The sequence below is a fragment of the Leuciscus leuciscus genome, assembly GCF_965113295.1.
Source record: "Leuciscus leuciscus genome assembly, chromosome: 18".
Classification (NCBI taxonomy): Eukaryota; Metazoa; Chordata; class Actinopteri; order Cypriniformes; family Leuciscidae; genus Leuciscus; species Leuciscus leuciscus.
The window spans coordinates 20,958,659-21,208,658 of record NC_138742.1 but is presented as its reverse complement, the minus strand read 5'-3'; the positions used below and the strand labels follow the sequence as shown (position 1 = coordinate 21,208,658).

The window sequence follows — 250,000 nt, the reverse complement described above, 5'->3', positions numbered from 1 at the left end:
CGGCCCCCTCGCCATGGCAACGCGGAGTCGGGGCATGGAGATGGGCCTAGAGAGGACACGATTATCAGAGGAGCCATCTGCTAAAAGAGAGCCCAGACCCTGCCAAACCCACTGGGGGACTTCCACACCCTTCACTTATGCTGCTCATTTCCCCCTCGCTCGATTCAGACGTTTATTTCCTGGACTTTGTTTGTTTTGGGTGAGCGGGTGCTTCACATTTTAAAGAGGTTGAAGGAGAGGTATGTGTTAATGATGTAACTGAGTGCAAGAAACGAGTGAGCGAATTAGGAGGGGATGATTTCTTGCCCAAAAGAGGAGTCGTAATTCCATTGAAAAAGAGATGATCCTCGCTCTCGGGCTGCTTTGTTTCGCACAGTTTTGTTGCGGTTTAAATCATGACTGTGAACTAATACACAGGTTTCCTCATAAATGGCCCTTAAAGATGAAATTCTGTCTCAGAGAGAAATTGAAAGAGAATCAGGCCACACAGAATAGGCTTTTTCTAAATGCCTCACTTACAAACATTAAGGCTCATGCATGTGGGTGTTTCTGTGCACTTTTGGCCTTGTGGACTTAAATGACCTCTTTAACACTCTTTTTGCATCCGTCAACTAACAGTGGTAATGCATGCATCACAGGAGAATAGTCTTTTTTGTTGTCACTCAAGTCACTCATTTCGACCACAGTGTCGTTTCCAGCTCATCTCAAATGACCTGTTGTGTTTAATATCATTCTGTAATGGAAACTGATTTTAAACATCAATTGGCCTCCTTTTTCTTTTTTACATGCAAATTTCATAGCTAGTATTGTATACTGAATACACAAAATTATATAGAATGTTTTATATAATGATATGTATTTGTCAAAATGATGGCTTGATTAGAACTGCACTTGATATTTTCATTGTTTTCTTCGTCGCTTGTTTAATATTTCTTCTCAAACTCTTCACTGATACTGTTGTCTCCTTAGTAAAGTACTCTTTTGAAGTTTTAACTTGACTGAATTCTATTATAATATAGAAAATTATATTATAAATTCTTTTATAAAAAGAAAAAAAAATGTTTTAATAGAAATAAATTACAAAGCTTAAAGTAAAGGAGACACACATGTACTCTCACTTTGTCTAAATACTTGTTTACAGCAAAAATGCTGTTCTTTTACAAAATGTAACCAAACGAGGTTGTTGAGTAATTGTTCAAGTGATTTGTTTTATTGTTAAAGGCCAGATTAAATGTCATTCAAGCTTAAAACTATCAATATTATAAGGAAACCATCTGATAGACTATGTGTGAGTTCAAGTGTGAGTGGATCTATGTGTGATTGTGACAGAAAATTTACCTAAATAGCCTATATAACTTTAATGAACTTTTAATTAAGGATAACTTGGATTTTTAGAGGGAGATTTCGATATATAGGAAATGCAAGTAAACATTAGAAAAAAAAATACAATAGATATCGGTTTTAATATGAACAGAGATTCACTGTCAAATTCACCAAAACTATTCTGCAGCGTGATCTAGTTTGTGACTGCATGATTTCCCCCCTTAGTTAGCACTGTTGAGAAACTTCTTATAAGCTGAAAGCGCACAGCTGCCGGTAGTCCCTTCTGTTGGCATTCTAAAGGCTTTGTTGTTGAGAACTGAAGACAATTGTTTTGATTGGCTGTGAGTTTTGCGGAGGTAGGATACAAATACCCACATGCTGGTCTCTGATTGGCTGGGCAGGTTTCTGACGTCAGCCGGCTCCCCTCCTTCGCTCCTTTCAAAGAGAAGTTGTAGTAATTTTGTCCTCAACTTTTCCACTCAAGTTTACTTTCTCAGGACTTGCCAGACGCTTATGGGAAACTCGGAGCCGCAACCATGAAGCTGTGTGGGACTTTTTTAGGTCAGTTAGACTTCGCTGTCTCCTATTTGGCTGTTTTAACTGTACACAAGGACAATGGTTTGATTAACAGGTGTCTAAAAAGTTGGCTAGACTGCTGGTAGGCTACACGAGATTTGGCAGTGTATAGCCTAAGCATTTATTGTATCTTATATGAACCGTGTTTTTATGTTAATAGCCTACTCGTTAACATAATATATTCGTTTAATTATCTATTTCTTTTTAATGACTGTTTTTGAATGATTTAACGCATGTGTTTATCGGAATACATATCAGATTTCGTCTTGCTTCACTCGCTATTGTGAGGCTTTATAGTTTATCATTCCCTTTTTGTCGCTTTAGGCATGTGTTGAAAGCTCGTCATATTGAGATCTAAATATAGAACATCTATACAAATCATAACTTCCAGGAACCTCGTCTAGACCTTTTTTTACTTCAGAGCTGTTGAAGTGTTTAGACAAAGGGCGGTTTGTTTCCCGGGGGACTGTTGCGGACACAATACCAGCCCAGAGGCGCATTCAAACTTTCTTTCTGTTGTTGTCTGTCAGCTTGTTCCATCTGTCAAGGCCATTCGCGGAGTTTGGGGCCCCTCCGGCCCATTCTCTCAGCTGACTCCCTTATGCAATATTTATACAGGCATCCTGAATGCGCTCCAGAGACACACCGCGTTAAAGAATGTGAATTGTTTTCAGTGGAGTTGCAACGCAGTTGGACAGTTCTGGATATATTGAGGACATTAAAACCAATTTGTTTATGACACTTAACAGCTTTAATCGAGTTGTGACTTTATGAATTGACACAACTGACTAACATTCAAGAGGGCTATAAAAGTTCACTGTAAAAAATAAATAAAATAAAAACCTTACATTTCAATATCAATAAAATTACATTAAACTGACAAAACAAACAAAGTTGATTCTTATATAGCTAAAAAAGTTATTTATCTTAACTTATTTTGATGAGTTAAAGCAATGTAAAAAAAAACATGTCGTTATAACTTATTGATCATATGTTTTTTTTTACAGTGTTGTTTTTCTGTCTGTGATTGTTAAAATTAAGCTTAATTGCTGCTTTTAATTTGTAAAGAAAAAGTGGTGTCGACGTTATAACCTGCAAAAATCCCTGCTTTTTGACCACTTTGAATTTGATTGAAAAAAATAAGCTCTTAAAACTGAAAATTAAACGACAGAAATGATTGTCAAGTTAAATAAATGCAAACAGATGTTGTACTGCATAATACTGAAAATATTTTACAGCGTACCCCTTATTTGATATAAGATAGCATTTCAGTGGCCACAAAAGTTCGATTACAATTTAGTCATAGTACACTAGACTAGTGTAAAAGTAGGCCCGTTCGCCTGTAGGTAACATAGCGACCTGGTTTAAACTGGGGACACGCTTAACGACTGTCAGGCAGATTATGCATGTAATTTGGTTGTTACGACTGATCATGCTCAAACGGACTGAGTTTGTTGCAGTTGCACTCAGTCGGTGTTTAAAGTCATGTAGTGTGCGATGTCTAAAGATTCTAGTCTTATAATTTAAGAACCAGCTGTTGCCAGTCGTCCTCACAAAGATTTTATCAAACATGTTTAATAATACGCGTTTCCTGTCAAACATCATTCTTGTAGTTTTATCAAACACATCTTCTTTTTGATGTAATTCTTTTGTATTTGGCTATTCATTTTGATCTGCAAACAAGAAAAAAAGATCTGCATTCTGTAAAAATTCAGAATAAGCAGTGATTTCTCTCATTTTTAAAAATATAATTTTACACTGGCTGTTTAGTATACGGAACGAACATCATACATCGACATCACATAAGGACTGTCATTATGCATCACGTCAGCACATTCATATTTTTTTAAAAATAAACTGTTGACATAATTCCCTTAAAATGTCGACCCCAAGTTTTTGAATAACTGAACACTGATCAGTGCATGTGTATCTTATTTTCCGCATGATTACACAATGTCTCCGATCTTATTATTTTGTTTAACCCTTTCAGCATTTCTGTTAAAACACATCACAACCTTAATCTTTCTGTCAAAAGAGAGGAAGCGGCGGGTGTCTTTTTCCTCCGGGTCGCTGTCCATGGTACTGGGCCAAAGCGCTGTCTGGGGTCCTGAAGCCTAGCCGAGCGCAAATGTTGAACGTGTGCTCCCATGTGTTTACTCTTACCATTTATTCTCAAAGTTTTCATTGAGACTGCTGAAGAAGCAATCGCACATGTCCCATTCTCGCTACTGTGAATCTCATTCTGAGTACTTATGGCAGGGGAGTGCAACATATTTTTTAGGTATGGTTTCTCTTCTGTCTTTTGTTTATTGGATTGTGTCTCGGTTAGTGAGGCAACTCAAATCATATTGATGCAGCGTGGACACTTCGTGATTGATTTCAGCTCCAATGCATAACAATGGGACAGCAAAAAAGAGCCTGCCGCAAAGAGATAAGAACTTAATAGAATTTCTGAAAGGCGAAGGTTGGCTTTTTGAAAATTCCCCCCGTGTGCAGCATGGAGACAGAAGATAAAGAGTGGCATTTGTGGAGAATATTCTCAAATGGCTTGTAATGAATGGTTGTCATTTTCACTAATGGTTACAAAACAACAAACCACAACAGCGGTGTGTGCAACATTTAGGAGTCATTCCAAGTTACATTCGTCTGTTTTGAGTGAAGAAGACAGTACGGTGTTGAATTCCCATTTTTTTGTTGTCTCCCAACTCTTTTGGCAGCACAGTTATATATATATATACCAATGCATAACACATAGATGACAGTATAGTGTAATAGTCTTTACTAATACAACTTTACCAGTGGGGCATTGCCCATGAAATGTGTGTTGTGTGAATCACTGCACTGGACAGTACCATTCGGAAAGAGTCAGGAGGGAGGGTTCAGATAACACCAGCGACATATGCATGCTTTTGTGCAATATTAAAGATTAATCACTGGGAGTAAAATAAGCAGCTTACGCTATTAGAATTTAAAGTAACAGCGACCCGACGCGCACTCTGAACTATAAGAGGTATTTGATGTTTTAAACACGCATTTGCTCTATTACTTATCCGCCAGCGTTTTTCAGTCACTCTTGAAAATAAAGCTTGCATATGCGACAGAATAACCTTTTTTAAAGAACTTTTTACTCTCTAGTTCTTTTCAAAACCATACTGGTGCTTCAAGGGATTGAGAAGCAAATATAGGCTACTGATCTGAATATATTGTAATATCAAAAAAATAAATAATCTCGAAAGAACCATAACCGACTCAATATCCATAAGAGCTATCGTGGTCTTTGATAATAAGATGGTTCTTTGCTGAACCATTAAAGAACCTTTATGATTATCTTGTTTCTGGCACAAAGGAGAACTTGTATAAATCCCTTGTAGTTGGAGCGTGGGTGTGGGTGTTAGAGAGAGGGAGAGGGAGAGCGATCATGTGTGTGTGTGTGTGTGTGTGTGTGTGTGTGTGTGTGTGTGTGTGTGTGCACTGAGAAAGACAAGAGTATGAAATAGAGTGTGCATGGCTGTACACATGCCCGTTGAGTTATTGCGGGGGGATATTCAAAGCCCAGCCCATCGATGTTGTAGGTTTTACTACAGCTTTCGTGATGTCATGGCAAAGGGCGGAGGGAGGAGGTGGGGGACAATGGCTCATGAGGGAAAGGTAAGTCAATATTACGTTTTCTCGCTGACAAAGGCAAATGAAGCCATGTTTTTGCTTACAAACAAGTAGCGTTCATACCGCCCCGTTCTGGATCCTCGCTCGTCCGTAGCAGCACCCGCGAAGAGCCGAATCTCTTCCCCGCTGTCACTGAATCTATCGGGATACTACTGAAGTAGAGTTTAGTTTTCTTTTAGAAAAATCTATAAATGGGATATTTTAACCCAAACTGTCTCACAGCGTACTGAATATACACGTCGAAGACGAGAGAAGCGTCTGTCGGAAGAGCTTTCGGGATTATTTTTCCCCACTCAGGTAATCATGATCATGTCATTTGGCTTTATATGGGAAATATAAATAGTTTTTTTTCTTTTTGTTGATTACCAAAAAGAAGATCCCTCAGGGGGATCTTTGAGATATGTATCTGAACTCATGGTTTAGAGTCATGGGTTGAGTTGTTAAACGATATTATAAATGTGTCACGCTGTATTATAATATCATTTGCTAGCCAAGGATGTAGACTACATATCTAGATCATCCCATTCCGAGATGCCCTACAGATCAAGGTTAATGGCTTTTACGTTGAAGGGTGCCGCTTAATTTTCATATTTTATCCTCATCGCACTTGTTTGATCGACGATTGATTTTTATCATCTTTGAAGTAAGATGTTTGCTGGCTTATAGTTCGTACAAGCGGGTCTGTTTCGGAAACGATAGTGTGAGTGTGTCCATGCTTCCCTGCTAGAAGAGGCTCCAGCGGAGAGTGTGTGGAGTTGACATGGTAAAAGTGATGGAGAAACAGTCAGATATGGCGCTCTTGTACAAACGCAGCGATGCCTATTTGTTTTCCCACTTTGGTTTGATCCTCGAGATCAATCGGGAATGCCGTGTCAATATTCCATATCTGACTTCTTATTCTCGCGCATAAATAGCGTACTGATTAATGCGCGCGGCGTGCGTTAGTCAAAACTGTTTATTTCTTAATCCACTTTATCGCGTGTATGTGCTTGTGTGTTTATAATTTTTCCGATTGATTTGTTCGCCTGGGTTCGGCGTGATCGCACTGTAAGTGCTCACTGTCATGTAGTTGTATAAAATCTCCATCTTTTTGGCACACATACGGAGTTGCTTCCATATGGCTCTGTGTAATTAAGGTCGAACAATGGGCGTAGCGCAGGACTCCCGGCCGAGTGCACGAATGGCGTGGAAGAAGAAGAAGAAGAAGGAGGGGTGGCCATTTGATTTTCTGCTGCAGAAAACAGAGTGGAGAGATGCTCTCTTTAAATGTCAACCGCCCCTGGTGAGATGCGCAGAAGAAAAGTCATGAGAGTTGAGGCAATAACGCCCGTTCTCTGCATCCATCCCCGCCCCTGTTCATTTCTAATGAGTGATTAATGCGTCTGTGTCTCATATTGCTCAGTATTCAGGCTGATGTGTTAGTCTTTCACTATTGTATTAAGTATAATATCAAAGCACCTGCAACCAAGATGGTGGACGTAGTGAACGTGAATGTGTTTTATCTGGGAGTCAGATGTGATCATGTAATAACAGTGAACCTATAATGTGTGTGTGTGCAATATATTGGCTATATATACAATTTATTGGATTTCAATATTATTGTTTTTGTTATACATGTTATATATGGCTGTCCTAGAGCCAGAAGCCTAATGCTATGTGAAAAGTAACTGGAGTTAGTGAGCTTTAAGTGTTTCTAACTTCTCATCGTCTGAGGCTTCTAGCTCAATGACAGCCAGTAATTCCACTATCAGTGGTGTAGAGGAGAACTCCCTGTTGTACAACAGGCTGATGTGTAACACCATCAGTTTAACTAATTAAACATGAGCTACAAAGGTGAAATAACCATATACATGAGCACTGCCCTCATGAGGTGAAGATAGTAGTTGTAAGTCACAATATAAAGGAGTTACGGGATCGAAAAATAAGGGAAATTTCATCTCTGTTTTATAATTTGATTTGTGTTAATGGATGTTAAATGAAAAAAACTTTCAGATTGATACTGTCATCTGAATCAACAGGTTCTCTTTATAAATTTGATATAGATCTGCTCATAAAAATAACATGCAAAGCAAACTTTGAGGCTTGTAACACTTTCCATTATACTTCAACTGAACTTGCAAAGAGAAGATGAGACAATGTATATACTACATTTTGAGAGTGATTAACACTGTTTGTTAAGGCAAAACATTTTTTTTTACAATTTTTTTATTATAATGTTTTCCACTGTGAATTAACATATTTATTATAAACCGAGAGTGGCATACATTTGATTACCTCCACAGTAAATGCATGCACTAAATTTAAAATGCCTTTGTTTTCTGTTATACAACTTCCCCTGATATTTGAGATAAGTTGTAGATTCCTCAACTAATTTGTATGAAAATATATCAAAGCTTTGAGAAATATAGCGAAAAAGGACTACAACATTTGCATCCCCTAACATGTAAGCCTAACCTATCAACTGACAAATATTGCTGCTAATGTTGTGTTGGTAGCCTACCGCATTTTAGCGTCATCCACTTCACAATATTCAGCACTGTGAACAATAAAGGTCACCTGAGCGCAACATTGATTCATGGAGTCGTTTATTTTATCTCGCTCGCCTAGAAACTGGTTTTGTAATAACTTTCACAAGATCCTATCAATCTGTTTGCGGAAATTGCGCAGAATTGCGCAGTCGTCAGGAACCTCCAGAGTTTAATCAAATAGGATGCTGCTATCTGTGCGGTGGGGGGAATCCTTGCAAGTTTTCTCAATTATTTCTGTCAGTTAATATATAACCGAACAATGTGCTCAGTCTTATATACAAATAGTTCTATAGCGGATCATCTGGTGCACGCAGACGCTCTTTTCACAAGCATCATGAAATCTGTGTCTTCACAGATCGCCGTTTAATCTTATCCGCGGATTAATTCCTATCATATTCAAACAGGGGGTGTTTGCGACATACCAACCCTAATGCTCATTTTGGTTGTCCAAAGGCGCTAAACGCTCGAATGTTTATCGCTCAGTCCATAGGACAGGAAACTAGTGATATAAAAGTGGGGGGAAATAAAGATGCATACAGTGCTGCAGCAGGTGCCACGGATTTGCCGGAGAGGAGAGAGTAATAAACATGTGGAATGGAGCAGCTGGGCCAAATTGCGCTCTTCTCATTCAGAGCACAGCAGAAAGCCACGCCACTGGGGCCGAGGGTCAGGGTCGCCCCTATCATTAGTGAAGAAAGGTGCCATTTAGAGCAGCCTTTAAGCCTTGAAACACTGAATTGCGTGCAGCTGAATTGATCGGTGATTTAGAATGCATGTTTGTGCTGTTTTAGTCTTGCGCGACAACCGCGCCATTGTTTCGTTCGGTGTTTTGAACGAATCTTTCTCGTTCACTCACGTGTGCTGATTTACATGCAATTCACTTAAGTTTTGGGTAACTGTGGTTTCCTGCTTTTAGAGGTCGGTGTTTAGAACTAATCTCTTAAGAATCCTTCTCGTTCGTTCACATGTCCTTGTTTACATATAGATAATTTTTTTAAGCCTTTCCTGCCTTTAAAATTTGACTATGGCACGAGCAAATGTAATTCGAGCCCGGGATGTGAAGAAGCAAAATCATTGGTTGACCTCCTGAACGAACACGCTCGTTTGAATGAACAAGTCGAGTTTTAAAGGGATAGTTCACCCAAAAATGAAAATTCTGTCATCATTTACTCATTCTCCTGTTGTTATAAACCTGTGTGAGTTTCTTTCTTCTGCTGAACACAAAAGAAGATATTTAGAAGAATGTTGGTAACCAGACAGTTGACGTCACACATTCACTTTCTATAGTATTTTTTTTTTTCTACTATGGAAGTCAGTGGCTACCATTGGTTTGGTTACCAGCATTCTTCAGAATATCTTGTTTTGTGTTCAGCAGAAGAAAGAAACTCATACAGGTTTGGAACAACTAGAGGGTGAGTAAATGATGACATCATTTTCATTTTTGGGTGAACTGTCCCTGTGAACGAGACATCTCTGACACTGAATGAACTAAGATATCGTGTTCATTTACTTTATTCACCATGTAAGTCACGCATGTTAAAACATTTATTTCTGGAGATTTTTCTTTTAGTAGACTTGAACGCAGATTGTATTAGAGTGTAATAGATATTTTATTATAATAAGAATAATAAGACTTGTTTTGTTTGTGAATGACCCGGGGTTTTAAAATAATCTGTTGAGTGAATGATTCAGTGACGTACTCATTGGACACCAAAAGACGTGCACACATATCTAGGCTGTGTCCAAAATCACAGGTATCTAAGGTACTTATTTAAGTTAGTTCTTAATAGTATGAGTTTGTGTAGTATGTGTTATCGGATGCAGCCCTACAAACAGAGGCACTGAGTGAACATATCTGAACGAATCATTTTAGAATTAAGTTACTGCGTTTCCACAGGACTGGAAACACACCTAAACAGAAGCTTTAAAGAACATTGAAATTTTACCTCTTAACTTGTCCGTATCCTTGAGAGGGTGTCTGTGTATTTAAGAAGCCCAGACAAAGGTGAATTCTGCCATTGCTCCTTTAACGCAGAGTCACTCTCTGAGTTGGCCTCTTTCTGCTGCTTGTGGTTGTCATGGTGTTTTTCGTGGTGTGTCATAAAGAAAAAAAACGAGAGCCCGTAGCTCTCAAAGGCACTCGTTTTGACATGAAGAATCTAATTTTATTACTTGCTGCTGACTCTCAGGAAAAAGTCGATTTTTTTAATCTTCTGAAAAGAATAATACAATGAATGCACCACAAATGTTAAATGTATTTAGGTGGTATTGTTTTTGTTTTTTTATATATAATTAGGTTTGAGTGTGTCTCGCAGGCTAGCGTTATTCTTTCACCTTTGCTCTTGCTAAGAGCTTTCTGCTTGTTCTCTAATCACAAAGTTGAAGTTAAATCCTGCTTAACTAGAGCAGAGAGTGCAGATGTGTCGCCCGTGGATTACCGTGAAGGCATCCATTCCTATTTAATCTAAACTATGGATTTATCCCTGTCTCAGACGACTCGGCATCACTATGATGGATTTCAGCTGCATGACATGATTTTCTTGATTTGTTTACACTCATCTCTGTCTCCTTTGACTGTCTCGCAGTAGCACAACTATCACAGATCATTTATTAATCTCTTGTTCCTCTTGTAGTGTAATACTTTAAAGTGAACATTCACAGCAGCCAATCAGATAATAGTCTCTCCAGCCCATCTGTAAATGACGAGCTGTTTCGCTTTATTAAGGTTGCCTTTCCCTTTAGAATGAGTGGCACCTGAGCCATCAAGGTTATAGAGGGGGTGGATTATTGAGGCTGTGCCATTTCAGAAGGCCGGAAAGTGTGGAGTCGGCTATACGGCCCGGGTTTACGGTGAGATTTTAAAGAGCCCTTTGCGCCTCGCGGTTCTGTTTATTTGGCTTGAAATTTGTAGAACGAGAAAAAGCGAGAGAGCGTTGGGGGGGAAGGATGCACAGTAGTGCTGTTGTAGTCACTTTTTAGAAGAGGGCTGAAAGTTGATAAATAAGCGTTTTGTTCCGTGCCGGCGTGGGAGTGTGTGTGTAAGGGGCATTGGAAATGCTTTTACTGACAATGCCCTACAGCTTTCTAACTCTGATGACTGGCATCCTGCCTGTCTTTTTCTGGGTTGTTGTTGCTGCTGCGCTGAGTTTTAGGAGGCAAATCAGATCTGCCTGCTTTGTTTATTTTGTGCTTGCTAAGAGAGAAGGGCAGATGTTAGAGGGGGAAGCGAGAGAGACAGAGTCAGAAGCTCGGCATGTTTAAAGGCTCCTCTTTTACTGACAGCAAACTCTTTCTCTTTCGCTCTCCTGCTCTTTGGCTCTCTCTCTCTCTCTCTCTCTCTCTCTCTCTCTCTCTCTCTCTCTCTCTCTCTCTCTGAGAGCGCGAGGTGAGTTTTAGTGCCCAATAAGAAACAGATGGAAGCCTACTTTAAAGGAAGAAAACACCAGATTGAGATAAAGGTAAAGAGAGGAAAGTAAAAGAAAGGACACAGTCGAGAGCAGAAAAGGCAAAAGGAGAATGGCAGATGTTTCATACCTCTTACTACAATATACCAAAACTGAAAACAAAAGTTATTATAGAGATGATGATTCTTCTGATAAAAGAACCCAAATTCTTTAAAACTGCAAATGGAAGGAACAATAGCTTCAAAAAGTATTTTGATAAACAAATTGCCACATTAACTAAAAAAGACCCAATTTTTTAAATGTATATAAATTAAAAAAGTGTGTGTTCTATATATATATATATATATATATATGTATGTATGTGTGTGTGTGTATATATATGTATGTGTGTGTGTATATATACTGTATATATATATATATGTATGTGTGTGTGTGTGTGTGTGTGTGTGTGTGTGTGTGTGTGTGTGTGTGTGTGTGTGTGTGTGTGTATGCGTGTGTGTGTTTGTGTGTATATATATATGTATGTGTGTGTGTACTGTATGTATATATATATATATATATATATATATATATATATATATATATATATATGTGTGTGTATATATATATGCATGTATGTATATATATGTATATACACACATACACATTATACATATACACACATATATACATATATTTTTCAAACATATTGAAAGAACTTTCACATAAATCATTTTTACTCAACACACCAAAAAATGTAATATGACTTTTAGGCTTGACAGAGATATTCAAGATCTTTGTGCTACAACACAAAGTTCTCTGATGTCCTCTGATCATCTCACAGGCAAAGCTTGAAGGGTTAGAATATGTTTTTATGTGTTTCGAACGTTGAAATCCACAGAAGATTTTCTCACGTAACTTTAAAGAGTTTGATGCCTGCGGTATTGTTGACAGCTAAACAAAAGCGAGTTATGAACCGGGGTGTCAGCTGTGAGATTTCATGAACAATGGCTGATTCGTGCTCATTGATGAATATAATTATTATTTTAATACGCCCTGCATTTGATAGCACAAGCAAGGGGATCCGATTTTATTGGGACATTCTTTTATCTTTTTATCATGCGTGTCTATCATGTGTGTGCCAGAGGGGGGTTGGGTTGCTGGTTTATGGAGAGATGGACTATTACCCTGATGAAAAAAAAAAGAAAGGAGGAGGGGAAAAAATCTGATTTATGGTTGATTCATTATTTACTGACCAAATTCCCTCCCCCAGCACGGTTCTGTCTTTGCGACCCCTCCCTTCTCTTACACTCCTGCCTGCTAAAAGCTCAATAAAAATGCACAAAAGTGATTGATTCTAATAGCAGACTGACAGAGCTTCCAGCTGGGGTGCTTTAGCATGCATATGCATGCGCGTATGTGCGAGTGTGAGGTTTTTTTTTTAGTTCTCGCCTCTCTTTAATTAGAAGTGCATAGGTCACATGTGTAAAAGGCCCAGCCCCCATCAGGACCTGTCAAACTGGCACTTCACACATATGACATTAAGCACCTTTCAGTCAACACATAAATGCATAGTGCTGTCAATATATCATATTATTTAATGCATTTACACCCAAAGACAAATATCACTTTTTTTTCTATAGTCTAATATGTGGATCAGTGACAAGGCAACTGTTTATAGTATAATTTATAACAGTTTTTAATTTCTGAATTAAAATGATAATTTTTTTTGGGGGGGGAGGCATGAGGTCTATGGTTGTGAGTGTGTGTCTTAATGTTGGGATGGAGGGGGTTGTGTTTCGTGTGCTGAGGCTGCTGGTTTCAGATGCAGGTGGACAGGTGATGAGATGATCTGGCCGTTTCACTGCTGAATCAGTCTGTTACAGCGTTTCGAACCGAACACTCCTTTGGCCTCGCTCCGCAAAAACTCTTCCAACTGCCAGCGCAGATGCTGACGTGTCTGTCTTTTCCCTTCATTTTCATTTTTTCATCTTCATTTATTGCTTTCTCTCTCTCTCTCTCTCCCTCTCTTCTCAAACAGAAAATGAGTACCGGGGGAAACTCCTGAACCAGCGCTGGACGCGAGGAGACAAGATCAGCCGCTGCCGGCCCTCTCTCAGACTGCAGAGCCGACCAATCAAAGTGAGTTGCTCGAGCCCGTCAGCCAATCGGCACGTGGAAACGTGGGCTTCCTGCCAAGTTGGCACAATTAGAGGCGAAAGAGGGGTATACATTTATGACATTCCTAAGTTCTGTCTGTCAGCACACTATGAAAGGAAGTCAGCGTTGTATTACGGCGACGTGCGCAGTTCATGCCAGCTTGACCTAGAATGGGTTTTGGCAGAGCAACCTAACCCCCTCCTCTGAATGAGCTGAGATTTTAAAGTGTCCCGCGCCCCGTAATTATGAAGAATTGGGCTGTTCGACTCAACCTAATTTAGTTTTTAGAGCTTTCTTGCATTATTTAGGAAAACTGGAGAGGTTTGAAAGCAGGGATGTCCTTGAGCTGCTTTTGTTTGCTATCTTTCATCAACATAAAAGAAAGTCTCTCTCTCTCTCTCTCTCTCTCTCTCTCTCTCTCATCCCCCCCCCCCCCCCCCCCTCCTTTCCTTTTTCTGCTTAGGTGTGTGTTTTTGGCTTTAAGTGGATGCATCCCTTTTCCTCCTCTTTCACTCTTTCTTCTACATGCTTTTTATTTGGAACAGACCACATTTCCAACATCTATCTCTTTCACTTCTGCATTGGGAAATTCACTGGAAGAGATTTCTAATGGGAAAAAGAGAAAAAAACAAGAGTAAGAGAGTCTTCGCTCTCTCCCGTGGGCCCATAAATGTGTTTTTTTTCTCCACTCTGATGGAAAGAGTTCATCTGAAGCGATTGATTTATCGATCTAATTTGAAATGTTTAAAGGGTTGCAGTTGCAGGCAGTGCTTTTAAGAGCATCCAATTAGATAATACCAAACTCCGACTGATCAGCGTCATCCAACTGTGTGCAAAGGAATCAGAGCCGAGCTTATTCTCAAGCTACCACAAGCTCTTAAAAGAAAACACACAAGAGAGAGACGAGCAGCGCAAGTGTGCGTTTATACACACACACACACACAAACATAAACCTCTCTCGGTTGTCAATCAGGCCGTGAGAGTGCATGTTAACTCCGCTCCCCTGATGGATGGCTCAGATCTCCTTGGCGACCGCATTGGCCTTCTTTTATTGGCCGATGCTTTCCGCAGGTAATTTTGGAGATGTCAGGAGTCCTGTCACTCTTGCAATGGTTGCCACGCCGGGCCTGGTTGCGTCCTCTTCTTGTAAATGCGAAAATGAATAAAAGGCTCATTTATGCGCACCGGAGGAGGAGGGGTGACCTTCTTTGTGAAGTCATTGCCCCCAGCCAGCAATTTACATAGAGCTGTCAGAAGAGCACGAAGGAGCGACTCCGTCCGCTTGTATGGAGAAGAGAGGGACACAATTAATAATGTAGCACACGGCCAGAAGGGATATGCGTGGACGTTCTCCCACTCTAAGTGGTAAAAAAATATGTTGGCTTATCTTAGCGTTCGCATTTTTCTGCCAAAATCTTTCGCTCATTTCGCCGTCCCCATGCTCCTTTTTACCAGTTCTCCCTCCTTCTCACAATCACTCTCATTTCTCATGCCAACAGCCGTAATTAAAAACGCAGGGGAAAGAACAGGTTTGAAAACATTAAAAGGCCTTTGAATGATATTACGAAAGAAAGATGACACTGTCTTGCTCATCACAAACACCTTTGCACGAACATGCAGATTTAATGAGGTGGAATTTGAAATATAAAAAAGGAATGCAAACTCTGATGCGCTCACCTATTGGAAAGAGATGCGTAGCTATGGTTACACAAACATGAAAGCCGTGCGAGCTCCCTCACGGCCTGTTTGATTCATGTGTTGACACTGAGGAGACGGCAGTGAGAGACTAGAGGAAGCTACAGTGGGTAAAGAATAAAACGACACCCATCTGCCCCTGGCTTTTGTGCTTGGGGTCAGAAAGTTACAAAGCTTGTTTCGAGAGATACAGAGAGGGCATAGAAGACTCGCAGATGGGCGAACTGCATACACGCTCGCACAAACACAACGCTCAGTGTTTGAGTCCGCCGTCTCTACTTGATCATCTATGTGAGAAAACTTTCCTCCCAGGCTGACAAGTCGAGCTCAGAGTATCGGCGCACAAAAAGCCGGCTTGTTGCTCAAGCACATGCGTGCTCGTGATCAAAACACCCCTGAGAGAGGAAGAGAGACTCTGTGCACCTGTCTGCCCGGATACACTCACACACACACACAGCCAACTTTCATCGCCCCATACGCAAACTCCCTCAAATGCAACACAACACACTCATTATCCGCCCGTGCTGAAAAGTCGGCAATCAACAGGAAGTGGCACTGCCAGAGAGAGTGCGCAGGGATGAAAAAGAAAGAGAAAGGGAGCGTGTGAAAGAGAAACTCCTCTGTGAAAGTGCAGTGTGCCCTTGCCAGCTCCAGCGCTGTATTAAAGGCAGCAGCTGGGAGCGGGGTGAGCAGCGCTCACGGAGGGTCAAAAGGAGAGAGTTTCGTGGATTTTCAAGGATTCCGTTCCATTTAAATCGCAGTAAAGTAATCAAAGCTAATGGCGCCATTGTGCTGGCAGAAAAGATCCGATGGCTTTACAGTGAGCAGACTTCCCTGCGTCTGTGTGTGTGTGTGTGTGTGTGTGTGTGTGTGTGTGTGTGTGTGTGTGTGTGTGTGTGTGTGTGTGTGTGTGTGTGTGAGTGAGACTGAGAGGGATTGACACCTGCTCCTTTTGTGCCAGAAAGCGCAGCGAGTGTAGCGATCGGGGACTCTGTGCGGGAGGAATTACAGTGATTTGGAGTGCCTGTGTTTGTGTTATTTCTATCGCTGCGGTTAATATTGCTATTGTAATTAGCACTCGAGCTTGCCATGGGGCCGTGAACGCTCCTCTGGCAGATGCCATGCACTGCTGTCTCTCTCTGTCCGTCCAATCACATTTATTGTTCTGGGCCAGTCCTTTATAGGCTGATGATGGGTTCATAAAGGTTAGGAAGGAGAAAACTGAAAAATGTACTGCAATATAACCATTATTTTTATTTAATCTGTCTGTCATTTTTTCTGTCTATCCATCTGTCTGTTGTTCAGTCTGTCTGTCTGTCTGTCTGTCTGTCTGTCTCTCTGTCTGTCTGTCTATCTATCTATCTGTTTGTCCGTCCGTCGTTCATTTTTCTATCTATCTATCTATCTATCTATCTATCTATCTATCTATCTATCTATCTATCTATCTATCTATCTATCTATCTATTTATATATATATATCTGTCTGTCTGTCTGTCTGTCTGTCTGTCTGTCTGTCTATCTATCTGTCTGTCTATCCATCTATCTGTCTGTCTGTCGTTCATTTATCTGTCTGTCTGTCTATCCATCTATCTGTCTGTCTGTCTGTCTGTCTGTCTGTCTGTCCGTCGTTCATTTATCTGTCTGTCTGTCTGTCTGTCTGTCTGTCTGTCTATCTATCTATCTGTCTGTCTGTCTATCTATCTATCCATCTATCTGTCTGTCTGTCGTCCATTTATCTGTCTGTCTGTCTATCTCTCTGTCTGTCTGTCGGTCGTTCATTTATCTGTCTGTCTGTCTGTCTCTGTCTGTCTGTCTGTCTATATATCTATCTATCTGTCTGTCTATCCATCTATCTGTCTGTCTGTCGTCCATTTATCTGTCTGTCTGTCTGTCTGTCTATCCATCTATCTGTCTGTCTGTCTGTCTGTCTGTCTGTCCGTCGTTCATTTATCTGTCTGTCTGTCTCTGTCTGTCTGTCTGTCTATCTATCTATCTGTCTGTCTATCCATCTATCTGTCTGTCTGTCATCCATTTATCTGTCTGTCTGTCTATCCATCTATCTGTCTGTCTGTCGTCCATTTATCTGTCTGTCTGTCTCTGTCTATCTGTCTGTCTATCCATCTATCTGTCTGTCTGTCGTCCATTTATCTGTCTGTCTGTCTATCCATCTATCTATCTATCTATCTATCTGTCTGTCTGTCTGTCTGTCTGTCTGTCTGTCGGTCTGTCCGTCGTTCATTCATCTATCTATCTATCTGTCTGTCTGTCTGTCTGTCTGTCTGTCCGTCATTCATTTATCTGTCTCTCTGTCTGTCTGTCTGTCTGTCTGTCTGTCCGTCGTTCATTTATCTGTCTCTCTGTCTGTCTGTCTGTCTGTCTATTTCTCTGTCTGACTGTCTATCCATCTATCTGTCTGTCTGTCGTCCATTTATCTGTCTGTCTGTCTATCCATCTATCTATCTATCTGTCTGTCTGTCTGTCTGTCTGTCTGTCCGTCGTTCATTTATCTGTCTCTCTGTCTGTCTGTCTGTCTGTCTGTCTGTCTGTCTGTCGGTCTGTCCGTCGTTCATTCATCTGTCTCTCTGTCTGTCTGTCTGTCTGTCTGTCTATTTCTCTGTCTGACTGTCTATCCATCTATATGTCTGTCTGTCGTCCATTTATCTGTCTGTCTGTCTGTCTATCCATCTATCTATCTATCTGTCTGTCTGTCTGTCTGTCTGTCTGTCCGTCGTTCATTTATCTGTCTCTCTGTCTGTCTGTCTGTCTGTCTGTCTGTCTGTCCGTCGTTCATTTATCTGTCTCTCTGTCTGTCTGTCTGTCTGTCTATTTCTCTGTCTGACTGTCTGTCCGTCGTTCATTTTTCTGTCTATATCTCTATCTATCTGTCTGTCTGTCTGTCTGTCTGTCTATCCATCTATCATCTATCTATCTATCTATCTATCTATCTATCTATCTGTCTGTCTGTCTGTCTGTCTATCCATCTATCATATATATATCTATCTGCCTGTCCGTGGTTCATCTATCTATCTATCTATCTATCTATCTATCTATCTATCTGCCTGTCCGTGGTTCATCTATCTATCTATCTATCTATCTATCTATCTATCTATCTATCTATCTATCTATCTATCTATCTATCTATCTATCTATCTGTCTGTCTGTCTATCCGTCAATCTGTTTGTCTATCTGTTTGTCTGTCTGTCTATCTACCTATCTGTCTGTCTGTCGTTCATCTATCTGTCTGTCCGTCTGTCTGTCTATCCGTCTGTCTGTCCTTCGTTCATTTATCTGTCTATTTATCAATCTATCTATATCTCACTCTGTCTTTTTTTTTCTCTTTTCTTTCTGTCTGTCCATCTGTCATTCTGGTGTTCTTTGTCTGTTTATCCATCTCTCTGTTGATCGATCTATCTTTCTATCTTTGTGTTTGCAGTATAAAAGAGAAATAGTGCTCCCAGTGAGTATTTACACTATGGAAATGTGTTTTTTATACATTATTCATGACTTCATTAACCTGAATGTATGGTGTGACCCTGAGTGTGTGTGTGTGTGTGTGTGTGTGTGTGTGTGTGTGTGTGTGTGTGTGTGTGTGTGTGTGTGTGTGTGTGTGTGTGTGTGTGTGTGTGTGTGTGTGTGTGTGTGTGTGTGTGTGTTCGTGTCTCTCTCTCTCTCTCTCTCTGTTTCTCCTCCATCTATCATTGTAGTCTTAACTCTCTCCTTTTCTCTCTGACAGATGAGTTTGGATACTGACGACAAGCGCACTCGCACACGGTCCAAAGCAGGAAGAGGTCAGTGAACCCTCTCTCTCTTGCTCTCGCTCTGTCTTTCTCTTTCTCTCTCACCTCTAAAACTCATTTCTTTCACTGGTCAGCTGAGCATGTCTTATATGTTCACTCTAGGCATATCTAATATTATCTTCTCTCAAATAATCCTGCTCTTGAAGTCTCTAGAGGTCCCTTTGCAAGAAAATCCTATTCACTATGTAGCATTCAGTAAGTTTAAATAGAGCTTTGTGAGTGAGAAGAGCATTCAACCAAATGGAATGTCGAAAGTAAAAAAAAAAATGCTTTGAAATATTACAATTTCATATGCATGACCAGATTACCCGACTGTTTGTTTCTAGAGGGATGATCTGGGTTCAATAAAAGTTCAGCTCTATGGACAGCATCTGTGAATACTGTCAAATAACACCATCAGTAATTCTGACTCATCGCTCAGCTTAAATAAAAAAAGTGTTTAATAATACGCATGCAATGAAAGTCTACAGGTTAAGGCATCCAGCAACAGTAAAGAAAATTAATTCAGAGCTGTAAGTCATCCTTTTAGCAGCATGACCGTCAGATGAACTTCTGGTTATGAATTATTCATTTCTGTTGGTGGAGTTTCAATACAAAATGCAAAAGTTCCATACTATTGTACTTTGCGAAATAGTGGCGTCACATTCATTTCTTGTATCCTGCTGCAAATAATGCGAATGTTACCACTTCACATGGTCATGTAAAGGGACGAGTTGAAATGCTAAACACGTTAAACCCCACACATTTCTTTAAAGCCAAAATTCCTCCAATCATTTCTTCTTTGCGTGATTTTTCTTTGACTGTTTTTATTGTTTTCAAATAAATTGATTAGAGAAAGGCTTTTTTTTTTACACGTCGGCAGTTTTGCTCTGATTTCACCACTAAACTGAACTGGGACAATTAATCATATTTTCGTGCTGATTCGTGCATATTGTACTTTTTTTTTCCTTCATCAAGGCTCGATGTTTTGGCTGACTCAGGTGTTTGTGTATATGTATATGTACTGTGTGTGTGTGTGTGTGTTTCTTCTTGGTAATGTAGTCATGAATGTTACTGCATATGGCCTCCTGGGGTCTGTATATATTTGTGATTTATTGATTGCGGTTCTATGCAATTATTTGCAGCTTTAGATTTTTCAGCTTATTTTTCTGTTCCTTGTCTTTCCCTCTGCAGTTCCCTCTGAGATTGTTGGACAGGAGCTGAGGTAAGACAGATTAGTTCTGTAAAGTTAAATATGGCATTTTTTTCTGCAGCAATTTTTTTCTTTGTTTTTAAATCCATGTTTGATCATGTTTTGACATTATTTGACTCACAATGCACGCCGCTTTAAAAACAAAATCCATTTTAATGTAACAAACTCATTTTCAACAATAATTATCATCAACAATATGACTGACAGCAATAGAAATCTAATAATTGCGAGGAGTCCCAAGGTTATTTATGCATGGTCCTATTTGCCTGATAAGCATTTGTTTCAAATGGCTAGTGTCTGCTAGTTTGTACCTATAGACCCAACAATACCAAATCTGTGTGTCAGGAAGGGATATGAAAGCCTCATATTCTCAGCTCATTTCACTGTCAAGTGCACTATGAAGTTTACAAGAGTGGAATTTATAACGGTATCAAACACACTCGCTAGCCGCCAGGGTCACTGAAGCTGCTCACGGCCATTTCTGTCACAGATCTTAAATAGAGCTCTGCTCAAAAGATGACTGAAAGATGCTTTCATACTGCAGTAGATCAGAATTATAAATGCCTAAGACATGATATGCCATGTATCTAGCTGGGTTTGTTAGCTTTATATATATATATAAAATAAAAAAGACCTGGTGACCTGCCTCAGAAAAATCATTGGCAAGAAAATTCATGAACAGTCTCTCGCGTATGGCCAATACCATAGACCCACCAAGAGTCGGGTACAACTGAAATGGTTAATATAATTTATTGGATTAAATATATCTCATACACTGTGTATATGAGCAGAATATTGCACGGCTGGAAAAGGCTCTCAGCCAATCAGATTCGAGAACCAGAACTAACTGTTGTAAATATATATAATGATATTAAAAAGTCACATTGATTGACCACCGCTATATTGTGCGTCTCTACTTTACTAATACCCAGATGGAATCTGCCTGCTTTCTTTTTTTGGGGGATTTTCTGCCATAAAAAACTGCAAAAATCTTCGGATTTTAAACATGATGAGATGGTAAACAGAAATATTACACACTTACTGGTAGCTTAAAGCTAAGTTTGTGAATGATGGGTGTTCCGATGCCTATGCACTGCCACAGCAACCATCTGTCATGATGCATATATCACCAAACTTCACACACACAGACAGAGATCATCTTTGATCAACACATGTGAGCGTGAGGAAATGATTCAGGTTTAAATCTCAGCACTGTTTTGCTGGTAATAAATGAAAATGCCAATGAAACAAATTGACAAAATACTAGGGATTCCTGCAAAAGACAGAAGGGCTTTCATGAAACGAAAGAAGGGTAGCCGCAGGAAAAGGAAATCAATCACAGCTCCATCTTATTGACGAAGCAATTATTTTGCTAAATTTGAAAATCTATGTGTGTTTGTTTCTTGCTGTCCGTGGAAATACGGCTCCTGATGAACTATTTAGCACACAACCACAACGAAAAAACAAAAGCTATAAAGCATCTCTAATTTGACCCCCTCTATCTGTTCAGCTGCCCCACTCCAGGATGCAATGGCTCAGGCCATATCAGTGGCAAATATGCCCGACACAGAAGGTACGACAGATGACATACCCGTGTGGTGCTCTGTAGCCCCTGATTCACCCCCCTCTGCGGCCACATAGCCTTTCCTGATCACAAACACTGTTCAGCCTGTAGATTAGATCATCTTGATCTTCATCTCTTCCTCTAATAATGACAATCTCCCTCTCTCTCTTACTATCGCTTTCCCTAACTGAGGTCTTTAGGCAGGGTATTGATTATTGGAAAGATATTACAGTTATGTTTATTTACACATGTATACATTCAGGAAGCCATTTGAGATGCTTCATGTTTATAGATCTATCTCCGTTGCCCGTCCGATAGCAAGGTTTTCTAGGTGAGGGCTTTATTGAATTCCAGCCTCCATAACTCCCTCCATTCTCTCTCTCTCTCTCTCTCTCTCTCTCTCTCTCTGTTTCTTATTTTTATTGTAGTATAATTAAGTGTTCCAGCCAACTGGCTTTGATTTATAAAGGCTTTTATCCAGCACACTGCCCCCTACAGATCAATTTCCAACATCCTTCCATTCCTCATCTGAGTTTTCTGACCATATAGCATGTCATGCTTGGCTTGCGTGTGTGTAGTTTGCATGCTTTCATCGTTTTTCCACTTGTACTATAAAAGTCCTTCATCTTGTATTTCTCGTCAATTGTTCTCACTAATTCGTCTTCTCCCATAGTGCTTTGAGCTGCCCGTTGGCCAGAAAAAGGCGCCTACAGGAAGCAGAGTCAGAGCAACCCGCCTCCAAGAGGAAGTCCCACCCGCTGAAGCTGGCAATGGACGAAGGCTTCAATGCAGAGAGTGAGGGGAGCGGAGAAGAGACGGAGTTGAGGGAGGAAGACGAGGAGGATGAAGAACAGGCACCGCAGGCTGGTGATCAAGAGCGTGAGGAAGAGGAGCAAGAAGAAGAGGAGCAAGCGAAACACAACACAGAGAGCATTAATACAGAAGAAGAGGGTGGTGATGAAGGTGAGGGATGTAAACTGAATCAGAATATGATTGTCAGTCTTGTTTGGGACAATAAATACAATTATGTTAATACACAGTGAATGAAAAACGCACTCTGTACCCAAAGTGTCTCCGATACATTTTTATAAATCACAACCAGTGTTTTGAGAGTGAACTCTATTGATTTGTGCCATATTAAACAGAATTGCACTTAACAACTAGTTGACTGTCACATCATTGACATATGTATGAAAAGCGCCGCATACTTTCTGGGTTATTCTTTGCTGTCAATGTTGGAGCTCCAAACTCTCTCAAGGTGACAGTAAATGCCAGGAAATAAGCTGTTGAGCAGTAAGAAAGCGAGACAGTATTCCTGTTAAAAAACTGAACCCAGAGAGATTTTACTTATTACCGGAGAGTATACAAAGCTGCAGGAGCTGTCAAAAACTGTTTAGAATAAAAACCAAATCCTTTAAGATTCAATACAAAGTCTTGCAAATAAATACTTTCTTCTGTGAAACACAAATGCCTCAGTGTTTTTTGTCCACACAATGAAAGACAACATTGAACCCCACTGACTTTCATTATATGGCACAAAAAAAAAAAAAAAAAAAAAAAATATTTTATATTCCACAGAATAAATAAAGTCATACAGGTTTGAGGTGTGAGTAAATGATGACAGAATTCTTATTTTTTTTGGGTGAACTATCAATCCACGTCTGCTGCTATAGTATGTACTGGACAATTTGAGAGTCAAACCTCGACGGTTAAACGTATTCTTTAAAAATGACACATTTTAACATTTACATCCTTCTTTCTGTCTCACACAGAAGAGTGTATCATCATTGAGGCATCCAGCACAGACAAGCCCACGCTCTCATCCTCTGAGGATCTCTCCAACTATCAGCACATAGTGGCCAACTCAATGACCCACCTCAACAACCACAACAATGGTCCCGTATCGCCGCAACAACAACAGCCCGTCACAGTGGAAACACAAGATAAAAGCCCTTTTAGGGAACCAGAAGAAGAAGAGAAAGAAGAATATGAAACTGAGGAAACAAGGAGCGAAGTAGGAGTTCTGGTAACTAGGGAGAATGGGGTGATGGGAAATACAGGTGAGATGGAAGATAAAGAAGAGGACATGCACACTGAGACCCAGAAAGAGTCAGACCACCAGTATTTTACTGAGGAGATGCAAACACAAAAGGATGACGAAGAAGATGATGAGGATGAGGATGAGGATGATGATGATGATGATGAGGGGCTGAGGTCTGAGATGCAAAAAGGAGAGGCATACATGGAGGAGTACAATGATGTTAGGTCTGAAGAGGAAGGGGAGAGAGAAGCCCCTTCGGTTATCACTGCCACTCAGGGATCCCACGTAAGGGAAAACTATGTTTCCCACAAACTCACTTTGCCAGAAAGTTACAGCTCCAGTAAGGCCGCCACATCATCTCCTGTGGTTATCGAAGTGCAGTCTGAGGAGTCGGAGAGGGATGCCGACGTGGACGGGAATGATGATGATGATGATGATGGGGATGACGACAGCTTGTCTCAACGCTCAACGGTGGCGGACGAGTCCGAGATGTTCGACATAATGCGGGGGAACCTGGGGTTGCTGGAGCAGGCCATTGCTTTGAAAGCCCAACAGGTCAAAGCTCATCGGGAGCTCAGCCGCATTCCCGAACACCACCGTTTTTTTCCTCTCGACGACCGGACCGGCAAACACATGGAACATATCCGCAAGAGCTGCTTTGGAAAAGGTCAGATCTTTATCATTTTACCTTCCAACCCCTGTAAAATTGATATTTCAATTCGTAAATTCATTTGATGCGACAATTTTTGTTATAATGTATGTATAATGTCATTACATAGTCTTCACAAAATTTTTGTGCAAAACCATTCTTACATGAACTGTCGGATCAATGCAACTATTTACGCTCGCATGGTTGAAGGAAGTCTTAACAATCTTTACATAAAACTATTTTACATAAATTGTTGCATGAAGTTATATAAAAATGGTTTGTCATAAAAAAACATTGATTGAAAAGACATTGATTGTACAACCTCGTGCTCATCAATTGAATTGAAGTTTACAAACAATTTGCATTGGAATTAATTTGACTTACATAAATGGACTCATAGGAATTATGTGAAGAATTGTGTAAATTGTACATAATCTTAAGCAATTTATGTAATAATACTTATGCAAAGTCTTTACATTGTATCTTCATAGTTTTTTATGGAAAAACCATGTAAATTGTTGCATCAATGTGACTATTTACAAAAGTATGGTTATATGTAGTGTTTACAGTCTTTAAACATAAATTGTTGCATAAAGTTATTTAAATATGCTTTACATAAAAACAAAGTAAAGACTTTGCAGAACCATTCTTACATAGATTTTTGCAGTGATGCGACCATTTACATGAGAATGATTTTATGTAAAAGCAATGTCAAGATGTCGCACAACCAATGGTGCTTTAAAGTTGAATTGATGTCCATGAACAATTTGCACTGAAATTCATTCTAACATAAATGGATTCACGTAAAATACATAAAGAAATTTTTTCTGCTTGTTTGAGGAATGAATACACTTCTAATGCAAGAAACTATTTCAGAAGTGCACTCAAGAGTGCTATTTAAACATTGCACATATGCATTTTTCAACACACCCTACACAAGCGCTCAAATATCAACAAATTCTCATAAATAAACACCCACACATGATTAATCAGAAAGAAGATTAAAATGGCAAGCTCTCGCTCAGGCAAAGAACTGCAAGATTAATAATGGGGGGAAGCAATCTGGAGAGTATAAATGGGTCAAATGAATTGGTTTCCATAGATAAACTCCAGCCTTAGTCTATAATTACTGAAGCACTTAGAAAGAGAGAGAGAGAGAGCGAGAGAGTTGAAGGGGAGAGAGGGTGTGTGTAATTAGATTGGTTTGGCACGTGTTTATTTGTTTATTGGTTTTGTTTGTGGTGTTGTTCTGCTCTCGGTTGGCACCGTGCCCGGTCCGTGTGGCGCTGGATTCAGCCGAGCGCTCGGTAGGGCTCCACACCCCCTCTATAACTGGCCTCCTCACGCTCCGACCAGTTTTAATTAGGAGGTGCATGTCTCGTTAACATTTCAACATTTAATTAAGGAGCCACTGGAGCGCACATGCAAGCTCTTTCTCTCTCGACGTCTCTCACTTTCTCTCTTTCCCTTTTCTCTCTCTCTCTCTCTCTCTCTCTCTCTCTCTCTCTCTCTCTCTCTCCTCGTCTGTTTTTCATGTTTTTCGGTTTTGCCTTTGTCCTTGCACCTTCGTTCATTTACCTTGGACCCCACACACTCTTTCTCACTCTCTCCTCCTGTATAATATGGAAATGTGCTTTGCCAATGGTAAAGTCTGTTTAATGAGCTCCGTTTTTTCAGTAGATAGTCCAATAAACCCCAGCGCACCCTCACCGAAGATAATAATCCTGAATGGAAACATCCACCTGCCTGCACACATAATGACTGTAATTATCACCGTAAATGTGCCCTCTCATGGGCCCAAAGGCAACTTTACAACTTCCAGAGAGCATGAAACTGGAGAGTGTGTTTGTGCCTAATGTGTGCAGTGATATGCACGTCTTTTGTATGTTTCTGTCCTGACAGAAGTGATAATGACTTCAGATAAGGTTTGACTGACAGGTGTTTTGCTGCTCACAGAGAGTTCTAGATCAGAGAAGCGAGAGATCAAATGCCCAACCCCCGGGTGCGATGGAACGGGTCACGTGACCGGACTCTATCCCCACCACCGCAGTTTGTCAGGCTGCCCACACAAAGATCGGATCCCTCCAGAGAGTGAGTCAACATCAAACTACTGTTGAAACATCTTTTGATTGTGTGATAAGCTGCAGGAAAAGAGACAAAGCATCACTTTAACCTGCACTTTTCATAGGTCAAAATCGATGGTGGTAGAACTTTTATTTTATTTTATTTTTTTATTGTCTGACTTGTACTTTTCTGCACTCTGATTGGTTGTTCTCAGTTTTGGCCATGCATGAGAATGTCTTAAAGTGCCCAACACCGGGATGCACTGGTCAGGGTCATGTCAACAGCAACCGCAACACACACCGCAGGTACAGAGTCTCCTTTTTCAAAATCATAGATCCCCAAATGTACTTTTACTATCTTTATGGTTATATTTGATCCACATAATGATATTTATACACTCTTAAAAATAATGGTTCCAATGGAATAGAAGAACCATTTTGGATTCCCCAAAGAACCTTTCAAACAACAGTTCTAAAAATAACCTTTTTTTTCTTCATATTTCAATAATCTGAAGAAATCTTTCCCATTGTAAAGAATCTTTTGTACAATGGAAATGTTCAATGGATGTTAAAGGTTCGGTAACACTTTATTTCGATAGTCCACATTAGACATTCTACTAATTATAAGTAACTTTGCAACTACATGTTGATTAACTGTCATTAGAGTATTAGTAGACTCTGCTTAATATCTGCTACCACTATTTTGTTGGTCCCCCAACAGACTATAAGTAACTTGGCAACTACAAGTCAACTTATTCTACTAACCCGAACCCAAACACATAACCTAACAGACTACTGACAGTCTACTACAGTCTACTAATACTCTAATGAGAGTTAGTTGACATGTATTTGCAAAGTTACTTATAGTTAGTAGAATGTCCAAAGTGGACTATCGAAATAAAGAGGAACCAAAGGGGTGTCATGGAACCATCGATGCCAATAAGGAACCTTTATTTTTAAGATTGTAGTGTATTTTCCTCACTCATTCTTTCACATCTCCTCTTCTGTCAGTTTGTCTGGATGTCCCATCGCTGCTGCCGAAAAGCTCACGAAGGGTCATGACAAGCAACACCTGCCCCAGCCCATGGGCGAGCACATCAAGGGCAGCCCAAACTCTGACCGTGTACTCAGGTGAGCCCTAAACCCCAATGAAACAAACCCAGGAACTTGAAACATCAGCATTTATTCCTATTTTTTCCCAGCAACAGCAAACTTACCCCATGTTCGGTCTCCTCCTGTCCTTCAGCTTCTATGTCAGCAGAATGTGTCCGTCAAACACACCTGCTGTGGTTGGTTAGCACAGCTGTCATTCACTGCAGAGCTGAACTCACTTACCGCAGCACGATTGGTCAGGCGTTTCGGAAAATCAGTTCTCCCTTTCCTTTGCCCTTCTAATAGAGCACAGCCTGCCATTTCATGCTGGGATTGAGCCTCAAACCTGCTAGTCTAATTACGCCACTGATAAGCTAATTATGGGACTTACAGGGCATGGAGTATTGGAAAAATAATTACTTTCCTTCAGGAAGCATGTCAGTGGTCAGACAAAGCAATGCGGATTATGAAAATAATAAGCAGTCCTCTCTTATTAGTGTTATTCTGATTTAAATGAGCGTCAGTTCACTGAGAAAGCCCATTAAGGGAAGATGTCGACAATGAAAAGTCACCAGAGAGACCTCTGACGGCTCCGCATGCCACCCCTGCTAATGGGATGCACTGACTAATGAAGAGACAGGAAGCAGAGGCTAATATACTTTACATGCCATTGTCACGCAGATCATAACATGCGTTGGTGTTTGCGTGCGTGTTTTTCCTTCAAACCGTGTCTGAAATCCGTTAATGATGTTAAATACAGAACACAGTGTCAAAGACCGCAATGACACGCACACCCATCTGCTAGCATTCTTTTGCTCGTTTCCATAACCTAGCAAGCCGCCTACTGCCTACTTTTAAAACAACATCCTGACCATCATGGAAGCAGCACTCGGCACTGTATATTGGACTTCAGTGGAGTTTGACCAAAGTCCTTTTCAAGGAAAGTCAGTTTGCTCAGCGGCCATATTTATGTATGCGAGACCAATTCCTACCTACTTGACATTAGCATGTTGCTTAGCTAATAGCTTGAATATTCTAATAAACAAACTATATTACATGTACAAATATTGAATATAAGTTATAATGTAAAGGACACATAAGATGCTGCCTTAGCATTTGACTAAAACGTGATATACTGCATAGGTAGCAGTTGCCTTTAAAGGGATACTCCACTTTAAAATGAAAATTCTGTCATCATATACTCACCCTCATGTTGTTTCAAACCTGTATGAATTTCTTTCTTCTGCTGAACAGAAAGGAAGATATTTAGAAGAATGTCAGTAACCAGACAGTTTCTGGTCCCATTGACTTCCATAGTAGGAAAAAAATATACTATGGAAGTCAATGAGACCAGAAACTGGTTACTGATATTCTTCTAAATATCTTCCTTTCTGTTCAGCAGAAGAAAGAAATTCATACAGGTTTGAAACAACATGAGGGTGAGTTTATGATGGCAGAATTTTCATTTTAAAGTGGAGTATCCCTTTAATAGTCTTTGAATCTGGAGCGTTTATGATGCCTTAAAATCCAGCCTCACTAGGCAACCTACCAGGTCCTGGAACATGTCTTTTCAGAGTTTTTCTTCAGAACAGAGAAAGGGCCGCAAGGGCTCATGGTTCTTCAGGAAAAGAAGTCGGTTTTAGGGCTTCAATTCCATGCTATATGATATGCTAATGTGCTCAGTGCTGATAAGACACTATTTAATCCTCTTCTCCTTCAGTCACCCTGCTTTCAAACCTCTCTCTCTCTCTCTCTCATTTACTCTTTTACAGGCTATTTATCTGTGGAACTTTTCCTTCCTTTTTCTTTTTTCGCTGTATCTCTGGCTCATTGTCAGTCTTTCAATTCCGCTTCTCTTCTGCTGTCTAATTCCAGCCCACTCTTTCACTCTTGATCTTTTATGCTCACTTACACTTATCCTTTTATGCTTCTTTTTTCTTCACTGCAGGGATATTGATTCTTTTGTAGCGGAAGAAAATGACAGAATCTCTCTCTCTCTCTCTCTCTCTCTCTCTCTCTCTCTCTCTCTCTCTCTCGCTACTCAGGCCCATGTGTTTTGTGAAGCAGTTGGAGATTCCTCCGCACGGCAGCTACAGGCCCAGCCTCGTCCCCGCCACACCACGCGCTAATCTGGCCAAGGAACTGGAGAAGTACTCCAAGGTGTCCTTCGATTATGCAAGCTTCGACGTGCAGGTGTTTGGCAAGCGCATGCTCGCCCCAAAGATGCACACCAGCGAAACTTCACCCAAAGCCTTCAAATGTGAGCAGGATTAGTCATGCTTTATGAACGCTATGTAAAATACACTTCTTGCGGTGCAGAGATGTGTGTAAATTGTGTGCTTTGTGAATAGTGTCTAAGCTTCAAGATTCTTTTTTGTCAAGGAAGGGTCGTCAAACATAATGGTCCGTCATTAATAGGTAACTATGCATGAAGTAATGCAGGACAAATGAGCAGCACTACATTAACATTTCAGCTACTATTATTACCTAATACGGAAACAAGATTAACTAATCAGAAAATCAAATTTAGGACTGAGATAGTTCCTTATTAGGTAATCAATAATTACTGAAGGAGATTAGCTGCATTAACTTTTTCCTGCCATTGACAGAATTTTCCAGCTTTTCGTGCTTTCACTGTTATATGGCAGGGGGCGCTATTATGCTTCTTCTGAAATAGTATTGAATCTCCAGATCAAAACACAGGAAAAAAGGAACAGAAACAGGCGATAAAAGCATTGCTTATGCACGTTGTACTCTTTGGGGGGAAAACACTTGATTTTCTCAGCATTTTGTTAAAAATGTTGCTTTTTAAAAAAAATTAATTTTTATTTAACGTACCCACATTCAAGTGTTGATAAAAAAAAAAAAATGCATGAAGCTAGAATAAAAGGCTAATCTCATTCAGTAATCATTAATTACCTAATAAGGAACTATCTCAGTCCTAAATTTTATATTACTTACTGATTAGTTAATCTTGTTTCCATATTAGTTAATAGTAGTACATATAGTGTAAATGTAGTATGTGTCCTGTATTACTTCCTAGGTACCTATTAATGACGGACCATTATTTTAAAGTGTTATCGCGATAAGTGAGTTTAGCAGAGTGTTCTTCAATGGAAGGATCAATTCTTTACTATTAACTTGTGTAATATTCTCTTTTGCCCTCAGCCAAACCTCCATTCCCCAGGGCCTCCCCCCCAAGTCCCAGCTTGCACGTAGGTTATGGAAAAAGCTCCTCCAGTGGCTATGATTATTCCCATGATGCCGAAGCTGCCCACATGGCTGCCACTGCGATCCTCAACCTGTCCACACGCTGCTGGGAGAGACCAGAGAACCTCAGCATCAGACACCCAGATAAGGTACAGAACAATATCATATAACGCAGACTTTTAACCAATCACAGTTCTTTTTGTTTTTTACGTGTCAGCTTTACAGAAAATACTTTAAATGGTTTCTAGAAAAAAACCATGCACACAAATGAACTCAAATTTTCAAGAAGGATTTTCTGTACAGTAAATCATGGACCGATCAACTGTTTTAGTTCAACTGGTTTGGGGGAAAGTTATGCACAATGTCATCAGAATTTCTGCGTAAAAGTAAGTTTTTTAAGATACTCAGAAAACAAACGAAAAAATACAGTTCTACTATACTATTGGATACTGTTTACTTCTATTGTTTACTAGGATAACTAGCTTATTTACTAGAGACGGCACTCAGCTAAAACCGTTGGCAAACATTAGCCAGCACATTGCCAATACATATAGACAGTTGGGTAGTAACCAACTAAAAGTAGTGATGCTAACTAAACAACATTTGTAGGAGCTGTTTTGATAATAAAGAAGCTGTTAGGTAACAAGCTAATTTTCCTGACTAGTGATGAGTAGCTTGACAAAACGCATGTGCTTTGCAACCAGGCTAGCTGAGGCAATAATCAGACATTTTTTCTGAAGTAGTGTTAGGAATTCATTTGAGCAATTTGGTTCATGTGGGTGTTTTGTTGCAGTGAACTGACTCAAAAAAACAATTCACAAATTCATCTTTGATCTAAGTCTTTGATCAGTCGTTTTCTCAGAAGTCCCTATAAAGAATTTTACATATTTTTGTAGTGAAATAAAATGTAGTTTAATCCTGCTGTTTTAGATTAATTTATTTGAATGAGGGTGTTTCCTCGTTTATTAGCTGCATTTAATTTAGTATTTGTTCAGATGTGATGCTGTCACCCCAATTAAGATCCTTATTGTTTCTGTTGTGGCAGATCTACTTTAAATAGCATAACTACTTAGCTTAGCAAGCTACGGTTTCAAACTAGTTTCCACAACATTGCTAACTACACATACCATGTGCAGATGTTTAGTAGTTTAAAAGAGTAATTTATAATGGTAAGCATCTATTAATTGAATAAAGTCTGTCTCCATTTGGGATTGATCTTCAGCAGAGTTTGTATCAGATGAATGTAGTGTTAGCTTGAATGCGTTTGCTTGCTGTTGAGATCTTATTGCGTCATCTCACCTCCCTTTCATCTGTCCCTCCGTTCGTTTCATCCTTGTCTCCTCTTCATGTTGTTATTGCATTAAGTTGATAGTGAGCTCCCTAGATAGGGCAGGACCAGGTGCTCCATGTTCTTTTATTTAATATTTCCATGGATAATGCTAATGAGGGCATCTCTCTCTCTCTCTCATTCCCTCAATTTCCTCTCCCTTTTTTCTTTCTTTTCTTTCCTTGTCCCTTTTCACACCCAAAGATATAAGCTATCAGCCTCTTTCCTCCCCCTCCTCCATCAGAGAACTCTGGGATCTATACTGTAATTGGAGAAGCTCTGTCCTCGATATTGTGATTTTTTTTTTTTAAAAAAGCTTTCTCCTCATCCCAGGGAGTGACTACTTCATCATTTTTCGATTTCCTGACATGTTTTTAGCAGAAGGGGATAAAAGGGGAAGATTAATGGGCAGAAAGGCCCAGTGGCTCAACGCTAATCAGACTGGGACTGCTCTGGGATCAGTGCCTACTGTGTGTGCACATCTCCAACTTCATATGCACTCACACAAATATGTAAACATGCCCATTTTAATACTAATCCATCCATCATCCGTCTACATCTGCACACATTGTGTGTTATAATAGGAACGCATGTAATAGCTGTGTTACTTTGTTGTTAAGATTAATTCTTTTTTATTCATTTTACTCTAATTTGACTAATTCTACAGATTATATTGCATAATTTTACTTTTCTAAGAAATTGCATTGCAATGCCTTGGCAGTACCCACAACACTCTAGCAACCAAATAGCAATGTGCTAAACCACATAAAACACATTAGCAACTGCATAGGAACACCCTAGCAACCGCACATAACACATTAGCAGCTGCATAGCAACACCCTAGCAACCACATAGCAATGTGCTAAATCACATAAAACACATTATCAACTGCATAGCAACACCACAGAACACATGAGCAGCTGCATAGCAACACCCTATCAACCACATAGCAATGTGCTAAACCACATAGAACACATTAGCAATTGCATAGCAACAGCCATATCAATGTGCTAAAAAACCATATAGACCACCTTATCAGCCGTATAGTAATGTTTTTGCAAACACCCTAGCAACCACATAGCAAAGTGCTAAAAAAATACAGAACACCCTAGTATCTGCAATGTAATGACAATCACCCACAATACCCGAACTTCCCCAATACTCATCATAATATGATTACAGAAAAATATTTTTATATTATGCATTTTTATCACATCTTCACCCACAAAACCCTGGCAACCACATAGGAACGCCTTGGCAAACACTCACAAAACCCACATAGAGATGTGCTTAAAAGAAAAACAGTACAGAACACCATAGCAAAGCCATGTCAATAATCAACAAAACCCTAGCAACCACATAACAATGCGCAACAAAAAAAACACACAGAACACCACAGCAACGCCTTGACAACCACCCACAACATCCCAGCATTGTGAAAGCGAGTTTTTGCACTACTCACACTTTTTTGTAAAATGTAAGAAAAGTTTTAGTTTTCTGTAATCACATGGATTTTTATAGCATTTTTACCCACAACACCCTAGCAACCGTGCAGCAATGCATTGGAAACCATCCCAAAAAAACCTAGCAAGCACATAGTATTATGCTAAAAAAAAAACTAATTGTGAATGCGAGTTTTGTACAACTCATATTTTTGTTTTGTAAAAAAAAAAAATATTATTCTGTAAAATGCATTTTTATCACATCATTATCACAAGCCCAGTTATTAATTATAAATGCAACACATTATTTCTTTCTGTTGTAGAGTATGGAAATCGAGGTGGATGAGAACGGCACCTTGGACTTAAGCATGAAGAAGCCCATAAAGAGAGAATTGGGCATGCCTTGCACCAGCCCTGAAGTGCGTTCCCCTGACCTGTCTTCATCATCTTCATCATCATCCACATCTCTTCACCATGGCAACAGCAGCATCTCGCCCCACTCTTTACACACCTACAAACAAGAGGAGTGGGAGGGGCCTCTGGACTACACCAAACCCAATCGGCAGAGAGAGGAGGACCTAGAAGAGGTACACTTCCTGTCACTTAAATTAGGCCGGAAGAGCAGATCTATCATTAGTTGTGCAAACTGGTGTAATATACATTCGTATCTTTGCACAGATGGACCACAGCGCTCAGTCATTTGCTTCTTCCGACCCTGAGGATTGCGACATGATGCAGGACGCCCTGGAGGACAGGAAGTACCCCGGCGAGGTCACAACCCCCAGTTTTAAGGTCCGGTTCCAGCCCAAGGACACCAAGAAAGAGCTCTTGCTGTAAGTCACTTTTAGTTTGCATGCCTTTCTGAGCACATATTGATATTGGAATCGTTTCACTCAGTCAGGCTTTTTTGTGTTTGTCCCTTGCAGATGCCCCACTCCGGGCTGTGACGGCAGCGGACACATCACCGGAAACTATGCATCCCATCGCAGGTACATAGTGTTCGGGGTTCACCTCTCTGTACTTCTTTTGCCTTCACAGGGGAAATATCAAATAAAACAAGACATCACATTGATGTTATCTTTCTCTCGCTTAACTCTTGCCTGCTCTTTGCTTTTTACACTGACTTGGGACATTCTGGGCTCTTTCGCTTTATCTTCTCCCCCTCTCTTTTTTCCCTCCTTGTCTCTTTTCAACGTTTTTAGCCTGTCTGGGTGTCCTCTCGCTGATAAGAGTCTTCGGTCCCTCATGGCAGCGCACACAGCTGAACTCAAGTATGTCTGCTCTACTTCTGCTCTTTTTTCCTTGTTCTTGTTCACTTGGGTCTGCTCAGCTAAATGCTGCTTTTACTCTTTTCTTTGTCATTGTCTTTTTTTTTCAAAAGGCAGTTCAGTACAGTTTAACTTAAGGTTGCTGTACGATTACAGTATTAAAGGTGCAGTGTTTCCTAAATACCCCTTTCCTTGTATGTCAGTCAAGCAAAAGTTTGGAGTCGGTAAGATTTTTACAAAATATTTTTTATAGCCTTTTCCGCTCAGCAATGCTACATTTATTTGACCAAAAATACAGTAAGAACAGTAATATTATGAAATATTATTACAATTTTAAATAACTGTTTTCTGTTTGAATATATTTTGATATGTAATTTATTCCTGTGATGCAAAGCTGGATTTTCAGCATCATTACTCCAGTCTTCAGTGTCATAATTGTCTTTAATGTCACTTTTGATCAGTTGAATAGGTCCTTGCAGAATAAAAGTATTAATTTCTTAATAAAATCTTACTGACCCCAAACTTTTGTGCAAGGTGGGCAATGTTGTGCCTGGCAGGCTGTAAAGCCAATATATATCATAACACTCAATTTAATTTAAACATTGCTGCAATCAAATTAATATTTAGTTTACTTAATAATTAATAAAAAAATAAGTAACTGATTAAATAAAAATGTAATAAATAATTGGAAAAAAGAGACTTGCTTCTGTCCTGTAATACTTTTATCAAAAAAATCCAATTGAATTGAAATAACACTGAAATTTCACACTGCACCTGTTTTCAGACAAGTTTATTAGAGGTATTATAACCCATCACATTTTAAGTTTGACTTCACTTTCCCAGATGTCCAACTGCGGGATGTGATGGTTCAGGTCACATCACTGGCAACTACGCGTCTCACAGAAGGTATGGCCCAATGAACAAGCTCTCCATATCATACATATCAATACATACACAGGACAGAGAAGTTTAGTGACAGTTGTATATTAGACACACACGTGTATGCCACACTTCATTTATTACCCGTCCCCATTATTGAATAATTTTTTAGATAGGAAACTGACCCCAGATCTTGTGCAGTTTTCTTAATGCACTCAATGGCAGCCTCTCTGTTTATCTAAAAGCTTGCTGAGGTCACTGTTTCCTAACCAGGCGCGAGGCATTAAGCAGTAAATCACGTCTTCCTTGTTAATTAGTGCAAAAAGACATTTTGTAGGCCATGTGCTTTATATTTGTCATGTTGTGCACTGTGGCCCCGCCCACATTGAATTCGCACTGGTCCTACTTTACATAGCTGTTGAGAGATTCAGGTAAATTGGGCCACTTTTCGAACATCTCAATGACGAAAAATGTTCCAGTTTACCTAAAATCACCTCACATTAGATTTTCAGATTGGCTTTGATGTTGTCGCATTTTTGTAGCATTTCACTTTCAGTGAGATAAAATAGCTGGAAACTCATTGCATTGCGCCTGGTAAGGATATGGTGTGTGCTTGCATCTTTGTTAATAGTATTTGAGTTTGGTTTCTTCTACATTGCTTTGGGTCAGTAGTGCTGGATCCTTGTTGTTCTGAGTTTCTGGCTCCTCTGATCATGAGCTGCATACTCTCTATTTTCAGTTTGTCTGGGTGTCCACGGGCCAAGAAAGGTGGAATAAAAACAACTCCCATCAAGGACGACAAGGAGGACTCCGAGCTCTTAAAGTTCGTACTGCATAGAAAGCCAAAGGCTTTTCCCCATTTCTTTTATGCTACTGTACGGTAAAAAAGGACACATTTTAGGCGGGAATATTGTAAGGGAATGATCAGATATTGGATAATAGGTTTGTCCAACCACACAGTCATTTAACAACAGTGTAAAGCAGTTTAGAATACCCTTCTTCATTCAGACAGATGTGATTTAATCAAGCATTTCCAGCTAGAACCACTTGTGATCCCAAAATACTGTTCTACTTTGTTAAATATCACCATGGCAACCTTCCAAATAACTCGCTCTACATGAGCTTATGAGCCAGTGCATGGAGCCCCGCATGGCCAACTAGTGCTAGTAGATTTCTTTGGGAAAAGGCCTTGTGTGTTTTATTCCATTGTGCAACTTCTAAAAGCAAGGAGACAAAGACACCCAGTTATACTGCTGAGGAAATAATAACTGTGAACAATATATTACAGCACAGATGGCTCACGGGGTATTAAAATATTGGTCTATGTTTTTCTTAGTAAGTCATCTGCAGTGCAGTGTGTGGGTTTTTGTCTTCTTGTTTTTTTGCGACTGCCAAGCGTAGGAGCTTTTTATCCACATAATTCCACTCCAGTCAATGAGAAGCCGGCATATGGCGGCACTCAAGCTCCCCGATGTGTAAAAATATCTTTTTTTAGTTTATTTCAATGTTGTAATATTCACAGTCACTGTTGGGCAAAGTATGTAGCTAAATATTGCCCTCTTTACAAAACTGAATAGAGACTCGAGTGAGAGTAAACAGATGGGAACTGAAGTCAATAGCAAGGTGATATTTCTGATGGGATAAATGCTCTTACGAGCTCTAACCAAACTCATGTTTTATCCCCTCTATCATTGTGTTTTTCCTTCTCTCACAGATGCCCAGTGCCAGGTTGTGACAGCCTAGGTCACATCAGCGGGAAGTATGCCACTCACCGCAGTGCGTATGGATGCCCGCTGGCGGCCAGGCGGCAGAAGGAGGGTTTGTTGAACGGGTCTCCATTCTCCTGGAAGGCGTTTAAGACAGAAGGCCCCACCTGTCCCACACCGGGATGTGACGGATCGGGACACGCCAACGGCAGTTTCCTCACCCACCGCAGGTAATTAAGGAGAAAATATGGGTTTGGCTGCCACGTGAAATTTGTGTCAACCAGTGGCGTGAGTTTGGGTGGTAAACCTGTCATTATATTTGCAATTTAAACTCAAGGTGCTGTCATATTAATAAAACTTTGTCATGGACAAAGTTGGCAATAGTGCAGCAATGCATGCGAGACTGTTTATTCAGAGATCACTTAGATTAAACCAGGATTAGGCCTTAATTCAATTAAACATGTCTTATAAAAAAAAACAATGGATCTGACATATTTCAAAATATGTCAGTGCAAGTTGCTTTTATAGTTAAAAGAGCTCAAACATGCATTTTAGTCTGGGACTAGGCTTAAACCTTGTCTTCGAAACTGGGGGATTGAGTGTTCAAAGTTAAACAAACTTGAACATTTTCACCTCCCTTGTGCAAAAATTCCTGATTGCTTGTACAAAGCTAAATGTGGCCACTCCTTAAAGGCATAGTTCACCCAAAAATCTCAATTCTGTCATCATTTACTCACCCTCATGTCATTCCAAACACATAAGACTTTGGTTATTCTTTAATATTTTAATGAAACCTGAGAGGTTTACCGTCCGTCCATTGAAAGCCCAGGTAACAAAAATGTGGAAGATCCGAAAAGGTTATAAAAAGATTGTTAAAAGAATCAATATGAATCAAGCAGTTTAATCCAAGTCTTACGAAGAGATGCAATCAAATTCTATGATGAATAGATTCAATTTAAGCAGTGATTAAACAATAATCGACACATGCGTAGAGCACAGCACATATGGTAAATACATATGCAGAGAACCAATGAGGTTTGTTTTAGCACTTGACGCACACAAGTCAAGTCACCTTTATTTATATAGCACTTTATACAATACAGATTGTTTCAAAGCAGCTTTACAGTGATAACAAGAAAATTATGCATTTCAACTGTTGTTCAGCTGAAGTCAGTTCAGTGTTGATTCAGTTCAGTTGTAAAGATAATCAATTATTCATTTAGATAATTCAATCTATAAAGCACTTCTGCAACAACAACAACAAAAAAACGTTTACCAAATGTTATGCGCTCTATGTGTTTATATGTGAATAAAAACCTAAATTAAATATGTTCATCATAGAAAGAAATTGTATCTCTTCACACGATTTGGATTAAACTGCTCATTTTTGGGTAAACTGTTTCTTTAATAGCACAGACATGACACACTCTGGCCAAGTCTGAGTCATTATGGGATTGCGCATAAAGCAAATGTTTTGTGATGATTGATGATGAATCGATTGTGTTTGGCCCCAGTCTCTCAGGCTGTCCCAGAGCCTCCCTCAACAAGAAGAAAGCCAAGTTCCCTGGAGAAGAGTATCTCAGCACTAAGTTCAGAGCAAGTGACGGTGAGACATCCCATATTTTCTCCTACATTTTACCTCCATCATCTCTTCTGATGTCATATTTTGTGGGCACTCAAGATGACAACATTTTTCTTTCTCTTTACAGTCTTAGACAATGATGAAGACATCAAGCAGCTTAATAAAGAAATCAACGAGCTCAATGAATCCAACAATGAGATGGAGGCAGATATGGTTAACCTTCAAACACAGGTTAGCCATAAAACTCTTGATCATTTAAAAGAACATAGATTGTACACTAAAGATCACATATTATGTTGTGATATAATTTATAACATGGTATTACTATAGTAAAACCATGGTATTCTTTAGAAATATACCTGGGATTATCATGTAAATAGCATTGCTTATGAATATGCTAGTCATTCGACTTCATGATTTATATACAGTACCACTGGAAAGTTTGGGGTCAGTATAAAATAAAATAAATAAAAAAGATTTGATCCTCATCAAGGATGCATTCATTTGAACAAAAGAGACAGTAAAGATTTATAATGTTACAAAAGATTTCTATTTCAAATAAATGCTGTTCTTTTGAACTTTCTATTCATCAAAGAATCCTGAAAAAATGTATCACAGTTTCCACAAAAATATTAATCAACTGGTTTCAACATTGATAATAATAAATGTTTCTTGAGCAGCAAATTTCTGAAGGATCATGTGGCACTGAAGACTGGAGTAATGATGCTGAAAATTCAGCTTTCACATAATAGAAATAAATTACATATTTAAAAAAAAACTGTTATTTTAAATTCTAATAATATCTCATAATATTACTGTTTTTGATCAAATAAATGCAGCCTTGGTGAGCATTGGATATTTCTTTCAAAAAACATTTTTAAAAAGTCTTGAAAAGCAATGTATAAACGCTCCAACTGGTGTAATCCAACTAGCTGACTAGCAAACAATTTTATGTTTACAATGTGAAAAGACATTTAAGCTGTAGAAAGTTGAGACAAAAATGCATTTGTAAAAGGAAATGTCACATATGGGATGGAAAGTTGTCATCATCAGGTTTTGTGGTGCTTTAGATCACATCTATGGAGAAGAACCTGAAGAACATCGAGCAGGAGAATAAGGTGATTGAAGAACAGAACGAGGCGCTGTTTATGGAACTGTCTGGACTCAGTCAAGCTCTTATACGCAGTCTGGCCAACATCCGCCTGCCTCACATGGTGAGTTACACACACTCCTACAGCAGCTCCCATAACTTTCCTCTCCTACATGATTTAGATGCGCCATTTTAAAAATTGCCACTCACAATTTTCTCACGATTTGCATTGCAGCAAGAGCCAATCACAGAGCAGAATTTTGAGAGCTACGTGAGCACCCTAACTGACATGTACACCAATAAGGACTGCTACCAGAACCCAGAGAACAAGGCCCTTCTGGAGACCATCAACAAGGCGGTGAAAGGCATCAAGGTCTGACTAGGCCAAAAGACAAGGATGAGGAACAGAAGCGTGGAAGAGAAATAGAAACGTAGAGCCATGGGAAGAGCATACAAATGACACACACAAAAAAAGGGCATTCAGGTTTTTTTGAACAACAATCTAAACCTCCATCCCAGGGAGCATTCTGTGAGTTCAAAAAGAGGTATATAATATATATTACTATAAGGACCAAAATCCACAAAAGCTGCTGGATTGGAAGGCGAAGATGGAACCAAATTCTTTATTTACAAAGAAAAGGAGACACAAACCTAGTTTTCTTTAGTTTTTGCTTTTACATTGAAACGGTGAGAAGTTTTGGAAGAAGAAGAAGAGGGGAGTAGAACCTCCAGAAGATGTGCTGCCCAGGCTTTAGGTGAAAGAGAGTCTTTTTACTCATCTGTGAGGATGCTGCTCCTACGAAACAACAAATGCGACGCTCCAAATACAAGTGATCCCTACGTGAGCCCCGGCAGAACAGACATATGCAGTATTTGCTCATCTTTCCTTCTTTTCCCGAAGAAAACAAGATTGGTTTCGGGTCATGGGAAATGAGAGGATGTTGCGCTAACATACAAAGTGAGCGAAATACGTGTGCAACCCTATCAGTGGCATGCGGTTGACTCTGTAAATCCCACCTGTTGAAACACTACTTTCTTATCTCAGCATCCATTTTATTGTTTATTAGGTTGTTTTGTTTTAGAGCTACACACAGGCACATTAGCTTGCTCTCCTTTATTTGTAGTACTTACACTGTAGGAATATTTACCCAGCGTAGTCATATCTATTACATATGAACAATGAGTTGCACTTCATTTCAGTCCATTCAACATCAGACAAGATGTTGGATCGTCACTGATCTATAAATTATACGAAATTTGTCCAGACTCTACTGTAATTTATTTATATTTTTGTTATAATTTAATTGTAACTGTATTATTTATTTGAATTCACCTATTTAAATATTCACAGCCCTTCTGTTTATAAAAGGTCATGAAAATGTGACAAGGAACTTGCCACATCAATATTTGGGAAGAGGAAAAAAAAAAATGTACCACTAATTTTTATAACTTCGTTTCATTTGATGATAGAGTTTTATCCATAGAGTAGATTTTTTAAGTGCAAATATTTTTAACCAACGATGTTTTGATAATTTTGTATTTTCTTTTTCTCTTTCTCTCTACCTGTATATCTATCTCTATCTCTTGCTGTCTCTATTTGCATTTTATTTTTTTATTTTTTTTTCGAATTTCTAACACAGCTAAAGGAGAAGTATAATCTCTATTTATTATTTATTTAATATTTATGATGAAATTATGAACTGTGATACGGTTGTAATGTATATTTATTTTGTAACGTCCTCGTGTGTTTGTGAAGTCTTAGTAGTCTTGAAGAACCTTTGGCGATATAAAAATAAAGACAAAAAACATGTTTTGGACTACAGAATAAAACATGATGATTATCGAGGGTTTTCCTTATACCAGCATTACTTCCTATAGGAATGTAAAGAGAGAAAAAAAAAAGCAATTCCAGTACTGTGGAACCTACAGCTTTGACTCTTTCCCCAACCGTCTCAACAGGAAGGAGACGTTCTTCTGGATCTTCTTGTGCTTGTTTTTTTTTGGTTGTTTTTTATACCTCCTCAAGCTCTCAGTAGTGGCCAAAAACTGTTTCCCCTGAACGATCCTAATGAATTGCAAATGGATTATTTTTGCTTTCTTGCTAAACTTATCTTTATTGGACCATGGGAAGCGGGCGGGCGTTTTTGTGGCGAGGGCACAGAAGACGAATACCAACCATCCTGACAGAAACTCTTGAACCACAATGTCCTTACTCGACTAGTATCAAACAAGCATACACCCGTGTAGCCTTATACTAGATTTTTATTTCTTCGATGCACAAAGTGCCACTGACCTGTGCTTTCGTTACCAACTCCGCCCATTCAGCACCCACACTACCCTCGGGTCATGTGATCGTGGCCTAAGTGGGGATTGTTACAGATGCCTTTATTCCTTTGCCGTGACGGCCATACCTACACAATATATTCATTCTGTATTTAAAAGAAAAAAGACAAAAAAAACTATATATAGTATATAAACATACATATATTTTTACAGTGTAATTGTTAACTCTTTTGTTTCTCTTATAATAGCTAAACAGAAACAATATCTTTCCAAAAGCTGTGAGTACTACTATCCATAGAAGACTAAATAATATATATATAAAAAAAAGACAGACCCAGTTTACTGTGGTTGCAGGATACGATGTGTTTTTTTTTTTGTGTTTTTTTTGTAATATGTAAACGTACATTTGTAAAGCGAAGAATACGAGGATGTTTGTAGAGTTTCCTATTTTCTGGTCCAAACCCACTGGGCCTCTGTATGTACGTCAGCCGCATTAATGGGGCAATGGTTAACAGATTAGTCTTAGGCTTTTAATCGTTTAGACGCATTGTAGTGTGCTGAAAGTTCTCCTCGCTGGATCTGTCTTTAGTATTGTATGGTGTTGTGCAGTTCTGGTGGGACACGCCACACTAGATACGTGTGTAAAATGCCAATCATCGCAATGACAACTGTATGACTCATAATAGCGAGTCGTGAAATGAACATTGTGCCTCTATTCAGCTGGTTGTTTTGTTAAATAGTACACATGCGGTCATGTTGTTCATTTGCTATTATGGCAGCAATATTGTGATGGACAGAACATGTGTGCACTTTTCAAAAATCTTGAATGCCAACTAATGACCTTTCAACTAAAAGGATTTTCTTTGTGCGCTAGAGTGTGTTAGCGGATTCTTTTTTTATTTTATATTTTGAAAAAAAAGGTACAAATGGCTATCGGATGGCTAATAACAGAATTGAGATAAAATATCGCGAATGTCTTTTGACTTGTTTGTTGTCGTTTAATGTGAATCTGTATCTTGTCTGAAATGTCAAATGCCCTTTGACCGAAGTTTTTCTGTTTTTGCCTAGTCACCAATACGAAACAAGGCCCTTATCCATCCGAATTCGGCTGTACGATATCAGATCTGTTAGCCCTCAGCAACAAGCCCTTTGTTAAAATGAAAAAAGAGAGAGATGTGAGATGTGCTGGTATGAGCGTTTGCTTGGAGATTGTCATTGGCGTGCCCTCGCACACGGAGAAAGCGAAGGAGACGCTAGTTGCATAAATCTTTGTCCATTTCCACAGAATGTCAGATCCTCTGCCGGCCTCATTCGCCTCGTTCTCTGTAACCTTTCCGCAGGAAAGATGTGTGCGTTGCATTTCAATACCGAAGCATTTCCTTTGCTTTAAGAGGAATCTGAAGACCTTGTCTATCAGTAACGGCAGATTTTCATTAGAGTTCCTCCTTCTATTAAACTGCGTAGAGGGAAAACTCACTACAGATGTCATATCCTCTTATTACGATGAGAGAAACATTTCTATCTGCTTAATACTACTGACGTGAGATAGCCTAAAGCATGCGTGAATTATTCTTCCTCAGTGCATGCTTCTTAAACGCCTGCTGTCGGTGATGATGAGCAGCTATCAGTGTTGCGCGGCGAGGTTGAGTGTGTTGAATCTGCCTAATAATGTAGCATGTTCTCTGGAGCAGTGTAGCATCTGCAAATGCAAGTTAGCATATGTAATCCCTCCCCGTGGAACCAAATAAGGGTTTGTATTTGTAGGGTAACGGATTGATTTAGCACCTTGTACTTGAGAGTTCGACCTTTCCGAGACTTGTGCCAATTCTAGGTCAATTAAAAAGGGTTCCTATGTAATTTCATGAGAAACGATAACAGCTAAAAAGTCAGAAGGCTTAAAACGGCACTGTTTGTCCCATTAAGCTGATATAACCAAAACGGCCCTCATTCTGTAGGTACTGTAGCTTACAGCTCTGTGGTTTTCTCATGTGTGCCTTTTCTCGCTTCTGTTCGCTGCAGAAAAGGGTGTGTTTACATTTAAGGACTGGGTTCAAATCCCACTCAGGACGCCAACTTTTTCTCCTTTTTTTTTTCTTTTAGTTTGGGTGGGGGGTGGGGGGAGGTAATAGGAATTCAGCAAAGTGGTGAACACAAAGAACAGATCATATTGAAATTGATATTCAGCTTATTGTTCGACATAAAAAAAAATCACATTATGTACCACTATTCTTCCCAAAACTGTGATTCTGATTCAGGTATGAAACTGTGTGGTGGTTCATTTCATCGAGTCTGAAATAATCATGGGACGTATCACAGATGAAGCATTTATGCACGGGCATTATTCTGACAACAATGGGATTCTGTACATTTGTAATAAAGGACAGTGTTGTTGTATTAAAGAATATTTCCAAGTACACTACAAAAAAACAAAAAAAACATGTATTTTAACCCACGGCCAAGGCTTGTCCTCTTTCATTCTTTTTATAGAGATCAGCTATTTTTACTGGTGATTTTGTAGCCACAAAATGATTCTCCTTAAGAAAATGACAAAAAAAAATGGTACTTCCAAAAATAGTAATAATAATAAGCACTTCCACAGTGATAGACTACATGTTTTAGTCACATTTGTAGCAGTGGTAGTTTCCTTGCTGAGGTTTCATTTCAGTAGAGCAGGACAAGCTATGGCTGAGCGTGATTTGAGGTAACTTTGGAAATGAAGTGTGTAGTTGGTTTTGGATTGTGACCGTGTTTGTGTATCCTTGTATCTGTGCTCATTGATATCAGTGTTAAAAGAGAACAGTAATGTCTGTTTTGTGGAGGTATCGTTCATTTCAGTGTTATATATGGAAAACATAAATAAAGTGTCAATAATGTGATCTATCTGAGTATACACTTCCTACATGATGTGTTTGTTTTTTGCTAGTTAAAGACAAAAGTTTTGATACCAAGGTTTTTCTTTAGTCACTGCATGATTACATCATGATTACATGTTAATTCATCGATTTGATGACTATGTGCAACAAATAACAATTGTTTAAAAAAAAAAGTGTAGGCTATGCAAACTTTTGACTTTCATATTTTATTCCAAATATTTCTTCGTTGGCATCATGATAGTGCTACAGCTGTGATTAGAGATGTTTTTCAGTCTATGCTTATAAATAAGTCTTTTTATAGCCTTAAACTGCATGCATGACTGACAACCAGACAGGCGGAAGTGTGCTACCATCTACAAATCTAAGCTTTCCACATTCTGACCTCTGCTGGAGACATGGGGTACCACACTGAAAACTACAATATCTTCTCAGCATAATGAGAAGTCGAAACCCTCCGTCGGTATCTACCGTAATACGACACTCGTTTTGGAAGTGGGATGAAATGATATTGATAATTATAGTCTCTGACAGATATGAAGGAAAGTGCTTTTAGGTGAAGATAATTTGCCACATCAGACGTGAATGAATCTACAGGTGCTTAGAAGCGCTTTATTTGCGCTAAAAATGAAAGAAACCCATTTTTGTTCATAAAAATGAGAAGGAAAAAATAGCGAGAATTGTGTTTTGAGTGCTTTTGACAATATTTTCTCAAATGATGGAGGATTTTGAACGCACGTTCTACTGTTTGTTCGTGCACGATCCACTTTTTGGTGAATGAATCGTTCTCGTAGCATACAGTGAACGCGCTTCTTTTATTGTGTCCTACCTTCAGTAGAGTGTGAAGTAAGCCTACTGTAAAGAAGCATTTCACTGGTCGATGTCTGTGTTGTTTGCAGTCTGAACAAGATTCAGAGCGGAACGGTGAGTCATGTGATTCAAAGTGACGAAATTACCACATAGACGCCAAACGACAAGGGAAAAAAATTGTGAGAGACTCTATCATGGTGTAACCGCTTATGATAGGCGAACATTTGGTCAATTATACCAGCTAACAATTTTTGGTTCCAGCACGTTCTGGGACGTAGTTTTTTTATTTATAAAAAGGAATTATTGATCAGACGTGACAGAAAAACATTTATTTATATTTAATATTTTAAATAAAAGACTCTTCTTTTTACTGTATAGATTTTATTTTTAAAAAATAAAGCTTTTGGTGAGCACAAGAGATTTCTATCATACTAAAAAACACCACTCTTTGTTCTTAGTTGTTCTGTTTTTTTTTACCAAGACATATTTATTCTGAACGTTTCATCTTTTTGGTGAAAAGATTCGAGTCATTGAGTCTCCACGAATACATGACGTCGTCGTGCGCGTGACGTCAGCGCGTCAGCTGGTTTCTGTTTACATCGCATCAAATTTTTCGCAGTCAAGTTAGGCGTTATTGTGGCCGGATCCAAATATAAGACAAACGCGTTAATGTAATCGATGGACATTGTTGGTTTGTACGAGACAACCGCTGAGGTCCGTAATCACACGGTAAGATGTAGACTGCGCGTCGACAATGACTGAGTGCCAGTTGTGGCCGCGGAGACTCTTTTGTTTATGTCGGTGTTTGTGCATATCGTGCACAGACACACTGCAGTTAACTGATGTTAAAAAGCATAATAGAGACGTGACCTACATATGATGGTTACTGAGTTATAACAGTAGATTTTGATCGAATCCGTGTACAAGTTTCTCGCTGCTTTGTGTATTTTCCAGCGTCGTGTAACAGCGCGATCTGTTTGTTACTGTATTGCTTAATATGATGTTCGGTTCTGAGTGTCACATGGCTGTTAGTTATAAATAGTTGACGGCTGCCATCACGACCTCAATAGTTCATCTGTTAGATTAAATGGTGGACTTTGACATAATGTACATTTTATTGTGAGTTCGATTTTACAGCATCATTTACATTTATTTGCCTAACGTTAATAGAAGTGGCCAGCCCACCATTTTCACATTCCTGATAATTCAGTCTGCCGTGCTTTTGTTGTTACCTAAGTTGACCTGTAATAAGTCTAGTAGTTGACATGTCCTATTATAATCTTGTTGAAATCTAGGCTATCTACATAAACAAAACGATGCTGATTATTTTATAATTATTATGCATGCATAGGCCTACCTTTTGAGCTCATATTTCACCAGCATATTTTACTCCTTGAGTAACGTTAGCCTAATGAAACAAATAGCATGATCTTCTTAAAAACTCAATTTTATTGCTGGAGAATGGAGTAATGATGCTGCAAATTCAGCTTTGACATCACAGGAATAAATTCTATTTTAAAACATATTAAAATAGAAATGTTAATTTAAATTGTAAAAATATTTCACAATATTACTGATTCTACTGTAGCCTATATTTAATACAATGTATGCAGCCTTTATAAGCATAAGAGACTTCTATCAAAAATATTACCCCAACCGTGTGTGTATGTGTGATGATTTTACATACAACTGTAAATTTAATCAATGACTTTTAGACCATTGAAATTTTACAAAACTTAATAGAAATTATGACTACTTGCATCACCCAAAATATAGGCTCCACTTTTATTTATGCATTCATATAGACCTAAATTAGGACCTAAATCTGGATTTTAAATACATGTGATGTGTCAGCTACCCATGTGCTTTTTGTCTGCTTGCCAAAACGACAAACAAACAATACTCTCTGCTCTAAATGGAGCCGCTGCCAATAGTTCGAGTCGGGACACAACATTGTGCCACTTTTCACTTGGCATTGTCTGACCTCTAAAAATAGAGTGCAAGAGAAGTAGTTGAAGGCGAGTGCGAGTCTTATTGTCAAGTTTGTTGACATGTCAGCTTAGCTCAGATATCTGACATGCTGTGGCTCATTAAAGATTTAGCTGTCTTAATTATCATTCTTTGCTCTCTTCCAACCTGCTAGACAACAGTCTGTTGAAGATGTCATTTATGACTAAATAAATCATGCTCTTAAAACCACTACAACAGTTTCATTATCATACATAATAATATGTGTTGTTTGATAAGGAGTGCTTGATGTTCGTTATTTTGATATACCAATCTATATCTGTTTGTTTATATATATATATATATATATATTATATAGCTCAATAAGAATGTTCTGCCATTTTAGTTCAACTTAAAGGGATATTTCACCCAAAAATGAAAATTGCTCCAAACCTGTATGAGTTTCTTTCTTCTGTTGGAACACAAAAGAGGATATGTTGAAGAATGTTGGTAACCAGAGTGTTGACGGCACCCATTGACCTCCATTATAGGAAAAAATATACTATGAGAGTCAATGGGTGCCGTCAACTCTCTGGTTGCCAACATTCTTCAACATATCAAATTCATACAGGTTTGGAACAACTAAACTATCGTTTAGATAATCCTTGATGTGAACGGGCCTTTATTCTAGTTTTAATCTCAAAGTTGAGCTATTTTGCTTCTCTCTACAGACAGTGATAGGCACACCTCAGGACTGTGTTTAGAAGCTCTTCTGTTTTCATCATGGGTGGAGCTGTGAGTGCTGGTGAGGACAACGACGAGCTGATTGACAACCTTAAAGAGGCCCACTACATCCGCTCAGATCTGGTCGAGAAGGCCTTCAGAGCCATTGACAGAGCGGACTATTACCTGGAGGACTATCGTGACAGTGCTTATAAAGACCTGGCCTGGAGGCATGGGAACCTCCATCTGTCTGCTCCGTGTATCTACTCTGAGGTGATGGAGGCCTTGGACCTGCTGCCTGGCCTGTCTTTTCTCAACCTGGGCAGTGGGACGGGTTATCTCAGCACAATGGTGGGCCTTATACTGGGTGAGTAATAAATAAATTATGAATTGTTATTTTTGTCTTGCTTTCCAGTAAAAAGATCTAAACGTGCTTAACAAGATGCATTTAGTTGAGAAGCAAAATTGTGTAGCATATTATAAATTATTGTATAAGAATATAAAGTACCGTCTGTATGAATTTAAATGTTTTTAAAAGAAGTAGCCTATCTCTTATACTCACCAAGGCTGCATTTATTTGATCGAAAATAGTTAAAACAGTAATATTCTTACAATTTAAAATAGCCGTTTTGTATTTTAATATATTTTAATGACTGATGTCAAAGCTGATATTTTAGCGTAATTACTTCAGTCTTCAGTGTCACATGATGAATATGCTGATTTGCTGCTCAAGAAATATTACTTATAATTATCAATGTGATACACCGTGATACACTTTTTTCAGGATTCTTTGATGAATAGAAAGTTCAAAAGATCAGCATTTATTTGAAATAGAAATCTTATGTAACATTATAGATGCCTTTACTGTCTCTTTTGATAAATTGTATGTGTCCTGCTGAATAAAAGTATTAATTTCTTGTTGTAAGCCTAAACCTGCATTAGACTATGTTAGATTTACATAAAAAGGAATAGTTCACCAAACATTTATATTTACTAAAATCTAAAAATATACACCTGTCATTCTTGTCATCAGGTCCGTTCGGTGTGAATCATGGTGTGGAACTGCATGCGGATGTGGTTGAATATGCGTATCAGAAACTCGACTACTTTATCAAAACCAGCGACAGCTTTGACAAGTGAGTAATTTCCTGTGTAACGGCTTTGACTTGATCTTTTAATTGTCAAATTGTCCATGAATTGGTTCGGTTCAATGACCGCAGGTTCGAGTTCTGTGAGCCGACCTATGTGGTGGGGAACTGTCTGGAGATCCCTCCGGAGAGTCGGCAGTATGACAGGGTGTACTGTGGTGCAGGAGTTCAGAAAGAGTACGAGAACTACATGAAGAACCTGCTAAAGGTTGGCGGGATCTTAGTGCTCCCCCTGGAGGAGAAGGTGAGTACATGTTTATTCATGCTGTTCTTGTTCCACAGCAGTTTTTAAAGGCCCTTTGAAACGTCTAGAAATGCTTTGATGAGTGTAGTTTTCTTTCTTTTGTTGACACACTTCCTGTTGCAATAGGAAGTAGGGGCAAGACATATACAATGGATTTAGCCCAACTTTATAGACCTTATTCAGAGCAGCGCCGTGACAGCGAGGCTGTGAGAGATAGACTCACCGTGTTTTCAATGGCATCCACTTTAAAAAGCTCATAGATCACTTATAGTTGTTTTGTCTTCTGACATTTCTTGGAAAGATATATTTTTGCAGTTTTGTCCAAAAACATTAAATAACAGTATTTATGGCTCCTCCCTGTATTCTCACAGATTATTTAGTGTTAAAAGCAGAGGACAACGTCTGTGTGCATTCGTTGATAGATTGTTATGACATCTACATCTGTGTAGCTCTTTTTCATAAATGCATTTTACATAATGTGATGCAAGAGCAATAAACTACAAGATGGTTTCCAATCCACTGTAAAATCTGGGCTTATTTATTTATTTTAAATGTTCCTTTCATCTAAATGGCATGAGACTTTGTGACTTCTCAACTCTTGCTATACTTCATACTTCAAAATACAATAAAATTGCTAAAAATGTGTCAAATAGTTGTATTTACATGTCATTTTTCTGTTAAAACTGTTTTTGTTTTCCACCAGGTTACAGAAATCCTCCACTAACGCATTGCACATTTTCCATGTTATCTCCATGAATGAAAATATCGTTTGTCTATCTCAATGAATATTAGATGGTTATTTAAAATGATTAGAAAATAGAAATTAAATCAATATTGGATTCACTTGACAGGTAGTGTAGAACCTACTGTATTGTTCATGCCTACCCCAGTATACAAACAATATATTAAATAATTTTTTTAATCATGAATGTTGAAATCCTAGGATCGCCCCTGAAGAGATGTTTGTCTATCCCTCACAGCGTCGCTTTCATTCCCCTTAAAAATCGAATATATGGTGCTGCTGTCAATAAGGTCTATTGGGAAATATTAGGATAAAACCATGTGTGTAAGATGAGAGTTTGATTTAAGGGGTGGAAGAAAACAAATGGATTGTCGGATGCATCGCGACTCTGGATCAGTTTTTAACCGCAGATGCGTGACACAGTGTGTGCTGTGCTCTCTAGATTCTATGGGAAAAAAACCTATTCTGTTTGCTTCCACACATTAAAAAATACAAACACTCGAACCATGCAAAAAAATTACTTCCATAAAGTTCGAAAAGGTTGAAGTAAATTACCAGGGCAATCTCATTCTCTGGCTTCATTGCACAGGATTTACGTTGTGAGAAACGCGCGCTTTCTTTGCTTGAATTCGCGTGCAACGTTCAGTCTCGCTCGCTGGCATTTCACTGTTGTTCTGCTTTCCAAATGCTCTTCGAAGGCATAATTTATGCCATTTGGAATGCAGTAAGTAGCCCTATATATTCAATACACGAAACATACTTACCGACACACGGTTTCTTTCACAAATGTGTGAAGAGCTCGCGCACGCGGCTGTGTGTGTGCTGCTCCGTGTAAGCGGTTAAATCCACTTAATCTCAAAATACTTTCATGATGCAAAATTAATGTAACCATAGTCAATTATGTCTTGTTAAGGGGCTAGACTGACAGGACAGAACATCTGATATGATATGTGCAAAATAATTCTGTGCATTCGTGTGAAGTGAATGCAGCCTATTAGATCTCCTGCTGTGTATGAAGAGAAAAATCACTCACGGATCTTGACTGGAAAATGTTCAGATACTAAGCACTCTTTGTTTATTGCTTGTAATATGTTTCTTTGTTTCTCTTTATTTACTATTTGTTTGCATGTTTAGTTAGTTGAAAATTCTTAACATACAATTATTTAAATGCATTTTAATTTAATTAATTTAAAAAGTACTTTCATATTACATAAGTAATTAGATAAAGAATGTAAAAATAAATGTAAGATTTAAAGTCGGTAAACTAATTAATAAGAAAAAAATGTAGCTCAAGAATCGTTTTGGAATCGGATCGTGACTCCCAGAATTGGAATCGGATCGTCCCATTTTCCTGTGAGTAAATTTTACGTGTATATATTTGATAAAAACTGGCATATACATGACTTCAATGCTAAAAAACATTAAAAAAATAACTTTAAAAAGCCACAAAACTTATACTTTAATTTCATGGGGTCCAAAATTTAACATTTAAAATTGTATTTTTTTACGTAAATATATTAGCATTTTACTCACACAAAATCGATGTACACACACATGTAATTAGTATTCACATGGGATGATGTAATTAGTGTAGTAATTACTGACTTGAGGGCTTATTATCTAAGAAACTCTTTTGCAGTTGACCAAGATCACTCGCACAGGTCAGAGCTCCTGGGAGACCAAGAAGATCATCGCTGTGACCTTTGCCCCGCTCGTCCAGCCCAAACAGAATGTCAATGGCAGACCTAAGAGTGTTCCTTTACGTGAGTACACTGAGGAATCAGTCCAATACAAATAAACAAGGACACTAATCACAAATGATTTTTCACACCAAAACTATTTACACTAAGTCCAATAAGTATGTTTATCATTCTCTGAAAGTATTTGTATACCTAAATTGAAGCAAATCTCACTCTGATCCTTTATAATTAATATACAAAATGCAACCCATTACTTTTACTACATTGTAAAGGCCTGTTCACGCCAAGGACGATAGCTTACAAGAAGACCATTTTTTTCCAGCTGATGAGCAATAAAAACATTGACAGCCAATCAGAATCCTCCTGATTTATGATCTCGAGCAGATGACAAAACTGCAGTGTGTGCTGTAAACTGCAGTGATTAGTAATCAGTTACTAATAGATGAGACTGGAGGCCTGTTCACATCAAGTCTTTGGCAAAAATCTGATTTTATATATATATATATATATATATAACTAAATACACTGCAGTAGACTGATATAAAAAGATAAATAAGAAAGTATATTAAACCAAATACACTGCAGAACACTGATATAAAAGATAAATAAAGTATTATTTGATAGGGGAAAAAAATAAACATTTATCTTCCTTCCAATGTTTTCCAAATTTCCAGCCATTTTTGAGGTGCGGACATTGCAGGACCTGTGCCGGATTGCTATCCGCCACACTCTCCGGCAGCCCATAGCTATGGGTGAAGGACGCACAAAGAGACGGGTGTCTTTCCCAGGGGCCCGAGCCATGCACCGCTACGGGCCCCGCTTCGAGAGGCGCCGCTTCTGTCGCCGCTTCTACCGCCAGTGCGTCAACTCCATGGTTCTCCATGACTCCATGATTCCCACAGCCATGGACGATTGCAACTACCCCGGAGGAGTTGAAGAGGAAGAAGAGGAAGTGGAGGAGGAAGAGGAAAGGGCTTGCCGCCGAATGAGAGAAGACCTACCCGAGGAGGACGAGGAGGAATCCTCCGGCACAGAAGAGGAGAAAAACAAAGGCGGCTGTGCTCATGTGGAGCCTCCCGTTAATATTCTGAGGGAGAAGATCCTAAGACTCCCGTTACCTGAACCCCTGAAGATGTATCTGCTGTATTACAGGGAGAAATGAGACGTGCGGTGTAGCGCTAAGACGATTAGATGTGAAGAAAAGCCTTTCTCTTCTTCCTCCTCCTCTCAAACTGGATTAGCATGACAATTAAGTCCTCAATTAATGACATCACAATATCCATATCCCTGTGTGAAGAAAAGCTCCTTTATTTGGGATGTACAGAGATGGAACCGAAGGACTGAGCTCATTTCCTGAATAATCAATGTCGCCTGAGCTCACGCAGCTCTTTTGTTAATTCAGTATTCCCCTCGGTTGAGATGATCGAACACGTACGTGACCTACAACACATTGTCCCTGTGGGAATTGCTTGTTGCTGTGCGCTCTTTTAGAGTAGCATCACTTTGGGATGTGGTGTAGTTTGATAAGGTGAATTGAATATTTTTCTATAGCTTTAAGGTGCGGTCACATTTACCGTTGCTTGGCCAAATCCAGTCATTTCGCTTGTTCAAGTCGGTCACGCGAATCCGCTGCGTTGACCAAAAGAAAGCTACTTGGTATAAAAGTGACTTGTGCTTCATATGATCGTGATTTTCGTGCGAGTATGAAAGAGTTCTTCACTTAAATTTTGCTCGTGTTCAAAGTGGTCACGTGGATGACTAACAGAAGGCCGCTTGGTTTGAAGTGGCTTCTGTGTGAGCTGTGCTTTAGGTATCTCTACTCTATTGATATTGGACATTTTTTGGCCAGCGAAATCTCGCTAATGTGACCGCACCTTTACACAAGTTGGCCCTCCACTGTTGAACTCTTTTCCTTGCCTTTACTGTGTTCTCCAAAATATTGAATAATGCCTGCATGTGTACTGCCGTAGTGCACCCACATTTTGTCAGTATTGGAGTTTGTGGTTATGTGCATTTGATTTCCATTGCTGGAAGCATTACATTTGACCTTGACCCATGCGCGTAACAAATCGTTTCTGCACCCAGTTACCAAGGAATAATCATCCGTCAGAATGATACACACAGTGATTTAAGTTTTCATTGGGTCATACCGCAAGCTTTACCATTATATTGTAAAGATCGTGTGAAAATGAAGAGAATTTTTTTAGTGAAATTCTATTTATTGGTAATTACCAAATTTAGTTTTCATCAGGTAAATGAAGCACTTGGATATTTTTCAGTGCTCAGAATTTTTGGCCCTACTCAGGAATACTTTAGGAAACCGTTTTATTTGATATATTTTTTAACTCAAAGAACAAAAAGACCAAAATGTTAGGACCTTTATATTTTTTGACCAAAAGTATTGAAAATGATCTTTGCTTTTTGTATATCACAGTGGTGGTGAAACCATGGTTGGATCTGGCGATTTTATGGTCCCAGTTCTGATTTCTACACAATTCATCAGCGCAGGAGCTTTTCTCTTTAGTTCTCATTGATGATTGTGTGCTTGTAGGAAACAGAAACTTCAATAAAGTTTGAGTTTGCACACTGGAATGACACATTTCTGTTCATTTTATTGGTGTATTGTACTTGCAATATGTAATTGAAATTCCAAAACTTTTAAGTGTTTTTATTAAGTGTAAACATAACATCATTTTGAACTCGCGTTTATTGTAGATGTTGTTGATTTTGAAGATTGAGAATCCAGATTTTGGACATTTAGCTAAAAAGCTAATCACAAATCCTCTCACCTTCAGTAATCCTTACTCTTCAGCTCTAATAATACATGAAAGATGTAACATGCCACATTACTTGTATACGCATATTAAACAATAAAAAAAATCAAGACTTGTTTTTGAATTTTCTCTCAAGGTTCATGTTTATTTGGGCAAGGGTAAAAATGACATTAAAAGAAAAAAATTAAAGAAGTCATATTATGCTCTTTTACAAAGTCTTGATTTTGTTTTTGGAGTCTACTAGAACACGTTTTCATGCTTTAATGTTCAAAAAACATTATTTTTTGCATATTTCATTGTTGCAGCACCTCTCTACCCAGTCTGTCAGTAACACTCTAGGTTGCGTTTCCCGAAAGCATGGTTAGCCAACTATGGTCGCAAGTTCCGTCATTATCAACATAGTTCAACGAGTCTGTTTCCCGAAATGATCGTTCTAACAAACATTCGCAAACAGCATTGCAAAGTTGTGTGTTTGAAACGACAGCTCTCAATCTGTGGTTAGAAGCATAGTTTCTTGTTTGCATGAATGTGGATTCAATAAATCCTTATCTTGAGCAAAATAAGCAAGCTGACATTCATTACAACCTGTGTCTTTTATTTATAATACATATAAATGTAATTTACATCGTTTAGTTTGTCAAGAGATTTAAAGCACCGTTTTTGAAGAATGCACATGTGCGTATGTGCTCTAGTATGTAAGAACAAGCCTATGATTGAATCTGGAAATAAAGCATAATAACTGAAAATAAACAGTCCTTCGATGCCATGTCCGTAATTTATAGCAAAGCATCTAGCATTATTCCGATCTCAAACAGATTAATTGAAAGTAGCATTACTCCACCACGTTCGTGACATTATTAATCAATTTGGTTGAACGACCAATTTGCGACAATATGGTTTTGGCAAACAGTAGTGACTAGCAAGTTTTTTTTTCAAAGATGCATCGAACTATGGTAGTTAAGCAGTTAGGTCGTAGTACTGGAAACGCATCCCAGTTTAGTTCTGGTCTCTATGAAGCCCCTCCTCCCAGAAAGCACAATGTGCAGCACATTGTGCTTTCTGGGAGGAGGGGCTTCATAGAGACCAGAACTAAAGTCTCAGAACTTCATAGAGACGCAGAGCACTGCTCTGATTGGTCGGCTGAACCAGTGTGTTGTGATTGGTCAACCGCTTTGAGACTGTTTGGGAAATGTCACGCCCCTTTCCATAAACATGCGTTTCAACAAACTACTGATGTGTCCCAATTCAGAGGCTGCATCCTTCGAAGGCCGATTTGCGTCACCGAAATGCGTCCTTTCGTTTTCTGAGCAATGAAGGAAACAACAGATGGATCCTTCGCGGCCTTGCGTACCCCAGAATTTATTGCAGGCTAATGACGACAAGATTTTTTTGAGAGAAATTGCCGGATTACACTTTTAAATGCAAGTATTGGCCTTCAACTTACTCGAATATATAATAATACAATGTAAAAAAAATAAAGCTGTTGAAATGTTGACATCTTACCAAGATGCAATTTTATATATTTTATACTCTTTATTATGTATATAAATGGACCAAGGTGAACGTATTTAGACAATGAACCCTGTTTTGTTTTTAGCTAGTTGAATAATGTTTGTTCTAGACTTTTTCAAAAGTTGTACTGTCACTCATCAATGGCAGCCGTTACAGCCTCGACAAGAACAGTCCTCCGTGGGCAATACCATCCCATTTGACAACGCTCAGTGGGGATCAGCTCCAACACATTCAAACGTACAAACATTTTAATCTTTAATTAAAAGATGGTTAAGAAATTAAGGACATCAGCATTCTAAACATTAAAAATATTTTCTCTGTGTGGTTGTTTATCAGCACTGAACTCATGCATCACATGGAAGAAGGTGAAAGTGGAGTATTAGAATGCAGACATGTATAGTTTAATTTAGTCTATAATGCTTTAGATGTTCTTATGTCATTCTAAAACCTTAAAAATACAGCCAGGATGGAGAAGACAGTAATATTAATTAGATTATGCATATTTAAATGAAGAAATACACACATTTCAATGAGAATACCAGCTTCAGGATTTGCAGTACACATTCTGATAATCCAAAAACTGTTTACTATTGAATGATGTAATCTGTTTAACACAGAAGAATTTAGTGAATCACATTAAAATTATACTTAAATCTCATATGCAAAAATAAATTTGTACAGAACTTTAAATAATACAAAAATAAACCATATAAATCTAAGCAAAGAAAATAAGACCGTTAAAAACTATCTACAATTGCTTGAATATAAAACCAACTGAGTAACAAGTTAGCCTTTTAAATGCCACTCCAAGACGCATTTATTATTATTTTTTTATTATCGTTTTAATACAACTGCAATGATAATGCAGATTTATTTACTAACATCTCTCCATATACATAAACCATATGCTATGACACAGGGTAAAAGAACCCTACAGTAGCAGCAGGCAATGGTATTACCTTCACTAGTTCAAGGAGGGGTAGTCAAGCTTTGACAGTTCATAAGACTTACTCATGTTTACAGATCTCCGTGTGTAACATTTAACCATTAAATACAAGCCTGCCCAACACAACAGACTTAGTGTAAATCAAAGCATTCAGGAAACATCCACTGGGGTTTTTGTGTGGATTACAGGTTCTTCAGGTCAAGGGACTCTCAGACCACCAGGAAACCTCCTTCTGTACTCAATGAGAATCTAAGGCACCTTGGAACCCTGATAATCTTAGTGGGATGACCTTCAAACTCCCCAACTCCTTTCCTTACTGGATACAGCGGCGACTGCGACGACATCCCAGCCCTTCCCCCAGCCAAAGAGACTCAAAGAGTCTTCGAGAAAGGCTTAGAGGTTGTTTTGGGTCTCGGCCAATCACGAAATGTCCTTACGCTCCCTCAATACAGTAGCCCAAACCAGCCGAAATATCATCTTCAACTACTTTTTGGTTGGGAAATTTGTTATTCGTACAATTGGAAAAAGTAGACGCACACACAAAAACGAATCTAACACGTATGGTCACAATGCCGAGACCATCTGCTGTCTCAGTGACCTCACACATACAACATTTTGTTCGAGTGCAAACTAAATCTGTGGAAGTTCATCTTGTGGTGAGCTTTAAGACTTTGCAGGTTGCCAAATGTAACTTTTTGTGTGTGTGTGTGTGTGTGTGTGTGTGTGTGTGTGTGTGTGTGTGTGTGTGTGTGTGTGTGTGTGTGTGTGTGTGTGTGTGTGTGTGTGTGTGTGTGTGTGTGTGTGTGTGTGTGTGTGTGCTATAAACGATGTCAAAGGGACATCTAAAAACATTGTGGTATGAAAGATTGGTTAAAATGCCACACCAGGAAGAGCTCAATGAGACGTTCCACCGTCTTTAATGCGACTGATTTTGCCTGGCATTTAAGAACATTGATGCCAAAGCTGGTTAGTTCATACAGAGCAGCGAAGGCCGGGGTCACTTAGGCACAAGGCCTCGAGATTGTGGGTAAAGAGGAGACCCTGAGCCGGACAAAGGGCTGTGAGCTGAAGTTGGAGTGCTCACCTTCTTGCCAGTTTTTGGGCGGCTGTGAGAGGATTATGGGGGAAAACGAAAAAGTATATTAAGGTAGGATAAACAAAGAGGTGAAAAATAAAAGGGAAGAGGTTGAAGGTAGGGCTGCACCATATTGGAAAAAACTGACATTGCGATTTACTTTTTCTGCGATATGAAGAAATACAGGAATGCTCACCAGACAACTAAAATAGCTATATTAGGTAAGAAGTAATCATTCTAGAATGAGTGAAGTGATTCTATTGGGGAGTGCAAAGTAAAAAATTATAATCCTTTAAAACTGAATGATTTGTTTCTCTTTATTTTATTTCATTATCTTATTTCATTTAATTTCATTATTTCATTTAGTTATTTCATTTCATTCTGTTAAAATTTGGGTGTTCACACTCAAAGCCCTTTAGTTCTTTACCAGAACTAACACACCTCTTTCAGCAACCATAAAGTGGCCAGAGGTTAAAAAAATAAAAAGAAAGAAAGAAATAAGCATAAGGTATATGCCCACTGTTCTTGACCAATTCAGTATAAAATAATAATAATAATATTATTATTATTATAATAAGTGATTTTTTTAATAGTTATTATTAAATGATATATTAAACAAAATAAATATATTGTAACTGTTGTACTGTAAAATAAGTGAAACTCTGTCAGGTGAAGCACCTTATCATGGGTTGCACACGTGTGGATGAGCAGTGCCACTCTCGAGCCGGTGGCATACATTTATTTAATTAAACTGCAATCTGCGTGATTTGACAATTGCACTAAGCCATATTGCGATATCGTATTTTTATTTATTTTTCTTCAATATATCGTGCAGCCCTAGTTGGAGGGATCATTTCTCACCCTGACTTTGGTTTCTTGGAAAACCCAGCAACGGAGGCGCTGAGGCCTGGACTGGATCCAAGGCTGGCACGGAGGCCAGAGGCGTCCACCTGGATCTCGTCCTCCTCTCTCAGAGCGTCCTCCAGAGCCGCAGCCACTTTAGGTGCTATCACCGGTCCCTCGTAGTCTTTTGTGGTCCGTGTGGGCAAATCCAACTCCAGCAGCAAGATATTCTCAGCCTGGAAGACGGGCGGGGAGAATATCAAAAGATGAGGGCAAAAGATCAAGGATACGACGTGCGTTTGATTCTCCTGAGCTCATCTGTGTCGCTGTAAAGAGTGAGGGAGTGTTGGAACTAAAGGCTTTGTGTAGTGCCATGTGGAGGATTATGGGAACAGTGTCAGCATACCTTGTATCTGACATCAGGCCGCATCAACATGGCCATACGGGCATGCTGACTCAGAGGCCGTCTGTAGCCGACTGCAGAAACAGGCCTTTTCATCATCTGCTGATCACTGAGAAAAACAAGAAACGTTACAGTGAAGCAGCAAGGGATGATGATGGTCATAAAATTACACTTTCCAAATCATTTCCAAGTTTCAAATTTCCAAAATCAGCCTACATACTTTTGTATGCGGGTGATGGGGGTCATTTTCCAGAGGTCATCTTCCTCGTCAAAAGTGGCTCTAGTCACAATCTTGTTCTTCTCCTCCAGTGGGATGAAGTTCTCTATGATCAGATGTCTGGTGGGTACAACACAAATGTTAACAAGTCAATGACATGATGTTAAGGATATTTTCATTATTCAAAATGCCTTATATAATGACCTCTTCCATAACAACATGCTTTTAATTTGTGAATATATTTGGAGATTTATTTTATTTTTTCAGATTGATATAACTGTCCTCATAATGAAGAAAAAATACCTTAAAGTATTAAACCTTGAAGTAGGCTATTTTGGCATAATCTTATTATTATTAAAAACAGTGAAGAAAATTTGTTCAAATATTAATATTTCAAAAGGTATAGGTTACACTTAATTTTAAGGTGTCCTATATACATTTAAGCAATATTAATTAACAACATGTACTTACAATAGGGTCAGGAATAGGGATTGATTTAAGGGTTAGTTTCGTGTAATTATGCATAATTTGCTGTTATTACTACAGTAACTATATGTTAAATAAGAACACTGAAAAATAAAGTGTATGACCATCAAGCAGAGAAAATAAACAGTAAGTTTTATGACCAAAAAACAACACCTATAAGCACTCATGACGATTATATATATATATATATATATATTTTTAATTATACTTTTATACCTTGAAAAATTTAAATAATGATTTAGATGTGTACATTCACATGTGGTGGAGTTAAGGAAAATGTTATTACTTTTACTTGATGGTTATACAGTATCACATGATATTTTTAAATTCATAAAATTAAAACTTTTCTTTAAAATGTTTTTTCAAAGCCATATCAAGAACTTCCATAATAGAGTAGATCTCTTTTCTCTCCTTTTCTTTATCTTGAACACTCAAGATATTTGCCATTAACCCCGAACTCATTCTGCCAACTGTACTCAAAAGCAGCCTGTCAGGTAAATCTTCCCTTAATGGATCCTCTACTTCAGAGATCGCTCCGTACACTAGAGAGTCAGAGTGTGTATTAAACTGTTGACATCTGTAATGTAGTCGTGCTGAGTCCAGATTTCCAAGAAGTCAGTCCAACACAACAACTTCATTAGGGTCAGAACACATGATGTCACTTTACACGCTATAGCAACAAAACCATTAAATCTATGATTTCTTTATCGTCATGTTTGTGGTTTCATCTGAAAAGATTTTTTAAAAACACTAATAATTTTATTTATCAACACTGTTAAATGTAATCTTTAACAAACCTCAAAATGAATATTTTAGTACATCAATGTTGTGACGCCTAAATTCTGGTAATGCTGATGATGAGGGTTTCTGGGTTGACATACTTGAGTTTGAGTTCTCTGGTCAGCTCGTTCTGAGTCTGCTCCAGCTCCTGCCTGTATTTGACGTGTTCATCCTGGGCGTCCTGAATCTCCGCCTTCACAGACTGGAGCTTGGAAAAGAGCTACATGAAGGAGACAGAAACAGACAAGACATTCAAAAAAGAATGTCTCTTTATAGGTATAGGTAAGGCATATCGATGATTCTTTAAATGCAGGTACATTTGGTGTCCAAAGTCATTGTATTTTTCTCCTTGTTATATTGGTTATATTTTTAAATATTTTAATAATTTGTTACTCATTGTCATGGATCAAGATGTTACAGGCCATAACAATATAATATTTTCTGTAAAAGGCAACAATCATGCTGAAAATCATGATATTTGTTGTCCGATTTAGCGTATTTTTTCCATCATGTATCATTGTGTGATCAAAATATATTATTCTACTTTTCAATTGGTAATATTTCATTTTATTTATAAAAGCCCTAAATAGTCATTTTCCTAATTCTACAACATTAAATTGTTTAAAAATAACTTTAATCTTATAAAAATGTGTCTCCATAAATCTTGCGTCAATTCTGTTACCGTACCGTACTTTACCTTTAAATTGGTGGAATGATCTCCCACAACTATGTAAGATACAGGAAATGATGTCACTTTCCCTCACTGATAAGATCTGAAGCACTGAAAGGTATGTGTGCTCTCTCTGAGAAAAGTTATTTTGTAAAACCTCAAAATTGTAACCACAATATCAAAAGGAAACCAGAATTTATCAATGATCACACAGTAGGTTTTCATTAGTGCTATGTGCTCTTAGCATGCATGCTAGCAAGTGGAGTTTTGGGCTAAAAAGTTTAAAATTGTCAATGTGGTTACCATGGTAGAGTAACAATGTTGACAGTATGTAACAGAATTGACAGTAACAGAGTAGACAAACATTACTAGAAGAAATCTGTTTTATTCGTTAAAAATACAAAAAGGAAGAAACCTGTGTTTGGCACTGAATTATTAAAACGGAATATGTTTTCAATAAGATACTGGAAAGAATTTCTGTTAGTGAACAGTTTGAAATGCAAAATGTATCTCCAATTATATCCAATCACTCATATGCTCTGAACACTCTGGCAAAAAGAGGTCACATTCAGTCATGTATGGATGATTCTCAACCAGGAGGATGGAGATCTGCCATGAGAGCTGTCCTACTACTAATGACTGCAGAGAATACAGCTAGACTCTAAAAATACATCTGATCACATGCAGAAGCAGCTTTTCTAATGCCATTCTAACTTTGACATGTCATTTGTACAGTTCCTATAAGCCATATAGTGTTTCCTGCACCACTATTTAGCAGCAGTGCTAAACAGAGCAGAATAAACAAAAAATGTTCAATTAACATAATGATTGTTAGGAGTAAAAATATTCTCTCACCCATTAACTGGATCCAATCCAATGCATAGAAGTTGATTATATATATATATATATATATATATATAAAAGCTAGGGCTGGGCTATATGGACCAAAAGTCATATCGCGATATATTTAGGCTGAATATCGATATACGATATATATCCCGATATTTTTTCCGCAAAGTGAGAGAAAATGTTCAAAGTCAAAGCCAAATATGACGTCACAAGTAGTTTTATTGAAACCAACTATTTCAGTGAACAGTTGCAAAATCAAATGAATAAATAATAAACAGGTTTCTTCACCTAAGTTGGGGCTGCACGATTATGACAAAAATCATAATTGCCAATTATTCCCTTCGAATTGTAATTGCGATTTATTCATTATGATTATCAAAGTTTACATTCAATATATATAGGCTATAAACAAATTGTGTAAACATGTTATAATTTGCCTATATATATACACATACATACATATACATATGAAGAGTTCAGATACAAAAGCCTCCAAATGCCATCTGAAATTTTCTTATAGAATGATCATTTTTATCAAGCTTGTGTATTTAAGTTCAGTAATTTCACTTAAATGACCATTAATAGGTAATCTTCATTGCCATTTAAGTGAAATTATTGAATTTAAATATACGAGCTTGATAAAAATGATCATTCTATAAGAAAATTTCAGATGGCATTTAGAGGCTTTTGCATCTGAACTCTTCATATATATATATAACATAAATTGTAAGAATATGACTAATAGTAAAGACTAGTACTAATAAATAAACATTAGGCCTATGCTAAAGTTATTAAATGGCAGTCCCAAACTAGTTTTTGTTAATACAATGTTGGTATGAGCCACTACAGTCATTTAAAAATATTAAAAAAATAACACAAAGAAAAATAGTGGCATTTTGGGGTTAATATGGAAAGGACAGTTACCATGGTGAATACACAATATTAACAATAACTGTTAATGAAACATGGAAACTGCTCCTGGTGAATAGAATGAAAATCATACCTGCATTACTTTTATTTCGTGTAATTTACAACGTAACGGCGTTGCATGCTCGTAGTTTCTTTTGCACTTGATCAGTGAGGGGATACAGCCGTCGCATTTGCGCGTGCAATTGAAGAGTGTGCGCTACGAGAACAGGATAACGGCTGACAGGACAAGAAAGTCAGTTTTTCTGAGGTGAAAAACTTTATCTCAGCGTACACTTATGTCACTGCCTGGTAGTTCCTATTGTGCTGGGTTTTCTGAAGTAGTCATGATTCGCCTCTCATAACATAACATCCTCTAAACACGCACGCAGAGTGGAAAAGGAGGCGCGAAGAGCAAGGATCACAGCGCAAATTTGAACTATATCGATATATGCGATATGGTCTAATTCCATATCGCATTTCAAAAATATATCGATATATGTTTTATATTGATATATCGCCCAGCCCTAATATAAGCTACAATACCTTTTTCAGTTTCTTGGTCTTGATGTCAACTTCCTGCTGCAGTGAGCTGTACGTTTCTTTCAACTCCAGTGTATCTTCATCACGACACTCTATTTCCTGCTTCATCTCCCTTTCCCGCCTTTTCTGCTCACACACACACACACACATTATAAATGTTTAAACATCTTTGCATTTCACATGCCCAAGTAGAAGTGCTCATATAAAGTTAATAACATCACAACGGCAAGAAAATTACAATACACATCACATACACATTATCTAGCCAATCACCTTTTAGATGAAAATTGTTGAACACAACGACAGGCTACATATCGCATCAGAATTTCTAAGTAAGGTTTGTAAATGCCACTCCAACTAAACACAGACAGGACAGTTAGGTAGAAAAAAACTCATAAATGCTTAAATCTGCTTTTTTTCTCCATTTAAAATTCAGCTTCCCAGAATATCCACATCACACACGATAAGGAGACTAAAATAACCTGTCTCATCTTGAGGACTGAAACACAGTCCTCCTCAATCCCTATACGGTTTGTTATTAGAAACTGTACCTGTTCAGCTATCTCCTGTCTCTTCAGCTCCAGAATCCTCTGCTGCTCATTGGTGTGGTCCACAATGTTCTTCCCTCCCACCAGCAGCTTGCTCTCCATGGCCTGAGAACAATCAACTGGTTATCAGATACGCCAGATGTATTTAAAACAAATGCTATTGAATCTTTCCTATATTTTAATATGAGCCTTGATGAGCATAAGCGACTTCTTTCAAACACATAAAAACTTTCAAACAGTAGTTTATTTCATCCCGAGTTTTGGACTGTCTAACCTTAACTTTGGCCGTCAGCATCTCGGAAGCTTCCTTCTCTCTGTGAAGATCGTCCATCTTCCTCTCCTTCTCTTTCAGCAGCCGCTGTTTGTCCTCTGCCACCAGGCTGTGGTCCTCCATGATGGCCCTCCTCTCCTTCTCCAGCTTCTCCTGTTGCTCACGCCAATAATCAGAGATGTTCTTATCCGCACCCATTTCTTCCTCTTCATCGTCATCATCCTCCTCCTCATCATCATCCTCCCCATCCTCTAACTCCTCTCCTCCTTCTCCAACCCTCCTCCTCCTCCTTTTTCTCCTCTTCTTGCCAGACCTTTTCTCCAACTGTTCTTTCAAGCGGGCGATCTCCTCCTGAAACTGCCGGAGCAGGGCATCCTTGGGGTCTTCATTGACGCGGGGTTTGTTCTTGATGTTTTTGGCGCGGTTTGCATAGCGTAGCGTGGTCAGAGTCTCCTCTACATTGTAGGAAGCAGGTCCAATGTTGGCCACCATAACCGTTCTGGCATTTCCACCCAAGGAATCCTGCAGCAGTCTCGTAAGCTTAGAGTCACGGTACGGGATGTGGGTGCTTCTCCCGTCCACCAGCGCTGAGATGACGTTGCCCAAAGCTGACAAGGAGAGGTTGATTTTGGTGGCTTCTTTCAAACGCTCACCCTGCGCTCCAGTTTTGGTCTGTCGTTCACTTCCTGCCAGGTCGACGAGGTTGAGTTTCCCAACCCGAATGTGGTTCTCTCCATCAGGACCCAACTCACTGCACTCAACGGTGATGACGAAGATGGCATGAGAGCGAGAGCTGTGCTCGTTCATGTTAGTTGCACCAACCGAGCGGTTCTGGTTCCCCACATTCATCACATGCTCAATCTCACGAACGCTTTTAGTGACGAACGAAGAGAGGTCTTTAACGTAGACACCCGTATCAGGCCTCTCTTTGAGCTCCAATCGGTGCAACTGGTCCTTCGATAAGAGGTCCCTGATTTCTTCTTGATAAATCTCCAAGTATGAAGCCCTGACCAAGTACTGCTGGTTCTGAGAGCGGGAGATGTGCGTGAAAATGTGTTCAAAGGAGTTCGGAATGACACCCCTCCTCTCGGGGTCGTTTCGTACCCCTTCCATCGTGAAAGTCTTTCCGGTGCCCGTCTGGCCGTATGCAAAGATGGTCCCATTGAAGCCGAACAGTACAGAGTCCACCAATGGGCGGAAAGTCTCATCGTAGAGCTCCATCTGCTTTGAATTCCAGTCGTAAACGGAATCGAAGGTGAACACTTTGGGGTGCTCATGGGAGGATGCGGCTCGAGGGTTGCGCACGGCCACTTGCCCTAACTTCACATCCACAGAGACCACTCTATCGAAGTTGGCGACTCGCTCTTTCTCATTCATGGGGCGACAACGCACCACTACCTTAACGGATTCAGAGCTCTTGCTTTTGGACATTTTGTTGCCTTCTGGAGTGCTTTGGTATATCTGCTGGCTTCTCTTAATGAGTTTGTAGTTTATTTCACAGTGATGACGCTGCCAGCATCAGAGCCTGCAAAACATGATGCAACTCAGTGAAATGACAGAAACATGTACAAAGCCAAGAGATAAATATGAATAAACTTGTTATGGTTACAGCAAACAAACACAGCAAATATTTTTCTAGTTAACTTAGGAGGCAAATCTGTAGTAACCATTTTTCACAAAAAGGCAGAATGATAAGAACATATTTGGTAAGCTCACAAAAATTGAGTCAGCAATTTTAAATCAAGCTGACGTCATGTCGGGGTCTTATGTCAATTTAGACTTTTTATCTCATGATTTTGACTTCATATCTAATTCCAAATTCATTTTTTTTTAAATCAGCATGAAAGTTGCGATAGTCTTTTCTTTCCTGTAGAGAGCCTAAGTCCCTCCCCTTCCGGTCGACCACCATGGGACCTTATTTCGGAAAAATGTTGTATGGTAGTCAATGGCGAGAGACAACAAATATTTTGATCTCGTTTGAATTGTGCCCTGAATTACACATGTTTGTCAATTTAAAAGATACATTTTAAAGTCAAGAAAGTTGCAGTTTGATGTAAAACTGTTGAGGTATAAGACTGTGAAAATACGTAATTACAAAGACTACAAACCCAAAAGGCGCACGTGACGTCATACCTTTTCTCTCAATGAATGAAGCTAACTTTACTGAAGCTAACATCTGTCATAGTCTTACGTTATAAACGTAACGTTACGCCGTCATGCCTGAGTGTTTTGTACCAGACTGCACACATACGAGCAACGGATGGTGACGTACATAGTGCGAGACGAGAGATGTAGTTCATTGAGCGATTTTCACATAAAACTAAATGTTTATGACAAACTGCGACATTTTTTTTTTTTTTTTAATTGACAAACATCATTATGTGTAATTCAGGGCACAGTTCAGACGGAATAAAAAGATAAGTTGTCTCTCGCCATTGACTACCATACATATTTTTTCTGAAATAAGGTCCCATGAACCGGAAGCGGAGGGAAGGGACTTAGGCTCTCTATTGTGACAAATCCAAGTGAAATGGCTTCTTGAACAAGAAAAAATGTAGGGCGGGACTTGATTTTGTCCATGGGAAACCGATTGGATGGCTGTCGCTTGCTATTGCTGTGATCTCATGTGAGTGACAGGTTGTCCCACCCTCATCATCAGAGAAGAGAAGAGATGTCACTGCAAGATGGAGGGGAAGTTATTTGTATTAAAGATGTGTGGACACATTAATTATAAAAATAAAAATAATAATAATAATAATATATATATATATATATATATATTATATATATATATATATATATATATATATATATAAAGTAGTAGCCTACTATAAATGCCATGGTACCTCAATATCACAATCATTCAGTATTATGGTTGGCTGCAGGCCTATATCAAAATAGCATAATAACTGTAGCCATAGTTATTTGTAAAGGTTGAGTGGAACAGTATGAGTTGAAGTTGACCTAGAATGATATCACAATTGTGTATTAGCTGTAAGTTTTTGTAGCCAAATAAAGTATAGAGCTGAGGCTAGAAAGTGACCTGCTCGATCATGATGAATCGGTTGCTAGAATATACTAACGTACATTTCTACAGACTTGTAAAGTCGTTTTTGCCACTCCTTAATGATATTTTCCTTACCAAACTTAAACTAAAATGTACATTTAAAATTTAACATTTATATTAAAATATTTAAAGCAGCCAATTTGAGCAACTTCACTGTAGCCAAACCAAGAGTATATAAAAACGATCTGTTTGTTTTCTTGCGAGAAATAATTACGGCGCAATACATTTGTTCAAGTGACGTTACAGCAGTCTTCAGTACATTTTTCCAAATTGGCATTTTTCCTACATTGCCCACAATTATAATTTATACGATGAAACACAATGCATTAACTACGATATTAGCTGTAGCATCAGTGCTAATTTACATAAGCCCATCTGATATCATTTCATCTCAAATATCTGTAACGGTTAAATCTGGTTTAGATTCTGTAAATCTCAGTCTCGGTTGTCATGAAATAGCGAGAGATAACGGCGACAAACAGACTAAAGAGTAAATACGAGAGACAAGAATTGTCTGTTTTGTTGAAAACATCATTGTTTCAAATGAAATTATGTTTTTTAATCATAGTTAAATCACATAATTTCGTTAATATTAGCGGCCAATGTGTATAAACGGGTCATTGAGGTCGGAGCTCCTCAGAGACTCAAAACAAGCGGCCTGGCAACGGCAAACAAACCGTGTCATTTATACAGCTGCACACATATAGACATACATGATGTGACTCACCTCTCCCATCCCCAACTATTTAACCTGTGAATCAGCCAAAAATCGCCGTCGTCTTCATATCCGTCAGAAGCATACACCTCTCAAATCTGACAAGCTATATAATATGCAAAATTACCCGTATCTCTCCTCACGAACTCCGTCAGCCATGTCTGACTGTGTGAGAGAGGGAGGGAGAAGGGATAGGTGATCCCCCTGCAGGCCGGGATGGATCTAACGTTACTGCTGCTGGATCAATCCAGCCTATGGCAAGCCGTTTTAACTTTCATTCCGAGGATATGAATTCTTGATATCAACAATGACGTCATCACTAGCAGAAATACAATTTATTTTTTAACTAGTGAAAATACTATTTTCAATTTTTTACAGTGCAGTCGCCAGAGGTAAAAAGCTAAAGATAGGCTATAAATGAACTAGCCTACACCACGGTCCCAGGACTTCAGTGTCACCATCACTAAGTTTTCGACAACTCTTCAGAAAGTTTGAGTAAGAATAGTTTATGAGCATATGATGAGGCTGTAAAAGCAGACTGAGTTTACTTCTTTGGCGTGATGACGTCTAATCTCCCTCTGTGCCATTTGACAGCCTCTGTGCCATTTAGCCACAGCAACCAGCAACTTGTTAGCAACCACCTTTTTCAAGACACATAACAGCTAAAAAAAATTACAAATGGGCACAATACGGACTTTCCTCCATCTCGTCCATTCTGCTTTTGACTGCAAACAAGCTATAGAGTGGTGCAGGTATGACATCACTTTGTAGACCAAAACGCAAAAGCGAGTTAGCATTTTAGCACCTCCAGTTCCATCGCCCCGAGGTCAATGGTTGTTTTTTTATTATCGTTTTTTGTTAAATGGCTGAAATAAGGTCTAACCCATTTGTGATTTTTTTTAGCTGTTATGCCTCTTGAAAAAGGCGTTTGCTAACAAAAGTGGCTAAATGGGACTTCAGAGGCTGTCTGGGATCAAATCAATGGATCGATTACTGCCAGCTTGTTGAACACTTTTTCTATTTGGACATTTCCACCATATGATGGCTGAAGCAGCAGCTGTAACCAGCAGCTGTAATCACTGTAACCAGATCAACATTGTGAATGCAATTCTACAAAACTTCAGTGAAAACACTAATGATCATCATGCAATGGGATAAAATAGCTTCTCTTCACTGCAAACGATACCATGAAGAATGTGAATATGGGATCCATATTAATTTCAGTAAAACAAAAGCAGACACAAAATACGACTAAAGGCAACAACTTTTGGTTACCGATTAAAGCTCCTGTGGTATCTCGGTTTGATCGATTTGAGCAACCATAAACGATGCGAAACATAGGCATTTTGAGTTTGTGATAGTGCTTCCTATGTAGAAAATCGCCTCCTGCCCTCCATCTGCATTTCACGCCACAGCAGTGGTGTCGTGCAAACAAGCTATTTTAACATTTTTACTACTGGAAATGTAATTCCTGATATAAAAAAAAATTGCCATTGTTACTAGTAGAAATCTAATTCCTGATTTCAAGAATTAGCATTTGAACTAGTGAAAATGTAATTGTTGATATCAAGAATTAATATCTTGGGAATGAATAAAAGTCAAAACAGCTTGCCATATCCAGCCTTTAGTTACACATTTTCAAAACTGTTTCAAATGTCCACTATAGATTTGTATATTTGTTTGTTTTCTTATTAAAGTAATGGAATAACAATAAAGCGCTAATAAAATGAAGGAATGAATGATCAATTTATTATTAAAAAATAACAGTTTTAAAATTGACAAATAAATAGACCTATTTAAAACTTCATTTTTTGCAACAATTTGTTGCAATGACAATAAATACACTATTTATTGTAAAAAAAAAAAAATTCTGAAAGAAATTAATACTAATTTAAAACTCAGTAAGGACACATTAACTTGATCCAAATTGACAAACTTTTCTAATGACAAATGCACACAGAATACTGCTCGTTTTATTTTTTATTGATAAACTAATTTGAGGAATGTCATCCAATACAAAATTACTAACAATTACAAACAGTTTAAAACACTAATAAAACATTTCTGCCATTTGGTTTCACACTGACTTTTTAATTTGTCTGACTTTTGTCACACTGACAAAATAATTTGCATAACTTGCATTACTGTAAGACACCAGAAAGTCTGTATGACATGCATTTAATGTTTCTTTTTTATACATTTTCAGAAATCACTGGTGCTCTTAAATTGGCTTCAACTGAAAAGTGCAATTTCTAACCACTTACACCTGATTAATTCTGACTAGTCTCTCGATCATAATTCCTAGACCCTAACAGGGGTCAGTTTCCATCCTCAAATTAGCCAGTCTATACAAACATCCCAGTACAAACATTTAATCGATAAGCCATGATAAATACTCATTTCTTTCTAGAAGAAACAGGGAGCAAGATGTAGTGGAGCATTTGGTTCTGGTTTGGTTGCTCACAGTTAAGGTAGTAGTGCAAAATGGGAGATATGGTGTGTCCAGAGAAATCAATAAGGAACTAACTTCCATTGTTCTCCCTTCATTTAAGTACTTAACGTAAATCCAAATTTTCTTGTTCAAAAACGAATGACACACCTGAAACATGCAAACCGTCAACCAGTCTTCACAGTTACAAAAACGTAACCTCTTAAATTCATTAGAGTTCCTCTTTTGTTTTCCTTTGTCCTGGGTAGTCCATGCCAAAGAAGGATGAAGGTTTCCCGTGCACATCTCTCTCCCTTTTAACAAAGGCTGAGAAGGACGAGACACAGTTGCCGATGAAGTGATCGGCCTGGCCGAGGACATACAGGTCAACCTGAGCAGTGTCCGGCTGCAAGCTCACGACCTTCACCTGCACAAAATGTGTCAACACTATTATATTCTGTTTCCTAAATCACGTTCACACATTTGTAATGTTAAAATGTAAAACCCCACCTTGCCCTTGAAGAGTTTCTGAATCTCTGCAGCGTGCGATTCGGAGTCGGTGGCTATGTATACTGACTGAGCACTGGTGTTCTTCACCCAGAGTTTCACAGCACGGCGGATCTCGGACAGGTCCGGTAAACACATGGACATGGTCAGCGGCAGGGCAGTTTGACGGTCGTATCCCACACACTGTGGAGACGCCATGAAGTGAGGACCAGTATCATCCGACTTCAAAAGCTTGCAGGCATTTTGCTGTGTGGAATGGTAAAAAGAATAGTTAATATGATGTGTACCGTCTGATTCAGGCCAAATGAATAAATGTAAAATAAATGTAAATGTAAATATACTGTATAATCAATCATAGCCTGTTTATTTATATATTTGGTTGTTTTATGACGTCAGCATCTAATACTATTTTTAAGACGATAACAAAAAGTAAAATAATTTTTTTTTTAAACAACATTTAACTTTACATACAGAGAGATAAAACTATATACACCATTCAAATGTTTGTGGTGGTTGGTTAGATTTTTTATGTTTTTGAAAGTATCTTATGCTCACCGAGGCTGCATTTATTTGATCAAAAATACAGTAAAATCTAGAGCTGCATGATTAATCGTTAAAAGATTGTGATCTCGATTCAAACGCCCATGTGATCTTATTCCTAAATGACAATGATGTATATTAAACTTTTGACAAGCGCGATTCAAATCTGCGATGTTGCTGCTGCTGATCCAGAGACAGCAGTTGTCATGTATAGATAAGAAACAGCTTCAACCACACAGTATCATTATTTTGGTCTTACAATCACTCAAATTATCACATAGGTAGTGTGAAAAAGTTGATAGTTTTAACTTTAAGGATATAAAGGATATAAACACTGATGATTACAGTAGCGATCAAAATGGAGAAAATCACCTTTTGAAAGTAAAGATACTTCAAATAAAGATTGTATCAATTGCATCGCTACACCAGTAGGTGGCGACAAGTGACTGTTTAAAAAATGCATTTGTCATTGAATCATTAATTCAAGAGATTTGTTCAAAAATGCTGATTCATGCAGCAATGAAACAAGTGAAGTCTTTGAGTGAATTATTGAATCATTCATTCAAACCAATTGAAAAAAAATGTAATTCATATTAAATCTACAAAAAAATTACCCTTTGACACGTACGATCACACCGGTATAATTAGAACGCTCAGTACCTCATACAGTATATCTAAATTGACGACGCATTTTATTCATATCAGATACACATAAAATGTACTCTATACTTCACCCGCCACATACTTTCATGTATTTCGGGAGAGGTGGATAAATTGACGTGTTGTAAATTGCGGTGCAAACTAACATTTGGCGCCTATCGTGCATTATAGATCAACTAACATGATGATTATAAAGGTTTATAATAATAATAATAATAATAAGGTGATACTTTCTAAAAAAACTCATGCTGGGGGGTCAGCTAGAATATTTTAAACTTACGTGTGAAAGGGTTAAACAGACTGCAGCCATTAACATTTTGACAGAACCTCTAGTAAATTAGCTTATATGTTATTTTGTTTAGTTGTCTATTCAGAATCGTGATCTCTATTTATACCAATACAATTGATTCTCAATTTATCAAGAATCATTTTCTAACTGTTTCAAACTGTTTTCGATGTGAATATATTTTAAAATGTAATTTATTCCTGTGATGGTAAAGCTGAATTTTCAGCATCATTACTCCAGTCTTCAGTGTCACATGATCCTTCAGAAATCATTCTAATATGCTGATTTGGTGCTGACAAAACATTTCTTATTATTGATGTAGAAAACAGATGTGCTGCTTCATATTTTTGTGGAAACCGTGATACATTTTTTCACAGGATTCTTTGATAAATAGAAAGTTCAAAAGAACTGCATTTATTTGAAAAATAAATCATTTGTAATATTATAAATATCTTTAAAGCATGAACTTAATTGAATCAATGAATGAATCAATTTAATGCATCCTTGCTGTATAAAAGTATTAATTTCTTTCAAGATGACAATGAACTGATGATGTGTGAGTTGATGAATGTTTATATGTGATTAAAAGCCTAAATTCTGTTCTAAAATCTAAATTCTAAAATCTGTTCATCATATAAAGCGATCGTGTCTCTTCAGAGAATTTTGGACTAAACCGCTCAATTCAAATGGATTATGAACTTTTTAAAGGTGACATATTATGCCCCTTTTCACAATATGTATTATAAATCTATGGAAATTTCAGCTCAAAATACCCTCCAGATCATATTTGATCTGTGCATTGTTAATGTAAGATGCACTTGAGATAAAAATTCTAGAAGCTTCCAGTTGGATCTGAACCTCTGAAAAAAGCTCTACTCACATACAGACACAGAGCTTACCCAATCAGAGCCAATCCTCAGATGGATGCCCACATAGGGTCTGTTTAGCAGGGTGTTGATATGGCCTTCTCCTTCCTGTACCAGTTTGTCAGACCACACCACATACTGCTGCAGTCCAATGTGCTCCTCCAGTACAGGGAACTGCGCTGGGGCTCCTGGAAGAGCGAGAACTGGATGCTCTGCTGGGGGAAACCTGAAGAAAAAGAAAAACACAGAGTTTGAGAGTGAGAAAGATATGGTGAAGGGAGCCTAAGTGCAATCATTTTGATTAATGTGAGTGTTTCAGCTTAATCTTACCTCTTTATCCAGTGCGGCTGGTGGTAGGAGCTAAATGACAGACCTCCGAAAAGAATGGAACGGTCAAAGTCGACTCCAATATGGTCCCAGAACGGTCCAAAAGGATTTCCATCCTGCATCAGAATCAACAGGCTGCATTACAAGTACACTGTCATGAAATTTTTGTGGTATGAAACAACATGCAGATCTGCTAAAAATCCAACAGAGGGCAGTGTTTCCATCATTGAAAGGGATGTTCACCCCAAAAATGAAAATTGTCAGTGATTACTCACCCTCATTTCGTTCCAACCCCGTAAAACTTTCATTCATCTTCAGAACACAAATAAAGATCTTTGATGAAATCTGAGTGATTTCTGTACCTTCATAGACAGCTACACAACTGACACTATGAGGCTTTAAAGGGCCTTGAAAGATATCATGAAAATCTGACAAAGGAAGGGGATCTTATTATAATATTACCGCCCCTTAAACTGCATGTTTCCATCCACGGCACCGCCATTTGGTTTCGCAAGCGACAACAGTGTAACCAGTTCTAACGTTCAAGCAAAGCATGCAAACTGTTCTGTCGTTGGCTGCACAGACGAGCACAGAACACTATTTGATCGATGAAAATGTCACATCTCTCTTATAAAGACCTCATGGGAATTGTCAACTTGTGTAAAAGTTAATCGATGAGATTAATGTAATCAATGTAACTCCACAACAACTACATCCGTGTATCCACTAACCATTCAGAAACGTCCAGGTGCGGTTGAAAAGTTGAACCTCTTCCTGAGTCTGTGAGGCTTCACTCCGTTACGGGGTTTTTCGGAGATTTGACTGAAATTCGCGTTTGTTATTGCTGGAGTATCCGAAGCTCATGTAAAGGATTGGGTCTCTCCTGAACAGAGGCAGGGAGCAGCAGCTCATTTGCATTTAAAGGGACACACACAAAAACAGATCGATATTGGTCACACCCAAAAAGGGGCAACTTTGAAAAGCTACAATAAATGATCTTGGGGGTATTTTGAGCTGAAATTTCACAGACATATTCTGGGGACACCATTGATTTATAATACATTTGTGAAAAGTGGCATAATATGTCACCTTTGAAAAGTTCATAATCCATATGAATTGAGCGGTTTAGTCCAAAATTCTCTGAAGAGACACGATCGTTTTATATGATGAACAGACTGAATTTAGGCTTTTAATCACATATAAACATTCATCAACTCACACATCAGTTGTGGTAAACGAAAGCTCAAGTATGTTCGCTTGACATGTGAGAACCAATGAGGTTCATTCTCATGTAACGCAGCACGGTCGAGCTTCCGCAAGTGGTTTTTTCTTATGCGTCAAGCAGGTTCGGTTGAGCTTCTGTTTATGTTCGCTGATCAATGTTTATTTGTGAGTAAAAGCCTAAATTCAATCCGTTTATCATATAAAGCGATCAAGTCTCTTCAGAAAATTTGGATCAAACCACTCAATTCATACAGATTATTTTTACAATCTCTTTATGAACTTTTTGAACAGTCAAAGTGGTAGTTACGTATCTGTCAATGGAGGGACAGATAGCTCTCAGATTTCATCAAAAAGATCTTAATTTGTGTTTAGAAGACGAACAAAAGTCTTAAGGGTTTGGAACGACATGATAATAATGATAATAAAGCATTTTTATTTTTGGGTGAACATCCCTTTTATATATTTTCTCATTGTGAAAGTCCAGCAAAAAGATTAAATTAATGAAGTGTAAAAGCTAGGACAACAAATCCAACAGTTCCACATCAGTTACATGTCTGCAGTCTAAAGCAGAGAATAAGCTTACAGTATTTTGCATTGTAATCGCCAACAATTGCACTTCAAGCACCTTGAAGAATGAACATCCATATTACCTTCATCGGACAGCTCTTTTTGTCCAGGCTCCTGTGAGATGCGGACTCGAAGCAGTAGGCGACTCTCTGACCACGGGGCCAGTGCTTCGGAGCCAAGTGCTCCATGAAGTCCTCCAGACTCACCACACGGTGGTACTGCTTCACTGGCTCCAACTGGAAATACTCACTGTAAGGGACGTGCACCTGTTTGAGAGACACAGGAGCATACCATACATTATCAATGAATTGTACTTTCCTCATGTACTACACTATTAGTGTGACAGCTGGTCATTACGAGGCTCATGTTCCTAAACCAGCTGGTATACTAGTTAGTGATTGTCCAAGATGGTCTACAGTTTGGAACAACTCATAAATGAAACAAATAAGTATAAATAAATTCTACAATGGTAACATTGGTTTGAACCAGATAATGACCAACTTGCAGCAGCTATAAACCAGCAACTGTGTCCCAAAACCCTACCAGCTAAAGCTAGACTTCCCAAAAGTGTACAGGGACAGAAGAAATGTGCAGTCAAAGTAGTGACGTGTGTTGTGTTTACGTTTTTAAAAGGGGGAGAGTGATGACGGTACACAATCCACGGCGGAACCGCGAGTGTTCTGTTCAGCATTTTAGCGAAAGCCAGTGATCCAAGAAAATGATCCACTTGGTTTCCAAACCGACCTAAACAGGAACACACCACAGAAATGTGTTTATTATTCCAACACAACACAGACAGATACAGGCGCTTTATATCTGTATGTGTGATTCTCAGGTGCATCATGCTCTCGTTACCCATGCACGGGCAGTACAGAATGTATCCGTTTTCATCCCACGTCACGTCTGCAGCGTCGATAAAGCAGTTCAGAGAAAGGAATGAAACATGCAAATAAGTTACAATGAAAAGTTGCAAGTGCTTTCGTCTCGCCGCCATCGCTGATCGTTTGTTATCCCACAATGCACTGCGAAGGTATGGTTAACTCTTCACATCCCGGGGAGTTTTGACACAAGAGTCCAAACGTAAAAAAAAAATAAAAAAAAACTTGTGTATTAGAATTGTGGTATAAATGACACATTTGGGGAACTTTAAAGGCATAAAAAAAAAAAAAAACCATATATATATATATATATATATATAATTTTTTTTTTTTTTTTTTAAGAGTCAGGCAGATCAATAATTGTTTTAATAACATAAATGCTTTGTGTGACCTGACTTAATACGACAAACTGTTTTTCAATTTCATTTATAGTGCTGATGCCATTTTAAATAACCTTATGTTTTGTTAAATGGTGAGCATTTTCTTTATTGCACTTCTTCTGGTTTTTAACTAGAAAAACCATTCTTGAAAAAGACAAGAATTTGTTCTGTGTCTCCCTTCTTTTCTATTACTTTGTCCGATGTGTATTGTTGGATTATTATTATTGTTTATTTTTTTCAAAGCTAAGACCAACTCAGAAAGTATTGCTTAGATGAGCAATTAACTCTTTTATTAGCTTTGTAGAAGAAACTGATTACTTTCTGTCAGAAGAATCTGTTATTTACTCAAAAGTGACTCATATGTAAGCTATTGATTGCACTTAATGGATGTCGCATGCTGAGGGTTATAGTCTGAATTAAAACATAAAGCCTTTACTGCTATGCATCTCAATACATATAACTTTAAAGTGAATAAACGAACAATTATAAAATAATAAACGTACACATCTCTCCCACGGACAGTTTCACATGTAACATATACATAATGTCAAAAGACGTTGGCCTTTCAGTTCATCTTCTCATTCTGGAGTACGAATATCACTTTTAAAGAGTATTTTTGTAATTTGCACATGTTAGTAATGTTTATGGACTTGGAGATCCTTGTGAAAAAGAAGTATACTTAATTATGTTGAATGTACACTTGTACTTCAAATCTTAAAAGTTTTCAAATTAAATAAAAGGCTATAGAATACACTTTCATGGCTATGCTTTATAACAATTTTAAAAAGTTCACTTTTTTAATAATGTCAAAAACAGTTTTACTTTAAAGTACATTCTAAATCATATTTTTTAAATAATCCTTTGCCATGCTTTAAATACATACTTCTTTTGATGTGTTGACCAACATATAAAGCACATGCACGAGTTGATAATAATTTTAACTGTGGTGTGTTATTTGATATTACATTTAAAGTTTGTATATTTGAAATGTACTAAACTGCGACTTCATTTATCTCTTGGATTTTTTGAACAATCTGCTCTGATAACACAACTAGGCATATTTCCAGTGAAGCTCAGCTGGTGAGAGCTGGTGATATTCAATGATCATAATGTGATATTACATAAATGAAAAAGAGTTTATGCCTAATCCAAAGCTCTTTTATCAAAACCCGTCATTAAAAGCAACATGTGTGTGCAACGTGGTCATAATCCATCCCCCCCTCCACGGGAATTCACACACGCACTCCACATGGCTAAAAATGGCCCTGGCATGTACTGATTAATTTGAGTGGGTATGTACATGTGGTACTCCCATCAGATCAATATAAAACATGTAAATCTGACACTCACACTAATGTGCATGTCAAATAACAGTAAAGTGATGCACTTGGTACCTATAAGCTACCAATCAGGTTATCACTGATGCAACATGGTCAAGCATATCAGGAGCGACTTCTGCAAGAAATATGATAATGTCCAACCGAACTGGGTCTGGTCAGTAGATTGCTATCGCTGAATGACCAGGGCTGCGTTTCCCAAAAGCATTGTGAGCCCAAGTTGATCATGAAGAGACCATTGCCACCAATGTTCGATCAACTTAGCTCACAATGCTAATGGGAAACATAGCCCCCATTAGAGTTTTGAAATATGTCTCAGTGTTTTTGTTCATACAATAAACAGGGTAAAATGCTGTCAGACAAAAACAGAAGAAAGAAAATCAAACAGGTTTGGAACGACATGAAGGCAGTGGTGTAAAGTATTTGAGTAAATGTAGCATAATTAGTTACTGGACTTAAGTATCTTTTTGGCTATTTTGTAGTTTGACTGAAGATTTGAGCAACTTTGACTTTCTATTTAACAACATTTTTGAATAAGTATTTGTACTCTTTACTCCAATATTTGTAATGAGTAATACAGTTACTCCTTGCATTTGGCAGGGCACCTAATTTTTTCTACAGCCGTTTATTTCTGCCACAAAAAAAGTGATATCTCTATCTACAGGGCATTAAAGGTACAAGAACTAGAGCATTTGTCCATGTTCACCCTAACTTGTCAACAAGGCTTCTTTACACAAATCCGATTGCATTAGTAGGTATAGTTGTGAATCCCGGGTGTTTGTTGGTATGTTGGTAATGTTGGTAACCAGACAGTTGACGGCACATATGTTTTCCATAGTAGGAAAAAAATACTATGGAAGTCAATGAGGCCAGTCAACTCTCTGGTTACCAACATTTTTCAAAATATCTTCATTTGTGTTCAGCAGAAGAAAGAAACTCATACAGATTTGGAACAACATAAAGGTGAGTAAATGATGACATAATTAAAACATTTAGGTGAACTATCCTTTTAAGTACTGCTAAAATCAGATACTCAAACACTCAAGTTTTACTCAAGTCGTAGAATTGGTGAGTCAGTTTCGCTGTAACCTATATCTGTACTTTTACTCAAGGGTTTTCAGGTACTCTTTACCTCTGCATGACGGTAAGTAAATGATGACAGACTTTTCATTTTTAGGTGAACTTTCCCTTTAAAAGAAAATATGCAGTCGTTATTTCTAACTTTAGTACGCTTTTTTATGTAAAGATACTTTCTTCTTTTATGTAAAAATAACTAAAAGTAAACCCTTTTTGAATTAGCTGAAAAATGAGAAATCTGTTGCTCTGTGGCACTAACTGTCTCTTGATTGTTTGAACATCTCAACCTGCCCAACAACAGCGTTAATTTAGGGGTGGGTCCATCAGTTTGGCCAACCAATTACAGAGTTTTTGAGAAACAAGTCTGAAACTAGTCATCATTTTTCATATTAAAGACTATTTTAACTTGAATAAAACCAGTTCATTAAGATATTACCACATGAAGCACCTGAACATTTTTACAATGTTCATTGTTGTTTGATGTAGACCCTACCTGGTACCTATATAACTTAACTGAGTTTTAACTCTCAATCAGGTTATCATTGATGCAACATGGTCAAGCATATCAGGAGCGACTTCTGCAGGAAATATGATAATGTCCAACCGAACAGGGTCTGGTCAGTAGATCGCTATCACTGAATGACCAGTAGGGGTTTGGTAGGCAAGCCGTTAAGACCACAGGTATGTCCATATCCTACCTATATATACCTCCATTCTCTTGTCATACCTCTCAACATTTCCTCCTGCACTCTGTCAACATGTTTCTCTGTTTCCTGTGTCTACTGCCCTCTCTTTATTCCTGCTCTCTAATGACCTGGCCCATCCCCCCCTCCATTGAAATGTTCACATGTGCACACAGCAGACACTGTTTTTCATTGTTAGAGATGACTGTGATGATAACAAAGCGGAGCAGGCCTGGGTTGCTCTCGCTCACTAACTGTGCAGAGTTCTGAAACTTCTTTCAGGTGAGGAAGCGAATCACATCTTCAAAGGCCACGAGATAGAGGTTAAAACAATCGCTTCTCATTCTCATTGTGTGCTCGAGCACAGCCTGCACTTAGTTCTGATGATGAGAGAGGGGAACAGCAACTCAGAGAGAACAAATGTTTCCTCTATGAGAATGCAAGCGCTCATCCCTTCCTGTACATAATTTCACACTCAAAGACGTGTTAGTGACGACTTTATGGCTTTGAAACCGCAAGGGATAAATCATATGGCACATCAAATGCTGGATCAGGATCACCTTCTAAAGATTAATAAGAAGGAGTGTGTGATGGGTTATTTGTGCATGTGCGTGTGCATCTGCTGGGTCCACCCGAGTCTCTTATCAGTGCTGAACAGAGTCACTGCAGTGACTGCCTGACGGCTGATACTGCAGGTTGCTGCTGTTACCTTTGGGTTTAGTCTGAACTACCTTCCCACACACTTCCCTCTGGCTTTCTGGTCTTTATTTGAGAGCCATTAAAAACAAAACTCCCTCAGCAAATGCTGACACAACAAGGGAACAGCAAAAGATTGATTCATTTCTTTGTTATGTAAAAAAAAAAAAGACAACATCATCTGACCCTGAAATGACTTTTTTTGGTGCAACCTAATGTAGTCAGCTTGATTTATTTTATTTTATTTTATTTTATTCATCAGCCCAAAGTGAAAATGTATCTATAATTTACTCACCCTCAAGTCATTCCAAATTTGTATGATTTTCTTTCTTCTGCTCAACACATAAGAAGGCATTTCTAAATTTTATCCATACAATAAATAGGGTCCAAAAACAGGTAAAACATTCATCAAATATCTTATTATAGAAGAAAGTCTATATGGAACAACATGAAGGTGAGTAAATGAAAGTTTGGCTATAAATAATATCTAAAAATATTATGTCAGAATTTTCATTAATAGGCAAACTTTCCCTTTAAAAGAAAATGTGCAGTTTTTTACTTCTACACTGCAAAAAAATTATATGATCAATAAGTTTTGACAACATATGTTTTTACATTGCTTTAAACTCATCAAAATCTTTTAAGCAATTTTCAACTTTTTTGTAAGTTAAAGTCAGTTTAACAAGTTGAAATGACTTAAACATCCAAGTTGACTGTATTTAAAAATTTAAGGAAGCAACTTTATTTACAATGTAAGGTGAAGTACCTACGTAATCTTTTTTTTATGTAATTTTTTTTTATATAAATAAAAAGAGCTCAAAGTAAACTCTTTCTAAATTGATTTACCTAAAAAATGTAAAAAAAAAAAAAAAAAAACAACAAAAAAACAATAAAAAACCTAACTCTTGTTGAGGCATCAACAGAAACATAATTGTCTAAAAAAACAGAGTTAATTTGGTTAGTTTTTGAGAAATTAGTCTGAAACCGACCATTTATTTTCATATTAAAGACTGTTATTACTTCAATAAAACCAGTTTTATTTAGATATTACCACATGAAGAACATATTGTAGATTTACCAGACAATGTCTTTACAGTATTTTTCACATTCCTTTTCCTTAGAAAAGCATTAAACACAGATTTCCCTATACATCTGAACATGCCTAATTCCCTGGAAGGTGAAAAACAGTTAAAATAGTATTTCCGAATTTATAGTATTCCTAAAAAAGTAGGTGAAATGTGTGCATCTGTTGGACACGTTACTATCCCATGAGGCCACAGAAGAGAAGTTGTGACTGGCAGCGTAGAGATACTATGATGTCATGAGTCACGTGACACATTATATTCTCACACCATATAGATTCATACTATATAGGCCTAAAACAAACTTTTTTTAATGGTCACAAAGTAGTATACCGACTCAGACATGTGATTTCAGTGCACCTTTTGTCACATTGTCTGACTTAAAGTGTGGAACATTGTCATCACCCAAACCCAGTCTCTGAACGCAGAGCGCAGGCTTCCGTGATCGGTGGTTTGACAGTGCGTCGAAGCTGTTTATCGCCTTCCTGAACTAACATAAACCAACCATCTGCTTTTAACCAAACACATAAAAAACATGCTACAGTCCCCAATTCAACAGTATAGAGGGGGAGAAGGCAGCCAAAGAGCTGAGTTTGTGCGGCAGGGACCGTTCTGGTGAGGAAATCCACTCCAGATGTGTACAAATCACCCCTTACTTAATTGCCATTGTTGTCATAGACGTTTTGTGCAGGGCTTTGGTATAACTTGTGTCGAAGGTGGAAGGATCCACTGGGTAAATGTGTTGGATTTTGTATAAAACCAACTAACAGAAGCGTAGTGTGGAGAGGCAAAAATCAACAGGAGGAACACGGGAGGAATTAGGATGACACCTAAACCTGTTAGAGGTTTGACTACCGGCTAGTTACTCATAAACAGCCACAGATGTTCCCAATACCCTTCAAACACTTCTGTCAGGCTTTTTTTAGTGTGCATGTGCGTGTTTCCCCCGTTCTGTTTCCTGTCATCATGGCATTCGTATAAAGAGCCAAATATTGGCTTTGTGAGTCCCATGGTTAATCAGAGAGCAATTAGGAGCCGGTCTTGCAGGAATGGAGGGTTGACTTTGCTTTGAAACTCACTCTCCCCTTGTTCCTCATAATAGGTTTTTTTTACAAGCACTTTTGAGGTGGAGAGAGAGGAGAGGTTTTACTGGGCCGGCGGTGTGGTGTGTGGCGTTTCACAGAGCACTTTAAAATCGATCTGGCGCGTCTAAATGACAGACCACCACTCCACTGTAATCAACCTGAAGTCCAGAAAAAACTATAAATAAATAAACATACAAGCATGCATGAGTCCTCAGCTGGCTCTCCTTTTTAAACGGGTTTGGGTTAAGAACTAAAAGACAAAGATCATTCTGACCAAAATGTGTGCGGATTCTGATGTCTAACAGAAGCTGTGTGTGTAGGTTTGTTTGTGTGTGAAAGAGAGAGAGAGAGAAAGCAACTTCCCAAATTAAACAAACTCTTTGATTTCTGAACGACATCCTTCTGGACTCAATCAAGCTGGTCATGTTCTACATTTGGCTTCAGCATATTTATTTAGTGTTTTCAAACTACTATAGTGGTAGGCAAGCTTCAATTTCACCTAAATATTTGGTCACATCATTGTAAATATACTGCACTTTTGAATCATTCACCACACTATATTTTAGGAAACTTACATTGTATTCCAATTAAAGCTTAGGTACGTGTCTTTTTTTTCCCATGCAGCAAAATATGATCAAATAATTTCCTAAACTAATATCTCAACTATTCATTTCCTGGTAATATCAGTCACTGTACTGAGGTGAATATGAATATGTCCTTGGATAAATACTCTGAATCGGTAACACTTTACAATAAGGTTCATTAGTTAACATAAGTTGAATACATTAGTTAGCATGAACTAATAAGCACGTATACAGCTTTTATTAATCTTCATTTCAACATTTACTAATACTTTATTAAAATCTTGTTAACATTAGTTAATGCACTGTGAACTAACATGAACAAACAATGAACAGCTGTATTTGTATTAAGTAACGTTAACAAAGATGAATAAATACAGTAACAAATTAATCATTGTTAGTTCATGTTAGTTAATACATCAACTAATGTTAACAAATGAACCTTATTGTAAAGTGTTACTTTCTGAATCATCTCTCCATAACCTGTAAGGATATGTTCCTCACTGCATATCATTCCATGATTTTGGAATATCTTTGTCATTTTAATATCACAGCTTTGTACACTTGTAAATGTGAATGTGTTTGCATGTTCTTTCCTCAGTCTCCCTGAATTATACAAAGCAATCAGGACTTTCTCTGTTGCTCAGAGGAAGAGAAACAATTCTGAGGATCACGGCTTTAATGTTTCAGTTTTGTTAGGTTTAATAATGCATCGTTACTACTGTATGACAGGTTCATGATACATCTCTATAATATGTTGTAAATAAAGGTTATTCATGTATTTGTTTGGTTTTTCTAGCCTGCTGTTAATAAAGTTAACTTTCTATTTATTTATTCCTTCATGAACTGATGTAGAGATTTGAAGTCTTTAGTTTGGATAAAGTACAGCCGCTCTCAGCTCGCTCACTCAACAGCAGCCTCTCACCTTGACTTTACAGCGTGTGAAGTTTACCTGACCTTCTCTTCACATCCTTCTGTCGCCTCTGACCGCTGGACTGAGTGCAGTGAAGGTTCAGATTTACTCGACTGTTGCCTGAAAACACTGTGTATCTCACTGAAATATGGATATTTTGGTAGAACTAAGAACCATAACAATTACTGGAAGCAATGAATATCATTGATCGATGATCTTTAATTTTTTTGTTTCATTTCCTAAAAATGACACAGTGATGCATTTCACCAATAGAATTCATTTAGCTGAAGATAAAAGGAACACAACAGTACAGATGGATCACATAAACTGTGTTCGGAAAATGTGTAGTTTTAAAAATTTCTAGAAAAAATAGAAGCAACACTTTAAAAATAAAGGTTCCAAAGGGGGGTTTCACAGCAATGCCATAGAAGAACCATTCTGAGTTCCTCAAAGAACTTCTCAACAGTTCTTAAAAAAAAAGAACCACATTTTCTTAGTTTGAAGAACATTTGAAAAATCTAAAGAACCTTTTTCTGATATAAAGACATTTTTGTGCAATGGAAAGGTTCCATGGATGCCAAAGATTCTTGATGGAACCATAGATGCCAATAAAGAACCTTTATTTTTAAGAGTGAATTATAAAATAATAAATAATAATAAACTTTGTTGTAGCATAAACACCTGTTCTAAACCAGCTGTTTTAAAGCAATATACCATAAGGCTACTAAAATGTAATCAGTTCATCCTTAATCAAATTCTTAAAAAGTAAAAAATAAAATAAAAATGGCCACATCATATATGAATGATTTTAATGTCCTTCACATTGAGCAAATTTAAGAGAGTTTAGCAGTTATGTAATATAATCCTGTGTAATAGCTATAATACATTTATTTGTTCTTGTTATTTAAATTGTTCTTTACTTTAAAAAATATATATATGATGGCCATGTTACACAAGCATCTGATCTTCAGCAATAGCATCTTTAAACATTTAGGAAAATAAAAATAGGTGCAAGGAGTTCATCCACTTGCTATTTGATCAATGAGTTATTTGGGGTTCTTTCTGTGTCTTTTTTTAATTGGATAAAAGCCCCAGTTCCTAACCTTTAATCATCTCATACCACATATAATTTACAGTCATTTGGGTTTCCCCCTTTTGATCTTTTTCCTTGACTGCACTCATAACGTCTTGACTAAATATGACTAAATCTAATTAGTCAACATTTAATGTGGTGTACAAACTGTTACAAGCTTGTTATTATTTTGCATTGTTTGTAAATTAGGCTGTATAACTCACAGTGTAAAAAGTGCTTTATGTGGTAACATCTAAATAAATTAGAGTCATTTAATTAAAATATATGATTTAATGTGATTTAACCATTTGTCAAACGGAAGTCATTTTTAAGTCTCATATTTTCACTTTTGAATGTTCAGATTATAAGTGAAATCCATGATCTATTGCTTTTCATGTTCTTCTCAACCGACTGTTAGACATGGAGAATCTTTTAACGAAAAGTTGTTTATGCTTTTTGACAAGAACCAAGATTTCTGTTTATATAAAGCTTATAGCATATTTTTGTCTGGGAAAAGGCTAAAAACAATGTTTCCAAGACGATATTCAAGAATCAAAGCTAATAACCCAGCTATTTAATGATATTTTATATAAGTCAAGGATAAGTGTGAATTAAAAGGAAAAGGCAAATAAGAAAATGTTAAGCTTAACATCTCAAGTTCCGACTCACCAAACCCGCAACAATTCCGTTTCAAAACTACCTGATATTATCACTCCAAATTATCATTCAGTATCCAAACATTTTCCGTGTACATTTTTTGAGCAGTTTAACAACAAATCTAATCAATTCACATTCAGCAAAACAAAGTACTGAGACCTTCGTGAAAACATTTAATTCCACTCAGGTGCATGCTAGAAACGCTCCTGGAGGGTTTTCTTCTTTTCTTCTTCTTTTTTTAACATAAAAACTCGGAAAGGTTTCGCCCCTTTGCATTGAGCATGTCGAGAGGCTTATTGAAGACCCTTGCTCCCCCACCCCCTACACACACACACACACACACCCGCTGGGCGGAGGGGGCTGGGGTGGTGAGGAAACGGGCTGGTTTGCCCTGGAAGTGATTCTTCCCCCAAAACACAAGGTGAAACGGGAGCATCGGAAACTACACGTGGGACCTGCCCTCCTCATCCTTCATTAAATCCAACACACATGTAATCGCTCAAGCAGTAGGCTATAGAATGTTACTTGATGTTAAATCTTGATTAATTCTCTAAAGAGAAGTGATTTTGTTCAATAATCATTTGAGAATTGAATCTGACCAGATTTAGAGTGAGAAAACATCAACAGGACACTCCAGACGTTTCAAGTCCAAAGTCCAAAGTTCGTTTGCTTGTGAACGATCATGTTTATGCCTGATGTCTTGATTTCTATTTGAAATGTAATTCAATTATACAGAATCATTTTACATGCCTTCCCCATATAATCATCATCCTCTCAATGCTTTTGTTTGATTAATTAGCCTACTATTTTTTGTGTTTTTGTTTTTGCTTATTAAATTGTTCTCCACAAGATATTATGGTCACTGCAACACAAACATCTGGTCTTTTTTTTTTTTTTAGGAAAATAAAAATACTTATCTTTTAATGTCATGCTTTTTAATGTCAGGGCAGAAAACCTCAACTTTGGACTTTGATAGAGGTTTTGAAGATCATCCAAAGTTTTTTTAAGATTGGTAAATAAAGGTTGTATGACTATTTGTGGTTCAGCTGTGGTTGATTTCTAATTGATTAATTTTTTTTTAATCTATATTAAAAATGTATTAGACTAAAAGGACACTTTAAATAAACAGTGACTCTAATGCTCATTTTAAGTTTATTTTATATTTGCAAAACATAAATAATATAGTCTAAATAAGAACAATACTTCAGTAAACCTCCTATAAAATAAAACAAATAGTTTGATACACTGTAAAATGTTTCCTTCATTTAACTTGTCAGAAATAATGTCTGTCGTTTCTCACTATAGGGTACGTTTTTAAGGTGCAACCTTCATATTTAATTATTTATTCTTTAATCTAAAAGTGGAATAAACTTACACTGCAAAATAATTGTTGGTTTAACTTTAAAAAAGCAAGTAACCTGGTCCACTGAAAATGTTGAGTTCATTGAAATAAAGAATTTGAGTTAATACAATGAATGTTTATCTAAGTTGATTTGAAAAAAGAAAAAAAATCTTGTGATAACAAATCATGAAAATGAATTTTAACAGTGTATCACTGCATTTTACTATGATTTTATTTAAATAAAATGTTTAAAAGTTGAAATTATTTACATAAATCCAATAAAAATTTAGAAAAGCATCAATAAAACTTCATGCAAATCATTATACTTCCTCCATACTTATGTCAACACATTAAATTAATCGTTTAATCCAACTTTTAATTACTTATGACTTCTGCTTAAATAGAGATTTACCTATCAAAAGAGTCACGATAAAAGTTTGTATTACATTACAAAACAGCGCGGCGTCCTGTATAAAATAAAGAGCTTGTTGACTTAGTCACCTTGCATTAAACATGCCTGCATTAAATAATTTAAAAACGCTATCGGCTGTCTCAATCCTTTTACTTTCGATATACAGCGATTCAGCGATGAGACTCATCTGTCCCGCCGCTATCCACCATTAATCATAACGGTGTGTAAACTACAACCTCAAAAAACACACACAACACGCACACACGCACGCGCGCGCACAACAGTTTACCAGCCCCTGTGAAAAGTTTGTGAAAGTGGCCTGACGTCACACTCCCACAATGCTCGCGCGCCCCATAACTCTGCTGCTGCAGCCTGAGGAGCGCGAGACACTCAGGCCCCGAAAAAAGAAAAATTAGAGAAAAAAATTGGAAAAAATAATAAAACAACAGATCAAGAGGAGAAAGACCGGGAACGGTGGCGTGGGGCTCCCACGGTAGGTTTGCGCTTAGTCGGTGTTGGAATGTGACGGCGGTTCCTTGTGAAATTGACTAATGCGGCGCTGGAAAGTTTTTGGTGGCAACTGCTCGTTTTTTTCTGCAAGTCCTCATAATGTAGCTGCACGGTCTGATGTGTGCATGTTTTTTTAATGAGATCCCGATAATTAATACTGCTCGTTCGGCCGCTGATCGATATGGCAGATGATACAAGAGTGCTTCATAGTAATAACACCCTTGATATTTTCTCCCGAGCCGACGTCATTTATTTTTGGCTTATTTTTGTAAAACATTGTTGAGGCTCCGGGTATTTAATTTTTAATTGCACGTTCGCTCGCGCTTCGCAAACTTCATCGATAAATACAGCGCGGATGGAATTTGTTTACAAACCGTTACATTTGCGTTTGATCGATCATCGGCTTGGCTGTGTCTGTTGGTGTTCAGTGTGACTTTAGAGTGAATAGTTGAATTTTAATTAATTTCTGAATATTTATGCCTGTGCTGTAGACACACGCGAGCTGAAGCACCGTTCCTGTTGAGTTTCAAACATTAAGTTTATACAAACGCGTCTGTCTATTAATAGTTCACTCCTTGATATGAGAAAATCTCTCTGGGCTGTAAATATACAACTATTTTGTGTCTGGTTTGTCTTGTACTGTTGCTCACCCTCCATGCTGCTATGGCTTATCTGCTGTTCGTCATTTGTTTGCTACTACAGATCGGATGTTCCTGGGCGGATTGTGACTTTTGTATAATGTTTGTTTGTGTGCTCCTATGAAGAGGTACTTAACAAACAAGAGTGTCAAGCGGTGTCTTTGAGGTGTGGGGAACCTCGTTTTAATGTTCATTTACATATTGCTTGGCATTGTGGTCATATGTGTGGCACATTTTTAAGAATCTTTCTGCTAAGAAATAATCCCAGTGTGTGTGTGTTCAACTGTGAGGCACCAGTGAACTTTGTTTACACTGTAAACAAATTAAACCCACCAAATTGAAAACATAAGTTTACGTTCTGCATTCATTTCATAATTAAAATCAAAGCGTGCCACTTGCAGCGATGAGTTTATTATACTTTTCTAACCATTTAATTTAGTCATTGGCGAAGGAAATCTGCAATTCAGGACAAATGGCATGTATTATTTTAACAAGTTTATTGATGGACACAAATATGTTGTTAGAATGATGAACGCATGTTTACAGTGTCCTGAGCTCGCTGAAAGGTTTCAAGGGATACAATTAAAAGTTTTGACCTTTGGTTGCAAAAATGTTTCTAAAATCTACTAATCAATCATCCGTAAAGATCATTGCAACACTAGCCACATGCACAAAACACCTGTAGCTGTGACATCTTTCTCATATTTAAAAAAAAATTGAACCCACTATAAAGTTTAATTGCTGCTTTAAAGTTGGTGGCAAAGTTACAATCTGCAATTTGTTTGGCCATTATGAATATTGTTACCAATAACGAAAATGCAGATGAAACACTGAAAACGTATGAAATTAAGGGGAGAAATTTTGCAGAAATAGTTGTGACTTTAATAATTACACGTTTTTTGGTCACACTTTAGATTAGGGTCCACTTCTCACAATTAACGAACTATTAACTATGACTTTTGCCTCAATAAACTCCCAATAACTGCTTATTAATAGTTAGTAAGGTAGTTGTTAAGTTTAGGCATTGGGTAGGATTAAGGGATGTAGAATGCAGAATAAGCCATTCATATGTGATGTATAAGTACTAATAAACAGCCAGTTATGCATGCTAGTAATAAGCATAGTTAAAAGTGAGAACTGGCACCTAAACTAAAGTGTAACATTGCCATTGTTTGCATTGCATTGCATTGCAGAGAGCTCTTTGAAGTGGTTTATAAGGGACAGAAATTGCAATCAAAGTTCATTTGTCATTGCTTTTGTATGAGCATAACTGCGACCAATCTTTAATTCACCAGTCAATGTAGTTGCAGCACTATATCCACGTGCTCAAACACCTGTAGCTGTGTGACATCTCTTTCTCAAATAGATGCATTGATGGTTAAAACCTGCATTGTTGAGTAAAAGTTTCTATCTGGCTTTGCTTTGTTGTATCTCTTGCACTTGTTTGTGTTGCTGTGTGCGTTGAAATGCTGAATCTAAACGAAACATTTGACTTAAGCTGTGTGAAAAAAGCTTGTAAATGTCTTTCTAACAGTGATTGATAAAGAACAGGTTGTGACGAGCTCTCGTTTGGTGGTTGTGCTCCATCATGGCTCTCTACTTCCACTGCCTCGAGCTTCATAATAAGGAAATGGAAGTGAGATCGTCACGAGACAGTGCTTTTGTTATTGACATTGCATGTTGAAACGCATATTGTGATGTGTGAGACCGTTTAGTTTTTCAGCTTTGCCTCTGGTTAGGAGGATCTTTTGCTTCTGTGGATCTTCACAATGGTTTGACCGATTAAAGCTAATTTATTTTCATGCCAAAAGTGTTTTGCGTGTTAATAATTTAGGGAGAATTGGGAAATGGACTTAAATATTTCTTGGAAATATTTCTGGTTCTTGTTCCAAGTTGAGCACATCCTTCAACGCGAGTTATTTATTTCAAACGTTTTCCTCGACATGTGCTGTCTTTTACGATAACTCTGCTTTTTTTGGTCTGCTTTGAGAGATGTAGATGTTTTGGTGCGTTTCAAACAAACGTCTCAGCGGTTTATTTTTCATGTTCCTGCTCATGGGTTCTCTGAAAAAGCATCTTACATGCTTGATTCAGTGTGTGAGTTAGAGAGAGAGAGAGCATGTGCATCAAGGGGGGGTTCTCCTCTGAAAACATCCCACAATTCCTTGCTCCTCGGTGGGTAACAGGCTGATTATCATGAGAAAGCACATCAGAGGGGTTAATAGGTAGGACAGGCTTTGGAGAGCACAAACGCTACTTAATACCCAGTGTAGAATGGGGATCAGCCCTCATCTGAGTCCTCATATACTCCACTTATAGCATGAGGAGTGAACGGGGACGATGCTGTGCCTGAAATTTGTGCCAAGTTACTGTGATACAGCTATTTATTTTGCATTATGATTTAAGTGTTGCGTGACAATAATATGGGCTTGTGGATCAGCCGATGAGTTTGATTGTATTTGCAGTCGTGAGCATAAAATGTCTGTTTGTTTTTTGGCTCAATCCAGGTCTGAAATGGGCACTGGGGAGTGTTTATGTGGGCAGAATGAACAGTAGCTGACCTGGTCACTCAGTCGCCCCATAAAAAAGGGAGGAGAGATAGAGAGAGATAAAATCAGGCCAAGTTCACGAGGGCATTATAACTCCGGAGAGCGTCTCAACACACCAGATTTGACTCTTATCAGAAGATGATTCATGTCAGAACTGTCAGAAAGACCAAAAAATTGTTCATTCGTCTGTAGACTTTTTTTAGGGTTACTTAACAAAGATTATTCAATACAAAAAATGTAAAGTTAAAAACAGTAGATTGCATGTTAAATGTGTATTACAGATATTATTTAATGCATATAGATGTAGAAATGAACTGGGTTACACTTTATTTTAAGGTGTCCATGTTACAGTGTAGTTATACATTTAAGTACTGATAATAATAATTAACTACATGTGCTTATTATAGGGTTAGGGTTAGGATTAGGTTTAGGGTTAGTTCCATGTAATGAATCAGAATTTATAGTAATTACTTTAGTAACTACATGTAACATGGCGTGTAACAAAGAAACTAAAATAATGTGTTACTATGAACTGAATATTTTGTTAATTTTGCTTTTACTGTTTGTGAAAACTTTTTTGTAAGTGTTAAAAGTTGTAATTTATTGCCATCACAAAAAGAAACCATTAAATACTCTTTTTCACTTTAAACTTAGCAGATATGGTTAACTTATAGATTAAGTTTTATTAATATGTCATCAAAGAACCAAAAAAGTAAGATTGATGATAATAACAATAATAATGTGAAGCCATTGACAAACGTTATACTCTTACACAAAGATTTTGCGTCTTATAAAGTCAAATATGTTGATTACATTAAAACATTCCAATAAACTGATTTGGATCTGTTTGGATTTTACAGTTAACCTAAACAAATGTAAACTAATAAATAAAAAATCTAACCAAAAATATATGACAAAAGTGTTTAATTTTTAAAAAGTTATTTAAAACAAATATTTTAACTGTCAAATCAGGTAGAGGTCACATAGCTCCTAAAAGTATAGTTACGTAGTTTTGTTTTTACAGTGTGGAAATTTATAAATTGTTTATTATGAATTTCTTAGTAAAAAAAACTACTTATTTGATGTATTTTACTCAACTGAACACATTACTTAAACATTTTCGGAAGTATTTATTTTCAGTTCCATCATCAATAAGCTTTAAATAAAGAAGATAAAAAAAGAAAGAAAAATGTATAATTCTAACAAATAATTGTTATAACAGATCTAAACCGTTGTGAGTAGAGAATGGCGTTCAGAAGGGGTATAAAAACAATTTCAGCCATCGCAAATCCAAGCCCATTAATTGCAGGAGAAAGCTTCATCAAGTGAACCGAACAAAGAGTAATAGAAAAGAAACCCACACATAAACAGTACATGTGTAAATACACACTAATGTTCTTGACAGATTTGCAAAACAAGTCCAAACACAAAGTACACACGCCACACACCACAACCAAGTTGCACACGCACAAGAAAAGAGCGTCTTTTTTCCCTTCGCTGGCACGCATTCTGACTGCACTTGCAGTATGCGGCGCCTTTAGATAGTAAGAAGACGCTAGATGTTTGAAACGCATAGCGCCGCTGTACATGAGCAAAGCTGTGCTTTTGAAAGCAGTCAGCCAGGTGTGGCTTTTCAAGGCCCGAGTCTATCCATCACTGAACACCACTTATGCTGCAACCCCTCCTTCTCTTCCTTCAGATCCCCCTCGTCCATTTTTCCACCCCAAAGATGGGTCTTCTTCCCCTCCGAGCTTCTTTCTCACTCGTTTACTGTCTCTCTGCTATCTTTGTTGTGAATTTATTGTCTTTCTTAAGGAAATGTACTGTGCAGTAAATTCTTAACGTCTTCTACGATTCCCACACTGAAACACACTGTTAGGAAAGATGTTATAATGGGTTCTGTAAGTTTTTAAAAATAGTGAAAATACTGCCGTTCAATGTTTAAATTATGTTGGAAGCTCTTTAGAAACGATCCCTCTCTGGGAATCTGTAATTATTAAGCATCTATTTCTACCCGATCTAATCTTAAAACTTGTTTTTGTTGGTGTAACCTAATGCATTTAGCTTCTGTAATGTTAAATACAATTTTAGACTTGAATAAAATTTGATAATTTAGGTATTACTACATTAAAGACCTTTTTCCCCCTGGTGCACCTTTCGAATGACCTGCACAGAGTTTGATCAGACTTGGATCAAAAAATCTGTCAAAATTTGCTTGAGAAAATGATTGACAGTAATATAAATAAAATAGGTTTTTGTTATGAGATCGAATAGTATGCAAGCACTCATTTACCTGGAAGGTTCAGGGGAAGGAACGTCACTTTTGCCTCCCTTGAGCTTGTTGTGTTCTCATTGAGATTGTGAGGAGGGAGTAGTGAATTACAGATATAGAAACACTTGAGAAGAGGCTGTGATTGGCTGATCACACTGCCAATTTGATAATGCACAACAATTGACATTAATGACCATCCACTTGGATGACATCACTTTTTACTAACGTCTCAAACCACAAATAAAAATGAACATGATGTTATGATCCGTGAGTATAAAATAGCATATTCCATAATAGCATATAAAATAGCACATGATTATTTGTAGTCTTCAGCATAATGCTGTTTACTTCTCTGTGAACTGTTCTTGGTTAGTAAGAATACGATAACTCTTTGTATGACACTGAAAAGCTGATATCAAATGTAATTATGTACCATATAGTGAGGGCAATTTGACAACTATAGTAAATAGTTAAAACACTCTGCACTGTAAAAAAAAAGAAGAAGATATAATTTCATGATTTGTTATCACACACACACAAAAAATTGTCACATCAACTTAGATTATTTAAGTGGTTCAGATTACATCATATTTTGAGTTTCTGTTGATTAAACCAATCTCCTTTGTATTAACAATTTTTTTTTATTTTAATGAACTTAAAATGTTAAGGCAATCCAGGTTACTTACTTTTTTTATGGAAAGGAAGTGAAATTAGATGATAAATATTAAAAACTTTGTGGACTTCAAATGGCTACCACATTGCTCTCAGATGCACATCATATTCATACGCGTCATATTCTGAGAATCCAGAAGACCTGAGTGTGATTAGATGACTCAGTCACAGAGAGGAAAAAGAAAGCTGGATGATGAGGGAGAGAGTCACCGAAGAGGGCTTGAGAAAAAACATTTATGATTCATGTAGTCCTTTGAGTTGCATCATGCAAATAACTAAAGCGGTGAAAGAAACTGCTTGGATGTGTTTAGTTGTTAGTTCTTCCGTTCACCGGTAGATTCTGCTAGTGAAGATTAAAGAAGGGAAAAAACTAAAAGTTGTGCATATGATTGATTGTTAATCATACAGACATGTATTAAAATGAAATTTAATGGCTATCAAACAAACATTTACAGAAAGGTTCTTTACAAGAAACTGGTGTGTGACACCATAACGTGCAGTGTTTTTTAAGACCTGTTCACACTAAGGATGATAACTATAACGATAAGGATAACGATGTAGTTCTAAAAATCATTCTAAATAAAAAAGAGTAGCAAATTTCACTCCACAACTATAACGATAACGGCACAGAGATGCGATATCGTTGGAATCACTTTCCGAACAACCTTTTCCAGTTGATGAACGATTTAAACATTGACAGCCAATCAGAATCCGTTCTGCTTTAGCAAGCATTTAAAGTGGCAGATGACAAAACGGCAGCGCATGGTTAAAAAAAAACAATGTTATAGTCCGCTGGCATAGACGCTAATATCGTTATCTTTTTAGTCATCAGTCGTGGTGTGGGCTGGACTTTTATCACCTTTACTATGCATTAGTCAGAATTGCAAAAATAAAAACTTTAATTTACACATTAAAAAAATTATTTACACATTCTGTATATGAGAAAGTTTATGAAAGGAAAAAGCTTTAAAGTTGTGCCTTATGTCTTGAGAAAACTATTAAGCTACAAACTGTATACATTATATAGTTTTACTTAACCAGGCCCCACAGTTCGGCTCGCATATGATTAGCGGATTAATTGCAAAGTTTAACCATCATAGAGTGAAAGTTTATCATTTACATGTTTTGTCTTGCCAATTTACACATTTAAGCGATTTTAAACCATTCCGGCGCAAGAGGCAAAAGAGAAGTTAAAGTGACAGCAGCCTATAAATACCGTTGCTGTCTATATCATTAAAGTCCGTATCATTAATCCGTGCAAGTTAATACACAGAAAAAAATGTGTTTGCCGTGCTAATCTTTAATCAAAATCTGATTAAAATCTGAAAAAATCTTTTCTGATGACGGCAGTTTGACGGCTTGGATTGAAAACGCTCAACCACTCCCCTCAAACCGTTAGTCTGCTATGAGCAGAGATGGAGAGGAGGAGCGCTAGAGTAAAACCCTGCCCTCTGTTCAATATTCCTTTTCACTGGGAAATACGTCACAACACTGGAGAAAAGTCATTTGCAACTTCCGGTTCACGGGGACTTTAAAGTTAATCAAACAACAAAACACAGCTTTCACACAGATTAATCTTTATTTAATTTATGGTTTAGGTGATTTCACCAAGTATTCTTGGATCAACATCTTTGTTGATCCTGGAACAACATTCCAATCAGCCATCAGATTTGAGGGACAAGTTTACAGTTTGTCAAGTTTAGGCTTACAGCCAGGGTTAGGTGCTTCTACATCAGTGTTATTCACCTATCATTTCCCTCTGATTTTAGGGATAACTTATGGGTAGGGTTAGTTTTAGGGGGTATGGATAGGGTTAGGACTAAATTTCCCGACAGAAATGTTGTTTCAGGAATAACAAAATATGTTGATCCAGGAACATGTCTTACTTGGCAAAATCCCGGTGACTTTGAGTTCACTACAATGAACTCTATAGCTGAACTCTGTACCTGAATACTACTGTGAGACCTATTTGTAACTTTGTTCTATTGTATATATCTATGCTTGTGATTAGTGTATTTGTTCTTATTTTTTTATTGACTGGTCACTTGTCTTTAATAATGTTTGAACTTTGTTAGTTAGGCTAGTAGTTTTGACTGGTTCTGAAGTACATAAAATGTGCTTTAATTTATAAATGGAAAGAAAATTTACATTTGCCACCTAAACCATTATTGTTGTTCTTGCTGATCTGATCTGTGACTCAAAAAGTGTAAAATGATCCAAACCGAGTTTTGTGCTCCGTTGAACCACTAATTATTAAAATTATTTATATTTATTATTAGATTCTGTTTAACATGGGTGGTTGTTTAAAAGTAAAGGTCAGTTTTTTTGTGTGTATTAGTGTGTTAGTATTAGTTTCATTGCTTAGTTTTAACATTATGAACACATCAACAGTCATCTAATCTAAGTTTGTTGTTGTTGTTGTTGTTAAATCAGACTGATGCCAAAAATCCCTTTTTTCACTTAATTGAAATAGAATTTTCAGCAAATTAGTATTTGTAAAAGATTATGTTTTTTATTAGTATCATACTTGCACTCATATATAGACTCTTTTTATTTATTCTAGGGCTTTATGGATACATCTGCAGTCTGTCATTTGCGGTCCATGGGGAAAATTCTGGCAAATATTTTCTCATTTCTTTCTCCCTCATTCACTTTGTGAAGCTCTATAAACTGGCTTTATGGTTCTGGAGCTTTGCCCACAGCTCTTCATTAATGTGTGTGTATTTGCGCATTAGTGTTTTTACTCAAAAGTTTTCATGCTGGTATAATTTGGCTTTCTTTAGTCTGACATTGGACATAGTTTGTGAGAGAAACTCCAAATCAGAGAGCCTTACTGTGTTTAAACGGGAGATATTTAAAGTTGTAGATTAATTTCTGATGACATAATGTGAGTTTGACGGATAAATGTTTCCTGGCAGCACATGAGAGCGAGGTGGTTGCGATCTCATTGTGTTCAGTCAGGTGTGTGGTCTGCCGAATCCATTGTTACGTTTTCAGCTGCAACCCAGAGAAGAATCGCTAGAAGCTCTTGGTGTCGGTGTTCACTCCGAAAATATATGAGTGGAGGAGGAAAGACAAATAATAAAATGAAAGGAGTCATGTATCATGATGTGACTTTTTTATGGTAATGCATTTTACTAATGCTCCGCAACTACTCTCACTATCTCTGTTACACTTAAACAGACATAATTAGCAAATAAATTAAGTCAGTTTATAGATGCATGCTCCACTTCTCCCTCTCTCTTTCTCTAACTCTCTATGTAATTTCGAGTACTTTATTAAGATGATTTTTTGATTAAAAAAATTACCAAAAGTGACAAGCACAGTAAATACAGTATTTCTAAACAAAATGTATTGATAGGGAGAAATAAAGAGTCAGTAATGGTAATAAAAATAAGAAAAAAATATAAACTGTACAAAATGTTTTGTAAGGTGCTAAGTTGATTGGTTTTATTCAGCTCAACAATGAGTATGGCTGAAGTAAAAGAAAAAAAAAGAAATATATATATATATATATATATATATATATATATGAATACAATACACATTCAATCAACTGAATTCAAGTCAAATATACATTTTTTTTTATTTTTTTATTAAGGTTCAGGACAGGTAGAATTCACTCAAGGTAACAACTTCACAATAAAAACAGCATATAATAATAATAATACACTGTAAAAAGTGAACAGTTGATTTAACTTAAAAAAATTAAGTAAACTGCATGCAAATAACTTCAAGTTATGTGGGATTGTCAAGTTCACATAACTTAATTTTTCAATTACCCATGAAGTTTATTACTTAATAATTTTAAGGCAACGGGTTTCCTCATTTTTTTTAAGTCAACTGGTCACTTTTTACAGTGTAATAATAATCATTTAGAGTTGCATTTAACATTTTGTATGCTGCTCAAATATGAGTTTTTCTGCAGCTGATGCTTTTTCAGTAACATTGTAAGATCAACATCTTAAGAAATCTATTTTTTCAACCCAGGCTCACAAATGTACCTGTGGCGACATTTTTCCTGACAATTTAAAAATATGTGGTCTCTCTATTTCTTCAATGTATTCTCAGGCTAACCACAGCTCACTCCAGTGGCAACATTGCAAAACTGTAGATGCGGATTTCCTCTCAAAAGGGATAGAGAGAGTAGAGGAGAAAAAGAGAGAACAAAGGGAAAGAAATGAGAGAAAGAGAGAGAGAAGCTCTGGTGTTAACAAATGACCTCTGTTGCTTGCTTTCTTCCTCTCTTTCACTCTCCCTCCCTCTCTCTTCTTCACAAAGTCCAGAACAACAACAACAGGAGGAGAGAGAGAGAGAGAGAAATGAAAGTAGAGAGAGGACTGTGGGTCTCTTTCTGTGTGCCCTCCAGTGGCAGCGTGAAGTTTTCAGTTTGATTGAAGGGCCCTTTTCTCTGCTGTGTGGTGTGAAAGCTGTCCTAATTGAATGATAAAGTGGCCAGAGATGGAGTCCAGTGAATAGGCAACAATACACAGCCTGTGTGTGGTAGAGGGGTTTTTTTGGTTCTCGTCCAGGCCGCTCTCTCTCTTTCTTTCTCTCGCTAGCTCTCTCTCTCCCCGCTGCGAGTGGGGGTCCCATTATCGAGCGCTCTGCTAGATTCGGTCACATGACTCCTCCCTGCCCGCTCGGCCGGCCCCTCCCTCCCCTGCCGAGGACCGGCCAATCAGGCAGCAGAAGGGATATTTCTCAGTGACCATGTGGTTGAATGCCCTCATTTAGCAAGCAGCTGACTCACAGCACATGTCTTTCTCTATCACACACCTCGGCTGCCGGACGCTGGCGAGAGAGAAAATTCCATGTCCGTGCACTTTCAGCGTACGCCGTAAACGGTCCAGACTGGCTCTTCGGGTGTAACTGTAGTGGGATGGTATCTGATGAAAGTGGAAAAACCCTCCCTCCTGTTTCAATCAGAGGCAGATGTTGTTCGTCTTTCGATTCAATCACTAGTCATATCAGGGAGAACAACGTTTGGGATGCGACTGTTGTCTAGTTCACTAGCGGGTCATGAGCTGATCTTAGATGGTAACACTTTAAAGCCTACCATATTAGTGTTATATGTTGTTTATCTTTATCTGCAGTTATAAGATGCTGTATTTTTGTTCAGTACAGAAATACACTGATTAAACAGTCATGTAAATCACCCATCTATTCTGTTGTAACTGTAACTTATATGATAAAAGACTTGGCTTGGTTATGGAGTATTTGTGGTGTTCCCCCTCAAATAGTTTTATTCAAGATTAAATCAAAAAGGCAATCTAATGAAATATAAAATAAGATGAATAAAATCCACATCACATTGAGCCAAAGTTTCTGTTTGTCTTTTTTTTTTTTTTTTTTTTTTTTAAAGGTTTCTACATCATGTTTCATGTTCTTATAATGTCTCTTGAAATTGTTTGTAAATTCACTAGGTTTTTTGACCCAGCTCTGTTCAAATTTAACTGTCAAAATGAATGTAGAGATAAACAGTTGTTTATTTACATGGACAGTGTCTCCATGAATGTGCCTTGCTGGGGTCTTTTTGCACATTAGCTTTTTCTCGCTTCGGCATACAAAGCGTTTGGTTATAGTAAAGACAAACTCAATCTAAGAAATGTTTTCCTTTTAATTCACAGACAAATCTAACTGCAATCGATTGGAAAAAGAAACATGCATGTGTGACAATATGCAGTTAGACTTTTTTTGTTTGAAAAAGTAAAAACACTAACACTTAAAATGTTAGATTTCTATCTCTATTTTACAATTAAATGCTGCTCTTTTGAACTTTCTATTCATCAAAGAATCCTGGAAAAATGTATCATGGTTTCCACAAAAATATGAAGCAGCACAACATTGATGATAATATTAAAAATGGTTTCTTGAGCAGCAAAAAAGCATATCAGAATATAAATGATTTCTGAAGGATCATGTGACATTGAAGACTGGAGTAATGATGCTGAAAATTCAGTGCAATGCGGTCACAGGTGTGTATTTGTAGAGTAATTTATAACGGCTTCAAACGCGGCTCAACCAATCATAATCAAGGACTGGAACTATCCATTTTATAAATAATATTTAAACCTCTTTAACTTTAAACCATCTTTTCCGGCCAACTGTCGTACACATGTATATCCCTTCACATTTGTAGCAAACGTCAGCACATTGTGAATGCATCAAAGTTATAATAGCATTGCTTTCATTTTAATATTTAATAGATTAAATTCTATATTATTGTTAGCCATTTAGTTTTTACCTTTGAGTGCCATTAAAGCAAAAGTCTAAGTGGGACCTACATTATAATTATTTGAAATTATTCTTTTTTGTCACTTGAAAAATTTTCACAAAATGAAATGGTCACACTTCTTTTTTTTTGTAAGTGTCATCAGCAGCTTATTTGTAATTTTGAAGTGTGTAGCGCAATTGTCCCTGGTCGCCATTAGAATGTGGTGAAATAGTGGGTTAAATCATTTCAAATCAAATCCTTAATGAACACAGAGTTCCTAGAGTTGGGTTAATCAATTTCCTTAGCACTGTTCTCTGTCTAAATCAGTTCTGTCTCTTTATCTTGTATTAGTTCATGCCGTTCAGAGCTTTTTCTTCCGATGTCTCTTCAAATTTATTTTTTAGTTTGTTCCTCAGGATTTTGCTTGTGTCCATAGTTTCATCCCACCCATTGCAATTTTTCCACTAGTATCTTCTTCTACTGTTGTTTCCCTCCAAATATTCAGTCCGTTTGTGGCAATTTAAGTTTCAGGATTTAGCATGCACATTTCTTGACTCAACTTCCTTACCGTGCTCTTGTTGAACTTCCCCCACTGCTAGCGTTACATTGCAGATCCTTCCTCTCATTCAGCTGTGGTCCACTTTGAGTTGAAAAGTCAATCTCATCATCACTTTCAGGCATTTGTGCCCGTTTAGCTTCATCAGCCATTACAGTAGTCTGAGTTTACCATTGGTTTTCAACACCCTGCACTGTAAGAGAAACGCTCTGACCCTTATATAAACCACTTTTAGCTCCAGTTTCTGGAACACTTTAAACTTGTTGCTGTCTTGCAGGTTTCCTCAGAATCTTTCTTGTCTTAAGCATTAAAGAATTAAAATAATTCAAATTCTATGTTTATTACAGTAACTCGCATTAATGTTGTTCCAAACCTGTTGGCTTCTATTTTTCTTCCATGGAACACAAACAGTATTATTTTTTTGTTTCCCCATATAGTTCATTTTCATACAGTTACAGACAACCAGGTTGTGCGCTTTTCACAATCGAATTTAGAATATGTTTAAATTCCATTTCAGTAATGGTTGGATTTTAACAGGATGCAAAATTGGAATTGACGTGTGATAAAGTAGATTTAAAATACATACATAAACTTGTATAACTAATAATTTTTTACTAGAAAATAGAAGTTTGTCAAGACAAACTTTAATTTTTAACATGAGCTTGACAGACAGTTGACAGACAAAATTTTGTGGACAAAGGTGGAGTACACTTAATTTTCCAGAATACATAACCTGAAATGAAAGCTCAACCTCTAGTTGTTCTAAACCTGTATGCATTTCTTTCTTCTGCTGAACACAAAAGAAAAAAAAAGAAAAAAAACTATGAAAGTCTATGTTTATTCTTCAAAATAGTGTTGTCACGATACTGAAATTTCCAACTTCAATACGATACCTTGAAAAAATATAGATATGGATAATTGGATATAGAGATGATAGATAAGAAAAAATATGGATACTATTTTCGATACCATGGGGAAATCTGCTATCTATCTATCTATCTATCTATCTATCTATCTATCTATCTATCTATCTATCTATCTATCTATCTATCTATCTATCTATCTATCTATCTATCTATCTATCTATCTATCTATCTATCTATCTATCTATCTATCTATCTATCTATCTATCTATATAACGCCATACAGATAACTTGTTAATATCTTATAATTTTTCGAAAAATGTTTGATAATTTTTTTGTAATAGCTTACACACAGCACAGTCTTTATTTGAATCCTTGAACTACATTTCCAAAAACAAAAACAGAAAACAAGTTAACAGTCAGTAATAAAATAAGAACAAATATATCACTACAGTTTTTCTCAGTCGCTTTGGTGCATTTCTCAAATCACTATTTACATTTGCACAACAGTTAGTTCAACCTCCACAACATTTAGTCATTTGTGCACATCCTAGTAGCAGTTTCTCATTCCTTCCAACAAATTGCAAATGCTTTTGGACATGCATCAATTGCTTTCATACAACTCTCTGCTGTTTTATACCATTATCATAGCTTATGTCATGTCAGTCAAAATTAACTATACTTGTGAATGCTGAATAGTCATTCCATATAAAACTAATAGTCCTCATTTCATTGCTTGACTCATTACATACAAAAATGTTGAACTTGTTGTCAAAATCTGTCAAGCAAAAAAAAAAAACATTTTTTCTTTTCTGAAAATGTCTCCTAAATTGAAAAATTTCTCTCAGGTGAATTTCAGCTTTCAGACAGAGAGGAACGTCTGGATGTGCATGAATGATTACAGTACTATGTATGTTGTATGTTCAGTTTCAGTATGTACTGCAGTATTGTTTCCAGTTGTGCACAGCTCTACCCAAAGGGAGTTTATGTTTGTTGTAAATAAGGGTGTATTTGTTCGTTTGCACAATGCTGTGAACAAATTAGAATTGCAAAGAGCATATGCAGTAAAAATGTGAAACATACATATTCAGTGTCTTGTACTCAGTTACCTCACTAAATACAGTAATGTGTAACTTTACCGTATTTTTCAAATGGCTGTGCAAATAGTGTATATAGTGCTGTCTTGAGCATTTTCAGGTAGTGTCACCAAGATCTGACTTTTTTGCATTGGAAAACATTTACAGAGTAAACTGTCATAATGAAAACATGACAAAGCCATTTGACTATCTTGTTCATAAACAATGGTGTCAGGACTTTTCATCTTGATGACACTGACACTTTCATTGACATGAATACTTGCTTTTGAGGAATGAGCTATCCATTATGAGCAAGTGACACGCTTTTGCAGGTTATCAACTAGGTTTTGCAGTGTGTACTAATTGTTTTGAGAACTGCATTAACTGTTGTGCAAATGTAAATAGTGATGTGAGAAATGCACCAAAGCGACTGAGAAAAACTGTAATGAAATCACTAATAAATACAATAGAATAATAGTTATAAATAATAAACATGGCTTTAAGGTGGGTCTAACGGTATTCAGGTAAGAAATACTACAGAAATGAAGGTAATCTAAATTAAATACAGAATTATGCTTACAATTAAAGTTACAAAAGTTATTCAGTGGAGAGCAGTGAGTGATTTTTCTCTTTGTCTTTTCTTCTTTGAATACATTACATGACAGACAGCAGCAGGTTTATTAGGCTGCTGTCACTTTAAGAGCTTATGCACGGTTCCAATATACTGTCACTCAAAATGCGTTTTCTCTCAACTATTTATGTTCCAAAACTGTATATCTTTATATCTATATTTATGTATCCAAAATGCAGTTTGAGAGGCGACTTTATGAGAGCGCCACTTATAGATCAATGGTGTGTGCACAAAACCTGTACGAATGACAAAAGTTATGTGCAATACCCGCTAGGACATGTAACACCAACAGTATTCAACCGGAGTGAATGAGACGAGTGAGTGAGAGGAGGCGCGTGCATGTCAAACTGTCAATTCACCGTCGGAGAGAAGAAAGAGCGATAATACGCAGCTTGTATCAGTGTATCAATACTGCAGAAAAGGAGTATTGAATCCATTTCGGATATTTCAGTATCGAGAAACTGATGATGATGACAGAATTGCCGTTTTTGGGTGTACTATCCCTTTAAGTTGTTTGGTCGATGCAGTTAATTTCACCCTGTAAAAGCTAGAAGAAGTAAAACAGTAAAGATCCTTGTGAAGAATATGAAGTTGGTGATGGACCACGGACATGGAATTTTACACAGGATCCTCTTCTGTTCCTGGTGCAATGCCAGGTTCAAGCAGCCTTGCATCCATGTGCAACAGGTATGAATAAACATAGAAGTAGTCCTATATAAACCTCCCGCCATAACCTGCAAATCCTTGGAAGGACGTGAGGTCCTTGATGTTTCTGGGTCATGGCCAGGTAGTAAGGGTGGAAATCTTTTCAGGACCTGTCTCCACTCCATTCCTCAAAACCACATGGTCGAGATTTTTGATTAATGTCCAAAAGTTTGGCATGTCTCAGAGGACAGTTACATTCTTTCAGTGTACAGAATCCTCAAAACTAGCAATTCCATATTCCTAGACAAACATGGCATTGGCAGAGAAAACTAAAATGTTTAAAGATTCAAGCTGTTTAGCTCTACATCACATTCTGGAAGGTGCTAGATGTCATTTAAAACATTTGTTGTTGTCATAAAGGCAGATTTAATGTGGGTTGTTTTCACTAGATTTATTTTTACTAGCTTTATCTAGATTTTAGATCTATGAAATGGAAGCATTGACTGTGGCAAGGGACTTTCCTCAAAGTTACGCAACTAGATGTTTTTTACTGTCTGATTGTTTGATTTGAACATCTGAAAGTCTACACCTAGCCAGATTGCACCACTCTTGTTCTTTACAACTGTAGTGTGAGATGTTAAGGAGATGTAAGCTACATTAAGCCGGATACATTTGAAAACTGAATCTTCATTCACTCTAGAGTTTTTAAGTGTTTTCCAAAAGTTTGTCGTTCACACTGAAATGTTGGAAAACGCTAAAATCATCTTGAGATGATACAGAGAGTTGAGATTGGACATAATAAAGGCCTGCACTATTAGAAAAAAGGTTCAATGGGGTTCCCTTGTGTTCTTGACTATATTTTAAAGAACCCTTTATGCCAAAAAGGTTATATATAAGGAGAAGTTCCATTATGATTGCATAAAATGCATAATAGTCATGTTTTAATGGGTTATTCTAGATTTTTATTTCTAGTGATAAAGTTTATGAGATGTTTAATTAATAAAATGTAATTAAAATTATGAATGAGTTAAAACAAAGTGCCTGACAGAACCCTTTAAGGTTCTATATAGAACCTTTTCCTCTATCATTTTATTAGCAAAATATCCCATTACTTACTGGTGCTTTCAGGTCGTGCTCTTTCGCCAATCCATGTATGGTCTAAAACACAACTGCCCTCATGTTTTGCCGTAGGACAGCAATTGCGAGTACATTTTATTATTTTAAAATCTTTGTGGGAATGTATTATGAAGACTGTACAGTGTAACAATCTTTAGCAACATGGTGAAAGTGAATAGCACATAGCTGGCACATACTGGTATAAACATAGACATCTATTGGTTCAAAATGAGTCGCATGACTATAAACGTGTCATCTTTTTCGAATACCTACATTTTCACAGTCCATACTACAATGCGAAAAAAGAGATACATGTATCTGGATTAATGGTGATGTAGCCTAAGGCCGTGTGTCATTTTAGACAGCTGAAAACCCCTAGCTGTGGGCGCTTGAGGCACAGTGGATTTTTTTAGTTGAGACCTATGGTTGAGACGCTTTGCTTGCTATGATATGGAATATCCGCGTAAGAGTTACTAGAGTCTTTATACTAGTTTCTATATAAAAATGTCGATACAATGTAAAGTATTTGCTCTGGCTCTTGTTTTAAATAATTTTGTTCAGTTATGCTTCTTGTCATCTATTGACGTTGTACAAGTAGAATGTGACAGTTGGTCGGTGTGGTATTTGTCCCGCCCGTCCGCTGTGATTGGATGGCTGGGTGAAAAGTCACAGTGATGAGTGCTGCATTTTACCCAAAGTTGAACATTTTTCAACTCTCAGGGACCGGTAATGAAATAGACGCTCAGCGCCTGATTGTGCTGCTGAAGTTTTAAAAACGAGGCGCTCTCATTGAAAACAACTGGAAAAAATACGCTAGCCTCAGGAAAAAACACTTTGGTTTGGTTTGACACAAGGCCTAAGGGTCCATTTACACAACACCATTGTTTTGGCTGTTCATTTACAAGACAACGTAGTTTTTCGGGGCCTGAAAATGCAAACGTTTATGTCATGTGCATGCGTTTTACGTGTTCAGACTATAGGTGCATATTACAAAATGACATCGCCAACTACTGGCCTGGCTTCAGAATACACTGTCATGATTAATCGAATTGAAACCGCACGCGATTTGGCAAAGGCTGCGATTATTTTATGCGCAGCTTGTCAGTGAAGTGTGGCTCTGTGATCGGTAGTAAATGCTGCTCCATCTGAAAGCCAGAGGGCGCTCTCACGCAGAAACTCCAAATATGCCCCGTTGCAGAAGTAGACAACACACATCAATCCAGGAAATCTCTATATGCATCAGACTATCGCTGTAGCTGAATAAACAGAAGATCGAAACGATTAGATTTTTTAAAAGTTGTCTTTTGTTGTAGCCTGGTTAAAACCAGACCATTCTCAGTAGTAACTGAGTTATGGTCTGGCAAAGCTCCATAGACAAATCATTTCCAAAGGGGCGTCACCAACGGACGTCGCTCAAATGCCTCTGGGCGCAGTTGGATATATGCTGCGTCCCAATTCGCCTAAGTTACACTACGCCATAAAAGTATGTACTCTTTTTGTGAAGAAAAGGTATTTACTTTTGAATGTGTAGCAAAAAAGTAGGCAAGCTTTGGGACATACTACTTCGTCATCTTTATCGGACGGATCTGTCGCGTGCATCCTGTCACTTAAACTGCCCTGTCAATCATCATGTCACAGTTAAAATCCTCTATTAAATCTAATTTAATTTCCTACCGTTTCGGAGAGAAATGTAGTAGCACGTTCATCTGCCAGTGGGTCTTTCATGGAGAATGTCCTCATGTGTTTGCAATTTGAATATAATAATGCTTTTAAAAGTTGAACGGACGTCGCTCAAATGCCTTTTGGGCGCAATTGGATAGACCTAAAACCAATCAGAGCGATCGTCATTTTGTAAAGCCCGCCTTAACGTTTCTGATTGGTGCCGCGATTTCTAGGCCATGGAAATGGGCTTGAATGAGCTCTTTGCCAGACTACTTCTCGAGCAAATCTGAATTTGCCGGAAGTTTTCTGGGTTTTCCCAGGCTACTTTTGTTGGACAAGAGGTTCATAAATGCTTCTCATGTTTGGAAAGATGTTTGACGCGTGTTGCTTTTTCAAATGCACGTTATAAGCGACTCAAACTCGCAGTGCTTTGAGATGGAGCAGCATTTACTACTGATCACAGAGCCGTACGTCACTGACAAGCTGCGCATAAAAAATAATCACAGCCTTTGCGATGTCATAATCGGTTTAAGCGCGATCGTGCAGTCCTACTTATGTCGTTTTGACAATGTTGTCGGCTGTACGTGAAAAAACTTTTTTTAGTACATTGTTGTTGTGTAAACCTACCCTAAATGTCTAAGTTGTGGCACATGCTGACCACCTGCACGTTTTATTTCTAGATTGTAGTGAGGAGTAAGCTTGACCCTCAAGAGGCTTTGACACTTTTGCAAGATGGTGCATTGGTGGCATAAATTGAGATAAAGCTGTCCTATCAGTCCATCATTGGGAAACAAGCGTTTAACTATTATATTTTGTTCTCATCTCAGTTTTTTTCCCCGAAGAACTTTGCTAATTATGATGTGCTACAAAAACTAAAACACAGTGTTCTTTATGTTCTGGCATTTTGTGTTCATTTTTTCCATCTCACTCTCAGGGTTTGTGGATGAGTCAGGTGCCAGCTTCAGTACTGTGCACAACAAGCACCCTCTCTTGAGTTAAACATGGACATTGGTTCAGATGAACAGAAGACATGCTGAACACATAAGATGCAGATATTCTGTCACAGAAAGAGCTGTTAATGGAAAAAAAAAATGTGACAGACTGTTAAATGAATTCACATGAAGATTTACTGAATGCGAAGTCTTCAGCATCAAGTTTTAAAGTTGAGTTTTGCAACACTTGTCATTGTGATGCTAGGATGTTCTCAGTAGTTGCTGTGTAGTTCTCAGTATAGTTAGTTTGCCCATATGTGGTTGTCAGGGTGTTGCTGTACATCACAGTTCAAAAGTTAGGGTCAGTAAGATTTTTTTTAAAGAAGTCTCTTATGCTCACCAAGGCTGTCGATCAAGATACAGTAAAAACTCTAATATTGCAATTATTGCAATTTAATATAACTGTTTTGTATTTTAACATATTTTAAAATGTAATTTATCCATGCGATCAACTAATTTATTAGTTTTGTTGTTATTATTATTGTTAAAATATAAACAAAAAAACTATAATATATTTAATTCAATATTTAATTGTTTTTTTATATTGTTTAATAATAAAAATACTAATTATAATATTATTTTCTACTTTTTATTATATTTTAGGTATCAAAAGTTTCTTCTTTTTTAATGTCTGTGCATGAAAACAAATTGATCTGCACACGCACATACATACGCACACAGTCCCGCAGCGCTGCATTTGTGGTGTTGATTGGTGGGTGTAGGTAGTGGGCTGGAAGACCACCCCGGGTTAGACAGCCATTGAAGTGAGAACAAGTGTTTTTAGCTCCGGGGAAGGAGAGAATAGAGGAAGAGAGAGCAGCGTCTTAATGAATAACTGCTCTGCCTCTGTGTCTTTCACCTCACGGCATACGGGGAGTCTCCCCCCCCCCCCCCCCCCCCCCCCGGCACACACACACATCGCTCTCTTTCTCTCTACGGCCCTTTTTTCTTTCTCTTTATCCTCATGCGGGATTTTCATTGCACATCAGTACGGCGAACTCGTGCACCAGAGCTTTGTTGCCTACATCAATACACACGTCTTTATGTGTGTGTGTGAGCGAGGAGGGGAGCTGTAATGCATAGCTGATCTCTATCTGTCATCAGAGAAGCTGTGAGAGATTCCTTATGGAAGGGCCCCAGCCTCACTGCATCACAATTCATGCTTGTTCTTCTCTGATAAGTCAGAGAATGTCTACACCGATGCTTCGGGTACAGACAGAGCTTGGTTCTTTATGTGCACAGAACGCGACTGGTGTCTGCTGTTGATGGTTTTTTTAAGAAATCTTAGAAATTCTTTTGGAGACAAGCAGGGAAATATGGTTTCACTGAATGAAATTAGGTTTCACTATGGTGAAATTTCTATTTCTATTTCATTTCTATTGCTGTGCTGTTGTGAATGTGAGTTTGCAGTCTGTCTGTATCGAATCTGATGGGACATTGGGCATGTCTTTTTATTTCTGCTAAGTTAGCTTTACCCAAAAACGAACATACAGCATGAGCAGTGGAGTCTGATCCGTTAACAGATAACTCCTTTGAGATGGTTCTTTTAATGAATCATTCAATAAGACTCACTGATTGGAATCAGTATGATGAATCCTTCACTGAATCAGTCAGAGTGATTCCTGAATCAACATGTGAATCATTTATAGAACTGTGGAGAGGCTTCTGAACCAAAGAAAATGCTCAACAACAGCTAAAAATGAGAAAAGCTTAATTACTTGCATTGGAAAAAAATATTACAAAGCTGTTATTTACTTATTAATGTATAATTTTTTTTTATTTTTTTTTTGCGATGTTCATGACTAATCACATTTAATCACAAATTACTTGGTCACCATGAAATCAAAATTGACAATTCTTTTTCTTTTTTTTTATGGAATATTGCAGTATTTATTATAAGTGATTTATCCGTGCAGATCATTATTTGTTTTTTAATTCATGTGCCCTCATATTTTTTAATCAAAATAACTTCCCCTCCCTCTTGCAACATAACTTCTCTGATGACGATATCTGTACTGGGGCGAGACGGGACAGCATGTCACTCATTTAAGATCCACCAATAGCAAACCACAACCATCTAACCATCCAATCAATTCCAGATAGACAAAATCAAGCTCCGCCCCTCATTTTTATCTTGTTCAAGAAGCCGTTTCACCTGTATGTCATGGAAGAAAAGTCTATCGCAAGTTCGTAACTTCCATTTCATGTCGACTTTAAAGTTCTTTGATTATATGTAGTTATCGACTGAACTAATTATATAAATTATAATACATATTTTAATAATAATTATAATCAGGGATTGACATTGATTTTGACATAGATTTGTTAATGCTCACCAGCCACTGTGGCTACAAGTGGTTTACCAAAGTAACTAGCAACTCACCATTTTTTCACTCGCCACAATTTTGACATTAATACCATGCGGGAAAACTGCCATATAGATATTTTAATCTATATTAATTTTAATATATATTTTATTATCTCATAATTTGGTCTAACATACCTGCTGTCACTTTAAGACCTGATGCACGGATCCATTATACTGTTACACATCATGTCATGCGTTTTCTTTCTCAACTGTTTACATTCACTTACCATAAAACATAACTGACTGTGTTTACGTGAATACTCTCCAAAACCGGCATTTTGACTTTATTTTGTGTGTTATTTTACTTGACTGTTTAAGCGCAATACAAATGGGTTATGAATGAGCAGATATCTTTGTCTATTTCACAAACACGCGTCTGCCACCCTGCAGCGAATGTCATTTCTCTGAAGGTGAGATGCAGAATCTGATCACGTTTCAAAAGAAATGCGAGGAATGCGTTCTGCTTGGCGACCATTTTCAGAGCCTGTTTATGCAGGAATGTTATTTTTACAAGTTTCGCTCTCCCCTCCTCCTCGTCTCTCCTTGCACATCCTTCTACATGTAGACGGGAAAAGAGGGAGAGGTGGGATCTCTCCTGCAGCAAACGAAAAATGAGCTAACTTTAGAGTTGATTGACGGAAAGGCTGAGAGAGAGTGAGCTCTATTGTAAAGTGTCGCAGATATCTGTAAACAAAAGGGCCGTCGCGACAATGCCTGTTGTTTTAAGCGGCGCTGACGAAGCTTAGCTTAGAGATTGTTTGTTGCTGACCGTGTCTGAAAGAGAAAAAGAGAATGAAAGGAGAAAAGATAGAGTGCAGATTCTTGTCATTAAAATAAAATCTACACTTGTTTGAAACACCGTTTGATTAAAGACTTCTAAATGGAAGTTCAGATGTTTCTGCGAGTGAGTAATTATGTTTTATAGTCAGCTTTAACTCATAAAAGTAAAAAGGACATTTTAGAGGTGATTAAAAGTTTGCACAAGTTTATGATTAAAGGTTTAAGCAGTGCAACAGTTTAGACATCAGGTTATTTTAAATACTTGTAGCGCCACGGTTCTAGTCAGTTGATTTTAGACTTAAACTACAGTATAACTGTCTTACAATATTAAGACAAAGTGTAAGAAATATTGTGTGTGTATATCTTTGAATATACATTACAGATCCAAAGTTTGGGGTTGGTAAGAGTATTTAATGTTTTTTGAAGTTTTTATAGTCTCTTATGCTCACCAAGGCTGCATTTATCTGATTAAAAATACAGAAAAAAACTGTGATAATGTGAAGTATTATTACAATTCAAAATAGCCATTTTCGACTTTAATTCTATTGTAATTTATTCCTGTGATGGTAAAGCTGAATTTTCAGCATCATTACTCCAGTCTTCAGTGTCACATGATCCTTTAGAAATCATTATAATATGCTGATTCGATGTTCAAGACACATTTATTATTAATATTTTAATTTTGATAAAATTTTGTGGGGAAAAAAATCAGGATTTAGAACATTCAAAAGAACAGCAATTATTTGAAATAAAAATGTTATTTAAAAAATCGTACTGACCCCAAACTTTTGAATGGTAGTGTAAAAATAAATAGAACAAACAAATAACGAACAAAAGAAAGAAACCAGTAAACAAACACATGTGTATTTATATATACTTATATACACACGTGCACAAATTCATGGAGCTTGGGTGTTATTGAAGTGACACCACTTCAAGGAATAACTGTGTATATGAAATATAATTAAAATAAACAAGTAATTTCTTATTATTGTTTTTAAAAACATTTTTTGTGCCGCTTTTGTGGAAAACGTGATCCACTTTTTTCAGGATTCCTTGATTAATAGAAAGCTCAAAATTACAGCAATTATTTGGAATAGAAATCTAGTTTGATCAATTTAATGTGTCCTTGCTGAATAAAATTATAGATTTTTTGTTTGTTTTTTACATACAGAAATCAAACTTTTGAACAGATTATAAAAGAAAAAAGAAAAAATTGTTTAACTTTTTTTCCCCTTTACATTACGATACATTACTAAAGATATATATATATATATATATATATATATATATATATTTGGAACAAAATCATGATGGGTCTTTTTTCATGTTTTTGTTACTGGTGCATTTTTTCTAAGAAATGGAAACCTGCTCATCTCAAGCGTTTTATCAAAAATGCACAGACATTTTTTTCACAAGGACAAAAATGTAGTTTAAATAAAAATGCAACAAGACAGCAGTTCTCAGCTGCATCTGTAAGTGTTTTGAGCAGTTTTATAAAGCACATGAGTAAGAACATTATACAGTATGAATAATAGAGTGAAAGAACAAAAGAGTGATTGAGAAATAAAACAGAGACATTAAAACGCTCTAACAGAGAGAAATGTTTGAGGGATGCGGTAGGGAATGGGGAGAGAGAGGGAGAGAGCGAGAGAGAAAGAGAGTTGGCATGTTGCCGTCTGGCAGGATGCCTGATGTTCTGGAGCTCTGTGTCACCAGCAGGACTCCCTGCCAGAAGGGGTTTCCCCTGACTCACCTCAACTCTCTCTCTCTATCACACACACACACACACACCATTCACAGTCACATCAACATGAACCCACAATGTAAACCCCATATACACTAGAAGAGCTACATATAGAATCTGAAAAATCTTTAACCACTTCTCCCCACCAGTTCTGGGTAACTGATTATTATCTGGATTACAAGTAGCTTACTTCATTTTTGGAATATTACATTTTAAAATACTCATAATCAGACTGCAGTTAAAGTTTGATTGATTACATATGAACATACTATTCCTAATACATACTATTTTACTGTAAAAATAAATAAATAAATTGAGTATTTAGTAATAATCATATATAATAATACATGTTATAGTAAAATTATTAACAGAATTATTACACTGTAAAAAATTTCTAACCCTCCCAAAACAAAAATTTCAAATGACCGATAACATCTAAATTTTTCAATTAGCCCAAGTGAAATTCTTGTTGCAATAGTCTGTTAACATTGGCTCAATGAGAAATAATACGTCAGATTAATTGAAAAATGTAGATGTTATCGGTCACTTGAAATTTTTGACTTGGGGATGTACATTTTTTTTACAGTGTATTAACAACAATTAATATTATTCTCATTATTATTATTACTATTATATTATTAATATATTATTAATAATATTATTACTCATTACAGAACAACAGTAAAATTACTATAGAGAGTGAGAAGCTATATTAGGAGGATTCTGCTAGTGAGTTTAAGGCAGTGTTTTGTATTTTTTTGTGATTGTGAAAAATGTCTCCATTGTAGGCCATTCATGCTGCATCGAGAATTGCCATCATCTTTCAGGGAGAAAACTGAACAATGTAATACGTTTTTTTGCCTTTTCTACATGTAAAAACACTAAGGGAAGCAGGTTGAGGAGGTGACGAGAAAACGCCGGATAGCAAATATTGCTGATTAAACCCACTTCCTATCACTCAATACAGTAATCACATTGCTCAGTGTTTTTGAAAGTTTAGTATTTTGCTTCGTTTAACATTACCTTTGCAAATATGACTCTCACTCGGCTTGTGAATTAACAGAACTTGAATGCATGCAGCCACTGCAATTTGGTTGTCATGTGTTTAAATTAATATATAAAAAACAGTGTTGTGTCTGTCTGTCTGTCTGTCTGTCCCACAATCTCTGATTTATATCAACTTGGGTATCTGTGTAAATGGTCACATGACATGCAGGTAAATAAATCAAGCGTAGCGTTAGTTCTGGCAGGTCACGTTAGTCAAGCTCGCATCAGCTGACCCTCAGCTGATCCACATCTACCTATAGTAATACGACACCTATCACCATATACATAAATAAGCTCCTTCAGTATTAACAGCAGCAGCTATCGCGTTTCTCAGGAGCTAATTACCCTCCTCCATCCCCAGCTCCTCCTCTCGCCCAGTCAGGATTTGACATTCTGATTCCCCTTGAATCAGAATAATTATCGAATAATGTTGTACTTTAAAATCTTGAATTAAATATATTTGCAAATTTTCATGTTGGTTCTGTTCTGTTTACCCCAAGGGGGATTATTGCTGCTCTCCCTGCTCTTATCCATGCTAGGCTGCATGAATGCGCAGGGAGTTCTCGCCCAGAACGGAACCATTCCGCCAATCCAAACTGAATGCTAATTGTCAATCATATTTGACGGTAGTGGTCTTGACAGAAATAAAACCCTGTAATGTTTAATGCCCCTCATGTTTTAGATAACAAAAATGGAATTGCCTATATTTTATCCAGACAGCAACATAGTGTTGGCCCTGATCCAGCCAAATGTGGGCCAGATGTGGGCCGGATCTGGGCCGACACTATGTTGCTGTCTGGGTCCTTTCTCTTTGTATTTTTATATCAATATAGTACAAGATTGTCCTATTCAATATGATAACCGAGTTAGGTCAAAAGTAATCAAAAAGTAGTCCGAATACATTACCTAAAATGTGTAATGTGTTTAATAGATTTTTAACTACTGTAATTTGCAATCTGTCTACTGACTACAATTTGTAGGTAATCTACCCAGCACTGATCTTCACCATGCTCTGCCTCTCTATCCTAAGATCACATCTACTGCTTTTACATTTGGAACACAAATACTCAGTATCTCATCCCAGCTTGAAGTTGTGTTTTCAGCATTCACAAGGGGAATCCCTGAGGAAATCAGAAAGGCATCTGGCACTGATGCATTTAACTACACACATGCCTTTTCCTGTTAGACAGCGCATGTAGCTTCTGATAGCCAGAATCAGACTTAAAGCAAAACACCCCTTAAAAGAAACATCGGCATGTTTGCTCTGTCATTGTTCAGCCGCAAATTAGATCAGGGAGGGAACCCGCTTTAATTGGCCTTTGTTTGTCAAGCCTGTTAATTTTCGTTTCCCTCCTTTTCTCGAGTGTCGTTAAGTGGGGTCCGTGTGTTGGCCAGATGTCTTCGTGCAACAAGTATATTGAGAGCTTTTTTCATCGTGAAGAAAGGATGAATGAATGAAAGAAAGGAGATGCAGATATAGCACAGTTTACTCTGTGGCGTTTGTGCACTGAGGGGTCAAGGGTTATAAAATCAGTGGAACGGAAGCGTTTCTAGCTGACTCTGCAGATTGACATGGACATTTTTGAATGTGTTGTTTGTTCTGAGTTACAAAATGGATAGTTCCAGTCATGCTAAAGTACACAAGCTATATTAATCTAAACCCTGCTTATAACTACTGTGTATATCGCTGCTCAGCAGCCATGAGGCCAGTTATCAACCTTGTTTAACCCATTTTTGGGTCATGACCCACTAGTGTAGGACCTTTGTTCTAGCAGAAGGATGACCGGTTAATGGATTTACCTTCATAAAATAACATTTGATTAATTTTTTTTGTTGTTGATATTTTGAAAGCAATAAGGCACTCAAGGCCATATTAAAGGGATAGTTCACCCAAAAATTATAATTCTGTCATCATTTGCTCACCCTTGAATTTTCAAGTTGTTCCAAACCTGTATGAGTTTCTTTCTTTTGCTGAACACAAAATAAGATATTTTGAAGAATATGGGTGTAACCAAATAATTGACGGGCCCCATTGACTTCCATAGTATTTTTTTTTGTTGTCGTTCCATACTATGGAAGTCAGTGGGGCCCGTCAACTGTTTGGATACCCATATTCTTCAAAATATCTTCTTTTGTGTTTCACTAAAGAAATAAAGTCATACAGATAGATTTTTTTTCTATCATTTTCAGACATTTTTGGGTGAACTGTCCCTTTAAATATTTCAGCTCATTTGCAGTTGTGCCAGTATTTATACATAGTATACTTTATAAACGTTATATCTAAGTCAGAAGACGTTCAGTGGATCGTTCTTGGATGGTGTGATGAATTGTTTATATGCATGCCTACCTCAACAGAGCTTTATCTGTTTATTATTCTTAAAGCTGCATATGTGCCCACTTTAACCGCAGGAACAGCACACGAAGGGAGAAAAAGTGAGCGAAAGCGAGATATCTTTGCCATGTGTTTTTGCTGGCTTCATAGATGGAGCTGTTGTGGCATCTTTGGTGTTTGCTAGTTAGTCATGTGCAAATGAAACTATTGTTATTTTTGAGTTTGTTGCAAGCAGCTTAAACTACCATTCAAAAGTTTGGAGTCAGCAAGATTTTTTTGAGAAAGTCATACTTTTATTAAGCAGGGTGCATTAAATTGATCAAAAGTAACAGTAAAGACATTAACAATAATACAAAAATGTATTACGGTTTCCACTGAAATATTAAGCAGCACATCGTTTTCAATGTTGATAATAATCAAAAATGTGTCTTGAGCAGCAAATCAGCATATTATAATGATTTCTGAAGGATCATGTGACACTGAAGACTGGAGTAATGATGCTGAAAATTCAGCTTTGATGATAGGAATAAATTACATTTTAAAATATAGTAAGATGGAGAACAATTATTTTAAATTGTAATTCACAATATTACTGTTTTTATTGTATTTTTATCACATAATTGTAACTTTGGTGAGCTTTAGAGACTTCTTTCTTATGAATGGTAGTTTATAAATCACATAATATAATATAATATAATATAATATAATATAATATATTATAATATAATATAATATAATATAATATAATATAATATAATATAATATAATATAATATAATATAATATAATATAATATAATATAAAGAAACTGCCATTGAAGTTAATGAAAATGCTAATGAATAGCGTTCTCCAGGCATTAAAGACAACTTTAAAGGGTTAGTTCACCCAAAAATGAAAATTCTGTCAGTAATTACTCACCCTCATGTTGTTCCAACCCTGTAAGACTTCCGTTCATCTTCAGAACACAAATTAAGATATTTTTGATGAAATCTGAGAGCTGGCTCACTCCTTCATAGGCTGCGAGGTAATTTCATTCTGCCGGCCCAGAAAAGTTAGTAAAACACTGTTAGAATAGTCCAAGTAACTACAGTGGGTCAACCTTAAGTTTATCAAGCGACAAGAATATGTTTTGTGTGCAAACCCCTGGTAAGGCACTTTTATGTTTTCTCGTTGGTTTCTCACGATTCGGACATCCAGGGAATTCACACTTTAGAACCATTTTAAACACTACATCGAGACCCATCTGCGTCATCTTCTCAGTTCTCGCTCATGCGTCGTGGTGCTCTCGTGAACTCACGTCAGAGGCACACACAGAAGAAAATGAATAGTTTAATAAAGTCGTTATTTTTGTTTGTTTTTTGCGCACAAAAAGTGTTATTGTTCCTTGATAAACTTAAGGTTGAGCCACTGTAGTCACTTGGACTATTTGAACAATGTCTTTACTAACTTTTATGGGCCGGCAGATGCAATTACCTCGCAGCCTATGAAGGAGTGAGCCAGCTCTCAGATTTCATCAAAAATATCTTAATTTGTGTTCTGAAGATGAACGAAACTCATGGAGCAACATGAGGGGGAGTAATTACTGACAGAATTTTCATTTTTGGGTGAAATAACCCTTTAAAGGGATAGTTAACCTATAAATTAATATGCATATTGTAAATGCATATCGAAAGCTTTGTTTATCAGTGATTTTAAGGACTTAAATTTCCTCATCTGAAACTATCGTAAAACTGCAAAGACTTGGAGCACGTGTTGTATGGACCACTTTTATTTTTATAATTTTTTTTGCTGGTCATTCACAAGAATTTCAGAGTAAACTTTACCACTTCCCTTTGCCATTAGTGAAGAATGAAATGCATCAATCAAATCAGTTATAATGAGACAAACACAAGGCAGATGAGCTGAGCTGGCCTGCTGTAACGGTCAACCGCAGCGGGGCTAAGTTTAGCTGCGTTTCCCTGTGTTTGTGCCCAGGCTGGTGGATGTGTTTAATGTGGAGGGGGGCGGAGACGGTGCAGATTGTGGCCACATCCCGTGCTGGTAGCCAGGGCCAGTGCAGTGTAACTGTTGAGGGTTTGGCAGGGCTTTACCTCTGTGTCAGTAGGGTGGAAGAGAAGCAGCTTTCCGGTCTTCATGACCCCACTAAGATCTCTGTACAGTCCAAACGGACACTGTTAGAGGAAGTGAAACCTGTCCGTCACAGAGAACGCCACAGGACCCGTGCGTGCGGGTGGTGGTGGTGGTGGTGGGAGGTGGGGGGGGGGTAAAAGGAGTGTGACCAGAATGTCGAACAGCTACAAGTGTTAAAAAAGTGCACTTGAAAAATAGGCTGGTGTTGATTTGTAACTACAATTCCGTAATGACTAGGACAAAGTGCACATTGTGTTTTTTTTCAACCGGCTCTCAGGTTAAAAGTTGTCTTTGTTTGTGTTTAAGCCCCTGAACGTGAAGATAACACACACACAGACACACACACACACACACACACACGCACTTTCTGTCCCCCGCAGGTCTCATATCTGGCATCTCCTGTTGCAGTTGCTCCCCCTTCCTCTGCCTGTCATCCCTTGTCAATGTGGTCAGTAAAGCATGACTAGCCATCCTCCCCTCTGGAGTCTGTGTGACTATCACTGACCTAGAGCTCCTCCCTCCCGTCTCTTAGTCCCCCTCTCTCTCTTTCTCTTCTTCCTCTTTCCTTCCTCTCTGAAATGCTTTTCTCTCACTCGCTCTCTGTGCCATCTGTTGCTTTGCTTAACTACCACACTCTCGTAATCTCACTCGTCTCTCTCTCTCGAGCGCGGCTGTTGTCACTTTAGCTCAGTATGGTGAACTCAAGGGCTATTTTTGGTAACTGAACTTCTTTTTTTCCGGAACACGTTGAGAGTCGTGTGCCTCTGCGTTAATAAAACCCTCAGAGGCGTGAGACACGGCCTTGGGTTCATACAGCCCTGTCTGTGCATCTGCTGTTTAATACATTAAAAAAGTCTCACTTTTTAGGTTTTTTAGGGTTTAATACTTTAATTTACCTATTATTTTCTAATTTACCAAAGGAGTTTGAGTAGTAAAGTGTGAATATAGACTTAAAGTGAGTATATTTGATTCACAAGTGAAAATGACATGGTTTCCATGTCAAATAAAATATTTTGTGATGCAAGTGAATAAATAGGTTTTGCACTTCGATTTTGAGGTCAGGACAGGTGAAGTTTGCTCATGTTTGCAGATCAAATCAAATCATCTTTCTTGTTTGTTAGTCCCGCCCACCTGGTGGAAGTTCACCAGAAGTGCACTCACTGACCTTTTGATGGACTCTCTGATTGGGTAGATTTTTTTTGCTAACATTTGCATTTTTAAAAGTTACTCCATGACAGGAGTAGGCAGTCCTAATTTCAGATGAAATCATCTTTGTGAATAGCTTCATAAACGATCAAGAAAAGGCTATTCAGTTCATTCTCTATGTAAATATTTTAAACATTTTCCATGGAAATTAGATATTTATGGTTTTCTTTATGCACTCTTAATATGTTGTCTGTCTTCCAGTAATAAAGAGTATATGCTGAAGTCTATCTGTGAATCTAAATAAAATATTTGTAATATTGCACCGGCTGTCATCTCAGTATATCAATCAATATTAATATCATCAATATTGACTTAATATCTCTTAGGTCAACAAAATAAAGATAAAACCGTTATAGAACAAATCAATCTGACAACTTTCTTCGTCTAAACATCTCAGTGATGTGAATATAGCAGTGAGAAAATACTGTTGCATGTGGCCAGATTCTATTCATTATAATATTGATATACTTATAATAGATCAAGTCATATTTTGCTCTAAAGTTTAGGTTTTTGAAATACCAACTTTATCACATTACTCTGTAGACTGTACTTTATCACATTATAACTCATAATATATATCATTTTTGGAAAGAAACCTATTATCAACATGGATTTGACTCGTCAGAAGGAGGATTAACTCACACAAATGTATATAGACAACAATATTTAGACAGAATATCTGTAAAAGGGAAATTACATCTTATAAGATCGAAAACATTTATTTATTTATTTTTTGCAGCAATGGTTCCAAAACAATGCTCAATTTTCAGCTTTACATTTAGCTTTGGAATATACTGGAAACTCACAACAAAATAATTGTATAATTTTCACAGACTCCAAATCATGTCTTCAAGCAATGGAAGCTTTAAAAACTGATCGTCTTTTGGTGGACTGTCACTGCATGTTAACTAAAGCGGACCACTTAAATAATCATTTTTTTAGTATTATCTTTTGCTAGGTTCTGGGTCATCTTGGGTTATCAGGAAATGAATGAGCTGCAAAGAAGGCTATTAATCTGGAACGAGAAGAATGTCAAATTCCTACTGTCAACTTAGACCTACTGTCAATCATTATATTAAACAAGTGGCAAGAAGAATGGGTTATATATACACAAACAACAAATTGCACAAATAAAAAAATCCCTAACAGACTTTTAATCTCCTTTAAAGCAAGATTTGATCAAGTGGTATTCAATAGATATAGTTCATACAAGATTGACCAACTCTCTGTATGTTCTGCAAGACTCATCTTTCCATTAAACATATTTTATTGGACTGCTCCACTTGTAATGCAAGTAGACAGCTCACTTAAGGACTTGTTTAATGATATTTCACCAGAAAAAGTTTTAGAACTTTTATCAAATGTTAATATAAAACCTCTTGCTGTTTTTTTTGTTTTTATTGTAGTCAACTCTTGTATTTTTGTAACCATTAAGATAGCCTCAGATGATGACATGGCATTGAAAAGCTATACTACTCTACTACTACTGCTTATTTTGGGGGAAGAAATCTGTGAAATTCTGTCAAATGAAGTTAAACATGGTAAAATTAGTTAAAGTCCCCCTGTAGTCAATAAATGATCCCTTAAAACTCATATTTGATCACCAAAATGACATATTGAAACTTTTTTTTTCTTGAAAAAAATTATTCATGCCTTAAAATAGCTTGAATGTAACTCTACACCATTGCCTCATTAAGTATACGCGTTCCTATGAATATGCAAATTAGCCCCGCCTCCTTTCACTCACACCAGCTCAGAGATTCACTCGTTGACGATCACACGTTGACCTGATTGGTTACAGGGTAGTTTGTGACGTCAGAAACACCAGCGATTTCAAACCACGTTTTTGAGACTGTCTTTGGTTCACTGCAGTTTTAAGGAGAAAGTACTCAGCAATGGTGTTGACTTATGAATTTGCACATGGTTTGTCTCAAAGCATATTAAAAACACGACACAGACATATAAACAACATTAAAAGCTTGATTTTCACTAAGCTTTCCTAATATTGACGCAGGTCCTGAAGCTCTTGCCTTCTTTTTCTAGTGATATTCCTCTGACCTTTTCTCTTTTGTAATGTCTCTCAGCCATCTCTCTTTCTTCGGTCTTTCTTAAAATCTCCCATTTGCTCTCTCTCTCCTCCCCCATCATGAGTGTTGTGCTGCTCGGTCCGATCCACTTTCAACAGCGTTTCTCAGAAATCGCTCACTGCACCTTTAAATGAAGTGCTACATTGATAGTTGAAAACCATATAATAAAATATTTAATAAACAAACATGAAGGGGTGATGGATGTACCCTTGATCTGGTCAATTCTGTGTAAATCATTGCAGATTTCACTGTAATTGATCAGAATCTGGCACTCTGCCTGTGACCTTGAATTAGCTGTTCTCTCACTCTCTGCCTTTGGGCAGAACGGGTTAAACCTGCACACAGGAGGCAGCATGGTGTACACGGTGACCTCTGACCCCCGGGCCAGAGGAATGCGAAAACCCTTTAATCTCAAAACAAAACCTCAGACACACTCACGCAGCCAATATGGATGGCCAGTTTCCCCCCTCTGTGGCAGCATTCAGTGAGTGTGCGTTTGTGTGGCCTACAGAAGGATGGTCATATATAAACCTGCCCACCCCCACTGACCCATGTGTCAAACCTCAATAAAATACTCAAAGGCTGTTTAAAGTATCTGGATACACTGATATGAAATTGTTGCGAATTTACATTTAGGAGCAAGTACAAATATTGGTCACTTTAATGGGTAAGGTTTGAATCCTGTTGTTGGGAATGGATTGGATGTGGGGTCAGAATGCCTGTATGTTTGTGTGTAGATGTGCTGTGTGACGGATGGGATGCATGTGGAATGTTTGCGGTGGAGAAGCTGAAGCATCACAATGGCGCAGGGCTCCCTGGAGCAAGTGAATGGAGCGGTGTCACCCCCCTGCACCCGTCCCGCTGTGTGACGACTGCTGCAGCGCCACACAGCTGTCACTTCCTCTTATACACATACATATGGAGAAACGTACTCCTTTAAAGTCAACATCAATTGTCATCTGCAGCTCTTTACTTCTATAGTGACATTTCGAAATAAAACAAGATATTCAATGAGGGGAAAAAAGACTTGATTTTATCAGCTGGGATTTGATACATGCCAGAATGAACAGAAGACTTTTTTTTTTGTCTTTGGAATAACTTACATTGATGGACCAATCATGATAAGGAGAGTGTATTACTTTCTTGTTGACTTTAAGGGGCAGTCATGCATTCATATACCGTTACAAAGTTTGGGGTAGGTAGATTTTTTTTTTAATGTTTTTGAAAAGACTCTTATGTTCTCCAATACTGCATTTATTTAATCAAAAATAAATTCAAAACTATAATATTGTGGGGGAAAAAATACAATTCAAAACAGTTTTCTGTTTTAGTATTTTAAAACGTATTGTAGTCTTGTGATGCAAAGCTGAATTTTCAGCATTATTTATCCAGTCTTCAGTGTCACATGGTCCTTCAGAAATCATTCTAATATGCTGATTTGCTGCTCAAGAAACATTTCTTATCAATGTTGAAAACTTTTTGTAACATCATTCTGAATAAAAGTATTTATTTCTTTAAAAAAAAAAAAAAGTTATACCGACCCTAAACTTTTGAATGGTATAAAATATAAATTGGCTATTAAAAGTATATAACAAAGAAATAGTCAGTAGTTGATTGTTTGGTTATGAAGTCTGTTGTAAAAATTGTTTTTGTAAATGTTTACATTTTAGGCTCATGTGACTCTGCATTAATAAATGTGTGGTCAGCAGGAGACAGGTGGATTTTGAACTCTAACCAAAAGGGTAATTGACTAGAGGTTTATGCTTATGAGAGATATTAGTGAAGAATACTAAATGCAAAATACTGATTAATACTTAATACAAAAGTAATGCATCCATCAGGAAAGGGACCATATTTTAAATGCTCAATACTCAATACTAAAGAAAAGTAATGTAACAATTAGTAAAATATTAGTAGTGTGACATTGCTAAAGCAAAGGAGGTGCATGAGTGAATGATTGATATGCCAGTAGCATTAGAAGGGGTGGTTCTGCGGTGGGTTTCCTGCTGTATGAGTTTGGCTTTATGTACAACTTTCATTATCATACCATATGTCATAAAAACAATGTGTCTGCATTGATCAATGTGATCGTATTTCATTGATGAGAGAATACAAAATTACAAAAATAAACTGTATGTTGATGTTACGTGATTTTGAGCATACAGACCGTGTGTAAACAAAGCCTTGATTCTCAGTTTTATTAACTGAGTTCAGAGAGACTCATAGCAGTTTGGGGATTTCCCTTATGTAATATGAGAGTGATGGTGAATGATCTTGGTTGTTAACGCAGATGCAGTCCTTGCAATTCATTACTATAATTGGTTTTGAATAGAAAGTGTCAAATGAACCGAACTCTTGACGTCATTTGAACCTGGATGCGCAACAAAAGTGCAAGTGTGAAAGCACCCTAAAAAGCCAGAAGTCTAGCTATGGATCACAATATCATCCTGACATTTAGTATTTGAACTAATACATCTAATTTATTGCCTGTCTGTAATTTGTACATGGACTTTGTTTTGTTTTAACATGACAATTTCAAGTTACATTTTATTTACTATAGGCTTACCTTTAATGGAAAGTGTCAATCGTAGGTCTTGTTACTGGTCAACATTGCTCTTACACTGTTTTAATAATCTTTTTGCAATAATTAGTTCATTAGTCATTTATTTTTAAAAGTACAAATATAGTCTTTCGGGTATAATGGTCATAAAAATACCATGCATAATAATTATAAAAGAATTAGGAACATGTTTTTGTGTAGCATGTCACACCGCTGAACGTCATCTTGCCAAAAGTACTTAATGTACTTCATTGTACACCTGTAAGAAAAATTTTCATGATTTATCACAACAATTTCTTTTGTCAGATCAACTTGGATAATTCATGTGGTTCAGATAACATCATATTTTTAGTTTCTGTTGATTAAACTAATCTCCTTCATTGTATAAACTCAAACTTTTTATTTCAATGAACTCAAAATCTTAAGGCAACCATGGTTACTTACTTTTTACAACAATACTTTTCACAGTGCAATAGATAATGTCAATAAAGTAGAGATGATGATGATTTTAAAATCCTTCTTTTTTTTTTTTTTACCAAGGGGTAATCATGTGATTTAATTTATTTGCCATTCCTAGAGGTAGATTTGTGTGCTTTAGGATTACATGAGCCTTACACTGGAGTACATGTACACACATGCATGACAGAACATGCAAAGACACACAAACACCTTGATTGTTAATGCGGTATAGCAAGGCAAGAATTGCCAACTTTGTTACTACCCAGTTTATTAATTGTTCTGTACATTACTGCCCTCTAGCTAGCATAGTGAAACAAGTAAAAATGTTTAGAACAGCATGCCCACAGGCTGACATTTCACCTTCATGTTGATGCAAGGAACCCATAAATAATGATTTTATTGTTCAGTTTAGAAATTATATTAGTGCCAGTGTTTCAAATATAATTGGTCCTTTTAAGGTAACACTTTAAAATAAGATTGTATATATTTAACATTAGTCTATGAATTAACAAAGTATTTATCGATCTTGATAATGTTAACATTATTAAAATTGATTTATATTGTTTGTCAGCTCATAATACATGTAATGGTAAAATATACAACTTTTAATTAAAAATGAAACATGTTAGAAATAAACATTAACCAAGTTTAATAAATATTTGAAAACAAACACTAATCAACATATATCTTCTTTCTTATTTTATGATAGGGTGAAGATGATGATGAGCACTATTGTCACCTACTTGTCCCCAGTCATGGCAGGTGGGACTGGATGAGGGTGTGAAGGTAAACGAAAAAGACGGAAAAAGCACTTACAATTCTTTTGGGAGACAAGTTTTCAGCACATAAAAAGGGTAAGCTGTCTCCTTGCATGTAAGAAAAATCATAAATTGACATGCTTAAAACAAAAGAAAAAATCTGCTTCACCTTGTCGTGTTTGTTTATTTATTTTTGTTTTTGGTCACATATTGTACAGGTAGCAGACAATTTAAGAGCCTGCATCCCTGAAAATATCACCGCAATATTGAACTAGAGCCTGGAAGGCAGGGCAGCCACGGCCGAGTTTCAATGGCAACGGCACCCTAGGGCTGCCATGGCAGCAGCTGCCGCCGATGCCCCGAACCACATTGCCACACTGACGCTGGAGGACGAAGATCGACGAGGCGCCACCAAAGTGTTTGGAGGTCCCGCTGCAGGGAGGACGGAAAGAGAGACCGAGAGCGAGAGAGAGAGGGAGAGGGAAGGGAGAGGCAGTGGGAACGAGTGTTTGGTGTGCGGTGCCCTCTTCAGCTCACAGGATAAGCTCCGGCTTCACGCGTTCTGTCACGCAGGAGAGAAACCTTTCCACTGTTCCCAGCCCCATTGTCCTAAGGCTTTCAGCTCCAAATATAAGCTCTTTAGGTAGGTGTTACTTGCATATAAAGGCCCGATATATTTCATGCGTAATTGTAGAACGAACAGATGTGACGTCATTTTGAACTAATTCTTTCTAAAACAATTTGTTTCAATGGTTTGAAATAGCTCGCCAGCATCAACTTTCTGGAAGACTTTGCGCCGACTGTTAAACACCTTCAAACAGCCACTGGTCTGTGACGATTATATAATTTTCCAAGGTTGAGGTCAGACATAAATGAGATGAAAAGGAACTTTGTAAATAAGGGCCTTAGGGCCTTGTCTTATTATTGAGAGATAGATACGTGGGTCTGTGGCTGTACCATTGGAGAAAGTGTAACGTCCAACGACCTTGATAACCAATCACATTACAGTGTTGACGTCATTGAATTCCTGTCAGATTTGTGCAACAGTCAATCACTGTTTGCGGAACCATAGAAATTAATGAAAAGTGCCGTCGCAAAATTGTCTGTGACTTCTCATAAAACAGCAATTTTTTATGTGTAAACTCTAAAAATGGATCAATCCAAAACAAATGTTTAATGACAAACAAGATTAGCCGATTCTCTGTCAATTCATTAAATGATAATCTGTTTTCCCACAAAAGCAAGTTTATTCAGCATAGTAAAGCCTCTCCTCCATTGACATCCATTAAAAAACTGCTTTTAATCTCCTTCCCTGTGTACCGCAGCTAAACTCTGCAGGACAATCCAAGAGCAGGATTGGACACCTTTGGTATAGTAGTCTATACTTAAGAGCAGGGGTGTCCAACCCAGCTACTGGAGGACCAACTTCTTGTAGAGTTTAGCTCCAACCATAATTAAACACACCTGAACAAGCTAAGGTCTTTAGGCTTACTAGAACTTCCAGGCAGGTGTGTTGGATGAGTTTGGAGCTAAACTTGTCTGGAAGGTGGGCCTCCAGGAGAAGTAGACACTCCTGTTTTAGAGGGTCCCCTGCAGTCTGACATGAACTCATGAACATGTTAAATACAACATTTGAGTTAGTTTAACAGATCTACAGATCTATGTTCAATTTGCCTTTGTTCATCATTCTTTAGCTAAAGTCTGTTTTTGTCTTCTTTTGTAGGCATATGGCCACACACTCCCCACAGAAGACTCACCAGTGCTCATTTTGTGAAAAGATGTTTCACCGCAAAGATCACCTGAAAAACCACCTGCAGACTCACGATCCCAACAAAGAGGCCTTTAAGTGCGAGGAGTGTGGCAAACACTATAACACAAAGCTGGGCTACAAGCGCCACATGGCTATGCACTCAGCCACAGCTGGTGATCTTACCTGTAAGGTGTGCTTGCAAAGCTACGAGAGCACACCTGCACTCTTGGAGCACCTCAAGAGCCACTCAGGCAAGTCTTCGGGTGGTGCCAAGGAGAAGAAACACCCCTGTGACCACTGTGATCGTCGATTTTACACACGAAAGGATGTTCGCCGACACATGGTTGTACACACGGGACGCAAAGACTTCCTGTGCCAGTACTGTGCCCAACGTTTTGGGCGGAAGGACCATCTGACGCGACACGTCAAGAAGAGTCACTCGCAGGAGCTGCTGAAGATCAAGACGGAACCTCCGGATATGTTGGGTTTACTTGGGTCTGGTTCTCCACCTTGTGCGGTGAAAGAAGAAATAAGCCCTATGATGTGTAGCATGGGACCTACCAAGGACTCGATGATGGCAAAGCCTTTCCACGGTGCCACCCCTTTTCCCATGAGCATGTACAACCCTCATCATCTCCAGGCCATGTCCAATCCAGGTGTGGGCCACCATCACTCATTGGTTCCAGGGACTTTATCCACTACCATGGGTATGGGCTGCCACATGGAACCTCCGTCATCACTGCATCACCATCACCCACATCATCATCACCATCACCACCCTCACCATCACCACCACTCCCCATCTTCACATCAGCAGCAGCCTTCCCTGCAGAACCAGCAACAGCAGCACCCTCAGCCACCGCCCAAGTACCAGCTCGGATCTACCTCATACTTGCTGGAGAAGCCCCTGAAGGTGGAGATGGAGAGTTTCCTGATGGATCTTCAGAGTGGACTCCCAGTTCCTCCGCCATCCTCAGCTTCGCCCAATAAGGAGGGTTTGGAACCTCCGGTGGGATTGTCGGATGACCTTTGCGGGGACCCCCTCATGTCCAAGAGCCCCGCTGTCATTGCTGAGTCTTTGTGTGCTGCTAACATGGACTTTTCTCATCTGCTGGGCTTTATTCCACTAAATCTGCCACCCTATAGCACCCCCATGAGTTCAGGAGGACTGGTAATGGGTTACTCCACCACCTCCACAGTTTCTTCTTCTTCCTCCTCGTCGTCAGCATCTTCGCATGCTGTCGAACCACACTCTGCCTCGGCCACAGGTGCAGTGCCTCTTACCTCTTTGCAACCTCAACCTCAGGAGCAACCAGGCTCCGGTGGGGGGCTCGGTCTTGGGCCTCTGCACCCACTCCCACCAGTGTTCAGCTCTAGCCTCAGTACGACCACTCTGCCTCGCTTTCACCAGGCCTTTCAATGAGGTCCCCACACCTGCCTGGCCAGTTACAGGGGCTCAGGGCAGAGGAGAATTAGTGCTCCCCATTGGGGTATGGAAATAGAACACTTGAACACATAGAAGCCTTGAAGGGTTAGTTCACCCAAAAATTTAAATTCTGTCAGTAATTACTCACCCTCATGTTGTTCCAACCCCGTAAGACTTTCGTTCATCTTCGGAACACAAATTAAGATATTTTTTATGAAATCTGAGAGCTGGCTCACTCCTTCATAGGCTGCGAGGTCATTTATATCTGCCATCCCAGAAAAGTTAGTAAAAGCATCGTTAAAATAGTCCAAGTGACTACAGTGGCTCAACCTTAAGTTTATCAAGCGACGAGAATACTTATTGTGCGCAAAAAAACACAAAAAATAACGTCACTTTTGGCCAGCATCACACACGACCAGCGTCGGCCAAAGTGAGCCTACGTTCTGACGTACAACCCAGAAGCGCTCACTCAGAGGCCCACACAGAAGAAAATTAATTGTTTTTTTTGCGCACCAAAAGTATGCTCGTCGTTTGATAAACTTAAGGTTGAGCCACTGTAGTCACTTGGACTATTTTAAAGATGTCTTTACTAACTTTTCTGGGATGGCAGATATCGATTACCTAGCAGCCTATGAAGGAGTGAGCCAGCTCTCAGATTTCATCAAAAATATCTTAATTTGTGTTCCGAAGATGAACGAAAGTCTTACGGGGTTGGAACAACATGAGGGTGAGTAATTACTGACAGAATTTTCATTTTTGGGTGAACTAACCCTTTAACAAAAGCGCACAACAGCTTTTTAATGAGCCTGGAGGAAAACAAGCATATGAAATATCATGGAACTTTTATTTAGGCTGTCTGGATTTTAGCTATGATTTTTTTAAATACCCTTTTGAACCTCTCCCACCATCCCCTGTCCTACAATTTCGTAGTTAGACAGCAGCATCAGTAGGCCTTAAGGCATGGTACTGCATACTTTATAAAGTAATAATATTAGTAGAAAAAGGAAAAGATTAATGTAGAAAAGTTAATCTGTCTTTGAGACTCTGAAAGACTAGTTTGAAGTGAAATATAAATTTTGTTTTCTTTTCCAAATGTGAGACCTGACTCAAAGTCAGGTAATAGTTGCTTGCCCTTAAACTTAAACTGTCTTCTTGGCCAGGAGTGGAAGAATTAGTGAAGGAATGAAGGAGTGAAGTTGGTTATTTCCACAAAAAATATATATATATATTCCGCAAATTTAAGATTCAACAAGACTCAATCAAAATTTAAGATTCAACAAGACTCAATCAAGTAATTATCATCACATCTAAATTTCAAAAGCAGTTTTAAAAAATAATACTGTGTAAGTGATTAGATGAAAATATCATCTAAAAAATGTGTTCTTCCAGCTTTTTTAAATGTGTGTTAATACAAATGTTGGAATGGTCAGTAAGTAGTTTTTATGTGAGAGAACATAGAAAGGCAAAGAGGGTAAAAAACTGCACAATATGTTCACTTGGTACAATGTGACCACTGACAGAACTAAAGCAACATCATTTTTACGTTAAATTCTTACAGGTTTACAATTTTTTTTCAAAAGAAGCACTTTGTTTACAGCAGAAGGCACTTGACCTCTTTGGGTTGCCAATGTGACCCACTGAAATCCCCTCCCTTTCCCCATTCAACCTCCACGCTTCCTGAAAAGAGACACATTAGACACACACAGACACAAAGTTCAAACAACCATCAATACTCTAAAATCTCTCAAATCTAAAAATGGTTTTCCTCCTTCCAGCACTAATTTTAAGTCTCCGTGGCGCAACAGTATCTCACTCCCAGATCCTGACCTCCCGATCATATATATATATTTTAAAAATTAAAGTATTTTAGGCAGGTTTTTATTTTAGAGAGAGACATACATTATGATAACCCTGGTATATGTGAATGGAAAAAAAAGACAAAACAAAAACAAGAATATTTTTTTGCAGTGTACGAAGTACCACATCTGAAAAAATATATTATAATTGCTTCTTTTTCAGTATATTTTGTAATTTAGATAGTTGTATTAAAAATTGCTGATGGATTTAAAAAAAAAAAAAATGTCTAGCAGGTTTACATAATTATGTATCTTGCATCATATTGAACAAAATGGATGAAGTATTAGCGTTTCCCTATAGCTTTTCCTGTTCCTTGTTTTTCCATGTGAGTCAAAGGAGATGAATAAGGTGGGATTTTACCTGCATATAATAGACTAATAGTGGCATAATCCAGTAGAATGGACTAGTCTTTATTCTTTAGAGCATGTACTAGAGGCCCATAATGTGATCCAGGTTTCAGTTTGCGTTTTTTATTCTCAGTATTCGATCAGACCCGACTGATGCTGTCTATTGGTGTGTTTGGTTGTACAGTTTTTAACCTCCGTAATAATTTGCACCATCACACTGAAATGTCTGAAACCACAATTCCAGTTGCTGTAGGTTCATTTAAATATTACAAAAACAGGACTTCAGAGGGGTTTTGTCATGTAATCTCTTCTAAGTTGCCATTTTCCAGCAAGTGGACTGCACAAGTTCTTACCAAATAATCATTCATTACCAATGGCCATGTGTGTAAAGAAACCGATGATCAACGTACCAGCAGTGAAAGCAGTGCCTGATACAAACAGATGTATCTCTCTCTCTCTCTCTCTCTCTCTCTCTCTCTCTCTCTCTCTCTCTCTCTCTCTCTCTCTCTCTATTCACCTCATCCCTTTGGGTAAATCTATTCTGTGTCCACATCTGTGTTTGTAGTGAATGTGAATATCTCACAAGCAGGAAAGACCGCAGAAAGGTAAAAGGCGAAACTAAGACAAAACAATATTATGCTGCTCTGGAAACATTTTAAACTGCAAATGATCGTTTAGCCGAAAACATGCACAGTAGTACACGTGAACTGTTTGTCCGTTTTCTCCGTTTTTTTCAGCTGCTTTGATTCGAATGAACATTTTATGAAAAGGGTCTGAAAGAGACACAAAGAAGTCACCAGCCTGGTCTTTGACATTCAAAGCATGGGACATTTGATTGGGATATTGCCTAGTCGTTTTGTCATTATATTATTTTCTGTTTGTTGAAACAGGACCTCAAAACAGCACAACGCATCACCTCATTTATTTGTTTTTCATACCAAAAACCTGGGGAGAAGAAACTTGTTTTTGCACAACTGACATAAACGAGTAATTGAGGACGTTTTTATATTGTAAGAATGATTTCTTAAAATAATTGTTTCATAACAAAGCCAAAAATATTAAGTTGTCCCTACGCTCTGCTGTATTTATAGGCATTAATGGACTTTTGGACACAATTTTACGATCTATAAATCTAATTAAAAAGTTAAAAGGAATTAAAAACGTCCTTTAAAAGGAATTGAGTTGAACATTGGGAATGTGTACAGATACAGTACATTTATAAAAATTGGAATTTGAAGCTGTTCAATTTATTTGTAAGAAATAGGAGTATATTATGTTTAACAGGATAAAACGAGGCTTTTGGCAATTTTTGAGTTTGTCCTCCCCGGGTTTTCTGTGAGCTGATCTGAATTCTAGCACTTTTAAACCTTTAAAAAGAGTATTTTTCAGCCTTGTATGTTTGTATGTTTTTAATTTTGTATTTGATCTTGTATGTGCCATTAGTTTGATGTGTAGAGTTTAGTCATCTTTATGTAATTGTTGTTTTTTCTCCTTTCTCCAAGAGTAACAGTATTTTAGATAGATTTTCACTAATATTAACCACATTGGCCATTTTTCCCCATGTTGTCTTGTCACACATTTGAGGAAGTCATTTAATGTTAAAGTAGATTTTGTTAGAGTAACATGCTTAGAATAATTCTCAGTGTCTGACAAAATCATCATCGCCACAAACCAACGAAAAACCTTCTCCAGCTCCATCTATGACTGAGGTGTTTTCAATCAACATTAATAATAACAAACCGGCAGGTTTGACTGGTGGGAAATTTCCTCCATCTCTCTGCCGCCCCCCCCAAAAAAAGCACTTTTGGTTTAAATGAAGTTTTATAAAACTGCCTGGATAGGTGGAGCTCAGCATCCGATTGTAGGTTTTTTCTTTCTTTCTTTTTTTCTTCAAAATACCAGCAATATTCTGCAACAGAATTAGTCAGATTTTCCTCTTTTGTAGCAATGCACTTGTCCTTTATTCCCAAAATACTAGTCGGTTCCTACAACAAAAATATTAAGGGAAATTATGAGGTAACCAAGCTAGGGCAAAACAAAACAAAATCTGACTTTTAAGAAAAGGAAAAATGATTAAATACAATGCTCTTCTGGCTTTTAGTGAGAAAATGGGTACGTCCGCAGAGGACAAAATCCACTTGTAGTTTGATATATTTTAGCTTAATGTAAGTCTTGCATTCCAAGCTTTTTATGTAACTTGTTTAGCAATATAGTCGTTTTATTTTTAGTACTTGCTTATTACCACGACTTCTGGACAAAAAAAAAAAGGTGAAAACTAAAAAAATGGAATATTCATCCTTACACTATTTTATATAACATGGAGATGATGATTGACAGGACGAATTGTACAAAATAAATGCATAACAGAGATAAACAGTGCGCTTTTTTTGTTACACAGCTCACCTGTGGTCAGTTGCTGCATTGTAAAGTTGACAGATTTGTATATTGGTTGATCCAAAGAGATGACATTACAACAAACCTATTTACTTATTGTACAGTACATTGTACCATTTGACTTTTAATGTGTTATGTTAAAATGATTAAAAGACAAACCCACGGTTTCATATTTCTGGTGTCCTTTTTTAAGCGTTTGATTTCCTGTCTGCAGCGGTGGGAGAGGGTGCGAGAAGAAACCGGTTGGTCATGGCTGAAAACTGCCATTCGCATACCATACAGCCAGAGCAGGAAACCACACCACAGCGCACAAATGAAAAGACAAGAACGGCTCAACTCCAAGTAATAAAAAACTGAGCTATAGCCAGGCTTAATTATAAAGCATATCTCAAACCTATACTTTTACATCTCAAAGAGTTGTTTTAGGCCCAAAATTCCCACCAACAATACATAATTTCTCATGTGAAAATGACTTAAATCTGGAGGAATTTGAGGTTTTACAGTCGTGTCTTGCATTCCAAGAACAGCTAAGGACTCGGACTTCCTATTCTTCTGAGAAAAACACTCGAATTGGAGAAAACGGTCATTTGTAACATCCTTGGCGAACAATGTTCTCAACAAAACCTGGAAGGTATTTCAAATGTCAACATATTGGCACTTTTATTGTTTTATACATTATAAATGGACATTCTTAGAGAAAGGGAAAGAAAAATTAACATGCTTCTGCCTAAAACAAAGACATAATGGGGACAAACAGCTCCACACAAAAAAAACATAAAAAAAAAACTAAAATGCAACAATATAAAGCACCGTATTTACACCATTAACGTACACAGACCCATCGACCCCACGCAACAGGAAGGATAAAGTACTTCTGTAGAAAATATATTCTGTAGTCCTTGCATTTATTCATAAAGTCACCTGTGAATTCAGAATCCACCAAACCAAAAACTGACCAAAGCGTATGATGATGATGATGATGTTTGAAGACGACAAATGAAGCCAAGGAAATAAAGACCGGTGTTTTAAACTACTGAATCTTGCAGCTACTTCACTTTAGGTCAGAATTTGGGGGACCTAAAAATTATATAACCATTTAAAAATAAATCTAAAAAAAGCACCATGGATGCAAGCAAATATACTGCTACCTGCTGGGCATTGCACACATTTGTGTTGACACCCTTGCATTTTGGGGTAAATCCACCAAGATACATCCGTTTGTGGCTACAGCAATAGTCCATAGGTGAAATACCCCCATCAAGGCATGAGAAAAATAGGTTTAAAAGAAAAATGCCATGTCAAAAAAATACTTATTCTATGTTGTGAAGTGGGAATATACTTATAAATTGTAGATTTTGAAATGGACCTGTTAAAATGAAATATCTAATTAATGCGTGACCATAAAAGCAGACCTTTTTTTCAATGGCAAGGAACAAATGAACAGAAATAAAATGATACTGCATCGTTATCAGAGTATTTTAGGTCTAATGACCAGCAAGCACAAGGAAACAAGGAAATCTACTTCTTTTTTTAATGTCCTTGCATCATCATGTCTTTACATCCCATAATTCCAATCCATGCCAACACAATGACCACACATTCACACAAACACACACACACCTCAAGACAACAAGCATTCAAGAACTCAGTTCTGAATCAAAGACATGGGAACAAGTTGAAATTAAACGTTATATTAAAAGGACACAAAGTTAATTTGTAAAATGATATAATATGCAATTAACCCTCAATGCCTTCAAAAGGATAAGACCCAGCACAAAAATCCAACATCCCCACCCAAACATAAAGAGAAAGTCAATCGACACACTTTGGCCCATGTTGTGTGTGCAAAAGGATATACAGACATTAAAAATGGAACTGTTCATGTTGTTTCTCTACATCTTTGCTGAGGCAGAGAGCAGGACAGAAAGGTTTTGAAAACGGTGTACAAAACACATCGCTGTTCATTCCTCCAATCCATAGGGGGGCACTGCTGCGCCTCACGCCAGCAAATCACACACGTCAGTGCTTGCTTCACAAAACAGAAGAAAAAAAAAAACACGGAAAAAAAAAACTGAAAGAAATATTTCAGTCGATTTTGACTGCGGCATAAATTTTCCGTATGAACACGTATGCGGCGTAGAAACCAATCGTTCCCGTTAGCAGCCAGAAAGACAAAACCATCAGGGTTGTGTAGCCAAAATACAGCAGAGAGGGAATGAACTCCACAATGTCCAGCTGAGGGAGGAAGAAAGAGACAACCATGTAAATGCTGAGTACAACAAAACAATGAGATAAGTGTGCAATTGGAAACTAAAACAGACAGATCTCAATCTTCGACTTAATTTAACTAGAAAACGTCAAACTATTTGAATTGACACTGGCTGCGTCCAAAATCACATACTCTTGAGTGGGTACTTATTTTCAGTAAGTAATCACTTCAGAACCACTAAACAAATATGTTCTATATGGTATGAGTGTGTGTAGTATGAATGTAATCCGGATGTACAACATTGCCATGCTGTTATCATCATGTGACAGACAAGCGTCAGTTGCGTCGCTTCACTGCCATTCACAAATCCTCTCCCGTGGCCTCATGGGATAGTAAAGTGTCCATCATATGCAGGCTTCAGAATCCCGCCGGAATAGTAAGAGTACTGTGAAGAAATCTTATCGGACATACTACTTTTGTCACATACTTTTTTTTCACCTAATATATAGTAGGGAAGTAAGCGATTCAGAGGCAGCCACTGTATCCATCTCTCGTTTTTAGCTTTTGCACTCCAAACAATTTTAGACTAAATAGTTCTCAAATTGCATTTGTGCTCCATTACTACAGCAGACAGACAGATTTTCAACTAAATTAAATAACTTTTTTCCGGTCACCCCAAACAATCTGTCTATCTTCCATTGGTTGGATAAAAAGGTAGCCCCGCCCCTCAAGACTACTGGTTGAGCAAAAAAGCTAAATACAACATTTTTCAATTGTATTTGGGTCCTGTTCAGATAACATAAAATGTAAATAAGCCCCCAATAAATTTATTTATTACTCAATTACATTATTCATAGACACAACTTCCATAAAATCCCCAATGTTCATGTGTGTGTGTACGATTGTGTGATAAGAAAACAGAGCAGACTGTACAGTGTACAGTGGGATTGAATCTATTCTACAGTTAATACCACTTTAAGCTTAAAATAATGTTGTTATTCCCTCTGCCATAAAAAATTCTTAAGGTGCTAGATCAGAAAGACACTACAGAGGTCTACTGTAAACCACTGATGTAAAGATAGTTACCTTATTGACAAAATAGAAAACAGCATAGACTAGGACGTAAAAGGCAGAACCTCCAGACACGAGAAACGTCCTCCACCACCATCGATAGTCCTGTAGGGGGAGGAGCCACAATGATTGACAGGTATTTATTCAATGTCTACTGACAGTGAGTGAGCTCTGTTCAAGTTCTACTGGACTAAGTGTGGAAACCATTGCCATTTTTGTTTAGAGATGATTTAGCATGCATGGTGGCCATTCAAATGAGGTGACCTTTGCTTTTGTTATCATAACTCTTAATATTTGCCTATTTATCTTCTGTAGGGGTGAGTGTATTTGTGTGGACAGTGTGTCAAAGATTATAGACCTCAACCGGTACAACAAGAACAGCAAATAAATGGCACAGAGCAGCACTTTGACACACAATGTGGGCAAAATGTTCACTACAGAAGTTCCTAGTGTGGATTTATGGTAATGTAAGAATCACATCTGAACTGTATTACCTGTGGTGTTTTGTTTAATGTATAACTACATAACAATAGGCAAATATTTACTGCTAGAAGTACTAAACGGCTCAGTTCCCTTTTGTTCTAGGATCATACACCCACCTCAGCACAAAGCTGGAAGTACACCATCACGATGCTGATTTGAGAGCAGGAAACAACAAGAATTATGAAGACAAGGAACAGGAAGCCAAACAGGTAATAAAACTGGTTTTCCCAGATAGCCTATAAGAGAGTATAACACACCACAATGAGCTGATATTCATAGATTCGCTGAAAAACATCAATACAGAAGTGCATTTAATATGTTGTACTGGATGTATGCACTTTTAAACGGTGTAGGTTTGATTCAACTTACACTAAAGATGAAGAAAAGCTCGATAAACATGGCGCCGAATGGGAGGATTCCCGCCATCAGGATGCTAAAGGGAGAGAGCAATACAATCCCATTAAGCATGCACTGCTAATCAACTACTCACAGACAATACAAAGAGCGCCACTTACCCGACAAACTTGTTCATGTACCAGCGCTGCTCAGGGACCTGACGGGGGATCTGATTGGTACGAACTGGATTGTCATACGGTTGTTTCCGGAAACCGAAATAGTAGCCCAGGTACACGAGAGGCATAGAAATACCAAACCACATACACAACAGAGCCAGCATTGTAGTGAAAGGTACCTGAAATATATGAAAACAAGATGGCAGTCAGTTTACAAGAACATTCAAGCTGAATAAGAGGAAATGGTTGAGGGCAGCCATCGACTTCCATAGTAGAAAAAATACAATGGAAGTCAATGGATACCGTCAAATGTCTGGTTACCAGCAATCTTTAAAATATCTTCTTTTGTATTCAACAGAAGAAAGACACTCGTACAGGTCTGGAACAACTTAATGGTGAGTAAGTGATTTTCATTTTTGGGAGAACTATCCCTTTAAATCAGTCTAATGATTCCTTTACTGAGTGAATCCATCATCAATAGCATCACCAATCTACCGTATGCTAGTTTAATAGTTTGGGGGTCAAGATCTATTTTTTAAAGAAATTAATACTTTTATTCAGCAAAGATGCATTAAATTGATTGAAAGTGACAGTTAAGACTTTACATTGTCACAAAAGATTTCTATTCTAAATAAATGCTGTTCTTTTGAACAATTCTTCTCATTAAAGGATCCTGAGGGGAAAAAAAAATTATCGTGGCTTTCACAAAAATATTGAGCAGCACAGCTGTTTTCAGCATTGATAAGAAATGTTTCTTGCGCAGCAAATCCACATATTAGAATGAAGATACTTACAGCGCCAGAAGAGTGCTCTCCCCAGATGAAACAGTTCAAAACAAAACAGATGCTAAAGACGGCAGCTGGGTACAGAGTTGCCGTCTAGAAGGACACACATACACAATGTCTTTTATTTCTTATTCTTCCAGCAGGTGTAATCTCCAAGCTCAATTATTTTGATGCAACAAATGTTTCAAGAGTTTGTACTCACACAGAAAGCTCCTTTCTTCCATCTGTGGCCTTTAAGAGTGCGGTAGAGTCTTCCGGCGAAGTATCCTCCGAACAAACTGCAGGACAAGACATGACGCCGACAGTTTGAATAGAGCCGCGTATGAAATTGCAAAATCGGACAAGTAGTTTTTATTGTGCATTTACCCCATGAACATGAAGAGGAAGCAGGCTGTTGTCATGAGAGCTCCTCGGCTGGATGGAGACAACATCCCCAGCATAGCCACAACTACAACACACACATGCGCAGTTTCATTGTATTTAGAAGTCACGTAACAAACGTTTAAGGAAAGAACATTCAACAAGAAAGGGATACATGATAGCACTTTATCAAAGGGATTCAAATTCTGTGGAAACATGCAGTCTTCTGGAGTTGTATGGCCTAGGATTGTGACGGTACCAAAATTTCAGTAGTCGGTACCAACACCAGTAAAATTGTGTGGTTCTCTGAACATATTTCCATACTAAAAGTGATGGAAGTAGTTTAAAAAAATGTTGTTCTGTCCGTTGGTTTTCGCGGTCAATCATCACAATTTCCGATTCAATCGTGCATTTAAATATGGTTGTCAATCCAGAAACTTCGCAGTGTACTTCGCAGCATGAAAAACTTAAAGGTGAACTAAGTAACTTTTTTTACCTTAACTGAACAGCTTCGGAGTCATTGGAATGGTTATATTACTTATTTCGGGTTGAATGGTGGTCGTTTCGCACCCCCCTGGTGCCCGTGAGTGGAAAATACGCACTTGCAACTTTGAGCCGGCGGGCCGCCGGCCGCTGCGTCAGGAAGTCTCGCGTGATATCAGGTCTCGCGATGTAAACAACTGCTTTACGGCCAAAAGAAATCTGCTAAAATGCTGTCATTATTGCGCTCCCTCACGCTGTCCGAACCCGAATGAAGAAGACGTTTTAAAGAACGTCCCATCTGCTTTGATGTCGTTGATCTATAGCCTCTGGCGTCTGAGAATCACCAACGAGTTTTTACGACAGTGTTGTCAAATATCTATTCCGAAGCTGTGGGGGGAGCTCTAGAGAGGAACCTGCGAGCAAAAAGCGAGAATACAGCGAAGAAATCCCGAAGCTACTGAGTGCTGCTTTAACTTGTATTCAGATTATGAATGGGTATTAAACAGAAAACAAGAGCCTCTCTTTATAATCCAAAGCGCAAGTTTATTGAATTCTTTGAAAAATCTGAAAAACTACCATTTACATTGTATTTACTCTTTGTTGGTCATAATGAAATGATTTGCGAGTGTGCGGTACACGCCAAACAAAACAAAACCTTCTGACTAACTTCCTGACCTCTGATAGGCTAGTGTGACCGCTTGTAAAAACACGCTATAAATAGAAACCCTTGACACTCAGAGAGTGCACAAACAAACACAAAAGTGCTGGAAAGTAGGGATGTGTGCAATGACTAATTTTATTAACATTAAAACTAAAATTTTGCAACTTGCTATTCAAATAATCTTACCCTAATTAAGTCTAACCCCAATTAATTTTAAAATGTAACATTAACATGACAGTAATTTAAACTTAGCCTTTGTAAAAATATAAAGCAAAACATTAAATGTGTAAGAAAAAAAAAGTAAATGACTGGTATTTCCAAGTTGACTAGCGGTGCGTTTAACAACAATAGAGTGGATGCAGATTCCATATGGCCTAGTCATTAGCAATTAGCTAAAACAAAACAAAAAAGCATAATACTCACAGATAACAATGAGAATCATGCAGAAGAGCTGGATGCCAGATCCCAACAGGGAGCTAAGTATCATGGGATACTGAGGTGGGCGGAACACATCACCATGGACGTTCTTCCAACCAGATTCCTCCATTGTGTCCTCCTATAAACAACAAAAAAGAGAGAAAGAGAAAGCACTGAGGTAACATTATATAAGATGAATATCAGAGGGCAAGCAACCAGTCAGAAAGTAGCATCTTACAATGTCATCTTCTCTGTTGTAGTTGGCAATGTCCTTCCTCAGCGTCCTTATGATGATCATACTCAGGATGCCTGCAAGCAAACACTTACTTAGATGCCATTGCAATCGAAAAGTGCTTTGACAAACCGTTTTTTAGATGAAAATCAGTCACACCTGACAGAAAGAACACTACGACTACAGAGTTGACGATGGAGAACCAATGGATCTGCACGTCACTCATGGTGAGGTACGTGTCCCAGCGAGACGCCCATTTCACTTCACTCTCCTACAATGAAGAGAACAGCTACTTATGAAACCAAACAAAAACATGTAAAGCACAGGCAGACGTCTTGATGGAGGAGGCGACGCGTCTCACCTCCCAGCGCACAGAGTAAGTGAAGAGAATGCTGTTCTCTTTGGATGGGTCGATCTCCTGAGGGACGGGGGCAACCGTTTCAGGTAATGTGCATTTACCTCGCTCATCTGCTTTTATATCTAGAACATGTGAGAGAAGAATTCATTTAATGAATAAAAATTTTTTTTGCAATGGTGATAGTGTTTTTAGATGTATACAGTACAGTGTTTTCAACATACTATGCATAATAAATTAAATGAATAAATATTTTAAATTAAATTAATTTAAATAAATATAAATATCTAAACACACTTCAAAAGTTTCTTCTGCCCACCAATGCTGCACTTATGTGTTAAATACAGGAAAAACAGTAACATTGAGAAATATTATTACAATATAAAATACCTCTTTTCTATTTTGATATATTCTAAAATGTTATTTATTCCTGCGATTCCTCTGAATTTTCAGCATCATTACTCCAGTCTCACATGATCCTTCAGAAATCATTCTAATATGCTGATTTGCTGCTCAAGAAACATTTCTTATTATCAATGTTGCCAACAGCTGAGCTGCCTAATATTATTAAGAAAACCTAGATACTTTTTTTCAGGATTTAGAACATTCAAAAGAACAGCGTTAATTTGAAATAGACATCTTATATAACATCACAAATGACTTTACTTCCACTTTTGTTCAATTTATTTGTGTACTAGCTGAATACAAGTTCTGACCACAAACTTTTGAATGGTAGTGTAAAAATAGAAACAAAGTAGTAAACAAATGTGTGTATTTATATATACTGTAGAGTATTGGAGTGACAACTTCAAGAATTGTGTAATCATTACTGAAATAATTAAAATTCAAATAAAACAAAAGTTATTCTAAAGAAAAGCTGGTAGCACTTTACAATAAGGTCTCATTTGTTAACATACAGTGAGCTATATATTTGTTACAGTAATTATTCATCTTTGTCAACATTAGTTAATAAAAATACAACTGTTCATTGTTTGTTCATTTTAGTTCACAGTGCATTAACTGTTAACAAATACAACATTTTAATTTAATAATGTATTAGTAAATGTTGAATTAACATTAAGATCAATAAATGCTGTAGAAGTATTGTTCATTGTTAGTTTATGTTAATTAATGTTAACAAAGAAAACCTTATTGTAAAGTGTTACCGAAAAGCTTTTTTCTGTTGTTGGACCCATCTATCCAGATTTTTTGATTTGTGCAATTTTAAATTTCACTGAATTACTAGTGACTTACCTTCTAATTTGACGCTCTTTGGCATCACCTCGAAACGGACAACTCTGTAATTGTGTTCGACATCCTCCTCCACCTTTTCTTTGTGGTAGTACAGGATGAATGACAGATGGTTGTGCAAATAGAACTACAGAAGGGAACCAAACAGCATGTGTCAACCAATCATGAAAAAGAACAAATAATGACATCAAATACGATAAGATTTATTTATTTTTTAAAAACCAACAGCCATTTGTTTTCTATATTAAGTTGATAGACACAATTTTCTGTTATTGAAATCAATGTCAATAAATTAAAGATGATAAGTGGTTGAGGTAACAAAACTAATTGCTTACTGTCTACATATTTAAACTGCCATAAAATTGAGCTAATGGGAAAAGATGCTCTTCAGGTTTACCTTGTTATTTTCAGAAAAGCCGAGCCTGTAGCCATGCTCGAACTGAATATCCTTCAATGTGTCCTTCTTCTGTTCTTCTTCCGTTCCCTCCTCTTTGTTGGGATAAAGCTCCAGCCGTGTGGCCACAGGGAGGTTATCTGCAATGCTGTTCATATGCATGACCTATTAATCAAACTACTACTGACAGCTTTAACTTTACAGGATAGGTGAAATATGCATACATTAGAATATACAGCATCATTTTTTTTTTTTTTTCAAGTTTAGCGTCTATAAGCTTTTTTAATATTTTTGAAAGAAGTATCTTATGCTCACCAAGGCTGCATTTATTTGATCAAAAATACAGTTAAAACTGTAATATTGAGAAATAAGATTACAATTTAAAATAGCCATTTTCTATTTTAACCTATCGTAAAATGTAATTTATTCCTGTGATGGTAAAGCTGAATTTTCAGCATCATTACGCCAGTCTTCAGTGTCACATGATCCTTCAGAAAGCATTAAAATATGTTAATATGTTGAACTGCTGCTCAAGAAACATTTCTTATTATTATCAATGTTGAACACAGTTGTTCTGATTAATATTTCTTTGGAAACCTTGATACATTTTTTTCAGGATTCTTTAATGAATGGGAAGTTTAAAAACCAGCATTTATTTAATATAGAAATATTTGTAACAATGTAAAAGTATTTACTGTAATTTTCAAATAATTGAATGCCAAATACAAGTATTAACTTTTTTTTTTTTACATTTGAATGGTAGTGTAAATAATTTTTTTTGTAAATTACATTGTTCATGCAAATCACACTGGTCTAAAATAAACGTATTTGCACTGAGAGACAAATTGCGTTGAGCATTTGAAATTTTACTTTTGAAAATAAATAAATAACACTTTTCAGGAAACCACAGGAATCAGCACTTTGTATTGGGCCTCTTTCACGAAACACGAGCAGAAAAAAATTGTGTAAACTGATGCATTGCAAGAGACTAAGAAAAATGTTGTGCTTTCATAAATGCAGAATGGCGTCAGTAGAGGAAGGACTCACAGGTGGATATAGTACTCTTCTTGGATGCGCTCGGCTAGCAGCTTGCTCTCCTCCACGGTGAGTTTGATGGGATCATCTGGCTTTTTACACAACACCTCACATTTCTTGTCCAGGTTCATGAGAACCGTGTAGAGTGTGTTTACGATACGGTCCCCTCGCAACACCTCACCTGGTCACATATCATCATCATCATCATCAAAATGAGAAGCATGTCATGTTAATAAGTCAACCTTCTAACTTCAAGCGTTAGTTTTCTGTCACCTAGCTATACTTAAAAACATCAGACTGCAGTGAAACATCAACTTACCGAGGTTCTCTGCCTTGTAGACGATGTTACCAGGCTTACAGAAAGGAAGTGAATAGTACTCATAGGGCAGCTGGGTTCTGGAGCTTGTCAATTTCACAGCCTGGTAATTAAAAATAGGTATATGTTAGAAACACCAAAGCACAAATCTAGAAACCTCTGGAGAAGGAATCTGTGGAATGAAGGATAATGATTGTGTCAAACACAGATGCATGGATCTAGATTGATAAGAGCTGGGCAAACATGTCTGAGGAAAACAGGTGGTCAATACAATAGTAAATGGCAATGTCTAGGGTCAAAAAAAGAAAAACAGCAATGAAAAGGAGTAATTATGTCTGAGTAAAAAAGTAACCCCCTTTTTTTGCAACTCAAATATATATATAAAAAAAAAAAAGAGGCCTCACCTTTATTTCAACAGGGCTGTTCTGGTGGAAATTCATGGGCGCAACCCCAGGTACATAAAAGGATGTTACTAAAGGCAGCGTGGACACCAGTAACAGTGTCCACATCTCCTACAAACACACAAAAAAAAACCCACAGAAAGTCAATTATGTTCAGTTACCTATCTATAACCTTGTTGCAGTGCAAAAACAGCACACTGACAGTCAACTTGTTTACATAGAAATATACATCCACATGGAACCGTTACTAGGGTCGGTCAGTGCAGTGCTGAAAAAGAAAATCCATATTGTTGAGCTCTGTTGTTCAATCAGATAATGAATGATCTGTAAACCACCTCAACAGTTAAACAAGGTGAATCTGAAACAACCTCTAAACAATATTAATACAACTGAATAAACAGCTCCAACTTTATCCAAATAAGCAATTTGAGGTTGTTATCTATTACACAGTTAAAGTCCTCAGATTTAATTGGCCGAGCATTGTTTCAACAGATAATGTGAGCTATGTGGAGCGGACGCGTAGTGGAGTTTGCCATATTAAATGCATAAAAATTGCAGTGAAACAGAAGTAAAGACAGATGTTTTCTTCCGTATTGTTACGTGCTTCTCAGTGAAACATTTTCAAAAAAGAAAAAAAAACTTAGTGTGGGGACTACTAAAGCATCTATGCATTAGTTGTTGATCAGATTTTGAGATGTGGTCGCTGCAGATGTGATCGTAAGAAAGGGGCGGGGTTTAAGCAGACTAAATGATTGGAGAAGTCCTGCATGCATCACCAGAGAGTAGTCCGCCGTTTTCACTGGAAAGTCTAGTTATGACACTCTGATTAAACATTACCAGGTAAAAAAAAGAATCGTTCACATTACGACTTTAAGCCAAATCACACTCACACATTTTATTATCACAAAAAGAATACAATTTACACTTAAAATCAATAACGTGCCCATTTATTTACTTAATTTGTAAGTTGTAAGTAATATACATATAATATGCCATGATTTTTGCGTCCTGATCACAATGTCGGGTTATTTTACGATGACGACCCAATATTTCTTACAATATTACATTAATAGTATCCAAAACCTTCTTGTTAAGCCGAAACTCTTTTTAACTGTCCACGAGTGTCAAAGACCACAATCACAAACAGTGTCATCCGGCAAGAGCAAAACATTAATACATTCTGGAGATAATTTAGATAACAACTGTGAATTAGTCACTTTATCATCATCATCATCATCACATTTGCTTTGATTGCGAGAGGCAGTGAATGCTAAAGCAGCGCAAACGCATTAGCCTGACTGACAGACTCCATCATGTGATGCTGTTTACCATGAAACACAGTCGCGTATGTTCGAGTAAAGAGAGCTGTCTGCTTCATATGGCATAGGTGTTAGATTAGATGAGGACATTAACTCTCACTCTTCGCAAACACTCGATAATTAGCTGCCTGCTAAGTGTTTAGGCTAGCCGGCTGCTTTTCAATCGGATTCCACTGCGCGAAAATTGCAAATCATATCACAAGGCACACTCACAAGAAGCAACATGAAACAACATGATTTTACGCAATTCATCTCTATCCGTGTAGAATTGACCTTTTTGTGAATTAGAGCAACAGAAGAGACTTTAGCATAGGTACTCACCATCGCCGCCGCCATCTTGAATACACGTGTCATTGCGGACGTCACAGGAAGGATGTCAATGCGTCATCATGCTGCTGTCATTTCACTCTCAAAGCCTACAAGGATATTGACACATCAGGGAGGCAACATTTTCAAAGGTTTCAGGCTTTTAAAATGCAATTCCTTTTACGAGGCATTTATTATGTATTTCCTAATTTCCCATATGCAGATTTTATGTCCTTATTGTTTTATATACAGGCTTACTACACTGCGTACCAGATGTGGCCCTGATCTGGGCACTGGGCAGACACTATGCTGCTGCCTGGGTCACTTTTTCTTTTCTTTAATGGTCTTTAATTCATTGTCATTAGTAATACAATAATCAAGCAATAGCAGAGGTGGACAGTAACAAAGTACATTTACTTGAGTAGGCTACTGTACTTAAGTACACCTTTTGAGTATCTGTACTTTACTTGAGTATTATTTTTTCTGGAAACTTTTTACTTTAACTTCACTACATTTGAAAGACAAATATCGTACTTTTTACTCCACTACAATTCTGTCAAGGTCCTTGAGTAGAAAGTAACATCAGTCAGTGGATGAGTTTTGTTGCAGGGGTTGCATTTTAGTTGAAAACAAAAGTCGGGTTGACGTCAGAACCCTGCATCTGATTGACATCAGAACCCGACGTCAGATTGACGTTGGATATTGATTGAAAACAAAAGTCGGGTTGACGTCAGAACCAGACTGATGTTGGTTTCTGACGTCAACCCGATTTTCATTTTCAACCACACTACAACGTCTGTCCAATGTTGGAGATCAACGTCAATCTGACATTGGATTCTGACATAAACCTGATTTTAATTTTCAGCGTTGGGTTTGGTTTTCTAAATGCGAATTTTGTCACTTTTTTGCACACTAGCTTATAGATAACAGTAAGGTTAACATAGCTATTCATACTAAAAGCCAAAAAACTTTAAATAGGGCAATATTTGAGGGAACAGCCATTTGGGTGTCCGAAACCATTGTGGACGTTATTGAGTGACTTATTCAATCTCGCATTCAATCCCACTACTGGAACTGTGTTCTAGAAATAAATGTGATATTGATATAAGTGCAGGCATAGATTCAGAGGCATAAGGTACTGAAAGTATTACACACAACAATGCAACAATAAAAAAATAAAATAAATGCATTGACATTTACTTTTTACTTTTGATACTTAAGTAAAAACGAGTACTTCTGTACTTTTACTTAAGTAAAAATAGGTCTTTACAACTTTTACTTGTAACGGAGTAATATTTGACCAGTAGTATCTGTACTTTCACTCAAGTAAGGAAGTTGTGTACTTCGTCCACCTCTGAGCAATAGCAATGAATGGATCATAGACACTCCAATTTCCTGCCAATTTCCAATTCTGATAATTATTAATTATGCATCATAGAAAGTTTCTCCCCCCAGTTACAATAGACCTTGTGTGGAGATAATTATGCTTAGAATATTTGCAAAATGTAGGTTTTTGTGAGTCAGCAACATACTAATACCTTTCTGTAAAGCTGCTTTGAAACAATATGTATTGTGAAAAGCGCTATACAAATAAATTTGAATTGAATTGCATTAATAAATACGCTCATTAAACTTAAGTAATGTGCTGATGTGTGGAAAACTCTTAAATTAATAGTTATGTCTTAATGTGATTTTCCATGGTCTTGTAAACTTTAATAAATGCAACAATAAAATAATTTAACAATTTTGTAGAGCTATTATGAGACTAAATGAGATTTCCCCTCTGTGCCAGACTCAAAATGAAATACATTTATTTGTTTTGTGTACTAATTGTAACAACATGTACAAAAATAGAAACAGGATTATTGTGCTTTTTTTTTATATAGGGAACTCTGCAGAAGACTTTACATCAGGGAAAAGTGTATTGAAACTCTGCATAATCAGCTCTTTTTTTTTCTTTCACAAATTAGATTAATGTTAATGAAGCCACAAATGAAGTGCCTCAATGCGCTTGCATGAAAACATAATGAAATAAAAGGATGTCACATTTCCTTTACTATTATTGCACAAAAGTTCAAACAAATATCAACAAAACCGAAGACGTGAAAGCAAGACACATATCAAACATTAAATAGAATAGCTTCAGGCTTGTAAAAGTACCAAAGAAACCAAAAAATCTAAAAAAAAACAAGCATAATTTACAAATGCATACAATCACAATACACATAGACCTTTAATACAATTTCAAACTGTACTTTTTAAATCAAAACTAAAGAGATATTCATAACTACCTTAGGCATAGATGTTTTTCTAAAATGTTTGGAGCAATGATTCAAATTTATTATATACAATTTATTTTAATGCTCTTAATGTGTATTCCCAATGGCATAAACATATAGTTTTAAAAATACATCTGACATAAGGTTTTTACAAATAATTCAGGAAAATGGTTTTATATTAAAATGATAAATTCATATAACTTTTGTTGTGCAACACTCAGAGTAAGGCAAAGGGCTCTGCATGATAGGAATACAACTGCTATATTGAGATTTTGAAATTATATTCATTTACACATCATTAAATAACACATTATAACATTCCACATTTGATTTCACTACATATGTATAAAGTCAACGGGTTGGGAGGGATATATACGTGTACATTTCTTTGAAAGCTCCTGATACGAGGGATTTATGCAAGATGTAATGTCAAAGTGTGTGTGTGTGTGTGTGTGTGTGTGTGTGTGTGTGTGTGTGTGTGTGTGTGTGTGTGTGTGTGTGTGTGTGTGTGTGTGTCTCAAGGCTGCTGCTGATACTGGCTCTCAGTGGCCGTGTAAAAGTCCTCCAGTACACTCTGCAGGTACTCAAAGGTGGGCCTGTCCTCCGGCTTGTTCTTCCAGCACTCCAGCATGATGTCGTAGAGCTCCTGAGGGCAGGAGTCCAGACGCTGCATACGGTATCCTCTCTCCAGAGCACGGATCACCTCTGGATTTGTCATACCTGAACACACCGTAAACAAGTAAATGAGTTTGCTAAGTTTCTAGCATCTGTTGTTACCAGAAAGGTTTTCTCCCCTAAATTGTACTTTTAAAATAGTTATTTCTGGAATTTCAAGGAATTATACTTTCTCACTTCAAGACCATAGCTAACTAATATTATCGCACAACACCATATTATTGGTCTTGTGCAGAAAATAAATTATTTTGAATTAAAAAAAAAGGTAGAATATTGAGTTTGACAATGCCAAAATAAGGGTATCCATATAATGAAATATGATAAAGACGGAATCGTACTTCTGTTTGAACCAGGTGGTCATAAATAGGTCACTTCCTCAAATATGATGACAGTAAAATCAAACTTTTAGAATTAGTTTGAAATGTCACTGTATAACTGAAACTTTGAACAGAACTTTTCTTATTCTATATATTCCAAATGTAGTGATGATGAATGGGGATATGCAGATGAGCAAATATTCCATTAAAAAACAAAGATTTAAAAATACACTGAAAAGTGAAATTCATTAAATACACTACTGTATGTTCAAATGTTTGTGGTCAGAATATTTTATTTTTGAAAGAAATAAATACTTTTATTTAGCAGGGATGACAGTAAAGACTGTTTTCAACATTGATAATAATAATAAATGTTTCTTGAGCATCAAATCATCATATTAGAATGATTTCTGAAGGATCATGTGACACTGAAGACTGGATTAATGATGCTGAAAATTCAGCTTTGCCATCACAAGAATAAATTACATTTTAACATATATTCAAATAAAAAAATATTATTTTAAATTGTAATAATAGTACACAATATTACTGCTTTTATTGTATTTTTGATGTATCAAATAAATGCAGCCATGTTGAGCATAAGAGACTTCTTTCCAAAAAATATTTAAAAAAATCGTGCAGATTTTATTGTAAAGTGAGTTTGTTTCACTCAAATAAAGGTCAATAAACAGTTATATGAACTCAACTGATTACATTAAGCAGAATTTAAACTGATTTAGTTACTAGAATTTGCTAATTAAATGCAAGATATATGTGTAAGCTGATATTTCTAATTAATATTTTCTTTACTAAGTTAAGATTTAGTGATTTTGTAAGTTAAGTCTCGATTTTGAGTAGTTTAATTTAATGTCAAAAATTTAGTTTTTGTGGACTTTTGAGGACAGTACTCAGAAATATTTTATAAACCTAATGATTCAAGGCATTCGGTTTCCTCAAATTATTTGAGTTGAGTTAACTTGAGTTTGCCAGTGTAAAATCAATCAAATAATAGTTCAGGATCCTGTTAACTGTTTAAATAGTAATAATAGGGACACAAAAAGGAGGCACGAATGGCACCATTTCCAGAGAATGAAGCTTTTAGCATGATCACTAACCTGGGTACGGTGTGCGACCATAGCTGATGATTTCAGTGAGCAGAATGCCAAAGGACCACACATCTGATTTAATGGTGAAGGAACCATAGTTTATGGCCTCCGGAGCGGTCCACTTTATAGGGAACTTTGCACCTTAGGTATAAAACCAAACATATTAACGCAACTTCCGCTGGCAATAACCTATATTATGCACGCATTTGTCCACAAGTTACCAACTTATCAGACTAACCTTCTCTGGCAGTGTATTCGTTGTCCTCTATGATACGGGCCAGTCCAAAATCAGCGATTTTACACACTAAACTCTTGTTGACCAGGATGTTGGCAGCACGAAGGTCTCTGTGAATGTAGTTTCTCTGCTCAATGTAAGCCATGCCTTCTGCTGTCTAAAGTCAGGAAAAAAGAACCAGGTTTTAGCTACTTTTAATGTGTATGTACTGAGTTTGTGTCACTGAGAGCAAGAGAACATAGGTTAGTCAGCAACAGGTACGATAAGCTATAATAAGTGTGTGTGTGTGTGTGTGTTCGCGTGTATGTGGGTGTGTGGTCCTGGTAAACCCATATTGTGTCCACAAGGATAGTAATACCCGAAATCTTTGACCTTGTGGGGACATTTTTGGTCCCAATGAGGAAAACAGCTTATGAATCATACAGAATTAAGATTTTTGAAAATGTCAAAATGCAGAAAGTTTTCTGTGATGGGTAGGTTTAGGCTTAGGGAATAGAATATGCAGTTTGTAAAGTGTAAAAGTCATTATGTCTATGGAAAGTCCCCATACAACATGGAAAACAGTGTGTGTGTGTGTGTGTGTGTGTGTGTGTGTGTGTGTGTGTGTGTGTGTGTGTGTGTGTGTGTGTGTGTGTGTGTGTGTGTGTGTGTGTGTGTGTGTGTGTGTGTGTGTGTGTGTGTGTGTGTGTGTCTCTTATCGGCCATTGCAGATTCACATCAGTCTTGTTAAGTGCTTGCAATTCTCTTCCTCTTTCCAACCCTTTTTTTGCAACCATTACACTTGCTTGAATGAAACATCGATGCCAATTCTTATGTCGTACTTCCTCAACCCCAATATTTCTTAGAAATCTTTTAGTATAACTTTCTTATTACCTGATTCTGAATAAATATTTTACAGTTTTAAAGAATCACTTGCACAATAGAGAGAACAAACTGATATCATCTTGGATTAACAGTGACAAAGAGAAAAAGGAATAGATTGTCATGTTAATGACCCTCTCTCACACACACACACCCATGTACACAAATATTACTGTCTGTCGGTTATCAAATTTGAATATTGAAATCTAGTAGGACAAACCTGTCTTCCACAACAAGGGAACATGTGATTCTACAGTATATGGGGGAGGAAAGCACATTCACTGAACAAATGAGACCTTTAAAGCGTCTCACCTGAGCTGAGAAGTCAATTAGCTTGGGCAACTGGAGACGATTCCCTTCATCGCTTTTAATAAAGTCCAGTAAACTGCCTGAAAAACACATGTACGCACAAACAGATAAATAATAAAGATATATAAGGCTATGCAATATGCATTGCACATTGAAGTGGCTAAAGTCACACACACACACCTTTCTCCATGAACTCTGTAATGATGTATATGGGCTCTTCTTTGGTGACCACAGCGTTGAGACGGACCAGTTTGTCGTGCTGGAGGGATTTCATTAAGTTGGCCTCCATGAGGAAAGCTTCCACAGACATACTGCCAGGCTTCATAGTCTTCACTGCCACTTTTGTGTGCTTGTTGTATGTAGCTGAGAAGCAAACAGAGACAGGTTTCACTAGTATTCAGATCAATTTTTTTTTTCAAGTTCAGATCAGGGTTTCAGATCAAGTTTTTTTTTTTTTTTGGTGCAGCTTTTAGGTGTTTTTTCTGAGGTTTGTAATTAATGAAAAAAGAAATTGTTACTTTCTTTTTATTCGTGATTCATATATAGAATACTTACATTTTTATCTAATGTATTTTCTGTTAATAAAGCAATAAGACACCATTGTTTAATGTTTTATTTATAATCTATTTCCAAAATATATTAATAAATAAATAAATGTGATCAAATATGAAAAGACATCAAGTTTGTATTTATTTATAATAAATATTGAACATAAATGAATAAATATTAAATATACTGTAGTTCACATGATAAATGGCACTAATGTATTTTTATTTATTTATAATACGTTATAAAAAGTTAACATATATTAATAAATAATTCATGAAAAAGACACCACAGTGTTTTAATTACTTATAATATATATTAAATATTAATAATATCTTAATAAATATTATAGTAAATATGAATAAAGACACCAATGGAACATTTTCATGTGCATTTAAAAAATATTTACAATAGAATATTAATATATTAAAATAATATAATATTGTAAAGGTTTATATGTACATAGTATTTATTCAAATCTAATATTAATATATTTTAAATAAGAATTATAATAATGTTTTATAATAAACAATTCCTTCACCAAGTAATATAGTTCATTACATAGTGTACATAGTGTAGCAATGTATGAAGCAAGTCACTTTCAAACCAAGCAGCTTTCTGTTGGCCAACGTGGGAATTCACGATACCAACTTGAACATGATGCGAAATCTGTGTGGGGAATTTTTCAGCATTACCGACATTACCGACATAGTTTTCACATTACGTCACATTCTTTAATGAACGCCCACCTGGAGGGCAAAACTAGGCTTTCCTCCATTACCCGCCAGTCATTTTTTCCAGGTTTGTATTAAGAACCAATGATGTAAGACGGTGATATTGGACACCGGGTTTAGTGTACACCTCGTTGATGATGCGTGCTATAGACCAGTGGGCGGATGAACCCAGAATATAAACGCAACAAGCGTTTGTCCATAGAAAACCATTATAAAGAAAACAACCATTTAGCACGTTGCGTTCATATTCTGAGGTGTGAGGTTTGATCTTTTATAGTCACTGTTTTAGTACATTAAAGCACTTTAAAGTGTTTTTTTATAGGCGTTTTAGAATGTCCTGTTGTTTTTAGTGATTGAAATACTGCAGCAGGTGCTGTATATTGATCTCAAGTCCCCAAAACGTGCATTTTGTTCAGATATTTTTGTTTTTCTTCTTTTGAGAGGTGATCTAAATATGTGTGGCTTAAAACGTAGTGTGGATGTTTTGCCCTCCAGGGATCCGCCCCGATCACTTGACTGAAAACTATGAATTGCATGGATTCCTATTGAAATTACTGTATTTCGCCCACGAAATGTCACTGAACAATGGAAAATATGACTGCACATTAACTGTATTAATATAGAATGTGAGTTTATTGGCATTTTACTGCCAAGTCCTAACCATCCATTTTATTCCTGTATTTTACCCTGGTCAAACATAGAAAAGCTATCGGACCCTACTAAACAACCCACGCTGCACGACATCATTTGTTGGAGTAGACAGACACATAAGACTGCAAGCTGTAGGCGTCTTACCCAACCAGACTTCTCCAAACTGGCCTGCTCCCAGACGTTTATCTAGTTTCAGGGACTCCCGTGGGATCTCCCAGGCATCTTTCTCCCAAGGTTTCTGAGGTTTGGGACTCAGACAGGGACTGGTGAGAGATTGGCACAACCCATCGCTCTGCTCTGTAGATGTGAATGTTTGTTAAATGTAAACCAATCGAGTGAACAATCCTTCAAGAAAAAGGTTGATAAAATTCTCACCTAACACTAAAAATAAAAAATGATGTCTATAATCCAATGAAATGTGATATTATGTATGTTACAGTAGTCCACATCTTTGCATTTTGAACTTACTCTTGTAGTGGGCAACCAGATCCTGCAGGGTGTTGAAGGTGATACGTGGGGAGATATAGAAACCGCCATTATCCAGTGTGCGGATCTTATAATGCTTGCAGGTGTCTCCAGATTGAGGATCGCCGTCTTTGACAGACAGAGAGTAGCTTCCTGAGAGGAAGAGGTACATGTGTTTTTAACTGGTGGATCAGCAGCTGAAGTAAACATGTTACCGATATAAGAAAATAACATTGCTAATGTTTTCGAGATTACAGCTTTAACACTCCGGACGTACCCTGGGTGGTCTCACTGTCTCTGATCATAAAGGATCCGTTCTTGTTTCCAGAGGCCATCAGCTGTCTCTCTGCATCCTTTCTGCTGACACCTTTAAAAAACCAGCTGAAGAGGAGAGATTGAGAGAGACTGATTACAGAAGTAAAATTTTTTTTTACAAATTACTAACACCCAACACATTTAGACCTTGTTTTATGAAATGCCATGCCAAACTAATATAACACAAAGTTTCATTTTTAAAAATGAAAGGATCCATACTTTGAAATATTTCCACTATATGAAATGAACGTTTTCTGTTTTAATATATTTTAAAATGTACTTTATTCCTTTAATCACAAAGCATCATTACTCCAGTCTTCAGTGCCACATGATCCTACAGAAATCATTCTAATATGCTTGTTTACTGCATAAGAAACATTCTTATATATATGAATTCTCAAAACAACCTTTACCGTGATATCAATGGCACCACTACAAATGTACACAAACTATATTTACTCACTCTTCAGTTTCCAGAGTATCCTTGGCAACATAGTTACTGGGGATGAAGCCCTCTTGACCACTGCTGAGAGACGCTGCTTTCCACCACTCACCTGACCTAAACACAACAGCCAATGACTCAGTCAATCAAAGAAGCGAGATATGCAATCAGACAGAATAAGAGGCCTACTTACTCCAGAAGGATTCTGAGTCTGTCTCCTTTCTTGAAGCCCAGGTCACCTTCATGCATTGCTTCATAGTCATACAGAGCTATGGCAATGTTTTCCGAAGCTAAAGACAAATGGAATATTCAGCGTGAAAGAGCTGTGATCACACATTCACAACAGTTCTGCTCTTCTCACGTTTATATATCGAGCAGTGAGCCTAGCACGCTTCTTCTAAGGTTAACCACAGTGAGTGTGTATTTTTAATCAATTATTTTTAAATGTTACGCTAATCTAACTTTCTGAATTAAATGTTCTAGAAATCAAAGACACTTTCACTTACTTTCTGTTCCAGGAGTCGCTGGTTTTGGAGGCAATCTGTTCTGTAGATGGAAAAATATGGTGCAGCATTTAAGACACCAAGCTAGACATTTCAGTTCTCTTTTCTGAGTGTAAAAACAGACTCATCTGAGGCAACTTTCCAAACAGAGGGTTATCTGTTCAAACAAATAAACATTTCAAACTCTTTTTATGGTTAATATGCAAATCAGATTGAAGCAGCTAGAAACCATCCAAGTGCAGAGCTACATGATAAATTGAAACATGTAAACACTAAATTTAGGCTATAGCCTGTTAACTGTCTTTTTTTTATCACATATTTTCAATCATCAAATTCATTTGAAATATTCTATATCATTCATAAGCTTAAACACTTAAAATTCATCCTGCAAAAAATGTTTTGCATTTTGCATTGCGATACAATGGAAACAGTATTTTAAAAAGCTTTTAGCGGGCTTAACACGACTTAGTTAGACATTTTAGGGTCCAAATTATTTGTCAAAATATATATTTTGTATAAAATACAAAATGTTTATTGCACTACATTTGCTTTACAGTAAACGTTTTAACCCTTTCGTTTTTGAAGCTGCTTTCACTTCTGCAATTATCTGCTGAAGTTTAAGTTTAAGCTTCTTTAAAAAGAGACCAACCGTTGGTCCGTATTCCAAAGCATTCGTGAATTACAACCATTTAAGTTCATATCTGTGCTCAAAAAGGTGGGTGACAATAATTTAAAAAAAAGAGTTAGGCATGTTATGCAAAGATGATATTGTGCAGCTGTACTTTAGAGATATGTTCACAACACCCTCTCTAAGAAAGTGGAAGTACAGTATGCGACGGCACAAAATATGCTGAAACAACTAATACTGATGGTTTAGCTCATCTCAACTCAGCACTTTTTCCGTAGAAGTCATGATGATCAGGAATTACCCGAATTTTTTTTTTTTTATATAACTGAAAACTCCACAATGCTTCTACTTACATCCTTGTTCCCAGTCGTGGGGTCTTTGGAATAATGTGTTGTCAGGTTGCGGTTGTCATCATTGCCCATTGATTTGCCAATAGGATCCTGGTCCGGTTTGGTCCCCACACAGCCCATGCTGAGGCCTGAAGAGTTCACCACAGAGGACACTAATGCAGGTTTATTCTTGTACATGTAAAAACAAAAGAGCCATTCCGAAATAGAAAACAATATGCAAATCATGGGTTGTTCCCTCCAAAACAACGCCCATTTTTGTTGCTCAGAAAGCATGTATGGTACAGATTATGATGGGAAAATGTCTGTAATGTGCCATACAAGGCTCATTATGTATTAAACATAAAGCCAATAAGCAATATTAGCCTAAGTGGTGAGAATGATACTTCAGATTAGAATTTCCAATGCTAAAGGGACATAATTTGTCATAATCGTCATATGCAATCATACAGTAAGTAGATTGTAGAGACCATCACTGGTCGCTACAATCTAGTTAAGCTTAAGATTATTTTGGGAAATGCAGCCATGACTGATCAAAGTAGTGAAAGTCGAAATAAAAGTCAGTTTCTCGTGCGACTTCCACGTTGTAGGCTGCAGTTCTCACTCGCCTGTGGTTTTGTCATTAACTCGCTTACACATGCACATGCGGAAGCTACTCAGTGGAAACTGTGGTTGGTTGAGGCCTAATGTTCAAAGACGATTTAAATCAGCTAGCCTTAACACCCCAACATATTTCTGAGTAGCAGAACTTAGACATGAGAAATTAACCAACCAAAACGCACAGAACTGCCTCCATCACAAACAGATTTCCAGCTTGGTTGATGGTTGGAAGAAAAAAGCAACTTTTGAATGAGAGGTGAACGGAAAACGCACGTTTCTGAGCTCTTCGGCCTCTTTATGATCGCCAGCTTGCATCTTGAGTCAAACAGCAGCAGCAATGTGCTGTTATAGTGATGTCGGTTTATGTCCTTTCCGGTTTGATAATTAACTCGTGCACCTTCAGTCAGGACACACATGACCTCACACAAAACCACAACCAAAACACCATATTTTATATTAATGGAAAGTTTGTTTGTCCTATAAATAATCAGGATACAGACGTAAATAGTAAAGATGTTATATGAGGGTCATTGTAGCTGAGTTCTGTTGAACACTGAATTGTAATTCATGAACAGCCCAGTAAAGTTTACGCAATTAGTTTAAGAAATGTGTGATGCATTACGAACTTGTTTCCCTTAGCTTGTTCACTCATGTTCTGCTTTCTCTTTATTTGAAGTGATACTTTGGGTTTGTTTTTAATTCCAAATGCTTTTTTAGTCCGACTCTTTAAAAGGGTCAGGGCCCTTGTGACAAAGAAGGGCACTTAATTGTATTGAATGTACTCTTTTAGTGTATTTCAAAGTATATTTTCAAAAAAACTGTACCTGGGATAATATAAGTACACTTATTTTGATGTGTTGACTAAGATACTATATTATTTTAGTACCTTCCATAGTTTTTGTTTTTCCATATGGAAGTCAACAAGGCCCATCTACTGTCTGGTTACCCATATTCTTCAAAATATCTTCTTTTGTGTTCAGCGGAAGAAAGAAATTCATATAGGTTTGGAACAACTTGAGAACAACTTGATTCTGATGACAGAATTTTTATTTTTGGGTGAACTATCCCTAAGGCCTATTCTTTTAACCCTGGTTTCACAGACACGGCTTATAGTCCCAGACTAAAATTTAGTCATTTAGCAGACGCTTTTGTCCAAAGCGACTTACAAATTAGGACTAAATTAAGCGAGTCATTGTGAAGAGGCAAAAACAACGCAAGAAGTGCTCAAAATACAAAGTTCAAGCATTGCTCAGAGTAGCATAAGCCAGATAAGGGTTACTTTTTTTTTAATGAGGTTAAGTGCTCACGGAAGAGATGAGTTTTCAGTTGTCTTTTGAAAGTTGTCAGGGATTCTGCATTTCGGATGAGAATGGGGAGATCATTCCCCCATAAAATGTATGTTTGAGCTGTTTTAACTGAAAGCAACTTGCACTGACATTTCTTAAAATATATCAGTGCCATTGTTTTGTCTCAAGATGCACACCGGTAATGTTTTTTTTCTAAGGCACGTTTATTAAAGCTACTTAATTGTCCTAATTGAACTAAGGCTTAATCCTGGCTTAATCTAAGCCCGGTCTGTGAAACCAGACTTTAAAGTATATTATTTCTGAACTAAACGTATGCTTAAGTGTCCTTCTTTTCACAAGAGGGGTGATAGTTCTTCAGGCCTTTACTCAGTTTGTTTCCCTTTTAACCTGCTTAATTGCTGGCTTAATCACAAGTACATTTCCTTCTTCCGACTCAGGATCCGATAACCGATCATTCCCGGAGGAAATTTTCAGATTTGCCTTTCGACGGTGTCGCCCATTCCATCCAAAGAATGTTTTGTCCCTCAAAGGCCCAGAGCTCAGACGAACCACCTCCACTTATCCCAGAGGAGCGTGAGGAGACTACAGAACTACAGGTCTTTTCATTTAACCACACACATGCAAATTATGAGATATGTCAGTTCCACCTTCCTTCTCATTGTTTTTTGTTTTCTCTACCAGAAACATTGGCTACTGTAGCCTATGTGCAAACTGTCAGAACATACCGCAAGCTTATTTACTTCAGCGGGCAATCAGCAAATAGAGAAATGTCAAATGTAACTGTAAAGAGATTGTTTTTTAGTGTCGTTTTACATGAGGAGATTGATCCTCTGAGGAGGAAGCTAAATATTAAAATGTGTCCTATGATATTAATATGTTCTGTAAAACTATAGTGAACTACGGAAGTAGGCTACCAGTATAACTACTAAAGATAAAGCCTGGTTTTATTTCAAAGAAACATATGGGGGTTCCTCAAACACATGTGACTGCGTTTAAATAAAACATGTAGCCTTATACGAATTTGACAGTTACTGCGTTATACATTAGAAATGAATCCAAATAAAGAATTTAGAAAAAGAATAAACAACAACGATTATTTGATGGCATATAAGTCTGACTGAACCAGATATATCAAAAGAAGAGAAGAGACAGGCATAGGGGCTATTTGCATAAACATAGCCGCCAAGTTAAGACTGTAGCAAAAGTTATATGGCTTTAGTTCTACCTTTCGGATTCAAATGAGACCAATATATTTGTATGTAGCCTAACAGCCGTAAAAAAAATTTGAGACTGCTTGCAACACTAGTCGAAGCAACAGGCCACATATTCTAGTTTACAGAGAAACGGCAAAAACAGTCCGGAAAAGTATCGAGTAGTTTATGACAATCAACATTAAGGAGACATATAATTTCATATTAAATGCCAGGCTATTGGGGCTACTATTTAGCCTAATTTATCTACGTAGAAACCTCGTTAAAAAACATTTTTAAAAACGAAAATGGGAAAAAATTTGCTTCAAAGGAAAGGGTAGCCTATAGACTTTAGAAAAAGTAAATACAAAATAATAAAAAAACAAAAACAAAATAAAGACTTAAATATATATAAATATAATAATAAAATGAAGTAAAATGATTATATATAGGCCTATATATATATGTATATATATGAAGCGAACTCACCACTTCAGTCGCAATCCAGTCTAAAGGTATTTTCTTTATTCACAAAGTTTCTCCAATGAAGAGATGTAGAAAAGAGTCGCTTCACACCGGCTATTCCATCAGTGCTGCGCTTCAGTGTCTCAGTCAGTGAGACTGTCGCGCTGTCACTCACTGTCCGAAAGGAAGTTAGCGGCCGCGCCTCAAATACTACTGAGATGCCTGCGTAGACAACAAGCTTAGGGTATCAGGCGTGTTCCGAGTGAGCTCAAGCTGCTCAACTCATCCATACACACTGAGCTCACCTGACTCATAGCGAGTTTATGTCGGCCGGAATGCTGCTAGCGCCGATTTTAACTAGAATGCTGTCTAGGTAGGGAGCTAAGTGAATATTTAGACACATTCTGTAGTCAGAGGAAATCTGTCATGAATATTCCGCTTCAATATCCGCATGCCCTGTTCACGCAATTGTATTTTGTACAACACTGCGAAACAAGGGGTTTGTGTGTTTATGTGTGTTTGTGTGTGTGTGTGTGTGTGTGTGTGTGTGTGTGTGTGTGTGTGTGTGTGTGTGTGTGTGTGTGTTGCAAAAAAGTTGTTCAAAATCCTCTTGTAATGTCACTGACAAAAACACCCTCAGTAAGCACTATTCACTCGGCCACATATAATTTAAATTCAGGCAGAAATAATAAATTTTACATATGTGATATATATATATATATATATATATATATATATATATATATATATATATATATATATATATATATATATAAATAAATAAATAAAGTGCCATACATTTTATATAATATAATATGAATATGTGTGTGTGTGTGTGTGAGACAGAACAGATATATATATGTGTGTGTGTGTGTGTGTGTGTGTGTGTGTGTGTGTGTGTGTGTGTGTGTGTGTGTGTGTGTGTGTGTGTGTGTGTGTGTAAAATAATAATAATAATTATGTGTGTGTGTGTGTGTGTGTGTGTGTGTGTGTGTGTGTGTGTGTGTGTGTGTCTGTCTGTCTGTCTGTCTGTCTGTCTGTGTGTTTTAAAAAATATATAACGTGGGCAGATTTAGACCATGTTTTCTTGTCAGATCTGTGTGAATCTATTGGTACACAAACAGACAGAGAGATGTATTATTGGATTGGAAATAGAAACAGTTGGTCTGGCCTTGCAGTTACATAATGACTTTGAAAAACAGTGAGCCTCTAATAATCCCCTATCAGATGGTGGGATTAAACACACTCTTCTTTTGAAAGAGACCAAGAAAGAGAGACATAAAAACAAGGGAATACATTAATCTACCTATTCTGTAATGATAAATACTAACATGCACTAAAGTCAAAATACTTTGTCTTATAGGTAAAAAAAATCCTAAATATGCAAATACTCCTAAAAGAAACAGTAAATCGGGACACCTAAGTATTAACCAAGGAATGTGCATAGATCAAATTTACAAATAAAACATTCATATTCAAATTTGAAAACAGAAATTTCACAGGATTTTTACCTTTGTAATTCCTTAGCTAAATGTTGTGGTAATGGGCATATTAAAGTGAAAATTATAAATTGTTCCAATGACGCAAAGCAATGATTGTTCTTTACGGTGAAATGATTTACCCTCTTCCTGCAGCACTGTAGGTGTTTCCCACATCCAAAACCGTTTAGTTCTCAAGGTATGACCACAGCCATTGATAAAAAAAAAAAAAAAAAAAAAAATTGTCTATGGAAACCTTGGTAAGCCATCAAAATACCTTTATTTATGTGTCCATTTTTAACAACAAATTGTAGCATAACTAATATCTCCAAAATAGTTTTACCTCAGATAAAAGCAAAAGGTATAAGACTAGCTTAAAGTAATGGTAGGCTACAGAAAGTTTAAAAAAAAGTAGACTTTGTTCTTCACAGTTTTACCTTCCTCCTTTCACACTCTGAAAGCTTTTACAGCTGCAAGTGGAAAATTCACTATTACAAAATATATGCTTGACATCTCAAAAAAAAAAAAAAAAACCAAAAAGGGGAAGCCGATGGTTTTTCATTTTGTCACATCTACAAGAAGCAGGCCATGGTGCTCAGACAGAGACAAAAATAGATGAGATGTGACAGCTCTCGCACGGAAGAGAGAATGAACACAAACTGAGGGTAGGCTTGAGAATTGTAACAAAACAAGAAAGCAAGCAATTATATGTACATTATTAATAACTCATGGTATAAATGAAGAAAGAGGAAACCGGCAAAATAAAAAGAAAACAATCTAGCTGATAAGTTTATTGACAGCCCCCTTGACAGCTGGCTTCCTGTTGTAGTGCAGCGAAAGATTACTGGATAATCTGCCCATTGAAGGAACATATTCTGTATTTGTGAGCTGAAGGTTTGCGGCTTATATACACAAACTATTTGCACACAATAATAATAGATCTAATTGAATTGCAGTGTGCACTGCAGTATGCATTCTGTTTGATACATGAGAATTATGTTGATAGATGTGCAGTTAAAGTCTAGAGTTGGTTTTTCTGGGAAACTAAAGTGAACCCCAGTGATTTGGACTTGGTGGCTGGTGATGAAGGGTGAAATAAAAATGGCTGGCTTAATAACCACAGTAAATTAATTGTAGTAGAATCCATTGCCTGTAAAAAAAAAAAGAAAAGAAAATGAATATATGAAGCAAACTGTCAGTGTTCATGGAAATACTAAGGACAGACAATTGACATAAACATGGCAAAAATGAAAAGAGACCTTCATCCTTGATCTGGGGCTGCATGGTTTCCTTGAGGTCCTCTGCTCAGCCGTATTTTCTTCTCCTTTAGCGAGCGCAGGAAAATAGCTAAGACGGAACAATGAGTCAAAAGTGAAATTTCAGAAGATGCTTAACGCATTTATTGAATGAATAAGAGATGACCTCTCACCATCAGTATCCTGCCCAGGTCTTTTTCTGCCTGTTTCATGGTTGTTGTTCTCCTTCTCCTCTTGCTCCATTGGTCTGCTCCCAAGATCAGTGATCTTCAAAAAAGATCAGTGACCACACAAAAATTCACAACTGATCTCATAATATCTGAAAACCTCAAGTAAAGCTGCATGCAATATAATGACATAACATTAATTCAATGCTGAGTTTACCTGTCCTCCAGCTTTAAGCGGCTCCATAACCACAACTGGAAAGCAAAACATATCGATTAAACACAGTCGGATTAAACTTAAACTGACCAATGAGAGTGAAGCTTTACCTGGTTGGAGGGAAAGGGTTAATGAAGGGATTTTCTTGTTCTCTGAGCTGAAAGAGGTTTCAGCGGCTTGAGATGTTTCACCTTGCTTTACCTCTTCCTGTTCTTTACATCTTTCTTGAGCTTCCTCCTGCTGTGTAAACATCACAGTCAGTTTTATTTTTATACTCATTAATACAGACATATATCACTGCACATGACATTTAAAATAAAATGTAATAAATCATGGTCACAAATTAAGAATTCGGTCCCAAAAATAATTAATTTGTTCATTTTAGGCAAATTAAACTTTAGCCATGCTAAACTAAAACATCATGGCTACAAATCAGCACAAAATGGACATGTTTGAATTAAAACGAGGGAACAAATGAATAAAATGTGGCCTCTAATTTTTGATTTGTGGTTGTATACATTTTTTTTCTATATTTCATGTGCAGGGCTCCATGAACAAGCACAGCACAGAGAAATGTTAGTTACAGTATATAACACAACTATTAAAAGAGTTTTATAAACAGGAAGTTAATATTGAGTAACTGACATTTTAGAAATTTAGTTTATTTGTTCTAAATAGTTCTAAACCAAGCCAAAGCAGGAGTAACCTTTTCATGTTACCGAGCAGGGACCACTAGTCGTGCAAGATCCTATATATGCCCCTTCCTCAATGCTTGATACATAGTGAGTTATTGCCATCTTGTTCTAGCTAATCGAAGCAGCTTTTCTTAACCAGTTAGCACTGTGCTAAGCTGTCAGGCTACGGTGTTAGCTTGCTTCCAGAAAGAAAACTGAAGAAAGAGAAACGTTTCATTTGTTGTGATATTGTGGTTTAGCTGAGATAACTGGGCAAAGCTGTTAGCTTGCAAACCGAAGACAGAAACTGTAAAAAGAAAAAAAGAAACGTTGAACTTCACAATCTTTAGCTTTGGTAATATAATGTGATGTGCAATTTATAATTATGTTTGTTGAAGTATAATTAACATTTTCATTATTTAAAAATCATGTTACCATGATACTCTATACTTTTTAATCGGGCTCAGCCAATGGAATGGCTTTATTGAGGAGGTTTTTATGCATCATTTGAAGTCTACCTGTGTATTATTATCTGCTGTCTGCTGGTCACTTTGAGGGCTCGATGGGCATTGAGACGACGATGAAAGGGTACCAGGTGGTGAGGAAGACAGAGACGAAGATGCGTCGCTCTGTGAGTGCGTTTTCTCTTTCTCTTGGCTTTTTGAGCGTCCTGACTCGGACAGGTCCAGCGGCGCGTCCTCTTCCTCCTCTCTTAAATTCTCGCCAAAAATCCTCTCTGACTGTGCGGCAAAGGCTCTCCACTGGGGCGGCGCTATACTTCTGTCCCTTTCTGGGACTTCTGTCACTTTCTTTTCTCTACTCTCTACATGTTCTGGGAGGTTTCTGCGGGACCAGGGCCGCGGGCCGCCAGGCGTTGAGCCGTGCGAGCGAGACTGGAGGGCGCTGCTTGGTGGGACCAGTTTAGGGAAACGTAGTATGCTTGAGCTTAAAAATGGGCTCTGGCTTGAATTACCCGCTATCCCACTACTAACACCAGAGCCGGCCGCTTCTACTGTTACCCAGTCAGTGGATTCAGAGAGTGGCCATGGGATAGACAGGCCACCCGTCTTGATCGGAAGCGGCCGGTAGGGGACGGGGGCGTGGATATGTTGCCGGCTGATACGTTCCTCAGAGGCAGCAGAAGAAAAAATAGGATTGTTCTTCAGTAGTCTAAGAGGAGATGGGACAAGAGGAGACAAAGGGGAATGTCGGTGCTCCACCGAGTCCACGCTGGCAGGTCTGTGGACACATGAGGAGAAGCATTAAAATGGGTCACAATCTTTTGTCTGTTTCCAGTGTCAACGCGTCGGTTTCGTCTGCCTGTCTCACCTCCTTTCAGTGCCGTGTTCGTTCCCCCATCTCACAGGGCTTGAGGTGGGCAACATGGTCTTATTAGATTCCTGATAGAAACACACATTTCAGCAACCAACGAGACATAAGGGAACAGAAAGAAACAAGATTTTTGATGAAACAACCAACTTGTAACCGCAAAAACAGTATTTGAAGAACAAATTATTGCTTACAAATGAAAAAGCCTTGCCCCAGCTTTGCATTAATCTGTGTTCAGATGAGTTTTCTGTTTAGAAAAAGGATGTTTTCATCAGTACAGTTGGGAACATGCAAAGAACTTCCTACACTGTATATACAGTCAAACCAAAATGTATTCAGACACCTTCAACATTTCTCACATTATCACAGTTTATTCGCTATAGTTTAGAAAATGGTAATCAAATATGACAAGAACTCAGAGTTATCAAATCAGATGATATTTCACTGGTTTAGTCTCACAAATGAATTAGGTTGAATAGCTGTCAGCTGTTAAATTTAAGTACACAATTAGATAATACCAATTTAGGTCAACCAATTACCAGCAATGCTTAATTTTGTTCAGTCTGTGGTGTAAAAAGGTCCCATTAGCAATTAAAGAAAAAAAAAACGGAATAATTTTTGGTCCCAAAGAGACTAAGAATAGTAATGTTTCCAAACTTTTGACCGGTACTGTATAGTATATAGCATTGGTTTTCATATATGTCAGAAATGTCTACTGTAACTTACCCTGACTGTCAGTCGGGCTGTTGAGCGTCTCTTGTTTGACAGTCGCTCCAGGCACAGTGGCGTCCCCTGGTGGAGGTTTGCTGGACTTCAGCCCTGAGGTCAGTAGAGTCACAGCAGCCGCTGCTGTGTCAGGTGACATCTTGATCTCTGGGGTGATTGTGTCCTCTGGATGACCATTCTGCCGACTGAAAGGTAAAGGAGGAAGTTTGTATTTTCATGCATGACTATTATATGCAATACATGATCGCAAGGCAAAGTGACCATTTGGTGCAGACCGGAGTATGTTGGCCAGTGTTGCATAACTACCTGAACTTTCCCATGATAAACAACAGGAAATGCTTGCACACAAATGCCAAGGATGCATGCCAAGAACTCACTTCGATTGATCCCTCAAGCCCTTCAGCTCCTCTCTCAGTCTGTCATTTTCTTTCTTTAGGGCATTCATCTCACTCACTACAGCAGTGAACAAACAGGAATATCTTTAATATTCATATATTCCTCTGTGAAAAACTCCATAACAATAAAGTAAAAACTATAAAGGGGGACTGACCCATGAATGTTGTGGTTTTATAATATTTTAAACATTTTATCATGTGTGTTTGTCACATTTATACAGTCAAATAAAAAATTATTCAGACACCAGATATAATTTTAGATTTTTTTTTTACTAGTGGGTGCAGGACACTATAGTTAATTTATGTAAGTGAGGATAGCAAAATAAAGTAAACTGTGACATATTATACCCAAAAATTCTTCATACAGTGGACTAACCAGTAAAATTTATACAAATTTGGGACCAAAAATGATCCAGACACTTTGACCTGACCATGTTTTGCTTAAGTGTTTTTTCTTTCATTTCTAATAGGACCTTATTACACCACAGACTGAACAATATTAAAGGAACCGTATGTAAGATTGTGGCCAAAACTGGTACTGCAATCACTTTCAAATTACTGTAGAGAGGTGTACCCCCTCCCCCTCCCCCCTGACTCGAGGATGCCAGATAGGCTGGCATTTTTTATCCAACACGTTTGTAGCTGCAGCTGTGGTAACTAGAGCAGAGCTGGCAACCCAGATGCCGAAACACTACTGACTTCATGATTGGTAGATAGGTGGAGGGTGGAGCATCAGGCCAAAACACAACATGACAACATCAACATCAGTTGAGGGCTGCAACTTAACTTTTTAAATGACAATATCCTGGCCGGACTACTGTTGTCAGTGATATAAGTATTTGAAATGAACATGATTTCTTAATGTCTAGTGACATATCAGGGCCATTTTATGATTAACTGAAATACATTTCTTACATACGGTTCCTTTAAACATTGCTTGGTAATTTGTTGACCTAAATTGGTATTATCTAATTGTGTACTTAAATTTAAGTAAGAAATGTATGTAAGAAATGTATTTCAATTAATCATAAAATGGCCCTGATATGTCACTAGACATTAAGAAATCATGTTCATTTCAAATACTTATATCACTGACAACAGTAGTCCGGCCAGGATATTGTCATTTAAAAAGTTAAGTTGCAGCCCTCAGCTGATGTTGATGTTGTCATGTTGTGTTTTGGCCTGATACTCCATCCTCCACCTATCTACCAATCACGAAGTCAGTAGTGTTTCGGCATCGGGGTTGCCAGCTCTGCTCTAGTTACCACATCTATGTGTCAGCCTACGTTCCTGCTGGATCCTGCAGCCTATCTGGCAACCTCGAGTCAGGGGGGAGGGGGAGGGGATACACCGCTCTACAGTCATTTGAAAGTGATTGCAGTACCAGTTTGGGCCACAATCTTACATACGGCTCCTTTAAAGGTAGGGTAGGTAGGATAAAAAAAAAAAAAAAAAATCAAATTTGTTTAAACTGTCTTTATATACCAATACATAATTAAAATGTAAGTGCTCTGAAAAAGAGAGTATAAAAATCGAGTGACTGTACACCTTTTAATCTGCAATAAACACAGCTCATTATTTCCATCCGGGACGAAACAATTGATTGGTTTGGGCGACTGTCACTCACTCTCGCAACCATGGCTACCACCACTGTTGCTACAAGATCTGCCCATATGCGCACGCACCCGTTTGATTTGAGGAGTGCAAGAGAGGCGCGAAACCTACGAAGAGTAAAATTATGGCAGAGAAAGAGCATTCAAAATTCAAAGCACCTGCATATGCAGTCAGCGAAGGCAAACAAGGCAAAAACTACTTCCTCGGACCCTGGTTGCCCGCACTCTTGAACGACCTCCTCTGCTTCGCCCTCGACCCCGGACCTGTCCTCGAACCGACGATGCGGTAGGCTTGTCTCCGGAGTGTAACTTTAGTCCTCATCAGAGTCAACAATGTTTTCATCATGGAAACTCTTACATGCAAAACACCGTAGCCTATTATGAATCTTACACGAAATTCACCTTCATCACAGTGTAACTGATGGTAATGGAAAAACGTGTATCAATGCAAACTGTTTTTAGCTTTGCCTTATAAATATAGCTCGTTACCTATAAATATAGCTCGTTACCGAATCAAACAAAATATATTTTAAACTTTACCAGTATCGATATGCTAGCTTGATAGTGAGTAGCCTACTAAAACCCATCTTATTTGTTTATATTTATAGTGATAAAGTTAGGTATTTTATTACATGTGATTCTGACATGATGTCACTGCATTGCACTGCGCTCCTTCCTCTCCACTCGTCTCAGGTAAATAAATGCGTCTTCCAGCTGAGCCTGAGCGTTTGGCGTCGCGCGTTCATGTGTTTTGGGGTACCAGTTTTGGGGCTTTGGAAGGAGCTCAGAAGGGAGGGGGTGGAGTGAATGGAAATAATGAGTTGTGTTTATTGCAGATTAAAAGGTCTACAGAGACTCGATTTTTATACTCTCTTTTTCAGAGTACTTACATTTTAATTATGTATTGGTATATAAAGACAGTTTAAACAAATTTGGAATGTTTTTTTTTTTTTTGAAAAATCCTACCTACCCTGCCTTTAACAGCTGACAGCTATTCAACCTAATTCATTTGTAATACAAGCTAACAGAAGGATTGCCAAAACCAGTGAAATATCAACTGATTTGATAACTCAGTTCTTGTCATATTTGATTACCATTTTCTAAACTATAGCGAATAAACTGTAATAATGTGAGAAATGTTGAAGGTGTCTGAATAGATTTTGGTTTGGCTGTATATACAGTTGGGCCCAAAAGTCTGACCTTTTGTGTAAAAGGAATTAACATGGTCAATGCAGTGTTATTTTAGTATTCTTTTTTTAATATTTGCAGTTTTCATTTTAGTTAAAATTTTAATCATTTTAAGTCCTTCGACAAACTTCAACTCTATTGTTTACATATAATATTTATATTAGATTTTTATATTGGTTTTAATAGTTTTAGTTAACAATAACAACACTTGGTCAATGACACTATTTCTTCTTCACGTAAAGGTTCTATTTATAGCTCACCCAGTAAAGAGATGTGCTGTAGACTCTGGAGCTGAGAGTTTTCATATTCCTGTTGTCTTTTTTTAGCCACGTCCTGAGTGACTGTACACCTGTCACACAATCCGGCCCGCAACCTGAGGAATGACAAGACACGTCCAGTGTAGGCAGCGGTATGTGAGATTACATTTACGAATGAACTCTCACAAACCTGTTCTCCAGCTGTTTGATGTTCTCAGTGAGAATCCGCTGCTGTTCTCTCATCTGCTGGTTCCTGTTGAAAAGTTCTTCCATGCGCTTTGTATCGCTACAACAGAAAGCACATAAAACATTAATGACACGGACGTCAAATTGATGTCAGTCGATTTTAGCTTGAAATATAAGGTATTCACACTCACATATTCTTTTTATTTGTCAGCTCCAGTACTTTCTCCTGCCACACTGTAGAGAGAGAGAAACATACATAGTGAATCTGGACAACTGGAGTGTGAAGCGCTGGATGGCACAAAGGAAAGCAGTGGAGGCAGTTATGATTTAAGTGTTTAAATATCATGGTCAGGTCCTTTTCTTTTTTTTTTACACTTTTTAGGCATTAATGTCAGTCACAATGTGAATTCACCCCACCATTATTCATTAAACTATCTCCTTTTGTCAAGTCAAGTCAAGTCAAGTTTATTTGTATAGAGCTTTTCACAATACAGATTGTATCAAAGCAGCTTCACAGTATTAAATTAAAATAATACAACAAAGTTTGTTTCAAGAGGAATTTATTGATTGATAAAATTAAATTAAATATCCCCAAAATATCTCCAACTGAGCAAGCCAAAGGCAACAGTGGCAAGGAACCGAAAAACTCCATCAAGTGACCTAATGGTGTCCTAAAACTCCATCAAGTGACCTAATGGTGTCCTAAAACTCCATCAGGTGACCTAATGGAGAAAAAAAAACCCTTGGGAGAACCCAGGCTCAGTCGGGGGCCAGTTCTCCTCTGGCATTTATGAGCTAGAGGCCGGATTGTAGTTTGAACTGTAGGATTATGTGAATGCCTGGCTGAAGAGATGCGACTTTAATCTAGTTTTAAACTGGGAGAGCGAGTCTGAGCAACGAACAGTATCAGGAAGACTATTCCAGAGTTTTGGAGCCAAATGTGAAAATGCTCTCCCTCCTTTGGTGGTTCTGGATATCCTAGGTATGACCAAAAGCCTTGAATTTAGTGATCTTAAAGAGCGCAATGGATTATAGGGTGATAGAAGATCCGTTAAATAGACTGGAGCTAAGCCGTTTAGGGCTTTATAAGTCAGTAGCAATACCTTATAATTAATACGGAACTTTATAGGTAACCAATGCAGTGATGATAAAATCGGTGTTATATGATCATATTTTCTTGTGTTAAAAAAAAGTTAAAAAGAAGTGTCAATTTCATACTAAGCAATGTTGCAGATTTATTAAAGAGTTTGCGAGCTCATAGCATGCATTGCAGAATGAATAAATTGTTGTTTATTGTTTCGATATTTTTTGCAGTTATTGTTGTGTTGTTTTTTTGTTTGCTGTTGTGTTGCTCTCTATAAAACTAATTGCGTTAGTTACTTTTTATGGAAAGTGATGTTACGTTACTTTTGCGTGCCTTTTTCTAACTTGGGCTGGGCTTGCTTGTTTGTTTTTAACAACAACAACAACAACAACAAAAAATCTATTTTTGGCAAATGTAAAGACCCTATCAGACTAAATGTGAAATGAACAAGCCTCAGGCTGAAGGAAATGCAAATTCACGGCTGTACAGTAGATGGCGCAGCTCAAACAAACCAAAATAAGCTGTGCTGCTATTCTGAATTAAAGAAGAATAGGACGCAGGAGAAGAAAGTTCAAAACTCTTACTTCAGCAACAAAAAAATGTGATGTAGTTCATTTTTGCTTACAAGTATGGTTGAAGTGGATCATCGAAGGTCAGCAGCAAAGACATTGGTTACTAAAGTGAGATTAAATACATAAAGTATATTTGTGTAATTGAACATATTTAATTATTGCAGGTTCGCGTAATAGTTTGCAGTCACATTTTTTATTAATTTTGAGGAACACTGGATCTGTTTTTATGCAAACGAGATGAGAAAATGCTCACATTAATGTAGAACTACAATAAGCATCATGTTTATCAACGTCTCCTCACTTCCGATTTCTCTCAACATGGAGTCAGGAGAGGTGTCAGTCAATAAACGGGAAAACAAAGTAGCTTGCGTTACTTATTTGAACTCAGATATTTTGTTGTAAATTTAAATGTAATGCGCCCCAACACTGGATGCATGGAAGCAACACTCTCACAGAAGTCACTGTCAAACTAAGAAGCTCTCTATTGGTCTATGAGGTGAATTTGAGCACGAGCAAAATCTGCGTCGGGAACTTTTTCGCCCTCACACGAAACTCCCAATTGCGAAGATTCCTATTGCGAAATCTGGATAAATTACACCACAGAGAACTCAGAGAACTGTAAATGACACCACACCTTGGGCCCTATCTTGCACCCAGCGCAAGTGACTTTGTACACCGACGCATGTATCATTCCTATTTTGCACCCGCGCAAAGCGGACTTTTCCCTCCACAGAAGCACGTCGGTTAACTAAGAAATACACTTGCGCTCCCGGGGGCGGATCAGCGCAAAGAGGCGTGTTCCGGCGCAAACGTTCCTTCTTGCTATTTTGCAGGTTTAGAAAACAATTGCGCCACTAACCAGGAAAAAATAGTTTAAAGTCAGTGGCGCGTTGCGCATGTTATTCATAGGCTATTTTAAGGGCGCATGCTTGGCCATAATCAATGTAGCGTGTGCACAACGCGCACTTTGATTCTCTCATCTACACAGAAGCAGCAGTTTTCATTTTTGCAAATCATACATTATTACGATAGATAGATAGATAGATAGATAGATAGATAGATAGATAGATAGATAGATAGATAGATAGATAGATAGATAGATAGATAGATAGATAAACAATTTATTATAAAAGCATACATCTAGCTTACACATTTACCCAAATTAACCGAAGTTAATTTGGGTGGGTTTCTCCATTTCAATGTAACTTCTCTCTTTTACGGCCGTGACGAGAGCGTTGCTCTCCTTGGCTGTGAACCGCTGCTGGCGCGCGCCTGGCAAATCCGCCGTTACAATAGCAATCCGCTATGGAAAAAGCGCATCTGCTCTTAAAGGGAATGTGAGATGACGCTCTGATTGGTTTATTTCACGTTACGCCCAAACCACACCTATGAATAATGAAGCTACTTCAGACCAACCCATTTTAGATTTGCGCCTGGCGCAAGAGTCATTTATCCCGCCGGGAAAATAGCAACAGCGCCGAGACCCGCCCACAAAGTTACTTGCGCTTTGCGCTTTGACACTTGCGTTTCAGATCGTTAAAATAGGGCCCCTTATCTTTTTTTGTAGTGATGTAAATATGTTTTTACTGTTGATTGTTGTTCTGTGCATCTATATTAAACCGAGTTTTTGACCATATTTTGTGTCAGTAATACAGATATAGTCATGCATGCTTTGGTGGAATCTCAGTCAAGATTGTTCAAGACAAAAAAAGGAGGGTGGTCTTACCCTCTAACTCATGGTCATGGACCTCCCGCAGTTTCTGCAGGAGCTCAGAGAAGCTCTCCACAGCCATGCTGGTGTTCCTGCACACCTGCCACTTGACTCGTCTTCCTACGGATAGGGATAGGAAGGGGAAAAAATGTGAAAACTATAAACAAGAGGCAGATTTGTTCAATCAAATCTTGATTAGAGAACAATTGGTGCCAGTTCACTTTCTGCCGTTGCCCTGGGTGAACTTTTGAATTTATACCAAGGCTATTAAAGGCTGGTCTTGCTAAACCGGTTTTGCAAGGTGAGCACTGTAGGCCTAACTTTATTTGTGTATGCATTTATGAGTGTGTGTAAATGAGAGAGTGAGAGAGTAAGAAATAAGGAGAGATGGCTTTTTCACAACATGTGTGTGTGCTAACACTTAAAAAACAAACAGGATCTGGACGTTTATTTATGACCCATGTAATGCGCCGAAGGGTTCAATTCGACACTTACTACACTAACATCTACATATAACATTCACCTTATTTTTATTGACCTGTGCTATCTACAAACCTCCACTCGTTCGTCTTATAAATGAATGCTTCAGAAACCTTTACCAGAGCACTGAAACTAAACGATTCCTGACGATTGTCATGATTGACGTAAAGGCTTAGTCACATAGAATGTTTGCAATGTGCTGAAATGTGAATACATAATTGATATATTCACTATTGTTCAAAAGATTGGGGTCAGTACATGACCCATCAAAGTGACATTTATAATGTTGCAAAAGATTTCTATTTAAAATAAATGACGTTTTACTAAACTTTTTAATTTATTTATCAAAGAATCCCCCAAAAAGTATGGTTTCCACAAAAAGTATTTTGCTGCTCACAACGGTTTTCAACATTAATAATAATAATAGTAATAAGATAATAATGTTTTCTGAGCATCAAATCATCATATTAGAATGATTTCTGAAGGATCATGTGACTCTGAAGACTGGAGTAATGATGATAAAAATACACCTTTGCGTCACAGGAATAAATTACATTTAAAAAAATGCTCAAATAGGAAATCAGTTCTTTTAAATTGTAATAATATTTCAAAATATTACTGTTTTTACTGTATTTTTTATCAAATAAATGCAGCTTTGATGAGCATAAGAGACTTTCAGAAACATAAAAAACCTACCGACTCCAAACTTTTGAATGGCGCTGTATATGAATACTGTGACAGTCAAAACAGACACTTAGTTTAGGCTAGGCACTGTAAATGATGCCAGATACAAACGTTTTCCTGCACTGTAAGTACAATCTTTTTGGAAGTTTAAGTCATTTCAACTTAAATGACATTAAACTGACTTAAGAGTTGAATCTTGTATAACTTAATAACTAATGAGTTAAAGCAATGTAAAAGCATACGTTGTCATAACTTATTGATCATAACATTTTTTACAGTGTAAGAGTGCATAACTTGTCTTAAAACTGATTGCAAACAAGCACATTTTCTGAGTGCAGGGTGTTTAATTTCAAATGCAAAGTGGGAAATGTGCAGCAAAGCTTCATATAAACATCTAAATACATTACTATAGCTAATTACAGGTTTACACCCCGTCTGCAAGACTTCTGCTTGCAGAGATACACAACCTGCTGCTGAGGGCTCTTGAGAGGGTGTGGTTACACCCCCCCTCCACCCTTCCCCCATACAATCGTTTTTGCATTTTGATCTGAGTGATTTTCGCCTGCTCCTTCACTCTCTCTACATGTCAGGATATGTTAGCTAACAGTTGTGAACGTTACAGCAGCGGGAGCAAGAGGGAACCTGTCTCTCAGATCTGCAAACTTCACATTTCACACACACATCTACACACACACATACACACGCTAATGTTTTAAACCCACTGCTTTGAGCTGACTTTGCAAATATGATTACTAAAAGATTTTGCAAACACAAACAGGTGATAAAGATTAGATCTGAGCCCTGACTCTCAGTGCCCTTGACATTTTGGGGTCAGAGGTCATACATGGTGTCACTAAAAAGTGGCATATTACATATTACATGTAAATTGATCTAAAACATACAAAATCAGTCAGTTAGTCAGCAAGATGTGAAGGTTGATTCTGAGCAGGCCTGAGGCATAATGATAATATTATCAATGCACATTGTAATATTACAATGTACAATGATTGGTGGATCAGGTCTGGCATTACGCAATCACTGGCTATGATTTTGCTTGCTTTTTGTTTTTTTGGCATTTGATGGATGTTTGTGTTGTACATGCTTTACATGCTGAAGTCAACAGAGGAATATCAGTTTAAAATCACATGGTATAGGCCTACAACCATGGGCATGAGAGAGAGAGAGAGAGAGAGAGAGAGAGAGAGAGAGAGAGAGAGAGAGAGAGAGAGAGAGAGAGGAAGTTGCAAGTAAAATGTTTAACTTTGTGAACATGTACTGAGGTTATGATACAAAGTTAACCGACACATTTTTATTAGCATTCAATTATTACTTTTGAATAGTTTTGTTTAAAAAAAGATTCTCGTTTATCATAAAATACCTGTGATTATTAATATTCTCAATATTCCAGTTAATAGGAAACAGAAAAACACATGAAACAATAATGTTAATAAGAAAATTAGATAGACGCAGATGGAATTAAACGCAATACTACGACCAGATGAATTCATATCACTGATCAAATAAAGAAGAAATATTAAGTCACTCCACCCAACTGAAATAGCTTGAATGGGTGACTGTGTTTCATTTGGAAATATATGGGTGTGAAAATATGTGTTGCGTTATTGATGACTGATCACATCATGCAATAGAGCAATAAATATCTACCAAAAACGAATGACACCTGATCGATACAGTGTGTTCAGGAGAAATGAGTTCACTCACCCCGTGCCACCTTGTGGACGTGAATCACGTCACCTGCCAATCACGCGATGCTGTCGGTCTTCTCGTCACACCAGTGTCCTCCGGAGCCCCTCGGAGAGTTACATCGGATGGAAAACTATTGGGAATGAGAAAGACATACACAGGAAAGGTAAAGAAGAGTTTCTAATACGCCCTGCGCTCCTCTCCTCCCGCTCCTCCCCACTGACGAGGAGAACAGGTTTGAGCAGTTCCTCGCGGCGGCACACAAACACCAGTTCTCCCCTGGATAAACCGGTCCTGCTGAAATCCCACTAAACCTGCCCGACCACAAAGAAAAAAAAAAATCCTCAGAAGGATATAGAGAACCTTTAGACACACAAAGCCGCTTTATTCTGCTTTGATTTGCTCTTTCAATCTCAAGGAACCAGAGGCCTTTATTCAACTTCATTGCTGGGGCATGAAAACATTTATTGTGTTTATTTACTATGTACATTCCCTAGTGTCTTTTTAAATCCTCATATTTTATGACAATAATTATCAAACCGAATGATCTGTATCAAGACGTCATATGTTGCTTTGCAAAACATTGAAGCAGCATTTGAGGTTCCTAAGATTCCTCCATACACTCTTTTTAAGGTGACTCAAATGCCCTACTGTGCACCTTTAGAAAAATTAATGGTGGTTTTACTATAGTAGCTAGTGTAAAAACAATGATATTTGGAGTAAAAGCAAAGTAACCACACATTTAACCATGGTTTTACTATAGTAACGATAGTTAATTTACACTCACTGGCCACTTTATTAGGTACACCTGTTGAACTGCTCGTTAACACTTATCTAATCAGCCAATCACATGGAAGCAATTCAATGCATTTAGATAGGTCGAGATTATCTGCTGAAGTTAAAACTAAGCAGATGGGGAAGAAAGGTGAACGTGGCATGCTTGTTGGTGACAGATAGGCTGGTCTGTATTTTAGAAAGTGCTGATCTAGTGGGATTTTCACGCACAACCATCTCAAGGGTTTGCAGAGAATGATCTGAGAAAGAGAAAATATCCAGTGAGTGGCAGTTCTGTGGGATAATATGCCTTGTTGAAGCCAGAGGTCAGAGAAGAATGGGCAGACTGATTCCAGCTGATAGAAAGGCAACAGTAACTAAAAAAAACACTAGTTACAACCGAGGTCTGCAGAAGAGCATCTCTGAACACACAACACATCAAACCTTGAAGCAGATGGGCTACAGTAGAAAACCACACCGGTGCCGCTCCTGTCAGCTAAGAACAGGAAACTAAGGCTACAATTCACCAAAATTGGACAATAGAAGATTGGAAAAACGTTGCCTGGTCTGAGTCTCAATTTCTGCTACAACATTTAGATGGTAAGGACAGAATTTGGCCTGAACAACATGAAAGCATGAATCCATCCTGCCTTGCATCAATGGTTCCGGCTGCTGGTGGTGGTATAATGGTGTGTTGATATTTTCTTGGCACACTTTGGGCCTCTTAGTACCAATAGAGGATTGTTTAAACGCCACAGCCTACCTGAGTACTGTTGCTGTCCATGTCCATCCCTTTATGACCACAGTGTACACATCTTCTGATGGCTACTTCCAGCAGGATAACACACCGTCACAAAGCTCAAATCATCTCAAACTGGTTTCTTAACTCTGGTTACCCAAATGGCCTCCACAGTCTCAAGATCTCAATCCAATTGTGAGTGCATGAGTGCATGTTTGTAACAAGATATTATGGTTCAGGGAAGAAGAATGCGGGAACCGGCGAACATTTAAAGACTTGAATTATAAAACAAACAAACATTATTCAACAAAATGAAAGTAAGAGGCAGCCCCTCATGGACGACTGCCGCACATACAAACAAAACATAATGTAAAATCTAGGCCCGGTGCATGCAGGTGACACTCATTATCAATTACCACTGGTCTCGCACCGTTTTCTCACGGCTCTTGGCCCCGCCCTGCTTCCCACACATGCCTGCGCTCTACCCCACCCTCCTCCTTCGGATGGGGCCAGTCATGGCGGCTGTGGCACCTGGGGGTAAGGACCACGAGGTGAAAGAAAAGGAGACAGAAGCATAAGGAGCGACAGAGATGAGAGAGGGGAGAGAGGAAAAGAAGAACAAAATTATTGGTCCGGTTCCCAAAATGCACTGCCATCCGGTCCTCCACCAGCTGGGTGAACCTCCCCATCATAGCGGACGGCAGCAGGCTCCGGCCCAAGGTGAACGGCGGCAACTTCTCCGCTCCCTCATGGACGGAAGCCGTCTCTCCAGAACCCAGGCGGCCGGCAACGAGTAAGTCCGTCCCCCCAGAAACTAACTCCAGCACACCGCCTCGAGCATCCAAGGCGGCAGACTCTGCACAGCCATGCTCGACGGCACCGCAGATTCCCCACAGCGGCAAGGGCTCTATGACAGCGCGTTCCTTCTTCCTCCCGGGTCTCGGCACCAACTTAGCAAGGTATGTTGATAAGGAAAGACGGAGGCGGGAACTGGCAAACGTTCACAACAATTTTAATATATCAAAATAAACAAAGCACAAAACGAAAGTTAAAGCGAACGCCCCTCACGGACGACTGCCGCACACATTAAAGGTACAATATGCAAGAATTTTTTTGCCGCTAGAGGGCGCTACATTCCAAACAACAACAACGGCGTAGCTTGATGACGATGTGAAGGAGAGTGGAATGATGGGAACTGTCGTTTTAAACTCCACCGTGGATGTAAATCAGTCAGACGGGAATCGAAAAATCATGTTCATGGATGAGGCTAAGTTCTATTTTTATAAATGTTGCGTTTAATGACATGCTTTTTGTGGCGAGGGGGGCGTGGTTCAGCGCGGTCTGTAACGGGAGAGAGAAGAGACGAGCAAGTAGATCAAGTGCAAAGTATTATTGGCGTGGAGAGCTTATAAGCCGCGCTGGAACGAGAGAGAGACTGGAGAGAAAATTGGACGCAGAGAAAGAGAACCGGTGGATCCGAGCTCTCATTTTTGAACTGTTTTGAGCCGTCGCGGTTGCCACGGTGAATGCGCGTTGTGCGCGGCTTTTGTTTGTTTTGCTTTATTTTAAAGCAAAGGCCGACCCCTGTCTTCTTCCTTCCTGACTCTTAAACCTCATCACACTTTTATTTCATTAAAATGAATTAACCGCAAGAAAAGTAAGGTTTAATACTAAATTGGTTATCATAGATGTTACTGTATTTGTTGAATTCATTGTTGTGATAACGCGGGGCAGTTTTACGTGTTCTAAACAATTGTTGTAAAAGTACATTCGAACATGCCCACATCATTTGCCAAAATACTGATTAATCTTTATGTATAACACATGCTATGTTTATTTACATGGCCATAAACACCAGACATGATAAACAATGTCAATAAACTAAACACAAATCTAAAGCAATAATACTTTCCTTACATAAACATAACTATTACCGAATGCTACATTTGGAAAATATAAAATTAAGCATGCTTTGTCGACAGAACCAGCAGCAATCGGTAAAGAATAATTGTGTACCATAACGACTGCAAGAAACAAGCTAAAGTTTGTAGCTTGATAGACGCTACAACTACAACTTCCGCATTTGTCCAGGACTCCACGCAGTACGAGCGGAAACCGAGGGTAACGCGGATATAACGCAATTGACTGGCGACTCCCAGCTCCCCCTGTTCTAACGCCCCGTTTCCTTGGATAAAATCGCAATTTTCTCACGATTTAAAAATAGTTGGAAACATTTGGGATATTGTAAGTAATCAACTTAACAAAATATATAACACTGGCCTTGAGATTTTGGGATATTTTAATGCAAAATTCTTACATATTGTACCTTTAACAAAACATAACGTAAAATAGTCCAGGCCTGGTCCTCTCTCGTCCTTCACTGTCGTCGCTCCCCCTTTAATGCCTCCCAAACTCCTCCGTGAGATACAAGGCTGGTGTGGCGTGCGGGTGACGCTCATTATCAATCGCCACTAGCCTCACGCCCTTCTCTCACGGCTCTCAGCCCCGCCCTGCTTGCCACAATGTTATTTGTAGTAAATCCATATTAAGCACATTTTCATAATGGTTTTACTTAAGTAACCTTAGTTCAAGTATGGTATTTGTTCTAAAACCACAGTAATAATATAGAAAACCCAAGGTTAGACTGAAAGCATGATTAATTTGTGGAATGTAAACCATGCGCCAAAAACCTGTTTTACTACTGTACACGAAACCAATATAGGCCTATATATTTTAAGAAGGCATGAAATGAAAATTCAACTTATATATTTTGTAAATGCATGCTACTGACCTTTTTTTTACCTCAACCTTCTCTCTGGTGACGCATGTTGGACTTCTCCAATCATTTAGTCTGCTTAAACCCACCCCTTTTTCACAATTGACTGTAAGCTCACATTTTGATCAACCTCCATCCAACCAACAACCCATCGATAGAACCCTGTCCTGTCTTACAGGTTATCAGATTACTGATATAATAAATCTATAGCACACTCAGTTCCATCTACCCATGTTTAAACCCTCTAGTTTCCACAGATTTCCCAACCAAAATCAGTACAAAAAATCTGTGAATCATTAAAAATCTGGTGCTGCGCATAAGCTTCAAGATAGAGACACATTTTATGTATCCTGGCAGATGCATTTAAAGTTAGGGCTCACAACTCTCAATACTCCACAACAAAGAGTCCGGAGTGTTGAGGCTGAAATAAACTTGGGTCTATAGGAGAATTAACAGACCAGGTCACCTTTATGCTTATTAAATATGATGGACTAGCAGGGCTCTGGTCCAGCATGAGCTATTCATTAATGCAGCAAGACAGATGCTGGTACTGTCTGTCCGTTGATTTCTGATTCCGCAGTAGACCAAGTCAGAGAGCTGTGGGTCTCCTCCTGAATGAGGACACATAGAGGACAGCAATAGAGTCATGTGCTGCTTATAGCACACTGTTTCACAATACACTAAACCAGCTCTATGTGCCATCTTTATAATAATAATAATAATAATAATAATAATAATGCATTTTACTTAAGGCAGATTTCAAATCACTCAAGGTCACCATACATCATGTAGCAGCAACAATAACAATATTAAAATAAGAGATAAGAGTAAATAACAATGGCAATAAAATAAACTATAAATAAGGGGAGAGCAACAATTACAAAAATGGTTCAATTTTATTTCATTTGGAGAATATAACAAACCATAACAACATAACTTAGAACAAATCATGTCTGTTTATGCCGGGATAGGCAAATTACTATTTGACATATATTAATGATTTATAGAGGGCCATAGAGAGCAACTAGGCCACAACAATCTTCAAAGGAAATCTAGCAAACTGGTTTCTCTGGGTTCAAACACCAAACAATATGCTACAGTATAACTGTAGTGCTCAGAGATGTGATTTGCTTTATGTCCACTGTGAGGTGTAATAGCGCATGTTTTAAGTCTTTTGGCCTATGGGATTTAACCAGGAGCCATTCATCATTATTCAGATATGATAATGAATAAGGTTAGGGATTGCCTTTTAAATATTGCCTTTTATTGTAATAAGTCTGCAAAATTATTACAGCAAGTACAGCAAATTACTGGGTGTGTAATTACTTGTCATGACTTGAAGTTGAGTTGTGTGTTTAAAAATGCTCTGGCTTTTAAATAAATAAATAAATGAATACCCTTTCCTGCTAATAACAAGTTTGTTAAAACGCACAGGCACAGATGCTAGACATGGGACATACCCTTTTTTTTTGTTGCTACTAATAATAGTTAATCACTCTAATAATAGAGTGATGCCCCTTAAAGGGATAGTTCACTTTGAAATTAATTTTTGGTATGTTTTAGCTTACCTCAAGGGCATCCAAGATGTAGGTGTCTTTTTTTCCGCAGTAGTTTCAATTTTGATATTTTTAGGTCAAACCGTTCTTGTCTGTCAGTCATATAATGCAGGTCTATGGTCATTATCTCAAAGAGCATGCACAGAGTCCAAATTAAAACAATTCCCCGTCGTCCAAATTAAACAATTCCCCATCGTAAGTACACACTGATGGCCTAAGACACGAAACGAGCGGACATCTGACGTGTACGCAGACTGGTGCATAGATATATACACTAGATGTCGCCTTAAAGACATTCGTTCCAATGAACTGCCGTAGACAAGGCGACATCTGGTGTATATATCTATGCACCAGTCTGCGCACACGTCAGATCAGATCACTCGGACATGGCTGTGTATAAGTGGTAAAAACGATATAAATACTGTTCGTTTTCTCACACAAACCGCTCGTTTCGTGTCTTAGGCCATCAATGTGTACTTACGATGGGGAATTGTTTAATTTGGACGACGGGGAATTGTTTTAATTTGGACTCTGTGCATGCTCTTTGAGATAATGACCATAGACCTGCATTATATGACTGACAGACAAGAACGGTTTGACCTAAAAATATCAAAATTTAAACTACTGCGGAAAAAAAGACACCTACATCTTGGATGCCCTTGAGGTAAGCTAAAACATACCAAAAATTAATTTCAAAGTGAACTATCCCTTTAACGAAACAATTCAAATTTCTAAATTACTTTTAAATGACTAATTAATGTATGTCATTTACAATTTCAAAAGACTAAGAATTTTGTTTTTACCTTTTAAATTTGATTAATGACTTGACAATCATTCAACAGTAAAATATGTAGCAGGGTCTCCTGGGGGCCCCTCATAGTAGGGAGCTGTCCTGAGACCACTATCTTTATGATGACCCTGGGACAACAACTGCCTCAGCCAATCAACGTTTATGATGTCATCATCGCAGAACACCTCTGCCAAGTGCCAACAAGCGCACAAGTTACAAGGTAGGACCAACAGCTTTTTACATTCTCCTATTAATTAACATCAGTCTTCTACTACGGCTGATGATGTTTAAATTCATATTTGTTTTTAGAATAGCATTTTTACACCATCGAAGTAATAACGTTAACAGTAACATTAGCTTGCATTGGCGAGTTAATTGGCAGCCAAAATTGATCAGCATTGTTCTCCCCCCCCCCCCCCCCAAAAAGACAAAAAAGATGAAAATACTGTTTAGATGTTTATATGTTTTATAGTGTGCCTAGCAAAAAAAAAAAAAAAAAAAAAACCTAAACCCTGGCCTTTTGCGAGCTCATTTTCTGTCACAGAAAAGTTTCCTAAAATCTCTACAAGTACGTTAGCATTTGCGTGTCGTACTGACCATTCAGCTCTGTCAGACAGTACAGCGCGATTCACTGCGAGCTCCAGGGAGAGACATTTGAATTAGCTGATTTATTCTATAACATGATATAACATCATATGAATATATGGACCTCAAGTCAACACTCCAGATCAATAACATAAAATGTGCTCCAAAAATTGCTTCCCTCATGATATAACCTCACAGTAGACCTATCTGTAAAATAATCATATTTATAATAAGTCTTTTATCATTGCTTCTGTATTTAGGCTAAAGGACACCAAGTGGCAATAAGAGCACACAATGGAAGGGATGATTTTTACTTTATTTAATGTAATTTAATCATGTTTTATTTTTAACATGTTTTCAAATCTAACACAACCTTGCTGGCGGTTGGGGGAGAGGCTGCTTCTTTGTAAGCTACAAGAGATCACAGCATGTTGTTTTAAACATACATTTGCAATGTTATCAGATTGGCATTTTACATTTTATTGATTTGACATTAAAACATTTTATTTTTATAGATTTATTGACAATTCTATTGTTCATGAAAACCCACTGTGCTTGCAAAATGTGTCATCTATTAATTATTCTTCATCTTTGTAGATGTTAAGGCATTAAGGTCTCCAAAATAAAAGGCCAAAGTTCACAATAGGAAGTGTGGGGCCATATAATATACAAGTGGAAAGTTTTAAACTTTAATGGAGGACAACAAGGTTTCTGACCGAGGTAACTTAATATCCTTATAGTAAGCTATGCAAATTCTTACACTTATTTCCCGTCCACTTACCCTACCACCAAAACAAACAACCATGGCCTCTGACTAGCATTTAGCCTTCAAATTTGTTTTGAAGTTCTGCATGCGCTTCACAAAGACATTTCTTTGCTAGTCAGATGCTGAAAAACACTGAAATACATATAAACAAACTGGGAAATTAACCCCAGAATGCATAAAAAATAAATAACATGCTTTGTGTGTTGGCTCTTGTCTAGCACCAAAACATGCCTCCAACATCTGGGCATTTTGTACCTTAAAGGTCCAGTCTAGAACAGGACTGATGATAAATGACTTACAACATTTCTATTTGACTCAAAATATAGAGCAGTTCAATACTTTTCCCTCACAATTTTTCCTTGAAATTTTCAGGTCATGGATTCCATATGTAATGTCCTTAGCAAGCTAAGTGTAATTTTACCAGCAATAATTTGAATTATATTATACAGTATATATAATTGATTTGAAACATTTTTATTTCTTCAACTCTGTTAAAAAGGAAAATATTTTATCCCTCTACCTTAAATCAGGATCGCCCAGGTGTTGTGCATGTAAATTCTCAGGCACTGACCAGCATTTCTTTTTTGTTAGGTATTATGTTAACGAATAGCTGCTGCTAGGTTTCAGTAAGCTTAATTAAACAGCATTCAGATTCTAGATGACTGTCATATGCACTAGGTTATATTTTACTCCTTTGATTTCTATTCTATTTCTCAGAATTACAGAATAACATTTTGAAAGGGGCAAGAGATGTTTGGCGCTTATCTCGAGGTAGGCAATCATTGGAGCTTTTTTGTGAGTCAAACCTTTTTAAGGATAAATCATTTTCACATATGGATTCTATTTTACTTCTGTCTTTATACAAAAATCTTAGTTATCTGCCAAATCACCACTTCCAAATGTTTCTATTTTATTTAACAATGTGTCTTAAACACCACAAAACCCATGAAAGTTAACAAATCTGACTAAAATGTTATGCTAGCATCATAAGTATGTTAAGATTAACATATTACAACATTCAAGGCAAAATACAAAAAACTATTTTTATTACATGCTCAAATTATGAATAAAAAAGATTGACACCATGATGAGCTGCATCTCACATGAGTGTCACAGAGTGGCAGTGCCAAGCAGTTGCTCAACACTGGTGGTAGCTATTTATTGTTTTGTTTACTATAGTGATATCAGTCATCTAATGGGCGAAAATCTACTATAAGGGCCAAATTATGTAAAATGGCAGTACCTACCCTTTATTAACACTGTTGCCTCATTAAGTCCTTTTAAAGCTGATCGATTTCTAACCAACTGCCTCACAACTTGCACTATTTACAGTATACAGACTCACTCTTGCACAGTCATGCTCACATGACTAGAGTAATCTGTAGATTAGCTTTGTTACGAGGACGCAACAACTGGAATACAGTTTTGACTGACATGGGTATGAGTAGATGATGACCAAAGTATTTATTTAAAAATGAACTGTTGGAGTTGGATGTTAGTGGTGATTGTGATTTTGTTGATTACAGTGCATTTGCAGCTTCAAGGGGAGTGAAAGGAGAGTGGGACATTAAAACCACAAAACACAATTTGCAAACCGATTCCGTGTCATGTGGTATCTATCCACACACTTGAAGTAAGTTCATTTCTGTTACCCAGCGTAAATCACTGCAGGCATGTGTCAACCAATTGAATTTAAACCTATTATCATATATAATCTACCCTTGTACATTGATATATTAAAGCGCCAATACTTGTCTGATTATGTATTTAGTGAGAAATATCCTTTTTGTGACAACATCATGTTACAGAATAAATCAGTGATGACTTGAGGTCAACATATTAATATGATGGTCTGAGGACAACATCATGTAACAGAATAAATCAGTGTCCATAAAATAATACATTCATTATTATTTTACCAAAAATTTATAAATCCATTAATCATAAATCTAAAAACAAATATGAATTTTAACATCAGCAGCCGTAGTAGAAGACTGATGTTAACTAATAGGAGAATGTAAAAAGCCATTGGTCTTACCTTTTAACTTGTGCGCTTTGGCATAGGTGTTTTTTTATTTATTTTATTTGGCGGACTCGATGGGGGGCACACGGTGATGACATCATAAACATTGATTGGCTGAGGCAGTTGTTGTCCCAGGGTCATCACAAAGATATTGGTCTCAGGACAGCTCCCACTTGGCAAAATAGGACACACACACACACACACACACACACACACACACACACACACACACACACACACACACACACACACACAGGCCTGGGATTCCATAGGATCACTCCAGCACGACCATCAATGTCTCGAGCCAGATAAGACTTCAAAGAATGAGACAGATTTACAAGACATGGTGAATCTCCCTTTAAAAAATACTGCTGCATAAATGTTTATGTAACTCAAAAGACATCCAACACTGCCGAAACAAGCTCAGTCATCATAAAATGGCAACTCGCAGGAAAGAACAATGGGCTACCTGTGTTTTGCGAACAAAGCAACAATGGGATCCAAACTTCTCAGTCCACTAGTGAAAATGCTTATATTTTACATCATACAAATGTAATTAAAAACTTTAATTTACTATTATCAGCATATTTGAGAGAAGTAAATCTTAATATTAGTACAAAAAAGATACATAATATATACTATTAATGATGTAAAATTAGGTTCATCTTCATTTTGTTTTTATGATAATAGCACTCGAGCTACATGAACTTCATAAGATTGTACTTAGTACAAAAATTATTTGTTGCGTCACATTATGTCACTATTTATTAGTGAATAAGAAATTGTGCATAATCTGAAACACTTTCTGCTCCTTTTACATCACAATGTTTCTTTGTTTTCAAATCCTAAAGCTAAGATTATTTTTCTTTATTTGATTCTGAATCACAGATTTTCCATATGGTCTGACTTTTATTTACAGAAGTTGATATTTTTTATTTAATTGAAAAAAATGATTTTTTGAAAACCCAGTCCAAATACTTTCTTTAAATCACAGTGCAAGTGATAAAACAACCTGAATCAGAATTTCTTGCAAGAGGAGTTATCCTGTTGGCAGTTTTAACGCAATTCTGTAGTCAGTCACTAGAGGGCGCTGTGTAATTGACCTCTACAGTAATTCACCTGTACGGAAATCACACATGCTGGTCTACCAAAACAAATGGCCAATCTATACTCAAAATTAATGTGTCTTAACATTTTTATCACGTATTGCGGAGATGCTGGATATAAACAAACACACTCACACACACATAAATGATTTCCCATTGGAAGCTGGGATGTCGTTTCTGCTCTTAAACTACTTTTGATAATCTCAACAGTATGTCTTTAAACCTGCCAGTACAGGAGGGATGGAAACCAGGACCGTTGCCGTTTAACAGCATATGGCATATCCAGATCGTTCTGTTCCGCTACGGAGCAAAGGAATGGATGTGTCTTGATCATTTGTCTGTAGTGTTGCCAGAAAACAACATGATGGAGCAGTCAGTCAGTCCAAAACCCGATACCGTCCAAGCCCACCCAGAGACTCCACTTACAGTGACATCAAACAAGAACGAGAGAGGAAGGGGAGAGCGAAAGAAAGATACAGGACCGGGGTCGGGAACAGGGGAGCTTTGGTTTCCAATCCCCAAAGAATACTGTAATCTTAACACAGAGATTCACAAGTCACCATTTCTTCGTTTCTAATGATGGAAAATTACTGTAGCATAAATAGATATATTTCACGTTATGTGTAAATGTAAGCCCATATCCTAAATCATTAGAACTTTTGTTTGGACATGCCATAGATTTAAAATCTTTTAATCTGTCACAAGCTTGAGCAAAATTCAGTGCGTTTTCCAGGGCAGGTGACCTCACCGATCCAGACGGTCTGTGTTTGCCCTTCAGAGGCTGCGCTTGAGTATCATGTGCTGGTGGCTGTGTGGAAGCCATATAATGACATAAAATAGTGTAAACCAGAAATATCTAGTGCAAAACATGCGCTAAGCTCTTAGAAAATGTAAGCTTTGTATTTCTTTTGGTTTCATATGGTTTTAAATGACTTTTATACCACTTTCGAGAAAAGTTTCAATTTAATCATCTAAAAATGTCATTTGGTTTTGAAGTAATAATATAGGCTATATCCTCACACATTGAATACATGTGAGTGTACACATCTAAATCATTATTTTCAAAAATGATTTTATTATTGTTGAAGATAAAAAGTATTATTTATAAATATCATGAATTATTAATGAAAAAAATATCACTAAATAGTCGCACCACATGACATCTTAAATCCTGAATACATGTAAGTGTACACATCTTAATAATTATTTCCAAAAATGTTTTAAAATATATTTTAAGGTTTTTTTTTATTTTTTACTAATATCACAAATGATGAATTCATGAATAACACACTTCTGTGGAGTTGTACCAATGGACCATTTCTATTGCATTTCCCCCTGCATTTTAGTCATATATCAGGGCTTTGTTTCAGCAGACAAAAGTTTTATAAATATTAACAAAAAATGAAATATTTCTAAGAAATAACATTTCGGCCCACTTAATTCCATTCTTTTCCTCATTATGATATCAAGATTGTATCACCCTGGCATTTTTTACTTTATCTTGATTAAATATAAAAAATTTAATTAATTAAAATAATAATAAATATATGTTAATCATAGACTGCATTTTTTATGCATTTCTAATGTATTTTTGAATAAATTAACAGGTTGGCATGTCAAAACATTTTTTTATCATGTCATTGACCCATAAATGTTTGCCCAACTAGCCAAGAATTGGTACCCAAACCCCCACTGAACATAATGAAGTGACTACATTTTAACAGTCACACTCTGTAGACAAATACTGAAGATACTAAATGACTACAGGCTGTAGAGAGAGAGAATGCTGAAGTGTGGCAGGTGGCAATAACTTACGCTATATGTAAGATGAGCGCCCACGTGCACATGCACACACTCATTCCGGTTTAGAGGTGGGGGGAAGCTGGTGAGTCTCTTTTCACGGAACTCACACAGGAAGTTCTGTGGCACAGAGAGGAAGTTGATTAAAACAGAACACAAAAACACCCCCTCCTTATTCCTGTGTCCCAGGACGTGTCTCTACCCACACGACAGGTCACTACATCCATCTCCACCCCTTAGACCACTAGACACGTCATCTCTCAGTGTGCGTGCATCAGAAACAGAACATTAAGACATTTGTATGCTTACGTAAAAGGAATAATTCACACAAATGCCATTCCATTTTCTTCCTTCCATGAAACAAAAAAGACATTTTATGTCCAAGTTTTAAAGTCAAAGATAAGGAACTGTAGAAAAATGATTTTAAAATATAATACCACAACAGGTAATGTGAAACACGCCCAGGACCATTTCAGGACATTAAAGAATGGCAAGAGAGGTTTAGAGCTCCACCCTAATCCATAAATAACTGACTGTCCATATCCATCTTCATCTGGACTAATAGGGATGACGAGAGATGGTCTGATGAGCACAGAAAGGTAGACTGAGAAAGAGGGAGGTTCAGATTTACATCCATCACAGTGTATTTTCAGCTCTCCTGTAGGAGCACTAGATGGAGTGGTGAGGGGAGGCTGAGCAGAGGGCAGCGTGTGACCTTTGACCCCAGAACCTCTTCAATATAAACTTTATTAGCTTGCTGCAAAATGTGTGTGTTTGAATCTTTTGAGGCTTGTCTTGGTTCCTCCTGCAATTGAACTCTTGAAACAAACTGATTCACTCACTGGCTAAAACCCCCTTACACATTGAGGATTTATACAGATGTCTATGAATATGATTCATCACATGCACAAAAATGCATAAGAACATGTAGACGTTGTAAAGACTAATGAAGGGAAATCAACAAACATAACACATACCCATCAGTGAAAGCTCATAAGATTTGATTAGTGCTCAAGAATGCGGCGTCCCATATCTCACCCTGCTAACCCTCATCTGGCCCCATTGGTTGTCAGCATGGCCATTCATCCTCAGCCCAGCCAATCGGCTGTGGTGCCAGTGCAGCCCTCTGCCAATCACAGCTCGGGAAGCCTTGACAGTGAGGGAGATGCTCATATGTGTTTATGGCCTCCTGCCTCTATGACAGAACACAGAACCCTTCAGAGAAAAATAAAGCAATTAGCCAATTACACCACACAGGCCTATTAAAAACCAAACATCCCAGTGTTTTCTTACCCTTTGTACACAGCGATAAGACGGAGCGAACGCATCATGTCCCATGGAGAGAGGGAAAAGTGATGGTTATGAAAAGAGCGGTAGGGAAGATTAGACGTATTTGCAGGGAGTCTCTCTTTATTTGAGAGAAGACAAATGAACTGAACTCTCAGTAACTCTTCGACTCCTGAGAAAGAGATGTGAAAAATTAAGTGGAAAAACCAGTACAGGAGAAACTGCTGTATCTGGATTATTAATCTAAAACCAATATAAAGCACTGTTTATCTAGGGACAGACTGATCCATCACATTACCTCACCGAATTCCCTCGAAATACTGTTCAATAGAGCCTAAAATAAAACAAAACACTGTCCAAAAAATCCTCTGAAAAAATAAACCTTCTTGTACCAATGTACCAATCACAAATATATCAAATACACAGCAAGTTTGAGGTCATTTTTTGGTAATTTGCATATTTTTCTCATATTCAGCTCTGACTTCAGACTGTAGAAATGGAGACAGACTGTCCTATTTATGTTCTCAGTGCCTCGTTGACCTGACATACTGCTGTGATGGATTCGTGCATGACTGTATTGGCTACATAATGCTGTTTTGCTAATTCAGAGTCTGCATTGGTCATTTCATGATATCCAGATCTTCTTTTGGACAAAGGTTTCTAAAACCTCAGTGAGACTTCTTGGAAAATATAGATAACATATCATAATTGATATTAAACTGATCCAAATTGTTATAAAATGTTCTTACGTACATGTACATGTTTTATGACAGCCTCTGGAGGAAGCAGCTGCAATGCAGTTGTGAACTTATTTCCTGATTTTAGAAAAACAGAGACAAAAAAAGCACTTGCAGTAATAATTTTAGCAATTGCAACTTTAAGTGACATCTCACAGCAAATTATTAATAATAGCATTGTGCTAAAAAAAAAAAAAGAGAGACTATATTAGTCATGTGTGTCTAGAATGTACTTCATGTAAAATAATTTGAATGGAATTGCTTGGTATTTTAACCTGCATAGAAATGCATAAGATGGGCAGGAGATGCCAGGCTGTATATTATTACAAAATTAAATTAAACAAAAAGAATGTCTTTGTCCTCTTACAAAAAATGTCCCTCTTGTCACCTCCAGAGTACACACAGTCGTGTGGAAAAACAAACTACACAGAAAAAATGCATGAAAAGAAACACTGTATAAGATATTTGATTTTAAATGATTTTGAAGGTTTTCAGAGAATGTATCTTTAAGTGTATGACCGTTTTTTTACTTATTTAAAGTATTAACAAAAATAAATATCTTACTATACAGCAATTTAAAAATATATAATAAAGATGCACTCTGATGACCAACTTGGAAGCCAGCTAATATGTTCCAAAACACAGCAACCTGTTTAAGGTGAATTATCCCGATTATGTTTACCTCAAGTCATTTTTACAAAGATTTGCCCAGTATTTAACTGCTTTGTCGTGCTGTCCCTTTGCATATATGTCAGTTTCCTAATGCTCTTGAGGCGTTTATGCAGCACTCTCTTAGCACTTCCACAGGACACTCAAAAAACTCTCACAACCAGTAACCATTGCTATAAATCTCACACACAATGAGCTCTTAAAGACCAGGGTGGTCTTCTCCCTTGTCTCTTTCCTCTCCTGTGCTCTTCTGTGACCATCTCAAACTTTCTCTTGCTCTTACTGAAACATTCACCCTATCCATTCCTCCATCTTTCAAACTCCTCACCCCAGCAGTTCTGAGTCTCCTTTAAAACTCTAAAGGTCTCTGTGACTCACTGTCATGGGTCCAGCTCCTGAGGAGGAGGGTTTCGGGTGAGTTTTGAGTCGCCCTCTCCTCAAAAGCGCCATCTCAGAGAGCCTGATGTCCACTAAAGCCGTTTCAAAACTAATAAACAATTGTCAAGCGAGAGGTAAAGCAGAGAGCTGTATGGCCATTCTAAAAGCACATCAAAGGGTCCACACTAAGAGCCGTGTAGACGAGAGATGTGGATGACCTCTCCACCGCACACATGCACACATACACAAATCACATATGCACCTCACAAATATCACAAGCATACATAGCAGACACTGGGATGAAAGTATTTCAAAATTACAGACAGAACAATGACATATAAATGGAGCTGGATTCACTGTGAGTTACTGTGTGAGTCACTGGATGGAGGAAATGACATATTTGGTGCCAGATGACTGGTCATAGTTAAGGGGCAAAGATTCAGACTCAAAGAATGGAATGAAGAAAAGAATACAGCCCTCTTCACATATCATTGGATAGGATAAGTGATGGTAGGACAGGACAGGATAGGATAGGATAGGATCGGTAAGGGTAGGATTGGACAGGACAGGACAGGATAGATCAGGACAGGGTAGGGTATAATATGAGCAGATTGGATAAATCAGGGCAGGGTTGAATTGGGAAATGATAGGATAGGCCAGGATAAGATAGGATATAATAGGCCAAGGTAGGATAGTATGCAGTAGGCCAGGCCAGGATAGGATAGATCACGACCGGGTAGGATTGGGAAAAGATAGGATAGGCCAGGATAGGATAGGATAGATCACGACTGAGTAGGATTGGGAAAAGATAGGACAGGCCAGGGTACGATAGGCCAAAATAGGAAGGGATAGGATAGGCCAGGAAATAATAGGACAGACCAAGATATGATAGGACAGGACAGGATAGGATAGGATAATTAGGCCAGGATAGGATAGGATAGGCCAGGATATGATAGGGTTGACCAGGATATTATAGGATAGGCAAGGATAGGACAGGCCAGAGAAGGAATGGATTTGTTAGAAAATCTATAGCTTCATGGCTGACAGAACATACATCACTATCTTTGACTGTACACTAAATAACGGCCATCTCATTTGAGACCCTCACACTTTTCGTTACCACAAACAACACACCCTGCTTACTCACTCTGGCCGGGTCTGGGTGCTGGGCGGCAGAGGAGCCAGGTTGGCTGAGCCCTAGAAAGTTGGAGCCATCTCCTTAGTGTGTGTGTGTGTGTGTGTGTGTGTGAGAGAGAGAGAGAGAGAGAGAGAGAGAGAGAGAGAGTGTGTGTAGGGGGAGGAGATAAGTAAACTTCACAGCCCATGACATAAATCACATCAAGACATGACAGTAGGACACTGAGCAGGACCACTGATAAAACCAGCAGGAGGGAGGGAGAGAGACAGAGAGAGAATGGAGAGAAAGTAAGTGGGAAGAACAAGGGTCATGGTAATGGGCGAGGGGGTAGAGCCAATGGAAAGAGAGATATAAAGAAAGTCTGAATGTGTGTGTGTGTGTGTGTGTGTGTGTGTGTGTGTGTGTGTGTGTGTGTGTGTGTGTGTGTGTGTGTGTGTGTGTGTGTGTGTGTGTGTGTGTGTGTGTGTGTGTGAGAGAGAGAGAAACAGAACCAAAAAGAGATGGACAGAGTAGGGGGAGTGAGAGAAGGATAGGAGGGCGTTTTTAGATTCCCAGTCCTCCCGAAGGTGTAGATTATCCAAAGAGCACAAGCTAATTTCCAGGTTCGTGAATACATTCCCCCATTTCAAACAGCTGTCCACCTAAATCTTCACTGGCCGAGAAAGGATGCACCCCCACTATATGTTATGATTCACATTGATCCAAGAACACTTTTAAACTAAATTTACTGTTTTCCCCCCATTTTTGCTGGTGCTAGATCTTCATAACTAAGATGGCAGGTAATACATCATCTGATATACTGATCTTTCATTGACATGCTAACAAGGCCATTAAAACAGCTGAACTAATGTTACTGCTATTTAGCAGCTCACACAAATCAAGGACTGTGTATCATTAACCGAGCCACTCTGGACGTCTCTGACAATTTGACACGATGTTCGTCGTACTTATTAGCTGTTGGCTGAATCAGACTTGACCGTACATGAATGAAGTCTCCGTAAACTATCTGACATCTCTGCTCCACAACCTAACCTCCGTGTTTATTCTACAGCCCAATTATGGAGAAAAACAAAACGTCTAACTGTGTACGGAGAGCGTTCACTGTTTGTGTATGGCGAGAACACATCAATGGCAGCACTTCATTGTGTAGCTGACGTCTGCGGTTGAATTTATGATCTCCTATTTGTGTAAAATGTAGGCCATAATTTTAATATGTGTGAAAGTAAGAAGTAAACGGAAAGTGGGAAGTTTATGAATTTTCAGGGCTCATTTGTCTGTATTGAAACTGGATGAGGGAGACTGTGCTGGGTTGACCTTTAAAAAAAGTAATGTGGCGTACATGCATGGTACAGTCAGCATGATGTTATCAGATGGCAACACCATGACACTTCAATAACACGGTATTGAATGATTATCAAAATCATGCACCATGATATTTACATGCTACTTCAAGCCAATTCAAAGATAAACAGGGTATTAACATGGTACATGTCAAAGAATCATGGTACATACACTGAAAAAATTATATGATCAATAAGTTATGACAACATGATTTAATTTTTTTTTTAAGTTTTGCAAGATTAAACTTATTTTTTAAGACAGTTTAGTTTAAGTTGAAATGGCTTAAAAATCCAAGTTGATTGAACTTAAACATTTAAGGCAGCAACTTTCTTTACAGTGTATCCAAAAAACACCAAAGTAACCATTTTACCAGGGGACTCTGTCTCAGAAAACATGATAATAATAAGTGACATGGCTTTTTTGTGTTTGTAGGACCACCTTCAGTTCACAAGCTGTCATGAATTGACACAAAATGACACTAAATGATGTTTTGCTAATGTGACAAAGTATTTCATTTACCCGGATGCTAATAGCACTAATGACTGCAATGTCATAGCTCAAATGAGTAATGCTACACACCCTCCAAAAAAAAGGAACATGACACAGTGACATTCACAAACACAGGTACACAGGCCCTCCTCTCTTATCAGACTGCTATAGCTTGTTTTTTAAGTCGGAAAAACTGAGCAGAGCACATTAAAGAAAATAGGAGTGAGTGTGTGCGAGTCTGTTTTCCTGGCCAGACTTTTAGTCTTGTAGCTGGAGATAGCAGCTGGAACAGCCATGCAAAGAAAGTCTCCACCATTCCCTCCCACTGCCTTATGCTACCTAAAACATAATACTGCTGTGTGTTACACATAATCTCTCTCTCATACACACACAAAGAAACCTCTCTGCCTCGATACAAACATGTTCCCTGCAGTTAGGTCACTCAATCCTGTTATGCACTGTTTTGAAGTAAAAAAAAAAAGAAAGAAAAAAGAATAATAATAATAATGAGTATGTTTGTGCTGTAATTTAAACGAGCATTTCTATAAAAGGATATACTAGACTCTTATACTAGATATGTTTTGGTCAAACTCAGACACTTGAACTTTAATAATTATAACCTTGTTTTATAAAATGCACAGGATGGATATTTTTTATAAACTGTAATGCCATCATTTAAAAAAAAAAACTATAAAAATTGTATTGAATTCAGAAAACCCATTGCTAACACTAACTGATGTTTATGTTGTTGTTTTCCACCAAAACTGATGTCACTTCCTGGAAGATGACGCAGAGTCACAATCTGGCTTTTGTTAAAAGGATATTACAAAAGATTAATAGGATTTTAAAAAGTGAAGTTTAGAACACGGGAAAAACCTATAAATGATTATCAATTAAAACAATATTTACAAGAAAACATGTTCAAAACATTTTGATTAAGTCATTGCTTAGCAGCCAGTGAACATGGCAAAAATCATCTCAATCCACAGTACTGAATAAAAGAAAATTATATATTTATATTTAATTCAACATTAAGATATATGATGAGGATATGAAAATGTAATATAAGATGTTGGCGACTTCGTTACAAAACTGTATACACACAGTCGTGGAGATAGAATAGAGAGATGAAGTAATCCTTAGAGAGAGAGAAAATTTGAAATTGAGTAAGAGGCAAAAGTGAGGAGGAGTGTGTGTGTGTGTGTGTGTGTGTGTGTGTGTGTGTGTGTGTGTGTGTGTGTGTGTGTGTGTGTGTGTGTGTGTGTGTGTGTGTGTGTGTGTGTGTGTGTGTGTGTGTGTGTATCTGGCCGTAGTGGAGCCCGGTCCCTGAAGTCTGCATGCTGTCAGTGTGAGTGGCCTTATCTTCCCCAAACATTTACTTAACCCTTTGTCTTACAGGGTCCAGCACAATGAGACACAGCCAGAGGAATCCCAGCGGGACTTCAGATGGACAGGCCTGCCGCTCACTGATACACTCACAGTCACACTGACTGCAGTCTAATCGGCACATATTAAAGTGACATCACAGCGATAACTACAGCTCACCAACCTCACTTCTCTTTTAATGACATCATTGAAATTTTGCTTTATCCTCATCCTTTTCATTTAAATGATAGCAGCAGCTGACAGATGGAAAAGTCTTGCCAATCAATTCCGGCACATAAAACAATTTCCATACAATAAACTAAAATAACTATTGTGTAAAGGCTCTTCTGTCGTTTAATGCAGCATTAGCTTATAAGCTCTAGATTCAGGCCGCTTTTTCTGAGGTAACAGTGAAGTGTGCTGTAAATACCTTTCTGTTATCTGAGCATGTGTTAAACCCTAGGTTCAGAAGAATGCAGCAGTCGGCCTTTGTCTCTGCGTCCACATCATCAGGACAGGAGGCCGTCAGAGAGGAGCTTATCAAACCCTACAAATACCATTACAGTGAGAGAGAGAGAGAGAGAGAGAGAGAGAGAGAGAGATCCATACCTTTCAGACAAACATTTCTCCATGAGACATGCAACCTTCCTTTTCCCTAAGCCCAGACAGAATCTGTGAACATTTTAAATATTTTCTCAGCCAATTTTGAAGGAAAATGTTCATTGTTTGTTCATGTCAGTTCACAGTGCATGAACTGATGTTAACAGATACAACTTATGTTTTTTTTTTTTACTTTTTTTTTTTGTAAATGTTGAAAATAACTAAGTTTAAAGGGTTAGTTCACCCAGAAAATTTAAATTCTGTCATTAATTTCTCACCCTCATGTCGTTCCAAATCCGTAAGACCTTCGTTCATCTTCGGAACACAAATGAGGAGCTTTCTATCCCTCGATTGGGACCATGAATGTGTAAATTGCGTTGCTCTCAATCGAGGGACTGAAAGCTCTCTGACTTTATCAAAAATATCTTAATTTGTGTTCCGAAGATGAACAAAGGTCTGACATAAGGGTGAGTAATTAATGACAGAATTTTCTTTTTTGGGTGAACTAACCCTTTAACAAATGCTGTTGAAGTATTGTTCATTCTTCGTTCATGTTTCCTAGTGTAGTTAACATATGTAAACAGATAAAACCTTATTGCAAGGCGTTGCCAAAAACAAACATATAAGCGGTGTGGGATGTGTTGAACTTCAGGAATGACGGCTGTTCCAATTCTGTGGCCTATAAAGAGGAATAGTTCAACAATGACACCAGATTTAATAAATTATTAGAAATTAACAATTATTAGAATATGAATTATTAAAAATGTGTTTATATTATATATTTTTTTAATGAAATGGAACTGTTATGACGTCCACAAACCTGTGCAATTCTATTAAAAGAACCAGCATGCTTGGAACCAATCAGAATTAAGATGCGAGTACTATACTGTAAGAGCTTGAATAGGTACGAAAGGCAATGATGTAGTGTTTGTGTGTTAGGGGTTGGGTTGGGTTGTATGTTATGTGTATGTGTGTGTGTGGGTGGGGGGGGGGGGGGGGGGGGGGGGGACATAGTGAGAGACAAAGAGACAGAGAGAGAATTCAGTATTAAAGTACTTCCAGCTCTCTCTCCACTCCCCCACATAATCAAACAAATCATGATTACAAATATTTCAAGGTCTAGAGTCACTTCTATAAATCTGGAGGGTTCTCTTGAAGATGTAGTCGGCAGACACACACACACACACACACACACTTACTTTCAGCCAACTTCTTTTGGATTTAACCCACCAGAATATATGTGTCTTTGGCTTTCTCTCTGGCTCCCTGTGTCTGCTGTGTTCTTACAGTAAAATAAATAGGCTGCATCTATCTGCAAAGTGCAGCGGAGGTTCTGAAAACAGGGTTATCCAAAGTGCATGTTCAGAAGCAGCGAGAGAGAGAGGGAGACAACAGAATGAGAAAGGGTGAGAGATTAACCCGAATGGAGGAACATGAGAAACAGACAGACAAAGAGAAAAGAAATAGATAGACAGACGGAGACAGGAACATAAGGAAATCCTGCGTGGAGACGATGAAGAGGGGAGAGATAATGAAAGAGAAGGCAAAAAAGAGAGAGAAAAGAATTCCACATGTGCAGCAGGCCCTTGTCTTTACGATGGCTATGATTATAATTTAGTGCTGCTGTTTCAGGGCTGACATCATCAGTGCAGCACCAATCAGATGGCACAGAGTCTATAAATTAATGAGTGGGCTAGAGTTCAGCTGACCGGGGCAGGGTCAAAGTTCATTCCACTCATGAAAACGTTTCTAATGGAATGTGACTATGCAAAAATCAGCCCTGACAAAAACTAGGTTTCACGTGTTTTGTGATTGCGGACATTTGACTAGCGAGTCTTGTTGTTACTGTAAAACAATACACATTATACGCATAACACACGCACACACACACATTAACCATATTTGGTACATATAATATTTAAAGGGTCTATTATGAATATATTATTAAAACGGTATTGTTATATATAAATCATGGTCACATGACAAGTAAACAGTTTGTGTGTGTGTGTGAAAAGTTTTGGGTCAGTAAGATTTTTTTAAAATAAATTCATAATTTTATTTAGCACTGAAAAGTGACGGTGGAGGAATTTATACTGTAATTTAAATAAATGATGTTCTTTAGAACTTTCTATTCATCAAAGAATCCAGAAAAATTTGTATCTCAGTTTCCCGAAAATATTAAGCAGCACAACGATTTTTTGAGATTAATAATAAAAAGAAATGTTTTTGAGCAGCAAATCAGCATATTAGAATGATTTCTGAAGGATCATGTGACACTGAAGACTGGAGAAATGATGCTGAAAATTCAGCTTTGCATTACATTAATAAAGAACATTTTAAAATGTCTTACAATAGAAAATTAAATTGTAATACTTTTTCACAATATTACTTTTTTTTTTCTTTTTTTTTTACTGACTCCAGACTTTTGAACAGTAGGGTATATAACATTCTTTTTGTTTGGTTGATAATTAATAAATCAGGGATTGAATGGCTGGATTATTAGTAGAATGTAAATTATTTGATTTGTTTATTGATTACAAATTCATAAGAACATCAGTAAATGTATTAACTACATACACAGAGACAATGATGATTATAATATATGTTTTTATGAAGTGTGTGATATCTTTTGACTCAGTCACTGATTGCCCAAATGGTTATTATCTGCAGATGGATTATGCTGTAAAATAATGAGGCAGGAATGAAAGGGCTCAGAGTTCAGGAAACATTGGAGAACAACATGCACCTCTAATGAGGTGTGCATACATTACATTTACATTAGAGGTGTCTTATGTGTGAAACTAGTGCATACTGTATTTTTGAGTGTGCATGTGAGAGCATGAACCAATAGGGGGTGTGCTTACCTGACTTGATTGACAGGCTGATGGCGCTGTGTATGTAACTAGCTGTGTTGACTCCTGCTCCCCGCTGGAGGCCGACATCAAGAATAACACACACCTCAGCAACGTCTCTCACCCTGCATGAAATGCCTGGCACTTTGGAGACGAGAAGGCGAGAGAGAGAGCAGTCCTGGGCCTCATCACTCCACACTTCACCTGAGGAGACAGAAAAGAAGACAGACAGACAGACGGACACACACTGAGAGGGTGACATAGAGGACATTACTTACAACAGGGTCATAGTGTGGCACAGGGTCTCAGCTTACAGCACTAGCACTTAAATAAACAGATAACAGCCAAATGAACACAATTGAGAAACGATGCAAAGGCGCAAGAATGATTTGAAACTGGGAGAAGCATATTAAGGTTTTGAATGCATTTAGAATTTAATGCAATTATTTGAATGCATCTTACACTCATGCTTCTTTTATCAAGGATATTTTTTCCATTATGCTGATTTCACTCTGCATGTACTGTAAACACCTTTATCATTTTGGAAGGTTAATAATTTGTGCATGACAGAGAACAACTCATTCATTTCAAAATCTCATGTAAACAATGTTTTTTTGTATTATTATTCAACAAAGAATACTGAAAAAATTATCATGGTTTTAACAAAAATATGAATCAAAACTTTTTTCAACATTAATAATAATAAGAAAATTTCTTGAGCAGCAAATCAGCATATTAGAATTATTTCTGAGGGATCATGTGACACTGAAGACTGGAGAAATAAAGCTGAAAATTCAGCTTTGATAACATTTAACAATTATGTTCTGAGTAAGATTGTTTTAAGATAGAAAATTCTGTGAATTTTCAAAACGTCCTTTTTCTTGCAAAATGGATACTGTCTCCCTAACAATATGCAAAATACAGTCTTTACCATCAGAACTGACATGTAAAATCAAGACTCACAACCACAGAATCACAACCATTCAACAAAAAAAAAAACCTGCATGCAGAAGCCAAACACGTTGGCTGCGAAATGTAAAAGTAAACTGTTTTTCGTCCATAATATCCGTTCCCACTGTTCGTCATCTTAAGCATCAATCTATCACTTCAGGCTCATGTCCTCTCCTCCCCATCCCTTCACGCCTCTCCCTGATTCTGTCCATCTCTCTGGAGCGGAGGAGAGCGGGAGGGATGCTGGGGGCTGGGAAAACCTGGACTTGACCCCTGAGTTCTGGGCTCCACGGAGTCTCCTTACCAAACCTCCCTGATGACAGATGAATGAATAGACACTCTCTCACACACACCACACATAGCCTATACAGATACACACAATACCACAACTTTGGAGATTTTCATAAGTGTACAGTTTTCTCACTGTGGCTTGTTACAAGCAGATTCAACGAGTCTTTTTGGCAAGTATTATTCAGGGTTCAAAGTTGAAGGGGAGGTGAAGCTACTAGCATCGAGGAACCTACAACTATTTTGAAATGTAAAAACAGAGATTGAAATAGATTGTCAATTTCATAACTCACATCACAATAAATTGAGACGTCTCATTTCACACGCCACCTTTTCGTGACAAAACACAATAAATACTCGGTTTGCATACAATATACCAACAAAACGAGCTGGCAAAGTGCGAAGTTTGTTAACGGAGCTTTACCGGGAGGTGTGAGCCAAATAAATAGCGAGGCATCGTAAATTACGGCCTGGGAGATGGCGGCGACATGGGGGAGGAGGGGCGCATTGATTGTAGACGTAGATGGAGTTTTTTCTTTCTCTTTACCCCCACACCTACCCCTCAACTTTTTTCCCCTTCCTGACTCTTTTTCCACGGCAAGGAAACGTTCTTGCTCCCGGCCACGGAAGTCATCGCTCTCAGACGTCTCCGTTTCATCGTTTACAATGCCATTTTCCTTCTTATTTTGGCATTTTCCTCGTCGGTCTGGTTATTTGTTGCCATTTCTTTTTTGTCCATGCATGGACAAACTTAGAGAATGAATAACTTAGAGAATGAAGCTAAGTTTAGTAACGACCACCTCTAATAATACCCATGTGAAATGGAATTAATTCCAATAACAGGAAAAATGCACGAGGACACACACGCGCACAACAGCCCCTCCCAATTCCACTTACCTTCAAACGCACTCAAGATATGGCAAGCCGTTAACACATGTACTAAGTAACTAGTAACTTTTTTATACATTTGTACAACCTATTTACGAGTATGTAATACCAGTAACCAGCATCTTTTTCAATTTCTCTATTAAATATTCATTAGATAGTACGAATATAACTTATCATTGGATGATAGTAGCCTAGGCTATTTATTCAAATAGTGACTAGTATAATTAGTCTCTAGTACCTATTGGTCATTTAAAATATTATTTGCACTATGGAGAATTGTTCTTAAAAATTGTTCTTAAAATAGTTATTATAAATATTTATGATGTAAAATGCAATTATTTATATTTTCTAGACTAGTAGGCACTAGTGATCAGTAGCAAAAGGAATAATATTAGGAAGAATAGTATTCAGTTAGTTACTAGTGAAATATACTACAGTCACTACAAATTTACCTACTAGTAATTAAAAATGTGCTAGATCATTTTAAGAAGTAAATGTTAAAATCACTTTCCATATTCAAGGGTAGTCAAAATTGGTAAAACATTTACCCATGCTTGTGGACATAAGGGTTTAAATGGCCCAGCATTGCAGTACAAGTTGATAGAATAGTACAGTTAATACAGATTTGTATTTTTGAGCTTGTTCTGGCAGATTTTGCTCATAGCCTCCATTATAACCTGTCTTGCAATCTGTTGAAAAAAACAAAAACAAAAAAACAATTAGAACAGGAAACCTGGCAGAGCTGATTTAATAATATTAGCTAAAATTACATATACCATATGCAAACATCCCAGCGATGAACTTCACATATTTTCTTTAATAAATCATAAATATTGGCATTTATGATTTAAAACATGTTAATGAGTAACTCACTGTTGACTGTGATCGTGTAACAGGCAGTGAGTATTTGATATATGTGTCTAATGAAGCTGACTATTGGCCAGGTGTGTGACCGGAAAAGTGTGTGTGTGTGTGTGTGTGTGTGTGTGTGTGTGTGTGTGTGTGTGTGTGTGTGTGTGTGTGTGTGTGTGTGTGTGTGTGTGTGTGTGTGTGTGTGTGTGTGTGTGTGTGTGTGTGTGTGTGTGTGTGTGTGTGTGCAAACACCAACACCGAACACCTGCCCTACTTTGTAAATGTGTGCAGTGTAGTTGCAGTAGCTTAGGTGAGTATGTTCTTGCATTAGATTGGAGTGTATGTGCATGTGCCATTTTGCTGTGATAATTATGTACATAGATGCACTTTGTTTTATGGGCCTTTGGTTGTAACACAACCTTTGGCCTGTGCACACCTTGACCTTTGGATAGGCGGGGTCACCCTCTTGTTTTTGTTTTTGTGAGTGCATTAGGGGAGATGGACTCTCCTTTAATCACCCTGTCATCTAGGACACATCCAAAGGGACTGGAATTCTTTTTTTTTTACTACATTGATAAAGTTCACCCAAAAATTACAATGTATCATCATTTACTCACACTGACGTCATTTCAAACCTGTATGACTTCTGGTCTTTCTTTTACAAACCTTAGTGATTTGTTTTGTTTTGTTTTGTTTTGTTTTGTTTTGTTTTGTTTTGTTTTGTTTTGTTTTGTTTTGTTTTGTTTTGTTTTGTTTGGGCCCCTATTGATCTTTATTAGACAAAACAGATCAAAATATCTTCTTTTCTGTCTAGAATTTTTATTTTGGGGTGAAATATTCCTTTAAGTAATAATATTGAGCATGCTGAGCATCTGAGATTGAGGTTAGTTAAAATGATTAGTATCATTATTACAACATAGAATGGTAATGTTGCCCCATAAAGAATAGATTCATTTGTCCTCTGAATTGGACCATTTGTCCCAGTTACTCTGTATTCTTCCAGAATGCGAAAGGTGGGGGTCATATTCAAGAACAGAGTCCTCAATTACAATATAATAGGAGTCCTGTGGTGAACCCCCAAGAGCTACTAACACAAACACACTAGTGCCAGTGACAGTGTGTGTCTTAGGGAATACAGGGGTGTTTTTTTTTAGTTGCAGGGGGCCAATAAGGCAGTCACTTGGTGTAATGCTGTGAAGAAAGAGAGACAGCAAGAGAAAGAAAGCTTTGGCAGTTCTAATAGTTCACAAATGCTATAGCTTAAAGTACACAGGGCACCTCGAAGGTCATTTTACTGATAGTGTGTTCTGAGAGCCTTGGTGTTCTTTGAGAACTGCAGACTGGCAAAAATGATGACGCAACTAAAAGGTGAGAAATGAGAACAACGCTGCTTGATCCTTCTTGTTCACCTCTAATAGTCCACAAAGACAAAGTTTGAGAAAACTTCTTGAGCGTTTCTGAATGAAGACGTCATGGATGCACCTTTGGAGCAAGACTCATTATTACTGCCACATTATTGTTGATTCTCTCTTTCTCCCCCACGCTTGGCTTGTTCTCCGGCCCAGGCCTTATAGTGGGGTCATATAAGAACACATTGCAGTTTTAGTGTGTTCTGGCACTGGCATCTCTGGCAGCTTTGCTATCTGACGGCTCATTCTGAGGAAATCCCCAACACAAACTGCCCTGACAAATATACAAGTGCACACAGGTGAACAAAACGAAGGTGCAACGTCTTCTTCTATAGGGTTAAGCAGGCCCACATCATTTACAATCAAACATTTGTAGTTTTATATCTTGATCTCAGTTTATGCAGTCATTTGAAATGATTCACAGAACAGTTGTAATACATGTAAGAATATAATTTACCTCATATACCATGAGTTTATGATTGACAGCATTGTAGCAATTAATTTGATCTTGCATAGCCTACTTGTGGATTCTCATGCAGGCAGAACTTGGTGGTTACAAAAAATAATGTTTTAAATCTGTAATTTTTATTTATTTATTATATTTTATATGTGTGTGTGACCCTGGACCACAAAACCAGTCACAAGTAGCACGGGTATATTTGTGGCAATAGCCAACAATGAATTGTATGGGTCAAAATGATCGATTTTTCTTTTATGCCAAAAATCATTAGGATATTAAGTAAAGATCATGTTCCATAAATATATTTTGTAAATTTCCTACCGTAAATGTATAAAAAAATATATTTTTGTGAGTGGATGCAGCAAAATCATGAACATGAATTGACAACTTTAAAGGCAATTTTCTCAATGTTTAGATTTGTTTGCACTCTCACCTCAGATTCCAAATATTGTCCTTTCCTAACAAACCATACATCAATGGAAAGCTTATTTATTCAGCTTTCAGATGATGTATAAATCTCACTTTCAAAAAAATGTACCCTTGTGACTGGTTTTGTGGTGACTGGTTTTGTTTTAATAATACATATATTAATAATTTTATTAAGCAAGGACAAATTTGTAGCAGTAGGCTACATAATAGAAAAAAAAATGATATATATATATATATATATATATATATATATATATACTGCTTTCCACAAACAAACAAAATATTAATCAGTCATGAAGTAATGGCTACTGAAAAGTTTGTTTTGCCATCACAAGAATATTTAGAAATGAATAATTACAAATATTTTACATATAAAACTGTTTGTATCTGTGTTATTGTAAATTGTAATAAAATTTCACACTATTACTGTTTTACTGTATTTTGATTAAATAAATACATGAGGTTCAGAAACAGTACAAATATATATTATATTATATTATTTATTATATATATACAGATATACATATATTTTTGGAAAACAAATCAATACTGATTAAGAAAGTGATCTTTAGCAGTCTAAAGTTTAAAATAAAGCCTGGGTTTTATATGTTTAGTCCCCATGAATCCATGGAGCCATCCCAGAATTCCCAGAAGCCAATATTCTGGTGATTTCTGCAGCATGTCAGATGCGGTTACAGACACAGTCCCAAATGTGTACAGCCATTCATCATGTTGTGACACACACACACTTGTACATTCACAAAGCAACAATCCTTCAGTCCACTGTCACACTGAAGGATGAATCGTCGCCCCCTCCATAACTTCCTTCATGGTCAGAACTGCTCTACAATATCCTGTTTTTTGGGGGGGGTTTCTTACCACAGGATAGAGAGCGCAATGCAGAGAAAATGTATGAAGGAGGGTGACCTTGGGAAAAATCTGTCTTTGCCTCAGAAACGCTCAAATGAAAGAGAAAATATTGAAAGGAGGAAAATGAGATATCCATCTTAATGAATAATAGAAAGCAAAAAAAAATTTAAATTGTAACTGTCTTAACCTCAAGCATTTCTGAAAACCATCATGGTCTGTTCGCGACCTTTGGAGATGTGAAATGATCATATAGACTATGGAAAATCATGGAATCTCCATATCATTCCCAGAAATGTTTAATCACAAAGACAATAGCTTGTCACTTGTCTTAATGTCAGTACAGGCTCTTTTCCTATCGCTTGCCCCTCTGATGAAGGTCATTTGAGGAGAACTGGATGCGTTTCAATGATTCAAAGTGATGACTTTGTAACCGTATAAAGCATGCTTTCTCTGTCCAAGCTCACCGCACCTCATTTCAGAAGAGACAATTATTCGGCGGGTTGTGTGATGTGATGATGATGATGGCATGGGCGTATAAAAACAGTCAAATACTGCTTATAAAGCATTACTCATGAGGCTGAGGTTGTGAACCTGATGCAATAGTTTCTTGACCCTGTACCTCATCACCTGGGCAACAAAACTGAGATAAAGCCAGCTAATTCAGCCAATAGCAATAAAGGTGGATGGCGGTGCCTCTCTGTCGCCATGAGGCTGTAAAGAGGGTGGGCTTCATGCTGACGCGCCTGCCAAGAGCCAACATGTTCTAGCCCAACCCAAAACCATAGCACCATAAAGCCAAGCTGGAACGCAACCTTTGATCGCCAACACTTTGCGGAGAGAGGTACGCTCAGACACCGAGAGTCATTCAGGCAAACACTCAGCAACACCTAGGAGGATACAGGTTACACAAAGGAACTATATAAAGTCATAAACATCAAAGCCTTCATATACAATTTCTATATGGCCTATGTCTTGGCATTATAAAGTCAGGACGTTTTAAAAATTAACAAACCACCTTTGAAAACAAAACAAGTCATGTTGAATGGGACTTTCGGTCATTTTTTTTTTGTGTGGGAATGAAGCACAAAAAAATAAGACAAACCCTCAAATATTCTGAGATAATCAAGTCAAACAATGTGCATATCCAACCTGATCTCATGAGGAAATGGAAGTATTTTATGAGGTCGTGATTTCGTATGATGCGATTCATACGAAAACATAAAATAATTATTAAATAGTTGGTTAAAATAGTCATTTTAGTTAATTGCTATAAGATTGTGTTGGTAGATCAGATTAAATTTATAAAGAATATAAATCCATGGAAATCACCACACGGCCCCTCGTTGTTATAAAAACAGTATGAAACTGATAAAAAAATATAATGATAAACTTTTGCCTGTCTGACCATCATCCTCCTTCATAAAAAAACATCAATTTTTTTATGTTAACTATAGTTTTTAACTTATTTTCATTAATTACTGTTTAAAAAGTAAACAGTTTATTTTTTACCCAAAAATCCAAAATTCATCATTTACTCACCCTCCTGTTATTCCAAACCTGTATGAGTTTATTTCTTCTGCTGAACACAAAAGAAGACATTTTTAAGAATATATGGGTAAAAAAACAGTTAATGGGCCTCACTGACTTCCATAGTATTTTGTTCTCCATAACTGTTTGGTTACCCATATTCTTCAAAATATCTTGTTTTGTGTTCAGCAGAAGAAATACATTCATTCAGGTTTGAAACAACATGAGGGCGAGTAAATGATGACAGAATTTTCATTTTTGGGTGAACTATCCCTTTAAGGAGAATTATAACATTTCTACAAACACATGCAGACACAAAGCAAATGTTTGGCAATTTTATATGCAATAAAACAATGATATAATTCCAATATATATCAACAAAATACAGCAAATAAATTTAGGTTAACATATTCTGACAAAACAAAACACAAAATTTCGAACAATTAAAATAAATGTGTGCCTTTTCAAAAAAATTGCTGAAAAGTGAGGGTCATTGCACTTCGGATCATCGGAGGAACACAATACAGCATTAAACAGAGTCTGGAATCATCAAAAACAACAAGGAAACTTTTAAAAGACTCATCCAGGCTAAGAATGCAATCTAAAGTCATAACGACCATAAAGACGCATTCCCTGAAGGATAAGAGGAATTATGGGAGAGACTTGTGTGCCTCTACCATTCTTATCTCAACATAAATAATGTATCTTAAAAGTTAATCATTAACATCTAAGCCATGAAACATGTTCAGAAGCCATAAAAAGCATGTTTTTTGTCCTCCCGATCATTGCTTAAGGAACTTGAGAACTGCAGCTCGCTGCAGTCGCTGCTCGTCCTCCGCCGTATTTTGGTGGAGTTGCATGAATCAGCCGTGACATCACAGTCTCAGACAGATATGCCACGATAAATCGACGAGGCAAAGTAGCACAGATTACAGTCGATCTCTTGCATTCCCAAGCTCCGTCTGTCTACATTTAGGTAAATGTTCTATTAGGTAGATCTTGTTAAAAGTCTTTTCTCCCAGAATGCACTGGAAAGGTTTAGAGAAGGTAGTAGGTCTCAGATCACGCTTGGGACAGCGCGCACCAGGAATTCTGTGGGGCGATTGACGTTGGGGTGTATGTGTAGTCCTCATATTTGATGTCCACATGTGCTGAACGGGCACTGTCCAACTGTGTTGAAGACTTAAACAGAACAAAGACAAACACTGTTAGTTGACAAATGCCAAATCGAGCTTTGCAGTAGATCGGTTATCTATAGTAAATTATGACAGATTTTTTTTTATCTCATTCTAAATCTGCATGACTTACTTTCTTCTGTGGAACAAAAAATAAGATATTTTGACAAATAATGTTGGCGCATTTAAGTCAATAACTGTCATTGTATGGACAAAACAGCTTAACCATTCTTCAAAATATCTTATTTTGTGTTCCACAGAAGAAAGGAAGTCATACAGGTTTGGAACGACATGAGGGCTAGTAAATGATGACAGAATATTCAGTTTACGTCAACTATTACGTGAACTAAGACAAAGAAGATCCTTTTTAGGTTCCATAAAGAACCTTTCATTGAACAGTTCTTAAAAGAACCATTTTTTCTTAGTGTGAAGAACATTTGAATAATCTGAAGAATCTATTTTCCACTATAAATAACCTTTTGTGCAATGGAAAGGTTCTATGGAACCATTGATGCCAATAAAGAATGTTTCTTTTTAAGAGTGAACTTAAACTCTGGAATCAATCATTTAGCCAACCCATATTTAATAACTGGCTTTCATTGATGGTGACATCTACAAAGAAAAAACACAATCCTATCAATCACGTGAGTACATACTTGTGTGATTGAGACAACAGTTTGGCCCGCATACGGAGAAGCTGCGATATTGGGTTCGCTCTTTATTGTAGAGGCGTTCTCTGACACAGGCAATGAAGTGGGAGACGTAGCGCCAGACACTGTTGACCCTGAAGACAAATAGAACAAATTGTGAATGACAGACACAATAAAAGATCAGCAAACTCGACATGCTGGTTATTGCAAATGACAATTAATGGTGTCAAACATCCGTTTGTGTTTGTGCTGGTGCCACATACGCACCACATGTCCATTGATAACAGAAAAAAGTGCTGTTACTGCTCTCTCTCTCTCTCTTTCACTCCCTTTCCCCTCCCTTTACTCTCTCGCTCACCCCATATTTCTCTCCACACATTCTCTGACTCACTCACTCCCACACTTCCATCCAAATCACTCATGTCCGCTTTTGTCTAAAAATCTTTTTCAAAAATGTCTCTTTTAAAATGCTTTTCTCAACTCTTACCTGAGGATGCTTTGGTTTTGGGCATCTTTGGTTTGCGTTTCCTTGTCTGAATGCTTTCTTTCTTCATTGCTAATGGCCTTGGTACCTAAAACAAGAGTAAAGAAAAAAAGAATCGAATTTAACGACTGATTATTCATTAACCATTCAAGAGTTGCAAAGAGTTAAAAATGAGTTGGTGGTTCAGTCACTCTTTAAAAATAAAGGTTCATAACTGGCATCAGTGGTTCCATGAAGAACCTTTAACACCTTTTCTTTGCGCAAAAGGTTCTTTACAGTGGAAAAATGTTCAATTTTGTTCCTCACTCTAAGAAAAAAAATGGTTCTTTTAAGAACTGATCACTGAAAGTTTTTTAGGGAAACCAAAAATGGTTCTTCAAAGGCATTGCTGCAAAAAAAAACGTTATGTTTCAAGAGTGTATTAGGACTATTATAATGGTGATTGAACTCAGTTGGGTATTGTTGTTTAAAAAAATTTAACTAGATAAATTGTAACTAGATTATATATATATTTCTTTTTTTTCTTGTGGGAGTCATTTTGTTCACCGTGAGAATTACAAGTTTACAGAACAAAGATTATTTAAGCGACTCCCCTTCCTCTCTTCATTCTCATTCTCTTCCGATAAAACACACCTATGACCTCTGCGTCACGTGGACTTCAGGTTTGCACACACACACAAGCGAACATGCACACGCACCCTCCCAAATGTAGCTGTGGTTAGAAACAGCGGGCGGAATCCCACACTCACCCCGTGAAGCTTCATGTATAGTCCGCAGGCGTTGCAGACGGGCTCTCCCTCTGCATTTCTCCTCCACAGTGTGGTTGTACTGGTGTGGCAGTTAGTGCAACACAGACCTGCTCGTCGTGACGTGCTCTGCTGCAGAGACAAATAGTTGAGAAGGTGGTTAATTTGGCGGACACTGAAAGAATCTTACAGAGTTGAAGAGAGAATTTTGAGAGAGGGAATAAAATATATATTTAACATACCAAAGGTGAGAAAAAAAGGTGAAGCTTGCCAAACCTTGCTAGAAAAGAGCTGCAGAGAGATCAAATGTATATCCTCCCACCCCCTATGTTCTTGCAATAAATATGTTGTAATAAAATCATTTTGCTGTTAAAAATATAATGCAGTAGCTAAGTTTAGTGTAAACATGCACTGTAAAAAAAATAATATGATCAATAAGTTATGACAACATGTTTTTGCAGTGATTTAACTCATCAAAATAAGTTAAGCAATTTTAAGCAAATTTTATAAGATATACAAGATTCAACTCATTTTTCAAGTCAGTTTAATGTAATTTAAGTTGAAATGACTTTAACATCCAAGTTGATTGTACTTAAAAATTTAAGGCAGCAACTTATTTTTTGTGTAAATGCAAGCAACTGCGTAAAAAAAAAAAGTAGAGGAAATGGATGAGAACTCTGTGACCAAGCACACATTAATGTTCTCCTAGAGTAAGAATGAAACTGCTCAAAGCTCCATAAAGTTTGGTGTTGTTTTGAGTTTTGCGCTGCTTGGGCTAAAAACAGTCCGACCCAAGGACAAGGTCATGAAAGCAAAAATGAAAACAGAGAGGTAGAGACGAGTGAGGGAATTGTGTGTGAGAGAGTATAAAAAGAGAATGAGTGAGAAAGAGAGAGAGAGATTCCTGGGAAAAAGGACAGCAGTGAAGGCTTTGCTCAATTGGCCTTCCCAGTCCTGACCCTGAAATCAACCCACAACCTCTTCTATATATAAGCAAAAATAATTTCATTTTGTGAGACTATTTTGTAAAAGTATCAACTACAGCAAACCTGCAAAAAATGTTTAGATATTGTCTGGGAACATCAGGATATTTTGTACTATAGCATATTCAAGATTTTAAAAAATATATAATAATAATCTGGTTATAATTTTTTTTATTACATATTTAAGTACTGAGTAATATTAACAGAATGTACTTACTATAGGGTCAGGGTAGGACTAGGGTTTGGTTAAGAGTTAGTTGCATGCAATTGTGCATAATTTACTGTTATTACTATGGTAATTACAAGGACACTGTAAAATAAAGTGTTACCAGAAATCTAAAACGACTGCTTTAATTAATGTAAAAAACGTTATTTAATATGACTGAATCAATCAGATTATTTTAGGCCAAACCAAAGAAAGTCATTTTTAAGGGTCAATAGGTCAGGTAGAAAAAACTGTTTACGGTAACATCTGCACGTGTTCATTTAAAGTGTTGGTTTGAAAAAGGCCTTTAAAAACAATTAACTAACAATAATTAAGAAGTGTGTATGTACCAGGCGTTTCTGTGGTTTGATTAGAGGTCGGTTGATGCCGTTCATCTTGTGGTAGAGTCCGCAGGCGTTGCACAGGTAATGTCCGGTCCCGTCTCTCCTCCACAGCGGCGTCGAGATGGAGCCACAGTTCACACACTCGCGCCCTTCACACGGCAGGTCGTCCAGCATGTCTGAAAGGACATACAGTTCGTTTTTAATTCATTTCCCAAGGTTTTCAAGGTTCAGAGTGATTTATGAGAGGACAATGTTCGTTAAAATCATAAAATAAAGCGCGAGACGAAATAGGCTAATCGTTAAAGTTTAAGGGGAAGGATCAGTGTAATGAGATGTGTTCAATGTTGTCATTTCTGTAATGTCGCCATGTCTCATTTCTTTAAGGCAAATACGAATAACCTTAAATGAATAAAAACTCGAACGTCTTAATGTTTCAGGTGAATGTCAAAAAGTGTAATTTAAGCTGGGATCAGAAATCAGTTTACATTTTGAAGCGATGCCTAGGCTATAATCCAAACATTTTAAAATGTTTCAAAAAGTATCAGGGCTCACTGTAACTGTATGGATTTGACGCATAACTTCAAAAATACTTCCACTAAAATATAAATATAAAGAGGAATAATATTCAAATACTAGTTATTATTTTCACATTCAAAATGTTTATGTTTGCTAACAGAGCAAGGAAAATAACGAAATGAAATAATAAAGTTAAATAGTCCTAAATTTAAAAATAAAATAAAAATAAAATGATTGGAATTTTAAACGATGTGTCAAGAAAAGGTCTACTAGGCCTACATAATAATAGTAGTTTTTATTGTTAAAGCCCTGGAAGAACTCAGCACTTTGGATGGATGCAGATATACCCTTAGGTGAGGCCTGGTGTTTTTTTGAGCTTTAGCGGTATGGAATGTGACAAAACTCTAGATGGAATGAAGAATGGATTAATACGAGCATATCCAGGGTCACTGCAGTGTCTATTAGGGCCGCTGACGAGGCACGAGGGCCTCAAGCGAACGGAATGTCAATGGAGCTCTTATCAGTGTTAAAGATCCAGGGGTCACCAATCAATCAAGATCTGACACGTGACGCCCTCCAACAATTTATTTCAAATAAGACGTGGGCATTAATAATCTCTGTAATAATATTCTGGGTTTTTTGTTCGTTTTTTTGTTGTTGTTGTTTAAATGTAATATTAATATAATAAAAAATAACTTATACGTTGTTTATCTCTCTGATGGATTGCTGTAATATAGATTTATGCTACACGTTTATTAAACATTTGTGTAACGAAACATCAGAATACGCAACTGCTCAATATCAAACGCCCGAGCCCTTATGTATGCCCGAATAAATCGTCCACAGTTGAAGAACTAAATGTGACATTTTATGGACTATCAAAGAAAATGTGTCGGCCTAAAGCACTGATCTTCAAAGGGAACGGCCGTTAAATGTGTATCTGACTGTAATGGTCTGTTTAGAAAAGTTTGATCAAGGTGACAGTAGATTGGATAGTTCTCACAATTATGAGGTGCGCATGGGACCCTTTCATCAATCCACATGTAGACAGACAATAGCAGGGAATTAAATTATCATTTAAATTAAAGTGATTGCATTGCCCATTAAAGGATGTGTATTAGTGGAATAAGATCAAGTTTTGTTTTGATTAGCATTTGCAATGTGCCTGTGTAGTCAAACCCAAACTAACTATGCCTTCTAACAACGAAGGGTCTAACATAAACACCAAGACAGCAATAAATAACCCTCAACACCGCCGCAATAAATTGTGAGATCACAGCATCAAACGAAACCCCCTCCATTCCAACCATTTTTGCCTGCTGACTTGAAAGATGGATTTTAAACTATTGCCAAACTAACGACCCAAATGTAATATAGTAGATCTCACTTTAACATGCACTTGTGCAAAAGGATAGCGGAACAGAATCAAAGGCGACACTAAATCTTAAATAAAGCGTTAAATAAAGTGGCGCAGACAAAATTATCGTGAAGGTGTTGTTATTTTAGTGTATATATTTACATGTCCCATCAAGGAAAAAAAAACGAAATTGTTGAGGCAAATCATTTTACCTAAACTGGACCTCCTTCCCGGTAGACTTCCCTGGCGTCCCTGAAGACCGATCATGCCGCCATCGAAGGGCCCTGGCGTCCATGAGGTGGCCATCTCCGGGCTCATGTAGGCCGCGTATGGGCTGGAGTAGGAACCCCCGACGGAGCGCACCAGAGCACTTCCATACTGATCTGCCCGGCCGCTGTTACTCAACATAAGCGAATTCTGGTACGCGGCGTCCCTGCCGGTGCTGCTGCTCACCGGAGGACTGTGCGAATAAGAGAAACCGGGCGGAGGATGAGGGCTGCCCGGGTTAAAAGAGGAATTCTCCGTGCCAGTCTGTGGCCAAGCGTGGTGACTGCCGAGCCCATGGGCCTGGTGTGTGGACTCACAGGTCTGTAGGTAAGGCAAGGTCTGGAGCATGGCAGGTACACGGGTGGTGGGCACGTACACAGGTGAGCTCGCGGACGGGTGGATGTAGTTCCCGGAATCGTGTGCGTAGGGGGACGGGTTGGAGGATAAAGCCAGACTCGAATACATATTGTATCCAATGACTAGGCTATCCTTTCAGATTTTGAAATCTTGAAATTCGCCCAGATTGTAGTAAAAGCCTCGATAACGTCCAAAATCTACGGTAGCTTGAGCAGCGGCCTCAGGGGAAAAAAAAGGGAATTCACTCCTGGTGACAAACCAAAAATAAACCAATCAAATTATTTTCACAGTATTAGATTATGCAAAAATAATATAAAGCCTACTAAAAAAAATAAAAATCTAATGATAATACTTTTGAATTTATAATTACTGAACGAAAGCGAGAAATTCTTACATTTTCCACACACACAAAACATACACTCTTAAAAATAAAGGTTGTTTATTGGTATTGATGGATCCATATAGAACTTTTAACATCCAAAGTTCCTTTATATTATTAAATGTTCTAAAATGGTTCACTGAAAAGTTGCGAAAACACCTTTTTGGAACGTTTATTTTTAAGAGTGTATTTGAACGATGCTTTAATGCGAACGTTTATAGAACAATCAAAAAATATTTATATATGCAACTGGCAACAGTCAAGATGGACAACCCGTATAATTGTCATGATTTTTCGGTTATCTGTATCTTATTTGTATTTAATAGACTAAAATGACATTAATTACTTTCCATATCTTTACATAGGGATATAAATAATTATCAGCAGCAGTCTCAGATATCTTGGGAAAACACTATACCGAACCCATTAAATCATCTGCGGGGATCGAATCAAGCTCCACTGTAATCTCTTCAACATCTATATTTTATCACTGAAAGCGCAGATTACATAAAAACGTTGATAGTTGTAAGCAAAGGGCTTAAACAATTTCATCCAAGAGCTCTCGTTGTATTATCTCACCAGATAAGGACGTCTAGTGATAAAGTCAGGAACCCTCTTTTCCAAGTGACTTGATTGAATATCGCTGTTGAAGTTCCCACTCTCTTCTTTCCGTCTTGATTTTAGCCCAGAATTCAAACTTCAACGAGTAGGCTATGCGATTCACGAAAAAAGCGTGTAGTTGTCCTCTGCGTTTCGACTTGTCACTGTGCCTTGTCTGTATCTGGAGGTATAGCCGCTGCTGCTGCAGATAATGCCTAATATAACTGTTCTCTGATTTGCTCTCTACTTTACTGCGAGTTATTTGTAAGAGCAGAACCACGTGACGCACTCCAAAGGTAGGACCCATGGAGGAGGAGAAGACGGAGGAGGGGTGTTCTCCTACCTGAAGATCTATATTTGCTGAGTCCACTGTATTTTAAACGATTGTTTTTAGTCGATGAAAGTTAACTTTTAAGAGACATTAAAAGCAGTTGGAAAATTGCTTTGAAAGAGGCACAAAATCAAACAAGAACTGTGTACGCAATAGGAAAATCCCATAGCCTATAGAGTGCTGTAAAACAGAAGGCTATTTTACTTATTTAAAATGATTTTCAAAAGTTTGAAATAAAAGTATTTGGTAGCCTACACTGGGTTAATATGCTACGTGTTTTTGTTGCGCTACTGTAATGGCTTGGGATTTTGTTTTTACTTTATTGTAAAATAAAAATGTTGCAGTAAAATAACCTCGCTGTCTGTGCGAGAACGTAAAGCTCGATTTTATGACCCGATAAATCTGGATGTGTTCTCTATAAAAGCTGTAGAGAGATAAGAGATACGAGCGACAGCTTAGTATGATGATACAACAATAATCACACTCATTATACTCAGTTGGAAATATTGTTATCTTAGCGGTATTGTTTGAGTTATCACCCCTCCCTTTTTCGGATAGAAATAGCTATTAGAGTTTTAAAGATGTAAATAACAATAATTACACGAGCTAATGTAAAGATTAATAATACATTCAATTTTTTTATTATTATCTATATTTTTTAAATAAGAGGGGGTGATACAAAATTCCTGACGCACGCTTTAGATTATTTTTAAGGGGAATGATTACCCTTCTGCACAATGAAAATGGATAAAAAATATCGAATAGGGGTTTTACTTCTGTGATAGGCCTATTTAGTGATAAATTAAAGTAAACAACTGTTGAAAAAGTACCACACATTTCAGAAAGGTGGTCGCCAATCAGTCTCCTCGACAGGGCGCTGATAATGAGATTAATAGTGATGTTGCGACCTGTGATCTCATTGCTCGCGCCACAAGCGCGTGGAGAGGGACAGTTGAGCACACACACACACACACACACACACACACACACACACACACACACACACACACACACACACACACACACACACACACACACACACACACACACACACACACACACAACCTGAGCCAGCGACTGTTTGATCACCGGGGAACTTGTAAGGCTACACGGGTTAAATAAATCCTTCTTTACCTCTCAGGCATTTAATTTAATCAATGCTTCCTTTGAGTAAATCGGTGGATTTTCAATTGAAGCCGTTTCGTTTTGTCAATAAATGTGCTCAGAGTTTGGCACATCATCACAAACTTAAAATATTAAAAAATAACTAAAATGTATTTATTATGGAGTTAGGTTACTAGTAGCCTATTTGACGGAGTTTGTGGTTTTTTGTGTGGAATCTTTATCAACTGGCATCCATTGAAATACTGTGAAAGATCCTCAGACTGCCACACACAGTCGCCTTGACAGACAACCAACGCACCTAATGATGAGGAGAAGAACTGTAAATTCTGTTCTGCGTGAACGGCCACGCGCAATGCCAAGTGTTTAAGTGTGTTTGTTTGTGTGTGTGCGTCTGTGTTTTGAAATCTCTAGTGTTGTCAAATGTCATGCGGGATATGTGAAATATTTATGTGTCTAAAGATGAACATGTCTTGTTACAGAACGGGTTGCTTCTGAAATAGCCTATTGTATGTAGCCTATGTATGCCTATATTTTAATATGAGGCCTATATGCGAATATAAATGGAAAGACGCGAGAAAACAGCAAATTAAGTGCCATAGTAACGTGGAATTACACGTAACGAACGATGACTCTTACAATGAGTAAAATAAAATACGTTGTATTTTATATTCTGGAATTCCTTCAAAGCATAAATAGTCCAGTTAAAAATGTTTATCAAAAATATTGAAGACGCGGATTAAAAATAGATAAATCTGTAGGCCATTAGCTAAACAAAATAAACGATTGTCTCAGTATACAAACGTGTTTGTAAGTAATAATTCGATTGATTATTCTGAGATTAAGAAAGATTGTCTGACAGAGGTGATACTGAATGACGTCAGACACTGGAGGACTGTGACGAGAGGATGAGGATGGGACACTTGAGTTATGAATCCACCACAGACCAATTACTTTTATTAATTGACGAATGTCTACTATCCTAAGTAGTAATACTATTTAGCATTTCATACATTCAGTTAGAGGAAAAGAAACGTCCTAGAATAAGATCCGACCATGGCCTCGATCAGCCTTTCAATTCAACGTATGCCTATAAATAAATAAATAAAAATTGTTAGTTTCTGAATCAAAATAATTACATTATGACCTGTTTCGAATAGGCTGACTTTTATGAGGTAAAAATGTACAACTAATTACACTTTTGATCCCCTGACACTTTTCTTTTCATTAACATGCTACTATTATTAGGCTAAATTATTATTATTATTATTATTATTATTATGGCAATGAGAGCAGCACAGGGAGCTACAAAAATTTAAGGGAAACAATTGAACAATTCTTAAACATTTATAGACGGGAAAATTTATAGAATCCATAATTGCGACTTTTTAATAAGACTTTAAAAAAAAAAAAATTGAATGTCAAGTTGAAATGACTTAAACATCCAAGTTGATTGTACTTAGAAATTGAAGGCAGGAACTTTTATTTTTACAGTGTTCCCTTACAAATATCTTACTATCCGTATTTAGCATATTTTCCACCAAAATAGCATCATTTTTGTATTACAGTTTTTATTACATTTTTAGTTGAATTATTAGGCTACAATACTGTGGTGACTATTATATCGGTTTAAAAGTTACCATGGTAATTGTGGTAAGGATTATTTACATAACCAGAGACTGACCGGGGGGAAGCGCGCGCTGGCGTGGAACTGTTTGATGGACAGCTAATGAGGCTCGCGCGGAGAGGGCCTCACGAGGCACCTCATTCATAAGCGCGCGGTATCAGCCCTCGTGAGAGACAGGCATTAAACCAAGCCTTAACCCCCAGCGTTTAGTAGCCGCTGAAACACTCACGATGAACCTATCCCAAATCATGAAGGGATCAGCGGGCTTTTATTAATGCTCAATGCGTCTTAACGACTGCGCACAGAAGACACACAGTTGATGTGCTAGTCTTACCTTTATAATTAGACAAGCCTCAAGAGTGATTGTGACGATCAACACCATCAATCTTTCTATTATATCAGTTTAAGCCTATAGCCAATATATACGTCAAAGTTGTGAAGCAATTAGGGGAAAGTGCCCACGTGCGCTGCATTATTTTAAAGAAACAATGTATTCTAAAGGAGATTATAATAGTTTCAAACTATTTAGTGCGTCTTTATCTAATTTTCAAGTTTCAACTTGATTTTTCTTATCAATAACTGAATTTAAAGTGGTTGAATGAAGCTACTAATCACTGCAGGTTTTTAAAATCCTTTGATTTGATTTAACGGCAGCAATCAAACGTCGGCGTAGCCTACTACGTTTACAGTTTTAGTGCCTCGATTTTTTTACAGTTTACTTTGACGCAGTCGTGCATTCTTTCAAGGTAAATGGAATTTGAGTCTTCAATCTGCGATAACTCAAGAATGCTTAGAGGTAGGCCTATTTACTGTCTATATATGGTGCTTCTCGACTAATTTGACCAGCACTGGGACTTTACATTGTGTTTGCATATTTCCCCATCTCACTGTAAAAAATAAATAAACAAAAAATCGTACTTTTATGTAAATTTATGACAGATGTGAACTGAAGGTGGGCCTGCAAATACCAAAAAACCCCACTAAAGTAGGCCTTTTATGGTACACGTGTCTGATGGCACTCCTACATGTTGTTTTAAAAAATAGCTCTAATTCCAGCTAAACTGTCACACATCATATTTCACACAAATTATTGGCTACAATTCCTGTATAGATTCATGAACTTTAAAATGAATTTTAACTTTCAAAAGCATTACATTAGACAAGATTATTTTGTATATTATTTCAGGCCTATCTTTCCTTTATTTTCTTGACATTTGTGTTACGTATAATCAAATGTGTATGACGTGAATGAAGCGTTTTTGTTTTATTGTTTCAGTAATTCATATTTATTTATCAAACGATAAATAGATCAAATGAAATATTGTCCTTGACCAGGTCAGTTTTCAGGAACGGTTCAGATTACAGCTATAAGACCCTGCAGCCACTAATCAAAGTTTATGATATAGTGTGTGACTGTTTTGACTTTGTGTGTGTGATAATGTGGTTTTAGCACAGAGATTATGAGGTTCTGAAGTAATGTCATGACTTGTTTGAGATTGTAAGATCACAGTGATTTCAGTTTGACGCTTGTGTGTCGACTATATAGTGTGATGTTTATTTTGCACATTGTGATTAGATCAAACAAGCACGATGAAATTGAACGTTCTGATTTGGGAACTGTGATTGACTGATGGCGGGCGCATTGGCGCTGTTGGTGTGTGGTTTGGGGAATGTGGAGCTGGAGTCATGCTAATCTGTGTGAGCAGAGAGACTGGCTCCTGTCTGCCTGTCTGCCATGCCTCTATCTGTGTGTCTCAGTTCACACCCTCCCTCCCTATCTCTACTGCAGTGCTGAGGCACAGCATGGGATTCAACTGGCCTCCACAGGGCCGGGGACTACCAGTGAGAACACACATACAAATACAAACCATCTCCTCCGCCATGAAGAACATCCAACATATACATTATCATGAGTTGTACATCCTCTGTACCAATAGACAATCGCACATACATTGAACAAATACAACATGAAGTTCACATATGTAAACTAACATTTGTATTTTCCATCAAAATCATGTGGATTGAAGAGTTGATTCTCATTAAAAAGCCCAATACACAAGTAGGCAGTGAATGTGAATATAATCATCACACCAGAGACTATAAGATTATTGGCTTCCCAATAATGTGCTGAAAATAACACCTCCCCTGGCTATTGGGAATCCAGGGGTGGTCCTGAAGTATGTTATGGGGTTCAAAAATGTGTGGGGTTGTCTAAAATATTTTGCATTCTTTTCTAATTAAATTCATTTTTTTATTATTTATATGTATTTATTTATATACTGTTAATTAGAGAATGCTTTCTAGTTTGGTATATCAACATTGATAATAATACTAAATGTTTCTTGAGCAGCAAATCAGCATATTAGAATGATTTCTGAAGGATCATGTGACACTGAAAACTGGAGTAATGATGCTGAAAATTCAGCTTTACCATCACAGGAACAAATTACATAAAAAAAAAAAAAAAAGATTTTCTTTTATTTATTGTATAAATGTTTGTTTGTTTTTTCTGTATTTTTGATCAAATAAATGCAGTCTTGGTGAGCATAAGGAACTTCTCTCAGAAGCATTACAAATCTCACTGAACCCAAACTTTTGAACGATCTCTCTCTCTCTCTTTTTGTGTGCAAAATCTGATGATCATGTTATCCAGCATGACTTGATAATGATCCAATGGAAGCAAGAACACCATGATCAGTTTACAAACTGACTGCATATTAAATATTTATTTATTTGATGTAAAAATCACGAGACTTTGTTGATTTCCAGGTTTAAATAAGAAAAAGAGATTTTAATGTGGACTTGTGGAGGTGGTAAAGGAACCTTACCTGTCACCATCAGACACATGGGTCAAAAATGATCCCAGATAACATAAAATCTGTGCATTTCATGAAACTGGTGTTTTGTAAAGCCATGTCGCAAACACCCCACCAATGGCGACTATAAATGCAATTGTAGCAAAGTGCAAGTTAAGAGAATTGCTGAGATCTTTCCAAGCCCACTCACTCATTCCACTAAAAACTGGAAAACTGCTTGAAAAAATCAGTACCCCACCAATATGTTAACGCCTAAATGCCAAACTTTCAATTAAGATCAAGGGAGCTCATGTGTTAATGGGTGGTTAATGTGTTAGTGTATTGGCACAACATCAAGGCTGCTTCATTCAGGGGCTCAATAGGATTAAGTAATGCAGTATACGGTGTGTAGTCTGTGTATTGAGGAAGTTCCTCTCCCTTTCTAAACAATTAGAAATGTGTAACTGAATAGCACACTGAAGCTGCTCTTCTGGGTGTGAGGGAGGAAGGAGGGTTGTGATTGTGGGGTCAGCGTCAGGTGATTCGGTGTCAGACAGGTATGGCTGAGTCAGAGAGGTGGCACAGGAGTCACTGGGGCACAGGTCACATGAGCATATCCTAGCCAAAGAATGTCACTTTTAACTGTGTATTTATAGTATAGAGTGGCGAGTACACACTCACAGTCTCAGACCACGCTTTGTGTGTGTGTATGCAAGGTAAAAGAGTCAAACATGACATTTATTCAGTCATACAAATTTAACATGGCTCCTTGTTTCACCTAGTCTGCTTATTCATTTCTTTCTTCTTTTTCTCAATGCAATCAGCCAGAATCACTTGAAGGAGATAAGCCTGTGTAAACCGGACGTAGAGGTGAACAGATATGATTATGAATGGATATGAAGTATGCAGCCTCTCTAAAATACGACTAGCCTCCCATAATCCTCAATGTAACAAACCACAAAATGATCAAACATTCTCTTCTGTACCAGACAAGACTGTCCTCTATGACCATGGCAGCTAAAGGAATGCAAACAAAGATTTTTTGTAGGTTACATATGGCACATATAAATGCTGGAAGCAAATACAAGAGTGTATATAGCATAATAATGACCTGTGAATGTCCAAATGTTTTGTAACTGTACATTGTCTAAATACAATCATAATAAAATACTATAACATTTTAATAAATACTAAAAACAATTTAAATGCTACATGTCAGCATTATGATGTACAGTATTAAAAATAGATAAAAATGTTAATACATTGTTAGTGCTTTAAAGAATAACTTTGAATGAGAGATAGATAATGGCAATGTTCAATATCAACATATACCTTTAATTATAATATAAATATTGTAATGTGATATCTCCACACTGTAAAAAAAAAATAGTGTTACAAAAAGTTATGACAACATGTGTTTTTGCATTGCTTTAACTCATCAAAATAAGATAAGCAATTTTTAACTTTTTTATAAGTTATACAAGATTCAACTAATTTTTAAGTCAGTTTAATGTAATTTAAGTTGAAATGACTTAAACATCCAAGTTGTTTGTTCTTAAAATTTAAAGAGAGCAACTTTTTTTTTCAGGGTAATATGGGCCGATAACCAATATCACATTTCTCTAATGAAAACCATAATGCTTTATGCACATATATATATATATATAATATCCTCACCAAAATAAGTTCTAAAAGAAAAATATAATGTTGTGCCAAAACAGCATACTTGATAAGAAACGCCGTGCAACAGTGAAAGTGTTCAACATTGCTTAAATGCTGTGAGAATCCTTTGAGGTTTCCGTTCTCTGAGCATTCAGATAACTCGCGTTATCTAATGCAACTGAATGACAAGAAGGAAAACAGACTCTAGCACACAAAACGAAAGCCATCTTAAGAGTCTCTAGCAGTGAGGTAAGAGGCATTTGAACAATGAGCTCACCAAGAATAGCTCTGGACCACAACGTCAGCAGTAACTGCACACCAAATTCAATGACCAAACTCTTGTAAAATTGTGTTTTACGTTCAAAGAATACATGTCTATAATAGGGCAAAAATGTATGAAGCTGAACAGTGTAAATGGTTAAGCTCATTTGCCCAGAAATCATTTGTTTCAGGAACTGTCTTTGTTCTGCTTTATGTGCTGTAGATTAATGCTCTCTGTCGTGAACATTTCACTGCATAATTGTCCAAACACAGAACACTTTCCCTGCGTAGTGACCAGCTGTAATGAACAGTTAAATAGGGTGTGAAATATCTCCCCCTGAGGCACTATAAAGAACAACTTATACACACCATTTAACCCAACACACACCAGTCTACAACCAGCAGTCAAAAGCCAACTACTTATCACTAACTACTAGCGTTGGAGAAACGAAGATGTGTGTGAGGATATAGTGGCAGGTCTATAAATCTTCACAGATAAAATCGCCAAACAAATCTGCATGGGTTTACCAGAACCTGCCTGTTTAGTGCTAATTGTACATTGTTTTAGGAGTAATGATGATCTGTTTTTCATCCTTCATGCCAGCCTCTCTTTAGGTCCACCAAAGGGAAATATAGCAGAGCAGAACACATGAGTTTCTAGATGATTCTGTGACATCTTGAGGAAAGAGTTTTGGGAAGGTCCCTGTCCCGGAGATGGGTGTGTTTGTTAGGCCCCGGCAGAACCCGATATGAACACACTAAACACATGATCATAAGGAATGGTGATGGCCAGCAAGATCTCAATGCAGAAATTGGACATTCAGAGGGATATTCTGCAGCAAAATAGACACAAGATTGGTTAAAGTCAGAAGACCAAAAATATCTGAACTAACTAATAAAAAAAGTAATAAAAAAGCTACACTACCATTGAAAGGTTTGGGGTAGGTATTTCATTTTTTTATTTTTTATTTTTTATAATCAAGGCTGCATTCATTTGATTAAAAACAGAAAAATCGTGAAATGTTATTACAGTTTAAATAACTATTTTCTATTTTAATATATTTGAAACTATAAATTATTCCTGTGATTATTTTCAGCATCATTACTCCAGTCTTCAGTGTCACATGATCCTTCAGAAATCATTCTAATATGATGATTTGATGCTCAAGAAACATGTAGTAGTTATTGTGGAAACCGTAATACTTTTTTTTAGGGTGAATAGAAAAATTCAAAAGAACAGCATTTATTTGAAACCTTTTGTTACATTATAAATGTCTTTACTGTCAAGCATCCTTGCTGAATAAAAGTATTAATCGTTTTAAAACAAAAAATCTTACTAACCCCAAACTTTTGAGCAGTACAAAACTCATGAAACTCATAAGCTGTAGAGCTTTTAATGCAATAACATGAAAAAAAAATGAAAAAAAAAGAGAGCAGTTCAATATGTTTATATTTAAGCATAATTTAAAACTTTAATAAAATGCCATTTTACGAGTTGTAACAATTCTGACTGTAAAATGGCCTTTGATGTTTGTGATATATTACTGCAATAGATCATGTCCAGGTTTTTTCCAGATGAATGCAGTCACATTTCTGTGAGTGTGTGTCTGTTAGAGAGAGAGAGAGAGAGAGAGAGAGAGAGAGAGATAAATAAATAATTCGGTTTGCGCATGTATATACTTTGATACTATATTAGATTTAGGTTTGTATTACTCTAGAGCACTATTAAGATTGTAGAATTGTAAAACTCGTTGACAACATGAGATCATTAATTATTACAATATGGAACCTACAGGGTATTAGTTCATCCGGTTTTGGTTACAAAACCCAAACCTTAGATTAAAAAAACAAAACAACACATCAAACATGGACATCATAATAGGAAACTTGGCACAGAACTGGAAAAATCACTCTTTGTCCCTCAGGATACTGTGAAACATCTCTATCGACTAGAAAGCAGGAAAGATGTGGGAGAGACTCAAGAGGCATCATAATCTGGCACAAACAAAATTAATAAATACATCCAAACAGTTAAAAAAGAAGAATCACACATCTGGCTCAAAATCAACAAGCACCTTCTCCAAACAACAAAAGATGTGTTCTTATGTGCTCTTTATATTCCTCCCTCTGAATCTCCATACTATAATGAAGACATCTTTGAATCTCTCAACAGTCAAATGAACCCCTTCCAGGCCCAGGGACGTGTGTTAATCTGTGGGGATCTCAATGCCAGAACGGGATCCCTTCCTAAATACACAACAGATAATGGGAATAACTATATTTCTGGATAGAACTTCCCACAAAACATTGTAAACTTCCCATGGGATAATTCTGATGCCCAAGTGAATAAAAAAGGGTTCAGATTGAGCTCTGCCGAAGCCTCGGTCTGTACATCTTCAATGGCAGGGTGACAGGGGATTTTCTAGGAAGATACACCGACAGTTCATTTCATGGTTGCTCAACAGTTGACTACATGAACACAGATTTAGATCTATTCTCTTTCAGAGCATTCACGGTCAAACCACTAACAATTACGATTTATCTGAAAAGGACATAAATTCACAGCCTTACTGGGCTGTGAATGTATGTCCTTTTCAGATAAATCGTAAAATACAGATGGGCGCAAAACAGCACTGAAAAATATGTGACAGCAATGGACAATCCAAAATTATGATCACTTATAGACTTCCTTGGGAGCGTTTATCCTCACCATGGAGATGGTGTAAATCTGGCCGTGGAGAACATTCATTATTTGATTATTTGGCAAATTCATCTAATCTCAAATCATGTAAGAAAAACCATAAAACCAAACAAGAGAATGAAAAATGGTTTGAATTAGACTGTAAAACAATGAGGAAGAAATTAAGACAAGTATAAAATCAAAAACACAGATAACCAAACGATGCAGATTTGTGCCATCAATATTGAGAGGAACTTAAACAGTATAAAAATACTCTCAGAAAAAAAAGAGAGAACAGTACATGCAGAATCAGCTAAGAACTAAGAATCTGTAGATTCTAACAAATTCTGGGACAACTGGAATTCCCTGAATAAAAAAACATCATGAACAAACAGCCATACAAAATGGAGACAACCTGGAGAAATCTCTTTGAACAACTTTATAGCGAAACAAAAATGAACCCAGAACGAATACACTCATCTAAAGGATTATTAGGAACACCATACTAATACTGTGTTTGACCCGCTTTCGCCTTCAGAACTGCCTTAATTCTACGTTGCATTGATTCAACAAGGTGCTGAAAGCATTCTTTAGAAATGTTGGCCCATATTGATAGGATAGCATCTTGCAGTTGATGGAGATTTGTGGGATGCACATCCAGGGCACGAAGCTCCCGTTCCACCACATCCCAAAGATGCTCTATTGGGTTGAGATCTGGTGACTGTGGGGGCCATTTTAGTACAGTGAACTCATTGTCATGTTCAAGAAACCAATTTGAAATGATTCGAGCTTTGTGACATGGTGCATTATCCTGCTGGAAGTAGCCATCAGAGGATGAGTACATGGTGGTCATAAAGGGATGGACATGGTCAGAAACAATGCTCAGGTAGGCCAAGGCATTTAAACGATGCCTAATTGGCACTAAGGGGCCTAAAGTGTGCCAAGAAAACATCCCCCATACCATTACACCACCACCACCAGCCTGCACAGTGGTAACAAGGCATGATGGATCCATGTTCTCATTCTGTTTACGCCAAATTCTGACTCTACCATCTGAATGTCTCAACAGAAATCGAGACTCATCAGACCAGGCAACATTTTTCCAGTCTTCAACTGTCCAATTTTGGTGAGCTCGTGCAAATTGTAGCCTCTTTTTCCTATTTGTAGTGGAGATGAGTGGTACCCGGTGGGGTCTTCTGCTGTTGTAGCCCATCCGCCTCAAGGTTGTGCGTGTTGTGGCTTCACAAATGCTTTGCTGCATACCTCGGTTGTAACGAGTGGTTATTTCAGTCAAAGTTGCTCTTCTATCAGCTTGAATCAGTCGGCCCATTCTCCTCTGACCTTTAGCATCAACAAGGCATTTTCGCCCACAGGACTGCCGCATACTGGATGTTTTTCCCTTTTTCACACCATTCTTTGTAAACCCTAGAAATGGTTGTGCGTGAAAATCCCAGTAACTGAGCAGATTGTGAAATACTCAGACCGGCCCGTCTGGCACCAACAACCATGCCACGCTCAAAATTGCTTAAATCACCTTTCTTTCCCATTCTGACATTCAGTTTGGAGTTCAGGAGATTGTCTTGACCAGGACCACATCCCTAAATGCATTGAAGCAACTGCCATGTGATTGGTTGATTAGATAATTGCATTAATGAGAAATTGAACAGGTGTTCCTAATAATCCTTTAGGTGAGTGTATATATAGAATTGGTGAAACTCCTAAAACAATCAACAGCACCTGGCCGTACACTATACATAAAGTTCCCCCTGTTCGCAGATGTTCTGGTCCTGCTGTCTCCAACAGAAGAGAGTCTACAGCAGAACCTGGACATCCTTCATCAGCTCTGTCAGACCATAACCCAACTCAAACTAAAGAAAAGACCCAGATGTTAATTTCACCCTTAGTATGATCAAAATTGATCATGCCACAAACTACACATACCTTAGTTTGAAATTCAGTGCGAATGGAAACCTCAACTTGGCCGTGGAAGAACTGAAAGAGAAAGCAAGAAAGGCTTTCTATGCCATTAAAAAATATATCCAATTTGAAATACCAATTAGAATCTGGCTCAAAATATTCCAATTAGTCATAGAACCTATCGCACTATATGACAGCGAAAAGAAAATTACCTAGCTTATTAAGTAAACTACAATGTTATTTGGCCTTTAAAAGACATTACACGACAGCAGAATACCTGAGTCCAGTCAGAGACCACAAACTGAGGAAAAACATGACGAGGTACAGACACGAGTGAAACACGAGTTGCATGGTGATGCTCCAGAGCTGTGTATATAAATATCTGATGAGAAATATAATAATAAATGCATCTCTAACTCAGTGAAGCGTGGAGGAAGAGACTGTGTCATTGTGTGAGGAGTCTTTTTAGCTGCTGTATTGGTGATGGTGAAAAGTAATTTAATGCTTTGGAGTACAGGAGAATATTGCAGAATGGCTTGCTTCCCACAAATGAAAAGTTGTTATCTAAAGAGGAATGATCAGATGTTATTTTTCAACAAGACAATACTCCTGCACAAATTACAAAGACAACTCATTTTTTGAACTACTCATGAACTGTTTGAAGCCATTAACATTGAGTGGAACAACACTGTAAAAAGCTGTCTGCAAGTTTACCCACACGGTTTAAACATTTAAAGAAAACAAAGGGGAAGACTATTCTGTGCTAAGTTACTTTACAGTATTTCTGCAATTCTTGTTCTTCTGCAAAACTTCCTCACCAGTCATTTGTGACTAACATGGTTAAGACCATTAAAAGACCACTAAATATTTTTGACTTGGCCCTTTTTTTCTCTTTGGCCTGGAGTGTGTGTGTGTGTGTGTGATCTCCGCTCTCAAGCTGAAAACAGGAATCCCACGAAGGAAGTCTGTAGGATATCAACACTACGGTCAGAGACCCTATGGTCAGAAACTCTCCAGATACAACAGAGAAAAGAATGTAAGCATAAACTACATACATGTATAAAAGTGAACCGCTGAACTGCTCCAAACTACCAAAATGATCAGATTTCTAAACCAACATGCCAGATCTGATCATTTTCAGCTTTACTCTTCACTGCCTCCCTCAGTGAATGAAACCATTACTACGACTGACAGCTGACTGACTTGATAAATCACACTTGTGATAGTGTTATCTTCATCAGATGTTTTATCTGTTAACCATGATGTACGGGAATGTATACAAAACGAATGTGTCGTCCTGAGATTGGAAGGAAAATGAATCAGGAAAAGCATGTAAAGAGTCACAGACATGTATGGGATAAATGATTGGGGTCAGTAAGATTTTTTTAATTAATACTTTTATTCAGCATTACATTCAATTGATAAATTGGCAATAAAGACAGTCACAAAAGATTTCTATTTTAAATAAATGCTGTCTTTTGAACTTCCTATTCATCAAAGAATCCTGAAAAAAAAATGTATCATGGTTTCCACAACAATATTAAATAGCAAAACTTATTTTGACATTTATAATGATAAGTAATGTTTCTTGAACATCAAATCATCATATTCGAATGATTTCTGAGGGAGTAATGATGCTGTAAATTCGGCTGGATGCAGGAATAAATACATTTTAAAATATATTCAAATTCCATTTTTAAAAAATGTATAGAATTTTACAATATTACTGTTTTCACTGTATTTTTGATCAAATAAATACAGCTTTGGTAAGCATAAGAGACTTCATTAAAAAAATAAAAATAAATCTAATATCTAAAAACAAAAACCTGTAGTGTATAAATACTTTACAAAAATGATTTTTAGTCTATTTATTGATAGACATTTCATTACAAAAATAAATTGTATGTAAACGTCTAACTACAAAAGACAAAATGTCAAAGTTCACTCCATGTTTTCTCAGTTCTTCTGGTTAATTAATGTGACAATAGTGACTCATTGACAGAGAGAAGTGAATTTGCATTGAATGGAGCTTGAATGGTGTCCTTCCCCACTGGTGCTTTAAATATCCTCTCGTCTGTTTACTTTCCCATCCATGACTCAGAGAGAGAGAGAGAGAGAGAGAGAGAGAGAGAGAGAGAGAGAGAGAGAGAGAGAGAGAGAGAGAGAGAGAGAGAGAGAGAGAGAGAGAGAGAGAGAGAGAGAGAGAGAGAGAGAGAGAGAGAGAGAGAGAGAGAGAGAGAGAGAGACATCTTTAACTGAAATGAAAAGGTTTATATATGTATCTGTTATAAATGCCATTCACACTCCCCATGTAACTCATTGATGTGTTTTCACTGAGAGCGTGAGAGAGACAGAGGTAGAGTTCTCTTGACTTGTAGCATGGAGGAGTTACGCAAGTGTCACTGGGCCTGAGTTGGCTTACCTGAGTCATTCTGCTGAGGGTTCACATTTCTTATCTCTCACTCTCTCTCTCTCTCTCTCTCTCTCACACACACACACACACACACACACACACACACACACGCCTTATTCAAAAATGATGCTAAAGCTGTACAAATGCAGGTCTGTACACGTGTGATATTTGTTAAGATTTGGACCCTGCACAGTCATATATCATTCAAGAGACAGATAAATAACCACACAAAACCTAATAGTGCTGACTAATAATGAAATGGCATTGTGCTGTCACTGGACAAGTTTTGGACAAGACAAAATTCTTAATAAACTGAACCAAACATGTCAAATCACCTCACAAAAACACATTGATACGAACATGCATCTGCGGATAGTGTTACATTCTGATCATCATGGATTTGCAGAAGGGTGTTTACAAAGAGTCAGATTTATCATAATTATATTTTCACTACAACATGAATCAAAGCTGAAACAATTTAGCCCAAATGTCTTGTGGAAAAGGTGGAAATTACTCGTCATCGTGTGGTTTGAACGCTGAAGTATTTCTAAATTAACAAAATAGCCTGAATAAATATGGCTTTAGTAAAAAGAGCTTTTCAGAAATAGGCTACAGACACTATAGGCTCTGCAGTTACTTACAATTAAAAAAAATATATTGTTGGATTAACTTAAAAAAGTAACCTGGTTGACTTCAAATTTTGAGTTCGTTTAAATAAAAAAGTTAGTGAATGATTGGTTTAATCAACAGAAACTCAAAATATAATGTTATCTGAACCACATGAATTATCTACGTTTATTTGAACGAAAGAAAAAAAAATTGAAATAACAAAAAAACATTTACAGTGTAGGTTGCCTCATATTGAAAACAAATTACAATATTATTTACGGCTTGAATTAATGTCACAGAGCAGGTAATTCTCTGGTCATTCACACGCTTATGAGTGAATCAGTTTATTCACCTTTCAAGCAGTCTGTCATGAACTTGTAACGTTTTCCATGAACACCTTAAAAAGTCATATTAAAAAAAAAAAAAAAAAAAAACGTTTACTTTCGCATTCTTGTTCTGCAATGTTGTTTCAATCAGGCCTAACAACTCTTTACTTCATTTAATTAAATAAAAAAAGGCAAACAGAACAAAATGAACAAATACTTATAATTACTTATTCCTGACTCAATAATGTGTCAGTTTAAAACATAGGAAATTATTTCTCATAGTTTGATAGCTTTATCCCAACTCATTTCAGTCGCAGCCACGCCCCTGCATCATTAGCTCTATTTGCTTCAGTAATATGATATCAGATATACAATATCAAGCAACCGCTTCTTTCTTGATCCACTAGGTGGCGCAATGTCATAGTATTTCCCGCAGCAGTGCTCGTGCAGTCACAGGTTCCGCAGGATACGCCATCCTTCACTCTGTGAAAATGACACAGTTAGGAATTAGATGACATTGAACATCTCGTGTGCAGTAAAATATGTCGTCCCCACAGGAAACACAATATTTGTCATTCATTCAAAGAAAGTTTATAGTGAACTGCAAGGAAGGGAGAAACGTTTCATATTTCCATGCGATAATAATGCCACATCTTGTAAAGTTCAGTTAAGGATCTTTTTGTAAACATTCCCATGTAAACATTTCCCACATCACGATTTTAACATTTAGTTTGTTTATTTTGATTCTAAGAAAAGAAAAAAGAAAAAGAAAAAGTAACTTAGCTTTGAAACATTCTGAATATAAAACTGAAATGCGCATTATTATATATTATTAAGGCATATATTATATACTATTATATAGCCTATTGTTGGTGTAAACAACCAATTTATTTTTGTGTAAAATGCAAATATACCAAATGTTGAACCTAGAAATCCCATTTCATAGTATGATTTCCTTTTATTTTTACTAATGGTTATTTTGATATAAGTTGACTGTAACTATAAGTAACAATCCAAATGAAAAGAAATAAAGGCAACCATTTTCAAGCAGTTATTAATAAACATCACAGTTTCCGTATTGCATTTAATTTACTATTAAAAAAACAACATTAAACACTGTACCATTATGCATCTTGACGGGATTCTGTGGTTGGAAAGTTTGCTTTACACCATCTGACTTCACTGGGATAAACAATAACCGTTTTCCATTATTGTCCTCTACTGTTTAGGCTAAAAAGAAGAAGAAAAAAAAGGCAAACTCAAAGATGTGTCAAATTCAGAGACCTTCACTGCCACCATCCATCCATCTCTCTCTCTCTCTCTCTCTCTCTCTCTGGTCACAGGGGACTGATTAAATGGTTGTGTGTGTGAAGAGCTGAGACAGGCAAACGGTGCTTTAGTGAATGCTCTGTAATCATATTAGCTAGCACTTCAGCAGATAAAGCAGAGGGAGCAAATCACCACCAACACATAATGGACCTCAGAAACCTCATCAAACACAAGCAGGGAGGCAGGAAGGTATAGATAAGTCTTCGATTGATTTCCATCATCCTAGTACATATACAGTACCTCTAAGCCAAATACACACACAGACACACATGCACACACATGCACACACACGCCCCCTTTGGAAGAGCAGCTACCTTCAAATACAGTTCTGCTCATTAGTTCACATACACTTTTAAATGTAAGATGTTTGTCATTTGAAAAACATAAGCGTGAGCAAAAAGGAAGCTGCACCAGATATGTATATGATGTTTACCAGGTAAAATAACTCAAATTACACAAATAATCCTGTGCACAAGTTTGAAATGCCGTTAACATCCTCAGGCTTCACTGACTGTTTGCAGTGTTTTGTAGATTTAGAGTCCCTTGGCTGTTCTGAGCAGTAAATCTGGGTCTTACAAGTTAGTCATCAAATTTTTTTCTTTAAGTTTTCAGGAAAATCACGATTCTTTGCGTCGCAATTGCGTCCACAAGATAGTAAAATTAATAAAATACAATTATGTTTAATATAAATGCATATTTTAAGTAATCAAAAAATATGTAAGGTCTATAGCAGGTTATGCAGAATGCAAGTAATCTGATAAAACCACAAAAGTACCTGTCAACTAGATGTACCGCATCGCGGTACAAAATATGACCGCCGCTCAGGCCTGCACTGGCTTTCCACAAAAATAAATGACGTGGAGTAATTTGGCTGTATTGCGTGTTTATGTATATACCTAAAAAAAGTAATAGTATGTGCATGTCTGTGTGTGTGTGTGTGTGTGTATGTGTGTGTGTTTGTGTATGTGTGTGTCTGTGTGTGTGTGTGTGTGTCTGTGCGTGTATGTATGTGTGCGTACATGTGTGCGCGTGTGTGTTTGTGTGTGTGTGTCTGTGCATGTGGATTTGTATGTGTGTGTATGGGTGTGTGTCTGTGCGTGTGGATGTCAGTGTGTGTGCATGCTTGCGTTTGTTTGTATTCCTGCATGTGTGTGTGTGACAGTATCATCCTAAACCAGAAACCCTTCGCTCAACAGCACCATCTACAGGCCGATGAGTGTACAGTCACTAAATGTGCACATAAATGAATTTATTTTATACCCCCCCATGGATGAAATTCTACAAAACTTAGCAGAGGATACCCCCAGAGGTTGTCAAGTTAATCATACACATGAAATATGGTGCAGTTCTGAACATCTCCACTGAAGATAGGGGCGATTAAAGCAGAATAATATTGCATTTTCATTTTTTATGGGAGGGGCGCAAATCACAAATGAGTGATTATGGGCTAGGTTGATGTGGGCCCTTAAGAGCAACATACCATAAAAATGTCTTCATCCTTGGTGCCACGGTTCAGGTAGTTATTTAGGAAAAACTGAATTTTTGGGGGTTTGGGGGGGCCCAGCGCGGGGGGGGAGTGGCCCCCGGGGACCAAACGAAATTTTTCCGTAGAAGTCTAGTGGGGCTACATGCCCACCAAATTTCATGTTCCCCGGTGCTTCGGTGTCCCTGGTATCGTTGACGAAAAATTTACGGGGGCCCCAGCGCGGGGGGGGGGAAGTGGCCCCCGGGGACCAAACGAAATTTTTCCGTAAAAGTCTAGTAGACCAACATACCATAAAAATTTCTTCATCCTCGGTGCCACGGTTCAGGTAGTTATTTAGGAAAAACAGAATTTTTTTGGGTTTGGGGGGGCCCAGCGCAGGGGGGGAGTGGCCCCCGGGGACCAAACGAAATTTTTCCTTAGAAGTCTAGTGGGGCTACATGCCCACCAAATTTCATGTTCCCCGGTGTTTCGGTGTCCCTGGTATGGTTGACGAAAAATTTACGGGGGCCCCAGCGCGGGGGGGGGGGGGGGAAGTGGCCCCCGGGGACCAAACGAAATTTTTCCGTAAAAGTCTAGTAGACCAACATACCACAAAAATTTCTTCATCCTCGGTGCCACGGTTCAGGTAGTTATTTAGGAAAAACTGCATTTTTTGGGGTTTGGGGGGGCCCAGCGCGGGGGGGGAGTGGCCCCCGGGGACCAAACGAAATTTTTCCTAAGAAGTCTAGTGGGGCTACATGCCCACCAAATTTCATGTTCCCCGGTGCTTCGGTGTCCCTGGTATCGTTGACGAAAAATTCAGTAAGGTGACAAAAAAAAAAAAAAAAAAAAAACTTTGACAATCCCTATATGACCGCTTTCGCTAGCTACGCTAGCGGCGGTCATAATAAGAGATTGATTTTATATTTATTCAATTAGTCAATTCCTTATTAAAGAGTTGAACCAAACCAACCACCTCCAAGTAGTATATCATTTTTTTAATAACAAAAGTCAGGAATTCATTTTTTTTTTTTTGGCATAATATAAACCTTTGAACCAACACAACAAACTAAGCCACACAATAATGTTTCTGTATAGCAATGGAGTCATCATATTAGTGTGTGACATGTGAAAGTAACCCGAATTGATCCTCTGCATTTAGCCCATCCAAGTAGGAGCAGTGAGTAGTGAACAAACACACCGTGGACACACACACATCCAAAGCAGTGGGCAGCCATCTTTGCTGTGGCACCCAGGGAGTGATTGGGGGTTAGGTACCTTACTCAAGGGCATCTCAGTTATTTCCTTGCGAACCTGCAACCTTTGGGTTACCAGTCTGACTCTCTAAACAATAGGCCGCAACTGCCCAAATTATATATATATATTTTTTTTTTTTTGTGACCCTGACATGATTTTAAAGTTGATATGCAGTTGTTTATCAGGGAACCACATGCAAAGGCAGCTGGAAGAGTGTCCAGAGGGAAACACAATCCGAATAGAGTGGAAAAGCGGTGCGTATGCAGTTTGTCAGAGATCCCGGTGGTCTTTATCAGACCGCTGGTGTGTGTGTGTGTGGGTTGAGGGAGTTCTCTCTCTCCTGATCTATTTTGGGGCACCACCTTATTAAGCACAACTGCAGAAACACATCACACAAGTGAATCCCTCACACACACACACACACACACACACACACACACACACACACACACACACACACACACAGCGTATCATCACTACACTTGAGCTGTGGGCACATGCCAACGTTTCTCATTTACACAAGTTTACATAGGGATTTTCATTGTTTCATTGAGTCTCTGGACTATATGCATAATGCAAACCGTAGTTTTCTTTGAGAAAAGATAGAAGTAATAGTCTCAGGTACAGTCTGTCTGAGATTGAAAAACATCAACAGGCCATTAACTTCACTGAGGAAAACAACTGAATCATTCACTCATACAGTGTGAGTGACAAATATCCACTGTTACTCTGATCAACCTTTTCAGAAATCACAGCGGAACAATCTTGTTTGCAGTCAGTCAGGAGTATAAAATAAGTGGACTGGGCATTTCCTGGAAGAAGTCATCAAATAATCAATGTGTGAAAGGGTCAGTGTTTGATCAGAGTAATGCAAGCTCTAGTGTCCACATTCTTCAGATGCCACTGGAGAGTATCAACATTTACCAGATATGCTTGCAGAGGCCTGTATAAAATGAAAGCCTGAAAATGTGTATATATATTTTAATCACCCTAAAATCAATCCATTACTTCATGAACACTCAGAATAAGATCATAATATGAATATTTTGGCAGTCTTAACAACACCACTAATTAATTAATGGTACAACATAAACCTTTGAACTTATGTTCAAATAAATTATATATATATATATATATATATATATATATATATACACATACATACAGACCCTTTCCAAAAAATTTGAATATCATGGAAAAGTTTATTTATTTCCATAATTCCATTCAAAACGTTAAACTTCTATAGAAAAAAATTTTTTATATTAAATGAAATCACACAGTAATTACACAGTAATACCATAGTCATTAAACCAGGTTTTGGTTTTTTTGGCAGTGTGGGCAGGTGCAAATCCTGCTGGAAAATGAAGGAAGCATGAAGTGCTCTGAAAATGTCCTGGTAGACGGCTGCGTTGACTCTGGATTTAATAAAGGACAGTGGACCAAAGTCCTCTTTTCTGAAGAGAGCAAATTTTGCATCTCATTTGGAAACTAAGGTCCCAGAGTCTGGAGGAAGAATGGAGAGGCACACAATCCAAGATGCTTGAAGTCCAGTGTGAAGTTTCCACAGTCTGTGTTGGTTTGGGGAGCCATGTCATCGGCTGGTGTTGGTCCACTGTGCTGTCCACTCAACGCAGCCGTCTACCAGGACATTTTCAGAGCACTTCGTGCTTCCTTCAGCAGACAAGCTTTATGGAGATGCTGACTTCATTTTCCAGCAGGATTTGCACCTGCCCACACTGCCAAAATAACCAAAACCTGGTTCAATGACCATGGTATTACTGTGTAATTACTGTGTGATTTCATGTAATATTCCAAATTTTTGAAATCCTGTTTTCATGGGTTTTATGATCTGGAAGCCCAAATTATGTACAAATAAACAACTAAATAGGCTACTTGAAATCGTTTAAGTTGTGGGCCCTGAATCTATAATCTATGGAAGTTTAACGTTTTGAATGGAATTATGGAAATAAATAAACTTTTCCATGATATTCAAATTTTTTGGAAAGAGTCTGTATGTATGTATGTATGTATGTATGTATGCATGTATGCATGTATATATATATATATATATATATATATATATATATATATATATATATATATATATATATATATATATATATACATACCGTATATATATATACACATATGGGCCTATACAATATGTACTTAACTTCTTTTAGGTATAAACCTTTGAACAAATTCTAGTTCTTCATAAGGCATTCGGCTAGCCTATTAAAAGCAATTTTTTATGAAGCTAAAATGACATTGGCCTGTGAGTCACCTCAGAGCTCAATGTAGGTCAGTATTGAAAGGTTTTTACGTCATTTTTAAAAATCAATGTCACTATGGAGAAAATGAATTGGATTTTTATATGTAGAACCCTGCTATAATGAGCAATCATAGTTACATTAACCTTTAGCACTGGTGGAGTCCTAAATGCTGGAGTCCTAGAGAACAAATCCGTTATAGAAGATAAATACTACGAGTTAACTCCAAAATTGCAGGTCACTTTCAACAGATCATCGCTTCTAGTGGACAACAGCGACTTCTCGCGATAGTTCATGATTTTGCCAATAGCGAGGCATCATCAGCATGTTCAGTGCGCGGGCGGAGTGGAATTACAGAGGGACGGGATAGTCGAGACAAGGAGACAAACTCACTGTCTCTTTAATGAACGCTTTACTTGAACGAAGAAGGGCCTCGCTGTCTTGATCTCGGTCCCAGCGGCCCGTGAAATGAGCGTGTGTGCGGGCCGGGGTGCGAGATGACGGCCGAGTGGCAGCGCGCGCTGTAAGCACATTTTCCGCGCGAGGCTAATTAAACCTCCACAGAATAAGTGGCGTCCTATTAGCGCTTCAGAAGCACGTCCCGTTAATAAAGCAACCTGGATCGATGCCCTTCATTACCTTGTGTGCGGTTCCTCTCTAAATAAAGGCTTAAAATACAGGATAGCCCAAAGCTGTTGCTGATGAAACGGCTTTTTAAAAAGATATGCAAGAGCACAGAGCTATTCGTTCAGTTTACGTCCCATTTTAATGATTTCCATGACACGGCACGTGCCAAATATGAGGTACGAGATGTCCCCAAACTGTTCCAACTTCGTTTTTAAAACATGTAAATTGGCAATATCTAAATTATATATATATATATATATATATATATATATATATATATATATATATATATATATATATATATATAAGCAAATAATTTAATTAATAAAATAAATAGCAGTAATAGAAGAGCTGATGTAGGCTTATAGCTATAAGAAGGGCTTGGACATTTCTCTATGGTAGGAGTATGACCCTACGGTAATATCTTGCACTGCAGTCTTTCTAAGGATTGTAAGCAAAAATGTATAGAAGAAATTAATAACGCACAATGTCATCAGGGAATAACATTGTGTTAACACGGGCACCATGCGTATTTTATTTTTAATGCCCTCCGCATCAAAAGAATAATTTATTCATTGAGAATGAATTTACCAGAGTACAGGCAAGAACCTTATTTTCCCATGCTCCCCTGAGGCCGTCATGGCTGACTTGTGTCATATTTACTGTGTAATTGATTTTTAAATGCATTCTTCATCTTGTTTGCCTCCCGTTTCCCCACCCAGAGCAATTGATCTCCCTGCACTCATCTGCCTCGCTCCTTTCTTTTTCATAAAAAAGAGGAGTTTGATAAAGAGCAATTTTGCTCTCCTTTTCATTATCACTTGCCCTCTCTACCTCATTTGCCACTGCCGAGAGGACACTCTTAGGGACCCGGAGCTGAAAGGGAACGAAAGAAGGGAGGTCAGTGGAAAGCAGGCACAGCCTTCTCACCCCTGGGAGAGATCGCATGAGATCAGAAAAAGCCGGCATGCACAGTACTTCCTGTAGGAGGTGAAGGGGTGCACAGAGAGAAAGAGAGAGAGGCATTGCTAATCAATCCATGGATGCATTGTAAAATCAATGCACTGTATAATTAGGGCAATCCAAGGGTAAAAAAAAATTGCTGCTCTGCAGTTTAGTCTCTGCAGTCACAGGCTTCTCTCTTGAGGTGGACGCCACACTTTACCTAGAGCATGCATTATGATATCTCACTTAATTCCAGATACTTATATTTATATATATATATATATATATATATATATATATATATACATATACCAGTATATATTTTTATTTTTTTGCTAAAATATCTGACCCTTCATTGCTTGAGCCTCTTACCTGGAATCAAACACTGTGATTTTGCATATCCAGTGGCAGTCCAGATGTGGCCTGCAGTGAGATTTTTTTGAAGTGCAAACATACTGTATACATTCATGTTGTTCCAAGCCTATTTCAAAGCTGATTTTCCTCTGTAGAACACCAAAGAAGATTTTTAGGACAGTGTCTCTTTTTTTTAATGTCCGTACAATGAAAGTGAGTGGGGGCCAGTGTTGTTTAGTCACTGACTTTCATTGTATAGAACAATTGTTTTTTTCAACAATCTTAAAAAAATCTTTTGTGTTACCAAGTAGAAAGTGTGGTGTATAAAAAAAGACAGAATCTTACCACTGCAATTTTAGTGTGGACTATAACTTTAATACGATACAGTAGATGCCGTTGTGGAATGCACATGCACAGTGAGACCCACTATTGTTTTAGCTCAATGCTATATAGAGGATCAAAAACAGACATCTTTGAAAGATTCAGTTACTCTATATATTGTATTTTGTGTTGCAAGTGGTAGCTAATAAAAACAAAACTACTAAATCAAATGACATTTATTTCTCCCCCAAAAAAACAAAAAACAAAAAAAAAACAGGATAACCATGAATGTTATGAAAATTAAAGAGGCAGACACTCTGTAAAGAGAATTTTTTTAGTGTGCTTTCACATTTGGTTCGATTGCCTGATCTGAATCCAAGTTCGATTGTTCCCACTGGATTGTGTTCGCACTGTATTGCTGAATTCTGAACCGCAGTGCATTTGCATCATCAAAGCAGCAGCTGTTTACTCTTGCTGCTTGGTAACGCAGGAGGTGGCAGCAAAATGCATAGCATCGCTAAATTCACTTTTATATTTTGGTCTTTAAACTTTAGGTTTTGTTTCCAAAGCGTCAGCAAATAACGGCACTTGCGTCTGCTGTGAATGTACTGCAAATGTTCTAAAGAACGTGGGAGTCCATTTTTGCTGAAGGGGAGCAGAAATGAGGCATTCTCTCTGCTTGTAGTGCGTCAGTCACGCTCATCAGGAAAGTGAGTGAGAACACACACACAAACACAGCTTTTATCGAATTATACGTCATCAATAGCAGTTCACTTCCACCGTTTAGTATGATTGTGACAATCGCGCTCAGGCTCCGACCGCAGCAAACGAGCCCAGTGTGAAAGCACCCTCAGGTGCGGTCTGTGGGTGCGAACTTGAGTTCGGAAAACAGTGTTCCGAAAAGTGTGACAACTCTGATGTCAATCAAACCTGGGTGCACATCTGCACAACAAAAGTGCTTAGTCCTTTAGGGCGTGTTCACACTTGGCATGTTTGGTTCGATAAAATTGAACCCTGGTGCGATTGCTCTGATAGAGCAGTTCACTTGATTAAGTGTGAACCCTGATGCGCGTGAACCCTAATGTGCATCCGAACCCGGATGCGCACCAACCAAGCAGACCAGGCGAACTCTGGTGCGGTTCTACTGAAATATGAATGCAAAATGGACCAAAGACATCTAAATGAACCAAACATTACTCTAAAAAGGACAGAATGCTGAAGCACCTGTTTTTTCTCGTCATAGGAGCTACATTGCCCATTACAGTTCGGTACAGGCATCAGAACTGCGTCTCCTTGCAGCAGATCTTGGTTGGTCTGTGACGGAGGGATTCCTGCCGCTGTTTTGACTCCCTTTGCACATTTTATAAGCTCTTCACGATTTCTCAGCTAGTCAAAATATCATCATATGTATGTAGACTACGCACATACAACGAGCGCATTTATCCCAGAACACAGCATTGTTTGGGATGTCCATTAAGTTAGGTCTTCTTGTCATCTTAAAAAAATGACAGTTTGAACGATAAGTGAACCAGGACTAAATTTGGATGAAGTTGAAAATGTGGTTGACAGTAAATTTGTTGAATGTATGAAATAAAATTGTTTTACATGTACACAATGCATAGTAGTGTATAATTTGAATATAACAATTGAGCTTACAGCACCTTTATGAATTGAATAAATCAAAAACACACCTGATGTGCATTCTTTTTTCATCATTTTGTAGAAGCAGGGATTGCTATATTTTTGTAGAAAATGTCTATCACCGTCTTGCTCTGACCAAAATTTGAACAACCCTGATGTCATCATTAAGACTTTCCAACAGGAAGACACAATTTTGTTCTCCTTTATGCTGTTCTTTGACCACATTAAAGGTCCCATATTGTACACCTTTCTGGAGTTTTATTTTAGGCTGTGATGTCCTTAAGAATATATATTTGCGGTATAAGTACCAAAAACCATCTCAATATATTTTTACAGCCTCTTTCTCAGGAGCTCTGCCAAGAACAGGTAGATGTTGGCCTGTCTAATTAATATTCACGAACCTCTCTTCTGATTGGCCTGTTGTTTTCTGAGTGATGCACAGCCAGGCCAACCACAAGTAACAAGGGTCATGTATGCTGTAGCCTGCTGTGGCTTGGAGATGCTCACAAGTAAGGTAAATAAAACACCTGTAATGATGGTGATAAATTATTTGTTATTAAAGCATAAACATTCACAAACCACTGTTAATTTAACATAAAAGCAAGCATAGGCTGCTGCGTGCATGGTTTGGCATGACAGAAATAGTGCAAAGTGCGCTCCCTTAATAATTCCTAAAAAGCTGATATCTCAGTTCATCGCGATCTCACAAAGCTCCGTTATTATCAATGAAGCTGACTGCACAATAAATCTTTCATAATGTCAACACTTCGTTTGTTATTATCAGAGGATTTGCCAGCATGCAGAATTCAGCACTGAACAAAAATTCAGTTTTGAGCGGTGAGTGGATTCTATCTTAAAGGTGCTCTAAGTGATGCCGGGAGTGTTGACATTCGAATTGTTGTCAAACAAAACGGAGGCTAGCTAGACCCTCCCTCCTCCTCATCCCGTCTCCTCCCTCCTCCCCTCCCTTCCGGCATAAAGGAAAGTCAAAGTAGTCACTAAAAACAAAGTTAAGTTTTACTGATACTTCATTCAATGTGTAATGTCACCAAGTTAGATAAATGCTTTTATATATTGCAGAACAGAATGCAGAAAAAGAGAAACATTGTCTTAAAATCGTTTCGCCACCTGAGGTTATAACTATAACTATAGCTCCCATACAAGGACGCAATAATAGCAAGGTAACGTTAGATTCGCGTTTCCCAGTGAGCATAAACAACGGCGGCGGCGTAAACAAATTTAGTCAAAGTTGTCAATAGCCTATAAATGAACATTCAAATCCATAACAAACAGTGGGTGAAAACAATCATTCACACAAATTGTCGCCCTACTGTGAATTTGCTTGACCATTTACAATAGAGATTGATCGCTGCTAGAAACATATATGTTGTATTCACCAAAGCTAACGCTGACTGCATAGTTCTAGCTAATTACATCCTTGTGTTGGTTTGGCGAACATGAACGTCAATTTAGAAAGAAAAATGGATTTACCTGTTCTGCAAAAACAGAGCAACTGAATGTCGGATTGGAAGCCCTTCTGCCGGCAGAGTTCTCGCCACATTTCGAGGGTTTTTCCAATGTAAATTTGGGACTTCGCGCGTTCCTTATCCTTGTCCCTCTTCTTTACAATTTGTTCATCGGAACGTCGTCTCTTTAGTCGTGTGTCGACCATAATTCAAACTTCCCTCTTCATGCTTCTCTCTCTATGGCTCTGCTCCACACCCCCTTCATGTGCACGCGCACTAACCCCCAAACCACACCCCTCAAATACTTCTTGTCGGTGATTGGCTGGAGCACTGTTTGTTGTGTTTCGTGGTGCGGGTGAGCCCAGTTTGTTTTTGTTGCCGTTTGTGGAGCCTGTGGTGTCTTGAGAGACCGCGTTTTTTTACAGTGTGTTCAGGGGACAGGCAGCTAGCGGATAGTGAGGAGATGTTTGCTGTATGTGACAAAAACATTTTTGCCTTAAAAAACGCGTGACATCACTTAGAGCACCTTTAAATGCATCTCATTGGCCATTGCGTTCAAGAAATCAACACATGTCTGTGATTGGCTACATTGCTCAACGCTGCAAACATGTTAGAAATAGAAACTCGTTCTGGCCTGTAAATCGTTTTTATTTAGTTTTAGTTAGTCTTGTTGCTTTTGTGCAACATATGAATAACAATTTGCTTTAATAACAGTGCTCGGGGTGGGACTGAAGGCGGCGACAGTAGTTCTGACATCACATTTTTACGGAAATCACCACGCCTCGTGAAAAGGCATAGATATTTTATGCAGGCTGTGTGCATTTGTCTGTGGATTGACTGTTTTTAAACTTATATGGTAGTTACATAGCCCCTAGACCTCTGTTATCACGAAAAAAGCCAGAAAGTTTCATTTTTGACAATATGGGACCTTTAAAGCTAAATGAAAATCAACCGGAACGGAAACTTGAAGATTCTCATTTCTTTCAATGCCTCTGACTTTAGCCCTATTCGCATGGGATAAGTATTACCTGGTGACCTTTAGTCATTTGTAATAATTGCGGAGGTTGTCTGTGATCTTAATCCCGTGCGAATCGGCCATATCTGTAATTTGTAAAGTAAAAATTCCCCTGCAAATGACCTACCATATTTCGCCGAACACCGAGGTCCTGTGATAATATTAGTCATGTGCGAATCGGCATCTCTGTGATTTGGCGAGGTCGTTTATAATTATTTCAAGGTTTTTGTTTCCTGTGCGCTTTTTTATCCATCTTTCGTGAAGAATGGAGGCTGCGTTGCAGTGTTTTGATAGTATTTTGGGTGCTGGGTCATATCGCTATAAACCAATTTGCAGAAAGAGAAAGCTGAAAACCATCAGAAGAGCAAAAACAAAAAGAATGATTAGATGGAGATGAATGACATGTATGCAGCATGTGGAAAGGAACATTCTTCTGTTTATGATATATCATACAGCTAGACCTATAACGATAAGAGATTTCCAAGCAATAGCCTATTGACATCATATCCGGGAGATAAGTCAGTCAATTCGAGTAAAATCACAGGCTTCGCTTATCCCGTGCGAATGTGCCACACGAAATTCAGATGTGGGGGGTCATTTCTAAATCACACGAGGTCCCCAGATAATCATAATCCCGTGCAAATAGGGCATTTAACACAAACCCAATGCAATTTATGTTCAATATTGACTGTACAATACAAACATGAATTGAGATCTCAAGGACCAGTCCTTTAGCTGACATCACCACCGCTATCATTCCGAACACATGCTCCGGCTGTCCTTCAGCCAAACTGAGCTCAATGCACCGGTGACCAGCGACTGCTGTCTTTCTCACTGAATTCCTCTAGAGGTCCATGAGCGAGAAATTCTGCTCATATTAAAAACAGGGCCAGCTGACCACTAATCCAGGGCCTCTGATTTCTTCTCCAAACCGTTATCCATCCCTTTCCTCCCTCTCTTCCTCACTCTAACACTTCCTTTCCTCCTCTTTTACCTCTGTCTGCTGTGGTCTCGTTTCTATTTTCAGGTTCTATGTAAGTAGGGCTGCTATAGTGAGATTCAAGTCTCAGGTCTCTAATACGCAGTTTAACCTCGTACAGGACAGTGCAGATTCAGATTTCTAGTGGGTCAAACCTAAATTGACATGCCTTATTAAACAATGAAGTTACATCAGAAGGTTTTTTTTTTTTTGTTCAAATTAGGAATGTGTGCATTTTTCTATACATGTTCTCACACAGAGAAAGCAGGATGTACAAAGCTTGGCACAATAATGTTTTACTAATTGTGTGTGTTTTTTATATAAATTATTTATAAATAGTATTTTTTGCCACGTCATCTTGTTGGTGTAGATCAACTCGCAGACGATATTTTAATTTTGTCACTAGATTAATTTCATTTTCATTTTTTCTTTTCATAAAATCAAATAAAGTTTTGTATAAACTTATAAACTTCCTATTTGCAAATACACCCTTTGATAAGTTTAGGGTCAAGTATGATTTAAAAAAATATATACATTAAGAAATTAATACTTTAATATTCTTTAATACACATTAAATTGATCAAAAGTGACAGTTGAGATTTTCTACTCAAAGAATCCAGAAAACAGTTATTTTAAATTGCAAAAAAATATTTTTCACAATATTACTGTTATTAACCCATAATGTTGTTGATAATTCATTAGGGACAGTAGAAATGATAACCAGAACCAGAATTAGTGCTTTTTAACTATTAGATTAGTTATTCCCTCCACTCTTTATTCCACCTTTAATATATTTGTTAGACAAAATATGTTATATTCTAGCTTAGATGCGTCATTGTATTATTTAAATAATAATTTACAGGCTGTATATATAATTATTTATTAAACAAATAATTAAAAAAATATCACTTTGTATTAAAAAATGTTTGATTCAAATTTTATGGACTAATTTATATTGAAACAATTTGTAGGATATATGGAGAGGACAGAGAAGAAGTGACCACTGATTGGTTGGCAAAAGCGTTTTGTCAATGTAAGCAGGTTACCAGTGTTTGCAAAGGCATGAGTGACATCATCATCTAGTGTGGTGTATTGCGGAGCTCCAGTGTAAAGGAGTTTTGCTGCAGTGTTCTCCATACTGTTGTGAAAAAGCCTTTAATGCAGGCGTTCCACTCCCAATGCAGCAAGACACAGCAGTTCACCTACTGGGATGTATGGAACGTTTCTGTCTAATAGCATACCCTCATCCCAATGCACAGAGCGAGTGAGAACAGCAAACAGCATACACATACATGCACACACACGCAATATACCAACAGATAGGAAATCAGGATATAAATACTCTCTATATTCTGTTAGGTGCATCCCACTTCCTTTTCTGGGATATGTGTATTTATTTTTCAGTCTGTTCATAAGACACTACACTGACTGTGTCTCCCAATGACGCAAGACCTCGCGCTTGCAATGTCAGGTGATGACCAGCAGAGGGAGACTGCCATCAACCTCAAACCCTTTGAAGAGTGCAGAAGAACAGATTGAATCGATTGTAATTATGTAGTCATGATGTCTTACAGGTATATTGGCTTTCCACACAATCGGAAGCATATAATACAAGAACAGGAGTTTTTGCACTTGAATGAACGTGGACACGACCGTCCCGTCACCAAAAACTGCAGGAAGTGAGATAAAGAGGGTGGAATTCAAAAGATGTGTTATTAACTTAGCAGTGAATGAAATGAAATGGGAAAATAAGGAGAAATAGGCTAATGGTAGTGATGGTGTGGAGGATCATGGGAAAGAGGAGGATGGAAAGAGTGCTGACTCCGGCCTCCTCTCTCTCTGCCTCTTTCTTAATTACTGCATTGATTGCTAAAGCTTAAGGCTGAAGACCTGTCGTAGAGAGAGAGAGAGAGAGAGAGAGAGAGAGAGAGGTAGGGAGGTGGATATGGGTTGATCGGAGGGTGAGCAAATGTATGTCAGTCCCATCATGCAACCCGCTGTCTTCATCTGAGTGTGTCTGTCCTGGGCCTTTCTTTCCCTGTGATTTCTAGAGGTTAATGTCCTGCCATTTTTACAGTATAAATAAACTCCTTCTGCACCATTAAACAATTACAATCAATACGTATCAACAAGGAACCTAATTAGTTTTAAGAGACAAGTAATTAAATATTAGTGCCCTCTATAAACAAATTTACCGTCCTAATTCAATAACACTAAATATCAAAGGCGATACACGTTCAGAAACTTTCACTGTTCAAGACTGATTCGCTCCAGCACACACACATACAGTTCCAAAGCTGCAACATAGGCACATTGGAAAAACATTTGCATTTTCATCTCATGATTTCTTTTGTTACCATTATCGGTTAGGTTTAGGGTAGGTTTAGTGTAGGTGCCGGTACGTTATTTTCAAACATTAACAGCTGAATTGCTGCTAAATGTATAACAACCAGCATATTCGTTGCCAGATTTACACTAATCTGTTACGCTTTAGCTCCACTCACTCGATATTTCACTTTGAAAGTGCTGCTACATCTGTAAGAAGCAATGTAATATCATAGAAATTTGGCCACAGGCACATTTCCCAATGAGCCTGGGTCGGGAAATAATTTATTAAAAGCTATCCTTGATAATAAATACACCTATTTTCCATTTACTTAAGGGAATTTAAATGAGCGTTGTGGTAGGTCATTAATTAGATGGTCCATTTGGGTAGAGGATCAGGTTTGACAGTTTGACCTCTGACCTGTTCAATAGCCACCTGAATGATTATACATCGAGCTCCCTAATGTTATTCTCTGCGGATTTCTTAAAGCACAATCAATTCCGGGATGTCCAAAATGCACAAACTCAAACATACGAAGCACTTTTACCTATAATTGTAATATTTTTTACCTGAAGGGAAAACTGAAATACTCCCTGGGAAGTGAAATCTTTAAGACTCAGTAAAACTACAAAAGGCTTGTCAGTAACGCAACTAAAATACCACTGCATGCTGAACTAAAACAAACATTTGACATTTGACTGTAAGACAAAGTGCCATACAGCTCTGAGAACTGAAAGTCAATAACTCATGCTCCAATGAGTTCATCTTACAGGCTGCTTTAGTATTCAATTGGGCTGCCCCTGACATTTGGGTTGCCCTACAGTCCCCTCCCTGTGTAGGTCTTATATTCTCTCTCATGAAGAGAATGCCTGACATGCTCCATCAAACAGGCATAAATTTAGTGTGTTCCCCAAATAAACCGCCGGCTACAGACCCTCTGAGGTGTGTACTTTGTATTAAATGTAGCACATTAGCTCTAAAGAAATATTAATGATCAATCATAACTTGTTATAATTTATTATGAATATTTGGATCAGTTAATAGAATTAACTATCACTTGATCCAGTAATACTAACACTTTCTCTTCTCTTCTATTCTTTAATAAAAAACGAAAATAAAAAAAACGAAAAAAAACAAACATTAACATGTATTGTGTTAGATTAAACTGAGAAGGGTCATAGCTCTTACATATTGTTGTCCTACTGTTAGTTTAACTGCTTCTATTGTTCTCATTTGTAAGTCGCTTTGGATAAAAGCGTCTGCTAAATGAATACATGTAAATGTAAACTTAATGTAGTAAAATTAATATTACAATCAATCCACCTGTTCGTCCCGTGAACACTCAGTGTTAATTGTTTATTAACTCTAAGAAATGTTCATTTCCGGGGGAGGGTAATGTCTTTCTTACTGTACAGTACTACAAAGAGCCTTTAGTCAGAATCTAAATCGTAAAAATAAACTTTGTTGCAAGCAGAGACTCAGAACCAAATAGGTACTGTGCACAAGTTTTATGAACTAAATCACAAACATAACTAAACACACACACATACATGCATGCATGGGTAAAATGGTAAGTGACAGAATGAAACAGGAAGCAGGAGATGGAAAAGATCCATTTAACTATTAAAAGAACCATCAGCTTATTATTTTCAGAGCACCTCATTAAATGTATACTTGTATGGCCTTTGCAGTGAAACATTTTGTGAAGTTCCTGAAGAAAGATTTTGATGGTCCCATGAGTCTCAATCGATTTCTTCTGCGTTGAATGAAGAATTGGTGATGAACTTGCATGGTTTGTTTGACTCTGTTCCCATGGCTGGAGTGCAGATTGTGGCCTACCGGCCCTGGGCCGGAGAGGACACGCAGAGCAACCAGGAGAAGGGAGGAAGTCAGAAGAGTTGATGGTTGGAGTTGCGATGGACG

At 37.6% G+C, this 250,000-nt stretch overlaps 9 protein-coding genes and 2 long non-coding RNA genes across 17 annotated transcripts in view; 3 read left to right on the top strand and 8 right to left on the bottom strand.

Moving 5' to 3' along the window:
* Nucleotides 1-45,492, top strand: part of myt1b (myelin transcription factor 1b) — a 92,501-nt gene extending 47,009 nt beyond the window's left edge. Inside the window, exons 3-24 of one of the 4 annotated variants that reach the window (XM_082144491.1) lie at nucleotides 13,515-13,615; nucleotides 19,062-19,116; nucleotides 20,299-20,329; nucleotides 21,828-21,890; nucleotides 22,555-22,844; nucleotides 23,654-24,589; nucleotides 26,528-26,662; nucleotides 26,850-26,940; nucleotides 27,646-27,765; nucleotides 29,772-29,986; nucleotides 30,895-31,085; nucleotides 34,029-34,292; nucleotides 34,384-34,538; nucleotides 34,632-34,694; nucleotides 34,908-34,976; nucleotides 35,817-35,879; nucleotides 36,592-36,675; nucleotides 37,567-37,788; nucleotides 39,073-39,164; nucleotides 39,268-39,371; nucleotides 40,211-40,354; nucleotides 40,466-45,492. In XM_082144491.1, coding sequence (XP_082000617.1) covers nucleotides 13,515-13,615; nucleotides 19,062-19,116; nucleotides 20,299-20,329; nucleotides 21,828-21,890; nucleotides 22,555-22,844; nucleotides 23,654-24,589; nucleotides 26,528-26,662; nucleotides 26,850-26,940; nucleotides 27,646-27,765; nucleotides 29,772-29,986; nucleotides 30,895-31,085; nucleotides 34,029-34,292; nucleotides 34,384-34,538; nucleotides 34,632-34,694; nucleotides 34,908-34,976; nucleotides 35,817-35,879; nucleotides 36,592-36,675; nucleotides 37,567-37,788; nucleotides 39,073-39,164; nucleotides 39,268-39,371; nucleotides 40,211-40,354; nucleotides 40,466-40,609 — 3,632 coding nt within the window. In that variant the 3' untranslated portion in view covers nucleotides 40,610-45,492. The remainder of the gene's footprint in view (nucleotides 1-13,514; nucleotides 13,616-19,061; nucleotides 19,117-20,298; nucleotides 20,330-21,827; nucleotides 21,891-22,554; nucleotides 22,845-23,653; nucleotides 24,590-26,527; nucleotides 26,663-26,849; nucleotides 26,941-27,645; nucleotides 27,766-29,771; nucleotides 29,987-30,894; nucleotides 31,086-34,028; nucleotides 34,293-34,383; nucleotides 34,539-34,631; nucleotides 34,695-34,907; nucleotides 34,977-35,816; nucleotides 35,880-36,591; nucleotides 36,676-37,566; nucleotides 37,789-39,072; nucleotides 39,165-39,267; nucleotides 39,372-40,210; nucleotides 40,355-40,465) is intronic. The other 3 variants (XM_082144492.1, XM_082144493.1, XM_082144494.1) reach the window with 3 other exon arrangements.
* A 1,262-nt stretch (nucleotides 45,493-46,754) lies between these two features.
* Nucleotides 46,755-55,595, top strand: pcmtd2b (protein-L-isoaspartate (D-aspartate) O-methyltransferase domain containing 2b). Its single transcript, XM_082144368.1, has 6 exons — nucleotides 46,755-46,922; nucleotides 48,872-49,230; nucleotides 49,897-49,999; nucleotides 50,084-50,255; nucleotides 52,637-52,760; nucleotides 53,372-55,595. Exons 2-6 carry the CDS (start codon nucleotides 48,924-48,926, stop codon nucleotides 53,857-53,859), a joined length of 1,194 nt encoding a protein of 397 aa, XP_082000494.1. The 5' UTR covers nucleotides 46,755-46,922; nucleotides 48,872-48,923; the 3' UTR covers nucleotides 53,860-55,595.
* A 1,630-nt stretch (nucleotides 55,596-57,225) lies between these two features.
* kif3b (kinesin family member 3B) lies at nucleotides 57,226-69,489 on the bottom strand. 2 transcript variants are annotated; one of them, XM_082145505.1, is made up of 10 exons: nucleotides 69,315-69,489; nucleotides 68,168-68,197; nucleotides 65,524-67,045; nucleotides 65,253-65,354; nucleotides 64,705-64,827; nucleotides 61,835-61,953; nucleotides 60,471-60,587; nucleotides 60,254-60,359; nucleotides 59,866-60,083; nucleotides 57,226-59,035 (listed from the first exon to the last, which is right to left on the bottom strand). In XM_082145505.1, the coding sequence occupies exons 3-10, from the start codon at nucleotides 66,949-66,951 to the stop codon at nucleotides 58,927-58,929; spliced, it is 2,322 nt and encodes a 773-aa protein (XP_082001631.1). In that variant the 5' UTR covers nucleotides 66,952-67,045; nucleotides 68,168-68,197; nucleotides 69,315-69,489; the 3' UTR covers nucleotides 57,226-58,926. The 2 variants fall into 2 exon arrangements, with proteins under 2 accessions (XP_082001631.1, XP_082001630.1); XM_082145504.1 differs by lacking the exon at nucleotides 68,168-68,197.
* A 1,775-nt stretch (nucleotides 69,490-71,264) lies between these two features.
* Nucleotides 71,265-77,738, bottom strand: pofut1 (protein O-fucosyltransferase 1). The gene is made up of 7 exons (XM_082144502.1): nucleotides 77,563-77,738; nucleotides 77,330-77,451; nucleotides 76,791-76,973; nucleotides 74,920-75,032; nucleotides 74,623-74,815; nucleotides 72,241-72,483; nucleotides 71,265-72,157 (listed from the first exon to the last, which is right to left on the bottom strand). The coding sequence occupies exons 1-7, from the start codon at nucleotides 77,699-77,701 to the stop codon at nucleotides 71,963-71,965; spliced, it is 1,188 nt and encodes a 395-aa protein (XP_082000628.1). The 5' UTR covers nucleotides 77,702-77,738; the 3' UTR covers nucleotides 71,265-71,962.
* Nucleotides 77,739-89,211: 11,473 nt separating this feature from the next.
* plagl2 (pleiomorphic adenoma gene-like 2) lies at nucleotides 89,212-134,715 on the top strand. Its single transcript, XM_082144500.1, has 4 exons — nucleotides 89,212-89,395; nucleotides 126,726-126,870; nucleotides 126,993-127,417; nucleotides 128,498-134,715. The coding sequence occupies exons 3-4, from the start codon at nucleotides 127,110-127,112 to the stop codon at nucleotides 129,945-129,947; spliced, it is 1,758 nt and encodes a 585-aa protein (XP_082000626.1). The 5' UTR covers nucleotides 89,212-89,395; nucleotides 126,726-126,870; nucleotides 126,993-127,109; the 3' UTR covers nucleotides 129,948-134,715.
* A 476-nt stretch (nucleotides 134,716-135,191) lies between these two features.
* Nucleotides 135,192-147,217, bottom strand: tm9sf4 (transmembrane 9 superfamily protein member 4). The gene is made up of 18 exons (XM_082144499.1): nucleotides 147,154-147,217; nucleotides 145,517-145,624; nucleotides 145,116-145,215; nucleotides 144,809-144,977; nucleotides 143,765-143,909; nucleotides 143,371-143,494; nucleotides 142,123-142,241; nucleotides 141,921-142,032; nucleotides 141,768-141,838; nucleotides 141,536-141,668; nucleotides 139,975-140,056; nucleotides 139,811-139,886; nucleotides 139,618-139,701; nucleotides 138,827-139,002; nucleotides 138,681-138,744; nucleotides 138,428-138,547; nucleotides 137,844-137,933; nucleotides 135,192-136,783 (listed from the first exon to the last, which is right to left on the bottom strand). The coding sequence occupies exons 1-18, from the start codon at nucleotides 147,184-147,186 to the stop codon at nucleotides 136,634-136,636; spliced, it is 1,956 nt and encodes a 651-aa protein (XP_082000625.1). The 5' UTR covers nucleotides 147,187-147,217; the 3' UTR covers nucleotides 135,192-136,633.
* A 1,710-nt stretch (nucleotides 147,218-148,927) lies between these two features.
* Nucleotides 148,928-161,327, bottom strand: hck (HCK proto-oncogene, Src family tyrosine kinase). 2 transcript variants are annotated; one of them, XM_082144359.1, is made up of 14 exons: nucleotides 161,138-161,327; nucleotides 157,558-157,682; nucleotides 156,580-156,619; nucleotides 156,267-156,363; nucleotides 156,095-156,190; nucleotides 155,594-155,697; nucleotides 155,320-155,469; nucleotides 154,996-155,148; nucleotides 153,101-153,283; nucleotides 152,924-153,000; nucleotides 151,754-151,907; nucleotides 151,525-151,656; nucleotides 149,934-150,137; nucleotides 148,928-149,883 (listed from the first exon to the last, which is right to left on the bottom strand). In XM_082144359.1, the coding sequence occupies exons 2-13, from the start codon at nucleotides 157,672-157,674 to the stop codon at nucleotides 149,935-149,937; spliced, it is 1,506 nt and encodes a 501-aa protein (XP_082000485.1). In that variant the 5' UTR covers nucleotides 157,675-157,682; nucleotides 161,138-161,327; the 3' UTR covers nucleotides 148,928-149,883; nucleotide 149,934. The 2 variants fall into 2 exon arrangements, with proteins under 2 accessions (XP_082000485.1, XP_082000484.1); XM_082144358.1 differs by having other exon boundaries at nucleotides 148,928-150,137.
* A 1,670-nt stretch (nucleotides 161,328-162,997) lies between these two features.
* rbbp8l (retinoblastoma binding protein 8-like) lies at nucleotides 162,998-177,036 on the bottom strand. Its single transcript, XM_082144355.1, has 15 exons — nucleotides 176,850-177,036; nucleotides 173,979-174,083; nucleotides 170,788-170,830; nucleotides 170,601-170,696; nucleotides 170,414-170,526; nucleotides 167,335-167,410; nucleotides 166,958-167,142; nucleotides 166,426-166,478; nucleotides 166,232-166,302; nucleotides 165,421-166,141; nucleotides 164,339-164,468; nucleotides 164,232-164,266; nucleotides 164,021-164,114; nucleotides 163,851-163,938; nucleotides 162,998-163,741 (listed from the first exon to the last, which is right to left on the bottom strand). The coding sequence occupies exons 2-14, from the start codon at nucleotides 174,043-174,045 to the stop codon at nucleotides 163,853-163,855; spliced, it is 1,770 nt and encodes a 589-aa protein (XP_082000481.1). The 5' UTR covers nucleotides 174,046-174,083; nucleotides 176,850-177,036; the 3' UTR covers nucleotides 162,998-163,741; nucleotides 163,851-163,852.
* Nucleotides 177,037-191,713: 14,677 nt separating this feature from the next.
* Nucleotides 191,714-201,209, bottom strand: LOC309480014. 2 transcript variants are annotated; one of them, XR_014199503.1, is made up of 3 exons: nucleotides 200,615-201,209; nucleotides 197,581-197,697; nucleotides 191,714-191,848 (listed from the first exon to the last, which is right to left on the bottom strand). It is a non-coding gene; the product is annotated as an uncharacterized lncRNA (long non-coding RNA). The 2 variants fall into 2 exon arrangements; XR_014199504.1 differs by lacking the exon at nucleotides 191,714-191,848 and having other exon boundaries at nucleotides 197,580-197,697.
* A 7,388-nt stretch (nucleotides 201,210-208,597) lies between these two features.
* Nucleotides 208,598-216,612, bottom strand: gata5 (GATA binding protein 5). Its single transcript, XM_082144361.1, has 7 exons — nucleotides 216,319-216,612; nucleotides 214,949-215,607; nucleotides 212,870-213,039; nucleotides 211,335-211,463; nucleotides 210,589-210,673; nucleotides 210,108-210,235; nucleotides 208,598-209,458 (listed from the first exon to the last, which is right to left on the bottom strand). The coding sequence occupies exons 2-7, from the start codon at nucleotides 215,466-215,468 to the stop codon at nucleotides 209,339-209,341; spliced, it is 1,152 nt and encodes a 383-aa protein (XP_082000487.1). The 5' UTR covers nucleotides 215,469-215,607; nucleotides 216,319-216,612; the 3' UTR covers nucleotides 208,598-209,338.
* Nucleotides 216,613-232,187: 15,575 nt separating this feature from the next.
* Nucleotides 232,188-233,427, bottom strand: LOC309480015. Its single transcript, XR_014199505.1, has 2 exons — nucleotides 233,205-233,427; nucleotides 232,188-232,565 (listed from the first exon to the last, which is right to left on the bottom strand). It is a non-coding gene; the product is annotated as an uncharacterized lncRNA (long non-coding RNA).
* Between the last annotated feature and the right edge of the window lie 16,573 nt (nucleotides 233,428-250,000).

Excerpts from the sequence above, each read along its gene's own strand:
- rbbp8l (XM_082144355.1), bottom strand. The coding sequence starts at position 174,045 with ATGGCTGTGGAGAGCTTCTCTGAGCTCCTGCAGAAACTGCGGGAGGTC. Across the intron at positions 170,831-173,978 it reads CCATGACCATGAGTTAGAGG|TGTGGCAGGAGAAAGTACTG; the intron begins GTAAGACCACCC and ends CTCTCTCTACAG. Across the intron at positions 170,527-170,600 it reads ATCAAACAGCTGGAGAACAG|GTTGCGGGCCGGATTGTGTG; the intron begins GTTTGTGAGAGT and ends GTCATTCCTCAG.
- plagl2 (XM_082144500.1), top strand. The coding sequence starts at position 127,110 with ATGGCAGCAGCTGCCGCCGATGCCCCGAACCACATTGCCACACTGACG. Across the intron at positions 127,418-128,497 it reads TCCAAATATAAGCTCTTTAG|GCATATGGCCACACACTCCC; the intron begins GTAGGTGTTACT and ends CTTCTTTTGTAG.
- kif3b (XM_082145505.1), bottom strand. The coding sequence starts at position 66,951 with ATGTCCAAAAGCAAGAGCTCTGAATCCGTTAAGGTAGTGGTGCGTTGT. Across the intron at positions 60,588-61,834 it reads ACCAGAGAACTCAAACTCAA|ACATCTGATCATAGAGAACT; the intron begins GTATGTCAACCC and ends TGTACCCACCAG. Across the intron at positions 59,036-59,865 it reads TCCAAGAAACCAAAGTCAGG|CCGCCCAAAAACTGGCAAGA; the intron begins GTGAGAAATGAT and ends ATCCTCTCACAG.
- tm9sf4 (XM_082144499.1), bottom strand. The coding sequence starts at position 147,186 with ATGACACGTGTATTCAAGATGGCGGCGGCGATG. Across the intron at positions 143,495-143,764 it reads GCTTTTCTGAAAATAACAAG|TTCTATTTGCACAACCATCT; the intron begins GTAAACCTGAAG and ends TCCCTTCTGTAG. Across the intron at positions 136,784-137,843 it reads TTTTCTATTTTGTCAATAAG|CTGGACATTGTGGAGTTCAT; the intron begins GTAACTATCTTT and ends TTCCTCCCTCAG.
- pcmtd2b (XM_082144368.1), top strand. The coding sequence starts at position 48,924 with ATGGGTGGAGCTGTGAGTGCTGGTGAGGACAACGACGAGCTGATTGAC. Across the intron at positions 50,000-50,083 it reads ACCAGCGACAGCTTTGACAA|GTTCGAGTTCTGTGAGCCGA; the intron begins GTGAGTAATTTC and ends CAATGACCGCAG. Across the intron at positions 52,761-53,371 it reads ACCTAAGAGTGTTCCTTTAC|CCATTTTTGAGGTGCGGACA; the intron begins GTGAGTACACTG and ends CCAAATTTCCAG.
- hck (XM_082144358.1), bottom strand. The coding sequence starts at position 157,674 with ATGGGCTGTGTGGGGACCAAACCGGACCAGGATCCTATTGGCAAATCA. Across the intron at positions 155,470-155,593 it reads AGACAGTGAGACCACCCAGG|GAAGCTACTCTCTGTCTGTC; the intron begins GTACGTCCGGAG and ends TCTTCCTCTCAG. Across the intron at positions 153,001-153,100 it reads TACAGAGTTCATGGAGAAAG|GCAGTTTACTGGACTTTATT; the intron begins GTGTGTGTGTGT and ends TGTGTTTTTCAG.
- gata5 (XM_082144361.1), bottom strand. The coding sequence starts at position 215,468 with ATGTATTCGAGTCTGGCTTTATCCTCCAACCCGTCCCCCTACGCACAC. Across the intron at positions 213,040-214,948 it reads GGGAAGGAGGTCCAGTTTAG|ACATGCTGGACGACCTGCCG; the intron begins GTAAAATGATTT and ends ATGTCCTTTCAG. Across the intron at positions 209,459-210,107 it reads CTGTTGTCTCAATCACACAA|TCTTCAACACAGTTGGACAG; the intron begins GTATGTACTCAC and ends GTTCTGTTTAAG.
- pofut1 (XM_082144502.1), bottom strand. The coding sequence starts at position 77,701 with ATGGCGGCGAGACGAAAGCACTTGCAACTTTTCATTGTAACTTATTTG. Across the intron at positions 74,816-74,919 it reads CAGCCGCACTGGATAAAGAG|GTTTCCCCCAGCAGAGCATC; the intron begins GTAAGATTAAGC and ends CTTTTTCTTCAG. Across the intron at positions 72,484-74,622 it reads TGAGGATTGGCTCTGATTGG|CAAAATGCCTGCAAGCTTTT; the intron begins GTAAGCTCTGTG and ends CATTCCACACAG.